This window comes from Phyllobates terribilis, unplaced genomic scaffold (genome assembly GCF_046119375.1).
Source record: "Phyllobates terribilis strain yellow unplaced genomic scaffold, ASM4611937v1 Scaffold_7__3_contigs__length_470593459, whole genome shotgun sequence".
Classification (NCBI taxonomy): domain Eukaryota; kingdom Metazoa; phylum Chordata; class Amphibia; order Anura; family Dendrobatidae; genus Phyllobates; species Phyllobates terribilis.
The window spans coordinates 274258147-274546504 of NW_027362767.1; the positions used below are offsets into that span (position 1 = coordinate 274258147).

Below are 288358 nucleotides of genomic sequence, written 5' to 3' on the forward strand. Positions count from 1 at the left end.
CTGTCCCGGTCACTTGCCGTGACCTCCTGCCCGTTCAACCCAGAGACTGTCCCGGTCACTTGCCGTGACCCCCTGCCCGTCCACCCAGAGACTGCCCGGGTCACTTGCTGTGACCTCCTGCCCGCTTACCCAGAGTCTGTCCCGGTCACCTCCTGTGACTACCTGCCTGTTTTCTCTGGTCGCCACCCGCTTCCTTACAAGGACCGCCCCCTTGTATAAGTTGCTCAGAGGTTCCGCCTCCCAGACCCGTTACAATACTATTCATTTAATTATGTATTTAAGCTTTTAAATCAACTATTACAAATAAAGTGGTTTCCTTCTTTAAAGCCGTATCCGAACCATAGAGTCAAAAACTTGGCAAAACAGAGGGCTCCTGAGAAGGTGGTCTCACCCACCTATCCTGAAGGAGTCTATCAACACGTATAGCCAAAGACATGGCAGCCTACAAGGACTCTGGGGTTTCATACATTGCCAAAGCATCTTTCAACCTTTCAGTAAGGCCCTGACAAAATTGGCTTTTAAGAGCTGGGTCATTCCATTTTGCATCAGTTGCCCATCTGCGGAATGCGGAGCTATATGTCTCTACTGATCGATTCCCCTGCTGAAGGCGACGCAGCCTGTACTCAGCCAAGGAGACTTGGCCAGGGTCATCATAGATGAGGGCTAAAACCCCGAAAAACCCCTCCACAGACTGGACACAAACCGAACCCTGCAGTAAAGACAAAGCCCATGATTGAGGATCTCCTTGCAACAGTGATATCACAATCCCCACTTGCTGCTCCTCATTTCCAGAGGAGTAAGGACGAAGTTTAAAATACAGTTTGCAAGCTTCCTTGAACACAAAAAAATTGTCCCTACCTCCTGAAAACCTGTAAGGTAGGCCAACCTTGGGTTCAAGCTGGAATGGCCTATCTGCAGAGACCCGAACATTAGGGACTTGCAGCTGCTGTTGCTGAACCTCATAGCGGAGGTCAGTCACCTCCAGAGACAGCCTGCGCAGCTGCTCTGCAATGGAATCTATGAATCAAGGGAGAAAGAAAAAAAAATAAACCACCCTCGAAAAAACAACAACACACAAATAAAACCAAGTGTCAGTTTTTTTTTTCTTTATAAATATGTGCACGGCCAGTGATAATATTACGCAAGGTGTGGAAAAGACTAAGTGCAACATGAAGGGATGAGAAGAAGGTATCCCAAACACTAGGGAAAGGGGAAGTGGAGACCCCTAGGCAGATCTAATATCACCCTGCCTATCCTACCATCCCTACATAGGTTCCACATCTATCGCCAAACAGGAAACCTAATCCCTGTATATCCCTAGAGCTTGGCCCTAGATAGGGGTGGTGAGCACTGGTCAGGCCCCACTACAAACTAAAAACAACAAGGTAGACAAGCAAAGGGGAAAAACTTAGCTTGAGCAGACACCACAGAGATAACACTAAACGTCCTCCAAGGGCACCAGAGAAGAAGCTAGGCGACTGCTATAGCTCAAAGCCTGCATAAGGGTAAATGGGAATATCACCGTCAACTCCCTGAAGCAAACTGAGATTTTTTAAATACCCCGACCAGGGTGTGTCAATCAGAGCAAGAGGAAGGTTGCCGCTGGGTCCAAAAGGAAGACGGATTAAGAAGGCGTCTGCAATGCCAAATGCAGAGACCTTCTACAGCCAGATCCAGAACTGTCTGTTACACCTGACACACCCGTGACACACTGCCCCCTAAATGAATTCATTGAGAGGTGTAGTGTGTAAAATGGGATCACTTTTGGGGAGTTTCTGTTGTTCTCGCACCTCATGAGGCTCTGCCAATGGGAGATGGCACCCTCAAACCATTCCATCAAAACCTGAACTCCAATATGGCGATTCTTTCCCACTGAGTTTTGCACTGTGCCTCAAAAGTAGTTTTCCTCCACATATGGGGTATTGGTGTACTCAGGAGAAATTGCACAACAAACTGCACAGTGTATTTTCTCCTCTTACCCTTGTGAAAATAAAAAAATTGAGGCTAAAAGATTTTTGTGGGAACATTTTTATTTTTTATTTTCACAGCCCTACTTTATAAACTTCTTTGAAGCACCTGAGGGTTCAATATGCTCTCCACACATCTAGATACATTCATTGGGGGTCTAGTTTCCAAAATGGGATCACTTGTGGGGGGTTTTCCACTGTTTAGGCACATCAGGGACTCTCCAAACGCGACATGGCGTCCGCTCTCCATCCCAGCCATTTTTGTGTTCAAAAAGTCAAACAGTGCTCCTTCCTTTCCGAGCCCTGCCATGCGCCCGAACAGTAGATTTCCCCCACATATATGGTATCGGCATACTCAAAAGAAATTGCACAACAAATTTTGGGTTCCATTTTCTCCTGTTACCCTTGGGAAAATAACAAATCTGGGGCTAAAAACATTTTTGTGAAAAAAAGTAAAATTTTCCTTCCACATTGCATTAATTTCTGTGAAGCACTCCAAGGATTAATAAACTTCTTGAAAGTGGTTTTGAGGACTTTGAGGGGTGCAGTTTTTAGAATGGTGTCACTTTTGGATATTTTCTGTCATATAGGCCCCCAAAATCACTTCAAATGTGTTGTGGTCCCTAAAAAAAATGGTTTTGTAAATTTTGTTGGAAAGATGAGAAATCGCTGAACAACTTTTAACCCTAATAACTTCCTAACAAAAAAAATTATGTTTTAAAAATTGTGCAGATGTAAAATAGACATGTGGTAAATTTATTTAAATGATGGATATAAGTTTTTTGGAATTACCTTCTGTTATGAGTATTGCCTGTGAGCTGCGCTATCGCTGACCTTTCACAGACATCATGTGATCCCGGCTGCAGCCGGCTCTGAAATCCGCTCATGTCACGTCAAGTTCCGGCTGCAGCCGTGGGATGACCCAGTGACGTGTTCCTCCTGATTGACGAGCTGTGGGCGGAGTTTCATTCACTGTCCAGCATCCACCGCGTGCTTTCCCTCTTCTCTGCATTCATTAGGAAAGCGCGCGGTGTATGCTGGGCTGTGATGCGCTGGGAAACCCCGCCCACAGCCCATCAATCATGGGGAGCGCGTCACTGGGTCACCCCCAGCTGCAGCCGGAACTCGACGTGACATCAGCGGATGTCAGAGCCAGCTGCAGCCGGAGTCACGTGATGCCTGTGAATGGGTCAGCAATAGCGCCGCTCACAGGCAATACTCATAGCAGAAGGTAATTCCAAAAAATTTATATCCATCGTTTAAATAAATTGGGGCATTCAAAATAGTAGTGGACAACCTCTTTAAGGGGATAAACATTTTCTTTATTTTTCTTCCTTTTTGTCTAATTGTTTATAGTTCAGTGCTTCAATCCTTCTGTACTGAATTATATAAAGATGTTGTGGTTCTGCTCTGGAGTTCAACCTGTGACTGTGACAGGAGGACCAAGATGGCAAATACGGGGCCATTTGTTGTATCACAAAGGTGGGGGAGCAATGGGAGTCTGTATGCACTTCTAATTTAAATGCCACTGTCACTGATTGAATATACTATCTAAAGGCAACCTGTCACCAGTTTTTTCAAGTATGAACAAGTACCACCTCATCAGTGCCTGTGCTGCATTCCACAAAGTTGTATTTATCCCCTGACTCCCCCTGTATATCACCCAAAAATCCTTTAGAAATGCTCCAGCGCAGTATGCAAATTTGAACGGTCCGGTACAATGGACGTCATTGCTGCGGCATCTGTCCCTCCTCTCCACTGCTAACCACCATTATCCGGCTTTGATTGATGTGTGAATGATGTGCACAGGATAGTGGTTAGAAGCAGAGAGATCCGCGGAGGATGGTGGTTAGCAACGGAGAGACAAGTGGAGGACAGTGGTTAGCAGTGGAGAGGAGGGACAGACATCACAGCAATGACGCCCATTGTACCGGACCGTTCGGAGTTTGTATACAGCGTTGGAGCAATTCTAAAGGTTTTTGGGAAGGTATACAGAGGGAGTCAGGGGATAATATACAATTTTGTGGCATGCCACACAGGTTCTGATGAAGGTGGTGGTATTTGTTCATAAATGAAACAACTGATACTAGTTTCCCCTTAAGTGGTTAAACTGCGACGATTGGAGCTCATTCCTGCAGTTACAGGCAGATACCAGCATGGTAGCAGCTGCGATCTGCCGGGTATGAAGCCGAATCAGCTCCTGAGCGGCTTCATACATTTCTCATTGACTTTTGATGAAACTGTACGCCATAAGTTGTTAGGATGTTAAATAGTAAATTATGGACAGCGCACATCTGTGTGTTATTTATTTATTTATTTTTTTCCTCTGACTCTCACTGCTAAATTTGAGCAGCAACATGGATCACAGTAGGATATGTCTCTTTTTTTCTGCAAAAAAAAATGCATGTTCACTGTAATAGGTCCATGATCTATCTGCAAAAATGATGGATAGCAAACGTACCAAAAAATTTTATGTGTGAAAGATCCCGGCCGGTGCAGGCAGGCACGGCAGGTACAGCTGGTATACAGGCGGGCACAGTAGGTATAGATAGGTATGGCTGGTATACAGGCAAACACGGCAGGTACAGCTGGTACAAGGCCAGGCACGCCAGGTATACAGGCTGGTACTGGAAGATATACTAGAACAGGGGACCTGAGAACTACCAAGCATGCAAACAAAGTGAACACGTTGCTCAGGCACCTCTCAACAGGTGGAGGTGCCTTAAATAATAAGTGTCTCCCATGCATTGGCTGGGGACACTTTAGGACGACGCACGCTGTCTCTTTAAAAGACCGGGAGGGTGTACACAAAGTGCAAGGCCCTGAGATCTGCCAGGCGTTCGCAGACCCCTGGAGGCAGCAGCAGAGAGAGGAAGCGTGGGTTGAGGGCCGGTGCGGTAAGTCGGCATCCCTGCCAGAGGAGGGGAGGATGGGAAGCATGCAGGGACACCAACGCTACAGTACCTCTCCCTCTTTTTCAAGCTCACAAGAAATCTCCCCAGGAGAGGGGCATGGATGTTTTCCTTGGGCTCAAACAAACTCCCCTGGGGACCGAATCCCCCCCAATTCACCAGAATAAAGTTTTCTCCTCTTACCATTTTAGTAGCCAGAATATTCTCTACCTCGAAGAAGTCTTCAGAGCCAACTGGAGCAGGAGTGGTACCCGGGTCCTTGAACAATGAGATTAAGACAACAAGCTTGAGAAGAGACACGTGGTATGAGTTGGGGATACGTAAAGAGGCTGGGAGATTGAACTTGTATGATACAGCATTTATCTGTTTGAGAACCTTGAAAGGACAGCTAAAACGAGGACCCAACTTGTTTGAAGGTAGCTTGAGCCAGACAAACTTCGAAGAAAGCCAAACCTTGTCCCCAGGATGAAACACAAGCAGGTCCAGAAGCTTCTTGTCCACGTGTCTCTTCATGCGTTCTGAAGACTTCACCAATGTGGCCTTGGTATTCTCCTAAATTCTAGAGAAGCCTTAAGTGGGAGTTTTGGCAGCAGGGATGTTGGAGATAGTAACTACAGGGAATGGATTATTGGGGTGTTGACCATACACAATAAAAAACTGAGATTTAGCAGAGGACTCACTCACATGGTTATTTTAGGAGAATTTGGGCCAAGGCAGAAGTTTGGCCCAATCACTGTGAAGAGCATTGACAAAATCATGCAGGAAGTTGGTTAGGATCTGGTTGACCTGCTCTACCTGGCCATTGGATTGGGAATGGTAGGCTGAAGAGAAGTCCAGGGTTACATTTAGTAGCTTACAAGTAGTTCTACAAAACCGAGATGTGAACTGGACAAAGACTATACGGAGAGGTAACCCGTGAAGACGAAAGATATGCTGGATGAACTTCTCAGCAAGCACAGGAATCCAGACAATGGAGTAAAGTGGGCCATCTTTGAGAAGCGATCCACAACTACCCAAATGACAGTATTTACGGTTGAGACGGGAAGGTCGTTGATGAAGTCCATCACGATGTGCTGCCAGAGAACTGACGGTACGGGAAGAAAGAAGTAACCGATCAGACGGAAGCTGTTTCAGAGTCTTATTCTGACCACAGGACGGACAGGCCGAGGCGAAATCTTCAATATCTTTGAGCAGGGATTGCCACCAATAATGAAAAGAAATGAGAAGAGCCGTTTTCTTCTGTCCGGCATGACCAGCCAATTTAGGTGAGTGACCCCAGTGAAGAACCCACTTCCTGTCTTGTTCAGCGAGGTCTTTCCGGACAGGACCCGAGCCAAGTCCAACAGAGCGACAGTAAGCGTCTTGGAGAACTCAATGATGCGCTGAGGCTCCTCCTCCTACTCAGAAGATAGAAAGGACATGGAAAGGGCATCTGCCTTGATGTTCTTGTCTGCCGGCCAGAAATGGAGAACAAAATCAAAATGGGCGAAGAACAAAACAAAGAGCACCTGGATTAAAGCAGATTTAGACGCTGTGCAGACTGCAGATAGGCTAAGTTCTTGTGCTACATATAGAAAATTACAGGATGAACCGCTCCTTCAAGTAGAAAGTGTAGCACCCTGCTACACACAGGCACCACAGGACCCAAAAGGGTGCATGGACGGACTTCTCTACAAGAGGCCCTTAGTACACACAGACACCTCCACCCTTCCACCTCATACCACCAGAGGGAGCCCTGTTAGGGATATATATACTGGAGGGTGGAGTTAGGTAGGGAGAGTGTGCTGGCACTTGAGATCAGTGAAGAGGCAGCACCTGTTGAGCTGCTGCGCTGAGGGCAAGCCAAGGCCTAAGCACGTGCTGAAGCCTGAGGGCCTAAAGCGTGGCCGGAGGCAAGGAGAGGAGAGAGGAGTTAACGGGGCAGAGGAGCATCTTAAGCTCACCCCAGAACACAAGCTGGACACCGGGTCCGCGCCTATAGGGTCCTCTATGCCCAGTAGGAATAACCGGTATACCAGGAGGATTCCAGATCCCTGGTCAACCTGAAGCTACAATCATTTACAGAACTAGGAACCACGAAGGCCCCAGTGTCCAGGGATAATGGTAGCCAGAGAAAAGTTCTTACCACCAAGCAGACAGGTGAGAGAGTTAAACAGTACAGAAGCTAGGCCTAGTTCCAGGCTGGTCAGGAGCTTCAGAGAGAGAGAGGAAGAAACGGATCAGGAGGCCTACTACCCGCTCACTGGGGAGAGTCCAGAAGTGCACCCTTCCTACTAAGTACCCTGGACCATACCTGCCATTTACACCAGTAAAGGTACTGAAGCGAATCCCCTGTGTGCGTGCCTGTTATTCTCCCCTGACCCGGCTGGGCCACCTCTCACCTGCATCCCTTCCATCAACCCGGCCCCGGGGCCTGCTCCGCCTGTGGGGAGCAGAAACATCTCAGCTGCCATCCCATCACCCTCGGAGGTCTGCAGTAGCGCTGGTACCCATTACCAGGAACCACAGGTGGCGTCACGAGACAAAACCGTTTATCATCCCTTCAAGCAACAACCCCTTTTTAAGAGTGACCCCAGGGTACGGGCCCGGGAGCCGAATGCCGTGACATCCCAAGAAGGTAAAGGCCCGGGTACCGAGTCCCCCATATCCCCCTGGGCGAGTCAAAAGCGCCACTCCTCCAAAGCCAATTTAATTGCTAACAGTTCTCGATCGCCAATAGAATAATTGCGCTCTGGAGCCGAGAAGGCTTTGTAAAAGAAACCGCTGGTCCAGTAGGATACTTCTGAGTTAGAATGGCACCCACCCAAGAGGAAGAAACATCCACCTCCAAAAAAAATTGCTTATTACTGTCTGGTCTATGAAGCACTGGAGCTGGAGAGAAGACCTGGTTTAAGGAGGAAAATGTGCTTTCAGCCTCCGGAGTTCGTACCCTATGGTTAGCACCCTTACGGGTCAGGGCAGAAATTAGGGCAGTCCAAGAGAATAAATGCGGAATAAATTTGTGGTAGTTAATTTGCCAATCCCAGAAACTGCTGGATAGCTTTCAGGCCATCAGGACACGGCCACGTCAAAACAGCAGAAACTTACTAGGGATCCATCCTCAGACCAATCTCAGAGATGATGTATCCTAGAAAGGGAAGAGAGGTTTGCTCGAAGACGCACTTCTCAAACTTGGCATACAAACGTTTCTTCCTCAACCTCAGCAGGACCTGTCGGACTTCCCTCCTGTGGGTGGGAACATAATGGGAGAACACCAGTATGTCGCCCAGGTAAACCACCACATATGAGAAGAGCAGGTCCTGGAAGATATCGTTCACCAATTCTTGTAAGACTGTTGTGGCATTGCAGAGGCCAAACAGCATTATGCAATACTCATAATGGCCATCCTGGGTGTTAAAGGCCGTTTTTCATTGGTCCCCCTGGCGTACTGGGATCAGGTTATATGCCCTCCGCAGATCAAGATGTGAAGACTCTGGAACCTCTGAAACGATCAAACAACTCTGAGATGAAGGGCAGAGGATACTTATTCTTGATCATTATCTGGTTGAGACTCCTATAGTCATTACAGGGACGGAGTGAGCCGTCCTTCTTCTTAAAGAAGAATCCTGATCCAGCCGAGGAGGATGACTTCCGGATAAATCCTCTGGCAAGGTTCTCCCTGATATATTCGGACATGGCTCAGGTCTCTGCCTGGGATAGAGGGTAGATACAGCCTTGAGGAGGAGAAGAACCAGGAAGAAGATCTATAGGATAGTTGTATGGCCTGTGTGGTGGTAGTATCTCCGCCTCCTTATCGAAAACGTCCACAAAAGGCCCAATAAGCGGGAGGCAAGCCAGGTAAATTTGATGGACTAGCCGGAAGTCGAGCAGGACGAATGGCGACCAGACATTTCTCGTGACAAAACTGATTCCAACGAAGTATTTGTAACGGGTACGGGAGGCGGAACCTCTGAGCTACTATACAAGGGGGCGGCCCTTGTAAGGGAGCGGGTGGCAGTCTCTGGATGAACGGACAGGGAGATACGGCAAGTGATCAGGGCAGTCTCTGGGTAAGGGGTAGGTACGACCTGTGATGGCAGAGCCTCCGGGTAGGCTAGCAGGCAGATGGTAGATTGGTGCTCCCAGGTGAGCAAGCGAGAGTCTCTGGAATAGCAGGTGGTCACGGCACGTGACGGCGGAGCCTCCGGGCTGGCAGGCAGGCAGGTAACGGAGAAGCGCTCCCAGGTGAGCGGGCAAGAGTCTCTGGAATAGCTGGTGGTCACCGCACGTGACAACGGGACCTCCGGGCTGGCAAGCAGGCAGGTAACGGAGATGCGCTCCCAGGTGAGCGGGCAAGAGTCTCTGAGATAGCTGGTGGTCACAGCACGTGACAACGGAGCCTCCGGGCTGGCAAGCAGGCAGGTAACGGAGAAGCGCTCCCAGGTGAGCGGGCAAGCTGGTCCATAGACAGACTGACCGGAGTAGTAAGGCAGACCGTCGGACCTCAGGCAAGCAGGCAGGTAGCTGATATGCGCTCCCAGGTGAGCGGGCAGGCTGGTCCTTAGACAGACTGACAGGAGTAGTAAGGCAGACCGTCGGACCTCAGACTGGCAGACAGGTAACAAGTATTCAGGCAGGAATCAGGCAGGTAACTGGCAGGAATCAGGCAGGTAACTGGCAGGTAACTGGCAGGTAACTGGCAACGGGACCTGAGGGCTGAAGCACAGGTGAGACACAGGTGCAAACAACATTGCTCGGGCACCTCCATTTTGGAGGAGGTGCCTTATATATGATGAAGTCCTCCAGCCATTGGCCGGGGACTCCTTAGGGCGGCGCGCGCGGCCCCTTTAAGAGGAGGGGAGCGCGCGCGCGCGCGCCCTAAGCACAGGGGCCGGGAAGGGGCGCGCGCTGAGAGCAGAGCGGGAGGAGGACGCCGGGAAGGAGCGCGCGCTGACAGCAGAGCGGGGAGAGGACGCCGGGCACGGAGCAGAGCGGTGAGGGGAGCAGCGTCCCTGCCTAGCAGAGGGCAGGGACGCCAGCGCTACAGTACCCCCCCCTTTAGGCCCCCCTTTTTTTAGGCCAGACAGAAATTTAGCTAGGATGAGAGGGGCATGGATGTTCTCCCGGGGCTCCCACGTTCTCTCCTCAGGACCAAACCCCTTCCAATCTACCAGAAAAAAGGTCTTTCCTCTTACCCTTTTGGTGGCAAGAATGTTCTCTACCTCAAACTCGTCCTCAGCAGAAACCGGAGCAGGAGGCGTACCTGTAGACTTGGAAAAAGAGTTAAGTACCACAGGTTTGAGGAGAGATACATGGAAGGAGTTAGGGATCCGTAAGTTGGCCGGGAGTTTCAATTTATAGGCCACCGGGTTGATCTGACTGATGACCTCCAGTGGGCCGATGAACCGAGGCCCTAACTTATAGGAAGGGATCTTGAGCCGGACATATTTGGACGAGAGCCAGACTTTATCCCCAGGGCGGAATTGAGGAGGGTCCAGACGTTTTTTGTCAGCGTGTCTTTTCATACGCTCGGATGACAGAAGGAGTGCGGACCGGGTACTCTCCCATATGGAGGAAAATTTGTTAACAAGAGATTCCGCAGCCGGATTGTCCGCCGAGGTGGAGACGGGAAACGGGATCCGAGGATGCTGACCGTAGACTACAAAAAACGGGGATTTGGAGGAAGACTCGCTCTCGTGATTGTTGTACGAGAATTCGGCCCATGGCAGGAGATCCACCCAGTCAGAATGGTGGGCATTAACGAAGTGCCGAAGGTAACTGGTCAGGTTCTGATTGATCCGCTCCACTTGACCATTAGACTGTGGGTGGTAAGCGGAGGAGAAGTCCAGGGTGACGTCCAGCAATTTACAAGTGGCTCTCCAGAAACGGGAAGTGAACTGTACCCCACGATCCGACACGATGTGACGGGGCAGGCCATGAAGACGGAAGATGTGGCGGATAAAGTCTTTAGCCAGCTCGGGTGCAGACGGAAGACCTGGCAGTGGAATGAAGTGAGCCATCTTGGAGAAGCGGTCAGCGACCACCCAAATGACCGTACAACCGGCAGAGACGGGCAGATCAGTAATGAAGTCCATCGCTATATGCTGCCAGGGGGCAGCAGGTACTGGCAGAGGTAGGAGGCGGCCGGCCGGCAGGCGTCTCGGAACTTTGTTGCGGGCGCAGGACACACAGGCAGAAACAAAGTCTATTACATCCTTGTGCAGGTTAGGCCACCAGTAGTGCCGGGTAATAAGCTGGAGGGTCTTTTTCTGACCGGCGTGGCCAGCTAGTTTAGACGAATGACCCCAGTGTAGGATCTTCTCCCGATCAGGTACTGGTACGAACGTCTTACCAGGAGGAAGACGATTTAGACTCACGGGAGCCACCTGCATTACTCTGGCGGGATCGATGATATGTTTCGGATCCTCCTCGAGATCAGACACCAGAAAGGATCGAGACAAGGCGTCCGCCTTGACGTTTTTGTCAGCCGGGCGAAAATGAAGGACAAAATCAAAACGAGCAAAAAACAAGGACCACCGGGCTTGGCGCGGGTTAAGTCTCTGGGCATGCTGGAGGTAAGCCAAGTTCTTGTGGTCAGTGTAAATTATTACCGGGTGAAGAGCCCCCTCGAGCAGGTAACGCCACTCCTCCAATGCCAGTTTGATGGCCAATAACTCTCGGTCTCCTATGGAATAGTTGCGCTCAGAGGAGGAGAAGAGTTTAGAGAAGAAGCCACAAGTTACCATCCTCCCGGAAGATGATTTTTGAGTAAGTACCGCTCCGGCTCCAGAGGAGGAGGCGTCAACTTCCAGGAAGAACTGCTTGTTGCCATCTGGGCGATGCAGCACCGGGGCGGAAGAGAAGGCCTGTTTAAGGGAAAGAAAGGCCTCCTCTGCTTCGGGTGGCCACTCTTTGGGATTAGTACCTTTACGGGTGAGCGCAGAAATTGGGGCCGTCCGGGAAGAGAAGTGTGGTATGAAGAGGCGGTAGTAGTTGGCGAAGCCCAGGAATCGCTGAATGGCCTTCAACCCCTCCGGTCGGGGCCATTTCTCGATGGCAGACAGTTTCTCAGGATCCATTTGTAGGCCGGTCTGAGAGATAATGTAGCCCAGAAACGGAAGCGAGGTCTGCTCAAAGAGGCACTTCTCAAATTTAGCGTAGAGATGGTTCTGCCTTAGCCTGAGCAGGACCTGACGAACGTCCCTCCGGTGAGTCTGGAGATCCGGAGAGAAGACCAAGATGTCGTCCAGGTACACCACTACGCAGGAGTAGAGAAGGTCCCGGAAGATGTCATTGACCAACTCTTGAAAGACGGCAGGAGCGTTACAGAGACCAAAGGGCATTACCAGGTATTCATAGTGGCCGTCCCGGGTGTTGAATGCCGTCTTCCATTCATCCCCCTGACGAATACGAACCAGGTTGTACGCCCCACGAAGGTCCAGTTTGGTGAAGATCCTAGCCCCCCTCAGACGATCAAATAATTCTGGAATGAGCGGAAGGGGGTACTTATTCTTCACCGTGATCAGGTTTAGGCCTCTATAGTCTATACAGGGACGGAGAGAGCCGTCCTTCTTTTTGACGAAAAAGAAGCCTGCTCCCGCCGGGGAGGTAGATTTCCGGATGAATCCTCTGGCCAGATTCTCCTCAATATATTCGGACATTGACCGGGTCTCAGCAGCGGATAAAGGATAGATACGCCCACGGGGAGGAGTAGTACCGGGTAGCAGATCGATGGGACAGTCGTATGGTCTATGTGGTGGTAATGTCTCTGCCTCCTTTTTATTAAAGACATCTGCATAAGACCAATAAGGAATCGGAAGTCCAGGTAGATTAGCTGGGGTAGGAGAGGGACGGACGGGATGGACGGGAACCAGGCAGGTTTTATGACAGTCTTGTCCCCAGCGAAGGACCTCTCCGGTTTGCCAGTCTAGCACGGGTGCATGTCTCTGGAGCCAGGGCAGACCTAGCAAGAGGGCGTGAGAGAGTCCAGGTAGAACATGAAAGGAGATACTTTCAGAATGCAGCATTCCCACCTGCAGGGTAATGGATTCGGTGATGAGTTGAATGGGGCGAGGTAAGAGGCCCCCATCCACGGCAGCGACAGACAAGGGTACAGCCAGAGGTTTGGTGGGGATGCGGTATTTCTCAACCAGGGACTGTGAAATAAGGTTCCCGGCTGCTCCAGAGTCAAGTTGGGCTAGTTCGAAATAACGGTTCTCCCCGTAGATGATCGAAACTGACAACAGCAGGGATGGAGAGGATTTATTCTTGTCTAGGTGGACCTCTCTGAGCGAACCTAGACACAGGCGTTTCCCGACCTCTCCGGACAGGCACGGATCCGGTGCTCCTTACTGCCACAGTAGAAGCAGCTCCCCTCGGCACGGCGTGAGTCCTGACGGGTTTTGACCATCTTGGTCTGGTCGACCTGCATAGGCTCAGGAGAGTGTACCTGGGGAGAAATGGAGGGAATGACGGGTTTCTGGAAAGTAGGAGCTAAACGTGGAATCCTTCTCTCACGGGTGACCTCTTTGGCACGCTCCTGGAACCGTAGGTCAATCCGGGTGGCAAGAGTTATTAAGTCATCGAGAGTGGTAGGAATGTCCCGACCGGCAAGTTCATCTTTAATACGGCCGGACAGACCCTCCCAGAAGACGGAAACCAGAGCGTCGTTATCCCAGGCCAGCTCCGAGGCAAGGGTACGGAACCGTATGGCATATTGGCCCACGGTGAGACTCCCCTGACGGAGGCGTAGCAACGATGATGCAGATGAGGTCTTCCGTCCGGGTTCGTCGAAGACTTTCCGGAAAGCCGTGAGAAAAGCAGGCAAGTTGGACACCAGGGGGTCTCCTCTCTCCCATAGAGGATTCAGCCAGGCCAGGGCCTCCCCGGTGAGATGGGACATGATGAAGGCAATTTTGGCCCGGTCGGAGTTAAACTGGTAGGACAAAAGTTCAAAATGCAGGGTGCACTGATTTAAGAAGCCCCGAGCCTGGACGGGGTCGCCTCCGAAGCGAGGAGGTGCAGAAAGCCGGGGTCCGGGGTAGGATACCATAGTATTAGTGGGCAGCGGAGCTGCCGGATTGCAAGATATGGCACTGGCGGAGGTTGTTGGTGGATCAGACAGAGTGTTCAGGCGAGTATTAACATTCCGCAGGTGACCCAGGATGGCCTCCTGTTGGGACCTCTGACGGGACAGTTCTAGACAGAGGTCCGAGAGCGAGGGAGCTTGGGTGCCACCGGGTTCCATGGCCCGAGCAAACTGTAACGGGTACGGGAGGCGGAACCTCTGAGCTACTATACAAGGGGGCGGCCCTTGTAAGGGAGCGGGTGGCAGTCTCTGGATGAACGGACAGGGAGATACGGCAAGTGATCAGGGCAGTCTCTGGGTAAGGGGTAGGTACGACCTGTGATGGCAGAGCCTCCGGGTAGGCTAGCAGGCAGATGGTAGATTGGTGCTCCCAGGTGAGCAAGCGAGAGTCTCTGGAATAGCAGGTGGTCACGGCACGTGACGGCGGAGCCTCCGGGCTGGCAGGCAGGCAGGTAACGGAGAAGCGCTCCCAGGTGAGCGGGCAAGAGTCTCTGGAATAGCTGGTGGTCACCGCACGTGACAACGGGACCTCCGGGCTGGCAAGCAGGCAGGTAACGGAGATGCGCTCCCAGGTGAGCGGGCAAGAGTCTCTGAGATAGCTGGTGGTCACAGCACGTGACAACGGAGCCTCCGGGCTGGCAAGCAGGCAGGTAACGGAGAAGCGCTCCCAGGTGAGCGGGCAAGCTGGTCCATAGACAGACTGACCGGAGTAGTAAGGCAGACCGTCGGACCTCAGGCAAGCAGGCAGGTAGCTGATATGCGCTCCCAGGTGAGCGGGCAGGCTGGTCCTTAGACAGACTGACAGGAGTAGTAAGGCAGACCGTCGGACCTCAGACTGGCAGACAGGTAACAAGTATTCAGGCAGGAATCAGGCAGGTAACTGGCAGGAATCAGGCAGGTAACTGGCAGGTAACTGGCAGGTAACTGGCAACGGGACCTGAGGGCTGAAGCACAGGTGAGACACAGGTGCAAACAACATTGCTCGGGCACCTCCATTTTGGAGGAGGTGCCTTATATATGATGAAGTCCTCCGGCCATTGGCCGGGGACTCCTTAGGGCGGCGCGCGCGGCCCCTTTAAGAGGAGGGGAGCGCGCGCGCCCTAAGCACAGGGGCCGGGAAGGGGCACGCGCTGAGAGCAGAGCGGGAGGAGGACGCCGGGAAGGAGCGCGCGCTGACAGCAGAGCGGGGAGAGGACGCCGGGCACGGAGCAGAGCGGTGAGGGGAGCAGCGTCCCTGCCTAGCAGAGGGCAGGGACGCCAGCGCTACAGTATTACTCCGGAACGCCAATCCAAGACAGGCTTGTGCGCGCATAGCCAAGGCAGGCCCAAAAGCAGTGGATGGGACAGATCTGGTAGCACATAAAAAGAGATCTTCTCCACGTGCAACATTCCTACCCAAAGACCCACAGGCTTGGAGACGAAGAGAACTGCTTCAGACAGGGGTCTCCCATCCACAGATAATACCACCAAAGGACTCTATAGGTGTTGGATGTGATACCGATTCACCACGGCCTGTTGTATGAAAGCTACAGAACCAGAGTCCAGATAGGTGGATTCAATGAAACGGATGTTACCACAGGAAGCGGACAATGACAGAGTCAGCGAAGGAGAGGAGTAGTTCTCACCCAGGATAGCCTCTCCTACTGACCCTAGGCTCTGGAGTTTCCTGGCTTCTCCGGACAGGAGTCAGATGTTTAGGACTACCACAGTAGCAACATCTCCCCTTGGAGCAACGGACCTACTGACGATGCTTAGGCAACTTCACACGGACAACTTGCATAGATTCGGAGGAGAGTGTTGAAGCAGAGGTCTGCGGCATGATCGGCCTTAGCAAAGTAAAGGCCAAGCGCCTGGGTCTTCTCTCTCGGGTCACTTCTTTGGAGCCCTACTGAAACCTGAGGTCGGTCTGGATAGCCAGGTATGCTAGGTCACCTAGAGAGGTGGGAACATCACGACCAGCAAACTCATCCTTAATTCTCCCCGACAGGCCCTCTCAGAAGGTGACCACCAGAGCTTCGTTATTCCAGGCGAGCTCGAAGGACGGTACGAAATCGAACAGCGTATTGGCCCACTGTGAGATTTCCCTGGTGCAATCTGAGGAGGGAGGATGCTGCAAAGGAAACACTGCCAGGCTCATCAAGTATCTTGCGGAAAGCCTCAGAAAAGTCAAAAGGTTGGAGACTAGAGGATCCTCTTTCTCCCATGGGGGATTGAGCCACTTCAGAGCTTTGCTAGTAAGATGGGACAACATGAATGCAACTTTGGCCCAGTCTGGATTTGTCAACAGTTCAAAGTGCAGCGTACACTGGTTGATGAAACCGCGGTATTGTGTAGGATCACCGTCAAGCTGAGGTGGGGAAGACAGACGGGTTCCGGAACCAGGAACATAGTTGGTAGACTGGAGTCACAGCAGAGGTAGCTGAAGTTTGAACAGGAGCTGATGCGGCCACAGGTGTCAGCGTGTCTAAGCGGGTGCTCACAATCCAAGGATAGGACATGATTTTGTCCTGCTGGTCCTTCTGACGGGAGACCTCCTGATACATGTCAGAGAGTGGAGGGGATGGAGAGCCAGCGAGTTCCATGGCCTGAGCAATCTATAACAGGAATGGTAGTGGAATCACTGTGCCGTGGACGGAGAGCCTGGAGGGACGTGACTAGGCGAACAACTGACTCTTTGCTGGAGCCCTTGATGGTGGGGTTAGACTTGGCTCCAGATGGACAACAGGTGCTACTCGAGGATGGACCTCAGACACACGGCACCTGAGCCAGAAAGGGCCAGGGAGCTGGAATGGCCTGGAAAGGAAAGGTCATCTGGTACAGACAGGCACGGCTGGAATTAAGGAACGGCAGGTGCTGGCAGGAACAACTGCTATTCAGGTATGCACGGCAGGTGCAAGCAGGTACGACTGGTATACAGGCGGGCACAGCAGATGCACGCAGGTACGGCTGATATACAGGCAGGCGCGGCAGTTGAAGGCAGGTACTGCTGGTATACAGGTAGCACTGCAGGTGCAGGCAGGTACGGCTGGTATACAGGTCGGAACGGCAGGGGCAGGCAGGTATGGCTGGTATACAGGCGGGCACGGCAGGTGCAGGCAGGTACGGCTGATATACAGGCAGGCGCGGCAGTTGCAGGCAGGTACGGCTGGTATACAGGTGGGCATGGCCGGTGCAGGCAGGTGTGGCTGATAGATAGGCATGCATAACAGTTGAAGGCAGGTACAGCTGGTATATAGGCAGGCACAACAGGTGCAGCTGGTATACAGGTGGGCACGGCAGGTGAAGGCAGGTGCGGTTGATATACAGGCATGCACAGCAGTTGCAGGCAGGTACGGCTGGTATACAGGCAGGCATGGCAGGTGCAGCTGGTATACAGGCGGGCACAGCAGGTATACGGGCAGGTACTGGAAGATATACTAAAACAGGGGACCTGAGAACTAGCAAGCATGCAAACAGAGTGAACATGTTGCTCAGGGCATGGTGGAAGTGCCTTAAACAATAAGTGTCCCCCAGCCGTAGGCTGGGAACAATTTAGGATGGCACGTGCTATCTCTTTAAGAGACTGGGAGGGCGAGAGTCCTAAGCACATGGCCCAGAGATCTTCCAAGCATGCGCAGACCCCTGGAGGCAGCAGTACAGGGAGGAAGAGCGGGCCGAGGCCTGGGGAAGTGACTACGTTGGCGTCCCTGCCAGGGGAGAGGAAAATGGGAAGCATGCAGGGACGCCGACGCTACACCCATAACCTATATCACCCCTCACTCACACTGACACGTAACACACATTATATAGCAAAGAGGAGGGCCCATCGGAGGATCCTCTGGTGCTCTGCTGAGCCAGTTCAACATGGACTGCACGTGCCCAGTTTGTCCTCCGCATAGTCCGGTCCTGCATCCTTGGATATTCCAGATTAGCGGAATACAGATGGGACGATTGTACACAATGTGCTTTATTGTTTCCTCACTTACACATTCATAGCTCTTAAAAAAATAAACATCAAAAATCAGAAAATATCAGACATATTTGTGTCCCTCTAATTGTAATAACCCGCACAACACAGTGATCAGATTATTTATGGTGATTGGTAAATGGTGTAAAAAAAAATACATATTGTGATTGATTTTTCTCTCTCCATTAAATCCTTTAAAAAAAAAAAAGTAATAAAAATGTAACAGTGAGGCCGTGATCACATGTAAAGTCTTTTCTTCTGCACATTTTCTGCAGGAGTCTGTACCACCCAATATTCTCTTCTCTGATTATTACGGTTTTTCTTTTAAGTGTTTTCCCCCTTATTTTATGCGTTTTTGCTGCAGATGTAAAGCCGCTTTTTTTTAATAGTACAGAAAAGCTTGCATTTTACATTTAAAAATGAAAGTGTAATTTAATTTCAAGCTCCACCTAAAAGCCTATAGAGAAAAAAAGCACCAAGACCACACAGTACAACAGCATCTTTGGATGCACCGAGGGCAGGAGTTCTCATGAAATCACATCCACTTTGCTTGAATATTTATGCTTTAAATGCTAAGGTTTATTTGCACAGAAATTCTGCTGTATTTAACTGTCCAAGCAAGCTGGATGTGATTTCATGAAAATTTCACCCACTGTGTGTGGGTATGGGTGTGACTTTGGCGTGGTTAAAATATGCCATGGCGCACTGCATCATTTGTCCCTCTTCCTATTCTTCAAATGTTGGGAGGTATGCACATTATATAGACACACAAGGCGGTGCCCAGTCACTGACCACCATCTGCAGGGGGCAGAGGCCTGAAGGACACATCCACTTTAGTGTGGAACATTGTGCTGCTCAGCTGTACATAGATGTCCTGGGTGGGGTCGACTTGCACAGTAAAAGTCTTGGTGACCGCGCTCCCAGCGCTGCTCTGCGTCAAAGTGATGGTGATCGGCTCCTCTGAGTGTCTGATGACAAATGGCTCCAAGAAGATTTGCTGGGTTTCTTCCAAACTATACAATGGTACAGACTTGAGCATGTGATGCTCGGTGTAGTTGCAGCACTCTATGAACGCCCGGTAACAGCGCGGTTTTCTCCGTTTTAACTCTTCACTGTGTTGACTCTTACAATTCTCGATCTGCGAGTACTGCTTGGAGCCGTCACGACAACAGTCCTGGAGTTGGTGGTTCGGGTATCTGTTGACTGATAAAAAAAAGCTGTTATAAACGACATGTGCCCTATATAGAGGACACAGTCTATAGGGGGTTCACATACTTTGTCTATGACCTTTCAGCCCACTGTGCAGCATTGCACTTGACTGCTCCAGACTGGCAGCCCTAAACAAGTCGGACATGGACAGGAGAAGCAAACAACCTCAGGACACAATGAGAGGAGGCACCCGGTTTTGTTACCTACTATGTCTGCGGGGACATAAAAGAGGCCCATGACCTGGGGAGACCCTGCAGCTGAGGCCGCAACCTGGAGAGATACTACAGCTGAGGCCGCAAACTGGGGAGACCCTACAGCTGAGGCAGCAACCTGGGGAGACCCTACAGCTGAGGCCGCGACCAGGGGAGACCCTACAGCTGAGGCCGCAACCTGGGGAGACTCTACAGCTGAGGCCGCGACCAGGGAAGACCCTACAGCTGAGCCCGCGACCAGGGGAGACCAAGCAGCTGAGCCCGCGACCAGGGGAGACCAAGCAGCTGAGCCCGTGACCAGGGGAGACCCTACAGCTGAGGTCAGGTATACCAACCCCTCCATGTCTATACACACATGATGCCGTATATCCGTGCAGAGCCTCTGCTGCAGCGGGGACACTGATCTCCATCCACAGGAGTCACACTGACCACTATGAGCAGCTTGTGACGTTTTGCATCAGAGGATAGAGACACAGGATCCTCTCCAGCCGCCTTATCTCACCAACAGCTTCACCCTGATCCAGAGGTTGTGTCTGCTATCACAGCTCTGCCACATGAAAGTGAATGCGGATGAGCTGCAGTACCACACACACCCAGTCACAGGGGGCGCTGTACTGAGAAGAAAGCCGCCATATTTTCTCATCCTGGGCATTCCTGTAGAAGGGAACAACAGAGCATGACACCTATCAGGAGTCCCTGCCCGTCACTCCAGACCCCAAAATTAGGAGATGTAACGTACTCATGCCTTGCTGCTGCTGCACGGTCAGCAGAGATGGATGACGTCTTCTCCGAAGAGCGGAAATATCTGGAATAAGAAAGAAGTGTCTCAGCACACAATTTTCACTCTACAATGGATTCCCTCGGTAACATAGAGTATTGTATTTCAGGAAAGAGGTGTACAGAATGGGGGGGATATGCGGAGGAAGGAGCATGGTCCCCTGCAGCACAAAGTATTTCAGGAATTGAGTGATGCTATTTGGGGGAGGGAATAGAGGAAGGAGCCGAGTCCTGAGCAGCACAGAGCATTTCAGGAGGGGAGTGCCGACAATGGGAGACATAGAGAAAGGAGCAGGGTCCCCAGCAGCACAGTGTGTTAAGGTCCCCATACACATTAGTCTAATGTTGGCTTTATGCACCAATAATGAAGAGATTGGCTGACAGATTCCTGTGTATTGGGGCTCCGGAGCCATGAAGTCGAGGACCCGGTATGTCTGATTTTGGGCTGTCAATCCTTTTGTTCTGTAGAAATAATTTGGAGGAGTTGGGAGGGATCAATGCTGGCGGATAGCTACCTACAGTGTATGGAGGCTTAAACGTATTTATAGACCAGGACCGAGTGCCAACGGACTACACACAAGAAAGACTGTGCCCAATTACTACCCTGGTTACATGGCCGGCAATTAATGGCCGATACGAGGATCTGTTCCTACTGTATATTTAGTGCACGTTATCCGCAGCCCATCCTGCGCACACAGGCCGAGGGGCTTCAGGAGAAGAGAGCGGTGATCTTACAGTAAGTCAGAAAATGAGCTCTACATAGAGGAAAGTACAGTCCAGAGAAGCACAGAGTATTTCAGAAGGGGAGTGCAGAGAATGGGGTGGGGGGAGGATACACAAAGGAAGGAGCAAGGTCCTCAGCAGCACAGAGTATTTCAGGAGCGAAGTGTGTGGATCGCTGTTTTGTACATGAACATCATACATCTCACATCGGAGGGTCTGTTAGGCTATACTGTTAAGTATAGATTTATTTTTTTATTTTTTACCATTCTTTCGGTCACACTATATAAATCCATACTGTTTGCATGGATTTATATAGTGTGACCAAGTTGACAAGCACTTTCCAAGTGATGCTAAAAGCGCTTGATAACCCGCATGCAGAAATGCATGTGAAGAACGCTTCACTTCCGCATGTCCCTGGCAGGAAAACGCATGTACAATCCGTATGTACAATCCGCATGTACAATCTGCATGTACAATCCGCATGTACAATCCGCATGTACAATCCGCATGTACAATCCGCATGTACAATCCGCATGCGTTTTTTCTGCCAGGGAGATGCAGAAACGCTCAGGAAAAATCCTGAGCATTTCTGCATCGTGGGCACATAGCCTAAGAGTATATCAGTGCGGACAATCCTCTGTGAGGTGAATACAGCAGCACACTTCTCTCCAGGCCTGATACAACCATAATCTACAGACAGATGGAAGTCAAGAAGCCATCAGGAAGCCTGGGGATCAACCTTCCATCGCTCAGGTCGCACCTATTACTCCTAGTCTTAATCTTTCTGATTTTGGTGATTAACTTGCGATACTTGCTATATGCTCTTACTATTCCATTAATCTGTTGCTCCATCCACTTGATCTTGCACCATACCCAGCATTGCCTATTGATATATGATCGCCTTTATTCAGAGATGTCCTTGTACATTTGTGGCGCCCCTGAGGGTTCAGTCACCACAGAGGTACTGCACCTCTCCCAGAGGTGTGGTATCTCCTTCTCTCAGGTAAGGAGGGAGTGCTGCCCGGGACCCCAACACCTGCACTCAACACTACACTACTTCAGGCTGGCTGGAAGGGCATTATGCACTTCTTCTGCTTGCCCCCATCTCTGACTGGAGTGGGGGGATCCAAAGTGAGGGGGAACCATGTAGTGGGTGTGGGTGGAGGACGCAGACCAGGGGAGCACTTAAATAAGATACATATATATAGGGAAGCCATTTTAGGAGGAGTGGAACGGAGGGAGTGAGAGTGAGAGGACATAGGGAGTGGAGGCTCTTCAGGAGCTCCGCTCGAGAGGCAGGCTTGGCCTGTCATGTCCAAGACTGAGAGAGGAGTGGGAGCAATGGAGGAAGGCTCAAGGAACTGAAGGGATCCCAGGGGGTACGGTGAGTGCAGGACGGCACCCGTACGCCCGAATCTGTCAGGCGGTGGAGGGATCAGGCCGCAAGAAGGGAACCGGTCCCTGTACCAGCTGAGTTACTTTAAGTCTCAGCTGGAAAACCGGAGGCTTCTGCACTTTCAAGGTGCAGTTGCCACATCCGCACCTAAGCCGCCGAAAAGGGGACCAAGTAAGGTCCGGGAACTCCAAGTTGTCCAGAGGGATCTCAAGGTACCTGATCGGGACTTTGTGTGGCGGGGCGCAGGGCAGGAGGGAGAGACCCAGCGCGGGAAGTCGGCTAAGAAATAACATACAGAGAGGGGTCCAGTTAAGCGCTCTTGAGATACTTGAGGGAGTGCTGAACCCCTACCTGGTACACGCAGCGCGACGTGGGAGGCTGTCACCTGTACAGGTAACCTGAGGAATAACTGTGAGTAAACTCGGACGACTGCACCCCACTGTCTCTGTCGGTTATTGCCGCTACGTTACCGCTACTGCACTACAACACCCAGCATCACCATCTGCACCTACACAGCCCTGGAGCTGAGCTCTGCCTGTGGAGAGCCGCACCAACCCAGCTGCCCTAACATCTGCTCCAGAGGTCTGTAGCTGCGCTGGTACCCATTACCAGGAACCACAGGTGGCGTCACGAGACAAAACTATTATTTATCCCTTCAAGCAACAACCCCCCCTTTTTAAGAGTGACCCCAGGGTACGGGCTCGAGAGCCGACCGCGGTGACATCCCAAGAAGGTAAAGGCCCGGGTACCGAGTCCCCCATATCCCCCTGGGCGAGTCACATTGTTACGCTATTTAGCCATTATACCATTTAAAAACTTCTTTCTGAATACAGGGAGTGGTGCAATTGGCTGTAGTGGAGAGTTACAAACTTCATGATTGATCTGAGGAGACTTAAGACGTGTTTGAATTAACCTATTAATCCACTAGTGGATTCCAGGTGAACGTAAGCATAAACTGCTTCTGTTATTTATTAAGCACAGCTGCACTTTATATATTCAGTAAGGCCATAAGTGTTTGTGTAATATATTTATCCATCTACTAATACACTCACGGTATATATTTTCCTTGTTATCTACTAAGCACACTAGCACTTCTTATTCTATCAGGTCACCATTGACTATTTAATATATGTATATATTTACCTGACTGAGGAAATTATAATTCCCCGTTTTACTGTAGGATATAGCTACAGCTCCCTCCAGTGGAGTACTTTGATATAACCGGCATTTGGATTGCTTTGTCTGCTAGAATTTCCCCTTTTTAAGTAATTTTATTCTTATGGTAGTTAATAAAGATTAAAGATTTTTTTATATATTATGATGGCTTCCTGACTTCCGTCTGTCTGTAGGTTATGGTTATGTATATGGAAGTGCCTTATGCTTTATCTTTGCTGCATTTAGGTTGAATCTGAAACAACCATAGAAGTGCGGTCATTACCGGGCTCATCCATGGTGGTGCGGGCGGCGCTGGTCACCGGGATTCTCCTATCTTCTCTGAACATCTCGGATTCCACCAGCAGATACACAAACTCTCCGGGGGAATCCTCCGCCGTCATCTATGACACAGGAACCCGTGAGATGAAGCGCAAGCTCCAGATACCCCACACATCCCCTCCCCCACTCACCGACAGCTTAACTGCCCCCCGGAAGCGGTTGTCAGGAGTCAGTGCCAACAGCGCAGAGGAGAACGTTGTCTTCTTATCCGGGTAACTCACTAAGGAAACCGTCACCGGGAAACTCTCCAACTGCTGGGACGTCCGAACCAAAACCTTCTCCGGGACGCCAAGTCGCCATGTTTCTGGGGCCGTCACATGGGGGCTGGGGAAGAAGGAAGAAATTACTGTATGACATGGGGGTCTGCAACATCAAGACTGGACCCCAATATCAGGAAAGTGCATTCCATACCTGAAATACTCTGTGTTGCTGTCAGACCCTGATACCTTCCACTATGTGACATCCATTTCTTGACTACCCATGATACCACCAATCCCTCTCCTGAAATACTCTGTGCAGCTGCGCAATCCTGTAGATTAGGTGCTCATCCCTGGTGCATTACTTACATCAGTCTGTGTCCTCGTCCTTCCCCGCAGAGTAGGAACAGCAGCGCGATCGGCAGCAGGATCATCTCCGCAGCGGTAATCCGTGAGATCTCCGGGAGGGGTCACTTATTTATACACTAGGCTGAGAACCAATTATCACACAAGTCCTGTTAAGTTAGATTCTGGGAGCGTAATAGCAGCAATGCTGACTCTCTCCGGCACAGAGATCACTGAGGGGAAGGATGGGGACTGAAGGGAAAGAGCTGGAGGCAGGAGCTGCTATTAACCCCTCACTTACATGTACCAAGATAATCCAGAACAAAGACAGCAAAGTGCTGTATCTAATCCTATCCTGTGTGATACTGTCTGCTGAGCTGTGTATATAATCCTATCCTGTGTGATACTGTCTGCTGAGCCGTGTATCTAATCCTATCCTGTGTGATACTGTCTGCTGAGCTGTGTATATAATCCTATCCTGTGTGATACTGTCTGCTGAGCTGTGTATCTAATCCCATCCTGTGTGACACTGTCTGCTGAGCTGTGTATCTACTCCCATCCACTGTGATACTCTCTGCTGAGCTGTGTATCTAATCCCATCACGTGTGATACATACAGGATGTACTCACTGTTGGCGGTCGGTCTCCCGGGCCTGATATTGGGGCATCTGAGCTTGACATTCAGGAGCTTTAAGAGAAGAAAATGGTAAAGTAGGAGGATCCAGAGCCCCCTCCCCTATACCGCGGCAGCCAAAGTGCACTCATATAATACCCAGTGGCGTAACTAGAGTCTGATGGGCCCCAGTGCAAAATGGGGACTGGGGCCACCTCTTCCTGAATGAATTATATTATATACAGGGTGGTCCAAAACTAGGTGGACAGAAAGTGTAATAAGGTTATGAAGGGGGAGATTTATCAAACGCTAAACTGCAGCCGCCTGTCTGGATCATCCTCCAATAAACCATGAATTAGACGTGGAGGATAAACTTCCACCCAATAGATTTCAGGATTCGCATGATAAAAGCTCATGAAATTCCCAATTCCAGAGAGGCTCTTCTGGACTTTTTTGGACTCTGAACAAATGTTTCAGCAACAAGTTGTTTCTTATCTTCTGTACAGACTGTTTTGGGTCGACCAGTTTTTGGAGCATTAAGGATTGAGCGGCATTGAATTTGTCATGAATGCGGTAAATGGTTTGTCTCTTTGGGGCTTGAGTACCAAATGTTTCAACCCAATTTGCTCTAACGGTTTCAGCATTTTGAGATTTCCAATACTCTGTTAAAATCCATTTTCTTTGATCTGTATTTAAATTATTTGCCATTATGTGTTTTCTGAATTATCTGAAAAGAAAACAGATTTGGGGGAGATCTATCTGTGAAAACTAGATCTGTGAAACTGGCTCAGTTGCCCTTAGCAACCAATCAGATTCCACCTTTCATTTTCCAAAGAGTCTGTGAGGAATGAAAAGTGGAATCTGATTGGTTGCTAAAGGCAACTGAGCCAGTTTCACTTTACAACATGTTTGATAAATCTCCCCCTTCATAACCTTATTACACTTTCTGTCCACCTACTTTTGGACCACCCTGTATATATCTATCTATCGTCCATCTTGGTATATATATGTCCCTCATCCTGGCCCTACCCTGATATATATACTGCTCAAAAAAATAAAGGGAACACTTAAACAACAGAATATAATTCCAAGTACATCAAACTTCTGTGAAATCAAACTGTCCACTTAGGAAGCAACACTGATTGACAATCAATTTCACATGCTGTTGTGCAAATGGAATAGACAATAGATGGAAATTATTGGCAATTATCAAGACACCCTCAATAAAGGAGTGGTTCTGCAGGTGGGGACCACAGACCACATCTCAGTACCAATGCTTTCTGGCTGATGTTTTGGTCACTTTTGAATGTTGGTTGTGCTTTCACACTCGTGGTAGCATGAGACGGACTCTACAACCCACAGAAGTTGCTCAGGTAGTGCAGCTCATCCAGGGTGGCACATCAATGCGAGCAGTGGCAAGAAGGTTTGCTGTGTCTGTCAGCGTAGTGTCCAGAGGCTGGAGGCGCTACCAGGAGACACGCCAGTACACCAGGAGACGTGGAGGGGGCCATAGGAGGGCAACAACCCAGCAGCAGGACCATTACCTCCGCCTTAGTGCAAGGAGGAACGGGAGGAGCACTGCTAGAGCCCTGCAAAATGACCTCCAGCAGGCCACAAATGTGCATGTGTCTGCACAAACGGTTAGAAACCGACTCCATGAGGGTGGTATGAGGGCCCGACATCCACAGATGGGGGTTGTGCTCACAGCCCAACACCATGCAGGACGCTTAGCATTTGTCACAGAACACCAGGATTGGCAAAGTCGCCACTGGCGCCCTGTGCTCTTCACAGATGAAAGCAGGTTCACACTGAGCACATGTGACAGACGTGACAGAGTCTGGAGACGCCGTGGAGAGCGATCTGCTGCCTGCAACATCCTTCAGCATGACCGGTTTGGTAGTGGGTCAGTAATGGTGTGGGGTGGCATTTCTTTGGAGGGCCGCACAGCCCTCCATGTGCTCGCCAGAGGTAGCCTGACTGCCATTAGTTAGTCCTCAGACCCCTTGTGAGACCATATGCTGGTGCGGTTGGCCCTGGGTTCCTCCTAATGCAGGACAATGCCAGACCTCATGTGACATTGAAGCTATGGACTGGCCTGCTCGTTCCCCAGACCTGAATCCGACTGAGCACATCTGGGATATCATGTCTCGCTCCATCCACCAGCGTCACGTTGCACCACAGACTGTCCAGGAGTTGGCGGATGCTTTAGTCCAGGCCTGGGAGGAGATCCCACAGGACACCATCCGCAACCTCATCAGGAGCATGCCCAGACATTTTAGGGAGGTCATACAGGCACGTGGAGGCCACACACAATACTGAGCCTCATTTTGACTTGTTTTAAGGACATTACATCAAAGTTGGATCAGCCTGTAGTGTGTTTTTCCACTTTAATTTTGGGGGTGACTCCAAATCCAGGCCTCCATTGCTAATAAATTTGATTTCCATTGATGATTTTTGTGTGATTTTGTTGTCAGCACATTCAACTTTGTACAGAACAAAGTATTCAATGAGAATATTTCATTCATTCAGATCTAGGATGTGTTATTTGAGTGTTTCCTTTATTTTTTTGAGCAGTGTATATCACCCATTCTGCTATGTGTCCCTTATCGTGGGCCCCATCCTGGTAAATGTCCCCCAGTTTTGTCGCTGTTCTTTAATGTATAGAAGAAAATAAAGTTTATACTCACCAGGGGCGTACATAGAAGTCATGGGGCACCATAGAAGAAGTATAATGCCCAGCCCATAGTCATCCATAAAGTATAATGTACCCCCATAGTCCTCCATATAATATTCTGCACAGCCCATAGTCATCCATGTAGTATAATGTGCAGTCCATAATCATCCATAAAGTATAATGCACCCCCATAGTCCTCCATATAATATCCTGCACAGCTCATAGTCATCCATGTAGTATAATGAACAACCCATAGTCATACATAAAGTATAATGCACAGTCCATAGTCATCAATGTATTAATATGGCCATTGATTTTTTTTTTTTAAATAAATTTAAATACTCACCTACCCATCGCTCCCCCACCACGCGCATGATCTTGTGAAGCCGCCAGCTGACTTCGGCATGCGACGGAAGTGTATGACATCACTGTCATCACCTATAGACTTCTATGCAAGTGTTGCGGGCATGCTCTGTGACCTATGCTGAGGACATTATGCAAAGAGAGGAGGAGGCAAGCTGAGACCATCACCTATAGACTTCTATGGGATTGATGCGGGTATGCCCTGTGACCTGTGCCAAGGTCATTGTGCAGGGCTGGAAGAGGTGAGCTGACGCCATCATAGACTTCTATGGGAGTGTTTTGGGCATGCTCTGTGAGATGTGCAGAGGTCATTGTGCAGGGAAAAGGAGGAGGTAACTACTATATGAAGGTGCGTTATTTTGGCTTTCGTCTGGCCAATTTGTGTTTGCGGACTGCACGCTTGGTACAGATGGCCACCAGGAATACAACGTGTACCATGTACATGTGGCGCCCCTGAGGGTTCAGTTGCCACAGAGGTACTGCACCTCACCCAGAGGTGTGGTGTCTCCTTCTCTCAGGTAAGGAGACCCCAACACCCACATTCAACACTACACTACTCCAGGCCGGCAGGAAGGGCAAGATGCACTGTGTCTCCTGCTGAGCCCTGTCCCTGGCTGGAGTGAGGGGAACCAAAGAAGGGGGAACCAGTAGTGGGTGTGGGTGGAGGATGCAGTTTAGGGGAGCACCATTGTAGGAGGTATATAAAGGGAAGCCATCTTAGGGTGGCAGGTCAGTCGGTTAGTGAGTGAGCAGTAAGGAAGGGAGCAGATTCTCGTTAGGAGCTCTGCTCCACAAGTGGGGCCTAGTGATAGAGGCCCAGGAGGGGAGCAGAGGAGGAAGGCTCCGTTCTACAGAAGGGATCCCAGGGGGTGAGTGCAGGACGGCACCCATACGCCCCGAATCTGCCAGGTGTCAGAGGGATCAGGCCGCAAGAAGGGGACCGGCCCCTGGACCAGCCGTGTTACTCCAGGTCTCGGCTGGAAAAACCAGAGGCTTCTGCACTTCCATGGTGCAGTCGCCTCAGTCTCATCCTAGTCACCGTGAGGGTCAAGCAAGTCCGGGAACTCCAGGTTGCCCAGAGGGACTTCAGAGCACCCGATCAGGACAGTGTGTGGGGAAGCGCAGGGCAGGAGGGAGAAAACCCAGCGTGAGAAGTCGGTCTAGTAAGGAACATAAAGAACGCGGGGTTCCGTCAAGCACTCCTGATATATCTCAGAAAGTGCTGAACCCCTGGTCTGGTAGACGCAGGGGGCGGACACCCATACAGTGTACCTGAGAACCTTGAACAAGAACTGTGAGTAAAACTCGGATGACTGCACTCCACTGCCTCCGTCAGTTATTTCAGCTGCGCCATCCCGACTGCACTACAAGCCCCAGCATCACCACCCACCATCAAACTCTACACTGCCCTGAGGCCCGCTCCACCTGTGGGGAGCTGTTCCATCCTAGCTGCCTATCAACTGCCTCAGAGGTCTGCAGCAGCACTGGTACAAATTACCAGAAACCACAGGTGGTGTCACAATCAAAATACAAATCCCATATAAACTGTCCCCTTTTTGTTGACCGCCCTGGGCCACGGACCGGGCCAGCCACTGTGACATATCCCCCCAGCATCCATAGGCCCGGACACCGAGTATCCCACTGCCCTGCGGGCGCGTCATACAAACTTCCAGACTATGGCTGCTGTTGAGTGTATACAGCCTGTACCGAGCCTTAGCCCTTCACCACGTGACAACCGAGCAGTACTATCCGATGTGAAGAACAGGAGCTGGAGGCGAAGCGTCGGCTGTGGAAAGGAAATGACAGATGTGTGCACATAACCAGGAGAGGTGGGGTCCTCCTCTACAAATAGTCACCATACTGGGGGCTTCTGCGCCCCAACCCGTGAGACGTTCTGAGGGACCCCAACATGGGCCACCAGGGGGGGAATGAGAATGGAAAGCAAATCCGTCCCACAACATATGGCGGCAGAATGCGAGTCCAGTGAAGGGTTAATCCCGCCTGTGCTCATCGCCCCATTATTATATGACGTTGTATAACGAAAACCACATGTGCAGAGCGAACAGCACACAAGAACCACATGGTGGGAGCCGATGGCCTGGGTCACACATGGCGGACGGGCGTCGCTTTTCTGGTTTCAATTTGATTTCAACAGTAACAAACTTGGAGTTGGATATACCTGATGGAATATACTATCACTCCCATCTCCCCATACATTACACTGGGGCAGAAACTCTCAGCACTTCCACATGGGACAGACACAGTGAGGATTTTCTGTACTATAACTGCCATCATCTCTCCATACATTACAACACAGCAGGGAGTACGGGCCGCACCAGTCACATTACTCTCTCCCAAAGAGAGTATAAACCATAACATTACCATTCCAGCCCCCACCTCTGGGCAGTGAAGGGTTAATAACTATCAGTGCCCCACTCAATCTGTCCCCATACAGTATCAGGTTATCAGTAGCTTATCTGCATCTTACACCTGGCGATGTGCTGCTGAGAACAATGATTTTTTGTTCCACTATAAAAAATCCAATCACCTGATGATTAAGCAGCATTTAGCACTTAGTACACACACATACAAAGAGCACATACACACTGTGACAAAGTCACTGGCAAAGTACTGGAGGGGAGATATGTAGCACTGAGATTGTTAGCTCCAGTAATATAAACATAGAAAAATGTTCCAGCACACAAAGTAATGAGAGGGGTTAATCAGCCATGTTTAGTGCTAGGGTGATTAAACACCTGTAGAGAGGAAGGAGGTCAGAGGATAAATTTCCCGCCTTTTAGAGCATTTGGTGTGGGGTGGGCATGGAGGTGAAAGCTCTGAGCTGTTTTGGATCATATGAAGGAAAGACAAACCTGGGATTGTTTGTTCCTGAAGCGGGCGGTTACCTGTAGCAACAAGGACTGTGCCATACGTTATATCTTGTTTTTCCTGTTAGGCCAGGAAGGCAGTGTTTGTTTTTGCGAACGTTGCCCTGGTTTATGCAGTACTCTTAATAAACCACAGAAGATTTAAAGAGACACAGGAACACTGTATACCTCTATGTGCCGAGTGAGCCGATCTACAACAACACACATAGTACACACACATGTATACACTGAGCACACACAGACATGTATACACAGAGCACATATGTGGCACCCCAGGGGTCTGGTTTTCCACAGTAACAGCAATGTTATGTCTGAGAGCAGGTGGGAGGTCTCTTGGTCAGGGATCCTATGCATGCCACACCTCCTGCCCAGTCCTGGGAGGGGAAGGACTTCCCCTATATAAACCTAGGGCTGAGGCAGGGTGAGTGAGTAGAGAAGAAGCAGAGTAAAGAAGCAAATATAGGAAGAAACAACAGGAGCTCTGTGGGAGCAGTGTTACAAGGAGTCAGGGGCTGGCAGCTGCAGAGCTCGCCCTGACTGAGAAGTTATCACCGGACCCGGAGTCCGAGGCTGTGGGGACTAACTCCTATCCAGCAGCAGAAACCGACCGGCAGGAGATTGCAGGTCCTCTGGCCCAGAAACCCGAAGGCCCCGAGTCACCGGCCATACGGGTGAGCACCACACGGTACACTCAGGGACGTGGGCTACTTATACCCGCCTCTAGCAAGGTAGCCAGAAGAGTATCGTTAGTTTGGGAGGCCTACAACTCCTCCTGGCCAGGGGAGATCCCATCTGCTCAAGGACTGACCAGGCCCCAATCGCTAGCCAGTACTCCGGGAGGGTCTATCTTTGTCACCAGTAAAGATCCTGAACTACACAGTACCGTCTCCGAGTGGTTCCTGCTACCCCCATCATCCACGTCGGCTGCCCTGAGGCCATACCCCTCCCGTTGGGGGTTATACTATCACGCTGCACAATCCTACCACCGGCCTCAGCGGTCTGCCCTGCAGCAGCAGCTCCCTGGCTGCACTCAACGGGTGGCGTAGTCGTCCAACATCTACCGCTAAAACAGCGTCGCTCAGTTTGACTCCCTGGGCACGGACCGGATCACCGCCACGAGACTACAACCCTCAAGAGATCCGGCTCCGGGTAAGCTCCCGCGTGCGCAACGCAGCGCGACACAGGCCCAGGGGCGCGTCAACTTTTGGCGTAGTCGGCAGGATTTCGTGCCCGCAACCACCGGGTACTGCGTGCCTGAAAAAGACTGTGAAAACTTACCCGTGGTGAAGATTCCCGCCATCCGGCGCCATCTTCCGCTTTCTTCCCGCCATCGGTGGAGTTTTCCCGCCATCCGGCGCCATCTTCGGCCTTCTTCCCGCCATCCGTGGAGTTTTCCCGCCATTGGACGCCATCTTGAGGACGCCGCGCGGGAAGAAGAGGGGCGTGGACTCCGAAAACGCGCGAGAACTGAAGCCCCGCCTCACGTCCGGACGTTGCGTAAGGTCCTGGAAGGAGCCCAGCAGACGCCGACGTCACAGGAGCGCGACGGAAGGTCCTCAACCCTGACGATCCACTGCGGAGCCGCGCCCTACGGAAGAGGATCATCGCAAGGTAGGCCACGGTCCACTAGGGGGGAGAAGGATGTCGGATACGGAGGAGAGCTTCACCGCTCCAACCCCCGCCAGCGCCACCGCTGTTGCGGTCATGCCTTTCACCATGCCCTATATCCCGGGGGCAGCCTGGCTACCCCAGTACTCAGGGGAGTCACATACCCTGCAGGACTTTAGAGAAAAACTGGATAGCCTCTTCCAGGTGTACCCCCTCACAGAAGAGCAAAAAGTAAGCATCCTGGTGGCCCAATTAACCGGGGCAGCCAAAAGGGAGGTAAAGTCCTGGCCACCTGGGGGGAGGACTGTCGCAGGTATACTAACCCGGCTGAGGGACACCTTTGATACCCGCACCTCAGCCGAGATCAAGCTTAGATTCTACGGGTGCAAACAGCGGGCACATGAGAGTATAAGGGACTATGCCCTGAACCTACAAGAGGCCCTGAGAGCCATTAAGCAGACCGACCCTGACGGCGTGGGAGACGAGGACAGGCTGTTAACTGAACAATTTATAGAGGGTTTATATTGCAATGCCCACCGAACCCAGTTGCGGGCAATGGCCTTGCAGGACCCTCATCTGGGATTTGCACAGTTCAAGGACAGAGCCATCCGGGTGCTCCGAGAACCGGCACCAGGTGGCGTTGTGACCCACAGACGCCCCACTACCACCTACCACCAGGAGGCGGCGCCCTTGTCGGCAGGGCCTGTGGGAGCTGATGCGCAGGCTTTGAACAATGACTCGGCTCCAGACCTGCACCATCAGGTCCAAGAGCTAGCTAAAAGCGTTGCTGCGCTAACCCGAACTGTGCAGTCTTTACAGGTTTCCACTCCAGGGAAGATCCAGCTGGCATCCGGACCGGAGGACATCCCGTGGCGTCGACCAAGGAGGACCCCACCGGCCAGAGGAAGACCCAGCGACCGATACAACGAGGACGGACGACCCATCTGCCGCCGCTGTAATCAACCCGGACATATGGCAAGGTACTGTCCTTTAAACTGGCACAACCTAGGGTAGAGGGCCAACCCCTAGGAAAAAGATCATCAGGCCCATCGAACTGGCGCGACAAATATGTGGGAGGACGTCCAGTCTTGCCTGTGGTACTGGATGGCATTCCTATGAGTGCCCTACTGGACACCGGGTCACAGGTCACCACCATCCCGTACGTGCTCTTCAAGCAGTACTGGAATGACTCGGATATTACCCGCTACCCTGACGACGACTTGAGTATCATCGCCAGCAATGGTCAGCCCGTGCCACAGATCGGATTTAAAGAGGTGACCATTAAAATTGGTAGAGTTGAACTGGCAGCACAGGGACTGATCATTGTAGACATTGACAAACACGAGAGTCACCCAAAGATAACTCTAGGAACTAATGTAATTGAAAATTGTCTTGCAGAGGTGATTTTCCTTTTACAGCAGGTTGCCAAGAACGCCAGCTCCGGCGAGCAGCGAGTGCTCCAAAAAGAGATCCGGGCACTGATGCGACGGCAACAGGTGGAACTCTCCGGCGGTGAGATTGGTAGCGTGAGAATGTGTGACCCTTTCCCTATTGCCATGCCCCCAAAAAGTGAAATGATGATTTGGTGCCGGGCAGCTATTGGTCTGAGAGGTAGAGATTACCAGGCAATGGTAGAACCAGTTTACTCAGACAGTAGGCCCACCATCTTGACAGCACGGGGGGTGGTTAATGTACGCCATGGGAGGGTGCCCGTTCGCATAATCAATATCGGGAAGAGGGAAGTGTACCTGCCCCGGTATGCCACGCTAGCCAAATTATATACCATTAACCAAAATGCTATACAATCTGTGGAACCCTTGCCTCCATCTCACCCGGAGGAAGGTAACGGCTCTAAGAAAACAATGGAGGACTGGTGTCAGCAACTACATTTGGGTACTGACCCCACTCCCTCACATCAGAAACAGGGAGTCTATCGGGTGGTTCAAGAGTACGAGAGAGTGTTTAGTAAACACCCGTTAGACTTCGGGCGAGTCAAGGGGGTAGAACACCACATCCCCACGGGAGACCATCCTCCCATAAAAGAGAGGTATCGACCCGTACCCCCTGCACACTACCAACACGCCAAGGGGATGCTTAGAGACATGAAGGAGGCTGGGGTGATCAGGGATAGCTGTAGCCCCTGGGCAGCTCCACTAGTCTTAGTCAAAAAGAAAGACAACACCATGAGGATGTGTGTAGATTACCGGAAAATCAACCGTATCACACACAAGGATGCGTACCCCTTACCAAGGATAGAGGAGTCTTTGGCTGCTTTAAGATCTGCTAACTTCTTCTCTACCTTGGATCTCACTAGTGGGTACTGGCAGAGGCGGACCGGGAGAAGACCGCATTCACCACCCCGATGGGACTTAGCGAGTTTACCTGCATGCCGTTCGGACTCTGCAACGCACCAGGAACCTTCCAACGATTAATGGAGTGCTGTCTGGGCCATAGAAACTTCGAGACGGTCCTGTTGTACCTGGACGATGTCATCGTATATTCTAAGACTTATGAGGACCACCTGAAACACCTGGCGGAAGTGTTCGAAGCTCTGGCAAGCTATGGCCTAAAGGTGAAACCCTCCAAGTGTCACCTCCTGAAACCAAAGGTGCAGTACCTGGGACACGTGGTGAGCGCTGACGGAGTGGCTCCCGACCCTGATAAGATCACCGCAATTAAGGAATGGCCAAGTCCCTCCAGTGTAAAGGAAGTGCGGCAGTTCCTCGGGTTGGTAGGCTACTACCGCAGGTTCATCCCCGGTTTCACCAAAAAGGCAGCTCCTATGCAGGACCTCCTGATAGGCCAGTCCCGGAAGGCCAAGAACCAGAAGCCGCCCTTCAGATGGGAGAAGTTGGAAGAGGAGTCCTTCCGCCAGCTGAAGATGGCCCTCACAGGGGATGAAATCCTGGCGTACCCGGATTACAGCCAGCCCTTTATCCTCTACACCGACGCAAGTAACATCGGACTAGGAGCCGTACTGTCCCAGATCCAGCAGGGGAAAGAACGAGTAATCGCTTACGCCAGCCGAAAACTGCGACCCACCGAGAGAAACCCTGAGAACTACAGCTCATTTAAGCTAGAGTTCCTGGCAGTGGTGTGGGCAGTCACCGAACGCTTTAAGCACTACCTCGCTTCTTCCCGGTTCGTCGTGTACACGGATAACAACCCGTTGACACACCTGGACACGGCAAGACTCGGTGCCCTAGAGCAGAGATGGATGGCCCGCCTGTCCAACTACGAGTTCACCATCAAATACCGGGCAGGACGCTCCAATATCAACGCGGACGCCCTGTCCAGGATGCCAAACCTACCGGACGTAGGAGAAGATCCAGAGGGACTGGAAGAAGTCGAACTCCCCGCGTTCCACCGGCATGGGACTATCCAGTATTCCCACCGGGTAAGGAGTAAGCAAGCCGCTACGTTTAACCCCTTGCCTCACTACAACTGGGAGGAAACGCAAGACAGTGACCCTGCCGTCCGACTGGTGAAGGAGATGCTGACTCGGCCAGAGGCTCGCCTTGACCCAGACGCTCCGGAGGAAGCCAAGCAACTGTGGGCTGAGAAGAGTCGACTGTTCCTTTACAAGGGGAAGTTGTGCCGCAGAATGGTTAACTCCCGGACGCATGAACTAATCTGGCAAGTAGTGGTGCCACGAAGAGACGCAGCCATGGTGATGGAGGCATACCACGACGGGGCTGGACACTTCGGATGGAAGAAGCTGGAGTTCCTGCTGCGCGAGCGGTTCCACTGGGTAGGCATGAGGGGAACCATCGAGAGGTGGTGCAGAGACTGTGGCCCGTGCAACCTAAGAAGGAAGGACCGTGCCAGCCAGAAGACTCCCCTGCAGTCCATCGTCACCCGGCAGCCGTTGGAACTGGTAGCCTTGGATCATGTAAAACTGACCCCAAGCAGAAGTGGCTACGTCTACGCACTAACCATCGTGGATCACTACTCCCGGTTCTTGGTTGTCGTCCCCGTCAAGGACTTAACAGCTCGAACAGCAGCTAGAGCCTTCCAGCAGCATTTCTGCCGTCCACACGGGTACCCGGACCAAGTGTTGACAGACCAGGGACCTGCCTTTGAAGCAGAGGTCTTCCAAGAATTCTGCACTCTGTATGGCTGCCGGAAGATAAGGACGACACCCTATCATCCGCAAACTAATGGACTTTGTGAGAAAATGAACCAGGTGGTAATGGATCTTCTGAAAACGTTGCCCCTGGAAGAACGCAGTCTGTGGCCTGAGAAGCTGCCCGATCTGGTGGACCTATACAACCACATCCCGGTAGGTTCCACCAACTGTACCCCGGCTTACCTAATGAGGGCGAGACCTGGTAAGTTACCTGTTGACCTGGAAATGGGAGTCCTGACACCCGAGGACACTTCACCAGAAGCAGACTGGGACACAGAGAGGCAGCAGCAGTACCGGAGAGTACAGGAGAGCGTGGAGCGAAGTCTCTGTCAGGCTAGGGAAAGACAAGAGAAAACTTACAACCAGTATGCTCCCGCTGTTCCCCTGGTACCCGGAGAGCAGGTCTTGAAGAGAAAAAGACGGCTCCACAAGTTGGACGACCAGTGGGAGAAGGACCCGTACACCGTACTGCCCTCAAGCCACGACAACCCGAAGGTCTGTACCATCAGTAAAGACGGAGGGGAGACCACAGCCATTGTATCCCGGGATCACCTGAAGAAGTGTCCTGAACAGCTACGGAACCCTGAAGAGGAACAAGAAGACCATCGACCCGTAGAGGAAAGGGAAGATATGGTTAGTACTGTGCTCGGAGACTTCCCTCAGTCTTGGACTCAAGTCAATGGTGCAGTTGTGGTACCCGTACTCACCTTCCTCCAACCAGCATCCCAAGCACCTACGGAGCAACAGGTAGAGCTGGAAGAACAGCCTGTCCAGGAGGCAGAAGACCCCACACCAGCAGACCAGGAGGATCAACCCTCTGCTTGCAGTGAGCCTGCCATATCCCTAGTGAGCCAAAGGGCCCGTAGACCGCTGCCCAGTTTACCCTTAACAGCTCCTACACCCTGTAGTTCAGGGCCAGACAGTCAGCTCCGTAGGTCCACTAGGGCCACTAGGGGCCAGTTACCCGCACGTTGGAGGATTTGAAGTGTATAAATTGTTTTATTTGTGGTTACCTGTTTATTGTTGCTTGTGTATAATTATGTGTTTCTAGTTATTTTTAGGAGTCCTTGGTGGATTTACCGGGAATCCTTTGTACATAGTTGGAGCGTAACCCAGGACGGACTAAAGACTGTTAAGGACTCGGGGCAGGACAGACCCCTACCTGGTTACGTCTCCCTGTTTTGGTGAAATGGACACCTTGCTTTCTTCAAAGACTGCACCCGGTTACGGACATGCCGTGACCACCTTTATGTGTTTCTTTATTGTTATTGTTATATCTTGTTATGTTTTTCTAAAATATGTTTAGTCCCGGAGTACTAAATTTCACTAGGGGGGAATGTGGCACCCCAGGGGTCTGGTTTTCCACAGTAACAGCAATGTTATGTCTGAGAGCAGGTGGGAGGTCTCTTGGTCAGGGATCCTATGCATGCCACACCTCCTGCCCAGTCCTGGGAGGGGAAGGACTTCCCCTATATAAACCTAGGGCTGAGGCAGGGTGAGTGAGTAGAGAAGAAGCAGAGTAAAGAAGCAAATATAGGAAGAAACAACAGGAGCTCTGTGGGAGCAGTGTTACAAGGAGTCAGGGGCTGGCAGCTGCAGAGCTCGCCCTGACTGAGAAGTTATCACCGGACCCGGAGTCCGAGGCTGTGGGGACTAACTCCTATCCAGCAGCAGAAACCGACCGGCAGGAGATTGCAGGTCCTCTGGCCCAGAAACCCGAAGGCCCCGAGTCACCGGCCATACGGGTGAGCACCACACGGTACACTCAGGGACGTGGGCTACTTATACCCGCCTCTAGCAAGGTAGCCAGAAGAGTATCGTTAGTTTGGGAGGCCTACAACTCCGCCTGGCCAGGGGAGATCCCATCTGCTCAAGGACTGACCAGGCCCCAATCGCTAGCCAGTACTCCGGGAGGGTCTATCTTTGTCACCAGTAAAGACCCTGAACTACACAGTACCGTCTCCGAGTGGTTCCTGCTACCCCCATCATCCACGTCGGCTGCCCTGAGGCCATACCCCTCCCGTTGGGGGTTATACTATCACGCTGCACAATCCTACCACCGGCCTCAGCGGTCTGCCCTGCAGCAGCAGCTCCCTGGCTGCACTCAACGGGTGGCGTAGTCGTCCAACATCTACCGCTAAAACAGCGTCGCTCAGTTTGACTCCCTGGGCACGGACCGGATCACCGCCACGAGACTACAACCCTCAAGAGATCCGGCTCCGGGTAAGCTCCCGCGTGCGCAACGCAGCGCGACACAGGCCCAGGGGCGCGTCACATACATACACGTATAAAGTGACTTGCAAAAGTATTCACTCCCCTTAGCTTATTACCTATTTTGTTACATTACAACCTGTGTTTAAATATTTTTGTAATCCGATTTGTGTGTGATGCATTTGTCACTAAATAATCTAAGTTGGTGAAGTGACAAAAATCTAGGCATAAATTACATTTATGGGATAAAATAACTAAAAATTGGCATGTGCATATTTATTCACCCCTTTTGCTATGAAGCCCCCAAAAAATTATGGTGCAAGCAATTACTTTCATTAGTCACATGCTCAGTGAAAAGAAGCCCATCTGTTTGCAATCTAAGTGTCATATGTCTATCAGTATATATACTTTTACCTTTTCTGAAGGCCACAGAGGCTGCAACACCATTAACCAAGAGGCACCACTTACCAAACACCATGAAGACCAAGGAGATCTCCAAACAAGTCAAGGACAAAGTTGTTGAGAAGTAAAAGTCAGGACTGGGTTATAAAAAATGTCTTAATCTCTGACGATTCCACGGAGCTCCATCAAATCCATTATCATCAAATGGAAAGAACATGGCACCACAACAAACCTGCCAAGAGAGAGCCACCAACCAAAACTTTCAGCCTAAAGTTAACCCTGACGGAGCTGCAGAGTTCTCAAGCAGAGACTGGAGTATCTGTACATACAACCACAATAAGCCGTACACTCCATAGAGGAGGCCTTTATGGCCAGAAAAAAAGACTTTATTTACACACAAAAATAGTGAGGCTCGTTTTGAGTTTGCCAAAAGATATGTCGGAGACTCCCCAAATGTATGGAGGAAGGTGCTGTCAGATGAGACCAAAATTGAACTTTTTCGCCACCAAGGTAAACGCTATGTCTGGCGCCAAACCAACACAGCTCATCACCCCAAAAACAATATCCCCAACCTGTGGCAACACAGGTAGTGAAAATGTTCAGAGTCGAGGGGAAGATGGATGGTGCAAAATACAGGGATATTCTTGAGCAAAACCTGTTTCAGTCTGCGAGTGATTTGAGACGGGGACTGAGGTTCACCTTCCAACAAGACAATGACCCACAGCATATTGCTAAAGCAACACTCGAGTGATTTAAGAGGAAAGGTGTAAATGTTTTGGAGTGGCCTAGTCAAAGCACAGAACTTAATCCAATTAAGAATTTGAAGTCAGACTTTAAGATTGCTGTTCACCAGAGGAAACTATGTAACTTGAAGGAGCTAGAGCAGTTTCGCCTTGAGGAATGGGCAAAAATCCCAGTGACAAGATGTGGAAAGCTCATAGAGACTTATGCAGAGTGACTTGCAGCTGCAGTTTCCACAAAAGGAGGCTCTACAAAGTGCTGACTTTAGGGGGGGGTGAATAGTTATGCAGACTGAAATTTTCAGTTATTTTGTTCTATATGTTGTTTGCTTCACAATACATTTACATGAACTGATGCAAACCCTCAAGAAAAAAACAGTGAAACTCCAGGTTGTGAGGTAGCAAAACATGAAAAATGCCACGAGGGGTCAATACTTTCGCAAGCCACTGTATGTCTTCACATATACATACTACCAAGAGTCCATACATTCTAGCCTGAACCACACACACAGACAGACACTCAAACCATCTGGCTGTCCATGTCATACAGGACGGGTCCTCCAGAAAGAGACGCTCTTTGTAACCACTTATACTCCGACCAAGAGATGAGGATTCTGAACACAGGGCTCCTTATATTAAGAATGACCTAAAAATATGTAATAAAATACGTTTTACAAACTGGAGCGTCAGTAAGAAGAACGTTTTCATCGGAACATCTACTTAACTGTAATTTTTAACAAAGAGCTCCTATATACTTCGTATTAAAGTCTATTTTACACAAAAAAAGATAAATTTGAATTATTAAGCATTATCCTGGTGTTCCAAAATCCCTATGAGAACACTTCCTGTCTTGTGTTGTTATGGGGTCACTAGGGTGGTCACTAATGGAAGTGTTGAACTTAATGTCTTGTAAGTTCTGCCTGATAACTGTCTACACATTTAGGAATTAAGGAAGTCCCCTAACCCTGAGTACATTTTATAGATATGATTATTTTTTAGTTTGTTAGTAAACCCATCATGGACATACGAAAAATGAAGTCTGCAGGGGGAGCTCGTCCTACTATCACAAGGATTTTAACCCCTTCATCCCAGGGCAATTTTCAGTTTTTTAATTTTTATTTTTTCCTCCCCTTCTTCCAAGAGCCATAACTTTTTTTTAATTTTTCATCTACACAGCCGTATAAGGGCTTGATTTTTGCAGGACAGTTGTACTTTTGAATGACATCATTAATTTTACCACATACAGTGTGGAAAATAAGTCTTTGATACATAGCCGATTTTTCAAGTTTTCCCACCTACAAAGAATGAATAGGTCTGTCATTTTTATTGTAGGAACACTTCACCTGTGAGAGACAGAATCTAAATAAAAAAATCCAGAAAATCACATTGTATGATTTTTACATAATTAATTTGCATTTTATTGCATGAAAAAAAATATTTGATACAATAGAAAAACAGAACTTATCCCCTTCGCGACCTTGGGATTTTCCGTTTTTGCATTTTCGTTTTTTGCTCCCCTTGTTCCCAGACCCATAGCGTTTTTATTTTTTGGTCAATATGGCCATGTGAGGGCTTATTTTTTTGCGGGACGAGTTGTACTTTTAAACGCCATTACAAGTTTTACCATATCGTGTACTGGAAAACGGGAAAAAAATTCCAAGTGTGGTGAAATTGCAAAAAAAATGCAATTCCATAGTTGTTTGTTTTTTTTTTTCTTTCCACATTCACTAGATGCTAAAACTGACCTATCATTATTATTCTCCAGGTCATTACGAGTTCGTAGACACCAAACATGTATAGGTTTTTTATTTAGGAGAAAAAAAATTCCAAAATTTGCTAAAAAAAAAAGAAAGAAAAAATGGTGCCATTTGCTGAGACCCGTAGCGTCTCCATTTTTCGGGATCTGGGGCCAGGTGAGGCCTTATTTTTTGTGCGCCGGGCTTACGTTTTTATCTATACCATTTTGGGGTAGATACGATGTTTTGATCGCCCGTTATTGCATTTTATTGAAATGTTGTGGCGACCAAAAAAACGTAATTCTGGCGTTTGGAATTTTTTTCTCGTTATCGGATTAATTATTTTTTTATATTGACAGATCGGGCAATTCTGAACACGGCGGTACCAAATATGTGTATGTGGGGTTTATTTTTTATTATTTTATTTTGAATGGGGCAAAAGGGGGGTGATTTAAACTTTTATATTTTTTTAAATATTTTTAAAAACATTTTTTTACACTTTTTGCTTGCTTCTATAGTCTCCATAGGAGACTAGAAGCAACAACTGTCTGATCGCCTCTGCTACATAGAGGTGATGAACAGATCACCTCTGTGTAGCAGAAATGCTCCTGTGCTATGAGTGCCGACCACTAGGTGGCGCTCATAGGGAGCAGTATATGACAACCACTGGGGTCTGCGGAAGACCCAGGGTTGTCATGCCCACCCATCGGTGACCCTCGATCACGTGACGGGGTCACCGATGGGCGGGGTAAGTGACACGCTTCCTGCGCGGCGCTGTTATATGCCGCTGTCAGAGATTGATAGCGGCATTTAACATGTTAACAGCCGCGGGTGGATCGCGATTCCACCCGCGGCTGTTGCGGACACATGTCAGCTGTAATAATCAGCTGACATGTGCCCGGTTCAGTGCGGGCTCAGCGCCGGAGCCCTCACTGAACCGGGGGTGATGGCCTGGGGCGTACTAATACACCCTGGGCCATTAACATTTGGTACAGAAACCTTTGTTTGCAATTACAGGGGTCAGATGTTTCCTTTAGTTCTTGACCAAGTTTGTGACTCGCTCAGGGGGATACGGGGGATACTCGGTACCCGGGCCTTTACCTTCTTGGGATGTCACGGCAGTCGGCTCCCGGGCCCGTACTCTGGGGTCACTCTTTAAAAGGGATTTGTTACTTGATGGGATGAATAACAGTTTTGTCTCGTGACGCCACCTGTGGTTCCTGGTAATGAGTACCGGCGCTGCTGCAGACCTCCGGGGGTGATGGGATGGCAGCTGAGATGTTTCTGCTCCCCACAGGCGGAGCGGGCCCCCGGGGCCGGGTTGATGGAAGGGATGCAGGTGAGAGGTGGCCCGGTCGGGTCAGGGGGAATGACGGACACGCACACAGGGGATTTGCTTCAGTACCTTTACTGGTGTAAACGGCAGGTATGGTCCAGGGTACTTTGTAGGAAGGGTGCACTTCTGGACTCTCCCAAGTGAGCGGGTAGTAGGCCTCCTGATCCCTTTCTTCCTCTCTCTAAAGCTCCTGGCTAGCCTGGAACTAGGCCTAGCTTCTGTGCGGTTTCACTCTCTCACCTGTCTGCTTGGTAGTAGAACTTTTCTCTGGCAACCACTATCCCTGGACGCTGGGGCCATCGTGGTTCCTAGTTCTGTAAATGATTCTAGCTTCAGGTTGACCAGGGATCTGTAATCCTCCTGGTATGCCGGTTATCCCTACTGGGTGTAGAGGACCCTGTAGGCGCGGACCCGGTGTCCGGCTCGTGTTCTGGGGTGAGTTTAAGATGCTCCTCTGCCCCCTTAACTCCTCTCTCCTCTCCTTGCCTCGGCCACACTCTAGGCCCTCAGGCTTCAGCACGTGCTTTGGCCCTGGGTGGCCCTCAGCACTGCAGCTCACATGCTGCTTCTTCACTGATCTCTAGTGCCAGCACACTCTGCCTACCTAACTCCACCCTCCAGTATCTATATCCCTAACAGGCTCCCTCTGGTGGTATAAGGTGGAAGGGTGGAGGTGTCTGTGTGTAGTGAGGGCCTCTTGTGGAGAAGTCCGTCCATGCACCCTTTTGGGTCCTGTGGTACCTGTAATAGCAGGGTGCCACATTCGCACACACTGCAGCAGGGATTTTGGCCCCATCCTCCATACAGATTTTCTCCAGATCTTTCAGGTTTCGGGGATGTCACTGATAAAAATTGAGTTTCAGCTCCCTCCAAAGATTTTCTATTGGGTTCAGGTCCGGAGACTGGCTAGGCCACTCCAGGACCTTGAAATGCTTTTTACAGAGTAACTCCTTAGTTGCCCTGGCTGTGTGTTTCGGGTCATTGTCATGCTGAAAGATCCAGCCACGACCTATCTTGAATGCTGTTACTGAGGAAAGGAGGTTGTTGGCCAAAATCTCACGATAAATGACCCCATCCATCCTACCTTCAATACGGTGCAGTCGACCTGTCCCCTTTACAGAAAAGCACCCCCAAAGTATGATGTTTCCCCCACCAATCTTCATGGTACGGATGACATTCTTGGGGTTGGTCCTTCTTCCTCCAAACACGACGAGTGGAGTTAATATCAAAAAGTTCTATTTTGGTCTCATCTGACCACATGACCTTCTCCCATGCCTCCTCTGGATCATCCAGATGGTCATTGGCGAACTTCAAAAGGGCCTGGACATGTGCTGGCGTGAGCAGGGGGGCAGCGTGTCCTGCAGGATTTTAATCCATGACGGCGTAGTATGTTACTAATGGTAATGTTTGAGACTGTGGTCCCAACTCTTTTCAGGTCATTGACCAGGTCCACCCATGTAGTTCTGGGCTGATTCTTGACCTTTCTCAGAATCATCCTTAACCTACGAGGCGATATCCTGTATGGAGCACAAGACCAAGGAAGATTGACAGTCACCTTGTGTTTCTTCTATTTTCTAATAATTGGGTCAACAGTTGTTGCCTTCTCATCAAGCTGCTTGCCTATTGACCTGTAGCCAATCCCAGCCTTGTGCTTTTGTCCCTGGAGTCCTTAGACAGCTCTTTGGTCTTGTCCATGGTGGAGAGGTTGGAGTGTGATTGAGTGTGTCATGTGTCTTTTATAAAGCTAACGCGTTCAAACAGGTGCAATTAATACAGGTAATGAGTGCAGAGTAGGAGGGTTTCTTAGGCTATGTGCCCACGATGCAGAAATGCTCCGGATTTTTTCCTGAGCGTTTCTGCATCTCCCTGGCAGAAAAAAACGCATGCGGATTTTGCATATCTTTTTCCTGCCAGGGACATGCGGAAGTGAAGCGTTCTTCACATGCATTTCCGCATGTGGGTTGACAAGCGCTTTCCAAGCGATTTTAGCATCATTTGGAAAGTGCTTGACAACTTGGTCACACTATATAAATCCATGTAAACGGCATGGATTTATATAGTGTGACCGTAAAGAATGGTAAAAAATTAAAAAATATATATATATAATCGTCTTATCCCATCTGTCTCTCTGTCTGTCTGTCTGTCTGTCTGTCTGTCTGTCCAGGAAATCCCACGTCGCTCATTGGTCCGGCAGCGGCCAATCAGCGACCCAGCATTTCTGAAAAAAGATGGCGGCCGTTAGCGGCTCATCTGCGGGACGGAGCTCCATGCGGCTAGGGTGTCAAGGGAGGACCGGGGAGCGGCACTGCGGGTCGGGATACTTCTGCTGCGAGCGCCCGCTCATGTCCGGGCTTCTCGCAGCGGAAGTAGCCGTACAGGCAGCGGCGCTCCCCAGTCCTCACCAATACGATTCCGCTCCCCGGTCCTCACCAATACGATTCGCTGATTGGTCGCGGTCTCCGCACCCGACCAATCAGTGATCTTGGCGCAAAAGTTAAACACTGCTGTGCTGATTGGTCGCAGACGCTGCCCACGACCAATCACCGATTTGGGCGCCACATTTAAACAACCCTCTGCTGATTGGTCGCGGACTCCAGCCGTGACCAATCAGCGAGATTGGCACCAAATGTAAACAGCGCTCTGCTGATTGGTCGCGGTTGTCAGCCGTGACCAATCAGCGAGATTGGCGCCAAATTTAAACAACGCTCTGCTGATTGGTCACGGACGCCAGACGCGACCAATCAGCGAGATTGGCGCCAAATTTAAACAACGCTCTGCTGATTGGTCACGGCCGCCAGCCGACCGCGACCAATCAGCGAGATTGGCGCCTAATTTAAACAGCGCTATGATCTCCCGACGGCAAGTGTGAACGAAGGACCGAGGAGCGGCGCCGCCGGTCGGGATGCTTCTGCTGCGAGCAGCCGCTCATCTCCCAGCTGCTCGCAGCGGAAGTACCCACACAGGCAGCGCCGCTCCCCGGTCCTCACTAATACGACGCTGATTGGTTGCGGCCGCCGGCCGCGACCAATCAGCGATATGGGCGGCAAATTTAAACCCCGCTCTGCTGATTGGTCGCGGCCGTGACCAATCACCATTATTGGCGCCAAATTTAAATACCACTCTGCTGATTGGTCGCGAAGCGACTAGAGGCTGTTATTTTTGCAAAAGGAGAATCTACTAAATATTAATGTCACTTTTCTGGTGAGGTGCCCATACTTATGCACCTGTCAAATTTTGTTTGAATGCAGATTGCACATTTTCTGTTAGTACAATAAACCTCATTTCAAGGCAGAAACATTACTGTGTCCAACAGTTATTACATATATCAAACTGAAATAACTGTTGCAAAAACACCAATTTTTATAAAACATTAAGCTTAAGATTAATAGGGGTGCCCAAACTTTTTCATATAACTGTATATACTTACCTTCTGATGGAACCCGGAGTCTTTATTCGCTCTGTCCTGGCTTGCCGGCAGCTCGTGGTACACTACACTAAAGGACCTGCCGTCACATGACTAAATGACGTCAGCGCAGGTCCTTCAGTCCACCGCGAGCTGCCGGCAAGCGAAGACAAGCACACCGTGAGCCATCAGAAGGTAAATATAATATTTATTTTTTATTTTATTCTTTTTTTTACAGGTTCTATGGTACCCGGGTCCGGAGGAGAGTCTCCTCTTCTCCAAACCCGGGTACCATCCGCACATTGAAACGCATGGAATCCACATGTACAGATGCAGTGATGCGTAATCCATGTGTTCCAATGCAAGTCAATGACGGCGAAAACGCAGAGCTTCCGCAAAATAATTGGTAGTGGTGCGTTTTTTTTCGCATGTTGGGGAACATAGTAGGCCTTCTACCAAGCGTTTTTAAGCGTTTCTGCAGCGCTGCGGAAACGCTTCAAAAACGCATCGTGGGCACACAGCCTTATAGAAAAACTATTATTCATTGCTTTAATTATATTATCAGTGTAGCTCTTGCTGTAGAAGCTGGGGCTCCCAATAGAGTTGGGGCCCTTGGCAATAGCCCGGTTTGCATCCCCCTAACGCCGGCCCTGCTGGATGCAAATATACAGGACTGACTGCATCTATTTAGCTGGACATCTTCTCCAAAGCTGCGCAGGAAGCATCGGATGAGTGGTAGAAGGTGGCGCAAAGGAGAGCGCAGCAGATGACGAGCCATGGCTAGTACACAGTCACCTCCCCGACCCTGCAGCAGCGGCCTCTTGGAGTCCAATCTGATCTGCAGGGACAGCGGGTTCAACTGAGGAGCGGAGGTAGTGGCATGGAGACACCACGAGTTTGACTCCCGATACCGAGAAGCTGGCTGATGACCATGAATATTCTTGTTTCTGTAGGGGTACAAGTGACCCCCTTACAAATACTTTGATAGAGGGTCTCCTGAGACTCATGACTGGCTGAGATGTCCCGGCATGTGCCTTGTTTGTTTGTCTCATAGTCCAGCCCTGTGTCCTCGGACATTCCAGATTACAGCATTACAGATGGGACGATTGCACAAGATGTTTTTTATTGGTTTCTTACATTATACAGACACACGAGGCGATGCCAAGTCACTGATCACCATCCGCAGAGGGCAGAGTCCTGATTGACACATCCACTTTAGTGTGGAACATTGTGCTGCTCAGCTGTACAGAGACGTCCTGTGTGGGGTCGACTTTCATGGTAAAAATTCTGGTGAGTGGGCTCCCAGCGCTGCTCTGCATCACAATTATGGTGACTGGCTCCTCTGGGCATCCGCCAACAAATGACTTCATGATGATTGGCGTGATTACTATGTAGTTAGACAGTACATGAAGATTGACCATGTGCCCCTCAGTTTAGGTGACGCGCCCCCTGGGCCGTGTGTGGGGGAATACCCGGAGACGGGTCTCTGTGTAATGTCAGGGGTTGTAGTCTCCGTGGCGGCGACCCGGTCCCGTAGCTCAGGGTGGTCAAACCAGTGGCGGATCTGTTTACTTGGTTTTTAATGTTGAAATGTCCGACTACGCCACCCGTGGATTGCGGTCACTGAGAACCGCCGCTGCGGGGCAGACCGCTGAGGCTGATGTTGTGTGCGCAGCAGAGGGTAGTATAACTCCCCACGGGAGGAGTATAGCCTCAGGGCAGTGAGTGCAGATGGTGGGGGTGATGGTGCGCGGGAGCAACAGTAATGACTCAGAGTCCAGTGATGCAGTCCAGGGTCTTTACTCACAGTTTTACACTCCAAGCCACTTCTGCAGGTAATGGCTGCCCACGTCGTACTGTGCTCACCAGGTGAGGGGCTCGGCCAACTCCCAGGTACCTTTGGAATGCTTTTCAGGATCCCCTTCGTGTGTCCTTTCTCTGGCCTGTCGTACCCCACAATTGACCACGTTTCTGTCCAGCTGCCTCGGGCCTTGGCGAGCAAACGTATGTTCCGTTTCCCTGGGCCCTATATGGTGCCTTCCTAACGGGTGTAGTGAGGGGCCGTAACACATGCAATGCCACGGCCTCCGGTTACTAGCTGAGGGTAGTTGCTCTCCTCCACTAGATGAGGGATCCGGTTCCCTTTCTTGGCCTGACCCCCCTACTCTGGTAGCGGCGGGCGTACGGTGGCGACTGGCCGGTCCGCACCCCTGGGGTCCCTTCACTCCACTCCTTAAGCCTCCTCCGTTCCTCTCCTTTCTCTCTCCTCTAGGCTCAGGCCTTGAGACTTGGCCTGCCTGCGGAGCAGAGCCCGTACAGAGCCCCTGCTCCCAGGCTTCTTCTCCCTCTTCTCCCTCACTTCTCTTTCTCTCTGACTCCAAGATGGTGCCCACCTTATATACTCCTCCTTTCCAGTGCACCCTGGATCTACTCTCCCCACCCACACACTACCGGGTTCCCCCTTTCTAGCTGTTCCCTCCCCCCACTCCAGCCAGGGACAGGGGCAGTTGTGCTCACTCTTGGGAGCATTGTCGCCCTGTCCCCCGGAAATGTGGTGTAGTGCATGTGGGTGTTAGGGTCCTGAGCCACACTCCATCCTTACCTGGAAGTGAGATATCACACCTCTGGGTGAGATGCAATACCTCTGTAGCGACCGAACCCTCGGGGCGCTGCATAGGTGTAGCACTCTTCGCAACCTGGGGATACTCTACAGCTGAGGCAACAACCTGAGGAGACCCTACAGCTGAGGTCAGATATACCAACCCCTCCATGTCTATACACACATGATGCCGTATATCCGTGCAGAGCCTCTGCTGCAGCGGGGACACTGATCTCCATCCACAGGAGTCACACTGACCACTATGAGCAGCTTGTGACGTTTTGCATGGTTCATTTCCTTGAATCACACAGAAAACTCTCCAGGTGCTTTATCTCACAAACAGTGCCACCCCAGTCCACAAGTTGTGTCTGCTATCACAGCTCTGCCACATGAAAGTGAATACGGATGAGCTGCAGTACCACACATAGCCAGTACACAGGAGGCGCTGTATTGGGAACAAAGCCGCCATGTTTTCTTATCCTGGGCATTCCTGTAAAAAAGAACAACAGAGCAGGACACCTCTCAGGAGCCCCCGCCCATCACTCCGGACCCCGATATTAGGAGGTGTAATGTACTCATGCCTTGCAGCAGCGGCACGGTCAGCAGAGATTGTTGACGTCTTCTCCGGAGAGCGGAAATATCTGGCATAGGAAAGAAATGTCTCAGCACACAATCTGCCCACTACAATGGATTCCATCAGCAGCACAGAGTATTTCCGTAAAGGAGTGCAGATATTAGGGGAACACAGAGAAAGGCGCAAGGTCCCCAGCAGGATAGAGTAATTCAGGAGCAGAGTGTGTGGATCGTTTTTTGTATATGAACCTCTCCTGAAATACTCTGTACAGCGGCGCTCCTCCTGTAGATTAGGTGCTCGTCCTTGGTGCATTACTTACATCAGTCTGCGACCTCGTCCTTCCCCGCAGAGCAGGAAGAGCAAAGCGACCGGCAGCAGGATCATCTGCGAAGCGTGAATCAGTGAGATCTCCAGGAGGGGTCACTTATTTAAACAGCAGGCTGAGAACCAATTATCATTTTGGCAGGAAATTGTTGTTATACAAGATTCCTGGAAAAGGAAGGTCTAACCTGGCAGTTTGGAGCTAGGGGAAAAATCTGGGGTGCCCCACCCAGTAGCTCCCAACCGTCCCGGCTTCAGCAGGACTGTCCCGATTTGAGGGTTGTGTCCCGTCGTCCCGGAACGTCAGGGCTTTTGTCCAGGCTTCTAATACTCACCTCTCTCTGATGTCTTCATCGCTCCGTAGCTATTTATCCTCGGGGGTGCGGGGCCCCATATCTTTGTTCAGTGCATAAATTAAATTATAATGCCTGTGATCGGGTCTCCCAGGCTCGCGTCTCCATGTTCTTAGGCAGCAGCTTTAGCCATGAGCCACAGCCCATAATAATAAACATAGGAGAATTTGATAATCTTGAGATGTATTGCAGGCAGTGAACTCAGAAGCAGATTATACATGTGCATTGTATGCAAAAGTGTATTTGTGGCACCCCAGGGGTCTGGTTTCCACAGTAATGTAATGTTATGTCTGAGAGCAGGTGGGAGGTCCTTTGGTCAGGGATCCTGTGCATGCCACACCTCCTGCCCAGTCTTGGGAGGGGAAGAACTTCCCCTATATAAACCCGGGGCTGAAGCAGGGTTAGTGGTCAAGGAGAGTAGAGACAAGAAACAGCAGAAGCAATACTACTACGAGTCAGGGGCTGGCAGCTGCAGAGCTCGCCCTGACTGAGAAGCTTTCTTACCGGACCCGGCGTCCGAGGCTGTGGGGACTAACTCTTAACCAGCAGCAGAAGCCGACCGGCAGGGGATTTCAGGTCCTCAGGCCCAGAAACCCGAAGGCACGGTCACACGCGTGGGACCAGCACCGCCATCGTGGAGCGGAAGCCATTAGAAGGCCCCGAGTCACCGGCCATACGGGTGAGCACCACACGGTACACTCAGGGACGTGGGCTACTTATATCCGCTTCTAGCAAGGTAGCCAGAAGAGTACAGTCAGTTTGCGAGGCCTACAACTCCGCCTGGCCAGGGGAGATCCCATCTGCTCAAGGACTGACCAGGCCCCGTTCACTAGCAAGTACTCCGGGAGGGTCTATCGTTGTTACCAGTAAAGACCCTGAATTACACCGCACCGTCTCTGAGTGGTTCCTGCTACCCCCATCATCCACATCTGCTGCCCTGAGGCCATACCCCTCCCGTTGGGGGTTATACCATCTACGCTGCACCATCCATCCACCGGCCTCAGCGGACTGTCCTGCAGCGGCAGCTCCATAGCTGCATTCAACGGGTGGCGTAGTCATCCTGCATCTACCGCTGTTACATCGCCGCTCAGTTTGACTCCCTGGGCACGGACCGGGTCACCGCCACGAGACTACAACCCTCAAGAGATCCGGCTCCGGGTAAGCTCCCGCGTGCGCAACGCAGCGCGACACAGGCCCAGGGGCGCGTCATATTTCTTTGTACTTTTATACTGAGTGTCATAGAAAATATTAAAATCTCTGAAGCCACTAGTGAACGGGGATTCACCCCCCTCCTCCCCTCTCTTGTCTGCAGTAGGACAAGAGCTTACAATCTACCAACCTCTTGATAATATCCTTTTAATTGATGTAACTGTATATGCTGTGTTGTTTTGTCCCCTTTGTAAAATCTTTTGTGTATTTTTCATAAACACTGCCTCGTTTTGGATTAAATATGAAATGTAATAGTTCTGTTCCTTTTGTTCTATAAAACCGCACCCCGAAACCATACGCTACCAGAAACCAGGAGTCCAGCCATCCTGTATAAAACACAATTGGTGGCAGCAAGTAGTACTTGGGTTATCATGGAGCTAACCGTAACTGTATTGGGGGTATCTACACATATTCCAGGTGTGAGGATCGGAGGTGTATATACCATACGCTCACTGATAGTTTCCCGATAACCAGCCTATAAGTGGAAGCAGCCTGCGGCCTCCTCCGTTAATAATCAGCCAATCGTGTAATTGTCTGAACGATAGGGGGCAGCAGAGAGCTTTTCGCTCTGAAGATAACAGTGTGGATGGTTTAGTGAACCGCCCTGGCTGCGATCTTTGACAAATTGGTGGCAGCAGTGGGATTCTGCGTGATCTCTCCGGTGTCGTCCTTTCCAATCGGTTGCAAGCGGTGGGATTTTACAGAACATCAGTGATCTGGTTTGAGAAATCATTCCTGTCACTGAAAACGTGCACGGTTCTTGTGAGAATTCTGTGCAGAGTTTTAAGGAATCAGATTCAGTGTTTTAATTTTTTTTATCTGGGACATTACTATACATGTAGCAGTTACACCCCCCCCCCTTCTCTTGTTTTTCTGTCTTCTCTTTTGTTTGGCAATGATGGCTACGTTTGGAGAGCCCTGGTATAACCAGCAGTCCAAGGATACACTTAATGCCCTCTGTGCCCTGAGGCTGATTGACTCCACGGGCAAAACCAAACCCCAAATGATTGCTGAACTGTTGCAAGGTGACGCAGAGCCAGTCTGACACGCCCCCTGGGCCGTGGGGTACCCGGTGCCGGGCCGGTGGATGCTGGGGGAATGTCACAGTGTCGGTGACCCGGTCCGTGACCCAGGGCGGTCAATAAAGGTGGTTATATATAGGGGATTTATAGAGTTTTTATAGAGTTCGTGACGCCACCTGTGGAATGCGGCTAAAGGGAGCCGCCGCTGCGGAGCATGTCCTCTGGAGCTGATGTTACTGCAGCAGGGATGGTGTGGCCCTCCACAGGTAGAGCTAGCTCCAGGGCAGTGTAGATGATGTTGCAGGTTGTGCTGGGCGTTGTAGTGCAGGGGTTGATGGCGCAGCAAGAAACACAGAGACAAGATAGTGCAGTCCCAGGGTCTTTACTCACAGTTGTTGCAGTCCAGATTACAGGGATCCATGTAACCGCCCTCGTCGTCCTGTGTTTACTCAGGTAGGGGTTCTGTCTACCCCCAGGTAACTCTGGAGTACTTAGCAGGACCCTCTTCTGTGTGTCCTAGCTCTCTGGACTTCTTCCTGCACCTCACACCTAGTGTCTCCAATCCGGTACCCGCGGGCCTTGGCGGGCGACGTCTGTTCCGTCCCCTGGGTCCTATATGGCTACCTTCTCAGTGAGACTGGCGTGGACTTGTGGCTACAGGACATAAAGTACTGCAGCCTCCGATTTCTAGCTGAGACTTGCAATCTTCTAGTTGAGGGACCGGTTCCCTTTGTGTGGCCTGACCCCTCCACCTCCTGGTAGATGCAGGCGTACGGGTGGCCTTCTGCATGGCCCGTACCCCTGGGGTCCTTTCTTCTATTCCTGGAGCCTCTCTGCTCCCTCTCCTCTCTTCTCTCCTTCCTCTCAGACTTGGGCCTCACTTGCTAGGCCCGCCTCTGGAGCAGAGCTCCTGCAGAGCCTCTGCTCCTTTCACTTCTCTGACTGAACCATCTTTCTAAGATGGCTCCCCAATTTATACCTCCCTCTCATGTGCTCCCCTGAACTACTTCCTCCACCCACACCCACTACATGGTTCCCCCTCTCTAGGTTCCCCCCACTCCAGCCAGGAAAGCGGCTCAGCAAGTACGTGGGAGGCATCTGGCCCCTCCTGCTGGCTTGGAGTGGTGCATGTTGGATGCAGGTGTTAGGGTCCTGAGCTGAACTCTTTCCTTACCTGAGAGTGAGATACCACACCTCTGGGTCAGATGCAGTACCTCTGTGGCGACCGAACCCTGAGGGGCGCCACAAGTCCGTCACCCGAGCCCTGATGATTGGGAGGCCAGCCAAGGCGTAGGTGGCGCTGCTGCACAGGTCCCACGTGTGAATGCCAGTCATACCCATAACCAGGGTAGTGTGGACCCCCACCTGCAGATGGCCTTGGAGCAACTCGACGCAGATGATCGTGAAGTATGTCTGAAGCTCATTCTGCAATTCTAGTATTCTGGACTGGACATTCGGTGGTTCTCCTATCTCCTGTGTTTTCAACCGAATGGTCTGCCATTCATTATTGTCCACATAATATATACAATCTTTTCACTGTTGTTGGGCCGTTCATATTGACAGACGTGTCTCTATGACATATCCTCATTCTCTCGATGTGGATTTTTCTAAGTGTATTTGTGCTAATTCTAGGAGCAAGCAGAGCAACAGGCCCAAGCCGACCGAGAGGCTGCAGCGCGCGAGCAACAGGCCAAATCTGACCGAGAGGCTGTTGAGCGAGAGATAAGACAAACATCTGTACCAGCTGGAGTTAGCCCGAATCCAAAAGGAGCCATCCACCTCATTGAACAGTGAGTCCAGCCATGCCCACAGCTTTAAACCTCGTCCTGAGCATTTTCCTACTATGGACAAGGACGGGCACTTGGACATATTTCTACGGGTGTTTGAAAAGGCCAGCAGGCAGTACAAGCTGCCTGATAACCAGAGGACCCAATATTTCACCCCAGGGCTCCGAGGAAAAGCTCTGAGGGTGATTACTTCTCTCCCTTGAGACCAAGATGGGGACTATGAGGCCATCAAGCAGGCCCTGATAAAAAAGTACCAGCTGACACCAGAGGTGTACTGGAAAAAAATGTTCCGAGCCCTTCAGCATGTACCAAATGACAGCTATATTGACATGGTGGACAGGCTCAGAAGCAACTTTGAGCACTGGTTCCAAGGACTGCAAGTCACCACCTGAATGATCTGATGGTGAAGGACCAGTTTCTTCAGCTTTGCCCTGTGGAGTTGCGACAGTTCGTGCTGGACTGGGAGCCAAAGGAAGCCACCAAGGGCACACAGAGCGCAGACTCCTATGAGGCCACTCAGACAATGGAGGTGCAGAAGTCAGCCGTTGCCAGCTGAAAAGGGGGTAAACCGACAACCACCCCCAGTGCCCCTGCCAGCTGATCCTCAGCGGGTCCTGCCCCATCTTCCAGCACCCGGCCTGCATATGACTCCCGGCAGTGCTATACCTGTGACTGAATTGGTCACATCAGCCTCATCTGCCCGAAGAAGCAGAAGGTGAACCCCACACCTGAGGCACAAGGGCCTAGCGCAGCTATTCTTTATGTGGGTGAGGCGGTTGGGAGGGCCCGTGAGAACTTGCAACCGGTCACTTTGGGCAACACCATGACTGTTGGGCTCAAGGACAGCGGCGCAGAACATACCCTCATCCATCCTGAGTTTGTGTTACCGGAAGAACTTATCCATGGGAAGACCCTGACTATCACCGGGTTTGGGGATGTTCGCCGTCCCTTACTGATGGCCCGGGTTTTCCTGGATTGCAGTGTGGGGAGGGGAATAAAGGAAGTGGGGGTGTCCAAGAATCTCACCACAAATGTGTTACTGGGAAATGATTTGGGATGGTTGGTTGCCCACTACATCCCTGAGAACGATCCCAAATCTAGAATGTCATGTGATGCAACTCTCAATGTTATGCATAATGAAAATGTGTGTTGTGGTAAAGAGAACTCAGCCACATTACATTACAGGGTGATGTTGCTGGGAATCCCCTAAAAGGAGCCAGCATAAGTGCTAAGGGCGATGGGAGCAGGCACGGAAACTGAACATAATGTAAATAAACCTGATAACAAAATGCTAACAATATTGAACCTTTATGTATATTGTTATGTTCTGCTACCAAAGCTAAGGAAAGAGAGGAGATCTGTCCCTACTATAAGACTCAGCTGAATCCCTACGATGTAACAGGGAACCTGATCCTGCGATCAGACCTGCTAAAGTCCTAATCTAGTCTGTACGGAGACCTATAGATGTGAGGAGGGAATCCCTACAAGTACTAAGGACTGGGAGGAATATGGGACACCTCCTAACAGAAATAGTAGCAGACAGACGAACAAACAAAATAGATAGAACATAGAGGTCCGTAGACCAAGCAAACTAACAGAGTTAGATACAGAGCACAGGCTAGCTAGAAAGTAGATATACAATGAAGTCCAGCAAAGCCAGAAGGGCGGAGCAGGATTAAATAGGCCAACAAGGTCATGTGACCAGCAAAGGAAAAAAAACCTAACAGCAAGGTTCTAACAGTACCCCCCCTTCTAAGAGGATCCTCCGGATCCCCTAGGACCAGGCTTATCAGGAAATCTCCTGTGAAACGCTCTGATAAGTCTGGACGCGGAAACATCATCTGACCTCACCCAAGAGTTATCCTCGGGTCCGAAACCTTTCCAGGCCACAAGATACTGCAAACTACCTCTATACCGTCTAGAGTCAAGGATGCGAGAAATTTCATATTCCCCGTCCTCCACCACCGGAGGAACAGAGGCAGAGGCGTCACCATCCGACACAACAGCTTTTTTTAACAGAGAGACATGAAAGACCGGATTAATTCTCCAGGAGGTAGGAACCTCCAACCTAACAGCAGATTGGTTGACAACCTGAAGCACCTTAAAGGGCCCTACAAACTTGGGACCCAATTTCTTAGAAGGAATCCTCAACCGCAGATTCCTAGAGGACAACCAAATCATGTCACCAACAGCGAACAAAACCTCCTGTCGTTTCCTATCAAAGTAGTCTTTAGATTTTCTGTTGGCCTCCTGAAGATTACCACGCACATCCGTCCAAACTCTTTCCAAATCACCGGAAAAATTCTCCTCCTCAGGCACGGCAGATCCCAACTTGGAGAACGACCCAAACGACGGATGTCTCCCAGAACAACAAAAAAAAGGCGAACAACCAGCAGAAGAAGATGTATGATTGTTCAGAGCAAATTCGGCAAGTGGCAGAAACTCAGACCACCCCTCTTGATTGTCTGCCACAAAACAACGCAAGAACTGCTCAACATCCTGGTTTTTCCTTTCTGTCTGGCCATTAGATTCAGGATGATATCCGGACGAAAACGACAAATGAATTCCCAACCTGTCACAAAAGGCACGCCAAAAACGAGCCACGAACTGAGGACCCCTATCAGAAACAATGTCAGTAGGAACGCCATGAAGTCTGACAATTTCCTTGACAAAGGCCTTAGCGAGAGTTTTAGCGCAGGGCAGTTTGACGAAGGGAACCAAGTGACACATCTTGCTAAAACGGTCCACGACCACCCAGATGACAGTAAAACCCTCAGAGGAGGGAAGGTCAGTTATAAAGTCCATAGCCAAATGTGTCCAAGGAGCACTGGGGACCTCCAAAGGACAAAGCAACCCCGCAGCAGGAGTATGTGAGGACTTAGATCTAGCACATATAGTACATTGGCGCACCCACTTAATGACTTCCTTCTGCCATCCAGGCCACCAAAAACTGCGACCCACCAGTCTCTTGGTCTCAGAGATTCCGGGATGACCTGCCAACCGAGATTCGTGACACTCAACAAACAAATCTCTCCTAAAGGTCCCAGGCACAAACAACCTCCCATGAGGAGTGTTAGATGGGGCATTCTCCTGTGCTTTAAGAATCTCATCTTCCAAAACGGAGTCTAAAGCAGCTATCACAACACCTTCTTGTAAAATGTTTTCCTCTTTCTCAGCACCGACTATGGGAGAAAAACTGCGAGACAAGGCATCCGCCTTAACATTCTTAGTACCAGGGATGTAAGTAACGGAGAAATTAAACCGCGAGAAAAACAGTGCCCACCTAGCCTGACGGGCATTCAGGCGCTTGGCAGCATCAAGATATATCAGATTTTTATGATCCGTAAGAACCTGAACGGGAAATTCCGCACCTTCCAAGAAGTGGCGCCAGTGTTCAAATGCGAGTTTAATAGCCAATAATTCCCGATTACCACTATCGTAATTCAGTTCAGTCTCCGAAAATTTTTTTGAAAAAAAGGCACAGGGATGTAATCCATCCCCGTTATCCTGAGACAATACTGCGCCAACCCCCACAGAGGAAGCATCAACCTCAACCAAAAACGGCCTAGTAACATCAGGCTGCATAAGGATGGGAGCAGAGGTGAACCTCTCCTTGAGATACACAAAAGCTTCAATGGCCTCAGAAGACCACTGAACCGCATCAGCACCTTTCCTGGTGAGATCAGTCAGAGGTTTGACAATACTAGAAAAATTTTTATGAATTTTCTGTAGTAATTGGTGAAACCCAAAAACCTCTGTATCGATTTCAAACCAATAGGCCTAGGCCATTCCTGCACAGCCTGAACCTTAACCGGATCCATCTCAAAACCTTTGCTGGAGATAATGTAGCCCAAAAAACTAATTCTCTGTACAGCGAACTCACATTTCTCCAGCTTAGCAAAAAGCGAATTGTCCATTAATAACTGTAATACCTCACGCACGCTCCGCCAATGAGACTCCAGATCTGGCGAATAAATCAAAATGTCATCCAAATACACAACCACATTTTTACCGATCAAAGGTCTAAGGATGTCATTAATCAGATTCTGAAAAAATGCAGGAGCATTAGTAAGACCAAAAGGCATAACCAGATTCTCAAAATGACCCACAGGAGTGTTAAAAGCAGTCTTCCATTCATCACCCTCCTTCATGCGCAACAGATTGTATGCCCCCTTAAGGTCAATTTTAGAGAACCACTTGGCCCCCAATAACTGGTTAAACAGATCAGGAATCAATGGCAGTGGGTAAGGATTGCGTACCGTAATTTTGTTAATCTCACGAAAATCCAGACAAGGACGTAAACCGCCGTCCTTTTTTTTTACAAAAAAAAATCCAACCGCCACAGGAGACTTAGAGGGCCTAATGTGACCGGCGGCCAAACTTGTCTGTATGTATTCCTCCAAAGCCTTCCTCTCAGGAATGGTAAGGTTAAATAAACGACTTTTAGGAAGAGTCGCTCCAGGGACAAATTCAATAGAACAATCATAGTCTCTATGGGGAGGCAAAACCTGCGATTCCTTCTCAGAAAAAACTCTCCAAAAATCCTGAATAGGAACAGGCAATTCTCCCCTATCCAAAGCTGCAATACGCCCGTTACAACACTTGTCATAACATTTATGGCTCCAGGATTTAATTTCACTGGTAGACCAATCCAGTACAGGATTGTGAAATTTTAACCAGGGCAATCCCAATATTACTGGAGAAGGCAAGTTATTCAACACTACCAAATCCAATTTCTCATGGTGAACACCATTAATAGTGAGAGGAAATTCACTGACCTTGAGAGTAATATTCTTCAAAGGGGAGCCATCCACAGAAACCACAGCAATGGGGGATGATAAAGGTTCAGGTTTTAAATTGAGTTTTTCCACGAATCCCCCATCAATTACATTCAGTGTAGACCCGCAATCAACAAACACCCGAAATTCCATTAATTTTTCCTGAGCAATCGTGGAAGCAGCTAAAAATATACCCTTGGAATTTAAACAGGCAATACGGGCGTGACTGACCATTTTTTTTTCTTTCTTCATACGAAGCTCACAGCCTTTAATCAAATGACCAGATTTTCCGCAATAGAAACACAAGCCTTCTGAAAAACGACGGTCTTTTTCTTGAGAGCGAGGTGCCACCGATCCAATCTCCATCGGTTCACCACTGTTAGTACACACATTATCATAACCAGAAACTGACATAGCAGAGGATTTGCTCTCATTAACCCTCGCACGCAGTCTTCTATCCACCCGTATAGCTAATTGCATAGCCTGTTGCAAATCCTCAGGTGTAGGATAAGCAATTAGCAGGTCTTTAACCCTTTCACTGAGCCCAGCAAGAAATAGACTTTTCAGAGCAGAATCGTTCCACCCTGTTTGAGTGGACCAACGACGAAAATGAGTACAATATTTTTCGACATTACCTGATCCTTGTTTTAAACGTCTCAACTCAGTCTCAGCTGATGCCACACGGTCAGGATCATCATATAATAGTCCTAAAGCAGAAAAAAAACTATCCACTGATCTGAAGCATGTATCACTAGGTTGCAAAGAAAAGGCCCACTCCTGAGGCTCTTTGCGCAAAAGTGACATTATGAACCCTACGCGCTGGGATTCATCCCCAGAGGACTTGGGTCTCAAACGAAAATACAATAAGCAAGCATTTTTAAATGAAAAAAATTCTCGATGTTCACCAAAAAATAAATCCGGCAAACATACCTTAGGCTCCAAGAAATATGCTCCAGGACAGTTACTCACGTGCTGACGGAGCTCGGCCACTTCCAGAGAGAGTCCCTGCAGGTGTTTAGCCAAATCCTGAACCGACACCATGATGGAACAAAAAAAAAAAAAAAAAAATCTTTCCTTAGAGAATTTGCAGGCTGGACTTACTGTTATGTTCTGCTACCAAAGCTAAGGAAAGAGAGGAGATCTGTCCCTACTATAAGACTCAGCTGAATCCCTACGATGTAACAGGGAACCTGATCCTGCGATCAGACCTGCTAAAGTCCTAATCTAGTCTGTACGGAGACCTATAGATGTGAGGAGGGAATCCCTACAAGTACTAAGGACTGGGAGGAATATGGGACACCTCCTAACAGAAATAGTAGCAGACAGACGAACAAACAAAATAGATAGAACATAGAGGTCCGTAGACCAAGCAAACTAACAGAGTTAGATACAGAGCACAGGCTAGCTAGAAAGTAGATATACAATGAAGTCCAGCAAAGCCAGAAGGGCGGAGCAGGATTAAATAGGCCAACAAGGTCAAGTGACCAGCAAAGGAAAAAAAAACTAACAGCAAGGTTCTAACATATATTAGTATACAAACCCCTAGTGTGGAAATGGCAATAATTATATGCTATAAGACACCTGAATCTTGATGGAGAAAAAACGCGTTCCAAGATCGTAATGATAATGCACTTACATATAAAAATATAGAAGATTCAAATTGCAAGTGGTCCTGGCGCCCCAACGCGTGTTTCACCCTTGCTTCATCAGGGGGTGTCACAGACGACCTACAGGTGCTTCTCACAAAATTAGAATATCATCAAAAAGTTAATTTATTTAAGTTCTTCAATTCAAAAAGTGGAATGATATATTTATTATGGGGCATTGCAAACAGAGTGATCTATTTCAAGTATTTATTTCTGTTAATGTTGATGATTATGGCTTACAGCCAATGAAAACACAAAAGTCATTATCTCAGTAAATTAGAATAATTAACAAAAAACACCTGCAAAGGCTTCCTACGCGTTTAAAAAGGTCCCTTAGTCTGTTTCAGTAGGCTCCACAATCATGCGGAAGAATGCTGACTTGACAGATGTCCACAAGGCAGTCATTGACACACTCCACAAGGAGGATAAGCCACGAAAGGTCATTGCTAAAGATGCTGGCTATTCACAGACTGCTGTATGAGTGGAAGGAAAAAGTGTGGTAGAAAAATGTGCACAAGCAACCGGGATAACTGCAGCCTTGAAAGGATTGTTAAGAAAAAGCCATTCAAACATTTGGGGGAGATTGACAAGGAGTGGACTGCTGCTGGAGTCATTGCTTCAAGAGCCACCACACACAGACGTATCCAGGACATGGGCTACAAGTGTCGCATTCCTTGTGTCAGGCCACTCATGACCAATAGACAACGCCAGAAGCGTCTTACCTGGGCCAAGGAGAAAAAGACCTGGACTGTTGCTCAGTGGTCCAAGGTGTTGTTTTCAGATGAAAGTAAATTTTGCATTTCATTTGGAAATCAAGGTCCCAGAGTCTGTAGGAAGAGTGGAGAGGCCACAATCCAAGCTGCTTGAGGTCTAGTATGAAGTTTCCACAATCAGTGATGGTTTGGGGAGCCATGTCATCTGCTGGTGTAGGTCCACTGTGTTTTATCAAGACCAAAGTCAGCGCAGCCGTCTACAAAGAAATTTTAGAGCACTTCATGCTTCCCTCTGCTGACAAGCTTTTTGGAGATGTAAATTTCATTCTCCAGCAGGACTTGGCACCTGTCCACACCGTCAAAAGTACCAATACCTGGTTTAAAAACAACAGTATCACTGTGCTTGATTGGCCAGCAAACTCGCCTGACCTTAACCCCATAGAGAATCTATTATAGAGAATCTATGGGGTATTGTCAAGAGGAAGATGAGAGACACCAGACCCAACAATGCAGACGAGCTGAAGGCTGCTATCAAAGCAACCTGGGCTTCCATAACACCTCAGCAGTGCCACAGGCTGATCGCCTCCATGCCACATTGCCGCATTGATGCAGTAATTGATGCAAAAGGAGCCCCGACCAAGTATTGAGTGCATTTACTGAACATACATTTCAGTAGGCCAACATTTCGAATTTTAAAAACATCTTTAAAGCTGTTGTTATAAAGTATTCTAATTTACTGAGATAATGACTTTTGTGTTTTCATTGGCTTTAATCCATAATCATCAACATTAACAGAAATAAACACTTGAAATATATCACTCTGTTTGTAATGACTCTATATAATATATGAGTTTCACTTTTTGTATTGAAGAACTGAAATAAATTAACTTTTTGATGATATTCTAATCTTGTGAGAAACACCTGTATATGCAACATTTTTTTCTGTGTTTGTTGGATTCATCTATTAGGCGTGTCTCTAGTGACATTGTAATATATATGCTCTTTTTTTGCTAGTTCCGTGCAGCTGACCAGTGTCACGATGGACGGTGGTAGCTGCCCCATGATTTAGCACAGCTGCTGAGGTAACAGGGAAATAAGGGGAGAAGCATGGGGATTATAAGGAAGGTGGTCACGTGCAGCTGACCAGTGTCACAACGGACCATGACCAGTGGTAGCTGCCCCATAATTAGCACAGCTCCTAAGGTAACCAAGGGGCAGGGAAGGTCTTATACCCAGCCTGTGAACAGGGTCCGTCATCTGTCAATGGAAATATAGGGGTTTCCACGTTACTGGTAGTACAAAGGCTCTGGAAAAGTGAAATGGCTCCTCGCCTCCCAAAAGAAACCCAGCGAATTCTGCACTCCCAAATCCAAATGCCGCCTCCTTTCTGAGCCCCACAGTGCCTAAATCACATTTAGCGTCCACATGTTTGGCAGGGTATAATTTGCAAAATGGGGTCACTTGAAAATGGATTCTGCTCTTCTAGTACTTAATGGCAGGGCAAACACCAGGAATTTCAGGGCCCCATACTGGCAAAATTTTTGGGCCCCCTTGAAACTCCACCCAGGCTCCACCCAAGCTCTGCCTCCACCCTTCGAACCTTCAACAGACCCACCGCCCACTCTTGGAAAAAATCCGACCATTGGAAACCGCACTGATCGGAAAAATGGGGAACAGGTAGGATGCCTGTCTGCAGGTCCACTCATACTCTTTGAAGCTTCCAGAAAAAGCCAAGTGCAGCGTGAATGGATCAGTGGTCGAGTCGCACATGAGCTCCATTCTAAGGCCACGGCCCCACTATCAGTATATGGTCAGTATTTTTTCTCAGGAGTGGAAGCCATAACCAGGAGTGGATGACAAATGCAGAATTGGTGACTTCACTCTGCAGTCCAGCTCACCCCAAACCATCTCGATTGGGTTCAGGTCTGGTGACTGTGGAGGCCAGGTCATCTGGCGTAGCACCCCATCATTCTCCTTCTAGGTCAAATAGCCCCTACACAGCCTTGAGGTGTGTTTGGGGTCATTGTCCTGTTGAAAAATAAATGATGGTCCAACTAAACGCGAACCGGATGGAATAGCATGCCGCTGCAAGATGCTGTGGTAGCCATGCTGGTTCAGTATGCCTTCAATTTTGAATAAATCCCCAACAGTGTCACCAGCAAAGCATCCCCACACCATCACACCTTCTCCTCCATGCTTCACGGTGAGAAGGTGTGATGGTGTGAGGGTGCTTTACAGGCATGTAAAGTCCATCCGTTCACCTTTTCTGCGTCGCACAAAGACACGGTGGTTGGAACCAAAGATCTCAAATTTGGACTTATCAGACCAAAGCACAGATTTCAACTGGTCTGATGTCCATTCCTTGTGTTCTTTAGCCCAAACAAGTCTCTTCTGCTTGTTGCCTGTCCTTAGCAGTGGTTTCCTAGCAGCTATTTTACCATGAAGGTCTGCTGCACAAAGTCTCCTCTTAACAGTTGTTGTAGAGATGTGTCTGCTGCTAGAACTCTGTGTGGCATTGACCTGGTCTCTAATCTGAGCTGCTGTTAACCAGCGATTTCTGAGGCTGGTGACTCGGATAAACTTATCCTCAGAAGCAGAGGTGACTCTTGGTCTTCCTTTCCTGGGGCGGTCCTCATGTGAGCCAGTTTCTTTGTAGCTCTTGATGGTTTTTGCAACTGCACTTGGGGACACTTTCAAAGTTTGCCCAATTTTTCGGACTGACTGACCTTCATTTCTTAAAGTAATGATGACCACTCGTTTTTCTTTACTTAGCTGCTTTTTTCTTGCATTAATACAAATTCTAACAGTCTATTCAGTAGGACTATCAGCTGTGTATCCACCTGACTTCTGCACAACACAACTGATGGTCCCAACCCCATTTATAAGGCAAGAAATTCCACTTATTAAACCTGACAGGGCACACCTGTGAAGTGAAAACCATTTCCGGTGACTACCTCTTGAAGCTCATCAAGAGAATGCCAAGAGTGTGCAAAGCAGTCATCAAAGCAAAAGGTGGCTACTTTGAAGAACCTAGAATATAAGACATATTTTCAGTTGTTTCACACTTTTTTGTTAAGTATATAATTCATAGTTTTGATGCCTTCAGTGTGAATGTACAATTTTCATAGTCATGAAAATACAGACAAATCTTTAAATGAGGTGTGTCCAAACTTTTGGTCTGTACTGTAACTGGCTAGCAACGCCCCTGCCCTGGGGCCCAGTGAGCAGAAGCAAAGAAGGGCGGCCCAGCTGGGTAAGACACGCTGCCAGCATATCTCACCCAGTCCGGAGCCCGCCCTCTTTGCTTCTACTCACCGGGCCCTATATACCAGTAAGGGTAGTAATACCCTGATGGTGGCCCTGCTTAGGGGCTCTGTTTATGGAGTCCACAAACTACTCATGGAAAATCTGCGCACCTGGAGGCAAATAGCGCTGCGCACCAGGAGGCAAATAGCGCTCCACCCCTCTTGAGTGTCACTGTGTGGCTAAGCAGTACTGTACAGCAACATATGGGGTATTTCTACATTGAGCAGAAATTGAGTGACAAATTTTGGTGCCATTTTTACCCATTTCCCTGTGTGAAAATGTAAAAGCTGGGGCTAAAACAATTTTTTTGTGTTAAAAATGTAATTATTTTTTCTTCACTGCCCAATGGCATACATTTCTGTGACACAGCCGTGGTGTCAGTATGCTCAATGCACCCCTAGATGAATTAATTGAGAGGTGTAGTTTGTAAAATGGGGTCACTTATGGGGGGTTCTGCTGTTCTGGCACCTCAGACATGACACCATAACAGTAAAATCTGCACTATAATATGGTGCTCCTTCCCTTCTGAGGTTTGCACTGTGGCGCAAAAGTATTTCCCGATTACATATAGGGTATTGGCGCAATCAGGAGAAATTGCACAACAAACTGAAAAGTCCATTGTTTCCTATTAGCCCTTATAAAAATTAAAAATTTGGGGCTAAAACAACATTTTAGTGGTAAAAATTTAACTATTCTTTCTTCATCGCCCAATGGTATAAATTTCTGTGAGGCACATGTGGTGTCAATATGATCACTGTACCCCTAGATGAATTAATTGAGAGGTGTAGTTTGTAAAATGGGGTCACTTATGGGGGGTTCTGCTGTTCTGGCACCTCAGACATGACACCATAACAGTAAAATCTGCGCTATAATATGGCGCTTCTTCCCTTCTGAGCTTTACACTGTGCCTCAAAAGTAGTTTTCAACCACATATGGGATATCTGTGTATTATGGTGGAATTTCTCCTGTTACCCTTGTGAAAATAAAAAAATGAGGCTAAAAGAACATTTTTGTGGGAAAAATATGATTTTTCATTTTCATGGCTCTACATTATAAACTTCTGTGAAGCACCTGGGGGTTCAAGGTGCTCACCGCACATCTACATACATTGATTGAGGGGTCTAGTTTCCAAAATGGGGTCAGTTATGAGGAGTTTCCACTGGTTTGGCACATCAGGGGCTCTCCAAATGCGACATTGCATCCACTATCAATTGCAGCCATTTTTGAGTTCAAAAAGTCAAACGGTGCTCCTTCACTTCCAAGCCCTGCTATGCGCCCAAACAGTAGTTTTCCCCCACATATGGGGTATTGGTGTACTCAGGAGAAATTTCACAACAAATTTTAAGGTTGGTTTTCTCTTGTTACCCTTGTGAAAAGGAAAAAAATTGGGGCTAAAGTAAAATTTTTGTGAAAAAAAGTAAAATGTTAATTTTTTTCCTTCCACATTGCATTAATTCCTGTGAAGCACCTGAAGGGTTAATAAACTTCTTGAATGTGGTTTTGAGCACCTTGAGAGGTGCAGTTTTTTAGAATGGTATCACTTTGGATATTTTCTCTCATATAGGCCCCCAAAGTCACTTCAAATGTGATGTTGTCTCTAAAAAAATGGTTTTGTAAATTTTGTTGCAAAAATTAGAAAATGTTGATCAACTTTTAACTTCCTAACAAAAAAAAATATGTTTCAAAAATTGAGCTGATGTAAAGTACACATGTGGGAAATGTTATTTACTAACTATTTTGTGTGACATAACTCTCTGGCTTAAGGGCATAAGAATTAAAAGTTTAAAAATTGCAAAATTTTCTCCAAATTTCTGATATTTTCATAAATAAACGTAAGTCATATCGAACAAATGTTACCACCATCATGAAGCACAATATATCACAAAAAAACAGTCTCCGAATGAGTGGGATCCATTGAAGCGTTCCAGAGTTATTACCACATAATAAATGAGGTACGGTAATAACAGATTTAAAAAATGAGGCTCGGTCATTAATGTACAAAGTGGCTCGGTCTCTAAGGGGTTAATTTGATTTTTTGTAAAAATAATAAACATCACAAATCAGCAAATAATATGCACATATTTAGTGTCCTTGTACTCTTAATGACCGCATAACACAACGATCAGAATATTTATGGGAATCGGTAAATGGCATAAAATAAATTGCATGATTAATATATTTTCTCTAATAAAGGCATGTAAAAAAATGCAGTTACTTTTCTAAGTGCAGAATCAAAACGTTTCTGTACTATAAAAAGCACATTAAAAACACTGCTTTACATCTGCACTAAAAACGCAAAAAATAAGGGGGGAAAGCAGGCCCCGGGCAAGTGTCGGGGCCTTGAGCAAGTGGGGGGGAATCCTACTTGCCGTCAGGGACACACATGGGGCCCGTGACTCGAAGAGGCCCGGTGCCAGCACCCACGAGTGGGCCCCCCTGCTTGCTCAGGGCTCCGTACTTGCAATACTTTCCTCTCCCGTTCTTCTGCAGGTCCTGTCTCTTTCGCATCTCCTGACTGTGACGTCTCAGGGCAGAGGACGCAATGACGTCACTACAGCATGCCCCCCGGCTCAGCAGTCACAGTGCAGAGAGCGGGAAAACGGAGATGAGGAGTCCGGAGCAGAGCAGCGGCCAGCGAGGAGAGGTGAATATTGTTTTTTTTTTTCTGTATGGAGCACTATATATGGGGCCCATTATATATAGAGCATTATATGGGCCCATTATACATGGAGCATTATATGGGGCCCATTATACATGGAGCATTATATGGGGCCCATTATACATGGAGCATTATATTGAGTCCATTATACATTGAGCATTATATGGGGCCCATTATATATGGAGCATTATATGGGGCCCATTATATATGGAGCATTATATGGGCCCATTATATATGGAGCATTATATGGGCCCATTATATATGGAGCATTATATGGGGCCTATTATATATGGATCATTATATGGGGCCGATTATATATGGAGCATTATATGGGGCCCATTATATATGGAACATTATATGGGGCCCATTATGTATGGAGCTTTATATGGAGCCTATTATGTATGGAGCATTATATGGGGCCCATTATGTATGGAGCATTATATGGGGCCCATTATGTATGGAGCATTATATGGGGCCCATTATGCATGGAGCATTATATAGGGCCCATTATGTATGGAGCATTATATAGGGCCCATAATGTATGCAGCATTATATGAGGCCCATTATTCTGTACAGAGGACTATATGGGGTCCATTATTCTGTATGGAACATTTTATGGGGTCCATTATTCTGTATGGAGCAATATATGGGGCTCATTATTCTGTATGAAGCAATATATGGGGCTCATTATACTGTGTGAAGGACTCTACTGTCCAGTCTAAAATGAAAACTTTTGAATCCCCCCAGTGCACTCACTGTGCGCTGTGAGGATTCCCCGGTTTCTGAGCTATTGCATAATTTACAATATATATCACTTATGTAATGTAAGAAGTAAGTGAAATCTTTGGCATTGTACTATATCTATATTTCTCTGCCGTATCTGTGCATCATGAAGTATGTGTTAACCCCTTTACCCCCCAGGGTGGTTTGCACGTTAATGACCAGGCCAATTTTTACAATTCTGGCCACTGTCACTTTGAGGTAATAACTCTGGAACGCTTCAACGGATCCCCCTGATTCTGAGACTGTTTTTCATGATATATTGTACTTCATGATAATGGTAACATTTATTCGATATGACTTGCGTATATTTGTGAAAAAATGGAAATTTGGCGAAAATTTCACAATTTTCAAAATTTTAATTTGCATGCCCTTAAATCAGAGAGATATGTCACACAAAATAGTTAATAAATAACATTTCCCACATTTTGGAACCAAATTTTTTTTCGTTAGGACATTATAAGGGTTAAAAGTTGACCAGCGATTTCTCATTTTTCCAACAAAATTTACAAAACCATTTTTTTAGGGACCACATCACATTTGAAGTGACTTTGAGGAGCCTTTATGACAGAAAATACCCAAAAGTGACACCATTTTAAAAATTGCACCCCTCAAGGTGCTCAAAACCACATTCAAGAAGTTTATTAACCCTTCAGGTGCTTCACAAGAATTTTTGGAATGTGGAAGAAAAAAATGAACATTTAACTTTTTTCACAAAAATGTTACTTTAGACCCAATTTTTTTTATTTTTGCAACGGTAACAAGAAAAAATGGACCCCAAAATTTGTTGTGCAATTTCTTCTGAGCACGCCAATACCCCATATGTCAGGGAAAAGCACTGTTTTGGCGCACGGCAGGGTTTGGAAGGGAAGTAGCGCAATTTGACTTTTTGAATGTAAAATCTGCTTGAATAATTAGCGGACGCCATGTTGCCTTTGGGAAGCCCCTGATGTGCCTAAACAGTGGAAACCCCCCACAAGTGATACCATTTTGGAAAATAGACCCCTCAAGGAACTTGTCTAGATGTGTTGTGAGCATCCTGAACCCCAAGGAGCTTCACAGAAGTTTATAATGTAGAGCCATGAAAATAAAAAAAATCAACCTTTTTCCACAAAAATGATCTTTTAGCCCCACATTTTTTATTTTCACAAGGGTAAAAGGAGAAAATGGACCCAAAAAAACTGTTGTGCAATTTCTCCTGAGTATGTTGATACCCTATACACTGTTTGGGCGCACGGCAGGGTACAGAAGGGAAGGAGCACTGTGTGACTGTAATGCATACGCCCGGGCTGAGTGGCGTGTGCGTGTATATGTAGTGATTCCACTGGACCGTGCCGGAGAGTGAATGCCTGGAGGGGCGTAACTAAGTATCCACCCGATCCAACCAGGGTCGCATGACGGCATACGACGCCAGTGCACCAAGGAGGAACCGAGGAGAGGGACCAGGTGCTACTCCAGGACAGACCCCGGACACGGCTGTTGACCCACACAGGGGAATACAGGAACAGGCAGGTTATGCTGGCACACAGACTGCTGGGTATAGGCAGACACAGCTGGTATGCAGACTGGCGGATGCTGGTAAGCACGACTGGTATGCAGGCAGGGAGGTACTGGCAGGTACGACAGGTTGGAGCACCGAGTGGATAGGACCCAGTACAGACTGGGACTCAGGAACAGAACCGCAGATGCGGTGGACAAACAGCAGAGTGAGGCCGCCCAGAGCGTAGAGCAAGAGCAGAACAAGACGAGACCGCCTAGAGCGGTGAGCGAGAGAAGAGCAGGACAAGGCCGCCTGGAGCGGTGAGTGAGAAAGGAGCAGGACGAGACTGCCGAAGCAGCGAGCAAAGGGTCAGAGCAGAGCGAGAGACTGCCGGAGCAGCGAGCAAAGGGTCAGAGCAGAGCGAGACTGCCGGAGCAGCGAGCAAAGGGTCAGAGCAGAGCGAGACTGCCGGAGCAGCGAGCAAAGGGTCAGAGCAGAGCGAGACTGCCGGAGCAGCGAGCAAAGGGTCAGAGCAGAGCGAGACTACCGGAGCAGCGAGCAAAGGGTCAGAGCAGAGCGAGACTGCCGGAGCAGCGAGCAAAGGGTCAGAGCAGAGCGAGACTGCCGGAGCAGCGAGCAAAGGGTCAGAGCAGAGCGAGACTGCCGGAGCAGCGAGCAAAGGGTCAGAGCAGAGCGAGACTGCCGGAGCAGCAAGCAAAGGGTCAGAGCAGAGCGAGACTGCCGGAGCAGCGAGCAAAGGGTCAGAGCAGAGCGAGACTGCCGGAGCAGCGAGCAAAGGGTCAGAGCAGAGAGAGACTGCTGGAGCAGCGAGCAAAGGGTCAGAGCAGAGCGATACTGCCGGAGCAGCGAGCAAAGGGTCAGAGCAGAGCGATACTGCCGGAGCAGCGAGCAAAGGGTCAGAGCAGAGGGAGACTGCTGGAGCAGCGAGCAAAGGGTCAGAGCAGAGCGAGACTGCCGGAGCAGCGAGCAAAGGGTCAGAACAGAGCGGAAACCGCAGGAGCGGTGAGCAAGGCAGAGCAGAGGGGACAGGGCTCTGTTCACATGGAACAGACTGGAAGGGATAGGCAGAACCAGGTACACACAGGATACTTGCAATGAAGTAGCGAGTGGAATTTAAACTCACAAACGGGAGTACAGGGACAACAAGTAGGAGTTAGGTACGGGATCAGATTCTGCAGGAAATGGGAAGGTACAGACATAGAGAAAAACAGGTAACAGGCTAGGAGAGTATACAGACAAGAACAGACACAGCAGCAAGATACAGGAGCAGGTCTAGGTATGCGGCCCCTAGAAGGCGGAATGAAAAGGCTAGGAGCGTGTTCAGACAAGAACAGGCAAGATACAGGAACGGGTCTAGGTATGGGGCCCCTAGAAGGCGGAAAGAACAGGCTAGGAGCGAGTTCACACTGGCCTGGAAATACAGCCTCCAGGATAGGCAGAAGACAACCGGCTAGAAGATAGTTCAGACAGGACAGAGTTCAGACAGGGGAACTGATACCGCAAGGCGGGAAGCATAGACAGGACCTGGCACATCAGTGACAGGAAGCCAACTGACAGAACACAATGCTCAGGCATGGATTCCAGGGAGGAGCTGGGTTAAATACCAGGTGACAGACAGCAATAGGGTGAGGACGCACAAGGGGTGTGCCTGCAGCAGCTACAAGAAGCAGGAAGTGATCGGGCGCCACCCTTAAGCAGCAGAAACAGAGGCAAGCAGACAGCATGGAGGGAAGCCAGGCTAGCAGACTGGACTGGAGATCAAGTGCGCGCTCTTGCATAGTGGGAGATGGACCACTAATCAGGGACGCCGCCAGGTATGTTACAGTGACTTTTTGAATGCAAAATTGACTGGAATCGAGATCAGACGCCATGCCGCGTTTGGAGAGCCCCTGATGCGCCTAAACAGTGGAAACCCCCCACAAGTGACCCCATTTTGGAAACTAGACCCCTCAAAGATTTTATCAAGGGGTATAGTGAACATTTTGAACCCAGAGGTATGGAGCAGAATTTGATAACATTAGGTCATCATATTGAATAAGTTGTCATTAGTCTTGAGCGTAAGTGCTCGCTATTTGAGTTTGCATCGGGTACTTGGGTATGCACCATGTATTGCAGGTCCTCGAGTGACATGCTCGAGTCCCCGCCCCGCATGCTTCACAGTTGTTAGACACCCAAAAAAAAACATGCTGGAATCGCTCGTGCATGGCAGGCAATCCCCGCAAGTTTTTTTTGGTGTATAACAGCCGCAAAATATGCGGGGCGGGGACTCAAGCATGTCACTCGAGCACCCGCGATACTCGATGCATACCTGAGCACCTGATGCAAACTCAAGTAGAGAGCACATGCGCTCAACACTAGTTGCCATATCGTCATAATTTTTTTTCTTTACTTTTGAAAAAATCCCAACCCTAATACAACCCCAACCCTAATACAACCCCAACACTAGCACAACCCCAACCCTAGCACAACCCTAGCACAACCTCAACCCTAGCACAACCCCAACCCTAGCACAACCCTAACCCTAGTACAACCCCAACCCTAGTACAACCCTAACCCTAGTACAACCCCAACCCTAGTACAACCCCAAACCTAGCACAACCCCAACCCTAGCACAACTCCAACCCTAGCACAATCCTAACCCTAGAACAAGCCTAACCTAGCACAAGTCCAACCATAGCACAGGTCTAACCCTAGCACAAGCCTAACCCTAGCACAACCCTAACATAACCCTAACCCTAGAATTTATTTTTTATGCTGTTCCTCGTGCGGTATAAGAGATTAGACGACTTTATTCTTTGGGTCGGTGCGATTACAGCGATACCAGATCCATATTGGGTTTTTATGTTTGGCAGCTGTCACACAATAAAAGGCGCTTTTTTTGCAAAGATTAGTTTTTGCAATCATTTTTCCATATTTCGGCCGACAGAGTCATGTAACGGCTTGTTTTTTTGCGGGACGAGTTGTCGTTTTTATTGGTACCATTTTCGGGCAAGTTTTTTGATCGCTTTCTATTTCGATTTTTGGGAGGCAGAATAAACAAAAACCAACAATTCAGGATTTTTTTTTTTTTTTATGCCGTTGTGCGTGTGGTAAAATTGATAAGGCCGCTTTATTCTTCAGGTAAGTACGTTTACAGCGATACTACATTTATATTTTTTTTTATGCTTTGGCGCTTTTACACAATAAAAACTATTTTATAGAAAAAAGTTTTTTTTATATCACTTTATTCTGAGAGCTATAACTTTTTTATTGTTCGGCTGATGGAGCTGAATGGCAGCTTGTTTTTTTGCGGGACAAGATGACGTTTTCTGCAGTACCATTTTTATTTACATTCGTCTTTTTGATGGGTTTCATTTCATTTTTTGTTTAGCCCAAAAAACAAGAAAGGTCAGCTTCACTCACCATAAGAAGTAGAAAACGCACGGATCCAGTTGAGCACCAGCAAAATATCCAAAAAAAAGAGAGAAAAAATCCAGCGTAATCAAACTTCTAAAATCAAACTTTAATGAAAATAGTTAAAATGAGCATATGTCAAGAGACAAAATTGTTATATCACAAGGGGAACACTTAGAAACAGACGCGTTTCGGAAAACCTTCCTTAGTCATTGTCAGTGAGTGTCTCGCGCCCGCCAACATTTACATCATGTCCTGGGGAGGCATGTGGTCACAACTACCAATCAAAAAAGAACTCACAAATCATGAAATGATTGTTAGAAGAATAAAGATAATTTATTAAAATCACAAATATAAACAAGCATTGAAATTAGATACTATAACAAACAAACACAATGCAAGAGTCTGAAAGAACTTATTCATAGTGGTACATGATATCGTACCTCAAATTTAACCCTTCAGGGGATTTGGTCCTCAGTTCATAGATCCACCATGACTCGCGGTTAAGGAGCTTATTATGTAAGTCACCTCCCCTATGTGCTTTCACAACACGTTCTATACCGGTAATGTGACAAGAAGAGACATCTCCATCATGAATCAGAGAGAAATGTCTCAAAGCAGCCGAACATTTGGTCATCATTCTATTCGTGGCATCAGATAGATGTCTCCTAATCCTGGTTTTGGACGTACAGCCCACGTTCTAAAAATTGCATGATTTACAAGTTATTAAATAAATAACAAACAATGTATTACAATTAATATAGTTTTTAATTTGATAAGTTTTATTAGTTGTAGTTGATGTGCTGCTTCTGTTGATATGCCTACAACAAATGCAGACATTGTGTCCACATTTAAAGCACTCTGAAACATCCAACTAACTTTTATTCACGGAGGAAAGACTGGGAGATAATAGACCTCCCAGAGTGGGAGCTTTTCTTGCTGTACATCTGATGGGATTCACAAGAATGTTATTTAACTTATGGTATGTAATAAAATAGGGAGATATTTATTAATAATCTGTTTGCTGTAAATTTAGAGCTATAAGTAGTCATAAAATTAATGCAGTTTGTTTCAGAGTCAACAGCTGTATCCCTTTCTTTCAAGATATCAAAAACGCTTGACAAACGCTTCTACCTGGCAGGAAAAACGCATGTACAATCTGCATGTACAATCCGCATACGTTTTTCCTGCCAGGGAGAAGCGGAAAAAATCTGCAGCATTTCTGCATCGTGGGCACATAGCCTAAGGGCTGAGCTGCTGAGGTAAACTGAAAGCACAGCTATGATTGGGCGCAAACGGAAGGCAACGCGTGTCGGTTGCTATGGGAGACAGGAAAGCGCTTGACAACCCGCATGCGGAAATGCATGTGAAGAACGCTTCACATCCGCTTGTCCCTGGCAGGAAAAACACATGTACAATCCGCATGTACAATCCGTATGTACAATCCGCATGCGTTTTTTCTGCCAGGGAGATGCAGAAACGCTCAGGAAAAAATCCGGAGCATTTCTGCATCGTGGGCACATAGCCTTAGACAGTGAAGACAATTGGGGCTCACTGATAATGTAACTGGATAGATTGCAGTAAAAGCTCTTCTGCCGTGGGTTGTATTTTCTTGGTACTTTTGTGCTTTCTACCACCTCTTCTCCTTTTTTTTCCATTTTTTGAATGGTCAATAAATTCAAAGCTGACATTAGTGTGACCTTTATTATAAACCGTATTTCTTGTAGTCATGCTGGCTGTCTGATTATCTAAAGAAGTATCGGAAAGATCTTCTGACGTCATCCCATCTGAGGTATCTATTGAGGATTCAGTGTCTTTTTTTGAAAAAATCTTTTTGAGTGCGTCTTTTATCATTTTGACTCCTTAGAATTGGTTTACAGCAAGAAAAGCTCCTACTCTGGGAGGTCTATTATAAAAAAGCAGCAGCATCCCTATGCTATGTAGGCTGTCAGCCCTGCAGACACAAGTTAGATAGATCGTGCACTGAGCACGATCTACCTAACTTTCTGATGCCTGATGACCCGGATGTTGTCATGACAACATTGGGTCACCATGGCAACGATCGTGACCCCATGATCACAGCACGGGGTCGCCGAACCAAGGTAAGAGGGGCGCTCTTACCTCTGCTTTCCCCGGAAATTCTGTGATTGACTCCGATCGCAGCATTTCCGGGGTTATTGTGCCGGGATCGGTGGGGCACCGCTCCTGGCACATTGTACCGGTTGTCAGCTGTTAGAATCAGCTGACTCCCAGCGATCGCCAGGGCGCAATAATACGTATCTAGTCCAATAGGCCCAGGGCGTAGATACGTATTATTACGCCCGACATCAGACAGTGGTTAAAGGGGCCCACTGAGACTCTTTCACCTGGGGCCCATGAAAACCTGGAGCCGGCCCTGAGAAAAAGGCATAAAAAATGCAGCACAAATGCAATTATCAGAGAAGATTGCTATTGTGTAGTTTTGTGCAGCTCCTGCAGAAAACAAAAACCACAGTACTCATGCTACGTGTGAACACAACCTTACAGAGATCAAAAAGCCAGATATCGTATAGTGAAGCTACATAAAGATGAGAAAGTTCTGGCAGCTACGACTGTGAATGAATGAACAAAATATAAATCCACAGGCCCCAACTAGAGATGAGCAGAATGCACAGATGATGTCGTACCAGCCCTGGGTGATCAAGAGCCGCCGGGGACGCTGGAAGGTTAGAGATTCACAGCCTCTCGTCCAGCCACCAGGTAGCACTGACCTGAACGCTGGACCAGAGACCCAGGAACCGATTCACTCATCTCTAGTCTCAACTGTCCCGGATTCAGCGGACAGTCACGGATTTGGGTTTACGCCCTGCAGTCTCAGGCATCTAAATGTCCCTCACTTCCACCGCCCCTCTGACACCTCCTCCTGCCAGGATAGAAAGAAATGGTAAATGGGCATGGATTAGGGTGTGGCTAGGGTAATGGCCAAAATTTTCTGTGGCGTGCCAAACGATCTGTCCCTCTTTTTGATCTTCAAAAGTTGGGAGGTATGAGAGTACAGTCATGGCCAAAAGTATTGAGAATGAGACAAATAGTAATTTTTCCAAAGTTTACTACTTCATTTTTTTGTAATGGCAATTTGCATATACTCCTGAATGTCAAAGAGTGATCAGCTTAACAGCAATTACTGTACTTGCAAAGTCAACATTTGCCCAGAAAATGAACTTTAACCCCCAAAACACATTTCAACATCATTGCAGTCCTGCCTTAAAAGGAGCAGCTAACATCGTTTTAGTGATTGATCCATTAACACAGGTGTGGGTGTTGATGAGGACAGGGCTGGCGATCAATCAGTCATGATTAAGTAAGTATGACATCACTGGACACTTTAAAAGGAGGCTGGTTCTTGGTATCATTGTTTCTCTTCAGTTAACCATGGTTATCTCTAAAGAAACACGTGCAGCCATCATTGCACTGCACAAAAATGGCCTAACAGGGAAGAGTATCGCAGCTACAAAGATTGCACCTCAGTCAACAATCTATCGCATCATCAAGAACTTCAAGGAGAGAGCTTCCATTGTTGTCAAAAAGGCTCCAGGGCGCCCAAGAAAGACCAGCAAGCGCCAGGACCATATCTTAAAACTGTTTCAGCTGCGGGATCGGACTACCAGCAGTACCGAGCTTGCTCAGGAATGGCAGCAGGCTGGTGTGAGTGCTTCTGCACGCACTGTGAGGCGGAGACTCTTTGAGCAAGGGCTGGTTTCAAGGAGGGCAGCAAAGAAGCCACTTCTCTCCAGAAAAAACATCAGGGACCGACTGATATTCTGCAAAAGGTACAGGGAGTGGACTGCTGAGGACTGGGGCAAAGTCATTTTCTCTGATGAATCCCCTTTTCGATTGTTTGGGACATCTGGAAAACAGCTTATTCGGAGAAGAAGAGGTGAGCGCTACCACCAGTCTTGTCTCATGCCAACTGTAAAGCATCCTGAAACCATTCATGTGTGGGGTTGCTTCTCAGCCAAGGGAATCGGCTCACTCACAGTCTTGCCTAAAAACACAGCCATGAATAAAGAATGGTACCAGAATGTCCTCCAAGAGCAACTTCTCCCAACCGTCCAAGAGCAGTTTGGCGCCCAACAGTGCCTTTTCCAGCATGATGGAGCATCTTGCCATAAAGCAAAGGTGATAACTAAATGGCTCATGGAACAAAACATAGAGATTTTGGGTCCATGGCCTGGAAACTCCCCAGATCTTAATCCCATTGAGAACTTGTGGTCAATCATCAAGAGACGGGTGGACAAACAAAAACCAACAAATTCTGGCAAAATGCAAGCATTGATTATGCAAGAATGGACTGCTATCAGTCAGGATTTGGTCCAAAAGTTGATTGAGAGCATGCCAGGGAGAATTACAGAGGTCTTGAAGAAGAAGGGGCAACACTGCAAATATTGACTTGCTGCATTAACTCATTCTAACTGTCAATATAACCTATTGGTACTCATAATATGATTGCAATTATATTTCTGTATGTGATATAAACATCAGACAAACACTAATAAAAACCAGAGGCCAGCAGATCATGTGAAAATATAATTTTGGTGTCATTCTCAAAACTTTTGGCCATGACTGTACTGAGGAGGAGCTAGAGGGTCTAAGGGACCTGACATGAAGGATCCAGGGGTCCGGCCCAGTATTACACAGGAGCTGGTACAGGGCGGAGTGCGGTGATGAAGAGTCCTCTGTACATCACACATATTCTTGTAACTGGAACATGCAGTTATCAGCATCATATGGTCCTAAGCTTGGGGACAGGGGGTCCTGCACACATGAACAGCAGGGGGGGACAGGCAATATACTATGTGGAGGTGCAGCATCAGGATGTAACTAGGATGTAACACACAGGATCTGTTGGGTAGTAGGGGTTGTGGAGGATCCTTGTGGATAGTTTGGGTCCTGGATCTCTGGTGTTAATTGGGGGGATTCCTGGTATTAGTCTTGGGGGATCCCAAGTGTTAGTTGTGGTAGGGGATTCTTGCTGTTAATCAGTGGGTGGGGGATCCCTGCTCTTAGTCAGAGGTAGGGAATCCCAGGTGTTAGTCAGGGTGGGGTGTCAGGAGGTGGGGGATCCCTGGTGTTAGTTGGCAGATGTAGGATCCCTAGTAGGGGGTGAGTGATCTCTGTTGTTAGTCAGAGGGTCCCTAGTGTTAGTCGGTGTGAGGGATCCCTGGTGTTAGGTAGAGGATCCCTGGTGTTAGTCAGGGGTGTGGAATCCCTGGTGTTAGTCGGGAAGGGATCCCAGTTAGTTGGCAGGTGGGGGATCCCTGTGGTTAGTTGGGGGTGGGGGATCCCTGCTGTTAGTTGGAAGGTGGAGAATCCCTGTTGCTAAAGGGAACCTGTTACGTTCTAGCTGCCCTCTAGACTGCCCCCATTGCATGGTTAGTGATGCTATGTGCATCACTAACAAGCTGTTTTCATGAAAATTGTTGCAGCTATAATGATTTTATAACGTTTAATATACTAAGATCCTACCTGCGTTTTCAGTCAAAGGGGCATGCTTGTCATATTCACTCATGGGCGGTTGCAGCATTCACTCACAGCTGGAGCCGCCCATGTATTTGAGTACTGCTCCTGCGCTGATATTGTGGGGTGCAGGCGCACTTGTATATGTACAGCCTGACTGCGCATGCGCGGGGAATAGAGCGTCATAGCGCAGTGCAGCTGCGAACCACACAGCTTCACTGCGCATGCGCTATGATGTGCTATGTTCCCCGCGCATGCGCAGTGAAGCTGGTAATCACTCAGCCTCACTGCGCAGGCGGCCGGACGTATACAAGTGCGCCTGCGCCCCACAATATCAGCGCTTGCCGGGAGCAGGATTCAAATACATGGGCGGCTCCAGCAGTGAGTGAATGCTGCGCCCGCCCATGACTGAATATGACAAACACGCCCCTATGACTGAAAACGCAGGTAGGATCTAAGTATATTAAATGTTATAAAATCATTATAGCTGCACCAATTTTCATGAAAACAGCTTGTTAGTGATGCACATTGCATCACTAACAACCCTATGGGGGCAGTCTAGAGGGCAGTTAGGACGTGACAGGTTCCCTTTAATCAGGGGGTAGGGGATCCCTGGTGTTAGTCGAGTGGTGGGGGATCCCTGGTGTTAGCCAAGTGGTGGGAGATCCCTGGTGTTAGTCGGGGGGGATCCCTGATGTTAGTCAGGGGATTGGGGGATCTTTAGTGTTAGTTTGAGGATCCCTGGTGCTAGTCAACGGGTGAGGGATCCCTGGTTTAAGTCAGGGGGGATTCCTAATGTTAGTCACTGGGTGGGGGATCCTTGGTGTTAGTTGGTGGATGGGGGGTTAGTCTGGTGTTTGTTGGGGGGTGGGGGATCCCTGGTGTCTTACATTGACTGTGCCATTATTACCTGACCCTCCCCCTGCTCCTATATCATAGTACACTGGGCAGTTTGTTCTACGAGTGAGGAGATGCCACCCTCGTCTGTACATAAAGAATTAAATGTAATGTGCCAGGTTGTATAGGTGGTAAGGTCCCCCAAGGAATTCACCAGCTCCCAGAGCATCACTATCTTTGTAACAGTAGTATGAGATAAGTGACCCAAGGTCATTTAACCCTTTAAAAACACCAGTTACTTATTCAAGTCATTAAAATTCACTCTCTGTCTACTTTGATACTAGTTCCGATGCCCAGAACGCATTTGGGCCAGGCTAGAGTGACTTGAATTTGATGTGGGGTATCACTATCTAATGGCTGTGTGAGATCAGTGGCCCAAAGTCATTTAACTCTTTAAAACCACCACTTCCTTATTCAAGTCTGTGAAAATTGGCTATTTGCCCATTTTGATGCCAGCTCTGATGCCCAGAATCTGTTTGGACCAGGCTGGACTGACCTGAGTTTGATGCAGGGCACCATCATCTATGTGTTTACAGTGTGAGATTAGTGTCCCAGAGTCATTTAATCTGTTCAATATTGCCCTTTGGTGACCGCTTTGAGGCTGGCTGAAGTGGTTACTGATCAAAAATGAGGACATCAAAGAGAAGAATTTGCAACTTTGCACTGATTTTAATAAGTTGCTGGTTTGTTAAAAGAGTTAAAGGGGTTGTCAGGTCTTAGACTACAAGTCTGCTGTCTCTCTATGTGACTGCAGAATTGTGAACCCTAACATCGCACGCACTGAGTGTTGTGAGGATTCTCTGGCGACGGGAAGAGCAGTCATGTGATCGCATGTATGTGATTTGCATACTTCCGGACACATTTCGACTAAACTGTATCTGCCTTTCGCTCAATACACTTGCATTGAGCAAAGCTGCGCCCATCTAGTCGGAATGTGACCGGAAGTATACAAATCACATACATGCGATCACGTGCCTACCCCTCCCGGCGCCGGAGAGTCCTCACAACGCGCAGTGCGTACGATGTTACGATTCACAATTCTGTAGTCACATAGAGAGACTGCAGACTTGTAGTGTAAGACCAGACAACCCCTTTAACTCTGATAACCAGCAACTTATTCAAATCAGTACAAAGTTGCAAATTCCTCACTTTCATCCCTTTTGATCAAAGTAATTTTTGATCAGTAACCACTTCGGCAAGCCTGAAGAAAACTGATTTTGCTTCGGTGTTCCTGTTTCGTGCTGATGCTGTAAGACAAGTGGCCCAAGGTATTTAACCCCTTAAAACAATCAGTTACTTATTCAAATCTGTGAAAATTTACTATTTGTGAAAATTGGGTATTTGCTGTCATGGTTTCATATCTGACTGTGGCCTAGGGACGCCTTCAGTGACAGCTCAGCCGCCCTATGGGATGTGTAGTGTGCTGGACTGTCAGTTTTGCGAGTGACGGTCCAGTCATCCAATCTGATCCTGGGGCGTGCTGGGCTGTCAGCATTTTGATTGACAGCCATGCTGCTCAATCTGGTCTAGCTTGCGGGCATTTCCCCAGGTGCCTCCCGTCTTTCATTATTTGCAAGCCATTTAGCTGGATGGCTGTCTGCAGTACAGTGTCAAGTTGTAGCTTTGCTTAGTTTACTGTCTGTCTTCTTGATCTTGTTGCTGACCTCGGACTTGTTGTGAATATCCCTTCTATTTTTGAAGGTCTGAGACTTCAGGTATCTGACCCTGACTTGGCCTCTGACTATCCGTTTGTTGCACTTCCTGATCTTGACGTACCCTCTTGGCATTTGACCCCGGACTGTTACCCAACCACGCCCTTGTTTTACCCCTCTGTACGAGCCATCCTGGTATCTGACCTCGGACCTCCTGACTACTCGGTCTCATGGCTTGTCTGTGAGTAGTGACTCAGCGTCACATTTGCCCACTTTGATACCAGTTCTGATGCCCATTTGGGCCAGGCTGGAGTGACCAGAATTCGATGTAGGGCATCACTATCAGTGTAATGGTGGTGTGAGATCAGTGGCCCAACGTCATTTAACCCTTTCAGTAATGCCCTTCGGTGCCTGCTTTGATGCCCATTATTTGTGCTAGTTTTATATTTTTTTGTAGCTGCTTTTAGGTGTATTCACATCAGGACACCTCGCTGCATTGTATTTTAATATTGTGGTTTTTTTTTATTTTTCTTATTAACTCATTACTTGCCAAATTAGCAATTTTCTTTTTTTTGGACCTAATTGGAAAATCTTAGTTGCTAGAAGCAAAAAATTATGCGTCCCAAAAAAAGGACATTGGTAGATAATGGGTTAAACCTGTAAAAAAACGGGGGAAAAATTGCCAAATAAGAAACCCAACGCATTGTACTTGAGCTCCTCTTTGATCTGAGGGTTAGCTACACTGTATCCAACCTGGACCATGTGTGTCAGCTGAAAAGCCCTGATATATTGTAACAAACCAGTAGCCAGATGTGTGCAGCTGATGTCCAGACTGGAAACAACTGTGACAAACCTCCGCTCAGAGCAGGATTACTGCCTCTGGATGTAGAATGTCCATATTCACTGACAGCAATCAGAAACTAAAGGAAAACCAGCAACAGATGTGTGAGGGGGGTGCACACCGGTATGGACCCCGGGCGGCACACACAGTGACATGAAGCTTTTATTAACCCCATGAGCTTTTCTCACACATGACGATCAGGCTGCAGTGGCCGAGGGTATACAGGTGAGACCAGGCGGTGTGTACAGGCGGTATACAGGTGAGACCAGGCGATGTGTACAGGCGGTATACAGGTGAGACCAGGCGGTGTGTACAGGCGGTATACAGGTGAGACCAGGCGATGTGTACAGGCGGTATACAGGTGAGACCAGGCGGTGTGTACAGGCGGTATACAGGTGAGACCAGGCGGTGTGTACAGGCGGTATACAGGTGAGACCAGGTGGTGTGTACAGGCGGTATACAGGTGAGACCAGGCGGTGTGTACAGGAGGTATACAGGTGAGACCAGGCGATGTGTACAGGCGGTATACAGGTGAGACCAGGCGGTGTGTACAGGCAGTATACAGGTGAGACCACGCGATGTGTACAGACGGTATATAGGTGAGACCAGGCGGTGTGTACAGACGGTATATAGGTGAGACCAGGCGGTGTGTACAGGCAGTATACAGGCAGCAGCCACAGCAGCATGGAGTCAGAACTCAGAAGGGAGAGAGGAAGCTTCATGTACACCACAATGACCATCCCACCACACAGTAATCTTCATCATGGTGCAGACCACCCTCCCCTCCCCCAGAGTCCTGCACAGAAGACACAGGCGGGAAGGAACAGCAAGGAGAAGTCACATGACCAGAGACCACCTGATCACTGCGTCATTACACAGACCAGGAGGAGAAGACCCTCGACATAAAGGAAGCAAGTAAGTAGAGAGGCTCACAAAGATCGGGGGATACTGGGAAGGAGGATATACTGTGATCAGAGAAGGAGAGGGGCAGCATACTGGGATCAGAGAAGAAAAGGGAGGGGGCATACTGGGATAAGAGAAGAGAAGGGGAGCATACTGGGATCAGAGAAGGATATAGGGGGTATACTGGGATCAGAAAAGGAGATGGGGGCATACTGAGATCAGAGAAGAAAGGGGAGGGGACATACTGGGATAAGAGAAGAGAAGGGGAGCATACTGGGATCAGAGAAGGATATAGGGGGTATACTGGGATCAGAGAAGGAGATGGGAGGCATACTGGGATCAGAGAAGGAGATGGGGGGCATACTGGGATCAGAGAAGGAGATGGGGGCATACTGGGATCAGAGAAGGAGATGGGGGGTATACTGGGATCAGAGAAGGAGATGGGGGCATACTGGGATCAGAGAAGGATATGGGAGGCATACTGGGATCAGAGAAGGAGATGGGAGGCATACTGGGATCAGAGAAGGAGATGGGAGGCATACTGGGATCAGAGAAGAAAGGGGAGGGGACATACTGGGATAAGAGAAGAGAAGGGGAGCATACTGGGATCAGAGAAGGATATAGGGGGTATACTGGGATCAGAGAAGGAGATGCGAGGCATACTGGGATCAGAGAAGGAGATGGGGGGCATACTGGGATCAGAGAAGAAAGGGGAGGGGACATACTGGGATCAGAGAAGAAAGGGGAGGGGACATACTGGGATAAGAGAAGAGAAGGGGAGCATACTGGGATCAGAGAAGGATATAGGGGGTATACTGGGATCAGAGAAGGAGATGCGAGGCATACTGGGATCAGAGAAGGAGATGGGAGGCATACTGGGATCAGAGAAGGAGATGGGGGCATACTGGGATCAGAGAAGGAGATGGGGGTATACTGTGATCAGAGAAGGAGATGGGGGCATACTGGGATCAGCGAAGGATATAGGGGGTATACTGGGATCAGAGAAGGAGATGGGGGGCATACTGGAATCAGAGAAGGAGATGGGAGGCATACTGTGATCAGAGAAGGAGATGGGGCATACTGGGATCAGAGAAGGAGATGGGGGGTATACTGGGATCAGAGAAGGAGATGGGGGCATACTGGGATCAGAGAAGGATATGGGAGGCATACTGGGATCAGAGAAGGAGATGGGAGGCATACTGGGATCAGAGAAGGAGATAGGGGGCATACTGGGATCAGAGAAGGAGATAGGAGGCATACTGGGATCAGAGAAGGAGATGGGGGGCATACTGGGATCAGAGAAGGAGATGGGGGTATACTGTGATCAGAGAAGGAGATGGGGGGCATACTGGGATCAGAGAAGGAGATGGGAGGCATACTGGGATCAGAGGAGATGGGGTATACTGTGATCAGAGAAGGAGATGGGGGGCATACTGGGATCAGAGAAGAAAAGGGAGGGGGCATACTGGGATCAGAGAAGGAGATGGGAGGCATACTGGGATCAGAGAAGGAGATGGGAGGCATACTGGGATCAGAGAAGGAGATGGGGCATACTGGGATCAGAGAAGGAGATGGGGGTATACTGGGATCAGAGAAGGATATGGGAGGCATACTGGGATCAGAGAAGGAGATGGGGGGCATACTGGGATCAGAGAAGGAGATGGGAGGCATACTGGGATCAGAGAAGGAGATGGGAGGCATAGTGGGATCAGAGTTCTCTATAATCCAACAATTAACCCCCCTGCCATCCCAAAAAATGACACTGTTTACAAAGAAAAGTCAAGAAGTGTAATAGAGGGGTAAGATCAATGGGGACCCCAATATATGTAAATATCAGATACAGCAGCGAGATATCACACTGCCGCCTCTAAACAGAGACAGAGTGATCGCCCCAAAAGGGAGGAAAGGACAAGCACACCTACCTTCCCCAGGATGTTTGATTTACCAAATAGAAAAGTCTCAAAATTTATAGTGATGTCAGGAAAAATATATCTTTATACCATGTTAGCCAGTAGATATAAAAATATAAAAATTTGAGAGTCCTCAGTGGTTGATACATTTTAAAGGCTAACTGAAAAGATGGTAATAAATGGCAGCTTTCGACACTACTTAGGTCTCTTCATCAGGCAAACACTCTGAAAAGTCACATATTTATACACAACAGGACATAGAATAGTGCAGTAAATAAGACAAGTGAGGTGAGGCAGAACTATCAGTATGGTAAGGGGAGAGATAATCATGGCAATAAATATTACAGCAGTTCATTGATAAGGAGTGTGAAAGTTTTATTGTCCTGTGGTTGTGATCTGATCCAGGGTTGTGATGTCCAACCGCTCCCCGGTCCTCGCTAACACGGTTTGCGAAATTTAAAACACCACTTCTGCGACCAATCAGCGACTGGCGCAGCCCGGCCGCGAATTGGCGCCGGATTTGAAACACGCAGGCCACCATCGGGAGATCAGCGGCGACACAGCCGGGAGATGACCGGTGCTAACTGGTCATCTCCCGGCAGCTCGTAGCAGAAGTACCCCGACCGGCGGCCTCGCTCCCCGGTCTTCCCTTCATCCCTTCACACTTGACGTCGGGAGATCAGCGGCCCTAGCCACTGATCTCCCGACAGTAGCCGCATGGAGGTCAGCGGCGATGCAGCCGGGAGATGACCGGCGCTAGGATGAGGAGGCCATACAAACCAGGATTAGGGGAATGACGGAGCCTTACAAACCACAATTAGGGGATGAGGGAGCCATACATACCAGGATATGGAAATTTGACAGTAGCTGCTGCATTTCCCACCCTACGCTTATACTCAAGTCAATAAATTTTCCCAGTTTTTTGTTGTAAAATTAGGGGTCTCGGCTTATACTCGGGTCACCGCGCACAGGCAGCATGTGACCCCCGGCTGCAGCTGGCTCTTGCTTCCGCTTATGTCACAACTATTTGTGGCTGCAGCTAAGGGGTCTCCTGTTTCGCGTTCCACGGTGAGTGATGGGCTGTGGGCAGGGTTATCCCCCATCCCGTCATCCACCGCACGCGCATTCATTGACAGAGCGCGCGGTGGATGCTGGGTGTGACACGATGGGGGGATAACCCCGCCCACAGCCCGTCATTCACCGTGGTACGTGGAACAGGAGACCCCTGGGTGCAGCCGCAAATAGTCGTGATGTAAGTGGAAGCAAGAGCCGGCTGCAGCCAGGGGAATTACGTGCTGGCTGTGCGTGGTCAGCGATGTTGTCACAAGCAGTATTGACAACATGACGTAATTACAGAATTCATTAGGGGCCCCAGGGGGATACATTGGGGGGTTAATTTAAAGTAGTGCACAACCCATTTAAACACTGCTTCGCTGATTAGTCGTGCCCGGTCGGCCGCATACATATTCTAGAATACCGGATGCGTTAGAATTGGGCCACCATCTAGTTTATTATATATTTTAGGAGTTGGAATTTTCCATTTTATACCGACTCCACCAAAATGAACTCCGACTCCACAGCCCTGCCTTTCCCATACTGATAGTTCTGCGTCACGTCACTTGTCTTATTTGCTGCACTATTCTATGTCCTGTTGTGTATAAATATGTGACTTTTCAGATTTTGTGTTATTTTATATATGCATAATACCTACGCAGCGAGTAATTAACTCACATATTATCCCATTCATGGGAAGAGAGGGGATTTACCATATTATAATATATATAAACCTATAGGAGAAATGGTGCACCCCAAAAAGTACAATTCAGTGCAAAAGAATGAATTAAAAGATATATATTTTATTTAGATGTATTTAAAACAGAAAACACTACAAAAGTATAAAAGAGGGATCAATGGGTATGAAGTGAGAAATACATGAAAAAGAGGATCACAGAGGGGCATAGGGGCTCTATAGGCACTGCATAAGGAGTCCTGTATATTAATCAATACAAAAAATGACAGTATTCACAATTTAAAAGCACAAAAATGCATGGACTCATAGGGCAGTACCACTGCCATGCGCACAATTCCAATATCAATCTAGCAAACAGTGTATACATATATCTATGCGCTCGCTGTTGAGTATGAGTTGGGCTTACCCATATGTGTCCAGCTGTGATCGCGCCCCGATGCGCGTTTCGCGTGGTGGGCTTCCTCGGGGGGCGGTGTGGTATGTATGAGGTCTCATGTCTATTTATATGCCCATCCTCAATCAAAATGCCCGCAGTAGCCATTGGTAACGGCGCACGCGAGCGAAGTCCCAGCGTCCATGGATCACTTCCGGCTATCATGATGACGGCGCGGGTCAGGAAGGTTTTTCCTGTGACGTCATTTCCCGCGTCCCATCATATGGATGCCTTTGGTGATGATGGTGCTGCAGGGACTCACCACGCGTGCGCACATCCAGGTGGCCATTTTCCTTATGGGCAAAAGTGAAGGGCAGGACTAACCACTCTCTCATTTTAAGTCATTGTTAAATTCGTGTATTGTGGAGAGTATTAGGACCGGGAGACCAGGAGAGGAGCGTAGAGAAACAACAAACAGGACAGTCACAATCCATATGGGAAAGAAGTAACTCTTATTATGTGGGACATCACTCAAATATAATATGCATCAGCGTCTGTAGTCCCAAGGAAAACAGTCCTATATTTCCTCTGCGTTCCCAAATATATGACTGTGTTTTTCTCCATACGCGCTCCATTTCTCACAAGATCCCAAAATGGTTTATAAAGTTGAAGGTCACGTCCATCAATAGGTAGGGTATACAAATAGAGACATCAGAGATAATACGTATCCAACTATAGAATGTGGAAAACATATATAAAAATCAGTTAAAAGAACAACATACAAATTAAAAACAGGTTGGAGAGAGAGTTAGAGAAGCACGGATAGGTTTTTATAGAAAAGATGAAAATGTTTGTTTTTCATTTAGCCCAGAGGGGGACATGGTATCCAGAATGAAAATCCAACGACATTCTCGTTGGGCCAAGATTTTCTTTCTGTCACCTCCCCTGATGCCACACAATACTCTGTCTATTCCAATTAATTTAATTTCATCAATATTCCACTTATGATGTGACCTGAAATGTTTTGGGATGGTTTTTAATACAGAAACATCCTCAGCTGTACTCGCAGCTTTAATGTCTCTGATATGCTCCCTCACTCGTATGCGGAAATCACGGGACGTGAGTCCTACATAGTGGAGGTTGCAGGTACAAGTGGCACGGTAAATAACATAACTCGTACTACACGAGATGTAGTGAGTAATCCGATAGTCCCTACCCCCATCAGAAGATGCAAAGTTGGTGGCTCTAGTGATGTTTCTGCATGCCATGCAGGATCCACATGGGAAACAGCCCCATCTCTGTACACCAGCACCGAACAGATTCGGAGGATTTGCCACATAGTGGCTCCTTACTAGGATGTCTCTCAAGTTCCGACTTTTCCTTGCGGTAAGTAATGGGTGGTCAGAAAGGATTCTCCTCCAAGTAGGTTCTGTGGTGAGTATTGGCCAATGTTTTTGTAATATTTGTCTCATTCTCGGCCATTGGTTGTTAAAAGTTGAGATAAATCTCAAAGGGGATCTTTCTTAAAGTTTTTACTTTTATTCACCAATAACAAGTCTCGAGGTGTTTTTTTGGTACGATGGTATCCCAGTTTAACGGCTCTCCTACTATATCCACGTTCAAAGAATCGGTTTGACAGGTCCCGAGCCTGAGCCTCAAAGACCTCCTCTGAAGAGCAAATGCGCTTCATTCTAAGAAATTGACCTGTTGGTACAGCACGGATTGTATGTACAGTATGTGCTGATGTAGCATGGAGGAGGGAATTTACTGATGTTTCCTTCCGATACACATCCGTCTGGAGCGCACCATTATTTTGCACTCTTATTTTCACATCCAAGAAGTCAATTTCTTTCCTCGAGTGTTTATAAGTGAGTTTGATGTTTCTTTTGTTCTTGTTAAGTTCACAGATGAAGTCATGAAGCCCAGGCTCGGACCCCTGCCAAATGATAAATAGATCGTCTATATACCTATACCAGCACTGCGCATGGGAGGAGGCGCCCGTGCCGTCCATGACAACCTCCCTCTCCCAATATCCCAGAAAGAGGTTGGCATACGACGGCGCACACGCCGCCCCCATCGCAGTGCCTCGTCTCTGTAGAAAGAAGCGGTCTTTGAACGTGAAAAAATTATGCGTTAAAATAAATTGTAGGAGTTCCAAAACAAGGTGCCATAGTGCCGAATCTAGATTACTCATACTAAGGAAGAATTCCACTGCCTCCAATCCATCCGAATGATCGATGCTGGTGTACAGAGATTCGACATCCGCAGTAACCTGGGTCATATCTGAATCCAAGTATAAACCATCGATTTTTCTAAGGACGTCGGTAGTGTCCCTGACGAAGGAGGGCAAAGTTTCGACCAAAGGGTGCAAATAGTGTTCAATAAACTTGCACACAGGGTCACAAAGCCCTCCAATGCCAGAGACAGTCGGACGTCCCGGGGGTTCAAGAGCATTCTTGTGCACTTTGGGTAGTAAATAGAATGTAGGGACTACCGGACACTGTACCACCAACCCATCAAGTATTTTTTTGGGGATGATCCCCAGTGCAAATGCTCGTTCCAAAATATCAATTAGACTTTGAGAGAAGTCACTCAAGGGATTATGAGTAAGAGGGGTGTATGCCTCTTGGTCCCTCAGCTGCCTAAAGGCCTCCTTCTCGTACCTCCGAACCGGCCAGACCATCACATTCCCCCCCTTATCGGCTGGTTTTATAACCACATCCTTCGTGCCCCTTAATTCCTTGAGGGCTTTACGTTGGACCCCCGTCAAATTATCATTTTTCCTCCAATTGGGAACCCTTTTGAAATCCTCAGTAACAAGTTTGTTAAATATTTCTATCTGGGGGCACAGGGAGAATGGGGGGAAAGTGGTCGATCTAGGTAGCACCGAGGACGGGAAGGTACCTGTAGCAGCAGGGATACTCTCTTGTGCCAATTCCTCCAATACCGCTAACGCTTCCTCCTCTTGTGGGGTATTCAGGTCCTGTCCACTGCGTCACGTCACTTGTCTTATTTGCTGCACTATTCTATGTCCTGTTGTGTATAAATATGTGACTTTACAGATTTTGTGTTATTTTATGCCTGATGAAGAGGCCTCAGTAGTCTCGAAAGCTGCCATTTATTACCAATGTTTTCAGTCAGCCATTAAAAGGTATCAACCACTGAGGACTCTCAAATTTTAACGTTTTTCTAGAAACGTTAGAAAATCATCTAGAAATCAGCTTCTTGTATTACATGTATTTTAAAAAAAATTGTGCATTTTTTTGTCATATGGTGATCTGCATAAAAAAATAAAATCCTTCAATTTTCACATTGGCCACTGAGGCTTTAGATATAATTCCTGTTCTTTCAGGAGGAGTGTTCAGAAGTCTAATTATCATCACGGACAGGATGACAATGACATGTAACACCTCTAAATACAGCTGATAGCACAGGATCCAGCATTCATAATAGATGTCACAGCTCACCTCCTCCTCCTCCTGTACAGTGACTGATAACACCTCCTTATATAGCTGATAAAGGATCCAGCATTAACAATGGATGTCACAGCTCACCTCCTCCTCTTGTACAATGACTGATAATTCCTCTATATACAGTAAACCTATTATGAATGGTGGATCCTGTGTTATCTACTGTATATAGAGGTGTTATCAGTCATTGTACAGGAGGAGGATGAGGTGAGCTGTGACATAACCTATTATGAATGGTGGATCCTGTGTTATGTCACAGCTCACCTCATCCTCCTCCTGTACAATGACTGATAACACCTCTATATGCAGCTGGTAACAAAAGATCTGCCATTCACAATAGGTGATGGAACAACTCGCCTCTTCCCCCCTTCCTGTACAATTGCTGATAACACCTTTATACACAGCTGACAACACAGGATACACCATTCACAGCTAACTTCCTCCCCTACCTCCACACGCTCATTAGATGCTTCATTACAACAGGCTCCGTTCATGGTGCTAATGTACATGTGAATTTCCTGACACATCGGTCAGTGCGATTATAGGACACCTCAGTGTGAAGATTTTGCGCTTATATTTTTGATCCAGATTGTCATATGCGAAATATTACTAAAATGAAAAAATAACCCCAAACCAGTAAAGCCTGATTTATACAAGCAGCCATTTTCCGATGACATATTCCCTTTAATAGTGACCTCTTGTACTCCACACACGAGTAGCTGTATTAGATTTTATATATTCATTATAGTAGTTTTCCAAGTCATCCCCAAAACTCTTTTATGCTTGTAAAATATCAAACAAAGATGGTAGTTGCCATTCCCGGGTCCAGAGCCAACTCTCATCCCTTGCAGCGGTGGTGTGAGCTGCCCACGGGACCAGAGCAGTGGTGGAGAGGCAGTGCTGGACCTGGGGAGGGCAAGCACCTGCCCTGTTGTTTTACATGTATAAAGTGTTTGAGGATCACTTCTTACAAGTGGAAAACCCAATTAATTGCTTAGTTCTGTGGTAAAGTGTCCTTGTATACTTGCATATTTGACCAATCTGGATGATAACATGATAGCAGGCTGCGCTGCTGTAATGAAGAATCCTTAGCACCAAGATGAGTTAAATGTTTTATTTCCACAACGCGTTTCGACACTGGATTAGCGCTTTTTTCAAGTGAAATAAACAATTGAACCAGGTTTTTTCACTTGAAAGAGACACTAGTTCAGCATTGAAACATGTTGTGGAAATAAAAAAACATTTAACTCATCTTGGTGCTAAGGATTCTTCATTACAGCAGCGCAGCCTGATGTCGCGTTATCGTCCAAATTGGCCAACTATCCTGGAGGAGCTCGTCCCCCGCCGCGAGGCAGCAGATGATATCTTCAGGTGTTCGTAGGCGTTGTGCCTGCACACAACCTGCTCAGCTGAGCACCTTCCTTTTACTTTCCTTGTACCCAAAAGGGTATCACCCGTTGGTCTTGTGCACTTTTGTTCCACTATAGTTTTTCTACCTAAACTTGTATATTTTTGCCCCACAGTCACACCACACTACATGCGAGAGCTGGTAACCGCTGGAGAATGGAGGCAGGCACGGTGGATAAGTGACCGTGTAATGTCATTGTGTTACTTGTGTTTCAGGGGTGAGCAGCCAACATGGCGACTTCCGGGACCAAGAGGAAACTGTGCATCTTAACCCTACGCGACCGGATCTCCGTCATCAAGGAGAATGAAGCGGGGCGATCCCAGCGGGACCTGGCCAGAGAGTTTCATTGCAGTAAGACCCAGATCCAGGCCACGCTGGCCAACAAGGCACATTACCTGTGGCAGTGGCAGGAGAATGTGAACGAGAACTCAAAAAGACGCCGCTGGCAGCCGTATGAGGAGGTGAACAAGGCGGTGCTAGCCTGGCTCTACCACGCCCGCGCCGCACACTTCCCCATAAGTGGCCCCATGCTGCAGGAGAAGGCCCTACAGATTGCCTCCCAGCTGGGCCTCCACCACTTCCATGCCAGTAATGGCTGGCTGAACAAGTTCCGGACGCGACACAACATCATTTTACATCCCATTTCTGGCGCCAGAATAGAGATGAGAAACGAGGACAGAGCGGCCTGGAAGGAGTGGCTGCAGGTCACAACAGCAGGCTACACCGACAGGGACATCTACAACATGGAGGAAACCGGCCTCCTCTTCAAAGACATCCCCGACAAGACATTGCAGGGGAAAAGTGCCCAGTGCAAGGGCGGGAGCGGAGCAGGACACAGGCTGACCGTGGCATTGTGTGCCAACCTGTGTGGAGATAAGGAGCCGGCCCTTGTGGTGCACACTGAGGATCCTCCAGGGTGTGCTCGCAGGGTGGATGTGTCCTCGCTGGGGATATGGCAGTACACTAACCGCAGAGCATGGATGACCTCCGAGATCTTTCGCTCATTTCTAGAAACGCTGAATGAGAAAATGCAGCTGCAGGACCGGAAAATTGTACTCTTTGTAGACAGCGCTCCCTGCCACGACGCTGAAAATCTGCCACATGTGGAGGTGAGGCTCCTCCCGGCACACGGTACATCATGGCTACCACCGATGCACCAGGGTGTGGTCCGCGCCTTCAAAATCCATTACCGGAAGAAGCTGCTGCGTTCCCTGCTGGCCCGGATGGATGACGCCCGGCCGGTGCAGGTGCTGGCGGAGGGCATCACTGTGACCGATGCACTGAGCTGGGTGAAGACTGCATGGGACGATGTAAAGCCGGAGACCATCACTCAGGGCTTCCTGATGAGCGGTTTTGTGCCCACACTGGGTGTCAGCCATGATGACGACGAGGATGCCGCCCGTGCTCTTGCTATTCTCAGCCAACTTGGTGAAGCAGCTAATGCGACTCTGGACTTGGAAAATATCGATGAAAACCTTGAATGCTTCAACAGCGCCGACGTCTGCGAGGATGATGACCCCCATAGTGATCCTGAGTCCAATGGTCCGGAAGCTTCTCTGCCTGCTGAGGAATCAATAAACTTGGCGGATGCACTCTCCAGCATCAGGCGCCATAAGATGCTTGCTGCAGAGCTGGACAGTCCTCTCCTGATGGACTCATTGCTGCAGGTGGAGGCCGAGTACGAGAACATCATCGTGGCCAAAAAGCTAAATCAGAATGATCAAGTGTTAGCAGAAACTACAACTCCCAGCACGACCTGGCTAGTGGAGAAGAGAGGGAGCCGCTGGTAGATGAGACGACTACAGACCATACTAGAGAACACGACAGAACTACAACTCCCAGCATGCGCCCACTGGTAAGGAATCGTGAGAGCTGCTGCAGTAGACTGTATAGGAGGGCATAGCAGAACTACAACTACCAGCATGTTCTGACTGGTGGATAACAGTGGTAGCCATTGGTAGAAGAGACTGGTAGTAGACTGTGATTCAGAACACTGAAGAACTATAAATCCCTGCAGGCCTGACCGGTAGATGAGACTTGCTGTAGACATACAGAACTACAACTCACAGCATGCCCTGTCCGGCACAAGAAGCCCAGTTCTGTGGGAAGGGCAGGGGCAAGCTCTCTGTTATCAGCTTTTTTTAACTGTAATAAAGTATTTTTGTGACTTTGTACATAACTTTCTCCATCTCCGGCTGAGCAGGGTTACATTGCCTGAACTCCTCGCATGGCAGGGAACAGGTTAATATCATGCTCCCTCCATGAGCTCAGATATACAGGATAAGTGTCTGTCAGCAGCAGTGGAAGGGTTACAGGTGGTCTGCTGATCCCTCCCCCATATCCCACACTAGATGATCCTTAACCCCTGAGCTCCTTGCATCCTGGAGTCAAGACCTGCAGAGCATCGCAGCAACAACTGGAAGTTATCATGAGACACAGAGTATAGGCCCCGTCACACTAAGCGATGCAGCAGCGATCCCGACAATGATACGACCTGTCAGGGATCGTTGCTGCATCGCTAATACATCGCTGGTGAGCTGTCAAACAGGCAGGCTCACCAGCGATCAGGGGAGCAACGATATCGTGGAAAGAATCGTTCCACGATGTCCTGCTCCCGTTACCAGCCTGCTGCAAGCAGGAGCAGGCTGGTAACTATGGTAAACATCGGGTTACTAAGTGCGCGTGTGCCCCTAGTAACCCGATGTTTACCATGGTTACCAGCCAGATCGTTGGTCCCGCTGGTCACACACAGCGATGTGTGCTGGCCAGCGGGAGGCCAACGACCAAAAAATGGTCCAGGACACTTTGCAACGATCAGCGACCTCACAGCAGGGGCCTGATCGTTGCAAAGTGTCACACATAGCGACATCGCTGGTGAGGTCGCTGGTGAGTCACCAAAACCGTGACACAGCAGCGATCTCGCTAGCGATATCGCTTAGTGTGACGGGGCCTTATCACAACTATGATCGGGAAGTAGTGATGATGTTGACACACGGCAGGGGCTCATTAGGGTCCAACCTGTCACCAATGTAATAAGAACCTGGCGCTCCTTAGTAATGCGGAAACCGCTGTATTTGTGGCAGTCTGTGATATGCTTTATAATGCAGCCCTTCATTAGACCTAAGGGCCATTCTGCATCCCTAGGGGCCATTCAGCAGACCCAGGGGCCATTCAGCAGCCCCGGGGCCATTTAGCAGACCTAGGGGCCATTCAGCAGACCCAAGGGCCATTCAGCAGACCCAGGGGTCATTCAGCAGCCCCGGGGACATTTAGCAGACCTAGGGGCCATTCAGCAGACCCAAGGGCCATTCAGCAGACCTAGGGGCCATTCAGACTCAGTGCAGTCACGGCTCCCTCAGCAGTAGCTCTGCTTGGTTTATCTCTTGTCTGATGAAGGGCTGCGTTATAAGACCGCAGCGTCGCACAGACTGCCACGAATACAGCAATCTCTGCATTATTGCGTAGTGCCAAGATGCGCAAAGCATCGCCACCACGGCTGAAAGGAGTCAGGACACGCTGAGCATCGCCGCCACGGCTGAAAGGAGTCAGGACACGCTGAGCATCGCCGCCACGACCAGAAGGAGTCAGGACACGCTGAGCATCGCCGCCACGGCCAGAAGGAGTCAGGACGTGCAGAACATTGCCGCCACTGCCAGAAGGAGTCAGGACACGCTGAGCATTGCCGCCACTGCCAGAAGGAGTCAGGACACAATGAGCATTGCCGCCGCTGCCAGAAGGAGTCAGGACACGCTGAGCATTGCCGCCACTGCCAGAAGGAGTCAGGACACACTGAGCATTGCCGCCACTGCCAGAAGGAGTCAGGACACGCTGAGCATTGCCGCCACTGCCAGAAGGAGTCAGGACACAATGAGCATTGCCGCCGCTGCCAGAAGGAGTCAGGACACGCTGAGCATTGCCGCCACTGCCAGAAGGAGTCAGGACACACTGAGCATTGCCGCCACTGCCAGAAGGAGTCAGGACACGCTGAGCATTGCCGCCACTGCCAGAAGGAGTCAGGACACACTGAGCATTGCCGCCACTGCCAGAAGGAGTCAGGACACACTGAGCATTGCCGCCACTGCCAGAAGGAGTCAGGACACACTGAGCATTGCCGCCACTGCCAGAAGGAGTCAGGACACACTGAGCATTGCCGCCACTGCCAGAAGGAGTCAGGACACACTGAGCATTGCCGCCACTGCCAGAAGGAGTCAGGACACACTGAGCATTGCCGCCACTGCCAGAAGGAGTCAGGACACGCTGAGCATTGCCGCCACTGCCAGAAGGAGTCAGGACACGCTGAGCATTGCCGCCACTGCCAGAAGGAGTCAGGACACAATGAGCATCGCCGCCACAGCCAGAAGGAGTCAGGACACAATGAGCATTGCCACCACTGCCAGAAGGAGTCAGGACACAATGAGCATCGCCGCCACTGCCAGAAGGAGTCAGGACATGCTGAGCATCGCCACTTGGAGAGTATATGGCTATATAATATTCAAAGAGCAATCAGTGTGACAGGCAGTGATCTGACAGCATCAGGCGCATGTGACACCTAATCATGTAGCTAACCCATGTAATGGTAGCAGATAATGGTCGGTAAGGAGCGACATGATGATCCATCTTGATAGAGGCCACAGCAAGAAAAGCAGATCCGCTGCACAATCCGGCAGGACCAACAGAAGTAGGAGAGGCCGCCATTCTGGATGTGATGGGAAGTTTTCTCTGGTGGTCGGGACCTGAAAACAAAAGGGGACAGAGCAATGGTACTCCCCGAGATTGGGATACAACATGGGGAGATAAACCTATAGTAATGAGAGAACATATACAGGGTCTGAACAATGCATATACCACTAATCACTGCATATGGCGGTCTACACTATACACCACTAATCACAGTATACGGGGGTCTGTACACTGCATAAACCACTAATCACTGCATACGGGGGTCTGTACACTATACACCACTAATCACTGTATATGGGGGGGGCCCCCGACAACTGCATATACCACTAATTATGGTATATGGGGTCTGTACACAGCATATACCACTAATCACTGTACACTGCATATACCACTAATCACTGCACACAGGATCTGTACACTATATTCCACTAATCACTGTATACAGGGTCTGTACACTAAGTATACCACTTAGCATTGTATACAGAGGGGCGTCTATACACTGTATATACCACTAATCACTGTATACGGGGTCTGCACCCTATATATCACTTATCACTGTATACAGAGGGCGTATATACATTGTATATACCACTTATTACTGTATACAAGGTTTGTACACTATATATACCACTTATCACTTTATACGGGGTCTGTACACTGTATATACAGGTGCATCTCACTAAATTAGAATATCATCAAAAAGTTAATTTACTTCAGTTTTTCAATACAAAAAGTGAAACTCATATATTATATAGAGTCATTACAGAGTGATCTATTCCAAGTGTTTATTTCTGTTAATGTTGATGATTATGGCTTACAGCCAATGACAACACAAAAGTCATTATCTCAGTAAATTAGAATACTTTATAACAAGTGTTTTAAAAATATTTTTAAAACCCAAAATGTTGTCCTACTGATATGTACAGTGCATTGTGAAAGTATTTGGCCCCTTGAACTTTTCTACCTTTTGCCACATTTCTGGCTTCAAACATAAAGATATTAAATTCTAATTTTTTGGGGAAGAATCAACAACAAATGGGACACAATCGTAAAGTGGAACGAAATTTATTGGATATTTTAAACTTTTTTAACAAATTAAAAACTGAAAAGTGGGGCGTGCAATATTATTCGGCCCCCTTGAATTAATACTTTGTGGCGCCACCTTTTGCTGCGATTACAGCTGCAAGTCGCTTGGGGTATGTCTCTATCAGTTTTGCACATCGAGAGGCTGAAATTCTTGCCCATTCTTCCTTGCAAAACAGCTCGAGCTCATTGAGGATGGATGGAGGCCGTTTGTGAACAGCAGTTTTCAGCTCTTTCCACAGATTCTCGATTGGATTCAGGTCTGGACTTTGACTTGGCCATTCTAACACCTGGATACGTTTATTTTTGAACCATTCCAATGTAGATTTTGCTTTATGTTTGGGATCATTGTCTTGTTGGAAGATAAATCTCCGTCCCAGACTCAGGTTTTTTGCAGACTCCAACAGGTTTTCTTCCAGAATGGTCCTGTATTTGGCTCCGTCCATCTTCCCATCAATTTTAACCATCTTCCCTGTCCCTGCTGAAGAAAAGCAGGCCCAAACCATGATGCTGCCACCACGTTTGACAGTGGGGATGGTGTTTTGAGGGTGATGAGCTGTGTTGCTTTTATGCCAAACATATCGTTTTGCATTGTGGCCAAAAAGTTTGATTTTGGTTTCATCTGACCAGAGCACCTTATTCCACATGTTTGGTGTGTCTCCCAGGTGGCTTGTGGCAAACTTCAAACGAGACTTTTTATGGATATCTTTGAGAAATGGCTTTCTTCTTGCCACTATTCCATAAAGGCCAGATTTGTGCAGTGTACAACTGATTGTTGTCCTATGGACAGACTCTCCCACCTCAGCTGTAGATCTCTGCAGTTCATCCAGAGTGATCATGGGCCTTTCGGCTGCATCTCTGATCAGTCTTCTCCTTGTTCGAGATGAAAGTTTTGAGGGACGGCTGGGTCTTGGTAGATTTGCAGTGGTCTGATACTCCTATTTCAATATGATCGCTTGCACAGTGCTCCTTGAGATGTTTAAAACTTTGGAAAGATTTTTGTATCCAAATCCGGCTTTAAACTTCGCCACAACAGTATCTCGGACCTGCCTGGTGTATTCCTTGGTCTTCATGATGCTCTCTGCACTTGAAACAGAACCCTGAGACTATCACAGAGCAGGTGCATTTATACAGAGACTTGATTACACACAGGTGGATTCTATTTAGCATTACCAGTCATTTAGGACAACATTGGATCATTCAGAGATCCCCAATGAACTTCTGGAGTGAGTTTGCTGCACTGAAAGTAAAGGGGCCGAATAATATTGTACGCCCCACTTTTCAGTTTTTAATTTGTTAAAAAAGTTTAAAATATCCAATAAATTTTATTCCATTTCACGATTGTGTCCCACTTGTTGTTGATTCTTCCCCCAAAAATTAGAATTTTATACCTTTATGTTTGAAGCCAGAAATGTGGCAAAAGGTAGAAAAGTTCAAGGGGGCCAAATACTTTCACAATGCACTGTATGTTCAGTAAATGCACTCAGTACTTGGTCGGGGCTCCTTTTGCATCAATTACTGCATCAATGCAGCGTGGCATGGAGGCGATCAGCCTGTGGCACTGCTGAGGTGTTATGGAAGCCCAGGTTGCTTTGATAGCAGCCTTCAGCTCGTCTGCATTGTTGGGTCTGGTGTCTCTTATCTTCCTCTTGACAATACCCCATAGATTCTCTATAATAGATTCTCTATGGGGTTAAGGTCAGGTGAGTTTGCTGCCAATCAAGCACAGTGACACTGTTGTTTTTAAACCAGGTATTGGTACTTTTGGCAGTGTGGACAGGTGCCAAGTCCTGCTGGAGAATGACATTTCCATCTCCAAAAAGCTTGTCGGCAGAGGGAAGCATGAAGTGCTCTAAAATTTCCTGGTGGACGGCTGCGCTGACTTTGGTCTTGATAAAACACAGTGGACCTACACCAGCAGATGACATGGCTCCCCAAACCATCACTGATTGTGGAAACTTCACACTACACCTCAAGCAGCTGGGATTGTGTCCTCTCCACTCTTCCTCCAGACTCTAGGACCTTGTGGAGTGTGTCAGTGACTGCCTGCTGGACATCTGTCAAGTCAGCAGTCTTCCCCATGATTGTGGAGTCTACTGAAACAGACTAAGGGACCTTTTTAAACACTTAGGAAGCCTTTGCAGGTGTTTTTTGATAATTATTGTAATTTACTGAGATAATGAAAGGTGTTTTCATTGGCTGTAAGCCATAATCATCAACATTAACAGAAATAAACACTTGAAATAGATCACTCTGTTTGTAATGACTCTATATAATATAGGAGTTTCACTTATTTTTTTGAAGAACTGAAATAAATTAACTTTTTGATGATATTCTAACTTAGTGAAATGCACCTGTACCACTAATCAGTTTATACGGGGTCTGTACACTGTATATAGCACTAATCAGTTTATACGGGGTCTGTGCACTGTATATACCACTAGTCACTGTATAAGGGGTCTGTACACGATATATATGCCACTAATCACTGTATACAGGGGGCTATATACAGGGTCTGTACACTGTATATATGACTTATTACTGAATACGGGGTCTGTACCCTGTATATACCACTTATAACTTTATACGGGGTCTGTATACTATATATACCACATATCAAGGTATACGGGGGTCTGTACACTGTATATACCACATATCAAGGTATACAGGGTCTGTACACTGTATATACCACTTATGATTGTATACAGGGTCTGTACACTGTATATACCACTTATGACTGTATACGGGGTCTGTACACTGTATACAGGTCTGTAAAATGTATATGGAGTTGTCTATACAATGTATATACCACTAATCACTGTATACGGGGTCTGGTACTGTATACAGAAGGGGGTCTATACACTATATATATCACTTATCACTGTATATGGAGGTCTGTACACTGTATACACAACATCACTGTATACGGGGTCTGTAAGCTATATACACCACTTATTGTATACATGGGTCTGTACATTGTATTAAGTAGTCTGTACACTGTATACACCACTTACCACTTTATACGGGGTCTGTACACTGTATACAGAGGTCTGTACACTGTATATAACAATTATCACTGTATACGGGGTCTGTACACTGTATATACATCGCTGTTTCACAGGTTAACGATTTTTGTGGAGGAACAAATTAAGTAAAACTAAAGAAATAACGTACAGAAAGAAGCGTTTTCGCTGCGTCTGTACACTATATACAGGGCTGTGTCTGTAAACGTCTGATCCATCCAAATCTAACATTAATGAAATTGATTAGTTAAAACCGTAAATGGCAGAAATGTGATTTATTAGTGGTTGTAGCTCTGCAGAAATGCTTCGGGATTTACCGGAAGTGTCAATAACAGCGGTCATCTCCCGTGCAGAGAACGGGACCAGCCGTCCAACATGGCAGCTTCAGAAAAACGCAGCATCGGCCGCTACCACCGTACAATATGGATGAGCCGCCTTTATTTCTCTGCACTTTTAAGTTTCCCTGGTTATTTTAGCTTGTATGATAAAATGGTGTCATTGAAAACCACAGCTCATCCCGGGGCTACAGCCCTGAGGAGATGAAGGAACACAAGTCCCAGGAGTGGTTGCATGTGATTTCACAGCAAAGCGCGGAGATGGAGACTGCCAGGCCTTAAGGCTGTGTGCCCACTATGCATTTTTCAAGCGTTTTTGTTGCTGAATTTCTGCAGCGAAAACGCTTAAAAAATGCTTGGTAATACGTGCCCCATGGTCCCCAATGATAATCTGCATGTGCTGTGCACATGCTGTGGAAATTTCCGCTGCGAATTATCATTGCGGAAAAATACGCAGCATGTCCATTAATTTTGCGGACACGCAGCGTAATTATCGCCATTGACTTGCATTGAAATGCATAATATCCGTGTCAGCACATTTGCACACGCGGATATTAAGCGATTCAATGTGCGGATGGTAGCCGGGTCTGGATGAAGAGGAGACTCTCCTCCGGACCTGGGTACCATAGAAACTGTTAGGTTGTGTGCCCACGTAGCATTTTTCAAGCGTATATGCTGCGGAATTTCCGCAGCGTAAACGCTTGAAAAACGCATGTATATCCGCACCCCATGGTCCCCAATGGGATTCCGCAAGTTCTATGCACATGCTGCGGATTTTTCCGCAGCGTTTATGCCGCGTTCAAAAATCTGCAGCATGTCATTTAATTTTGCGTTTCCGCAAGCGGAATTGCCTTTGTCCAATGCATAAAAAACGCAAGGCAATTCCACATGTGGAAAACGCGTGATAAACACGCGATAAACGCGTGCGGAATTCCGCATGCGTTTTTCCGGGAGAGGACTTGCATTTATGCAGCAGAAATTTTCTGCTTCATAAATGCAACGTGGGCACATAGCCTGAGGCTGAGTGCCCACGTAGCATTTTTCAAGCGTTTATGCTGCGGAATTTCCGCAGCGGAAACGCTTGTGAAACGCTAGGTAATCCGCACCCCATGGTCCTCAATGGGATTCCGCATGTTCTATGCACATGCTGCGGATTTTTCCGCAGCGTTTAGGCTATGTGCCCACGTTGCATTTATGAAGCAGAAAATTTCTGCTGCATAAATGCAAGTCCTCTCCCGGAAAAACGCATGCGGAATTCCGCACGCGTTTATCGCGTGTTTATCACGCGTTTTCCACATGCGGAATTGCCTTGCGTTTTTTATGCATTGGACAAAGGCAATTCCGCTTGCGGAAACGCAAAATTAAATGACATGCTGCGGATTTTTGAACGCAGCATAAACGCTGCGGAAAAATCCGCAGCATGTGCATAGAACTTGCGGAATCCCATTGGGGACCATGGGGTGCGGATTACCAAGCGTTTTACAAGCGTTTCCACTGCGGAAATTCCACATCAAAAACGCTTGTAATCCGCAACGTGGGCACGCAGCCTTAGGCTATGTGCCCACGTTGCGGAAATGAAGCAGAAAATTTCTGCTTCATTTCCGCATGTCCTCTCCCGGAAAAACGCATGCGGAATTCCGCAAGCGTTTATTGCGCGTTTTCGACATGCGGAGTTGCCTTGCGTTTTTTCATGCATTAAATAAGGCAATTCCGCATGCGGAAACGCAAAATTAATGAACATGCTGCGGATTTTTGAACGCAGCATAAACGCTGCGGAAAAATCCGCAGCATGGGCATAGAACTTGCGGATTCTCATTGGGGACCATGGGATGCGGATTACCAAGCGTTTTACAAGCGTTTCCGCTGCGGAAAATCCGCAGCAAAAACGCTTGTAATCCGCAACGTGGGCACGCAGCCTTATGCTGCGCACAAAAATCCGCAGCATGTCATTTAATTTTGCGGAAACGAAGCGGAACTCCCGCCATTGACTTGCATTGAGACGCATAGAAACCGCGACTGTACATTTTTACAAGCGGCTTCTATGCGTCTCTATGTGCGGATGGTACCCAGTTCTGGAGGAGAGGAGACTCTCATCCAGACCTGGGTACCATTGTACCTGTGAAAAAAAGAATAAAATAACAAATAAAGTTTATACTCACCTTTCCGAAGGCTTCTCTCTGAATGCCGGCATCGCTGAAGGACCTGCGGTGACGTCACAGTCATGTGACCGCAGGCCCTTCACCGCTCAGTCTCGCGATATGCCGGCAGCCGGGAACCAGACAGGAAGCAGCGCTGCAGCCACGCCGGGACATCGGGGGTAAGTATAGCTTTATTTGTTTTAATTTTTACGGTTCACACTGTATAAATCCATGCTGTTTGCATGGATTTATACAGTGTGACCTAGTTGTCAAGCACTTTCCAAGTGATGCTATCGCCTGGAAAGCGCTTGTCAATCTGCATGTGGATCCGCATGTATTCTGCAGGAAAAACGCATGCACAATCTGCATGCGTTTTTTCTGCCAGGGAGATGCAGAAATGCTGCAGAAATTTTCTGCTTCATTTCTGCATCGTGGGCACATAGCCTTAGGCTATGTGCCCACGTTGCATTTATGAAGCAGAAAATTTCTGCTGCATAAATGCAAGTCCTCTCCCGGAAAAACGCATGCGGAATTCCGCACGCATTTATCGCGCATTTTTCGCGCGTTTATCACGCGTTTTCCACATGCGGAATTGCCTTGCGTTTTTTATGCATTGGACAAAGGCAATTCCGCTTGCGGAAACGCAAAATTAAATGACATGCTGCGGATTTTTGAACGCGGCATAAACGCTGCGGAAAAATCCGCAGCATGTGCATAGAACTTGCGGAATCCCATTGGGGACCATGGGGTGCGGATATACATGCGTTTTTCAAGCGTTTACGCTGCGGAAATTCCGCAGCATATACGCTTGAAAAATGCTACGTGGGCACACAGCCTTAGCATCACTTGGAAAGTGCTTGACCACTTGGTCACACTATATAAATCCATGCAACCGGCATATATAGTGTGACCACGTAATAGTTAAAAAAAAGAATAAGAATGGTAAAAAATAAAGATTATACTTACTTTCTGATGGTTCCCGGCCTCCTCAGCGATGCGTCCGGTCTTTTGTATGGGTCGCGGTGGTGTGAAAGGACCTGCCATGACGTCATTTAGTCATGTGACAGGTCACAGGACCGCTGACGCCAGCGGTCGCGTGACCTCTCACATGACTAAATGACATCATGGCAGGTCCTATCACACCACCGCGTCCCATACAAAAGACCGGACGCATCGCTGAGGAGGCCGGGGACCATCAGAAGGTAAGTATAATCTTTATTTTTGAAGGCTGTGTGCCCACGTAGCGTTTTTCAAGCGTATATGCTGCGGAATTTCCGCAGCGTAAACACTTGAAAAACGCATGTATATCCGCACCCCATGGTCCCCAATGGCATTCCACAATGTCAATGCCCATGCTGCGGATTTTTCCGCAGTGTATATGCTGCGGTCAAAAATCTGCAGAATGTTCATTAATTTTGCGGAAGCGCAGCGGAATCAATGTGCGGATGGTACCCAAGTCTGGATGAGAGGAGACTCTCATCCAGACCTGGGTACCAAAGAACCTGTAAAAAAAAGAATAAAATAAAGTTTATACTTATCTTCTGATGTTTTCCCTCCGTCGCGCTGTTGTCTGAAGGACCTGCCACGTCATCGAGTCATGTGACCCACCACATGACTCAATGACGTCACCGCAGGTCCTGCACACAACAGCGTGAGCCGCTCAAGCCTCCGGACGGGGCAGAGGATGCATCAGAAGGTGAGTATAAAGTTTATTTTTTTAATTTTTACCATTCTGAACAAGTTGTCAAGCACTTTTCCAAGTGATGCTTGGAGAAGTGCTTGATAACCCGCATGCGGAAATGCATGCAAAGACGCCTCACAAACGCTTCTACCTGCCGGGAAAACCGCATGTAATATCCGCATGCGATTTTCCCGCCAGGGAGAAGCGTAAAAAATATGCTTCAGGTCCGCAACGTGGGCACATAGCCGAAGGGTTTGTCAAGCGTTTTTGCATGCATTTCTGCATGCGGGTTATATATCAAGCACTTTCCAAGCGCTTCTACCTGGCAGGAAAAACGCATGTACAATGCGCATACATTTTTCCTGCCAGGGAGAAGCGGAAAAAATCTGCAGCATTTCTGCATCGTGGGCACATAGCCTAGGGCTGAGCTGCTGAGGTAAACTGAAAGCACAGCTATGATTGGCCGCAAACGGAAGGCAACGCGTGTCGGTTGCTATGGGAGACAGTCCACGTGATCTTGTGGCACAGAACATCCAATCAGTGCTCAGCTCTCACTTTGCCCACAGATCAGTGTACATGAATGAAATGAAAGCGAAGTTGTGATTGGCTGCGCTGTGTATAACACACGGGTGAGACTATAGCACGCGCTGCTCTACCATATACCAACCGGCACACGGTGCGCACACCCCCGGCTCCGCCTCCGCTGACAGGCGGGCCCTCCCCGGATCAGGCGCGGCTTTGGCTGCCCATGTCAGTTGACGCCTCCGGTAAGATGGCGGCGCACAGTTGCAGGTGACGGCCGGTCTTCTAGATGACGGCACCATTATAGCTGTACACCTCACTGCTCACCTCCGCCTCCATCTCCCGGGGCCGCCGGCCCGACCGCAGTGCGGAGTATCACTGGAGGACGAGCCTGCGGCGGGAAAAGACGAAGACGGCGCAGTGTTACCATGACAACGGCGACCCCAACAACAACAGCGGCAGCAGCCAGGAGGTGAGGAGACTCCGAGAGCAGCAGAGAAGACTAAGAGAGGCAGAAGGCAGCGGAGGGGAGGAGAGGATATAGCACAGAGGGTGGCGGGGGAGAGGAAACAGGAGAGTAGGTGAGGCTATAGCACAGGAGAGTAGGTGAGGCTATAGCACAGGAGAGGAGCGGGGAGAGGAAACAGGAGAGTAGGTGAGGCTATAGCACAGGAGAGGAGCGGGGAAAGGAAACAGGAGAGTAGGTGAGGCTATAGCACAGGAGAGGAGCGGGGAGAGGAAACAGGAGAGTAGGTGAGGCTATAGCACAGGAGAGGAGCGGGGAGAGGAAACAGGAGAGTAGGTGAGGCTATAGCACAGGAGAGGAGCGGGGAAAGGAAACAGGAGAGTAGGTGAGGCTATAGCACAGGAGAGGAGCGGGGAGAGGAAACAGGAGAGTAGGTGAGGCTATAGCACAGGAGAGGAGCGGGGAGAGGAAACAGGAGAGTAGGTGAGGCTATAGCACAGGAGAGGAGCGGGGAGAGGAAACAGGAGAGTAGGTGAGGCTATAGCACAGGAGAGGAGCGGGGAGAGGAAACAGGAGAGTAGGTGAGGCTATAGCACAGGAGAGGAGCGGGGAGAGGAAACAGGAGAGTAGGTGAGGCTATAGCACAGGAGAGGAGCGGGGAGAGGAAACAGGAGAGTAGGTGAGGCTATAGCACAGGAGAGGAGCGGGGAGAGGAAACAGGAGAGTAGGTGAGGCTATAGCACAGGAGAGGAGCGGGGAGAGGAAACAGGAGAGTAGGTGAGGCTATAGCACAGGAGAGGAGCGGGGAGAGGAAACAGGAGAGTAGGTGAGGCTATAGCACAGGAGAGGAGCGGGGAGAGGAAACAGGAGAGTAGGTGAGGCTATAGCACAGGAGAGGAGCGGGGAGAGGAAACAGGAGAGTAGGTGAGGCTATAGCACAGGAGAGGAGCGGGGAGAGGAAACAGGAGAGTAGGTGAGGCTATAGCACAGGAGAGGAGCGGGGAGAGGAAACAGGAGAGTAGGTGAGGCTATAGCACAGGAGAGGAGCGGGGAGAGGAAACAGGAGAGTAGGTGAGGCTATAGCACAGGAGAGGAGCGGGGAGAGGAAACAGGAGAGTAGGTGAGGCTATAGCACAGGAGAGGAGCGGGGAGAGGAAACAGGAGAGTAGGTGAGGCTATAGCACAGGAGAGGAGCGGGGAGAGGAAACAGGAGAGTAGGTGAGGCTATAGCACAGGAGAGGAGCGGGGAGAGGAAACAGGAGAGTAGGTGAGGCTATAGCACAGGAGAGGAGCGGGGAGAGGAAACAGGAGAGTAGGTGAGGCTATAGCACAGGAGAGGAGCGGGGAGAGGAAACAGGAGAGTAGGTGAGGCTATAGCACAGGAGAGGAGCGGGGAGAGGAAACGAGAGGCGAGGAGGTGAGGCTATAGCACAGGAGAGGAGCGGGGAGAGGAAACGAGAGGCGAGGAGGTGAGGCTATAGCACAGGAGAGGAGCGGGGAGAGGAAACGAGAGGCGAGGAGGTGAGGCTATAGCACAGGAGAGGAGCGGGGAGAGGAAACGAGAGGCGAGGAGGTGAGGCTATAGCACAGGAGAGGAGCGGGGAGAGGAAACGAGAGGCGAGGAGGTGAGGCTATAGCACAGGAGAGGAGCGGGGAGAGGAAACAGGAGAGCAGGTGAGGCTATAGCACAGGAGAGGAGCGCGGGGAGAGGAAACAGGAGAGCAGGTGAGGCTATAGCACAGGAGAGGAGCGCGGGGAGAGGAAACGAGAGGCGACTAGGTGAGGCTATAGCACAGGAGAGGAGCGGGGAGAGGGCCAAGGAGACTCCTGGTGCAGGAGAAGGCGGCATAGGGGAGTAGTGAGCATGTCATACCAGGGATATGTGTGATATATATGACGCGCCCCCTGGGCCTGTGCTGTGCAGGGGAACCCGGAACCGGGCCTGTTGTAGAATGCTGGGGGTTGTAGTCTCCGTGTGGCGGTGGCCCGGTCCGTGCCCAGGGTGGTCAAACCAGTGGCAGTCTATTTGTATTGTAATAAGTGTCCGACTACGCCACCCGTGGATTGCGGTCAGTGGGGACCGCCGCTGCGCTGCAGACCGCTGAGGCTGATGTTGTTTGCGCAGCTGAGTATGGGATGACTCCCCACGGGGGAAGTATTGCCTCAGGGCAGCTAATGTGGATGATGGTGTGAGCGTCCCAGTACTTATGGTGCTGGTGCGGCGAGGAATCACAGAGACGTGCAGTTGCAGTTTTCAAAGCTTTACTCACGGTTGTTATTCTGGTCACTTGTGCACATGAGGGACCGCCTGAGCCGTGCTGCGTTCACCAGGCAAGGGACTCGGTCAACTCCCAGGCAATTCCAGAGTGTGGTTCAGAGCTCCCCTCTCTTCCTTTCTACTGGCCGTCCCCACCAGGGACCCACCTTTGTCCAGCTTCCTCGGGCCTTCTGTTGGCGAAACCTCTCCGGTTTCCCTGACCCTATACGGTATGCCTTTCTGGTGGATGTAGTGAGGGGTCGCACCAAGATGTGGTCACAACCTCCGGTTTTGGCTGAGGATTAGTCGCCTCCACCAATTCGGGTTCCGGTACCCTGCTCTGCCAACCCTTCACCCTGCAACTCCTGGGCATATGGGGTTCCTTCTGCCTTCGTGTCTCTGGGCCTTTCTCTGTGTTCCTTGCTTCCTTTCTCCTCTGTTCCAGTTCCTTTCCTACTTTCCTTTCTGTTCCTCCTTCTCTCTCTCTCTCTCAGGCTCCAGCCTCCTGACAAGGCCTGCCTGCAGAGCAGGGCCCATGCAGGGGCTCTGCTTCCCGTCTTCTCCTCTCACTCTTCACACACTGACTCTAAGATGGTGCCCACCTTATATACCTCCTTCTGACACCCGAGCCCAGGTGACTAGCAACCAATGGGCTCCTACCTATGCCCAGAAACCCACCCCTATCTGCTCCTACACCACTGGGTTTTCCACCCCCTCCCCACTCCAGCCAGGAACAGATGCTGTCGTGCCTGCATTTCTGTCTAGTGGGAGCACCGTTGAGCTGTTCCTCGGAAATGGGGTGTGTGTGGTGCATGCAGCTTACTGAGCCCTAGTCCACACTCCATCCTTACCCGGGAGTGGAATATCACACCTCTGGTTTGAGGTGCAATACCCCTGTAGCAGCCGAGCCCTCGGGGTGCTACACACATATGTATGTATGTATGTATGTATGTATGTATGTATGTCTGTCATCTCTTTGGAGAGATGACATATCACCCTCACATAGAACATATGAGATTAATTATAGCTGGGGAAGAGAAACTAATTATAACAGGGGAAATGAGAGAGCTGGCTCTTCAACCTCTATTGAAGTAGGGACCGCCTGCAGTGACCAGATTGGGGTTTGCATCAATCCATTATTTATGGGAGATATAGTTTCGGCATTGTAGCGAAGGGATGGACATATTGCAACTCTCGTCACTGTAAGGCCATTTTAACCCCTCCAACTTAATATTAGCTGGATGATGTTATCCATGCCATGTTTCATCTCTATAATCGCAATAGGAAGCATGACGACCTGTGACCTCCAGGGGCAAAGATTTCCTGAAAGTTGGGGATCTCATAAACTGCTCAAAAACCTAGCACATCCCACAACAAGCCCCCATGTGAGTTCACCAAGGGGAGGTATGAGGGCGTGACCGTGATCTAATAAGGAACAGAATTTGGGTTTTTGTATTTTTGCCAGTCCTGGAAGTTACAGCTTGCTGTTCTGTCCGTTTTCCTAAGGAGTACCTCCTTCCGCTAAGCTCTGAGCCATTTCCGTGAAATCAGGTTTAGTAATTTTCTTTTGTAAACTTTTTTATTTTATGTAATTGTATATACCATATTGTTTTGTTCCCATTTTGTATTTTTTTTTTACATTTTTTTATTAATAAACACGGCCTACTTTTCTGGTTTGAAGGGAAGGTGCCATAAAAAAAATTCAATAATTGAAAAAATATAAAGTATTAATGTTTTTGAATTATTTTTTTCTTTAAATATTTGTTTTTATTGAAGTAAAATATGAAAAATAATTTTCAAAGGTTTGATATTTTCCAACTTCAACACTAAGGGAGCAGCTGCTGAAATTTGCCATGAAAACCTAGTGTAGTCATAACTCACATTACAACTGCAGTAAATGTGGGCGGGGTCTGCTCACATGTGACATCACTCTTCCCCTCCCCCTTCTGGGTGTTTGCAAAAGGATGAAGTTTATGATCACAGTGCAGAGCCATTTTGTTGGTGACTGTAAAGTGATACTGACAAGTAGACAGCGTCACCGAGTACGGCTGGCAGCACCGATACGGTTAGTTGGTGCTGTTGGCTGTATCATAAGCTGGGGTTAGATGCGTGAAGTGTATCACTGGCTGTGATTAGATATGCTTAGAGTAACATGCTGGGTTTAGATACTGGGCTCAATATAGTGTATCACATGATGGGATTAGATATTGGGCTCAGTGGAGTGTATCACACACGATGGGGTCAGATACACAGTATGTAATGGGTGACCCCACTCACACATCCAGAGAACAAGCAGGGGCCGACAGATCGCCCTGCAGGCGCAGGCCGACAGATCAAGAAAGAGAAGAGATAGTAGAGAGTGTCAAGAGGAAATAGAGAGCAGAGATAAGGAAGAGCAGAGGGCTAACGGTCATAAGAGGGGCCGTAGTGTGATCCCCAGTGCAGAGCAGGTCAGGTTGCTGCCAGGCAGTGGTCTCCGTGCGTGCTGCAGAATATCTTCCCGGGCACCTGCTGCTCTTGCTTGGGGCAAAGGGCAGAAGTCTGGAGAATAAGGGGCAGCGCTGGAAATACTGTGACTTTACAGAAACTTCTATCAATAAAAGTGTAACAACGTATAGAATGTTTATAACTGTACATCAGTTACCATAGAAACAGCTGACTAATAGAGTGCAAACACTGAAGAGGGAAAATGTGAAAACCAAAACTTGTCAGATTAAACATTTGGCCATGGCTGGACACATCGATACCGCACACATTGTACATGTGACACATCAGATGGAGGCGTCAATGGATGATCCTGCCCTGACTGACCCCAGACTGCAGCTGCTTATGCTGTGGTTATATCTGGTTGCCTCTTGCCGGTCTGCAATCATTCCGATATATTCTAGTGTGCTGTCCTATTATAGCCTGACACTTCCTGGCTATTATAAAGCCTTGGTCTGCATTATGTGTATATGATGGAGGGGGAGGAATCAGCTCATCTGCCAGCAACATCTAGAGAAGAGGAAGGAAGTGGCTCTAAAAAAGTTTTCTCGCCTCTGCGCACTCCTCCCTCTACTGCTGCTGTGTAGAATGTAAGCTCCTACGATCAGGATTCTTGGATCTGACCCGCACCTCTATATTCTAGTCTGTGTTATGTGCAGTACAGCACTGAGATAATGCCGGTGGCATATAGACCTTTGATATTGATGGTCATGTATCTGTCATTCTCCGTTGCAGGTGGAAAAGCCTCATATAATGAAGAAAAGCTCCAGAAGTCTGCAATCTGCACTTTCAAATCCAAAAATGAGATCTTTGACCTCCACAAAGCCTCAGAGGGGAATCTCCAGCCGTAACCTTGATACAACAGAATACAGTGACATCTCAGAGTATGAAATACAAGAAGGTGGGGAGCAAGCATGTATTCACAGTGTGGGGCTGCTGACTGTGGCCTCTGCGGCGGGGTGGGGGGGCTTTTGGCTGTGGCCTCTGCGGTGGGGGTGAGGCTGGGGTGGCGCCATCCAGTAGATCGAACGGTAATCGCCATAGATTCACCATTCGAAACAAATTATCCTTGATAAAACTCCATACAGTAGACATGTTGGAGCACAGCATGTCGTGCGCTGCTAATTTCCCACCAGAGTAAATAACGATTGAAGCATCTCCTCCACCTCCTGATTATTAGGTAATGATCCCGGAGTGCGTTATATCACTCAGACGCTCATCCAGAGATTATCCAAGCAAGAGAACCTGGCGTTTGTGAGCTCACTGAACCTTTCTCTTTCTAAGGATGGAGGCAAAAAGTTTAAGGTGAGTTGTAATGTAACTGTAGAGGATGAGGAGTTAATGTACTCCGCCCCAGTGCAGGCTTATGGGGACTGACTGTACGTCTGCTGCACAGTTTATAGAGAATCTAGAGAAATGTGAGCAGCTGGAAGTGCTGAACCTCAGCCATAATCTCATCGAGAAGATCGAGAAGCTGGAGCGGCAGACACGACTGCGGGAACTGAACCTGGCTCACAACCGAATCAGGTAAAGAGCAGACACGGTCGTGTCCCCCCCCCCCCCCTCCCCGTTTAAAGGTACAGCCACCATCAACTGGTGCCCTGCTGAAAGTCCTGTCTTCCTGATGTTGCCATTAACTACTTTCTTGCGGGTGTTTTAGGTAGCAAAATATGACGCCTACAAGCCTAATGGTTCCTCTCACTGCAGTCCTTGTGTGTGTATATATATGTATATATATATATATATATATATATATATATATATATATATATATATATATATATATATATATATATATATATATATATATATATATGCACTGTGTGCAGAATTATTAAGCAAATGCGTATTTTGCTCACATGATATTTTTTATACATGTTGTCCTACTCCAAGCTGCATAGGCTTGAGAGCCAACTACCAATTAAGTAAATCTGGTGATGTGCATCTCTGTAATGAGGAGGGGTGTTGTCTAATGATATCAACACCCTATATAAGGTGTGCTTAATTATTAGGCAACTTCCTTTCCTTTGGCAAAATGGGTCAGAAGAGACATTTGACGGGCTCTGAAAAGTACAAAATTGTGAGATGTCTTGCAGAGGGATGCAGCAGTCTTGAAATTTCCAAACTTTTGAAGCTTGATCACCGAACAATCAAGCGTTTCATGGCAAATAGCCAACAGGGTCGCAAGAAGCGTGTTGGCCAAAAAAGGCGCAAAATAACTGCCCATGAATTGAGGAAAATCAAGCGTGAAGCTGCCAAGATGCCATTCGCCTCCAGTTTTGCCATATTTCAGAGCTCCAACGTTACTGGAGCATCAAAAAGCACAAGATGTGCGATACTCAGGGACATGGCCAAGGTAAGGAAGGCTGAAAAACAACCACCTTTGAACAAGAAACATAAGATAAAACGTCGAGAATGGGCCAAGAAATATCTAAGACTGATTTTTCAAAGGTTTTATGGACTGACGAAATGAGAGTGACTCTTGATGGGCCAGATGGATGGGCCAGAGGCTGGATCAGTAAAGGGCAGAGAGCTCCACTGCGACTCAGACGCCAGCAAGGTGGAGGTGGGGTACTGGTATGGGCTGGTATCATCAAAGATGAACTTGTGGGACCTTTTCGGGTTGAGGATGGAGGGAAGCTCAACTCCCAGACCTACTGCCAGTTTCTGGAAGACAACTTCTTCAAGCAGTCGGTATTGTTCAAGAAAAACATGATTTTATCGGTCGACCATGACAGCACCACGAGAGAGGGAATCCGCCCACCAAGGACAGGAAACCTACAGGCTTAAAAGGGGGCGGCCCTCCCTCTCGCCTCAGTTTGGTTTCCTGTCCTTGATGGAGGAAGCCGGTCGCAGGCGTAAAACATGGATGGCGACGGCTGTGATCCTGCGCCCCTGTCTGGAGACGGCGGCAGCTCCAGCGTTGGCTGATGCTCGTGCGCCCCTATATGGGAGAGGCACAGCATCCGGAGGCACTGGGGGTTCTCTCTTTTTTTTTTGGTTGCAGTGGGGCTGCGCCCCTGTCTGGGGTGGCATCCCCTTTTTTCTGCCTCAGCCAGGTGTGCCTCCCATGGGAGTGTAGGCCCTGGCTGAGCCCCAAAAGTGCGGTGGGGTCTGCATTCCAAGTGGGGGTGACAGCCCACCATCACCCTCCGTAAGTATGGGGAGGGGGGACGAGGGCCAAGGTGATTGTGTCCCCTCGCCCTGCCCTGGGTGAACGCAGCGCGGTGCATCGCGAAAGCGCGGCTTACCTGTGGAAGCGCTGACAGCATGCGTCCTCGCGCGGCGCGTACTTCCGGGTTTCGGTAAGTCGCGGCCCGATGACGTCACCGCGACTCGGCGATCATGTGCAAAAGAGTGCGAAATTCAAAAAAAATAAATAAATAAATAGTGTGCTGAGGTCCCTGCTAGAACTAAAAGGTTTTTCCCAGAGTCTAGTATCTACTTTATTACGTAGTAGAAAGCCTGTCACTACCAAAATTTATGCAAAAGTTTGGAACAAGTTTCTATCTTTTTCTAAATCTTCAGTGGATAAGGGAGCGCCAATTGGGAAGATTTTAGAGTTCCTACAAAGGGGCTTCGAGCTGGGGTTAGCAACGAGCACCTTGAAGGTCCAAGTGTCGGCACTAGGTGCCCTCTATAACTGTGTCCTCGCAGAAAACTATTGGATTTCCCGCTTTATAAAAGCAGTAGGTAGGTCCAGGCTGGTTACCAAAACTAATGTCGTTCCATGGGACCTAAACCTGGTTCTGAAAGCGTTAGCTGGGGCACCCTTTGAACCAATAGATTCTGTATCCCTGAGATCTATTACCCTCAAAACAGCGCTTCTTGTAGCCCTAACATCTGCTAGGAGGATTGGTGATATTCAGGCTCTGTCCTCTGGCCCTCCCTTCACCCAGGTTCTGGACGACAGAATAATTCTTAGAGCAGATCCAGCATACTTGCCTAAGGTAGCTTCCCGGTTTCATAGACTTCAGGAAGTAATATTACCCTCTTTTTGTCCGAACCCTAGTAATCAGATAGAAGCAGATTTCCATGCTTTAGATATGAGAAGGTGTGTGGTTAGGTACCTTGCTGTCACTCAGCCCTTTAGGAGAGAGAGTTCCCTGTTTGTCTCCTATCAGGGGGTTAGGAAGGGGCTTAAGGTCTCTAGATCCACCATAGCTAGATGGATTAGGGAGGCCATTACGCTATCCTATGTATCCAGCGGAGAAGAAGCACCGCGTGGCCTGAAAGCTCACTCTACCTGGGCGGTGGCAACCTCATGGGCAGAGAGGTCTGGTGTCTCGATGGAGGATATATGTAAGGCAGCTACCTGGTCTTCTCCATCTACCTTCTATAAGCACTATAGACTAGATCTGGGTGCTTCGTCTGACCACATTTGGGAGAAGGGTGCTCCAAGCAGTGGTCCCTCCCTAGAATCTTCATCTCTGCAATTCTCTCGTGGTGCTGTCATGGTCGACCGATAAAGAGATTAGTTACTTACCGGTAACAGGATTTCTCGGAGACCATGACAGCACCCTTATATTCCCTCCCTTCACCCCTTTTTGGGAGCACTTCTTACCTGTTTTCATTCTTTATTCTCACACATTGGTGTTGTAAGAAAATGTATATACTGTTTGTTTCATGATTATGTTGCTATGTCTACTAACCGGGCGGTCCTCTCAATGCTCTGTAATCCAAACTGAGGCGAGAGGGAGGGCCGTCCCCTTTTAAGCCTGTAGGTTTCCTGTCCTTGGTGGGCGGATTCCCTCTCTCATGGTGCTGTCATGGTCTCCGAGAAATCCCGTTATCGGTAAGTAACTAATCTCTTTCATGCAGGACAATGCTTCATCACATGCATCCAACTACTCCACAGCGTGGCTGGCCAGTAAAGGTCTAAAAGAAGAAAAAATAATGACATGGCCCCCTTGTGCACCTGATCTGAACCCCATAGAGAACCTGTGGTCCATCATAAAATGTGAGATCTACAGGGAGGGAAAACCATACACCTCTGGGAGCAGTGTCTGGGAGGCTGTGGTGACTGCTGCACGCAATGTTGATCGAAAACAGATCAAGCAACTGTCAGAATCTATGGATGGAAGGCTGTTGAGTGTCATCATAAAGAAAGGTGGCTATATTGATCACTAATTTTGGGGGGTTTTTGTTTTTGCATGTCAGAAATGTTTATTTCTAAATTTTGTGCACTGATATTGGTTTACCTGGTGAAAATAAACAAGTGAGATGGAATAATATTTGGTTTTTATTAAGTTGCCTAATAATTCTGCACAGTAATAGTTAACTGCACAAACAGATATCCTCCTAAGATAGTCAAATCTAAAAAAAAAACCACTCCAACTTCCAAAAATATTAAGCTTGGATATTTATGAGTCTTTTGGGTTGATTGAGAACATAGTTGTTGATCAATAATAAAAATAATCCTCTAAAATACAACTTGCCTAATAATTCTGCACACAGTGTGTGTGTGTGTGTGTGTGTGTGTGTGTGTGTGTGTGTGTGTAATATATATAATGTGCATGTGATATAACTGCTGCTTCTCACGTGTCACCGCTCCTCTGCGTTGTTGTCGTCTTCATCTTCCCCGGGGGAGTGTTGTTCTACTCTGGGCTCTCTTTCTGTACATCTCCCCATAATGTCATCTGAAAGCGGGGGTCACACTGCCCAACCCGGTTCAGAGAACATGTGACTTGTCACAAGTCCCTCATGCCACACCATGTCCAGTTCAACATCTGACCTTTTTTATTTTGCAGAAAGATTGAAGGTGTGGAGCACATGCAGAATCTCCAGAAGCTGAACCTGTCCATTAATGAGATCGAGCACATCCCTGCCTGGATGGGGAAGAAGATGAAAGCTCTGCGGACCCTGAACATGAAGCAGAATATCATTTCCTCAGTAAGTAGACATGTCGGTGCTACCAGGATGTCCGCTGACTGCGTACCTACGGGTGATCATCTCCATCTGTAGCTGCAGGATGTTTCCCGACTGAAGCCATTGAAGGACTTGACTTCCCTGGTCTTGGCTGATAACCCGGTGGCCAATCTCCCCCATTACCGGCCCTACGTCATCTTCCATCTGCGCTCTTTGAATTCATTGGATGGACAGATGATAACAATCCAAGAGAGACAGGAGGCACATGACCGGTTCAACCTAGGTAAGAGTCTGACACGTGTTCATTCCATATCTTTTGTGCATCCTGTGTCTATGATCACTGCAGCACTGCGGGATCCAACAAAAACATGGCTGCTTATTGCTAAAAGCAGCGCCACTCCTCTACATGGGTTGTATGTGGGATTGCAGCTAACGCCATGTTGCCTTTGATGGAGAAAAGCTGCATTATCCTACACAGACCATGGACAGAGCTGACACTGGTTTTGGATGAAGGCAGCCATGCTTTTCTAATTCTGAACAGTCCAAAATGTCTCCAGCAAAAGGTTTATGTTCCCGGGGTCCGCAGACACTTATAGGTTTGGTGTTGTCGCCCCTTTCTCAGGGGGAGAAGTCATCTGATGCCTGTGAAAGGACAGAGGAATAGTCTATTTGATGATACTGAACTCTTCTTTTAGAGGAGGTGGAGAAGCTTGAGAGGGATTTGGAAAAGAGGATGAAGGAGATTGAGGAGCTGCAGAGCCAAAAGATGAAGGTCGTCAGCGAGCTCCACAACCAGGACCAGCTGAACACTTCTCTGCGGCAGGAGGCGCAGCAGCAGAAGAAGAGCTACCAGGAGATGGAGCGCGAGATGACCACCAAGAACGAGATTGTAAGTAGTCACTGTACCCTGCAAGATTACGTCGTAATAGATAGAAAAGCTTTGTATGTGACGTCTCTGCAGCTGTAACAAGATCATTTGTCCTCATGTAATCTGGACACGTGGGCATAATATCAGGATGCTCATTGTTTCTTACAGCCTGAGGAGCAGGAGGATGTAAAAATGAGCATTCCTCTTTTAGGGTAGTACTTAAACTCCTCTGTCCACCTCGCCCCCTGGACTACACTCTGGTCTCCATCTCCCCACCCTCTGGACTTCTCCCCCTCTGGTCTCTGACCTCTCTCTGGACTTCTCCCCCTCTGGTCTCTGACCTCTCTCTGGACTTCTCCCCCTCTGGTCTCTGACCTCTCTCTGGACTTCTCCCCCTCTGGTCTCTGACCTCTCTCTGGACTTCTCCCCCTCTGGTCTCTGACCTCTCTCTGGACTTCTCCCCCTCTGGTCTCTGACCTCTCTCTGGACTTCTCCCCCTCTGGTCTCTGACCTCTCTCTGGACTTCTCCCCCTCTGGTCTCTGACCTCTCTCTGGACTTCTCCCCCTCTGGTCTCTGACCTCTCTCTGGACTTCTCCCCCTCTGGTCTCTGACCTCTCTCTGGACTTCTCCCCCTCTGGTCTCTGACCTCTCTCTGGACTTCTCCCCCTCTGGTCTCTGACCTCTCTCTGGACTTCTCCCCCTCTGGTCTCTGACCTCTCTCTGGACTTCTCCCCCTCTGGTCTCTGACCTCTCTCTGGACTTCTCCCCCTCTGGTCTCTGACCTCTCTCTGGACTTCTCCCCCTCTGGTCTCTGACCTCTCTCTGGACCCCTTCTTGAATGTTCGGCATATTTGCTGATACTCTAGGTGTGGAGTGTATTTGCCGCCTCTCCTGGTGAGACCTATGGGCACACTAATGAGTGATACCAGCTAGGATTGTGGGTCCACAGATGTCTTACAGCACTCATCCCGAATCTGTAACCCTGCTCCCAATACAAGAGATGGCGAAATATAGAGTCCAGTTCTGGAGTGGGCCTGTGGCTCCATGACCCTCACAATGGAGAATGAGGCTTGGTGCGGCGGTTACACCAGAGTCTTTTCCTCTCAGCTTACCCCGGTACAGGCCGCTGCTGTGTGTAGGATGGGGGATGTGATCCGCAGGACACTTGACATTTCCTCTCTGCGGTCACTGAAAGCAGAAGATGCTCGGTGTCAGCTGCCCCTTATGATGAGTGTTGCCCCGGCAGCTGCTGCTCTAAGTAATTGCTGACCCCAGTCAGATGCAGAATGTGTACAGGATCTCAGACTGCACTATAATGAATGGCTTACACCCCTGTATTTTTCCACGCTCTGTTCCTCCCGGCTCCTCAGCAGTAGGGGAGGCAGAGCCTAGTGATTATTACCAGAGTGTACCCTTGACACATAACACGGCTTGCAGGAAAACATGACTACAGGAGCAGACTGTACAGAAATGACCATAGAGACACATGGGCCTAATGAGACATTACTGTGACTGCCGTGATGGGGAGCAGTATAAGAGCTAAGAGCATGGCCTCTTCCCTTCTTGACCTCTTCTTTCTTCCTTGCAGCGTCTGGTCGGCCCCCCCTGTGCAGGTATCTGAGCACGTCGTCCCCCATCGGGCGGCATGATGCGACTTTTGTGATTTGCTCTCAATCTGCATGATTCCTTCATGTTTGACCTTTTCCTGTCCTATCTCTCCTCCCTTAGACATGGCATCCTGTGGGAGGAGGGCTGCATGCCGTGTGTAAGGTACAATACCACTACAGGTCACATGATGGCTGGTTTGCAGGAAATTCGAGGAGAACTACAACTCCCAGCAGTGCTCCCTGCATGCTAGCCATTGTTACCTGTGAAGTCAGTGAATGTACTATTACGGTCCGTGCAGTGTGGTAATGTGATGTACGTGGCGTCTGTGGTGTGACCCTCCTGCTGCTGTCGTAGTATCACTCTGATGATTCCCTGTACTCTACTTGTAGCTGACGCAGAAGACGCTGGCGCTGAGCCGAGCCTGCCAGAAACAGTACCAGCTGGAGCAGGAGCTCGCCTTCTACAAGATCGATGCCAAGTTTGAGCCGCTGGGATACCTGACCTCTGAGGTGACCTCTCACTCGTTCCTCTTCTCTTATAGGATGTGGCTGATAAGAGTAGTAGTCCTGCAGCTAGATAGCCTTCTGGGGGTCCTAAGTGGGTGTCTGAGTTGTTTACTGATGCTTTCTCCGCTCCTCTACCCCGAGCTTCAGACCACATCCCCTGGAAAGTGGATTAACTGCTTCTATAGTGAAAAGAAAAGAAAGGGCGCATGTGTAGACTCACAGGGCTATTTGCTGAATTTAAAAAGTGCCAGTACACTCACCTGTGAAGGTTGTGTACGTCTACACAACCAAGATTAAGCGTGTAATTAATGAGGCTCCGGGTCACCTCTATTTGTAGTACCGTCCTGTCGGTGTTTGCCTCGCAACTCCGTGCTCCTCAAGTGGTCACACGATCCTGCTGGACCAGATACCACGTCACCGCAGGTCCTCAGTAGTTTAACCCGGTGGTTGGATACCGCAGGTCCTCAAACATCCAAATAGACCAGGCCGCTCCTGCCGCTTTAGCTCCGCATGGAGATATCTCACAAGTAAACAATGGTGCAGCGGTCTCAGGGAGCGCCAAAGGAATACTGGACAATTTAGTAGATGTCAACCGACTTTTATTCTTCCTCCAATACCACTGCCACAACGCGTTTCAACGGTCTAAGCCGTCTTCATCAGGTGGGGTCTGATGAAGACGGCTTAGACCGTTGAAACGCTCCCTGAGACCGCTGCACCATTGTTTACTTAACTGCTTCTATAGGACAGTGACTGCACCTACAAATGTCCTCTAAGCTGGGACCGCATTGCAGCAAAATGCCAGTCGCGGGGGTCATATTGTGGCTGGCAAAGTGCTGCCAACAGGACCAGCAAGTCAGTTGTGTTTTGATTGTGGTGGTTTAAAAGCGACCCCTGTACTATGCTGCCATGTAGTGGTGACATGTCCCAATCTCTGGCCTCGTGGCTTCTGCCACAGCCAGGTCATCGTGTGGTTGGTATGAGGGGCCGGCAGCAGCAAGGATGAATAGTCTGACTGTAGCTGTGAGGGACTACACCCAGTAATACAAGATATCGTGTCTGCACATGCCGCTCTCATTAATAGGAGGTAGATGCTGAGGATGCTCCTGAAGAAAGCCCATACATTGGGAAAGCCCGATACAAGAGGAATCTGTATGCCCAGGAGGAATATATCCCCCATCGTGCACAGCAAATACAAGTCGGCAAGGTCGAGATTGATGCAGATGACCAGATCAAAAATCAGCAAATCCGAGCTCGAATTCACACCACCCTCGATGTAGACCTGAACGAAAAGGAGAAAACCATACGGGCAGGTGAGGCCACTAGAGGGCAGCACAATGTTGAGTGCTATAGTATCGCGTCAGTGCTGGTTACATGTATGGCGAAATATGTTCCTGGCCCGGGTCCTGTGCGATCACCACACTGCTCCTAAAAAGTCCAGAACTGACTCACTTTTTCTTCTCATAGCTGAAGCAAAATTGTTTAATGTGCGTCAGGAGATCGTCCATGCCGAGGAACAGATATTACGGGCTTCCGAGGAGCTAAAGGAGCTGGAGGAAGCGGTCGCACAGAAGAAGGTGAGTGGAGAGACAACCACCCCCATTATATGTGTGATGAGCATATGTTCAGCCAGCTGCTCAGAAGTCAGGGCAGTGGCCCCTGTGCAGGGAGGCAGAATCAGGTGCAGCTTCCTCGTATACACGCTGTCCTGGCATCCATTGTGCTCCTCTACATTGCGGCACCATAGGAAATCGTATGATGTGACAGGCATCACTGTGAAACTCTAGCCTTATTCTCGTGTCCTGCAGATCTCAGAGGCAGAAAAGGAAGAGCTGCGGCAGCAGCTGCGGAGCCGGATCCAGATCCTGAACCAGCTGAGGGATGAGGCTCAGGAGCTGGAGAGACAGATGGAGCGGCAGCGGGGAGAAATGGACAAGAAGCTGCGGGAGATCGAGGGGCTGCAGCGGCACCTCGACTCTCTCAGTCCTCAGGACCCCAGACATGTGCGTGAGGATGGGGTTGGTGGGATGGCTTCTGGACATGGGGCGGGGGTGGGCTTGGATGATTCCACAGGAATGTGTGTGGAGACTGCAAGCTGCAGCATGTCTGCACAGGAGACGTATAGATCTCTAGTCTGTGTGATGCATGTACAAGGCACAGGTATAGCGCACATATCCTTATAGCAGGGTACGTGTATACAGCCCTATACACTGCTATGTACTATAAACACGTTTCCTTATAGCAGGGTATATGTGTATAGCCCTATGTACTGTACACGTGTCCTTATAGCAGAGTATGTACAGTTGGGTCCAGAAATATTTAGACTGTGACATAGGTTTTGTCATTTTAGCTGTTTACTAAAACATATTCAAGATACAGTTATATGGGCTTAACATGCAGACTCTCAGCTTTAATTTGAGGATATTCACATCCTAATTGGAGTAAGGGTGTAGGAATTACAGCTCTTTAATATGTAGCTGCCTCTTTTTAAAAGGATAAAGAGTAATTGGACAATTATCTCAAAAGCTCTTTAATGGGCTGCATGGGCCATTCCATCATTTATTCCATCATCAATTAAGCAGATAAAAGGTCTGAAGCTCATATGCACATAAGAAAATAGAAGGCAGTCACCCAGTCGAGTGGGATAGGTGTTCATCCTGCAAGTGGAGTGAGTATAAGTGCAAAGGTGCCGGTGTGTTTTTTTTCATCTTTTGAGCACCGAAAAGGTCTGGAGCTGATTCCAGGTGTGACCTTTTGCATTTGGAAGCTGTTGCTGTGAACCTATAGCATGCGGTCAAAGGAGCTCTTAATGGAAGAGAAACAGATCATTATTAGGCTGAAGAAATCCATCAGAGAGATAACAGAAATGTTAGGAGTGGCCAAATCAACAGTTTGGTACATTCTGCAAAAAAAACAAAACACTGGTGAGCGTGGGACCTCAAAGAGGCCTGGACAGCCAAGACAACAGTGGTGGATGATCGCAGAATCCTTTCCATGGTGAAGAAAATCCCCCTCACAACATCCACCCAAGTGAAGAACACTCTCCAGGAGGTAGGTGCTTCAGTATCGAAGTCTACCATAAAGAGAAGACTTTGTAAGAGCAAATACAGAGGGTTCAGCACAAGGTGCAAACCATTAATCAGCCTTAAAAATAGACCAGATTAGACCTTGCCAAAAAAACATCTAAACAAGCCGCCCAGTTCTGGAAAAGGAAAACTAAAATCAACCTGTACCAGAATGATGGGAAGAAGAAAGTATGGAGAAGGCGTGGAACGGCTCATGAGCCAAAGCACAGCACATCCTCTGTAACACATGGCGGAGGCAGTGTGATGGCGCGGGCACGCATGGCTACCAATGGCCCCGGGTCACTAGTGTTTATTAATGATGTAAGTGAAGACAGAAGCAGTCGGATGAATTCTGGGGTGTACAGGACGATACTTTCTGCTCAGATTCAACCAAATGCTGCAAGGTTGATTGGACGGCGCTTCACAGGACAGATGGACAATGACCCAAAACATCCTGCGAAAGTAAACCAGGAGTTTAAGGCAAAAAAGTGGAATATTCTGCAATGGCCGAGTCATCACCAGATCTCAGCCCCATCGAGCAGCATGTCACAAGCTTAACCCCTTAGTGACCAGGCCAAAGTTTTCAAATCTAACTTGTCACTTTGACACATTCCAGAGTTATTACCAATGTATCCCAGTGATTTTTCAGTATTTTTTTTGTACATATTATATTTTATGACAACGGTAAATTTAGGTCGATTATGTTTTGCATTTATTTATAAAAAAAAAGAAATTTGTCAATTTTCTAATAATTAGCAGTTTTTAAACTTTGGTTATCCCTTTAATCCAGATAGTCAGACCATACACAATGGTTAATTAATAACATTTCCCTCATGTCTGCTTTACATCAGCACCATCTGTAAAAATGTTTCTTTATTTTGTTAGGATGTTAGAAGCTTTAAAATTGTATCAGTAAGGTTTTTTTTTTTTTTTTTTTTTCAATGAAATTAACAAAGCTTTTTTATTTTAGGGGCCTATTCAGATTTGAAGTTCCTAATGGGACCTGTATATTAGAAAAACCCCAAAAGTTGATACCATTTTAAAAACTGCACCCCTCAACATATTCTAATCTGCTGTAAGGTGCTTTTATTAACCCTTCTGGTACTTTTCAGGAATTAATGCAAAGCGGCATGACAGGAAGGAAAAGTGTTATTTTTACCACCTAAAATGTTACTAACTTCTAAACAGGTCGCGTATCCGGCAGACTCTATGGCCGTTAACTGTCATGTCAACCATCAGGACCACAAAATCATGATCTCTGTACCTATGGGGTTAAAGAGGGAGCCCCCACACTTTCATCTCAATGCCATAGTCACTATTGACAGCAGCATCTCTAAGGGGTTAAATGGCCATGGTTCTTGCCAACACCAATCGTGACTGATGCAGCAGGGTGTAGGCTATAGTGTGCTATTCTCTGATATCTCAGGTAACCTTTTAAGTCAGAGGCTGGTGGTCACCAGGGGGTTAAGACAAAACTTAAGCCAGAAAGACCCACTAACAAGCAACAACTGAAGTCAGCTGCAGTAAAGGCGGCAAAACCTCACAGAGGAGGAAACCCAGTGTTCGGTGACGTCCATGGCTTCCAGACTTCAGGCCATCATTGCCTTCAAAAGATTCTCTACATAGTATTAAAAATGAACATTTTATTTATGGTGAATTTGTCCAATTACTTTTGAGCCTCTGAAATAAGGAGACTTTGTAGAAAAATGATTGCAATACCTAAGGGTGTGTGCAGACTATCCGGAGCCGCTGCAGGTTGACGCTGCAGACTTATGCAGCATCAAGCCCGCAGAGGCCAGATGTTACAGCATAGAGGATGGGATTTGTAGAAATCCATGTCCACTATGCGTCTGCAGCTCACCCGCGGAAACTGAAATGCAGTGCATCTTTCCAGACCGCAGCATGTCAATTTCTCCAGCGGGTCTGCATGCGGGCTTTCCCCATAGACCTAACTTCTATGGGAAAAGTCCGCATGTGAAGAAGGGGGAAAAAAAAAAAAAGCCGCTGCATTTGCATATCCGGCGGCTCTTATGCAGCTTCTAGGCCGCAGGCCCGGACGCATGGTGGGCACATACCCTGAACGTCAGCAGGGCCCCCTCACCAGCCACAGTGGATGTGAGCAGCAGCAGACAACCCAAAGTAGCATTGCTGTACAATGATGGGGATTGTAACCCACTGAATCAAACACTTGGTTTCCTGCAGCCTCTGGAGAGGCCTGTGCTGATGACGTCTTGTGATTGTGTGACGTCAGTGCAGGGTCTGTGCAGAGGCCGCGGTGTACCAGCGCTGTACCCGGATGTGTCCCCTCCTGTGTCTGTACCCCTCATGCAGCGGAGCACTGCAGATTGTGCCAATGTTTGATTACCGGTGACTGAAGTAAAGGGGAGCAGTGTGTGTCCTGCCTCGTGCGCCCGTCTCCTCTCCTGGTATCGTCCTGCCTCTTGGTTGATGCGGCTCCTGCTCTGTTATTATATACCAGATAGTTGCAGCTCTTACTAATCATTGATCCTTCCAAGTAACGTCACAGACGGACGCACGAAGGGTAGAGGAGCGGCAGAAACATGGAGGCTGCACTCCACACTGTCTTCCACATCCATTCCAATATTTTACATAGACATCTGGCGTATGCTGGGGCCCGGCCATAGTAACCGGTGTATATGGCGCCTCCATGATGTATACTCCTGTGACACATTACATCATGTTGTGTACAAACAGTGCGTGTGATAGATCCGCAGCCGCACAAGTGATGAGCCCCGCAGGGATCTATTAGCCGGGATCGTAGGATGCGCAGTGCCTGTATACTCTGGGCCAGGGTCTCTTTCAGGGTGTGGGGGTAGTGGGTGGGACTGCGAACGCGCTCTGGCGGTGTAGGGGTAGCAGCTGGGATTCCAGGGATGCTCTAGTGATGGGGGAGGGGGGGATACTCTGAGGGTGATTGCTGGGACTACGAAAACTGTCTAGGAGTGACAGCAGGGGCACACCGCAGGGATGCTCCGGGGGGTGCAGTGTAAGTGACTGGGACTGTGGGAACACTCAGAGTGTGGGGGTAGTGACGGGGACTCTTTGGGGTGCGGGGGTAGTGGCGGGGGACGCTCTTGGGGTGAGGGGTTAGTGTGTGGGACGCTCTTGAGGTGCGGGGGTAGGGGCGGGGACGCTCTTTGGGTGCGGGGATTGTGGCAAAGACTCCGGAGACTCTTATGAATGCTCACATTGGAGGAAGGAGGAGAAAAATTCAATTCTGGGGTGGGGGTGGGGTTGAGGAGGTGCTGGCCTCTGATTGGCTGGTGCTTTGGCTTCCTGTGTTGTGATTTCAAATCCCCAGAACTGTGGCTCTGGCAGCTTCCTCTAAGCCCCCGCAGCTTCCTTCGAGCAGGACTGCAACTTCAGAAAGTTCTTCTCACCATGACATGAGGAAGTCAGAAGGGGCGATGCTCTGCAGCGCAGGAGTCTGCAGCCCCAGGAGTCCTCCGCTTCTTCCTTGCTGCAGTGTGTATTCTCCATGTAACCAGCGCTAGAACTGTGCAGCGAGCTGTGATCGCCTGCCTGTGATACTGCACACCAGCTGCTCCTCCTAGTGAATCATTAACTCTGTCCCTGCTGTCATTCTCTGCAGGCTGGTGTCACTTATCTGATTTTTGCTCCAGGGTGCAGGTCATTGTACATTGCTGAGCACAGGAGGTGCCATCTGCGGGGGAGAAGTGGCCTTTATTTTACCAATAGGGGCGATGCAAATGTAACTTTACAGTGTGCCTTCTACTCTTCATCCACAGTCCCATGTAAAAGCACAGAAAGTCAATAAAGAGCAGCAGCTGGAGATGATGGACAGACAGTATAAGCAGCTGGAGGGCCGACTGGACGACATGTTATCCCGCATCGCCAGAGAGACCGAGGAGATCAAAGACCTGGAGCAGCAGCTCACTGAAGGTAAACTAAGGCTTCTGCGGGCACCACTGATCTCTAGTAATGGATAGGCGGCATTCTCAGTGATGTCACCGCTGATCTCTAGTAATGGATAGGCGGCATTCTCACTGATGTCACCGCTGATCTCTAGTGATGGATAGGCGGCATTCTCAGTGATGTCACCGCTGATCTCTAGTGATGGATAGGAGGCATTCTCAGTGACGTCACCGCTGATCTCTAGTGATGGATAGGCGGCATTCTCAGTGATGTCACCGCTGATCTCTAGTGATGGATAGGCGGCATTCTCAGTGATGTCACCGCTGATCTCTAGTGATGGATAGGCGGCATTGTCAGTGATGTCACCGCTGATCTCTAGTGATGGATAGGCGGCATTGTCAGTGATGTCACCGCTGATCTCTAGTGATGGATAGGCGGCATTCTCAGTGATGTCACTGCTGATCTCTAGTGATGGATAGGAGGCATTCTCAGTGATGTCACCGCTGATCTCTAGTGATGGATAGGCGGCATTCTCAGTGATGTCACCGCTGATCTCCAGTGATGGATAGTAGGCATTCTCAGTGATGTCACCGCTGATCTCTAGTGATGGATAGGCGGCATTCTCAGTGATGTCACCGCTGATCTCTAGTGATGGATAGGTGGCATTCTCAGTGATGTCACTGCTTATCTCCAGTGATGGATAGGCGGCATTCTCAGTGATGTCACCGCTGATCTCCAGTGATGGATAGGAGGCATTCTCAGTGATGTCACCGCTGATCTCTAGTGATGGATAGGCGGCATTCTCACTGATGTCACCGCTGATCTCTAGTGATGGATAGGCGGCATTCTCAGTGATGTCACCGCTGATCTCTAGTGATGGATAGGAGGCATTCTCAGTGATGTCACCGCTGATCTCTAGTGATGGATAGGCGGCATTCTCAGTGATGTCACCGCTGATCTCTAGTGATGGATAGGCGGCATTCTCAGTGATGTCACCGCTGATCTCTAGTGATGGATAGGCGGCATTGTCAGTGATGTCACCGCTGATCTCTAGTGATGGATAGGCGGCATTGTCAGTGATGTCACCGCTGATCTCTAGTGATGGATAGGAGGCATTCTCAGTGATGTCACTGCTGATTTCTAGTGATGGATAGGCGGCATTCTCAGTGATGTCACCGCTGATCTCTAGTGATGGATAGGCGGCATTCTCAGTGATGTCACCGCTGATCTCTAGTGATGGATAGGAGGCATTCTCAGTGATGTCACCGCTGATCTCTAGTGATGGATAGGCGGCATTCTCAGTGATGTCACCGCTGATCTCTAGTGATGGATAGGAGGCATTCTCAGTGATGTCACTGCTGATTTCTAGTGATGGATAGGCGGCATTCTCAGTGATGTCACCGCTGATCTCCAGTGATGGATAGGAGGCATTCTCAGTGATGTCACCGCTGATCTCTAGTGATGGATAGGCGGCATTCTCAGTGATGTCACCGCTGATCTCTAGTGATGGATAGGAGGCATTCTCAGTGATGTCACCGCTGATCTCTAGTGATGGATAGGCGGCATTCTCAGTGATGTCACCGCTGATCTCTAGTGATGGATAGGAGGCATTCTCAGTGATGTCACTGCTGATTTCTAGTGATGGATAGGCGGCATTCTCAGTGATGTCACCGCTGATCTCCAGTGATGGATAGGAGGCATTCTCAGTGATGTCACCGCTGATCTCTAGTGCTGCGTCGACCATTATAGTGGCCGCAGTGCACTCTCGGGCTTTGTATCCTAAGGGTATGTGCACATGGTGCGGATTTGCTGCGGCTTTGACGCTGCAGAATTTCTGCACCATTTACGCACCTAATATGCAAATTAGGTTAAATGCGGTTTTTGATGCGTTTTTCACGTCTTCATGTTGAAATTTGCAGAGTTTCAGAGAATAGGGTTTTTTTTAAACAAACTTTATTGATCATCATGTAGCTTTTTTGTGTGCTCTTCCTCTGCGGAAACGCTATTGAAACACACAAGCGGTTTTTACGCTTGCGGATTTTCTTTATCTAATGCAAGTCTATGGGGAAAATCTGCATGCGTTTTCACAAGAGAAATTGACATGGTGCGGTCTGGACAGATGCGCCTCATGTGAGTTTCCGCAGTGTGCACAAAAATCCCATTCACTATGCTGTAACATCTGGACGCTGCAGTTTTGATGCTGCATAAAAACGCAGCGTCAAAACCTTAGCAAATCCGCACCGTGTGCACATACCCTAATGGGTGTGGTCTGTGAGTCGGGAATCTTGCTCACTCTGCTGTGGACCTGGTGTAGATCCTGAGCGATCGCCCTTCCCTCCAGAGAGGAATGTGCACAGAGCACCGTGTACAGTCTTATCTATGACACTGATCACTGGTGCAGCACCCAGCATGTTGCTACCATGCTGCACTGATCTCTACCAGCCAACAGAAACAGCAGCTTTAGAGGTGACTGGAGGAAAAGGCACGATAATGGCAGAATAGTGACTGCAGCTCTGGAGGTAATTGGACGATAAGAGATGATGTAACAGCAGAATAGTGACTGCAGCTCTGGATGTGACCTTGAGTATAAGATTAAATGTAACAGAATAGTGATCACAGCTCTGAAGGTGACCATTTCAGGCTGCTACACTTACAATGCTCCGGCCCTTATTATCATGTGGACTTGGTGGCTACCGGCCCTCTATCCACTCACACTTGTTTTTGTGCCTCACTTTTAGGCCAGATAGCGGCTAATGAGGCTTTGAAGCGAGACCTGGAGGGCATTATTTCCGGCCTGCAGGAATACCTGGAGAGTGTGAAGGGACAGGCCAAGCAAGCCCATGATGAGTGCCGGGCCCTGCAGTCCGAGCGGGAGGTTCTGCTGCAGCGATTGGAGGAGCTGGAGGCTGCTGCGCAGGAGGCCGACCACATGAGGAAGGTAGGGGCCGCTTGTCACCTCACCCGCCGGAGAGCCCACCCTAGTCAGTGATGGCCACCAGGGCTCATTATACATCACATGATTCTCGTGGAGCAGACAGAATTTCTTTATCCCTTCATTGGAGGACACAGAACCATGGGTGTATGCTGTTGTCGCTAGGAGGTTGACACTAGGCAAAGAAAGAAATAGCTCCTCCTCAGTATACACCCGTCTACAGGCACCAAGCTCACCAGTTTAAGCATAGTGTCTGTAGGAGGTAGACCTGGATCCTAACAGATCCAACCCTGTTGTGTTTTATTAATCCTTGTTCTTTATTTTTCAGATACAGCTCTTCAGGGTTAACAGGGAACACTGCGTCCCCTGTTATCCCCATTCTCAAGCGACCGAGAGAGCAGTGTGGCACCCCCCACATTGCCCACTCTCGGACCCGCTGGGCAGGACCTATCCCATGTCACCTCCAGGTGTCTCAGGGAGATTCCCGGTGGCCAGTCCTTGCCTATTCCCCACCCCAGCCCCCTCCTCGGAGCGGCCTGGGAGGGAGACGGTGGTCCCTATGGGTGACCTTCCCCCAGATTCTGGGGTCGACACCGTCTCCTGCACTGTCCAGTACCGGTCAGTGCGGGAAGGAGGAAGAGCCAGGATACCCCCTATCCTCGGAGGACCTCCTGTGACCATCCTCAGAAGGGGAGAGGAAGAAGCATCGGGACCTCTAACAAAGGTACAATCCCTCCCACTCCTGCTGCCTTACAACCGCAGGCCCCAGGGCCCTCAGAACACTGGATATGGACGCCTAGCTCTGCCTGCCAGTGGGTCCTGTAAATCCCGTGGATGATAAATGGGGGCGTCACATCTGAGTTACTGATGATGACTGGTGTCTCTTCTCAGCACTTGCCCTCCACCAACGCTTACTTACAGCAGCGCTTCCTGGGCCACTCCCCCTCTATTCGCATCTTCATGGCATCTCCCGCAGCATGACGTTCTCCACAGCCCCCCCCCCCTTCTCCTTTTTGCGCGGCAAATCTGCCCGCGCTTTCTCCGTCGGGTGGGGCGTTCTTCTTACTGGCGGGTATATATACATCCCCTCCGGCAATCGGCCAGTCAGAGCCGAGGAGCATTGTGACGCTTCCGCCACGCCCACAGTTCTCCCGGGGACCTATTAGCGGCTGGGTTCTTTAAGCCCGCCCCCATTCCTTCCGCCTATCCGAGCCTCGGCTCCCCTAAATCACTAGGGGCAGCATGCTCTGCTCCTGCCCCGCCCCTCTACGCTGTTTCTGTTCCTGGCTCCGGCGGCACCTCTCCTACAGCGGTTCGCTTCAGCCTCGGCTCCGGAGTTTCCGACGGGGAATACGGCACCGTGGATATTCCAGACTGGGTAGGTCCTGCCCTGGCACCGACACACACCCTTTCCTGCCCACGGGCTCCCTCTTCTGCAGTATTCCTGGTTAGGCACATATGCCCAAACCCAGGGAGCTTTGTGTCCGTCCCACTCACACAGTCACATACTACGCCTGTGCTCTTTGCAGTACTAAGTGGCCCGCGGGTCTGACAATGGCTTTCTGCTCGACCTGCAAGCCTCCCACCATGCTGGCACCCCAAGATCCCCCTGCCGCCCAGAACGAAGTAACTCTCCCTCCTCCAGAGTAGGCTGTTGCTGTGGTCTGTCTCTGACCTCACCAAGGTATCTCAATCTCTTGTGCAGGTCCTAGAGCGCTTGCCTATGTTATCCATGGCCACCAGTGCAACGAACGTTGCCACGGACGATTCGCAGGCACCTCTGCCCCCTCCTCTCAAGGACAGACTGAGAGAACGTTCTCAGAAACGGACTCACACAAGTTCATCTTCCAGCTCTCCAGACTCCATAATGCTCCCTGCATCTCACACCTCTTCCCCAGAGGTCGCTCCGGGATCTGACACAGCATCAGATTCTGACTCTGGATCTGACACGGACCAATATTCTAAGATCCAGGACATGGTTGACAGCCTTATATCGGCCGTCAATCAAACTCTGCATGTTAAAGAGGACGAGAGCCCTTCTCAGGACTGCTCCGTTTCCTTCAAGAGAATTAAGCGCCCGGCACGCACCTTTTCTAACCATACAGAAGTTGACGGTATCTTTCAGAAACAGTGGGAGCATCCAGAAAAGCGCTTCACTGGAAAGAAACAGACATGCTATACCCTTTTAACCACGACCTTGTCAGCAAATGGACGGAGTCCCCATCTGTGGATCCTCCTGTCTCTCGGCCAAGACGGTGCTGTCTCTTCCAGACTGTTCCTCCCTCAAGGACAGGTTGAGGCCTTGGCTAAGTCAGCCTTCGAGGCTGCTGGCACCGCCCTGTGTCCTTCCTTCGCCTCAACTTGGGTATCAATAGCAGTCTCCGCCTGGGCCAAACTTCTTGGGCAGGGCATCCTAACGGGGGCTTCTCCGGACGATCTGACTGACCTAGCAGTTCAGATCGCCCACGCAGGGAAATATCTGCTCACGGCGTCCCTTGACGCCGCTGCCTGTTCAGCCCGCGTCTCTAGCAATATCATTGCTATACGTAGAATTCTTTGGCTGAAGGCTTGGAACGCCGACCCGGCCTCCAAAAAAATCACTAACAAATCTCCCATTTCAAGGCTCCAGGCTGTTTGGGTCTAAGTTAGACCAGATCATTTCTGATGCCACTGGGGGCAAGAGCACCTCCCTTCCCCAGCCGAGACCTAAACGCCCCTTTCCTAGGAGATGTTCCGGTCCTTTCGTCAGTTCGCTCAACCGGGCCCCTCTTCTCAACAGGACCGTACACCAGCACAGCGAGAGAGACGTAAGCCTACCTTTTTAGGCCCACTCCCAACTGGCGCGCAAAGGGTCGCTCTTCCAAGCCCTCTGGATCCCGATCACGATCCAACAGATTTTCCTCAGCATGACGGGTCACTCCCACCTGGGACTTCTCCCAGGGTGGGCGGCCGTCTACTTCTGTTCCGAGTCTCTTGGGTCTCGGCAATAGAAGACGCCTGGGTCAAGGAGATTGTGACCTCCGGCTACAAGATTGAATTCAACACCATGCCAGGAACACGATTTCTCAGGTCCCGACCCCGCATCCATCTCTGCTTCGCGGTTTCCTTCAGGCCATTGCCTCCCTTTTGCGCTCAGGAGTTATAGTTCCAGTCCCCCTTCAGGAAAGGTTTTCCGTTTTTTACTCCAATCTTTTAGTTGTTCCAGAAAAGGACGGCTCACTACGTCCGATCCTGGACCTCAAACAACTAAACCGACAGGTACGCATCCGGCACTTCAGAATGGAGTCCCTCAGCTCGGTAATCGCCTTGATGGAAGCCGAGGAATATCTACGTTCAGTGGACATTCAGGATGCGTATCTTCACATCCCAATCTGCGCACCACATCAGAAGTTCCTTCGATTTGCCTACCAGAACGCACCTTACCAGTTCACTTCTCTCCCCTTCGGGCTTGTCTCCTCCCCGAGGGTTTTCACGAAGGTAATGGCGACGGTCATGGCCATTCTACGAGCCAGGGGGATTGTAATTATCCCCTACCTCGACGACCTATTGATCAAGGGTCCCACATTCAGGGACTGTCTCCAGATCACCTTGAACACGCTCTCTGTTAGGCTGGCTGATCAACACAGACAAATCTTCCCTGGTCCCATCTCAACGTGTAACCTTTCTAGGGATGCAATTCGACACGACCCATGCCGGGTCCTTCTCCAGAGGGAAAAGAAACTCTCTCCGTCGGGGGATCCACCTTCTCTCCGACCCAAGTCCACACTTTCTTCGCCTATGCATGAGTGTCTTGGGAAAAATGGTGGCAGCTATGGAAGCAGTGCCGTTTGCCCAGTTCTATACTCTGCCTCTTCAACTGGCCCTTCTGTCGGCATGGGACAATAACCCATTGTCTCTAGATCGATGCATTAGGTTACCTCTAGCAGGGTTCCCAGTCCGCGTACAATCGGACAACAGCACGGCTGTGGCGTACATAAACCGTCAGGGAGGAACGCGCAGCAAGTCCGTCTTGAAAGAGGTGGCAAGAGTGCTAGTTTGGGCCGAGAACACAGTTTCGGCAATCTCAGCAGTCCACATTCCGGGGGTCGACAGTTGGGCGGCCGACTTCCTCAGTCGGCAGGGCCTTGCCTCAGGAGAATGGTCTCTCCATCCCGAGGTGTTCCATCAGATTTGCTTACGATGGGGCACGACGGACGTCGACCTCATGGCGTCTCGGTTAAACCACAAGGTTCCATCCTTTGTAGCCCGGTCCCGTGATCCCCTTGCGATCGCTCAAGACGCACTAGTCATATCATGGTCTCAGTTCCAGCTGCCCTATCTTTTTCCCCCCTCCACCATTGATCCCTCGAGTCGTCAAAAAGATCAAGACAGAAGGAGTACCGGTAATTCTAGTAGCCCCGGATTGGCCCAGACACGTCTGGTACGCAGATCTAGTAAACCTGCTCGTCGACTAGCCCTGGAGACTACCGGACTGTCCAGATCTCCTCTCTCAGGTGCCTATTCTTCATCAGAGTTCTCATTCTCTGAATTTAATGGCATGGCCGTTGAGGCCGCAGTGTTGAGGAAGGCGGGTTTTGCTGACAACGTCATCCAGACCCTAATTAGTGCCAGAAAACCCGCAACCTCGCGCGTATTCCACAGAACCTGGAGAGCCTTTTTTTGTCACTGCGAGAGCGATCAGCTTGCTCCCATGTCCTTTTTGTTACCGTCATTATGGCTTTTCTTCAGTCTGGCCTGGAAGCGGGACTCTCTCAAAGGCCAAGTTTTGGCCTTGTCCATTCTATTCCAACGTAACTTGGCTTTCCGTCCTCCGGTCAAAACGTTTCTACAAGGGGTGGCTCACCTGGCGCCGCCTTATCGCCCCCCAGTGGATCCATGGGACCTTAATATGGTCCTAAGCGTCCTCCAACAGCCCCCGTTTGAACCTATTCAGGACATCTCAGCCTCTCTTCTCTCCTGGAAGGTGGCTTTTCTGGTGGCTGTTACCTCTATTAGGAGGGTTGCTGAGCTCGCAGCCCTCTCATGTCGGTCGCCCTTTCTGGTCTTCCATCAAAACAAGGTAGTGCCCAGGCCGGTGCCTTCTTTTTTGCCGAACGTAGTCTGCTCTTTCCACATGAATGAGGACATTGTTTTGCCTTCCTTCTGCCCGGCCCCAGTGCACCCACGGTAGAAATCCCTGCACAAACTGGATCTGGTCAGAGCCTTACGTGTGTACCTTTCTAGATCGGCCTCCCTTCGGCGTTCGGACGCCCTGTTTGTCATCCCTGAAGGGCGTCGCAAGGGCCTTCCTGCTTCCAAGTCAACCATCGCCCGTTGGATACGTTTGACCATTTTGGAGGCATATCGCGTCTCGGACAAACCTCCCCCTCCGGGGGTAAGGGCTCACTCCACCCAGGCAGTGGGGGCCTCTTGGGCTGTTCGCCATCAGGCTTCAGCTTCAGATCTGTAAGGCCGCAACCTGGTCTTCACTCCACACCTTTTCAGGGCTTTACAAGGTCCACACTTATTCCTCGGCTGATGCCAGTCTTGGACGGAAGGTTCTGCAGGCGGTGGTTGCCCGCAGTCAGACCTACAATCTGGCAATCTTTTGTTCTCCCACCCTAGGGACTGCTTTAGGACGTCCCATGGTCCTGTGTCACCCAATGAAGCGATAAAGAAAGAGGGATTTTTGGTACTCACCATAAAATCTTTCTTGGAGCCTTCATTGGGGGACACAGCACCCTCCCTGATTTTGGGCATATGTCCAGTTGGCCCTGTTGGGCATCTAATTTAGTTTTCACGGTTGTGCCCCGTTGGGCATTGCATAGTTAATTATTTTATGTTCCTCCTACTGCTTTAGCCACTAACTGGTGAGCTTGGTGCCTGTAGACGGGTGTATACTGCGGAGGAGGAGCTATTTCTTTTTTTGCCTAGTGTCAACCTCCTAGCGACAGCAGCATACACCCATGGTCCTGTGTCCCCCAATGAAGGCTCCAAGAAAGAGACTTTACAGTGAGTACCAAAAATACCTCTTTACCTCTGTCCTGATGTGATACATCTCACAGCTGAGATACAGTCATCTGTTAGATAGGTACTCCAGACTGATACATTTTAACAAACTATCTGGGGAGGAGAGTGACTGCAGCAGATGTGTGTAGTTCACAGAGGAGACTGCAAGCGGAGATGTTGAAAATGAAAGTTTCCTCCATTTCTGACTACAGCAAGCTTAGATGTTCTGTGAGGCGGCGCTGATACCCGGGATCTCTCCTTTTTTGGTTGCAGGAGGTTGAAGATTTGGAACAGGCTCTGCAGGAACAGCAGGAAGTGAACGAGGCACTGCAGCAGGCACAGGGAGACCTCCACTCCTATGAAGGTCAGCTGGAGACCCAGATCAGAGCGCGAGATGCCGAGATCACCCAGCTGAAGCAGGAGCTGGAGCAGCGGAAGAGGCAGCAGCATGTAAGGCAGGGCAAGACAGGCGCCGGCAGCAAGCACTCAGCAGGGAGGAAGTGTCACAGCTATGTCTGATACTATTACAGGCCGACAACTCTGCATGGAAAGCCGAGCTGGAGAGCGCCCGCACCGAAGCCCACCAGTTACAGGAGCAGGAAAAGGACCACAAGAAGCTTATGTCCCAAGTCCAGCAGCTGCAGGTAAATCTCTGAGAGTCCGTACAAGCAGTTCAGGAGTCCAAGACTGGGGTGGGGTCCACATAACTGGGGTGGGGGTACACATCACTGATCCCAGGATCGAATGGATAATCACTTCTGGTGCCATATTACAGGTCCCATATAGTCTCCAATTGCACCAGCAGAATAGTGAGTGCAGCTCTGGAGTATAATACAGGATGTAACTCAGGATCAGTACAGGATATGTAATGTATGTACACAGTGACTCCACCCGCAGAATAGTGAGTGCAGCTCTGGAGTATAATATAGAATGTAACTCAGGATCAGTACAGGATAAGTAATGTAATATATGTACACATTGACAGCACAAGCAGAATAGTGAGTGCAGCTCTGGAGTATAATACAGGATGTAACTCAGTATCAGAACAGGATATGTAATGTATGTACACAGTGACTCCACCCGCAGAATAGTGAGTGCAGCTCTGGAGTATAATATAGGATGTAACTCAGGATCAGTACAGGATAAGTAATGTAATATATGTACACAGTGACAGCACCAGCAGAAAGTGAGTGCAGCTCTGGAGTATAATACAGGAAGTTCTATGACTAATACCAGAGTTGATGGTGTAGTTTCTGGCGGTCTCGGACACTTTCTTACATTGATATTACTTGCTGGCCGCTCTCCTATATTGTACATTTCCTTTTTCCTCAGGATGAGAACGGTTTGTTGGTGTCGCAGGTGGAGGGTCTCCAGGCTCAGCTCCGTGCTGCTGAACACAACCTGGTGCATCCAGAGCAGATCAGCGCCCGGGTGTCAGAGCTGAAGAGAAAACTGCAGACCGGAGTGGGGGAGCTGAGGTAAGTCGGTGTCAATAGCAGTTATTGTATTTGCACAAAGGGTTAAGTCCTGCAAATATTTGTCACCAGACAGGACCAGTGTCTAAGCTCTGTACAGACTGTAATGTCCACAGTGGCTCATCTGTCACAAGCAGGAAGGAAACCTCTTAACCCCAGAGCTGCCAGTCAGCCCCATACACGGCCCCTCGCCTCTGCCTCTCCTGGGCTGGGCAGTGGGCGGCCCCTCGCCTCTGCCTCTCCTGGGCTGGGCAGTGGGCGGCCCCTCGCCTCTGCCTCTCCTGGGCTGGGCAGTGGGCGGCCCCTCGCCTCTGCCTCTCTTGGGCTGGGCAGTGGGCGGCCCCTCGTCTCTGCCTCTCGTGGGCTGGGCAGTGGGCGGCCCCTCGTCTCTGCCTCTCGTGGGCTGGGCAGTGGGCGGCCCCTCGCCTCTGCCTCTCGTGGGCTGGGCAGTGGGCGGCCCCTCGCCTCTGCCTCTCGTGGGCTGGGCAGTGGGCGGCCCCTCGCCTCTGCCTCTCGTGGGCTGGGCAGTGGGCGGCCCCTCGCCTCTGCCTCTCGTGGGCTGGGCAGTGGGCGGCCCCTCGCCTCTGCCTCTCGTGGGCTGGGCAGTGGGCGGCCCCTCGCCTCTGCCTCTCGTGGGCTGGGCAGTGGGCGGCCCCTCGCCTCTGCCTCTCGTGGGCTGGGCAGTGGGCGGCCCCTCGCCTCTGCCTCTCGTGGGCTGGGCAGTGGGCGGCCCCTCGCCTCTGCCTCTCGTGGGCTGGGCAGTGGGCGGCCCCTCGCCTCTGCCTCTCGTGGGCTGGGCAGTGGGCGGCCCCTCGCCTCTCGTGGGCTGGGCAGTGGGCGGCCTCTTTTGGGCCCCTCGCCTCTGCCGGTCACACACCGTTCACAGTGAGGGTGTGTATACATATCTCTGATATCTATATAGTGAGTGTGCATGCACAGGAGTTGGCTGTGTGCGCTGGTGATACCGGACTGGTGGAGGTTCTTGATTATTAGATGTTTTATTACAATGTTACCTACAGCCGTGGCCTAGCCATACGTTTGCAGACTCGACAACGCCCCCATGTTACCCCTGTGGGGCCGTTGCTGCGGAGTTGTCGTCTTGTGTATGCTATGGATGTATACGGGTGACGCCCAGTAGGATCCATAACTTCTACATCTTCTTCCTGTCAGGTGTTCAGGGCCATCTGATGTTTTGGGGCAGAACCTCGTGGAACTGCAGAGACAGATTGGTCAGATCCTGCAGAAATCAGAAAAGGAGAAGAGGGAGGTGCAGGAGCGGCACAGGAAGCTGCAGGAGGAGGTGGCTGCCCTGCAGGAGCGTGCCCGCCAGGCTCCTGAGGACTATAAGAGGGCATGTAACAAGGCGGTAGACGCCAAGGTGAGCGCAAGAACGTGGTGGTGAAACGCTCTAGATCCCCCTCCCCACAATATCCAGCAGCTTCTCATAAGCCGTCTGTGCACAGGTCCTCACCATCTGTAACAGCTCTACTTGCTGTCAGTGAAACAATGTTGATGTTACAGCGAGTCATTTGGGGATGTCCAGAGCATCTATACAAAGTGCTGTCTGACGGCTCATGCAGACATCCAAGCACGGAGCAGCTGCGTGACCTCTGACCGAGCGAGACCGCTGTAGAGAATTCTGAAGCTGTCACGCTCAGGTCAGGAGACCCGCTGCAAGTCCATACTGGGACCGCGTGGCACGGGCATCTGCATGAGCCCTCATACTGTTACAATGTGTCAGTGCAGTTCGTGATCAGAAATCTTTGACACAGAGGAGACTGGGTACAACTGCAACAAAACCTCAGCTGTGAGTATTTGTAATAAGTATAAATATGGAAATGGTGATTTGCTGCTCTAAGATCCACAATGCTCAGGCGACGGGATGTTGGACCTTTAATGAATGGAAGGATAAATGATGTTTTTCTTTCTTGCAGCTTGAGCTGGAGAAGCGACAGCATGAGGCAGCGCTACGGCAGCTGGAGAACCAGGTCCGGCAGCTGAACGAGAAGCTCAGCACCATGGAGGAGATACAAGGCCTGGCTGACCAGCAGCTGCTGGAGGCTGAGGAGGAGCGGGAGAGGCTGCTGGCGGAGCTGCGCGACCTGGAGGCAGAGGTGAAGCATTCACCCCACCCCCCACACCGAATGCTATGCATCCCCTCCTATATTGTACACAGGGAGCGCCCCCTATATTGTACTAACATGTTCTGTAATGTAGAGGAGAATGGAGGGTTCCCGGGCACAGCAGGAGCTCTCCGGACTGGACCATGAGATGAAGGAGCTGAAGAGGGCCGTAGCCACGTCCGACAAGATGACCGCCTCCGAGCTGACCAACACCAAAGAGCAGCTGAGGACCCTGCATGGCACCGTTTTCCAGATAAACAGGGAGCGGGCTGAGGTAAGGAAGTGACAGGAGGAGACACTGAGGAACAAGGCAAATCCGGGGACAATTACTCCTCCATAATGAGGGACAGCTTCACGAAGTTCAGATCACATTTAACATTACATTTCTTTTATCACTGATGGTAATCTAATGAGACTCTCCAGCTGGTGGCAAACTACAACTCTCAGCATGCCTTCTCTGGAACAGAACGACCTAAATAACAGAATATGGGCAGCACGGTGGCTCAGTGGTTAGCACTGCAGCCTTGCAGCACTGGGGTCCTGGGTTCAATCCCACCAAAGACAACAACTGCAAGGAGTTTGTATGTTCTCCCCGTGTTTTCGTGGGTTTCCTCCAAGTTCTCCGGTTTCCTCCCACACTCCAAAGACATACTAATAGGGAATTTAGATTGTGAGCCCCAATGGGGACAGTGCCGATATTGTCTGTAAAGCGCTGTGGAATTAATGGCGCTATATAAGTGAGTAAAATAAATAAATAAAAAAAAATAAATATGTTCTGAACCTTTTTCTAGGAGATGCAGGAAGCAGAGAACTACAACTTCCAGGCTGCCCGGGCAGCTCGAGATCTAGCTAAAGCAGAAACAGAGATAGAACTACTTCAAGAACTACTCCACAACAAGGAGAAACAGGTGCCATACTTTGATTCGGTACTGCGGAGGCGGGGACGGCTGCACAGGGCCCCCGCTACAGGGCCCGGTACTGCAGCGGAGGAGAAGGCTGCACAGGGCCCCCGCTACAGGGCCCGGTACTGCAGGGGAGGGGACGGCTGCACAGGGGCCCCACTACAGGGCCCGGTACTGCAGGGGAGATGACGGCTGCACAGGTGCCCCGGTACTGCAGGGGAGGGGATGGCTGCACAGGGGCCCCGCTACAGGGCCCGGTACTGCAGGGGAGGGTGACGGCTGCACAGGGGCCCCCCGCTACAGGGCCCGGTACTGCAGGGGAGGGTGACGGCTGCACAGGGGCCCCCCGCTACAGGGCCCGGTACTGCAGGGGAGGGTGACGGCTACACAGGGGCCCCCCGCTACAGGGCCCGGTACTGCAGGGGAGGGTGACGGCTACACAGGGGCCCCCCGCTACAGGGCCCGGTACTGCAGGGGAGGGGACGGCTGCACAGGGGCCCCCGGTACTGCAGGGGAGGGGACGGCTGCACAGGGGCCCCGCTACAGGGCCCGATACTGCAGGGGATGGCTGCAGGGGATGGCTGCAGAGGAGCCCAGTCCTGGTGTGTGATCACATATATATATAGAGCACACACTGCCTTGTCTATAGAGCCTGTTCACCATGTGGGGGTGGAGGGATCTCCGTGTGCCACAACCTCCTCTTTCGTCACAGTTGCAGGATGCAGACCCCGGACTCGCTGATTCTCAGCGGCTGCACATACACCGCCTGAACGACGCTGTGCAGAAACAACAGGCAGAGCTGGATCGCCTCAGACACCTGCTGGAGCATGCGCGAGAGGGTAGGACCCCAATATCTGCTCATTGCTGCGTGTGGTGCTGGTGACTGTGCTTCCTGTATATAATGTCTCTGCGTCCTATAGATAACATCTGGGAGATGGAGAATCTGCTGGATGAGATCCAGTCTCTGAGATGTGCTCTCCTCTGTCAGAGCAATGACCTCACCAGTATGGGTGACCCGATCCACAGAAAGGGTTACTGGTATTACCTGCCGGCCTCCTGCAACGTAAGTCGAGTATATAGAAAGTGCCCATTATACTGTGAGGTTACTGAGACCCCTGATTCACCTGGCGGGGGGTCTCTCCCTGTCTGCTCACTGCATGATATTCATGACTTTCACATTTTTCTCCTTTCAGAACTCCGGTCGTGATTCTTTGAGCACAAAAGACTCCGGGGTCAGTTTACATCATCCGATGACGTCATCGGCGACCAAAAGGCGGAGCTATAACCAGCGGCACGGGCAGGAGGCGGCACTGGCTGCGGGGCACTGGGTGTACTCGCCGCTGCGTCCTGCTGGCAACCATTGTCACAGTGATAAAGGTGAGCGCTGCAGTCATCACGGGGTAAATGATCAGTCTTTTCTCTCCTTGTAATTCTGATAATGCTTTTCTGTGCAGATGCTGAGGCTGACAGTGACGATGTGCCGCCCTCCTGTCACTTTATTGCTCCTCTTGGCTCTGTTATTTATACAATATTCCCAGACGGTACTCCGGTCCCACCCGGTACTGTCATCTATGGCCCACCACCACCCTCTGAGGGCAGGCCACTGGCTCCAGGGACTGTTATTTATGGACCCCCTCCCATTGGCTCTCAGCTTGTGTACGGACCCCCTCCACCACAGTTCACCATTCCAGTCGACCCAGCTGGCGTCCTCCACTGCAATGTGTCTGTGCACCACGATTTGGTATGTGGTGGTCATTCCCCCGCCGCTCTGCTCTCCTGCCGGCCCTGCCCCGGCGCTCTATTCGCCCATCCTGTTGCCTACAGCTCTGTTTCTGATGTTTGTCTCTCGCTCTGCTGCCTTTTTACAGGAGAATGAACTTTCCCGCCTTGAGGACATCATTGATCACTTGAAGTTTCGGCTGCAGAAAGAGAAGTGTCTGAAGTCAACACTGAAGGATGACTTAAAGGTCCTGGAGAGTCAGCGAGAGGCGCTGAGGAGGGAGGTTGAGGAGCTACAAAACTCTGCCAAAAAACGCAAGCGCAAGTATGTGACCCTGAAAGGCTACGTGCACATGATCAGGAATAGCAGCGTCCAAAACTCTGCGTTGTACAGTAGAAGCACAGTGGATGGATTTATAGAAATCCCATGCCCACTGTGCTTCTATTTGACGCTGCATAAACTCACCAGCGGCACGGCTTTACGAGCTGCAGAAATTTTCACAATAGAATGTATTGGATGTGGTAATCCGCATTATTCAATGAACACATGCGGATTTAATTTCGTGATTAGAACGCAGCGTTTTGGAAGCAGCGAAAATACACTGCATCCAAAGCACTGCTATATCCTGATCGTGGGCATATAGCCTAACGCCACCTGAGCCCCGACAGAAACCATCTGAACACCAAACTGTGATGTCTTCATGCAGGAACTTTGTGGACGGTCATGTGGAGAGTCTGATGCTGGAGCTGGAGCTGGAGTGCTCCCTGGAGCATCACAACGACATAGAGGACGAAATCGACTGTGTTGAAAAAACCCTCCGGAAACGAAGAGTGGAGCTGCGAGAAGCCGTCCGACTGCTGGCGGAGGCAGAGAGTGACCTGAAGGACACGCGGGAGAAGGTGTGGACCCCCACTTTCATCTGTTATTGGGCTGCTGCAGTCCTATGTAAATAATCCCCCCCCCCCCCCCCATTGTCAGATGTGATCGGATTAGGGAGCCTCTGAAACCACATGTTTTTCATGTTTTTGTTTTTTTTTCTTTTTTCTTCCAGACAATGGATGTACTTGAAAAACATAATGTAACGAAGAAGCATCTGGGGGAGGCGGAGAGTGATGCGGAGGAGCTGGAGCGGAGGGCGCAGGAGACGGCGGTGAGCCTGGTGAAGGCAGACCAGCAGCTGCGGTAAGCAGAGAAGGGTCAGGTGTCTCTGCTCGGGATGGTAGCAATGACATGTGATGTTCATAGGATGCTGCAGACCAATGCCCGGGATCTAGAGCAGCACAGAACCACTCAGGAGGCCGTCCTGCAGGGGATAAACAGCATCGTGGCCGCCAAAGACGCAGAGTTCCAGTCCCTAAACAGCAAAATGGAAGTCATGACAGAAAGGTGAGAGGTGCCCGCTCCCCCACCCTCTAGGTCCATACCTCTGCGAGGTCCCAGCTCCATCCGGGGCATTTCTCATCCTTCTTAATTTTGTTGGATGTTTCAGTCTTCAAAAACTGCAGAAAGAAATCCGAGCTGCCGAGGGTAAGGAAGAGGAAAATGACCAGATGCTGAGAGAAGCCGAGAACCTTGTGGTGGAGAAGCGAAGCATCCTGGAACAGCTTCACTGCCAGGTAAGTCGCCCGTTCTGCACAAAGCCCCTGGTCTGTGGTGGCATCAGGGATGACCCGCACATCATGTCTGCCTGTGACCCACAGATATCCGCACAGCAGGAGGAGGCAGCGCAGTTGGACAGGATCCTGGGCCACAAGAAGCAGGAGCTTCATCTACTGCAAAGTCACATCCACCAGAAGAAGGTGGACCTGAAGGTCGTCCTGCGGGATGGAGAGCTGGAAGTGGCAGAGAGGAGACGGGAGATAGCGGTACGCAGTGTCACCTCCGACATTGGGGGGTAAATTAAGTAATCGTAATGATCCCCGCTCACTGACTATCCTCTGACCACACTGACCACCTGAGAGGAGACGGGAGATATCCGTCCCTGACCCCAGCCACGTCAGAGGTGACGCCCCATACCGCTAAGTGGTGATACCTGACTTTTCTGACCACGCCGATGATCTGAGAGGAGACTGTAGGTAGAGGTATGGGGTATCACCTCCAACATGGGGGGGTGGGTAAATAAGCAATAGAGATGAGCCCTGGCTCTATGACTATCCTCTGACCACCTGAATGATAAATGGTGACTTTAACACTTATGACTGTGACGTCGCTGTGGATGAGGTGACCAGTGATTACTTGTCTCTGTAAGGAATAGTGGTTGAAGGCCCTGTAAGGTTGGACCTGGAGACCTCAGATGTTTGTGTCCTGCTGCCAGTGATCTACTAAGTCCAAGATCAGACGCTGTGTACTGACACCGTCCTACAGATTCATCCTGATTATCAGACTTTTCCCAATTCTTTCTTATTTTAATTTTTACAGGAGGTGAAATCCTTCTTAGAAGAGTTAAGTGTCCAGAAAGGAGACCTGAGTGCTCAGCTGAATGAGAAGAAGTCACAGCTCTCGGCCCTGAGACAGGAGATCCTGGAGGAAGGAGACCACCTGCAGGAGACCATCTCAGAGATCCACAGACAGAAGTCTGGTGAGCTGCCAGCCGGAGCCGTGTGTTGTCTGCATGCCCTATGTGTGACGTCTCCGGCTCCACTATCAGCCCAGTGACAGCATAGACCTGTCCTATGCCTTCTCTGATATTCTCAGAGCTGAAGCTTGTCCTGGAGATGCAGCAGCTGGAGAATAACGAACTTCAGGGGCTGAGGCTACAGCATGAGCAGAAGATCAGTGACCTGGAGAAGACGCAGGTCCTGCTGCTGCAGGTGAGATATCCAGCTTGTGACCACAGCTCTGGGGGCGGCTTGGTCGTCAGGATCAGCATGTATTCCGTGTATTTGGGGAGCTCATAGTGTGGATACACAAGGAGTGAAGTGAGAGCTCTGCCCTCAGGGAAAGCTGGAGCTGGAGAACCTGCAGCGGACATTGCAGCGAGTCCACGGGGAGGTGGAGCGGCAGCGGCAACTTCTGGAGAAGGATCACCAGGAGATTGAGCTCCTCATGGCACAGATGCACACGCTGCAGGAGAAGATGGATGTCCTGAACACCCAGAAGGAAAACCTAGAAAAAAGCAACCAGGAGCTGGAGCGCAGACTTGGCCAGAGCAAAAAGTAAGTGTCATAATATCTCATCACCACTGGGGGCATCCGGGCTCCTCCAGCAGAACAGTCACCATAACGTCATAAAGCATCTGCCCAGAAGGGAAGGCTGCACAGAGTTCTCCCTACTAGAGATCTGTGAGGCTGCGGCCTGCAGCGAGAGGTGTGGGGTAAGCAACCAGGTGCAGAGAAGGAGGGGCCAGGTAGTGGGTGCAGGCTGGGGTGGAGTTAAGGGAGGGGCCTGCTAGCAGGTATAAGATGTATTGCATGCAGGGGTGGGGCTAGTGGGTGCAGGATGTACTGCAGGGGAGGGGCCAACTAGTGGGTGCAGGAAGTATTACAGGCAGGGGAGGGGCCAGCTAGCGGGTACAGGATGTACTGCAGGCAGGGGTGGAGGATGGAGTCAGGGGAGGGGCCAGCTCGTGGGTGCAGGATGTATTGCAGGCAGAGGAGGGGCTAGCTAGCGGGTACAAGATGTACTGCAGGCAGGGGTGGAGTCAGGGGAGTGGCCAGCTCGTGGGTGCAGGATGTATTGCAGGCAGGGGAGTGGCCAGCTAGCGGGTACAAGATGTACTGCAGGCAGGGGTGGAGTCAGGGGAGGGGCCAGCTCGTGGGTGCAGGATGTATTGCAGGCAGAGGAGGGGCTAGCTAGCGGGTACAAGATGTACTGCAGGCAGGGGTGGAGTCAGGGGAGTGGCCAGCTCGTGGGTGCAGGATGTATTGCAGGCAGGGGAGTGGCCAGCTAGCGGGTACAAGATGTACTGCAGGCAGGGGTGGAGTCAGGGGAGGGGCCAGCTCGTGGGTGCAGGATGTATTGCAGGCAGGGGAGTGGCCAGCTAGCGGGTACAAGATGTACTGCAGGCAGGGGTGGTGTCAGGGGAGGGGCCAGCTCATGGGTGCAGGATGTATTGCCGGCAGGGGAGGGGCCAGACATTATGTACTTCCCCCTACAGGGGGGGCAAACATTGGGTTCTCCAGTCTTGGTAACCATGGCCAGTTGATGCCTGCTGCCCTCCTCTTTACCCCTTGCCGTTTCTTTCCCGTTCGTGTCATTAGACTGATTCTCACTTTTATGATTTCGGTGATTTTCTACATCAGAGCATTGTCAGACATGGAGGAGAGTGACAGGACAGCGAGCGCAGCTCTGGAGAGACTGGAGGCCGAGATCAGGAGCCAGCAGGACGAGCTGAGTCATCTGAGCAAGCGGAAGCAAATATCAAAGCAGGAAACTGCGAACGCTGAACAAGTGCTGGAAGGTGGGACAGGATGGATATCTGATGTGTGAGACACTAAATGCTGCTCCTCTGTAACATGTTCGCCATCTTCTCACAGATACCACCGCGGAGCTGAACTGTCTGACAGCTGAACTTGCGGATGTGAAGGAGCAGTTGAGGCTGCTGGAGCAGGTACAACGATGGATCCGGACTGGATGCCTCCTGCTGTGGAGGGCGAGGTGACAAACACCAGAGGGGACCATCGCTCAGGACCGTGCAGGCTCCATTTTCTTTTGCTTTGTCATAGGATGTAATCAGCACCACCAAGCATCGAGACAACATGTTACAGGAAAAGTCTGCTCTGCAGGAGGATGTTACAGCCGCTGCAGGGAGGCACAGACTGCTGCAGGAGAAGGAGAGGACGACGGACGAGCGCCTGCGGCAGCTGCACCGATCTGTGGAGGAGAAGGACATGGTGAGGACACAAGACTGATATATGGTCTGATGGGTGTAGTACTCCTGTACAGGGGATAGGATGTGGGACTGATAATATGGTATGATGGGGATAGTACTCCTGTGTGGGGGATAGGATGTGGGACTGACGTGTGGTCTGATGGGGTTACTACTCCTGAGGGTTTCTGGTGCTCCTGGTGGGCAGGGGAGGGGGGGATCTGTTGTCTCATTCCTTATAATTTGTGAATTTTCTGTTTGTTTGATTTATTTATTTATTTTTCACAGCATTTGAAGCAAATTTTGACCGAGATTGAGGGTCGGGACGGTGAGCTCAGAGAGGCAGCTGCAAGACTAGAGAATGACAGGCAGAACTACAAGAGGGAAGTGTCCGACCAGCAAAACGCCCTGGACATGATGGCCCAAAGAATCAGTGCCCAAGAGGAGCGTGCCCTGAAGCTGCAGCAGGAGGAGCGGTGGGGCGCTGCGCTGGAGGAGTCTCTGCACGCTGCCAGTAATTACATTTATGAAGATGCCTGCAAAATCAAGAGCTGTGTAATTCTAACCCCTTCACGACATACAACATATAACATAAATGTATGTCATATCTTTGCCTTTGATGCGGGCATGCACGCCAAGCCCACATCTTTCCTGGCACATGATGGATGATTTAATCAGCCATCATGTGCCTTTAACATATATAATATAAAGTAAATTAATCCAATCAGTAAACGGCGTAACGAGAAAAAAAATAAAATGCCACAATTAAGTTGTTTTTTTTTTTTTTTTTTTTTTTGTTTCACTGCAACATTGCAGTAAGAGGCAATCAAAAGATTGTATGTACCCCAAAATGGTATCCGTTAAAACGTCTGCTGGGAGCACAAAAAATAATCCCTCACCCGGCCCCAGATCCCGAAAAATGGATATGCTACGGGTCTCAGAAAATGGTGATAAAAGCCAAGTGTACACATTTGGTATCTGCGTACTTGTACTGACCTGGAGAATCATATTGCCAGGTCTGTTTTACTGTATAGTGAACATGGTAAATAGCTAAAAAATAAATTGTGAAACTGCACTTTTTTTGCAATTTCAACGCACTTGGAATTTTTTTCCCCAATATCCAGTGCATCACATGACAAAATGAATTGTCACTGAAAAGTACAACTCATCCCACAAAAAAACAAGCTTTGGGGAGAAGGGGAGGAAAAAAAACAGAAAATTGCCCGGGGATGAAGGGGTTAAGAAATCCTCTCTGCACCCTGCGGAGTCCAGCGTTGTCCTCTCTGCACACTGCTCATAGGCGTCTGTTCCTGGTGATTCCTGAGGGTCTGCAGCTTCATCGGAGGCTTCCACATTGTGGTGAGGACAGACGGCGCCATATTCTCCTGCTGCCACTTACCCCCCTGGATGCAGCCTGGATTTTCCCATCATGTTCTGTGCGGCAGCCAGGTGGGTACAATCACCTGTCAGGAGATGGGGTGTACATGGCCCGCAACAGGCACAGTGCCCCTCGCTGTAAGTACTGCAGGGAAATAATACACTAAATCTTGTGACTGTACACAGATGATGGGAGTTGGAGTTGTCCTTTTCCTGTATTTGCCCTTTATTTCTGTCACTTCTTTTTCCAGGACGTCTCCTGTCAGAGCAGGAAGAAAAGCTGCAGGACAAATGCAACGAGGCGGCAGCTCTGCAGAAAGAGCTGGAGACGTACAGAAGTGACCTGAGCCGGATACAGGACGAGGCGACGTCAGCAAGAAGGAGAGACGAGAAGAGAATCCTCACATTGAAGGAAACCATCACAAAGCAGCAGGAGGAGCGGGCTGAGGTGCGGCATTGTATGTATAAGTCACATCTGCGAGAGCGAGTGCTTCCACAGACCCTGCAGGCTGATGACTGGATGCTGGGAGTTGTAATAGCGATGAAGCTGCTGCTCCTCTCCTGCCCCAGGAGGAGGTGGTCGCAGGTCCAGCAGTCATCATTCACTGCGATGTCTGTTGCTTTCAGGAACTGAGAAGAGAGAACAGCGGATTAAAGAAGCAGCTGACGTTGGTGGAACAAGCCGCGTACGACAACCACGAGCGAGCCAAGCGTCTGCTGAAGGAGATGGCGCTGCTGCAGGCGGAGCACAGCGTGCTGCAGAGACAGGTGAGCGCCATTGACCACTGCACGTGTGAAGTCTGCAGCCGCTGAGCAAAGACAACATCGCCTGACCGTTTGCTTGTATAGCGCTATCATATTCCACAGTAATGTCCAGACATCATCTCTGCCATAATGACCTGTGCCACATTCAGGGTGGTTGGAAGGTTCATCAGTCGGCCATATTAAATCCCAACTGTATGGTACAAGAGTCGCCATCAGGGGCATCACACCAACACCTGCAGGGACTGTCCATGAGGTGGGATGCTGGCTCCCCCAGGATTTCCTGCACTAATACACTGTGACAAACCCTCTCTTTTTTTCAGCATGGCTTTATTAAAGAGGAACCATCATTTTAATTATTATTTCATAAATCCAAAGAACACCTGAACATAAGAAAATGTGTAAAAAATCTCATTGGAGAAATCCTCTGCTTTCACGCTTGATTCAGGAGTAATCTCTGTATCCAGTGAGGACAGTTTCCCGTTACTGTGCTAGAGGGCGGTTGGTGCTTTTACAGTTCTATGGAGAAGTTTCTGCAGAACGTCTGGCTGCTGCCTGCTCCTCTCTCCGACAATCATTTGTCTCCATCAGAGAAACCTTTCTTTACTCTGGGTAAAACCTGTGCAGTCTGCAGTCAGTGAAGCCCAGAGGAGAAAGAAGTGGATGCTGAGAGTTATTACAGAGTTTCTGATTTTCACATGAACTGCATTCACACAGGTGAAGTTCACAGGCCGGCTGCCGTTCTCCATACCCAAACTCATCAGCTGCATAAGCCTATACCAGGCCGTCAGGGGTCCTGTGCCATCCGCTCTCGCACCGCCACACAAGGATGTAAGAAAGCAGCAAGCCGAGATCTTGAAATGAGGGAGCTATGGTGTTGCGTGCTCGCGGCCACTGCTTGGATGGCACAGGAGGGCGGAGGGAGGCTCTGTACTGATCTCCGATGTGTTAATACCACACACTTTTTTTTTGTACACCTGGCACCATGGTCTTCCTCAGAACACCTGAGGAGAAGGGGGAGCAGATGATGGGGATTGTAGGCTTTGTTTTTATTGCAGCTGAAAAGTCAGGAAGAACTGGACAAGCGGCAGCAGGAGGTCAATGAGGCCGTGAAAGAGTTAAAAGCCCAAGTGAAGCTGGAGATCCAGAGCAGCTTACAGGAGATCCAGTGCACTGCGGCCGATGAGCTCCTGGAGGATGTAGAGCCGGAGCCGGAGCTGGAGCACAGCCTGCGGGCTCAGCTGGACCGCCTGAAGGAGGAATACCCCTTCTCTACCAGCAAGTCCTCCCAGGAGAACCGGGGCACCATACTGGTGAGTGCAACTGAAGGGGGCATGAGTACCCCACCCCTCATGTCCTACATTGTTATGCATCAGTGTGTGCAGGGATCGGGAGGGTGATGTACGAGCTCCTGTGCCTTTTTGACCGTGCTGCCTCCTGCTCACAGGATGAACAATGGCGCGGAGAGGCCTCACGGGAAAAACTGCTGCAGCAGGAAGATCGGCTGAAGGTGACTATATACACCCCCCAAACCTCTGCGGTTATTAGTCTGTTTGGGATCTCACTTTACAACCAGTGCTGAGATGTTTACCCAGCAGACATCTGTTCTGAGGGATGCCCCAGCCATCATCAATGTTCAGTCAGTCTTAGTAAATCCCCCCCCCACGTTCTGTAGGAGACCCTGATTTTGGGATCCTGAACGCCCCGTGATGAGGTCATGTGCTCATTTTAGGCGCAGCTCCACCAGCGACTGTCCAAGCAAGCGGATGTGCTGAGCAGAGGACGGCAGCAGACAGAGGGCTCGCTGCACAGTCTGCGGAGACAGCTCACTGCACTGGACAACTTGGTCTGTTACGGAGCAGCGGATTCTCTGTTTCACTCTCACAATTCCTCAGGATTAAGGCAATCGCTGACCCAGGTGCGTGCTCTGACCCCATATGTCCTCATTAATGCACAGCGCAATGGAGGCCGCTACCAGGTGTTGTCAGCAATGCTAGTGGCCGGTCCATGGCTGCATGGGACTGGAATGTTCTTGTTGTAGGAGTTCCAAGCAAGATCCGATTATTAGCCCAGTGCATGGGTGCAGCATCAGCTGCTCCTGAGAATAGTAAATGGGTCTTGTTTTATAATGATCTTTTTTGGGGCTCAGTTAATGTTACTTCCGTTACAGGGGCCATCGCTGCAGGATTATACTCCGGATACGTTGGGGTCACCGTGATGTTCCAGCTGTTGCGGTGCCTTGAATTTCTACAAATAAATGATTTATAAGCTGTCTAGTCCCATCACCTCAGGAACTGCCGGCACTTATACATTGGTGTTCACGGTCAGCGGAGCTGTGGTGTCCAGGTGGGGGCCTGACAGCGTACAGATTTCTACAGATTTATTTTGTGACTTGTAAATTAATCATTTTTGTATCTTGAATTTCTACAAATAAATGATTTATAAGCTGCCTTGTCCCATCACCTCAAGAACTGCCAGCACTTATAAACCGTCCCGGCTGCAGCACGCTGCATGCGCACACTAAGCTCTGCCTCATCCTCCCGCCGGTCACATTACACCTCTATGGAGAGTTAGTGGCGCAGGCTCTGGATGAGGATTATTACAGATGAGGCTCGGCTGATGTTCCCAAATACTTTCCTGATTTGATGGGAGTTGTTTTTGTACAACAGTTGAGCACCACGTGGCGGTCACTGGTTCTTCTCGTTAATCCCATATAGGAACAACCACTCTTTCTCCACCTCCAGGTTGGGTCTGGGATTATATGAGGTGATGCAATAATGGTCAGTGCTTTGCCATGAAGAAAGGCCCCAGCCAAGACTGGGGGGAGTGGAGAAATGCAGATCCAGTACAGCACCCCCTCATGCAAGCACCGCAGGAACGACAGCGCCACCCACCCCAATGTGAGTGCAGCAGGAAGGACAGACGCAATGTAGATTATCTAGATCCAGGAACTTTATTTACAAATATTTAGATTAATAGCATTTTGTTACATCGAGGGAAAGTAGAGAATCTGTCAGCCCCATCCGCAGGCAGCCGGCGGTCACTGAAGAGCGTGGGGGAGACGAACTGTGGTCATTATCACTGGGTGGATTGTGGTCCCTGCACAAGACACGTTCTGCTTAGTGGATGGATGCAAAATGCATTAACCCCCCCACCCAAAAAAAAGAGCCCGTATTAATCATTAAAAAAGAGGGGCAATATATATATATTCTTGTGGAGGGGGCCGCACCACACAGCCCACCTGTCCTGTTCCAGTTTTGGCCTTGTGTAGAGTCTACAGCGTGTGGATCACTGTGTAATGCTCAGATGTAGCAGTGTCGATTCAGCGCCTCAGACCCAAGCACTGGAATAAATTAACCAGCTAATACCCAACCTGCATAAACCATCGACTGTAGTGTTAAACGCACAAAAAGTCCTTTTACAAAGCGGAATAATGAGATTCTGTAGACACCAATCAGCAAGGGGTAAAAAAAAAAATAAAATAGAAAACACCAAGTGCAACAAGGAAAGGCAGAGCAGTACTGGAGGATGGACCATCGTCATCACCTCACTGATCGGCCCACTAGGGGATAGCTCATAAAAAGCAGCTCAAAAGAAGCCACAGTGCAAAAAAAACTGAAACTGCGGATGCAGAGCTTGCAACATCCTGACCAGGAGGGGCAGGTGGTGGCGGATCTGGCCATTCTGCAGGATTATTATACATCGGAGGTGAAGAGAAAATCAGCACAAAACAGTTTTAGTCGGAAAAGAAATTAAGACAAAAGTATACCCCCCCCCCCCCCTGTACAAGAGGAGGCGACAGGACCTCATCAACCGCGGTATTCACAGCAAATGAAGCGCTCGGCTACAGGGGGACAGAACGGGACAAGTCACAGGAAGAGGAAAGCAAAGTCCAGCCTCGGCTTCTCTACAAACGGCACAGACGGGGGGCTAAGCGGGAGACCATGCAGGAAATGGTGGAGTTTCTGGGTGTTTATTACGCGGCTTCGACTTTGAGAACCTGATTACATCTAGTTACTTAGCAGTTTAGTATCGTGTTACTGTCAGCGCAGTAGAGTCCCCCCCACCTTTAATTTTAACCAGTAGGATGTACAGAAGAGAATGGGGCAGCAAAAAGTACTGCTCGAGCCAGACAGGAGGAAAGGTCAGACACATGGCCCCGCCGACAGGTCACTAGCAGCCGCAGCCTTCTCTCTGAGGTTGGGGTTCGCTGGTTAGCCGGCCTCCTTGGGGTGCTGATGGCTTGTGCTGTACCCCAGACTCGGCAGCATTCAGATCTAGGCTTCCGTCCTGGATATTTTGGTAGATTTTCTTGGCTGCCTCCAGGAATGCATCTTCCACGTTCTCTCCTCTGTGGTGGAAAACAGACAAGTCAGCCATAGGGTGCCAAAGACCCCAAAGTAAGATCACGTGACCTGATATAAGCCAGACAGCCAGGAAAAAAAATAAATAAATAACTCCCACCATCCTCATACACATTCCTCCCCATCACACATACAGTCACTTACGTTTTTGCACTCGCCTCCAGAAACAGGAGACCTAAGTAATAAGAGGTAATATTAGCTGGGGATGATGGCAGGAGGGGGGAGACTACAGGGAATTCAGCCTGGAATGCTCTACGTACCATTCTCCTCAGCAAACTGCTTGGCTTCCTCGTACGTGACGTCACGCTGCGCTTCCAGGTCGGCTTTATTGCCTATAAGAATGATGACCTGTGAGGGAAGAGAAGCCACGTTACTGAGCTGCGGCTGTACTCACATCAATGGCAGGATGTCCACGACCGGTGGTAGCACTTACAGTGTTGGGGTTAGTGAGGTTCCGGGCGTCTGTCAGCCAGCTGCTCAGATGATTATATGTGCTTCTCCTGAAAAGAGGTGACAGACATGAGGCACAGGCAGCTCCCAAGTCACTGACAGCTAGCAGCGATCCTGACAGTGAGGAGGAACAGCAAAGAGCCAAGCACTTTTCACTCTATGCTGAAAAAGCTTCATGGTCTGCCCCCACCGCAAGCAGAGGACCTCGGCTGAGCCCCCAAAGCTTATGAGAACTGAGGGGTCCTGGCTCCAGGCCCCCACATCATTGCCACTTACCTAGTAATGTCATACACCATCAATGCGCCAGCTGCTCCCCGGTAATAGCTGCGGGTGACGGCCCGGAACCGCTCCTGACCCGCCGTGTCCCAGATCTGCAACTTTATCTTCTGTCCACTGACTTCAATTATCCGGGTACCAAACTCAACCCCAATAGTGTGAGGACAGTCCGCCATGACTGGGGGGAGAGTTATGTGATCACAGGAGAGTATATGCACCCAGACATACGCAGTATACAGGATCAGCGCCACATGTCCTCCCTCTCACATACCATAGGACACACCCCAAAGTTTAGAGGAGGAAAATAATTTTTAACCTATTTCCATCATTAGGATCAGTCATGTCAGTGGTCACAGGTGTGTCTTACAGTCCGAATGTAGCTTAATGGGAGCAGCGGTCACATTTACATCACAGGAGTGAGGCAACGCTGCGGGCCCTGGGCTAGGAGAACGGGGTTTCCTGGCGGTGCGAAGCAGGAGCGGAGTCCCCGCTGCACACATTGATCTCCCAGTGGTCTTCAGTAAAATGGCAGCGGAGGTGGCGCATGTACAGATTGAGATCTCAGCTCATCGAACCGAGATCTAAGTCTGCGCATGCGTAGACAACTGATGCCATTTTCCTGAATCCCACCGCGAGATAAGTGTGCACCACCGGGACACCCCCTCCTCCTAGCCCAGGGCCCGCAGCATCGCCCCACTCCTGGCACCGCCGGCTACAGTGGTTACTCTGCTCCTACGTCCTTTAAACCCAGCTCCACCACCACCCCCGGTACCCAACATTTGGACTATAAGATGCACCCCCATTTTCCCCATTCAGGAGGAAAAATGTGAGTCTTATAGTCCAAAAAATATGGCATATTACCCCGCTCTCCTCCCCCTACCGCTATACATTACATTTCTTCTCTGTGAATTGGTGCAGCAGGCAGGATTTCCCCACTCCCATGTCACCTGCAAGAGAAGACGCAAAAACGTTATGTGTGACAGGCACCACTGCCATGTTTCTTCAGTCATGACTGCCAGGTGCAGCCTCCGGGAATGAAAGTATAATGCATTTCCCCTTTCAGTTGGCAGCACCCAGGTCCAGGACCGGCGCCCTCACTGCGCACAGGAGCCACTTACCGATGATGATATACTTGAAGATATAGGAGTAGTTGTACGGTGCAGTAGCCATGATGGCGCTAGAAGGAAACAAAGGAGAAGTGAGAATCAGCATAAAAAAAAAAATAAAAAAAAAGGACCCCTCCACCGCGGAGCAGAAATCATCGAGGTGTCACTCGGGGAGAGGAGAGGCTCAGTGCTGTTGTCCCCCATCCACCATGAAGATAACACAACCTCTCTCCTGCACAAGGTCACATGACCGGGAGTCCATGCGCTTATAGCCAGCTGCTGTTACTATGGTAACTGCAGAGCAAGCACAATACCTCTGTGACACAAGAGGCAGCAATCAGGGGTGTGATGTCTTTCTGTCTATCCTGCGCAGTACCAGCACCATTACTGAGTGCATGGACCCTACAGATGAACAGCGGCAATAACGAGTGCTGGACTCCACTGATCAGATATGGATAACCTGCAGATCCTCTATAATGAAAATCTTCTACAATCTCCAGGGACTGGGGGGGGGGGGTTAATAACACTGCTTTTAATGGAAATGTACCCAAAGATTTACCTGATCAGCGGCGGGAGGAAACAGAACCACCAAATGTCAGCTGAAATCAGAGCCCTGCCGGAGAGAAGAGAGGCATCAGTACACGGGGGGCTCAGGACTCAACACCCTGAACAGACCCTATCCCCACCTGGAGAGGTCATACTCTCCTACCGAAAATTTCCCTGCCACAATTACTCAGGGGTCTCCATCCTCCTGTGATGGATTCAGGGGCAGATTTTCTTCCAGCAGCAAGTCCATGTCTGCGCTGCAGGGGGCGCAAACCAGGATTCAGAACAATTTATAAAAACCTGGAGCCAAGGTCAGGGGTCACTACATACCCCTCAATCACCAATTGATATATACTCACAGACCTAGATCCAGGCATCGGCGGCTCCAGGACAGTCTGACACTACATGGCAGTGTCTGATACTCCGATAATTTCCCAGACCTAGATCTGGGCATTGGCGCCCCACAAACAGATTATGTGTTGCTGCATCTGTCATGCAGTACCACCAATGTCCCAGAAGTTCTCGATTGCATTCAGGTTTGGGGAACGTGGGGGCGGGGGGCTAACATCCAGGAACTGACCGCACACAATGGAGAAGGGGCCCTGGTCCACTGTACCATTGTAAGGTCTGAGGATAGTATTAGCAGTAGTCTGGGGTCCGCTGATGTTACGTGGCAGCTTGTGTGACCCTCCATGCTCTGGACACAATGGAAACCTTGTGATGGCATGTATGGATGTGGCACATGGAGGAGCCATGCCCGTAGATGACAGTAGGCAGTGCAGTGTTCTGTCAGTGTCGACACTGACACTGGAGAACAATCATGTAAGGAAATGGCCTGCAGACAACTCCCCTTTTTTGGTGGTGTCCTGCGGGTCCCCCAAGAGCTCCAGCTGGATGAACCATTGCTTCCAGTCTACACAAACTGACATCTGGAAATGTCAGAAACATGGGTTATACTGAGGTATGTAATGCGTCCAGGGTATTTTTGAGCATATAGTCATACACAAGGAGAAACTAAAACCTGAGAAAAAAAAAGCCCAGTCCACAAGTAAACGGCGCCAACCCATTCCCCTTGAGCTTTTCCACATTACACCCACAAACTTAATCCCTTTACCCCCGAAGGTGGTTTGCACGTTAATGACCAGGCCAATTTTTACAATTCTGACCACTGTCACTTTATGAGGCAATTACTCTGGAACGCTTCAACGGATCCCGCTGATTCTGAAATGGTCTTTTCGTGACGTATTGTACTTCATGATAGTGGTAAAATTTCTTTGATATGATGCATTTATTTGTGAGGAGGAAAAAAAAAAAAAAAATCGGAAATTTGGCAAGAATGTTGAAAATTTCTCAATTTTCATGCCCTTACATCAGAGAGAGATGTCACACAAAATAGTTAATAAATAACATTTCCCACATGTCTACTTTACATCAGCACAATTTTGGAATCAAAATTTTTTTTGTTAGGGAGCTATAAGGCTATGTGCCCACGTTGCAGAAATGAAGCAGAAAATTTCTGCATGTCCTCTCCCGGAAAAACGCATGCGGAATTCCGCATGCGTTTATTGCGCGTTTTCCACATGCGGAATTGCCTTGCGTTTTTAATGCATTGTACAAGGCAATTCCGCTTGAGGAAACGCAAAATTAATGGACATGCTGCGGATTTTTGAACGCAGCATAGACGCTGCGGAAAAATCCGCAGCATGTGCATAGAACTTGCGGAATCCCCTTGGGGACCATGGGGGGCGGATTACCTAGCGTTTCACATGCGATTACGCTGCGGAAATTCCACAGCATATACGCATAAAAAACGCTACATGGGCACCCAGCCTAAGGGTTAGAAGTTGACCAGCAATTTCTCATTTTTCCAACAAAATTTACAAAACCATTTTTTAGGGACCACATCACATTTGAAGTGACTTTGAGGGGTCTATATGACAGAAAATACCCAAAAGTGACACCATACTAAAAACTGCACCCCTTAAGGTGCTCAAAACCACATTCAAGAACTTTATTAACCCTTCAGGTGCTTCACAGGAATTTTGGGAATGTGGAAGAAAAAAAAAATGTTACTTTAGACCCAAATTTTTTATTTTCGTAAAGGTAACAGGACCAAATGGACCTCAAAATTTGTTGTGCAATTTCTCCTGAGCACGCAGACATGTGAGGAAAAAAAAACTGTTTGGGCGCACGGCAGAGAAGGAGCGCCATTTGACTTTTTGAATGTAAAATTTGTTTGAATAATTAGCGGACACCATGTCGCGTTTGGAGAGCTCCTGATGTGCCTAAATAGTGGAAACCCCCCACAAGTGACACCATTTTGGAAACTAGACCCCTCAGGGAACTTATCTAGATGTGTGGTGAACACCTTGAACCCCCAGGTGCTTCACAGAAGTTTATAACATGGAGCTGTGAAAATAAAAAATTCAAACTTTCCACAAAAATGATTTTAGCTCCAATTTTTTTATTTTCACAAGGGTAAGAGGAGAAAATGGACCCCAAAAACTTTTGTGCAATTTCTCCTGAGTACACCAATACCCCATATGTGGGGAAAACGCACTGGTTGGGCACTCGGCAGAGTTCAGAAGGGAAGGAGCACTGTGCGACTTTTTGAATGCAAAATTGTCTGGAATCGAGAGCGGACGCCATGTCGCATTTGTAGAGCCCCTGATGTGCCTAAATAGTGGACCCACAAGTGACCCCATTTGGGAAAGTAGACCCCTCAAGGATTTTTTCAAGGGGTATAGTGAACATTTTGAACCCAGAGGTACAACACAGAATTTGATAACATTAGGTCATCATATTGAATAAGTTGTCATTAGTCTTGAGTGGAAGTGCTCGCAGCTTGAGTTTGCATCGGGTACTCGGGTATGCACCATGTATCACGGGTGCTCAAGTGACATGCTCGAGTCCCCGCCCGCATGTTTCACGGTTATTAGACACCCAAAAAAAAACATGCGGGAATCATTCGTGCATGCCAGGCAATCCCCGCGAGGTTATTTTGGCCGCGAAGCATATGGGGCGGAGACTCAAGCATGTGACTCCAGCACCCACGATACTCAGTGCATACCAGAGCACACGATGCAAACTCAAGTAGCGAGCACTTGCGCTCAACACTAGTCGCCATAGCGTCATTTTTTTTTTTTCTTTACTTTTGAAAAAATCCCAACACCCAACCCAACCCTAACCCTAGAGTTTATTTTTTACGCCGTTCCTCGTGTGGTATTTGTGATTAGATGACTTTATTCTTCGGGTCGGTGCGATTACAGAGATACCAGATTCATATGGGGTTTTTATGATTGACAGCTGTCACACACTAAAAAAAAAACACAACACTTTTAGCAAAGACTAGTTTTTGCATCGCCATATTTTGATAGCTATAATTTTTCCATATTTCGGCCGACAGTCATGTGATGGCTTGATTTTTGCAGGACAAGTTGACGTTTTTATTGGTGACATTTTCAGGCACGTGACATTTTTTGATCGCTTTCTATTCAGATTTTTGGGAGTCAGAATAAACAAAAACCAACAATTCAAGATTTTTTTTTTTATTTATGCCTTTCCGCGTGTGGTGAAATTGATAAGGCAGCTTTATTCTTCGGGTCAGTACGTTTACAGCGGTATCACATTTATATTGTTTGTTTTGCCGCTTTTACACAATAAAAACCATTTTATAGAAAAAATATTTTTTTTGTATCGCTTTATTCTGTATCGCTGTATGGTGGCTGGCTTTTTTGTGGGACAAGATGACGTTTTCAGCGGTACCATTTTTTATTTAATTCGTATTTTTGATCGCGTTTTATTCCATTTTTTGTTTGGCAGTATGATGAAGCATCGTTTTTGGCTTTGTTTTTTATTTTTTTTACAGTGTTCACTATAGGGGTTAACTAGTGGGACAGTTTTATAGGTCAGGTCATTCCGGAAGCGGCGATACCAAATGTGTACTTTCATTGTTTTGGGTTTTTTTTTTCCATAATATTTATGGGTACAGTATACTTTTATTTTTTGGGGAATTTTTTTTTTTTCCCCTTCCACTTTGACACTTTACTTTTACACTTTGTCCCACTATGGGACTTTCACTTTTTGCAGGCTGATCACTTGTACAGCATAGAGATGCAGCAGGAGCCAGGCAGAGGGTTCGGAGCTCCCTCTGCCTTCAGGTCGGCGCCCCCGTGAAGTCATCGCGGGGAGGCCGACCGTTGCCATGGTGACCAGGGGGTCGTCAAGACGTCCCCCAGGTCACCAAGCTATGGAAAGCTCCTGAGACCAATGCACAGCATAGTCTCAGGAGCTTTCAATATAGGTATAATGTATTGCAATCCTAGTGCATTGCAATACATTATACCTGTGAAAAAAGTGAAAGTCCCATAGCGGGACTAAGTAAACACACACACACACACTAATAAATACAGATTTATAGGTAAAAAAAATAAAAATAAACAAAAGCGTACACATATTTGGTATCAACGCGTCTGGAACGACCCGATCTATGAACGTGTCACACTAGTTAACCCTTTCAGTGAACAGCGTAAAAAAAAAAAAAACACATGCGCAACTATGACTTTTCATCATACCACTGAAAAAAAAGTGGAATAAAACGCGATCAAAAAGACGGTTGAAAATATAAATGGTACCGCTGAAAACGTCAACTTGTCCTGCAAAAATCAATTAATTAAAAAGTTACAGCGCTCAGAATAAAGGGTTGCAAAGATAAATTTTTTATAGAAAAAATAATTATGTAAAAGTGCAAAACCATAAAAAAAAATCCATAAATGTGGTACCGCTGTACACGTACTGACCCGAAGAATAAAGCTGCCTTATCAATTTTACCACACAAGTAACAAAAAAAAATAAAAACATGAATTGTTGTTTTTTGTTCATTCTGCCTCCCAAAAATCAGAATAGAAAGCGATCAAAAAATGTAATTTGCTCAAAAATGGTACCAATAAAAACGTCAACTCGTCCCTCAAAAAACAAGCCGTCACATGACTGTTGGCCGAAATATGGAAAAATTGTAGCTCTCTAAATATGGCAATGCAAACAGTTTTTGCAAAAAAAAAAAAGCATCTTTTAGTGAGTGACAGCAGCCAATCATAAAAACCCGATATGAATCTGGCATCGCTGTAATCGCACCGACCCGAAGAATAAAGTCGCTTAATCACTTATACCGCACGAGGAATGATGTAAAAGATAAATAAAACCAATTCTTCACCTGATGTAGATTTGTTTATTCTGCCTCCCAAAGATCGCAGTATGGCTTGGCGCACATTTATCCTGCGCTGAGCGCTTACACCGGGGTTTCCGTGTAAATCTCTGAAATACTTGATTCAGACGGAACCCCCGGCGGAAGATTCCCTGTAATGAGGCAGATGGAGGTACTATGGTCGCAGTCTGACCTATGATCTGGCGGTGTCCATCTTTTTAGGCGTAAATAAAAGCGCAGTCAGCCACAGTTTTGTGCACCTCTGAAAAGAAGGATAATGCTGAACAGAGGCCAGACAGAGTCCAGAGTAACTCTGCTGCCTCATCTCGATATAGTGAATGGATCCCTCAGGGGTTTCATCTGAATCACGTCATTTGGAGATTTAGATGGAAACCCCAAAGTAAGTTCTCAGCGTAGAGCGCCGGATAAATGTTATGTAAAATGTTCCCAATAAAAGCTTCACATAAAAGCCCCCACTCAGGTCTGTCATGTGTTAATGGAAATATAGGGGGCTTCCACGTTACGGGTAGTACAAAGGCTCTGGAAAATCTAAATGGCTCCTCGCCCCCCCAATAGAAATTCAGCAAATTCTGCGCTCCCAAATCCAAATCCCCCCTCCCTTCTGAGCACTGCAGTGTGCCTAAACCACATTTAGTGTCCACATGTTTGGCAGGGGTATAATTTCCAAAATGAGGTCACTTGAGGGGGGATTCTGCTCTTCTAGCATTTAGGGGCTCTGTATATGGGGTATGCAAACTATCCTAGGAAAATCTGCGCTCCAGGAGGCAAATAGCGCTCTGTCCCTCCTGAGTGTTACCGTGTGGCCAAGCAGTACTGTACAACCACATATAAGGTGTTGCCACATTCAGCAGAAGTTATGGGACAAATTTTGGTGCCATTTTTATCCATTATCCAGTGTAAAAAATGTCAAATCTGGGGCTAAAACAATATTTTTGCCGTAAAAATGTAATTATTTTTTCCTCACTGCCCAATGGAATAAATTCTGTGACACACCCTTGGTGTCAGTATGATCACTGCACCCCTAGATGAGTTCATTGAGAGGTGTAGTTTGTAAAATGGGGTCATTTATGGGGGAATCTGCTGTTACAGCACCTCAAGGGATCTCTTAGTGGGTCATGGCACCCACAAACCATAACAGTAAAATCTGTACTATAATATGGTGCTCCTTCCTTTCTGACCTTTGCACTGTGCCTCAAAAGTAGTTGCCAATTACATTGTAGGGTATTGGTGTACTCAGGAGAAACCGCACAACAAAATGAGAGGTCCATTTTCTCCTGTTACCCTTGTGCAAATAAAAAATTTGGGGCTAAAGGAAAATTTTGGTAATTTTTTTATTTTCACGGCTCTAAGTTATAAACTTCTGTGAAGCACCTGGGGGTTCAAAGTGCTCATAACACATCTAGATAAGTTCATTGAGGGGTCTAGTTTCCAAAATGGGGTCACTTGTGGGGGGTTTCCGCTGTTTAGGCACCTCAGGGGCTCTCTAAATGCGACATGGCGTTCGCTGATTCCAGCAAATTTTGAATGCAAAAAGTCAAATGGCGCTCTTTCCCTTCCGAACCCTGCCGTGCGCCCAAACAGTGGTTTTCTGCCACATATAGGGTATCTGAGTGCTGAGGAGAAATTGCACAACAACTTTTGGGGTCTATTTTCTCCTGTTACCCTTGTGAAAATAAAAAATGGGGGCTAAAAGAAAATTTGTGTTTTTTTTTTAAATGGGGTTGCTTGTTCGGGGTTTCCACTGTTTAGGCACATCAGGGGCTCTCCAATTGCAACATGGCGTTCACTGATTATTCCAGCAAATTTAGAATAAAAAAAAAATGGTCTAAATTTAATATTTTGTTAAAAAAAGTTAATGTTATGTGAAAATGATACTTTTTTCCTTCCACGTTGCTTCAGTTCCTGTGAAGCACCTGAAGGGTTAATAAACTTCTTGAATGTGGTTTTGAGCACCTTGAGGGGTGCAGTTTTTAGAATGGTGACACTTTTGGGTATTTTCTGTCATAAAGACCTCTCAAAGTGACTTCAAATGTGATGTGGCCCCTAAAAATAATAAAAAAATGGTTTTGTAAATTTTGTTGGAAAAATGAGAAATCGCTGGTCAACTTTTAACCCTTATAGCTCCCTAACAAAAAAAAAAAATTTGGCTCCAAAATTGTGCTGATGTAAAGTAGACATGTGGGAAATGTTATTTATTAACTATTTTGTGTGACATATCTCTCTGATTTAAGGGTATAACAATTTAAAGTTTGAAAATCTCAAAATTTTAAACATTTTCACCAAATTTCTGTTTATTTTACAAATAATTGCAAGTCATATCAAATAAATTTTACCACTATCATGAAGTACAATATGTCACGAAAAAACAATCTCAGAATCAGGGGGATAAGTTGAAGCGTTCCAGGGGTATGAATTACCTCAAAGTGACAGTGGTCAGAATTGAAACAAATTAGCCCGGTCATTAACCTACAAAGTGGCTCGGTTCTTAACCCTAGAACGCATGGGGGCCTCGCAGGCCCGCCCTGTTAATTGTTTTCTATTTTCTGCAAGATTACTTTAGTTAGAATTTTGAAACTCTAGGTATTCCTCAGGAATATAGCTGTTTGTCATTTCCAGTTGTTCATTTATTTTTATGTTACAGGCATTTTCAGTATAACAACTCTTTTTTGAAAATACCCATTTTTATGGTCATGCGTTCTAGGGTTAAGGAGTCAAGTTTGCAGGTGTAATGTGGAAAAATTCACAGGGTTACTTTTTCAAGGTATGGTATGTATAATACAGCAATCATTCCAGTCCTCACGCTGCCCTGTGTAACCCGGTGGCTGTGAACTGCGATAACCTGACGTCACCGCTCGTCACAGCAGCCATGTTCTCGTGGAGCACAGCGCAAGAAACGGCAGCACTGGCTGCTGCTCCAGTCTATGGAGCGCCTACAGGGCTTCATAGGCTGGACGAAGAGGACTGGGATCTTCATGGGACCTCCATTTGGACTACGGTGGACAGATGTGGATTTTTTTTTTTTCATAAATGGGCGAAAGAGGGAAATTGCCAGGGAGTGATTTTTTACAAATAAATGACTTTTGAGTGTGTTTCTTTATTTTTACTTTGGGGTTTGTGACACCTTTCCATTACTAACCCAAGGGCTTGAAGTCACCGCAAGCGGCTAACATCAACCCCACAATCCCATTACCCAGATTGCCAACGCACCAGGGTAATCGGGAAGAGCCGAGGCTAAGCGCCAGAATTGGCACATCTAATGGATGATCCATTTCTGGGGCGGCTGCGTGCTGGTCTTAGTAGGCTGGGAAAGGGCCAATATCCATGGACCTTCCCAGCCCGCAGCTGTCTGCGTAGACTTTGCTGGTAGCTAACAAACAGGTCATTTTTTTAGGGCACCCTCCCCACCACCACCCCCACACACACACACATTTTTAATAACCAGTTAAGGCTAAGCAGACAGCTGTGAGCAGATATTAATAGGCTGGGAAGCTCCAAGGTTATTGGGCCCTTCCCAGCATAATAAGACCAGCTCATAGCTGTCATCTTCCCCTTAGCTGGTTATTAAAAATAAGGGGGACCCCATGCCATTTTTCTTATTTTATTTTTTTAACTAAATACATGTACAATAAAATACACACACACGGCACTAATTATATACAGGTGCATCTCACTAAATTAGAATATCAAAAAGTTAACTTATTTCAGTTCTTCAATACAAAAAGTAAAACTCAAGTCATTACAAACAGTGATCTATTTCAAGTGTTTATTTCTGTTAATGTTGATGATTATGGCTTACAACCAATGACAACACAAAAGTCATTATCTCAGTAAATTAGAATAATTAACAAAAAACACCTGCAAAGGCTTCCCTTAGTCTGTTTCAGTAGGCTCCACAATCATGGGGAAGACTGCTAACTTGACAGATGTCCAGATGGCAGTCATTGACACTGAGTAAATGCAAGTAAATTTTGCATTTTATTTGGAAATCAAGGTCACAGAGTCTGGAGGAAGAGTGGAGAGGCCACAATCCAAGCAGCTTGAGGTCTAGTGTGAAGTCTCCACAATCAGTGATGGTTTGGGGAGCCATGTCATCTGCTGGTGTAGGTCCACTGTGTTTTATCAAGACCAAAGTCAGTGCAGGAAGATTTACAGCACTTCATGCTTCCCTCTGCCGACAAGCTTTTTGGAGATGGACATTTCATTCTCCAGCAGGACTTGGCACCTGTCCACACTGCCAAAAGTACCAATACCTGGTTTAAAAACAACAGTATCACTGTGCTTGATTGGCAGCAAACTCGCCTGACCTTAACCCCATAGAGAATCTATGGGGTATTGTCAAGAGGAAGATGAGAGACACCAGACCCAACAATGCAGACGAGCTGAAGGCTGCTATCAAAGCAACCTGGGCTTCCATAACACCTCAGCAGTGCCACAGGCTGATCGCCTCCATGCCACGCCGCATTGATGCAGTAATTGATGCAAAAGGAGCCCCGACCAAGTATTGAGGGCATTTACTGAACATACATTTCAGATTTTAAAAACCTTTTTCAAGCTGTTGTTATAAAGTATTCTAATTTACTGAGATAATGACTTTTGAGCTTTCATTGGCTGTAAGCCATAATCATCAACATTATCAGAAATAAACACTTGAAAAAGATCACTGTTTGTAATGACTCTATATAAAATAGCCAGTCTTCAGACCTGAACCCAATAGAACAGTGGTCCCCAACCTTTTTTGCACCAGGGACCGGCTTGAAGCAAGATCATTTTTCCATGGCCAGGCAAGGAGGGGGTGGGGTGGGCGGGGCTTTGGTCATATGGGGGCGGGGTAATGGAGGGATTTGGAGTTTAGTGCATACTTATCATATAGTGTAGACCAGGTCCCCGCCAGGAGCCCCACATAATGTGCTGTGCCAGGAGCCGCATCACTGAGGCCCCATCACGCCCTGCAGCAGGACAGGGCAGCTGTCCTGACAGCTGCTGTTCAGCTGCATTTACTTCATCCCAGGGGCGGACACAGACTGTAGTGGGCCCCTGTGCAAGAAATTTTTGGGGGCCCCCCCCGCCCTTCATAAGGCAACAAAGTTATGTAAATATAACTCCCCCATGTGCATCTCTCACCCCCCCATGTGCAGCTCACCCCCGTGCATCTCTCATCCACCCCCCGTGCATCTCTCATCCACCCCCCGTGCATCTCTCCCCTCCCCCCATGTGCATCTCTCATCTCTCCCCTCCCCCCATGTGCATCTCTCATCTCTCCCCTCCCCCCATGTGCATCTCTCATCTCTCCCCTCCCCCCATGTGCATCTCTCATCTCTCCCCTCCCCCCATGTGCATCTCTCATCTCTCCCCTCCCTCCCATGTGCATCTCTCATCTCTCCCCTCCCTCCCATGTGCATCTCTCATCTCTCCCCTCCCCCCCATGTGGATCTCTCCCCTCCCCCCATGTGGATCTCTCATCTCTCCCCTCCCCCCATGTGCATCTCTCCCCTCCCCCCATGTGCATCTCTCCCCTCCCCCCATGTGCATCTCTCCCCTCCCCCCATGTGCATCTCTCCCCTCCCCCCATGTGCATCTCTCCCCTCCCCCCATGTGCATCTCTCCCCTCCCCCCATGTGCATCTCTCATCTCTCCCCTCCCCCCATGTGCATCTCCCATTCCTGCCCACTCCTAGTTAATTGTATTTAAAAAAAAATAAAACTTGTTATACTTACCCCCATGCGATCCCTGCAGAATCCTGGCGCTCGTCCAAATCGCTGACACCAGGTTCTCCTGACTTCCGGCCATGTGACGGCGCCGTCACATGACCGGAAGTCAGGGGAATCATGAAGGTGCTGCCGCAGCAGCGCAGCGCTAAGATGTCCCGGACCCGGCGCTTAGCATGCAGCCGGGGGCCCCATGAGGAGAGAGACGCACAAGAGGGGGGCTCCTACCGGCCGGGCCCCATACTGGAGTCAGGGCAGTCATGCCCTGATGGCGGCCCTGCTGGAGGCTGGAGGGGCCCCCTCTCCCCGCGGACCGGCTGAAAAACCCGAATGGCCCGGTCCTGGTCCGCGGACCGGCGGTTGGGGACCTCTGCAATAGAAAGTCTTTGGAGGGAGCTGAAACTCAATGACAGCCCCGAAACCTGAAAGATCTGGAGACGATCTGTATGGAGTAGAGGGCCAAAATCCCTGCTACAGTGTGTGCAAAATTGCAAACAAAGGTTTCTGTACCAAATATTAAGTTCTGTTTTTCTATTGTATCAAATACTTATTTCATGCAATAAAATGCAAATTAAATAAAAGTCATAAAATGTGATTTCCTGGATTTTGTTTTTTTTAGATTCTGTCTCTCACAGATGAAGTGTACCTACGATAAAAACTACAGATCTCTCCATTCTTTGTAGGTGGAAAAACTTGCAAAATCGGCAGTGTATCAAATACTCATTTTCCTCACTGTATAGGACTCCAATTCACTCTGTAATGCAAAAAAAAAAACCACCTTTTATCATACTCCTCTATGGGGCGGTCTTTTCTGATGGGCGTCGTTGATTTTCATCCTGCGCCTCTTCTTCTTGCGATGCCGTCCTCCTTCTCCGCTTCGCGTGGATGATGTGTCCTACGTGTTCCCTCTCGTGTTTCGTGCGCCTGCGCAGGTGCACTTCTCTCGGCCCATGCCGAGGGCAGAGCAAAGTACTGTTCCGCGCATGTGTGGGGAAAGGCGCCGGCGCATGCTCATTGCAATACTTTGCTCTGCTCTCGGCAAGGCAGAGAGAAGTGCACCTGCGCAGAAGCGGGATGGGGAACACTGGATGATGCAGGACACGTCATCCACGCGAAACAGATAACGACGGCATCTCAAGAAGAGAGGAGGTGCCAAACCAAGACCTGCGACCCCCATCAGACTGGACCGCCATGTATGCAAGTATAATAAAAGGTGGGGTTTTTTGCCTTACAGGGCAAATTGGAGTCATATATACAGCATTTTAGAATGCTGTCACATGGGGCTGAAAGGTGGTGGCCGTAGGTTATATGGGAAAAACCTGGTGACAGGTTCCCTTTAACATAAAACTTAAAGGCAGAAAAACCCACAAACAACAACTGAAGTGAGCAGCAGTAAACACCTGGCAAAGCAACATATAGGAGGAAACCCAGTGTTTGCCTGAAATCTGGAAGCCATAGACGTCACCCATTATTGCCTGCAAAGGATTCTCTAAAGTATTAAAGGGGTTGTCCGGTGAAAATAGACAAGTCTGCAGTCACTGTGTGTGACTGCAGACTTATGAATCCCCCCAGCACGCACACTTTGCACTGCCGGGATTCCCCGGTTTCTGAGCCGGGATCGGCGGGTATGTATGCGTTATTCATACTCCCGGCAAGAGCCCGTCCAGTGGGCGAGACCTCGCTCCATACACTTGTATAGAGAGGCCGCGCCCTGTTTAGTGACACAGCCATCCAGTGGGCGTAGCCAACTAGAAAGCACGGCCTTGCCCCATACAAAGTGTATGGAGCGAGGCCACGCTCACTGGATGGGAGTATGTAGAACACATGCATACCCACTGGTCCCTGCAGTCACACAGTGACTGTAGACATTAGAATTGGACCGGACAACCCATTTAACCCCCCCTTAAAGACCGCCGTAACGCATTTTTACAGCAGTCATTAAGGGTACTTCTTCCATAGCGCTGTGAAAATAAGTCACTGTGGAACAAGTGTATAGCATCGCTATGTGAAGGACCTGCCATGACGTCACTGAGTCATGTCACCTGTCACATGACTCAATGACGTCACTGCAGGTCCTTCACACCACCGTGAGCCGCCCAAGACACCAGCCGCATCAGAGAAAACACCGGGAGGACATCGGAAGGTAAGTATAATCTTTTTTTTTTTTTTTTTTTTTTAACCATTCTTCTTCCCCTTTTTTTTTCTTTAACTAACTTGGTCACACTACTATAAATCCATGCCGGTTGCATGGATTTATATAGTGTGGACAAGTTGTCAAACACTTTTCCAAGTGATGCTAAAATCGCTTGGAAAAGCGCTTGATAACCTGCATGAAAAAAATGCATGCAAAAACGCTTGACAAACTTTTACCTGGCAGGAAAAACGCATATAAAAACCGCATGCATTTTTTCTTGCCAGGGAGAAACGGAAAAAAATATGCAGCATTTCTGCATCGTGGGCACATAGCCTTACTGGAGCAAAAACGATATAAACATGTAACTGCAGCATCTCAGATGTCGAGCGAGGAGACCACAGAAGTTACCACCTTATACATTCCCTGTAGTTATCTAAAGAAGCAGAAAGCTGAACCAATGTGTGTGACACAATCCGGCGCACACTGCAGAGGAACTGCATGCATGGGGGTTGTTCACGGAGGAAGCTGCTCCTAATGCCCAGGCACAAAAAAGCCACCACAACCTGCGAGATCCAGGCTGAAAAATATGATGATACTGGGGACTCTATACTCTGGATGGATGTGATCGCAAAGGGGACAACAGAGAAAACTGCATGGTGCCTCCAGTGAGACCTGGTGCTGGCAGTGTCCTTATGTAGGGGCACATGAGCGCTGCTGGTGTCGGGAAGGTTACAGGTCATTGATGGGATCATGAAGCCACAGATATCCTGCTCTAGAGTGACAAGATGCTGCCAGCACTCTGGGTCTTTGGTAGACGTGCACTTTTCCAAAATGACAATGTTACAAAACTCCCATCTGCTGCATTTCTGAAGAACAGTGTGACAGTGACTCAGTGGCCAAGTGTCTCCTGATCTGACCCAACCGGACACTTATGGGGAATTATGAAGAGACAAGTTGTGTGCACCATCCGGGCTCTAGAAGAGCTCCTTATGAAGAATGGAAAGAGACTGATGTAACATATCGCCAACTTCTTCATTCCAGGCCTAGAAGACTTGGTGCCATCCTTACAAATCATGGAGGTCATAAAATACTAGAAATAGGAGTTTTTGATGTGGTGTGTACTCATTTTTGCATCAATTACAGTAAAATTTTACATTTTGCAGAGAAATCTCTCTCTCTCTCTCTCTCTCTCTCTCTCTATATATATAACTTTTTTTTTTTTTTTTTTTTTAACTTACCGTCATGTTATGGGTTAAAAAAAAATGTTCTATGAAAGTCAGAATGTTGGAAATAATTGTGTTCAGTGAGGTATTGATTACAATCTTACTTTTCACAAGGGGTGTACTAATATATGCTGAGCATAAAAAAAAAAAAAAAATAGTGCCAGACATGACGTTATAACAGAATACACTGTGCAGATATCACCAGATCATCATTTCCTGCAGATTTTCCACCTCCACCTGAATGATCCTGAATGCTCATTGGATAAAGCCAATCAGGTGACGTGTAATTGTATAATGAGGGGGTGTGGCTTCCAGATGCCATGTCATTTGTTAGGGGGCAGCTTGTTCTCGAGCAAAATGAGAAGTCAGATTGTTCCTAGTCTACAGAGGATGCAGCTCCTGAGATTGTCAAAAATTGGGGTGATCACAGAACCAGCACCACAGAGACATGGCCAAGGTGAGGGGGCTCAGCCCGACCACCACTGAGCAAGACACAGGAGAGAGGTGTCAGGTCTGGGCCCAGAAATATCTGATACAGATTGTTCACGGGATTATGGACTGATGAGTTGAGAGCGACACTGGATGGAATGGATGATTGGGACCGTGGCTGGATCAGTACCAGGTACAGACAAAACCACACTGACTCATTGGGGATTCTTCACTTTCTGGACTGATGATACTGGCGACAATCAGTAATAACTTGTCCACCAGCAGCATAGGAGGCCGGATCACTCTGCGCAGTGTTAGGGCTCTTTCAGACGTCAGTGTTTTGAGTACGTGTGGTGACAGTTTCCACGCATAGACCCATTCAAATGAATGTGTCTGCACATGTCAGTGTTTTCACAGACCGTGTGTCCGTGGGCAAAACATGCTGACATGTCTTTTTATTATTTTATTTTTTTTTTTTACTGCTGCACGGTCCACAAAACGTCCCACGCTGATGACATCAGTGTGTCATCCGTGTAACACACACCGGCGTCTGGGAATCAGTGTACAGTTAGCGCTGTTCCCAAGCACCAGGTGCTGATCGCTGCCCTCATCATTGTGCCCAGCAATCAGCACCAGAAGGGGACTATGATGAGAGTAGTAGTCTGCTCCTGCTGTAAAAATAAGAATAAAAAAAATAAAAATCCATGGGCCCCAGAGCTGCCCTCAGTGAGTGACAGGACACTGATCTCAGCAGAGGTCCAGGGCGCGCTCGCTGCAGGAGTCATTCTACCCGGCTCCTTGGCATGAGCGGTCGCATGGATTACAGCGGGGGACAGGTGAGTATATGGATTTTTTTATTTTATTCTTATTTTTACAGTTGGATCGGAGACAGCGGGAGAAGACTACTACTCATCATGGTCCCCTTCTGGTGCTGATCGCAGCACCGGCAGGGGACAATGATGAGGGCAGCGTTCAGCACCCGGGGCTTGGGAACAGCACTAACTGTACACAGATTCCCAGGTTTCCGGTATGTGTGATCCTGATTTTTCCAGTACCGGAAATATCCGGACATGCAAAACGCGCCTAAGTGTGTACATACAATTAGGCCCAGAAATATTTGGACAGTGACTGAATCTTCATTTCAGCTCTGCACGCCACTATTTTGGAATTAAAATGAAACAACGGAGATGCAATTGAAGTGCAGACTTTCAGGTTTAATTAAAAGGGTTGAACAAAAATATCCTGAGGAACATTTAGGAATTGCAACCATTTTTTCTACAAAGCCTCCTCATTTCAGAGGCTCAAAAGTAATTGGACAAATTAACTTCACAATAAATAAAATGTTCATTTTTAATACTTTGTAGAGAATCCATTGCAGGAAATGACAGCCTGAAGTCTGGAAGCCATGGACGTCACCAAACACTGGGTTTCCTCCTCTGTGAGGCTTTGCCACCTTTACTGCAGCTGACTTCAGTTGTTGCTTGTTTGTACGTCTTTCTGACTACGTTCTGTCTTAAAGGGTACCTGGCACCAGAAAAACGCTATTAACCTGCCCAGTGCCCGCACTTACCTGAACGCTGTGGGGAGAAAATGAACTTTACCCTACCCCCCCCCCCCACCCCCAGTAGCAGCACCGATTCAGTCATTGATCTGTGTATAGTCAGAGGTGGCTGTAATCGCGCCCCCTGCGCCTGCTGCTGACACCAGCTCAACACTATGGCCGGCTGTCAGTTAGGACCGGGGGTCGCAATTGCAGCCACGGCTCTGTGTACTCAGAGTGGTGACTGAAGCAGTGCCATCCTGTGACTGAAACCCGAACGCTGCCACGGTGAATAAAGTTAATTTTCTCCCTGCAGTGTTAAGATAATTGCAGGTACCGGGCAGGTTAGTAAAGCTATTACGCTGCAGGTTAACCCCACATCGGCAGGTTAATAGCGTTTTTTTCTGGTGACAGGTTCCCTTTCAGCATGTGAAATGCTGCTCGATCGGGCTGAGATCTGGTGATGACTCGGCCATTGCAGAATATTCCACTTCTTTGCCTTAAACTCCTGGGTTACTTTTGCAGGATGTTTTGGGTCATTGTCCATCTGTCCTGTGAAGCGGAATCCAATCAACCTTGCTGCATTTGGTTGAATCTGAGCAGAAAGTATCGTCCTGTACACTTCAGAATTCATCCGGCTGCTTCTGCCTTCAGTCACATCATCAATAAACACTAGTGACCTAGTACCATTAGAAGCCATGAATGCCCGCACCATCACAGTGCCTCCACCATGTGTTACCGAGGATGTGCTGTGCTTTGGATCATGAGCCGCTCCACGCCTTCTCCATACTTTCTTCTTCTTCCCATCACTCTGGTACAGGTTGATCTTAGTTACATCTGTCCAAAGAATGCTTTTCCAGAACTGGGCAGCTTCTTTACATGTTTTTTTGGCAAAGTCTAATCTGGCATTTCTATTTTTAAGGCTGATTAATGATTTGCACCTTGTAGTGAACCCTCTGTATTGGCGCTCATGAAGTCTTGGAGAGTGTTCATCATCTGGATGGATGTGATGGGGCTTTTCTTCACCATGGAAAGGATTCTGCGATCATCCACCACTGTTGTCTTCTGTGGTCGTCCTTTTTGAGGTCCCACGCTCACCAGTGCATGTTTTTTTTTTTTTGTTGCAGAATTGACCAAACTTTTGATTTGGCCACTCCTAACATTTCTGCTATCTACCTGGATTTCTTCTTTTTTCAACTTAGCGATATTTTTCTTCTATTGAGAGCTCCTTTAACCGCATGTTGTAGAAACAGCTTCCAAATGCAAATGTCACACCTGGAATCAACTCCAGACCTTTTACCTGCTTACTAGATGATTAACAAGTGAATTGCCCATTAAAGAGCTTTCATTATAATTGTCCTATTACTTTTCGTCCCTTTAAAAAGAGGCAGCTACATATTAAAGAGCTGTAATTCCTACACCCTTACTCCAATTAGGATGTGAATATCCTCAAATTAAAGCTGACAGTCTGCATGTTAAGCCCATATTGATTATATAACTGTATCTTGAATCTGTTTTGGTAAACCGCGAAAAAGACAAAACTTGTGTCAAAGTCCAAATATTTCTGGACATACGTGTGTCCGGTCTATGACAGACGAGGCTCCATCCTGTCATCACTGAGTCACATCGCTCAGTGTGGAGCCTCCATCACTTTTCCTCTGTAACAAATGGGACAATCTCCTCCCTTATCCAGCAATAGCGGGGGCCATGCACCGGGAGGAGAGAGTGTGTGAGGGAGAGGGGGGAGCTCGGAGGCCATACCCCGGGAGGAGTGGGGTGGAGCTCGGGGGCCGTACCCCGGGAGGAGAGAGTGTGTGAGGGAGAGGGGGGAGCTCGGGGGCCGTACACCGGGAGGAGGGGAGCTCGGGGGCCGTACCCCGGGAGGAGAGAGTGTGTGAGGGAGAGGGGGGAGCTCGGGGGCCGTACACCGGGAGGAGGGGAGCTCGGGGGCCGTACACCGGGAGGAGGGGAGCTCGGGGGAGAGCTCGGGGGCCGTACACCGGGAGGAGGGGAGCTCGGGGGAGAGCTCGGGGCCGTACACCGGGAGGAGGGGAGCTCGGGGGAGAGCTCGGGGCCGTACACCGGGAGGAGGGGAGCTCGGGGGAGAGCTCGGGGCCGTACACCGGGAGGAGTGGGGTGGGGGGAGAGCTCGGGGCCGTACACCGGGAGGAGTGGGGTGGGGGGAGAGCTCGGGGCCGTACACCGGGAGGAGTGGGGTGGGGGGAGAGCTCGGGGCCGTACACCGGGAGGAGTGGGGTGGGGGGAGAGCTCGGGGCCGTACACCGGGAGGAGTGGGGTGGGGGGAGAGCTCGGGGCCGTACACCGGGAGGAGTGGGGTGGGGGGGGGGAGCTCGGGGCCGTACACCGGGAGGAGTGGGGTGGGGTCGGGTCGGGAGGAGTGGGGGGGAGCTCGGGGCCGTACACCGGGAGGAGTGGGGTGGGGGGAGAGCTCGGGGCCGTACACCGGGAGGAGTGGGGTGGGGGGAGAGCTCGGGGCCGTACACCGGGAGGAGTGGGGTGGGGGGGGGAGCTCGGGGCCGTACACCGGGAGGAGTGGGGTGGGGTCGGGAGGAGTGGGGAGGAGTGGGGGGGAGCTCGGGGCCGTACACCGGGAGGAGTGGGGTGGGGGGAGCTCGGGGCCGTACACGGGAGGAGTGTGGGTGGGCTGAGCTCGAGGCCCTAAACGGGAGGAGTGTGGGGTAGGGGGAGCTCGGGGCCGTACACCGGGAGGAGCTGGTCGGGGTCGCCGGGTGTCATATCTGCAGGGAGATGTCAGCGGGGTCTGGGGAGGTTTACACCGGTGCAGCCGTCATATTACCGAATGTCTCTGCTCCGGCGTCCGCAGCTGTCGGTGCCTCCGTGTCCGGTGACTGGCAGGCGGGGTGAGGAGGAAGAGGCCTCGGTGTCGCGCTGTCCTCCCGGTGTTTCTCTCTTCCTCTCTCTCCAAGATGGCTGCGGCGCTTGCACGGGGTTTCCCTGCGCGCTCCCAACGGGTCAGGGATGGGCGGGGCCATCATACACGCGCAGAACCACCGCAGCAATAGGCGAGGACGAGCGCGATCATGAGACCCGACCGGAAGATCACGTGTCCGGGGAGGTTAACTCCCTCCTCTCCGCTCCCGAGCGCTTTGTTTCCGTAGTTTCAGGATGTGGGCGTGGCCTCGCGCAGCTACAACCCAAAACTGAGACAGTTTTCCATAGCAACCAATCAGGTGTCTGCTTTTATTTTTCCTTCAGCTGTGTAGAAATGGTAGCTGCAATCTGATTGGTTATTGTTAGAGAATCCCAGCATCCCTTGTACTATCATATATAGTGTTATAATTATCCCACAACCTCTGCCACTGACTTGTCAGGAACACCGCTGCTTAGGACATGTCTCTGCTGCTACTGTACAGGGGGCTCCTCTCCACTCACCTATTGTAATAGACTGACAATGAGCTGAGCGCCCCCCACAGACGGTCTGTCCCCACGTCCACGTCATACTTTACACTGGCACCACTCACCATTTCACCAGGCAGTGAGATGCCTGCACAAGGGAACACACTGGTACACTTGCACACCCAGATTAGATTCTAATCCAGTTTTAGCCCTCATTTCTGCTGTTGGCCATATTTTCCCCCAGGAATCTCCAAGAGAAACAATATGGCCGTCATTTTACCGAACATCCTTCCAGAATTCTATACATACCACACATGAATATGATATATCCATAATTCAGGGAGATATTACATTCCTGGGGGTTGCAAGCAGTGGCATAATTAGAGTCTGATAGGCCCCGGTGCAAGATTTGGACTGGGCCCCCCCATCCTGAGTGTATATATATATATATATATATATATATATATAATCCTGTTATATAGGCCCCGCATCCTGTCCATATTCTGGTATATGTCCCCCGTTCTGCTGCTGTTCTTTCATGTATAGAAAAAACAGAAAAAAATAAACCATTATACTCACCAGGGATGTACATAGAAGTCACGAGACCCCATAGCAGAAGTATAATGCACCCCCCATAGTCATCCATATAGTATAATGCACAGCCCATAGTCCTCTCTAGAGTATAATGCACCCCCGTAGTCCTCCATATAGTATAATGCACCCCCATAGTCCTAAATATAGTATAATGCACCCCCATAGTTCTTAATTTAATATAATGCACTCTCCATATGGTATAATGCGCCTTCCATAGTCCTCCATATAATAATAATGTACCCCATAATATAATAATAATTTTTATTTATATACCACCAACATATTCCGCAGCACTTTAGAAGTATGTAGAGACATGTCCAGACAATAAAAACAATACAATGTAACACATTTCAACAGTTTCAGGGGGAGTGAGGGCCCCCCATAGTCCTCCATAAGTATAATACACAGACTATATCACAGACCATAGTCATCCATATAGTATAATACACAGCCCATGTAGTAGTATGGCCACCGTGAACTCACTGATTTAAAAAAATAAATACCTTCCATCCTTTCCCCTGCCACGCGGCGTCCTCTTCTTAAGCCGGCAGCTGACTTCAGCGTGCAGGAGCACATGACATCACTGCCATGTGCCACCAGTCACGTGTACGCTGACATCAGCTTCTGGCCTCTGATTGGCCGGCAGACTATAGACTAGGACAAGCATAGACAAAGGAATTACCTTGGGACATGGTATCAGGAGTGTCAGGAGCACATGGGGCTATTGCAGTATCTATAGGACCAGTTCTAGATCATCATGTTGACTAGCTATATTCTGACTATTAAACAGATCTAAGGCTATGTGTGCATGTTCAGGATTTGAAGCAGAAATTTCTGCAGCGTTTCTGCATCTCCTTGGCAGGAAAAAATATTAATAGCTAGGGAAGGGGCAATGGATACTACCCCCTCCGCGGCTAATAATATCACCCCTCAGCAGTCCCAGAAAGTGTAAAATCACTTCTGTCAGTGTACATGCTGCTGCAGGAGTTAGGTCACTGAGGTTCATCAGCTGAAGATCTTCAGAATGTTCCCACGCAGCAATGGTGCTGTAAAGTGAGGTCACGTGAGCGCTCAGCTGATCTTCACACCACAGGTCCTGGCAGCGCAGTACACTGCTGGGAGCGAGCGCACTCCCAGCAGTGTACCGCCGGCCACCGGGAGGATGAAATCGCTGGGGGACACCTGGGGGCACCGGACAGATGAGTATACTGTTTTTTTTTTACCACCTCGTTCAGTCCTGGCTTGGCTGAGTAGACTTCTGCTCCCCTCAGCCACGCCGCTGTCGCTGTTATCAGCGGGAGCTGCGGTCGGATGAGGGGAGCCGTAGTCCTCCCCAGCCGACCCTGGTACCACTCGCAGTGTTCCCGCAGCGTTTCCACAGCCCATTGACTTTAATTGAATCGCAGCAAATCCGCAGGTATAATTTTTATACCTGCGGATTTGCTGCGGTTCAATTAAAGTCAGTGGGCAGAAAACGCTGCGGGAACACTGCATACAATGGACATGCTGCGTTTTAAAACGCAATGGCAATCCTGAGCAGAAATTTCTGCATCATGTGCACAGCACATCAGGATTGCCATTGCAATAGCTGGCAGACCGATTACCAAGCGTTTTTGATGCGTTTCCGTGCCGAAAAAGCGACGCTAAAACACATCAAAAACGCTACGTGTGCACTTAACCTTAGGCTGGATGCGTTTTGGCTCCCATTTGCTGCCGTATTCCACTTTTATTCATGCAGCGCCTACTCTGTTTCATTATGTGACAGGTCTTCTATATACTTATATGGAATTGCGCTGTTACAGGACCTGTTTTGTATGATACCTCTGCTGGGGTATCTATTATATTTTGTTTCAGGAGGTATCTACCTTGTGGGTTTGCTGTCTCTCTTTCTGATATCCTGTATCCTGCTTCCATACCTGACCCATCTGCTATCCTGAAGCCGCACAGTCTGCACCCATATCAGTGGCCGTCCTGTCTGCTATCCAGAAGCTGCACAGTCTCAACCTGTACCAGTGGCCGTCCTATTTGCTATCCAGAAGCCACACAGTCTGAACCCATACCAGTGGCCATCCTGTCTGCTATCCAGAAGCCTCACAGTCTGAACCTGTACCAGTGGCCATCCTGTTTGCTGTCCAGAAGCCGCACAGTCTGAACCTGTACCAGTGGCCGCCCTGACTGCTATCCAGAAGCCGCACAGTCTGAACCCGTACCAGTGGCCGTCCTGTCTGCTATCCAGAAGCCGGGCAGTCTGAACCCGTACCAGTGGCCGTCCTGTCTTTTATCCAAAAGCCGCACAGTGTGAACCCGTACCAGTGGCCATCCCGTCTGCTATCCTGAAGCCGCACAGTCTGAACCCGTACCAGTGGCTGTCCTGTCTTCTATCCAAAAGCCGCACAGTCTGAACCTGTTCCAATGGCCGTTCTGTCTGCTATCCAAAAGCCGCACAGTCTGAACCCGTACCAGTGGCCGTCCTGTCTGCTCTCCAGAAGCCGCACAGTCTGAACCCGTACCAGTGGCCGTCCTGTCTGCTATCTGGAAGCCGCACAGTCTGAACCTTTACCAGTGGCCATCCTGTCTGCTATCCAGAAGCTGCACAGTCTGAACCTTTACCAGTGGCCATCCTGTCTGCTATCCAGAAGCCGCACAGTCTGAACCTGTACCAGTGGCCTTCCTGTTTGCTATCCAGAAGCCGCACAGTCTGTACCCGTACCAGTGGCCGTTCTGTCTGCTATCGGGAAGCCGCACAGTCTGAACCCGTACCAGTGGCCGTCCTGTCTACTATCCAGAAGCCGCACAGTCTGAACCCGTACCAGTGGCCGTCGTGTCTGCTATCCGGAAGCCGCACAGTCCGTACCAGTACCAGTGGCCGTCCTGGCTGCTTTCCGGAAGCCGCACAGTCTGAACCCGTACCAGTGGCTGTCCTGTCTGCTATCCAGGAGCCGCACAGCCTGTACCAGTACCAGTGGCCGTCCTGTCTGCAATCCGGAAGCCGCACAGTCTGTACCATTACCAGTGGCCGTCCTGTCTGCTATCCTGAAGCCGCACAGTCTGAATCCGTACCAGTAGCCGTTATGTCCTGTCTGTGACACTCTGTCTGACCCGCATCTCGGGAGTCAGCTGCTACTGTTCTGGACACTGCCCTGGAGTGGTACCTGGAAGTTACTGACCGCTCAGGCCTGACCTCACCATTAGAGGCTCCAGTGAAAACCGGGTAGCTGCTTGGGCACACCCCTCAAGGGTAAGCCTGGCCCGTGGTGCAGTGGGTCCACGATCCACAAGCGTTACACTTTACTCCCCTCCCTGCACACCAGTCAAGGTACAACCATGCCATCGGCAATAGAAGGTTGACTCCACTGTGAGGTTTTACCTGCGATAATATCCTTGGAGGAAATAAGTTCCAGGCGGACCAAAGTTGTCTCCAACCTTGTGTCGCTCAGACCTAAAGTGACAGTATCATCAACAGTAACAGACTGGAAAATGTCGTTGCCTTTCCCCTTTAGCCCACACACAAACACAAGGACCGGAGAGCAGACAGGGGGCTTGGTAGAGGGGGCAATTGTCTTCCTTTTGTCAGGGCAGGTTGTGCTGACGTGTCCCACTTTTTTGCACACAAAACACTGGCGGGAATCAAATGCAGGCCAGGTGTTGGCGAATTGGGCAAGACTCCCGGAGGTTCGACTGGCAGGGGCAAAGGTGTTGGTTATTGGCTTACCCCCTTTCCAGCTGGTGACAGCAGACTTTCGCATCTCAGGTGTACAATTGGCCACATAGGCATTGGAGATCTGTGCTGCCTGATCTATATCCTTTGGCTCCCTGTCTATCACAAACTGTCCCACTTCCACAGGGCAAAGGTGCAAAAATTGACACTTCATCATCAGGTCCTTTGAGTCCTCAAAGGTAGTAATAGATTAACCCATTGCTTGAGGTTGGTTTTCAGCCCATCCACCACATCACCGTAGCTGTCATTAGGTCCATGTGGGAGAGTTCAAAATCTCTTGCGGTATACTTTTGGGGTCAGTTGATAGTTTATTATCAAGGTCTGTTAGATGGCCTCATAGTCTCCATCTCTGTCTTGAGTGAGAGCTGCAATATCTCCAGGGCTTTGCCTCATAGCCTTGGGGTTAAGTATCTAGCCCACTGTTAATTTATTAACTGGTACTGTCTGCAGATCTTTTCAATTCCCCTTACGGATGTGTATAGGTCCCCATCCTTTTGCCTAACAGAAAAGTGCTCAAAATGGGGTTTAAAAGTGTTGGTATTACTGGACTCACTTCTCAGTGGAATAGACCGCTGCATTTGGGGTCAAGCTAACACCAGCTGGTACTCTCTCAGCTTGTCGCTCTGCAGTCTCTCGCTCAATCTGGGCCTGTCGCTCTGCAGCTTCTTGCTCCGCCTGTGGATCTGCAGCCTCTCGCTCAGACTGGGCCTGTCCCTCTGCAGCTTTTTGCTCAGCTTGCCACTCTGCAGTCTCTCTCTCAGCCTGGACCTATTGCGCTGTAGCTTCTTGATCAGCCTTTCACTCTGCCGTTGCTCCCTCAGCCTGGATCTGTTTCTCTACAGCTTCTTGCTTAGTTTGTCACTCTGCAGCCTCTCACTTAGCTTGGGCCTGTCGTTTGGGAGCCTCACACTCAGCCTGTCACACTGCAGCCTCCCGCTCGGCATGACGCTCTTTAGCCTCTTGCTTGTCCTGGGCCTGTTGTTCTGCAGCCCCCAGCTCAGCCTGACGCTTTTAGCCTCTTGCTTGTCCTGGGCCTGTTGTTCTGCAGCCCCCCGCTCAGCCTATCGCTCTTTAGCCTCTTGCTCGGCCTAGGCTTGTCGCTCTGCAGCCTCACTCTCTGCTTGACATTCTCAATGTACAAGTTGCATTTTACGGGTCACATTCTCCCAGTGGCTGCAGAATGAATGGCAAGCAAGATTCCATTCCACTCTGAGAGCTGTGGGTGCTGCTGGCACCTCTGGGTTGGGCAGTTCTGGAACTAGCTCCATAACTGGGTATCCTGGTGCTCCACTGGTCCTAGGCTCTAGTACCACATTGTGTTGGTGCTTGGCATTATCCTCAACCAAGGAAGAGATTAACATCCCTTTAGTTTTATCTGTGCCATTGAGACCTCACTAAGGTCATTGAGACGGATCAGCACAGCTTTCTTGTGCTTCTTATAAGCAGTCCCCATCTTAGTAGTCACTCGCCAAATAAATAATAGAAAAGAAGAACAAGAAGGGGGGGACTGTTTGCAAAATTAAGCACTGAGCTTGTCCTTGTAGACGGGGCGCTCCTCGCAAGGATTCCACCAGTCTGTAAATGCAAGGGTTAAACCAGTAATCCAGGCACTTACTGCTCTAATAAAAAATCATCCCACCGCTGCCACCAAGTTGTCACGAATACCACTCACTCACGACTCACGTGTCTTGGATGCTACTGTAAAGGGGAAATTTGCTTCCCAATCACTCATCAACCTATCACATTAGGCTTACAGTGAACTGAGTGCACCCCACATATAGTCCCAGAAACCAACCCACATTTTACGTTGCCATCACTCGCCATTTTACCAGGCCACGAGATGCCTACACATGGGAACACGCTGGCACACATGCACACTCAGCTTTACAGAGCTCATGAACGTTCACTACTTGCACTCTTGCTAAATGGTAACTAAACTAAGCCGTCGCTCTCCTCTAGATCATGGGGACGTTACAGCGATGAGGGTCAAACTTATTACAATTTAGATTTAATATAGAAAAAGAAAGACAGAGCTTAAAAAGGTGAAATAATACAAAAGACATACATAAAAGGGATGAAATACACATAAGTCTTGCGAACTGGATCCATGAGAGCTTCTGGCGGAGGAGAACGCCACATGAAATATGGACAGATCTGCAATACTTGATGCTTCCCCTGGGGTCTGACACTTATATTCAGTAGATGAGATGTTATAAAGGGTCTCACCAGACCCCTCACTTCTTCCTCCACTGAGGTTGGAGGAGTACGGCTGATAAGATTAGATTTTAATCCAGTTTTAGCCCTCATTTCTACTATGGGCCATATTTTCCCCCAGGAATCTCCTATAGAAGCAATATGACCGTCATCTTACCAAACACTGTTCCAGCATTCTATACAGACCACATATGAATATGATATATCCATAATTCAGGGAGATATTACGCTCCAGGGTGTTGCCAGATAATAAAACCTTTGAAACTGTACCCACAGATGTGAATATGTTCCCTGATCATGGATATATCCATGGATTGTGTCAGACTCGGATTTTATAGATGTGGCATGAGAAATATTCTACTTCCATTGCCATGTGAAGCCTCTGATATGGAGCTGTACCGTCTGCCTTAAGGGCACGTATCTTCAACTTGCATGGATTACCACCTCTTAAGCAATTAGGATGCACATAGTCACAGTTTGCCCTTCCAACAACTGTCAGATACTTATTATTTTCTCTATATACATACTCTGTCTGATCTCCATTAGATAACCTGTCACAATTACCTTTTCACAGAGGGTTGCAAGCAGTGACTGATCCAATGCCCCCAATCCTGGCTCTGTATAACTCAATTTATGATATATAGGCCTTATATCACATGCCATTACTGAAGAAGACACAGCCATGGACACAAACACTGTGCCTGCAACTACATGCAATTTGGATTTCTGCTGTGGGTCTCCACTTGTATTGCCAAGTTTTTAGCAATAAGGTTCGGATACGGCTTTAAAGAAGGCAACCACTTGTAATATAACGCAATTTTATTTATAATAGTTAATTTGAAAGATAAACTACAGAATCAAAGGAATAGTATGATATTATGCTATTGCGTACAATTTTGTAGATTAAAGGTTACTAAGGTTAAATACTTATAAAGGTTACATACTTACTATTAGATAGAGGAAGAAAGAGATTTCCCTAGTAGCATGTACATCATCTGTCCGGAAACTTCAGCTGGAGAAGCGTTCAGCGATGGGCAGAGAATGCGTCCTAGGTCCTACACTGTGAAGAGCTTCCTCTTCACAGGTCCACAATGCTTCTGCCATAACGGAATTCCTCAACAGCTTTCATATTTTAGAAAAAGGCTTACCCAACCTAATATTACGTAAGCATGAAAGTTCATAGGTTATTGTCCAACATTCCAATCCCGTGACAGTGGCCAGCTATCACATATAAGCAATGCCGGACAAGACCTGTTTACGGACCATTCTACTTCTGTCATTATGTTTACATATGATAAGAGTAAATCCTACACCGGGTTATAAATCAGAACAAGGTTTTCTTCCCAGACAGTATATTGTGTTAAGAAGCTATGTATCAGTGAGATACATTCACAGATAAAGTATACCTTAACACAGAATATATAATCAGAATATTAATTAAAGATTGGATACATAATAATGGGTTTCAGATAGCCACTTATATTTTTGGTACTACAATAAGCTTCTCCATCTTAAGCCATATGCCTGTAGTCTTATTTACAATATTGTGCAATCGTCTGTGTTTGGTTCTACCTCGGATCTCTCATGGTGTATATGACTCGCCCCCTGGGCCGTGGGACACTCGGATCCGGGCAACAGGGCAATAATGGGGGTAGTAGTGGCAACCCGGTCCGTGGCTCAGGGTGGTCAGACCAGTGGCAGTCTTCTATATGTTTTGCAATGTCCGACTACGCCACCCGTGGATTGCGGTCAGGGCTAACCACCGCTGCAGTGCAGACCGCTGGGGCAGATGTAAATGTGCAGCACTGAATAGTACAACTCCCCACGGGAGGAGTCTGGCCCCAGGGCAGTATATAGATGGATGATGGAGGGGATGATTCCGACCGCAATAGCCAGGAAACGGAGGCCTCTTAAACAGTTCAGGGTCTTTATTAGAACAGGTGAAACGACCCAAAAACAGTTCCGGCTAGGAGGGGGCCTGGAGGTCTGAGAACAAGTGGGAAGCTGGCCCTGATCAGGTTGATGGTGTAGGCTTACCGTGCTCTCTGCGCTCTTTCTGGCTATTACCCTCCTCGTGGTGTAATAGCCCACGTTCCTGAGCTCGCCGTGTCTTCTCGCCCGTATGGCTTGCAACTTGGGTCCCTTTCTACTCCCGGCCTGGTACGGCTTTGCTGGTCCCTTCTGCTGTGGCGGAACCTCCGGGCTTCTTAGGCCAGGGAACATACAATCCCCTGCTTACTGGTTATTTGCTGTAGGACTTGGAATCCTCACAGCCTCAGACACCAAAGTCTGGTAGATTAGTTTCTCTATCTGCCAGGACAGGCTCGCTTCACCTCTTGTCCCTGGCTCGTGGCTATCCTACTGCCACACGGCCTCTTAGGCTGCAACACAACTGTCTGTCCCTGCTCTGGGACGCCTCTTTCTTCAGAGACAGGTTGTCCAGTTCTCCCTAACCCTGCCCCCAGTTCCAGCTTTTATAGGGGCAGCCTGCTCCCCCTACTGGCCTGGGACAGGAGGTATTGCATGCTAATGGTCTTTGACCAGAGAACCTCACCCTTGCTCTCAGACACAGCTTTATTATACATTTGTGGCATCCAGGCCAGGGTGACACATATACAAAAGGCTAATTCCCTTCAGTAATAAAGATTAAACCTCAGACTGTTAGCAAACTCAATCTAAAGCTATGTTTTAGTATGTCTGGACTAGTGACCCCTAGTCTACTGAGGTAAGATACCCACAAATGCTGACATGTCTGGTTCCTATTTTATTTCAATATGGATTTGAAATATAAAATAGCCATTTTTCATGTTCATACTATACCACTAGCGGGGGTGATGGGCTGCAGTCAGTGTGGATTTCTGCTGTGGGTCCCCACTAGGCAGGGTCAGCTCCAGGTTTTTGTGGGCCCCGGGCGAAAGTGTCTCAGTGGGCCCCTTTAGCATATACCACGATTCATGATGCACAGATACGGCGGAGAAATATAGGTATACAACACAATGCCCAGCCTGCCCCCTCATCTTTCACATATGCAAACATGCACGCACACAGTACGCAGACATGCACGCACACACAGTACGCACACACGCACACACACAGTACGCACACACACAGTACACACGCACACACACAATACGCAGACACGCACACACACAATACGCAGACACACACACAATATGCAGACACGCACACACACAATACGCAGACACACACACACAATACGCAGACACGCACACACAATACGCAGACACACACACACAATACGCAGACACGCACACACAATACGCAGACACACACACAATACGCAGACACACACACAATACACAGAAACACACACAATATACGCAGACAAGCACACACAATATACGCAGACACGCACACACACACAATACGCAGACACGCACACACACAATACTCAGACACGCACACACACGCACACAATACGCAGACACGCACACAATACGCAGACACGCACACACAGTGCACAGACATGCGCATGCACACACATACACACATGAACATGGTACACAGATATACATACACAATACGCAGACACGCACAGACACATACACATTTGAACACTTTCTTAAAAACACATATAAAACAGAAATAAATATATATACACAGTCATACACACTGACATACACAGACATTCACATCATACAGTACAGACCAAAAGTTTGGACACACCTTCTCTTTTAAAGATTTTTCTGTATTTTCATGACTTTGAAAATTGTACATTCACACTGAAGGCATCAAAGCTATGAATTAACATGTGGAATTATATATTTAACAAAAAAGTGTTTAACAACTGAAAATATGTCTTATATTCTAGGTTCTTCAAAGTAGCCACCTTTTGCTTTGATGACTGCTTTGCACACTCTTGGCATTCTCTTGATGAGCTTCAAGAGGTAGTCACCGGAAATGGTCTTCCAACAATCTTGAAGGAGTTCCCAGAGATGCTTAGCACTTGTTGGCCCTTTTGCCTTCACTCTGCGATCCAGCTCACCCCAAACCATCTCGATTGGGTTCAGGTCTGGTGACTGTGGAGGCCAGGTCATCTGGCGTAGCACCCCATCACTCTCCTGCTTGGTCAAATAGCCCTTACACAGCCTGGAGGTGTGTTTGGGGTCATTGTCCTGTTGAAAAATAAATGATGGTCCAACTAAACGCAAACCGGATGAAATAGCATGCCGCTGCAAGATGCTGTGGTAGCCATGCTGGTTCAGTATGCCTTCAATTTTGAATAAATCCCCAACAGTGTCACCAGCAAAGCACCCCCACACCATCACACCTCCTCCTCAATGCTTCATGGTGGGAATCAGGCATGTAGAGTCCATCCGTTCACTTTTTCTGCGTCGCACAAAGACACGGTGGTTGGAACCAAAGATCTCAAATTTGGACTCATCAGACCAAAGCAAAGATTTCAACTGGTCTAATGTCCATTCCTTGTGTTCTTTAGCCCAAACAAGTCTCTTCTGCTTGTTGCCTGTCCTTAGCAGTGGTTTCCTAGCAGCTATTTTACCATGAAGGCCTGCTGCACAAAGTCTCCTCTTAACAGTTGTTGTAGAGATGTGTCTGCTACTCTGTGTATCATTGACCTGGTATCTAATCTGAGCTGCTGTTAACCTGCGATTTCTGAGGCTGGTGACTCGGATAAACTTATCCTCAGAAGCAGAGGTGACTCTTGGTCTTCCTTTCCTGGGGCGGTCCTCATGTGAGCCAGTTTCTTTGTAGCGCTTGATGGTTTTTGCAACTGCACTTGGGGACACATTCAAAGTTTTCCCAATTTTTCGGACTGACTGACCTTCATTTCTTAAAGTAATGATGGTGTAGCGTCGGCGTCCCTGCCTCCTGCTAGGCAGGGACGCTGTTCCCCTCACCTCTCTACTCCGTGCCCGGCGGCTTCCTCCCGCTCTGCCTGCAGCGCCCGCTCTCCCCCGGTCACTGTGCTTAGGGCGCGCGCGCGCTCCCCCTCTCTTAAAGGGGCCGCGCGCGTCGCCCTAAGGAGTCCCCGGCCAATGGCCGGAGGATCCCTCCATATATAAGGCACCTCCTCCAAAATGGAGGTGCCCGAGCAATGTTGTTGCACTGTTCACTACTCTGCTTCAGCCCTCAGGTCCCGTTGCCAGTTACCTGCCAGTTACCTGCCAGTCTCCTGCCAGTTTGCTGCCTGATTCCTGCCTGTCATCCGCTTTCCTGCTTGCTAGCCTGAGGTCCGACGGTCTGCCTTCCGACACCTGTCAGTCTGTCTATGGACCAGCTTGCCCGCTCACCTGGGAGCGCTCACCTGCTACCTGTCTGATAGCCTACCTGGAGGCTCCACCGTCACGTGCTGTGACCACCTGCCAGTCCAGAGACTCTTGCCCGCTCACCTGGGAGCGCTCACCTGCTACCTGCCTGTTAGCCTACGTAGAGGCTCCGCCGTCACGTGCTGTGACCACCTGCCAGTCCAGAGACTCTTGCCCGCTCACCTGGGAGCGCTCATCTGCTACCTGCCTGTTAGCCTACCTAGAGGCTCCGCCGTCACGTGCTGTGACCACCTGCCAGTCCAGAGACTCTTGCCCGCTCACCTGGGAGCGCTCATCTGCTACCTGCCTGTTAGCCTACCTAGAGGCTCCGCCGTCACGTGCTGTGACCACCTGCCAGTCCAGAGACTCTTGCCCGCTCACCTGGGAGCGCTCATCTGCTACCTGCCTGTTAGCCTACCTAGAGGCTCCGCCGTCACGTGCTGTGACCACCTGCCAGTCCAGAGACTCTTGCCCGCTCACCTGGGAGCGCTCATCTGCCATCTGCCTGCTAGCCTACCTGGAGGCTCAGCCGTCACAGGTCGTACCTGCCCGTTTACCCAGAGACTGCCCCGGTCACTTGCCGTGACCTCCTGCCCGTTTACCCAGAGACTGCCCCGGTCACTTGCCGTGACCTCCTGCCCGTTTACCCAGAGACTGCCCCGGTCACTTGCCGTGACCTCCTGCCCGTTTACCCAGAGACTGTCCCGGTCACTTGCTGTGATCTCCTGCCCGTTTACCCAGAGACTGTCCCGGTCACCTGCTGTGACCGCCTGCCTGTCTTCCCTGGTCGCCACCCGCTTCCTTACAAGGACTGCCCCTTGTATAAGTTGCTCAGAGGTTCCGCCTCCCAGACCCGTTACAGTTTGCTCGGGCCATGGAACCCGGTGGCACCCAAGCTCCCTCGCTCTCGGACCTTTGTCATGAACTGTCCCAACAGAGGTCCCAACAGGAGTCCATCCTGGGTCACCTGCGGAATGTCAATACTCGTCTGGACACTTTGACTGCCCCACCAGCAACCACCGCTAGTGTCATGACTCGCAGCCCGGCTGCTCCGCTGCCCACCAATACCATAGTATCCTGCTCTGGAATCCGGCTTTCTGCACCTCCTCGCTTCGGAGGCGACTCCGCTCAAGCTCGGGGCTTCATTAACCAGTGCACCCTGCACTTTGAACACCAGTCCCACCAGTTTAATTCTGACCGGGCCAAAGTAGCCTTCATCATGTCCCATCTCACGGGAGAGGCACTGGCTTGGCTAAATCCTCTATGGGAGAGAGGAGACCCTCTGGTGTCCGACCTGCCAGCCTTTCTCACGGCTTTCCGGAAGGTCTTCGACGAACCCGGACGGAAGACCTCATCCGCCTCATCTCTGCTACGCCTCCGTCAAGGGAGTCTCACCGTGGGCCAATATGCCATACGGTTCCGTACCCTTGCTTCGGAGCTGGCCTGGGATAACGACGCCCTGGTGTCCGTCTTCTGGGAGGGTCTGTCCGGCTGTATTAAAGATGAACTCGCCGGTCGGGACATTCCTACCACTCTCGACGACTTGATTACACTTGCCACCCGGATTGACATCCGGTTCCAGGAGCGCGCTAGGGAGGTCACTCGTGAGAGGAGGATTCCACGTCTAGTCCCTACCGTCCAGAGACCCGTCACTCCCTCCATTTCTCCCCAGGCACACTCACCTGAGCCTATGCAGGTCGACCAGACCAAGATGGTCAAGACCCGTCAAGACTTATGTCGTGCCGAGGGGAGCTGTTTCTACTGTGGCAGTAAGGAGCACCGGATCCGTTCCTGCCCTGAGAGGTCGGGAAACGCCTGTGTCTAGGATCGCTCAGAGAGGTCGCCCTAGACAAAAGTAAACCCTCTCCATCCCTGATGCTGTCTGTTTCTATCCTCTGCGGAGAGAACCGCTATTTTGAACTGGCTCAACTTGACTCTGGAGCTGCTGGAAATCTCATCTCTCAATCCCTGGTAGAAAAATACCACATTCCCACCAAACCTCTGGCCGTACCTATATCTGTCGCCGCCGTGGATGGGGGCCTCTTACCACATCCCATCCAACTCATCACCGAATCTCTGACTCTACAGGTGGGAATGCTGCATTCCGAGAGCATCTCCTTTCATGTTCTGCCTGGACTCTCTCACGCACTATTGCTTGGCCTGCCTTGGCTCCAGAGACATGCACCCGTGCTTGACTGGCAGACCGGAGAGGTCCTTCGCTGGGGACAGGACTGCCATAAGACTTGTCTAGTTCCCGTTCATCCTGCCCGTCCTTCTCCTACCCCAGCCAATCTGCCCGGTCTTCCGGTTCCCTATTAATCTTATGCGGATGTCTTCAATAAAAAAGAGGCAGAGACTTTACCTCCTCATAGACCATACGACTGCCCAATCGACCTGATGCCCGGCTCTACTCCTCCCCGTGGGCGAATCTACCCTTTGTCCGCTGCTGAAACCCGGTCCATGTCTGAATATATTGAGGAGAACCTGGCCCGGGGATTTATCCGGAAATCTACCTCCCCGGCGGGAGCAGGCTTCTTCTTTGTCAAAAAGAAGGACGGCTCACTCCGTCCATGTATAGACTATAGAGGCCTAAACCAGATTACTGTGAAGAATAAATACCCCCTTCCGCTTATTCCTGAATTATTTGACCGTCTGAGGGGGGCTAGAATCTTCACCAAACTGGATCTCCGTGGGGCATATAACCTGGTCCGTATCCGTCAGGGGGATGAGTGGAAGACGGCATTCAATACCCGGGACGGCCACTATGAGTACCTTGTGATGCCCTTCGGTCTCTGTAACGCTCCTGCCGTCTTTCAAGAGTTGGTCAATGACATCTTCCGTGATCTTCTCTACTCCTGCGTGGTGGTGTACCTGGACGATATCTTGGTCTTCTCTCCGGATCTTCCTACTCACCGGAGGGACGTTCGTCAGGTCCTGCTCAGGCTCAGGCACAACCACCTCTACGCTAAATATGAGAAGTGCATCTTTGAGCAGACCTCTCTTCCATTTCTGGGCTACATAATCTCTCAGACTGGTCTACAAATGGATCCTGAGAAACTGTCTGCCATCCAGAAGTGGCCCCGACCAGAGGGGTTGAAGGCTATTCAGCGGTTCCTGGGCTTCGCCAACTATTACCGCCTGTTCATACCGCACTTCTCTTCCCGGACCGCCCCTATCTCTGCTCTCACCCGTAAAGGTACGAACCCCAGAGAATGGCCGCCCGAAGCAGAGGAGGCATTTCTTTCCTTAAAACAGGCCTTCCTCTCCGCCTCGGTGCTGCATCGTCCGGGCGGCAACAAGCAATTCTTCCTAGAAGTTGACGCATCCTCCTCCGGAGCTGGGGCGGTACTTACCCAAAAATCTTCTTCCGGAAGAAAGGTAACCTCCGGCTTTTTCTCCAAACTTTTCTCCTCTTCTGAGCGCAATTATTTTATAGGAGACCGAGAATTGTTGGCCATTAAGATGGCACTGGAGGAGTGGCGTTACCTGCTCGAGGGGGCTCTCCACCCGGTAATAATTTACACTGACCACAAGAACTTGGCATATCTCCAGAGTGCCCAGAGACTTAACCCGCGCCAAGCCCGGTGGTCTTTGTTTTTTGCCCGCTTTGATTTCATTCTTCATTTTCGTCCGGCTGACAAAAACATCAAAGCTGACGCCCTGTCCCGAACCTTTCCGGTGTCTGATCTTGAGGAGGAGCCTAAACACATCATCGATCCCGCCAGAGTAATGCAGGTAGCCCTCGTGGGCCTAAATCGTCTCCCTCCCGGTAAGACGTTCGTAACGGAGTCCGATCGGGAGAAGATTCTACACTGGGGTCACTCGTCTAAGCTAGCTGGGCACGCCGGTCAGAAAAAGACCCTCCAGCTTATTACCCGGCACTACTGGTGACCTACCCTGCACAAGGATGTAATTGACTTTGTTTCTGCCTGTGTGTCCTGCGCCCGCAACAAAGTTCCGAGACACCTGCCTGCCGGCCGCCTTCTCCCTCTGCCTGTGCCTGCTGCCCTGTGGCAACATATAGCTATGGACTTCATAACAGATCTCACCGTCTCTGCCGGTTGTACGGTCATTTGGGTGGTCGCTGACCGCTTTTCCAAAATGGCTCATTTTATTCCCCTGCCAGGCCTCCCGTCTGCTCCCGAGCTAGCTAAAGACTTTATCCGCCACATCTTCCGTCTCCATGGTCTGCCTCTCCACATCGTGTCGGATCGTGGGGTTCAGTTCACCTCACGCTTCTGGAGAGCCACATGTAAACTGCTCGACGTCACCCTGGACTTCTCCTCCGCTTACCACCCACAGTCCAATGGTCAAGTGGAGCGGATCAATCAGAATTTGACCAGTTACCTCCGGCACTTCGTTAATGCCCACCATTCAGACTGGGTGGATCTCCTACCATGGGCCGAGTTCTCTTACAACAATCACGAGAGCGAATCTTCTTCTAAATCCCCGTTTTTTGTAGTCTTCGGTCAGCATCCTCGGATCCCTTTTCCTGTCTCCACCTCTGTGGACAACCCGGCCGCGGAATCTCTCGTTAGCAAATTTTCTTCCATTTGGGAGAGCACCCGATCCGCACTCCTTCAGTCATCCGAGCGGATGAAGAGACACGCCGACAAAAAACGCCTGGATTCCCCACAATTTCGTCCCGGAGATAAAGTCTGGCTCTCATCCAAATATGTCTGGCTCAAGATTCCTTCCTATAAGTTAGGGCCTCGGTTCATCGGCCCACTGGAGGTTATCAAACAGATCAACCCGGTGGCCTATAAATTGAAACTCCCGGCCAACTTACGGATCCCTAACTCCTTCCATGTATCTCTTCTCAAACCCGTGGTACTTAACTCCTTTTCCAAGTCTACAGGTACTCCTCCTGCGCCGGTTTCTGCTGAAGACGAGTTTGAGGTAGAGAACATTCTGGCCACCAAAAGGGTAAGAGGAAAGACCTTTTTTCTAGTGGATTGGAAGGAGTTTGGTCCTGAGAGAACATGGGAGCCCCGGGAGAACATCCATGCCCCTCTCATCCTTGCTAAATTTCTGTCTGGCCTAAAAAAGGGGGGGCCTAAAGGGGGGGGTACTGTAGCGTCGGCGTCCCTGCCTCCTGCTAGGCAGGGACGCTGTTCCCCTCACCTCTCTGCTCCGTGCCCGGCGGCTTCCTCCCGCTCTGCCTGCAGCGCCCGCTCTCCCCCGGTCACTGTGCTTAGGGCGCGCGCGCGCTCCCCCTCTCTTAAAGGGGCCGCGCGCGTCGCCCTAAGGAGTCCCCGGCCAATGGCCGGAGGATCCCTCCATATATAAGGCACCTCCTCCAAAATGGAGGTGCCCGAGCAATGTTGTTGCACTGTTCACTACTCTGCTTCAGCCCTCAGGTCCCGTTGCCAGTTACCTGCCAGTTACCTGCCAGTTTGCTGCCTGATTCCTGCCTGTCATCCGCTTTCCTGCTTGCTAGCCTGAGGTCCGACGGTCTGCCTTCCGACACCTGTCAGTCTGTCTATGGACCAGCTTGCCCGCTCACCTGGGAGCGCTCACCTGCTACCTGTCTGATAGCCTACCTGGAGGCTCCGCCGTCACGTGCTGTGACCACCTGCCAGTCCAGAGACTCTTACCCGCTCACCTGGGAGCGCTCACCTGCTACCTGCCTGTTAGCCTACCTAGAGGCTCCGCCGTCACGTGCTGTGACCACCTGCCAGTCCAGAGACTCTTGCCCGCTCACCTGGGAGCGCTCATCTGCTACCTGCCTGTTAGCCTACCTAGAGGCTCCGCCGTCACGTGCTGTGACCACCTGCCAGTCCAGAGACTCTTGCCCGCTGACCTGGGAGCGCTCATCTGCCATCTGCCTGCTAGCCTACCTGGAGGCTCAGCCGTCACAGGTCGTACCTGCCCGTTTACCCAGAGACTGCCCCGGTCACTTGCCGTGACCTCCTGCCCGTTTACCCAGAGACTGCCCCGGTCACTTGCCGTGACCTCCTGCCCGTTTACCCAGAGACTGCCCCGGTCACTTGCCGTGACCTCCTGTCCGTTTACCCAGAGACTGTCCCGGTCACTTGCTGTGATCTCCTGCCCGTTTACCCAGAGACTGTCCCGGTCACCTGCTGTGACCGCCTGCCTGTCTTCCCTGGTCGCCACCCGCTTCCTTACAAGGACTGCCCCTTGTATAAGTTGCTCAGAGGTTCCGCCTCCCAGACCCGTTACAGATGGCCACTCGTTTTTCTTTACTTAGCTGCTTTTTTCTTGCCATAATACAAATTCTAACAGTCTATTCAGTAGGACTATCAGCTGTGTATCCACCAGACTTCTGCACAACACAACTGATGGTCCCAACCCCATTTATAAGGCAAGACATCCCACTTATTAAACCTGACAGGGCACACCTGTGAAGTGAAAACCATTTCCGGTGACTACCTCTTGAAGCTCATCAAGAGAATGCCAAGAGTGTGCAAAGCAGTCATCAAAGCAAAAGGTGGCTACTTTGAAGAACCTAGAATATAAGACATATTTTCAGTTGTTTCACACTTTTTTGTTAAGTATATAATTCCACATGTGTTAATTCATAGTTGTGATGCCTTCAGTGTGAATGTATTTAAATGAGAAGGTATGTCCAAACTTTTGGTCTGTACTGTACATGCACACACACTTAAGAAAATTTTTTTATATGGGGATTGGGGAAGCTCGCTCACCTGCCCCCTGGCCTGTGTCCCGTCCAGCTTCTCAGTCATGTGGCAGTGCAGGGCCTCAGGCGTGTCACATGGACCTGGACCATCAGGGGGGCTCACTCGCTGTCAGGACCCGGGCCGCTTCCCCGGCATCTGTGCAGGATCGCCGGTTCTGTTCAAGCCCTGCTCTGCTACATGCTGCTCCACCAATCAGGCCCAGTGCTGTCACTTTCCAGACATGGCCGCGCGCTGTGCGGCTGTGTCTGGTAGTAATGACGCGGCAGGTGCAACACACAAGCACAATTAAAGGCGCAGTGTCGCCCCTGCGTGGAGCAGCAGCACACTGACCACACACTGCTGCTGCTGCATGAAGCAGAGCAGGGCTTGAACAGCATCGGCGCCCCTGCACAGATGCCGGGGAAGCGGCCCGGGCCCCGATAACAAGTGGGCCCACCTGATGGTCCAGGGCCCCGGCACTTTGCCCGGGTACGCCGGGTGCTGACGCCGGCCCTGCCACTAGGGAGCGGTGACAGGCTGCAATCACTGTTGATTTTTTCTGTGTGTTTCCACTAGAGGCAGGGCCAGCATTAAGGGAGTTAAGAAAACTGGGCAATTGCCTAGGGCCTCTACTCTCCCCGGGGCTCTCAGCCAGTGGCGTATAGCTAATAATGTGGCCACTATAGGACCTGTAAGTTGGGGGGCCCGGTGCCAGCACCGGCTCCAGTCACCCCTCCGCCCGGCATCACACATTCGACTGTATTGACATCCAGGATGCCGATACAGATGAAAGCAATGATGGAGGAGGGAAGCCGTCCCCTCCATCCCTCCCCCACCTTTCTCCCTCGGCATCTGACGTCTCAGTCAGTGGACTCGATTACATCACTTCATTGCGGCACGCTGTGCCAGGCAGTCGAGCTGCTGAGGAGATGTGCCGCGGAGACCGGAGCAGCGGGGGAACAGGAAGAGGTGAGTATGAATTAATTTTTTTAAATCAGTGAGTACATTGTGGTGGCCATAATACTGTATGGAGGACTATGGGGTATGCATTATACTATATGTACTATATGGAAGACTGTGGGTGCATTATACTCTATAGAGGACTATGGGGTATGCATTATACTGTATAAAGGAATATGGGGTATGCATTATACTGTATGGAGGACTTTGAGGTGTGTATTATGTTACGAACTGGGTGGTGGAACCACTGTGCTGTGATCCAAGGAGAGCCCGGAGGGGCATAACTAGGAACCTCACCAAGTCCGACCTCGGATGCGTGGCGACTGACGATACCAAGATCCGAGGAGAGACGAAAGAGGCGGAACCAGATGTTACTCCGGGACTGACCTCGGGTGGCTGGCAGCTGACCCCCAAGGGACAAAAGGCAGGAGCGGCCAGGAATGGTAGACTAGCACATCACAGGCAGGCTGATGCTGGTGGGCACAGCAGATAGGCTGGCTGGCATGGCAGGTATACAGGCAGGCGGGCACAACGGATAGGCACAGTGCCTGGGGATCTGCGCGCTGTGCGCGCACCCTGGATGGCAGCAGAGGAAGAAGGAGCAGGACAAACAAGACGGGCGCTGCGGCGGTGAGTGAGTCTCTGCCGGGGGAAGGAGGCAGAAGGCAGAGACGCCGGTGCTACAGTACCATCCCCTTTACGCCCCCTCTTTTTCAAGCCCACAAGGAATCTCTCCAGGAGGAGAGGGGCATGAATGTTCTCCCGGGGTTCCCAAGACCTCTTCACAGGACCAAACCACTTCCAATCTACAAAAAGGTTTTTCTTCTTACCCTCTTGGTAGCCAGAATGTTCTGTATCTCCAAAATGTCTTAGGAGTTGACAGGAGCAGGTGTGGAACCAAAATCACTGGAAAAAAGACTGAAGACAACAGGCTTGAGGAAAGACACATGAAAAGAATTGGGAATCCATAAAAAGGCCGGGAGTCTGAGCTTGTAGGCCACTGGATTAATCTGCTTCAGACCCTCAAACGGACCGATGAAACGAGGGCCCAGTTTATAGGATGGTAGATGAAAGCCAGACCTTGTCCCCAGGTTGAAACAGAGGTGGATCCAGACGTCTCTTGTCTGCATGTCTTTTCATCCGTTCTGAGGACTTCAATAATGTGGACTTGGTGTTCTGTCAGATGTTTGCAAACCCTTTGACAAGGGATTCAGCAGCAGGAATATCAGAGGTAGTAGAAACAGGGAGCGGAATATTGGGATGTTGAATCTAGACTACAAAAAATGGAGATTTGGCAGAGGATTCAATCACATGGTTATTTTATGAGAATTCGGCCCAAGGTAGGAGTTCGGCCCAGTCACTGTGGTGGTGATTGACAAAGTGCCGCAAGAAGTTGGTCAGGATCTGATTTACCCTCTCTATCTGGCCATTGGATCGAGGATGGTAGGCCGAAGAGAAATCGAGAGTAACATTTAGTAATTTGCAGGTGGCCCTCCAGAAGCGAGAAGTAAACTGGACGCCTCTATTGATTGACAATATGGAGCAGTAGACCATTGTGAGAGAAAAGAATCCATCTTGTTTGTCTGTGGTATCCATTTTGTCTTCACTCTTATGTAATGGTCATCAGGTAACACTGAGGGGCAGTGAGGTTTCACATTACTGTTCACTCCCCTATGGTTACTATTGGTTCATAGGTCAGAGGGAACTATTCCTTTGTCTCTGACCCTATTTAAAGTGTCACATGTGTTAATAAAGCAGAAGTCTTTTTCTAGTACACCATTCCTGGCTGTGCTGTACTGATTTCCCGAGCACTCGTAAAACAAATCTTATTAATTTGGAGTTCGGAAGGCATAGAAGAGAGCGTATTTCGCTCACACCATGGAGACTGAAAATGTGTAGAATGAACTTCTCTGCAAGCACTGGAGCAGATGGGAGACCGGACAGTGGAGTGAAATGGGCCATCTTGGAGAAGCGAACCACAACCACCCAAATGACGGTACACCCGGCCGATACTGGAAGATCGGTGATGAAATCCATAGCAATATGCTGCCAAGGAGCGGATGGTATGGGCAAAGGAAGTAGGCGACCGGACACAAGCTGTCTTGGGGTTTTGTTCTAGGCACAAGAGGTACAGGCTGAGACTAAGTCCGCAATATTTTTGCGCACGGTCAGCCACCAATAATGTTGGGAGATTAGGCGAGCTGTTTTCTTCTCTCCGGCATGGCCAGCCAGCTTATACGAGTGTCCCCACAGCAAGACCCGCTTCCTATCTGGTTCAGCCATGTACGTCTTTCCAGAAAGGAGCTGAGACAAATCCAATGGGGTGACTGTAAGGATTTTGGAGGGCTCAATGATGTGTTGAGGCTCCTCCTACTGGTTGGAAGACTGAAAGTATCCAGAGAGAGTGTCCTCCTTGAGGGTTCTTATCTGCTGGTCGAAAATGGAGGGTGAAGTTGAAGCGAGCAAAGAACAGAGACCACCTGTTAGGAACTGACCTGGGTTGGTGTAGTGATATTGCAACCACTAGGGGCAGCACCGGCAGGTAGCATAGTCAGGAAAGCCAGAAGTCGGTACAAAGGAACAGCAGTATAGTCTTGAAGGATTTAGCAGGTTGCGTACTCAGGAAAAGCAAGAAGTCGGTACACAGCAACAGCAGTATAATCTTGAAGGATTTAGAAGGTTGCGTAGTCAGGAAAAGCCAGAAGTTGGTACACAGGAATAGCAGTATAATCTTGTATGAGGCAGTAGGTGAAGGGAGAGCTTGACTAAAGGCTGGGAGCTCAATAATCTCGCAAGGAAGGAGGTGCCAGGCCAGATTTATATAGGGTGTTCAATCAGAAAATCACAGGATGAAGCCAATCAGGAACAACACGAGGTGCAGCCACTTAGGAACAACACAGGTACTAGAATCTGGGTTAGCCATTAACTGTCTAGAGGGCTAAATAGCTCAGAGGGAAGAGCTGCCACCTGGTGCACAAGAGCTGCTGGGTTTGAGTCCTGACAATAGTCCCCTCCTTCCAAGATGGCCTCTGGACATCTTATGTGCTGGCTTCTCTGGATGTCTCTGATGAACGTCTCTTGTAAGCCTGGGTGCATGGACATTGCACTCCGGCAGCCATGAATTATGTTGTGGTTCGTAACCCTTCCATTGCACCAAATATTGTAATCTTCCTCTAAATCTTCTAGAGTCCAGAATTTTATCCATGATGTACTCTTCTTCACCATGGACTATTTCTGGTGGAGGTAGCTGAGTTCTTCCTGGAAACGGGTTCTCACGGAATGGTTTGAGCAAGGATACATGGAACACAGGGTGAATTTTCAGGCTGTTAGGAAGTTTTAAACAGAAAGCAATTTGGTTAATTTGTGCAGAAAATTGAAAAGGTCCTATGGATTTTTGACCCAATTTCGACAACGGTATGTTTGTTTTCAAAATATTTTGTAGATAACCAAACCTTGTCACCGACCTGAAGGGTAGGAGCAGCTTTGCGATGTTTATCTGCTGTTTTTTTATAATTTTCTTGGGCCTTCTGTAACAGCTCAATTAGTTCTTTTTGAGCTTCATGCAACTTTGTCAGTCTGTCAGTAACAGCAGGAACCGAAGTATTAAATAGAAGATTAGGAATAAATACTAGATGCAAGCCATAATTAGCAAAAATGGACTTTGGGATGTACACTCTCTGACAGAAGTTTTGTCGCTTATCCATGTTATGTAGATAAAAGCTTATAACCTGACGTTAAATTCATCCATTGGTTTTATAAATTACTCTTTTGAAAGCTGAAACCCTCCCAAATTTGCTTTAGGTTAAGAAAATAAATTGGCATCAATGCTGAAATATTGATCATTTAATGAACACAGAATGGTTAGATTTTGGCAAGACAAAAGCTTTGTCGCCCACAGAAAGTAATGTGATATTCAAACAAATAATTATCTTAAAATTCAAATATATGTTGCATAACATTGGTGAATGAAGTTGTGTTGCTATTACAGTCATATTTAATATTTTGTGTGACTTCAATGAGCTTGAAGGACTGCATCCATGCGGTTCAACAATGATTCATACAATTTATTAATGAAGTCATCAGGAATAGCAGAGAATGCAGTCTTACATGCCTCCCAGAGTTCATCTAGATTCTTTGGTTTTGTCTTCCAAGCTTCCTCTTTCATCCTACCCCAAACATGCTCAGTGATGTTCATGTCTGGTGACTGGGCTGGCCAGTCCTTGAGCACCTTGATCTTTTTTGCCTGGAGGAACTTTGTTGTAGAGATGGATGTATGAGATGGAGCACCATCCTGCTGCAGAATTTGACCCCTTTTATGATTTGAAATGTAAAAGGTAGCTAATACTTCTTGATATTTTAGGTTATTGATATTGCCTTCCACCTTGCAAATGTTTCGCACACCCCTATACTGAATGTAACCCCAGACCATGATCTTTCCACTACCAAATTTAACTGTTTTCTGGGTGTATTTTGGATCCATACGGGCTCCAGTAGGTCTCCTGCAATATTTGCGGCGGCTGTGGTGTAATTCTACTGAAGATTCATCAGAGAAATCCACCTTCTGCCACTTTTCCAGCGTCCATCTGTTTAGCAGGCTGTGGGACTTTGCAAATGCCACACAGTTTTTTATTTGCCTTTTGTTTAGTGCTGGCTTCTGGGCACTGATTTGACCATGGAGGCCATTTCGAGACAGAATCCTACAAACTGTTCTGCTTGACACAGGGACTTGAGGTGACCAGACCTGTTGGAGCTCTGCTGCAGTGGAAGAGGGGCTTGCTTTGGATTTTCTAACCAACAAACGTTCCTCCTGAGCAGTTGTCTTGCGGGGTCTGCCGGACCTGGGCTTGTCAAACACATCTCCAGTCTCTTCGAATCTTTTTTTAATTCTTTGTACTTGACGCTGAGACACATTAAAGGTGCCAGCCACCTCTGCAGTGGATCTGGTCTTCAGCCTCTTGATAATCAAGGCTTTGGTCGCAGGGTGGATTTTTGGCATGTTGTCAGATCTCAAGTTGCAGTTCAAGTGAAGGTCTGGGGTGCTGGGTTTCTTTTTATACACACCCACTAATTAACCGATCATTTACTGAGCACTGGTGAGGATGTAAACTAGGATTGGGTGCATTATATGACCAGGTGACAAAACTTTTGTCTTGCCAAAATCTGACCATTCTGTGTTCATTAAATGATCAATATTTCAGCATTGATGCCAATTTATTTTCTTAACCTAAACCAAATTTGGGAGGGTTTCAGCTTTCAAAAGAGTAATTTATAAAACCAATGGATGAATTTAACGTCAAGTTATAAGCTTTTATTTACATAACATGGATAAGCGACATAACTTCTGTCAGGGAGTGTAGAACTGCGTTTGGAGTTATTATACGCAAATTCTGCTGTTGGTAAATAGTCCACTCAGTCATCCTGAAGGTAAGAAATAAAACAGTGCAGGTATTGTTCGAGAGTTTGGTTAGTTCTTTCAGTCTGGCCATTAGATTGTGGATGGAAGGCAATAGACAAATTGACAGTAACTCCTAAAGCTGTACAGAAGTTTTTCCAAAAATTTGATGTAAACTGAACACCTCTAGCAGAAATTACATTGTCAGAAATTACATGCAGTCTAAACATCTCTCTGACCATTAGTTCTTCGGTTTGTTCAGCGGTAGGAATCCCTTTAGTTGGAAGAAAATGGGCCATCTTTGTGAGCCGATCCACCACAACAAGGATAACAGTCATTTCTTTAGATGGAGGTAGGTCCACGATAAAATCCAGTGAGATTGATTCGCAAGGCCTGGATTGAACTGAAAGAGGTTGAAGGAATCCCAATGCAGAAGATCGTTAAACAGGAGGAAACATATTTTCTCACATCCCTCCTACAATTTGGCCACCAAAAAGAACGAAGCAGTAGGTCTTGAGTTTTCATGAATCCAGGGTGTCCTACAAGTTTGGAATCATGGACAAGTTTGAGGACTTAAAGTCGAGCAGATTCGGGGACATATATTTGGTGCTTCTGCATCCAAAACCCATCCTTAAGAGAAATATCAACATCTTTAGAAGGATGGTTAAGAAAAAAGTCAGTTTGGTATCCATCATTAATCTTTGCAAAAAATTCTTTAGTGTTCAGTATTCCCAAGAAATTTTTTGGACGACGAATGGTATAGTCAGTGTTAGTCCTCTCCTGAGGTTCAGTAGATATCCTGGACAGAGCGTCAGCCTTGCCTTTTCTTGAACCAAGCTGATAAGAAATTTGAAAATTAAACCTGGAGAAAAATAAGGCCCAGCGTGCTTGTCTTGCAGACAGCCTCTTAGCTTTGCGTATAAATTCTAAACTTTTGTGGTCAGTAAGGACAGTCACCGGATGATTGGCCCCTTCCAAAAGATGTCTCCACTAGGAGAAGAAGACTTTAATAGCTAAAAGTTCTTTATTTACAATGTCATAGATCTTTTCTGCAGTTGACATGGTATGAGAAAGGAATGCACATGGATGAAGCTGCATCTTGTCTCCAACACACTGTGACAAAATGGCTCCCACCGCAGAGTCTGAGGCGTCTATTTTGACAACAAATGGCAGTTCAGGATTGGGGTGGACTAGTAATGGTGCAGAAGTAAAAAGAGTCCTCCGGAGACCAAAAAAACACTTTGGTTTACTTTGTGAGTGAAGTAATTGGCAAAATGATTTTTGAAAAGTTTTTAATTAATCTTTTATAGAAATTTGCAAATCTTATAAAGCGCTGGACGTCTTTTAAATTTCTTGTGGAAGGCCAGTCAACTGCTCTGATTTTACTGAGATCCATGTTCAGACCTTCTGGGGAGATGATATATCCCAGAAATTGAATTGTGGTTTGTTCAAATTTACATTTTTAGAGTTTGATATAGAGATGATTCTCCTGTAGACGTTCCAGGACTAACTGGACATGCCTGTGATGCTCCTCCAAGGTATCTGAAAATATAAGAATGTAATCGAGATAAACAACAACAAATCGATCCAAGAAATCTCATTAATGAAGTGCTGAAAGTTGACAGGGGCATTGCTAAGGCCGAAAGGCATAACCAGGTATTCAAAATGTCCATATCTAGTTCTAAAAATGGTTTTCCACTCATCTCCCAGGCGATTTTGTATGAAATTATAGGCCCCTCTTAGATCGAGTTTGGTAAAAATCTTGGCAGAACATAGTCTCTCCAGCAACTCAGGAATTAAGGGGAGTGGGTAGCGATTTTTAATGGATATCTTTATTTCTCTGTAATCAATACATGGCAGCACGGTTGAGTCATTTTTTTCTACAAAAAACAAGGGTGCTCCAGCTGGCAAAGAAGAAGGTTGAATGAAGCCATTCTCTAAGTTTTCATCTAGGTACTCTTTTAGTATTTTCAATTCTAGTTCAGAAAGATTGTAAATTCCCCCAAACAGAATGGATGCTCCAGGAAGCAATTCAATGGGGCAGTCGTAAGATTGATGAGGAGACAGTTGATCAGCTTTCTTCTTACTACAGACCTCACTGAACTGCTGGTACAGAGGTGGTAGTTTATCATAATTCTGATGAGAAATCTCAGATACTTGAATTTGTTTGAGAACAGATACATTAGCATGGCAATTGTTCTTACAGTACTCAGAGTGAAAGGTAATGGTCCTCGAAGCCCAGTTGATAAAAGGGTTATGGATTGAAAACAAGGGAATTCCATTAAAAGGTATCAACCACTGAGGACTCTCAAATCTTAATATTTTTCTATCTACTGCCTAACATGGTACAAAGATTTATCTTTTTTCTGTAGAATAACTGGAAATTTTGGAGAGGAAATAAGATAAAAACTAACAGCTTCATGATGATCTGGTTCAATACAGATTTCAAGTTCAATTGTCTCGTAACAAGTCCAGAAGATAAAGGTGATCCATCCACAGTTTCCATATCGATTGGCATGGATTTAGTCCTACTTGCAATGTTATTATCAAGTGTAAATTGTAAGTCCATGAAATTCCCTCCTGCTCCAGAATGTAACATGGCAGAACATTGTATTTTTTGGCTCCCGATTATGACCTGTATGGGAACAACAAAGTGAGAAGATGGTGATTGCTCTTTGCCTTTATCATGCATTACAGATGATATGGTCTGCATAACTGAATCTAGCCATTCAGAAAGGTCCAAATTACATGCAGTTTTGGCATTTGTGAAGACTATAGTCCTTCTCTTCTTCCCTCTCCCATGTACAGCTCCCATGCTGTTTTTACCTTCCAGAATAATCTCAGTCCATCTTCTCCCAAGATATTGCACAATAAACCATATCACAAATCCAAAAACTATTGGCTCTTTTTCTTTTTACTGTTTCTACTTATTTCAGGGGATATTTAGATTGTGAGCCCTCGCGAGCAGAGTCCTCTCTCCTCCTGTACCAGTCGGTGACTTGTTTTTGTTCAAACTGTTGGACTTGTTGTCTGCTATGTATACCCCTTTTTCACATTTTAAGTGCCATGGAATTAATGGCACTATAATAATAAATAATAACATCTCTCCTAGCCCCTGTCCACCCTCCGCCAACCGCAACCCCTCCCACACCTTACATCAAAATCCTGCTGACCTTATTAACATCAGTTGTACTCCTTCATCTCCCTCTTTCAATTGTGCACTGTGGAATCCCCGATCGGTATGTAAAAAGCTTCCTTACCTGCACAATTACTTTCTAAATGTCTCTCTTAATCTGCTGTCCCTCACTGAAACCTGAATTCAGGACTCTGACAATGTCTCCCCTGCTGCTATTTCTCATGGTGGCTTGCATTTTTCCCATTCCCAGAGACCTGCAAACAGACATGGTGGTGGAGTCTGCCAACTCCTCTCCCCACAATGCACTTCCTAGGTCATCCAACCAGTCCCATCACTCTCATTCCCTTCTTTTTAGGTCCACACCATCAGGCTCTTCCATCCCCTCTCCCTCAGAGCAGGGGTCATATACCGTCCCCCAGGTTCACTCTGTTACGCTCGCGCCCGGACTGAATGACGTGAGCGTGATTAGTGATCCCACTGGACCATGAACCGAGGAGTGCCTGGAGGGGCGTAACTAAGTATCAACCCGGTCCGACCAAGGTCGCACGGCGGCTCAGTCGACTCCAGGGAGGAACCGAGCAGAGGGACCAGGTGCTACTCCAGGCCAGACCCCGGTCACAGCTGTTGACCCACACTGGGGAATGCAGGAACAGGCAGGTTAGACTAGCATATTGACAGGTGGGTACTGGCAGACACGGCTGGTATGCAGACAGGTGGGTATTGGCAGGCACGGCTGGTATGCAGACAGGCGGGTACTGGCAGGTAGGAACGTAGACAGGATAGGGACCAGTACAGACTGAGATACAGGAACGGAGCCGCAGGTGTGGTAGACAAGCAGAGTGGAGCAAAACCCGCAGGTGCGGTAGACAAGCAGAGAAAAGCAAAACCCACAAGTGCGGTAGACAAGCGGAGCAGAGCAAAACCCGCAAGTGCGGTGAACAAGCAGAGCAGAGCAAAGCCGCAGGTGCGGTAAACAAGCAGAGCAAAGCAAAACTCGCAGATGTGGTGAACAAGCAAAGCAGAGTAAAACCGCTGGTGCGGTGAACAAGCAGATCAGAGCAAAACCCACAGGTGCGGTGAACAAGCAGAGCAGAGCAAAACCGCAGATGCGATGAACAAGCAGAGCAGAGCAAAACCGCAGGTGCGGTAAGCAAGCAGAGCAAAGCAAAACCCGCAGATGCGGTGAACAAGCAGAGCAGAGCAAAACGCAGGTGCGGTAAACAAGCAGAGCAAAGCAAAACCCGCAGATGCGGTGAACAAGCAAAGCAGAGCAAAACCCGCAGATGCGGTGAACGAGCAGAGCAGAGCAAAACCGCAGATGCGGTGAACTAGCAAAGCAGAGCAAAACCCGCAGATGCGGTGAACAAGCGGAGCAGGGCAAAACCGCAGGTGAAGTGAACAAGCAGAGCAAAGCAAAACCCGCAGATGCGGTAGACAGAACAGGGCTCTGTTCACATGGAACAGACTGGAAAACACAAGAAGATAGCTGGAACACAGAAGTTAGATACAGAGGCAGGGAAACAGAACGAGCAGAACCTGATACACACAAGGTACTTACAATGAAGTAGTGAGTGGACACAAAACTCACAAACAGAAGTACAGAGACGAGTTGGAGTTACATGCAGGTTCAGATACTGCAGGAAAAGGGGAAGGTACAGACATAGAGACAAACAGGTAATGGACTAGGACACTGTTCAGACAGGATCTGAACCAGGAACAAGATACAGGAACGAGCCTGGGAACTCAGCCCCCAGGGTGGCGGAAACTGACTAGAAGTCACAGGTACAGGTAACAGGCCTGGGTATACAGCCCCCAGGGTGGCAGAAACATACTAGATACAGGACAGGACCTGGCAACTCAGTTGCAAGAAACACACAGATGGAAAGTGTTGCTCAGGCACCTCCTACTGGGTGGAGGGGGTTTAAGTATCCAGTGACTCACAGCAATAGGCTGGGGAAGCATTAGGACTGCGCACACTGTAGCTTTAAGAATCAAGAAGTAACAGCTCCGCCGCCCTAAGCCAGCAGACAAGAGACATACAAACAGCAGGTACTGAAGCAAAGTGTGCAGCCTGGCCTGATAGGTAAGATTGCGGACTTGCATGGTGAGAGGTGGTAAGCCATGCAAGCACGCCGCCAGGGATGTTACAGTACCCCCCCCCTTTACGCCCCCTCTTCTTCAAGCCAGCATGGATTTTCTGCAGAGAATTTGGAGGCCGATCCTTCTCTTCAAGAAGATTACCTCTTCTGTCTACTAGAGGGAACAAAACTAGTCTCACCATCTTGGAGACTAGAATGCTTCCTCCCATCAAGCCATACTCAGCAACAGATGAAGTAAGTAAAGTACCAGGAACAGGACACTGGAAAGTCTCTCTCCATTTGTTAATATCGGGTAGCACCCCAAAGAATTCACGGGACAACTGGAGATCCTCCACTGGGTAGGAGGGGTGCAGAGACTCGGGAGTAACCACCACCTTGATGTACACTTTGCCAAGCTTACTGGATGAAGTGGGCGAAGTACCAGGTACAGGGTGCAGAAAAGTCTCTCTCCATTTGTTATCAGGTAGCACCCCGAAGAATTCAGGAGGCAACTGGAGGTCCTCCACCGGGTTGGAGGGGTACAGAGACTCGGGGGTAACCACTGCCTTGAAGTACACTTTGCCAAGCTTACTGGATGAAGTGGGCGAAGTACCAGGTACAGGGTGCAGAAAAGTCTCTTTCCATTTGTTATCAGATAGCACCCCGGAGGATTCAGGAGGCAACTGGAGGTCCTCCGCCTGGTTGGAGGGGTGCAGAGACTTGAAGGTAACCACCGCCTTGATGGACTTCTTGCCAGATTTGTTAAAGATGGAGGATCCTTGCTTAGGGACCAACTTCAGTCTGGTTTCTGAGATGACTTGTCTGCGAGGCGGCGCGGTGCCTAAAGCTAGATCATTGGTACAATCGTCGAGACCGTGTGGGGACAATGCCTCCACTTCCCTTCCTTCGAAGACTTCAGCACACAGCAAGTCAGTGACTAGCAGATCTGGTGAAGAAGAAGAAGAAACTGCTGTCTGTCCTGAAGATATGGGAACTGGACACCACTTGCACCTCAGCAGTCCCCCAGGAAACACCATGCAGGATCTCCAGACCTGAGCGGGCACTAGATCTCTCGGCTCTGGACGACCTGTGGGTAAACCAGACAGCACCTGGAATGTGCAATTCTTCATGTGTAATGCTCCAATCTGGAGCTTAATTTGTACAGACATATTTTGACTGTTTCTGAGTAGGGCTCGTCCTTCCGCTGACAATGCCCAAAGCGGCTTCTGGAGTTGTCGGACGGGAATCAGACACTGACTCTTCAAGGCTTTAAGCCCGAAACTTCCGGTTAATCCGAGGCCTTCACTTGCCACGGAGACAGTCATGGTCATCTGTGGAGAGGAAACACTAACGCCAAGGGCAGCCTCTCCTACAGGCCTAATGTCTTGGGATTCTCCAACCTTCGCTGGACAAAGACCGTCAGGGGGTCCCAAACAACTGCAGCGGGACCGCAATCCGATTTTGTGACTAAGTTTTGCCTCTGCTTTGCCTGAAGAACATAGTCATCCTTCATGGATTCTGTGCGGAAAGCTGCCTCTACAGGCTGGGAAACAGGAGGTCTTTGGGAGGACAGAACCTGGCGTGACGGTTTACCTCTACGCCTTGCACGTCTGGACTGCCTCTTGAGGTTGGGAAGAGAAGTATTCTGTGGAGCATTGTCATCCTGTGTGAATTCTGTGTGGGCAGCAGTCTCTTCAGGCTGGAGAACTGGTAGGCTACCTACACACATTACCCATCGGGGCTGCTCCAGGATACTGGGAAGGGAAGCTTTAGCAGAAGCCTCAGGGTTAGGGTCATCGAAGACCATTAGAAAGGCCACCAGGAAGGCCTGCAGGTCAGAGACAATAGGATCCCATGCTTCCCATAGGGGGGTGAACCAATTCAAGGCATCAACCGCTAAGTAGGACATCATGAATGCTACTTTCACATGATCAGTGGGAAAATAGTGTGCATAGAATTTGAAATGCAGCATACATTGCTCCACAAACGCACTGCTTTGTTTTGGATCCTCATAGTACCGTGGTGGATCTGCAAGAACGAGTGCTGATAGCTCCATTTGGGCAGGTGCGTAAATCACCTGGACCTCAGCTTGAGAAAAATTTTTTCCTTGGTGCACGTGTTCGCCAGAAAAGAATTCAAATGTCTCCGAGAGCGAAGGGCCGTGGGCCTCAACGGGGACCATGGCCTGAGCAAATTGTTACGCTCGCGCCCGGACTGACTGACGTGAGCGTGATTAGTGATCCCACTGGACCATGAACCGAGGAGTGCCTGGAGGGGCGTAACAAAGTATCAACCCGGTCCGACCAAGGTTGCACGGCGGCTCAGTTGACTCCGTGAACCAGGCAGGAACCGAGCAGAGGGACCAGGTGCTACTCCAGGTCAGACCCCGGTCACAGCTGTTGACCCTCACAGGGGAATGCAGGAACAGGCAGGTTAGACTAGCATATTGACAGGTGGGTACTGGCAGACTCGGCAGGTATGCAGACAGGTGGGTATTGGCAAGCACGGCTGGTATGCAGACAGGTGGGCACTGGCAGGCACGGCTGGCATGCAGACAGGCAGGTACTGGCAGGTAGGAACGTAGGCAGGATAGGGACCAGTACAGACTGGGATACAGGAATGAAGCCGCTGGTGCGGTAGACAAGCAGAGCGAAACAAAACCCGTAGGTGCGGTAGACAAGCAGAGCAAAGCAAAACCCGCAAGTGCGGTAAACAAGCGGAGCAGAGCAAAACCCGCAAGTGCGGTGAACAAGCAGAGCAGAGCAAAGCCGCAGGTGCGGTAAACAAGCCAAGCAAAGCAAAACCCGCAGATGTGGTGAACAAGCAGAGCAGAGCGAAACCACAGGTGCGGTCAACAAGCAGAGCAGAGCAAAACCCGCAGATGCGGTGAACAAGCAGAGTGAAACCGCAGATGCGGTGAACAAGCAGAGCAAAGCAAAACCGTAGATGCGGTGAACAAGCAGTGCAGAGCAAAACCACAGGTGCGGTAAACAAGCAGAGCAAAGCAAAACCCACAGATGCGGTGAACAAGCAAAGCAGGGCAAAACCCGCAGGTGCGGTGAACAAGCAGAGCAAAGCAAAACCCGCAGATGCGGTGAACAAGCAGAGCAGAGCAAAACCGCAGGTGCGGTAAACAAGCAGAGCAGAGCAAAACCCACAGATACGGTGAACAAGCAGAGTAGAGCAAAACCACAGATGCGGTGAACAAGCAAAGCAGAGCAAAACCCGCAGATGCGGTGAACAAGCAGAGCAGAGCAAAACCGCAGATGCGGTGAACTAGCAAAGCAAAGCAAAACCCGCAGATGCGGTGAACAAGCAGAGCAGAGCAAAACCGCTGGTGCGATGAACAAGCAGAGCAGAGCAAAACCACAGGTGCTATGAACAAGCAGAGCAGAGCAAAACCCGCAGATGTTGTGAACAAGCAGAGTAAAACCGCAGATCCGGTGAACAAGCAGAGCAAAGCAAAACCGCAGATGCGGTGAACAAGCAGAGCAGAGCAAAACCGCAGGTGCGATGAACAAGCAGAGCAAAGCAAAACCCGCAGATGCGGTAGACAGAACAGGGCTCTGTTCACATGGAACAGACTGGAAAACACAAGAAGATAGCTGGAACACAGGAGTTAGATACAGAGGCAGGGAATGAAGTAGCGAGTGGACACAAAACTCACAAACAGAAGTACAGAGACAACGAGTTGGAGTTACATGCAGGTTCAGATACTGCAGGAAAAGGGGAAGGTACAGACATAGAGACAAACAGGTAACAGACTAGGACACTGTTCAGACAGGATGTGAACCAGGAACAAGATACAGGAACGAGCCTGGGAACTCAGCCCCCAGGGTGGTGGAAACTGACTAGAAGTCACAGGTATAGGTAACAGCCCTGGGTATACAGCCCCCAGGGTGGCAGAAACAGACTAGATACAGGACAGGACCTGGCAACTCAGTTGCAAGAAACACACAGATGGAAAGTGTTGCTCAGGCACCTCCTACTGGGTGGAGGGGGTTTAAGTATTCTGTGACTCACAGCAATAGGCTGGGGACGCATTAGGACTGCCCACAATGTAGCTTTAAGAATCAAAAAGTAACAGAGCCGCCGCTCCACAGGCCAGCAGACAAGAGACATACAAACAGCAGGTACTGGAGCAAAGTGTGCAGCCTGGCCTGATAGGTAAGATTGCGGTCTTGCATGGTGAGAGGTGGTAATCCATGCAAGCACGCCGCCAGGGATGTTACACACTCACCCAGTTCCTTGACCATTTTCTGCCTGGCTGCTGCACTTCATGTCCTCAGAATTGCCAACCCTTATCCTGGGAGACTTCAACATACCCATAGACAGTCCTACATTACCATCTGCATCTCAGCTTTTATCTCTAACCACTTCTCTTCACATCTCACAGCTTTCAACCTCTGAGACACACAAAGACGGGAACACCCTTGATCTGGTCTTTGTCCGGCTCTGTTCAAACTCCTACCTAGATAACTCCCCTCTTCCCCTCTTGGACCTTAACATTCTCTCCTTCACGCTCACAAATCCTTGCCCACCCTAGCACACACCTACCTATCACACATTCAAAAATCAACAAGCCATTAACTCTCATACACTTACAGACTCCCTTCACTCATCAATGTCCCCAATCTCCTCTTTCTCCTATCCTGATCTGGCTGTATATCACTACAATGACACTCTCAGAAGCAACCTGGACCAAGTAGCGCCCCTCACCCTCAGAACCTCCAAACGCGGAGTAAAACAGCCCTGGCTCACACCGAAAACCCGATTTTTCCAGCGATGCTCTAGGAGTGCCTAATGCCTGGGGAGGAAAACTCGCACACCAAAAAACTTTATCCGCTATAAATTTATGTTAAGAAAGTTTTGCACGACTCGTTAAAGGGTTGATTGTGACTTGGAGGATTTCTGCTTCCAATAGGTGGCGCTATAGAGTTCAAGTCCTCTTTTACTCTGAAGAGGCAATTTGCATACTAGATTTCCCAGAGGAGCATTGCACGGCGAATAAGCCTCCTTACCTTGACATGCCATAGCCGGTATGTCACTCTCCACAAGGAGAAACGTTACCCCTTACACCTCAATCCAGAGCCTCTCATGCAGCCAAATCAGTACTCATATTTTGCACTGACGAGGGCCAACAGCCCGAAACACTGTGTCTGCAAATTGAGATTCTAATTTGGCTTTTAGCCTAAGTCATATTGCTTGACTCGTTAAAGGGTTGATTGTGACTTGTAGGATTGCTGCTTCCAATAGGTGGCACTATAGAATTCAGGGTCCTCTTTTTCTCTGAAGAGGCAATTTGCATGTTAAGAACCTATAACTCTGCCCTTCATCTCGCCAAACAGACCTATTTCACCACCCTGATCTCCTCCCTATCCAACAACCCAAAAAAACTCTTCGACACTTTTCACTCCCTCCTCAGTCCTAAAGCGCAGGCCCCTATCACAAACGTTTGTGCTGAGGATCTGGCCTCCTACTTCACAGAAAAAATAGAGAATATCCATCAGGAAATCAGCTCCCAGCCACCAAGTGCCATGACTCCCATCCCTCCCCACATCTCCTCTGGCTCACTCTCCACATTTGACCCAGTCACAGAAGAAGAAGTCTCCAGGCTCCTCTCTTCTTCTCGTTCTACTACATGCACTACTGACCCCATTCCATCACACCTACTCCAGTCTCTCTCTCCAGTCGTCACTACTAACCTAACTAAAATCTTCAATCTCTCCCTCTCTTCTGGTATCTTCCCATCCTCATCCAAACACTCCATTACTCCATTATTAAAAAAAAACCCCTCTCTTGACCCTTCCTGCACAAATAACTACAGACCAGTCTCCAATCTCCCCTTCATCTCTAAACTCTTGGAGCGCCTGTTCTACTCTCTCCTTACCCGTTACCTCTCCACTCACTCTTTTCTAGATCCATCACAGTCGGGATTCCGCCCCCTACATTCAACAGAAACTCCACTCATCAAAGTGACCAATGATCTTCTGACAGCAAAACGTAATGGTGACTATTCTCTGCTCATTCTTCTTGACCTCTCTGCAGTTTTCGACACTGTTGACCTCCATCTCCTACTCTCTATGCTCTACTCAATCGGCATAAAGGTAAAGGACACTGCTCTCTCCTGGTTCTCCTCCTATCTTTCTGACTGCTCCTTCAGTGTATTGTTCGCTGGCTCCACTTCTTCTCCTCTTCCTCCTGCTATTGGGGTCTCTCAGGGTTTAGTCCTTGGCCTTCTTCTCTCTCTACACTGCCCCAATTGGACAGACCATCAGCAAATTTGGCTTTAAGTACCATCTTTTTGCTGATGACACTCAACTTTACACTTTATCCCCTGACCTTACCCCCGCTGTACTACAAAACACTAGTGACTATCCGCAGTTTCTAACATTATGTCCGCTCTCTATCTGAAACTCAACCTTTCCAAAACGGAACTTCTGCTTCCGCCGTCTACTTACCTCCCTAAATCTGACATCTCCCTGTCCATGTGTGGCACCACAATAACACCTAACCAGCAGGCTCGCTGTCTGGGTGTTGTGTTTGACACCAATCTTTCCTTCACCTCTCAAGTACAATCTCTTACCTGCTCTTGTCACTTGCACTTATAGAACATCTCTAGAATCCGCCCCTTTCTCACAATGGAAACAACAAAAACCCTCAATGTCGCCCTCACCCACTCCCGCCTTGACTACTGTAATCCTTTATTAATTGGCCTCCTCCTCACTCGACTTTCCCCTCTCCAGTCCATCCTTAATGCATCAACCAGGGTCATCTATCTGGCTAATCGTTACTCAGACGCTTCCTCTCTGTGCCAGTCATTGCACTGGCTGCCCATACATTGTAGAATCCAATTTAAACTGCTTGTTCTCACCCACAAAGCTCTCCACAGTGCAGCACCCCCTTACATCTCATCCCTCATTTCTGTTTATCAGCCTATCCGTTCTCTAGCCTCATCAAGGGATTTTTGATTAACATCCGCACTATCCTGTACCTCCCACTCCCGGATTCAAGACTTCTCCCGAGCTGCACCTATTATTTGGAATGCTCTTCCCCAAGAAATTAGGACTAATCACAACTTACATAGTTTTAGGCGCTCCCTAAAAACATATTTGTTTAGGGCGGCCTATCAGGTTCCCTGATCGACGTCCTTTTATGTATTTATAGCCCATTCACTATTTTTCACGTAATTCTCCACCAAACTCCACTGCACCCAAAAGCACTACAAATACTGGCTGGTGACTATCTCATGCAACCTTTATCTATCCCCCATTCCCTCAAGATGGCTGGACCATCATTGTAAATAAGCCCCTGTACTTTGTGTCACCCCCACCTCATTGTAGCTTATAAACTCTTACGAGCAGGGTCGTCATTATTTTTTCTTTAATTATTGTATTATCTTTAACTGTTACTTGTAACTGTTGTATATGAACCTCTGAATTGTAAAGTGCTACGGAATATGTTGGCGCTATATAAATAAAGATTACAGTATTATTATTATTATTAATGGCAAAATGTCCTGAGCCCCCACAATAGAAGCATACATATTTTGTAGGTCGCCTCTCCTTCTCTACTCCAGAGAGAGGTTTTCAGATGACATCAATTTGCATAAGTTAAGGCACACTTTCCATTTCCTGTTTTTCTTTTTAATGCTGATCAAGTAAAGGAGTAGTTAGGGTTTCCAAATACTCACAGTCTTTCCTTTTAGTTCAATGAGTCTCTGATCAATTTGGATGCACAATTGAATAAAGTCCTCTAAATTATCAGGGGTCTCAACCCTTACAAGTTCATCCTTTATTAGCTCTGATAATCCTCTGTGAAATTGACTCCTCTGGGCAGCTAAATTCCATGTGGTGTCTGCCACCCAGCGGCGGAATTCTCCGTTATATTCAGCTACGGAGCACCACCTTTGATGTAAACTATGCAACTTGGTTTCAGCTGTAGCACAATTCGGGTCATCAAACACTTGATCCATAGCTGTGATGAAGGAAACTAAGTCATTTATGAGGTCACAATTCTTTTCCACATAAGGTGAGGCCCATGCAAGAGCCTCATCAGTCAGGAGATTAATGATGAACGGAACCTTTTTCCTGTCGCTGGTAAATGGAGAAGGTTGCATCTGGAAGTAGATACGACATTAATAAAGAGATCCACGGTAATGACGATCCCCACTGACCTTAGCGGGCAGTGGCATGCATGTGTTTGATTCTGGACCAGATTTGTGCAAATCCAGAAGTTGCCTCTGCAACTCAATAATTTATTCTGCTGATCCAGCACCTGTGTTTGTAACTTAGAAAATTTCGCTTGGTATGTGGCACCAAAATTCTGAAGTTCAGTAACTTGTTGTCTCAGGGTGGCTGCAACAGACTCCACATTGTGTGCGAGATTATTCTGTTAGGAACTGACCTGAGTTGGAGTAGTGTTATTGCAACCACTAAGGGCAGCACCAGCAGGTAGCGTAGTCAGGAAAGCCAGAAGTCGGTACACAGGAACAGCAGTATAGTCATGAAGGATTTAGCAGGTTACATAGTCAGGAAAAGCCAGTTTATTTCCTAACAGTTCTCGAGCTGAGAAGATCTTGGAAAAGGAGCCGCAGGTCACCATTCGACCAGAAGAGGACTTCTGAGTAAGAAGAGCTCCGGCCCCTGAAGACGAGGCATCCACCTCCAGAAATAACTGCTTGCTATTGTCCGGACGATGCAGCACAGGGGCTGAGGAAAAGGCCTGTTTTAAAGAGACAACTTAGGGTTGGCTCCCTTGCGGGTCAGGGCAGATATAGGAGCAGTTCGAGAGAAGAAATGTGGGATAAATTGGCGGTAATAGTTCGCGAATCCAAGGAACCGCTGGATAGCTTTCAGACCGTCAAGACGGGGCCACTTCAAGACGACGGGCACCTTCTGGGGATCCATTTTCAGGCTGGTCTCAGAGATGATGTACCCAAGAACTGTAAGAGAGGTCTGCTTAAAAACGCACTTCTCATATTTGGCATACAGACAGTTCTTTCTTAACCTCTGCGGAACCTGGCAAATGTCCCTCCTGTATGTAGGCAGATTGGGAGAAAACACCAAGAGGTCATCCAGGTAAACTACCATACACGTGTAGAGGAGGGCCCCGAAGATGTCGTTTACCAGTTCTTGGAAGACTGCAGGGGCATTACAGAGTCCAAAGGGCATAACACGATACTTGTAATGGCCGTCGTGGGTGTTCAAGGCAGTCTTCCATTCATCTCCCTGGCGAATTTGAATCAGTTATACGCCCTCCGCAGGTCGAGTTTTGCGAATACTCTGGAACCTTTAAGACAAACAAATAGCTCAGAGATGAGAGGCAGAGGAAGGGGAGGATTAAGAGTAGCAAGGGCCCCGGGCAGTTTAGAAGGCGCGGCCCCCCCCCACACACACACCTGATGTATCACGTGACATGTCACATGATCCCCTTTGATAGATCATGTGATAGTTCACGTGAAATTAATTTGGCACAATATTAATATATTAATTATAATATTTTTTTTACATTAATTGTATGACTTAATATTGAGCACAATTAAGTATGCTGACATCCCTTATATACAGTATGAGACCCTACACACAATATGAGCTGCCACAATCCTCCTATACACAGCAGGAGGCCGCACGTAGCCATCTATACACAGCGGGAGGCCGCACGTAGCCATCTATACACAGCGGGAGGCCACACGTAGCCACCTATACACAGCGGGAGGCCGCACGTAGCCATCTATACACAGCGGGAAGCAGCACGGTGCCATCTATACACAGCGGGAGGCAGCACGGCGCCATCTATACACAGCGGGAGGCCGCACGGCGCCATCTATACACAGCAGGAGGCCGCATGTAGCCATCTATACACAGCAGGAGGCCGCACGTAGCCATCTATACACAGCGGGAGGCCGCACGTAGCCATCTATACACAGCGGGAGGCTGCACGGCGCCATCTATACCCAGTGGGAGGCTGCACGGCGCCATCTATACACAGTGGGAGGTCGCACGGTGCCATCTATACACAGCGGGAGGCCGCACGGTGCCCCCTAGATACAGCGGGAGGCCGCACATAGCCATCTATACACAGCGGGAGGCCGCACAGCGCCCCCCAGATACAGCGGGAGGCCACACGGCGCCTCCCCAGAGACAGCAGGAGGCTGCACGCAGTCACGCACACACACAAACATATACAGACATATACATACACGCATAAACACATTTGAAACACAAAAATACATATAAACAGACATCACACAATGATATCTGCCTGCACACACACACACACACTCACTCACTCAATCACACACACACACAATCACACACTCACTCACACACTCACCATCCCCCGGGCGCACACTGCGTGACGTCACATTAGCAGACACTGCCACGCACAGGGCCGTGTCTCCTAGCTGCGACGCGGCCGGGCCAGCACTGCACCTGTTAACTTCCCTATGTGCCGAAGAACAAGCAGTGGCCCTGCGCAGCTGCTGGGGGAGCGGTCCGGGGCCCCCCCACCTCTGCCTGCCGGTATGTGCCGCATTGGCGCCCACATATTATAATGAGGGCAATCTGGCCATGGGCCCTCCAGAGCCCCGGCGGTAGCCCAGATTGCCCTCATTATAATCTGCCTATCGGCAGAGGATATTTATTCTTGATGGTGATTTGGTTGAGACCCATATAATCGATGCAGGGTCGCATAAAACAGTCCTTTTTCTTCACAAAGAAGAAACCCGCTCCTGCGGGGGAGGAAGACTTCCAGATAAATCCCCTGGCAAGATTTTTTTTAATGTTCTCGGACATGGCATGGGTATCAACCTGCAAGAGGGGATAGATTTGGCCTTGTGGAGGAGATGCGCTAGGCAGAAGGTCTATCGGGCAGTCATACGGCCTATGTGGTGATAAAGCCTCAGCCTCCTTTTTATCAAAGATGCAAGACAAATCCGTCAGCACATGGAGAGATCTTCTCCGAATGTAACATTCCCACTCAAAGTTCCATTGGTTCGGTAACAAATAGGATGATCTCGGAAAGAGGCTTACCATCCACAGAAGAAACTGCTAAACGGATCCGGGAGACGTTGAATCGGGATCTGGTACCACTCCACAACGACCTGTTGGATGAGATCACCTGCGGTGGCGGAGTCCAGATAGGCAGACTCGACAAAATGGGTGCTGTCGCAGGATACGGACACTGATAGTATCAACAATGGAGAGGAATGGTTCTCGCCCAGGGTGACCTCTGCAACATGCCCTAGGCTCTGGTGTTTCCCAGTCTCTCAGGGCAGTAGCGGATTGCAAGCTCAGGACTGCCACAACAGAATCAGATTCCCTCAGCCCGACGGCCTCCAGACGGTGCTTGGACACCTTCACCTTGTCTACCTGCATGGACTCTGGAGAGGGTGCCGGAGCTGAGGCTTGCTGTATAACTGGTCTTTGGAAGGTGGGAGCCAGGCGCACAGGTCTTCTCTTGTAATTCGCTTCCCTGGAACGCTCCTAAAACTTGATTACTATCCGTGTTGCCAAAGACACCAGGTCATCCAGAGAGGTGGGTATTTCCTGACCGACCAGCTCCTCTTTGATTAGCTCAGAATGGCCCTCCCAGAAGGTTGCCACCTGAGCCTCATTATTCCAGGAGAGTTCAGACAAAAGGGTGCGGAAGCCTACAGCGTACTGGCCCACTGTAAGGTTTCCCTGGCGCAGTCAGAGGAGAGAAAATGCTGCTGAGGACGCACAGCCAGGCTCATTGAAAACCTTCCGGAAGGCTTCTAGGAAGGACTGGAGGTTCGACACAAGGGGATCCCCTCTCTCCGATAGGGGATTGAGCCACGTCAAAGCTTCACTTGAGAGGTGGGACATAATGAAGGCCACTTTGGCCCAGTCTGAAACAAACTGATGGGCCAAGAGCTCGAAGTGTAGCGTGCACTGATTTACGAACCCCCAACATAGAGCGGGGTCCCCGTCATGGCGTGGAGGAGCTGACAATTGGGATCCAAATCCGGGTACAACACTGGCCCACTGTTGAGACGCTTCCGAAGTGGTTGCCACTCGGGTAGATACAGGTGCGGACGGAGTAGTCAGCGTGTCCAGGTGGGTATTTACTGTGCATAGATAGGACAGGGTCTTGTTCCGTTGGCCCTTCTGATGAGAGACTTTCTGGTACAGGTCAGAGATGGAGGGAGCCTGGGAGCCAGCGGATTTCATGGCCTGTGCAAACTGTTACTAACTTGGTGGTGAAACCACTGTGCCATGATCCAAGGAGAGGCTGGAGGGGCGTAACTAGGAACCTCACCAAGTCCGACCTCAGATGCACGGTGGCTGATGATACCGTGATCCAAGGAGAGACGAAGGTGGCGGAACCAGGTTCTACTCCGGGACTGACCTCGGGTGACTGGAAGCTGACCCCCAGGTGACAGGAGGCAGTAGCGGCCAAGAATGGTAGACTGGCACGACACAGGCAGGCTGGTGCTAGTGGGCATGGTAGGCAGGCTGGCATGACTGGTATACAGGCAGGCAGTCTGGCACGGCTGAAACACAGGCAGTCTGGCACGGCTGGTATACAGGCAGGCTGGCACGGCTGGTACACAGGCAGGCGGGCACGGCTGGTATACAGGCATGCAGGCGGGCATGGCTGATAGACAGGCAGGCTGGCATGGCGGGTATACAGGCAGGCAGATATACTGTATACAAACATGGGACCTGAGAACTAGAAAGTGTGTTAGGGAAAACAGACAAACAACTTTGCACAGGCACCTCCCATCAGGTGGAGGTGCCTTAAATAAGTGTCTCCCAGCCATTGGCTGTCCCCTAAGCACAGTGCCCAGGGATCTGCACGCTGTGCATGCACCCCGGGCGACAGCAGAGGAAGGAGGAGCAGGACAAACAGGATGGGGGCCTTGGCGGTGAGTTTATTGGCGTCTCTACCGGGGGAGGGAGGCAGAAGGCAGAGATGCTACCGCTACCCATTACACTGTATGGAGAACTATGGGGTGCGCATTATACTGCATGGAGGACTATGGGGTGCATTATACTATATGGAGGACAATTGGGTGCATTATACTGTATGGAGGACTAGGGGAGTGCATTATACTATGTGGAGGACTATGAGAAGTGCATTATACTATATGGAGGATTATGGGGAGTGTATTATACTATATGGATGACTATGGGGCCCATTATGCTATATGAAGGACTGTGGGGTGCATTATACTATATGGAAGGCAATGTTGGGACCATTATAATATTTGGAGCGCTATGTGGTTCCCATTATACTATATAGAGGGCTGTGTGGGGACTATTATAATATTTGGAGGTCTATGTGGAAACCATTACAATATTTGGAAGGCCATTATAATATTTGGAAGGCTATGTGGGGGCCATTATAACATTTGAAGGGTTATTTGGGGGCCTTTATACTTTATGGAGGGCTATGTGGAGGGCAGTTATACTGTTTGAAGGGCTGTGTTGGGTCCATTATAATATGTCTCTGAATGTATGTGCTCCGTTCATGCATGTGTCTGTATGTATGTGCACCATCCATGCATGTGTCTCTATATATGTGCTCCGTGTATACATGTGTCTCTATGTATGTGCTCTGTATACATGTATCTGTATGTACGTACGTGCCTGTATGTATGTGCTCAGTGTATTCATGTATCTGTATGTATATACTCTATTTATATGTGTGTGTGCTATGTTTATATACATGTGTGGGTAATATGCAGTTTGTGTATATGTGTGTCACATACTGTGTGTGTTTAGCATCCACATTTATAAATACTGGTAGCACAGACAGGAATCCATAGGTGTAATCATCAGCAATCGCCAAACAAACAAGCAAAATGCCCCTTATTCTTTAGGTGATTGGATTGTTTGTGCTGGAACAAAAATCATTGTTGTAAGCAGCACATTGCCCGGTGTAAGCTGCAGATGTGCTGATAACATGATACTGTATGGGGACAGATTGATCTACTAGTGATCATTCTGTTCCCCTAATTCTTCCTCAGCGGTGTAAAGAGGCCGGGAAACAAACACCAAATGACTTCAATATTGTCGATCACACTCGTTTAATGGCCTGAACTCAGCTCATGTAAATACAACGTAAATGTTTCTGTGGGATGGTGTAATATGTTAGCATTTGGGACCCAACTTTAAACTTTTACCCAGGCTCCCACTTTATCTAAAACTGACCATGACTAGTGGGCGGGGACAGGCTGCCATCAGTGAGGAATTCTGCTGTGGGTCTCCACTAGGGGGTGGTGAAAGGCTGAAGTCAGTGTGGATTTCTGCTGTGGGACCCTACTAGGAGGCGGTGACACTCTGCAGTCACAGTGGATTTTTTTCTATGTGTGTCCACTAGAGGGCAGTGACAGGCTGTAGTCAGTGAAGATCCTGCTATAAGTCCCCACTAGGGGGCGGTGACAGGCTGCAGTCAGTGTGGATTTCTGCTTTGGGTCTACAAGCGGGGCGTTAACAGGCTGCAATCAGTGTGGATTTTTACTGTGGGTGGTCGCCACTAAAGGGTGGTGACAGGCTGCTGTCAGTGTGGATTTCTGCTGTGTATCCCTACTAGGAGGCGGTGATAGGCTGCAGTCAGTGTGGATTTTTGCTGTGTCCCCTTTAGGGGGCGGTGACAGGCTGCAGTCAGTGTGGATTTCTGATGTGGTTCCCCACTAGGGGGCGGTGATAGGCTGCAGTCAGTGTGGATTTTTGCTGTGTGTCCCCTTTAGGGGGCGGTGATAGGCTGCAGTCAGTGTGGATTTTTGCTGTGTCCCCTTTAGGAGGCGGTGATAGGCTGCAGTCAGTGTGGATTTCTGATGTGGTTCCCCACTAGGGGGCGGTGATAGGCTGCAGTCAGTGTGGATTTCTACTGTGGGTCCCCATTAGGGGGTGGTGACTGGCTGCAGTCAGTGTGGATTTCTGCTGTGAGTCCCCACTAGAATGCGGTGATAGGCTGCAGTCAGTGTGGATTTCTGCTGTGGGTTCCCACTAGTATGCGGTGACAGGTTGCAGTCAGTGTGGATTTCTACTGTGAGTCTCCACTAGGGGGCGGTGATAGGCTGCAGTCAGTATGGATTTTTGCTGTGGGACCCTACTAGGAGGCGGTGACAGGCTGCAGTCAGTGTGGATTTCTGCTGTGGATCCCCTTTAGGGGGTGGTGACAGGCTGCAGTCAGTGTGGATTTTTGCTGTGTGTCCCCACTAGGGGACAGTGACAGGCTGCAGTCAGTGTGAATTTTTGCTGTGTATCCCCTTTAGGGGGGCGGTGGCAGGCTGCAGTCATTGTGGATTTCTGATGTGGTTCCCCACTAGGGGGCGGTGATAGGCTGCAGTTAGTGTGGATTTCTACTGTAGGTCCCCATTAGGGGACGGTGACAGGCTGCAGTCAGTGTGGATTTCTGCTGTGAGTCCCCACTAGAATGCGGTGAAAGGCTGCAGTCAGTGTGGATTTCTGCTGTGGGTCCCCACTAGAATGCGGTGACAGGTTGCAGTCAGTGTCGATTTCTACTGTGGGTCCTCACTAGGGGGCAGTCTCTGGCAGTTCCCTACCAGGTGAGCTTGTGGTATGATGCAGCACAAGGGTACAAGGCAAGTGCTAGTGCACACACGCTCACTCACCTCCAACTAATGAGTCCAGTGCTTGAGGACACACACGCTCAGCAGCGAAGTGCTAGTTCACACACGCTCAGTCACCTCGGCCTAATGAGCCGAATGCTGCTGGCACACGATCAGTTACCTCCACCTAATGAGCTGAGTGTTAGAGAAAACACACACTCAGTCACCTCCACATAATGAAATGAGTGCTGAAGGACACACGCTCAGTCACCTCCGCCTACTGAGTTGAGTGTTGGTGGACACACACGCTCAGTCACCTCCATGTGATTTGTTGAATGCTGCTGGACACAAACGCCCAGTCAACTCCACAAAATGAGCCGAATGCTGGACCACACACAAGCTCAATCACTGCCACCTAATGAACCGAGTCCTGGTGGACACACACAAGCAATCACTGCCACCTAATGAACCGAGTCCTGGTGGACACACACAAGCAATCACTTCCACCTAATGAACTCAGAGCTGGAGGATACACATGCTCAGTCACCGCCACATAAAAAGCTGAGTGCTGGTGGACACATATGTTTAGTCACGTCCACATAATGACCAAGGGATGGAGAACACACGCTCAGTCACCTCCATCTAATGAGCAGAGTGCTGGAGGACACACAAACTCAGTCACATCAACCTAATGAGCTGAGTGCTGGAGGACACATGCTCAGTCACTCCATCTAATGAGTCGAGTGCTAGACAATGCACACACTCAGACACCGCCGCCTAATGAGCCAAATGCTGGTGGACACACACGCTCAGTCATCTCCACTTAATGAGCTGAGTGTTGGTGCGTACAAACGCTCAGTCACCGCTAGCTAATGAGTTGAGTGCTGGAGGACACACATGCTCAGACACCTCCACCTATAGTGGCAAGTGATGGAGGACACAAACGCACAGTAACCTCCATCAAATGTGCCGAGTGCTGGTGGACAAAGACACTCCATCATCTCCACCTAATAAGCCGAGTGCTGTAGGATAAACACGCTCTGTCACCTTCACTTAATGAGCTGAGTGCTGGAGGACACACATGCTCAGTCACTGCTACCTAATGAGAAGAGTGCTGGTGGACACACGCTCAGTCATCTACACCTAATGAGCTGAGTGCTGCTGGACACAAGTTCAGTCACCGCCACCTAATGAGCCGAGTACTGTAGAGCACACATGCTCAGACACCTCCACATAATGAGCCGAGTGCGGGTATACACACATATGGACCGTCACTGCCACCTAATGAGCTGAGTGCTGGTGGACACAGACATTCCATCACCTCCACCTAATAAGCTAAGTACTGTAGGATAAAAACGCTCTGTCACCTTCACCTAATGAGCCGAGTACTGAAGGACAGAGATGATCAGTCACCTCCACCTAATGAGCCGAGTGCTGGAGGACATACACATTTTGTCACTGCCACCTAAGGAGCCGAGTGCTGGAGGACACACATGCTCAATCACCGCCACCTAATGAGCTAAGTGGCTGGTGGACACATGCTCAGACGCCTTAACATAATGAGTCGAGTGCTGGTGGAAACACATGCTGAGTGCTGGTGGGCCCACATCCACCTACAGAACTTGTGGACACAACCTCTTATGTAAAATGTTGAATGCTGGAGGACACAAACGCTCAGTCACCTCCACCTAGTGAGCCGAGTGCTGGTGGTCACATACATATATGCTTAGTGACCTCCACCTAATGAGCCGAGTGCTGGAAGACATACTCGCTCAGTCATCTACACGTAAAGAGCAGAGTGCTGGAGGATATGATGCGCCCCCTGGGCCGCGTGGGGAACCCGGAACCGGACCTCTGATGGGATGCTGGGGGTGGTAGTCTCAGTGTGGCGGCGACCCGGTCCGTGGCTCAGGGTGGTCAAACCAGTGGCAGTCTTAGTGTAATAACAAATGTCCGACTCGCCACCCGTGGATTGCGGTCAGTGGGGACCGCCGCTGCGCTGCAGGCCGCTGAGGCTGATGTTGTAAGCGCAGCCAAGTATGGGATAACTCCCCACGGGAGGAGTATTGCCTTAGGGCAGCTAGTGTGGATGATGGGAGTGATGGTGTGAGCGTCCCAGTACTAATGGTGCCGGTGGGGTTGCAGTGGGGTTGCAGTTTCCAATGCTTTACTCACAGTTGTTATTTGTGTCAATCCTGCAGGCGATGACTGCCCAAGCCATGCTGCGTCCACCAGGCAGGGGACTCGACCAACTCCCAGGCAATTCCAGAGCGTGGCACAGGGCTCCCTTCTTTTCCTTTCTCTGGCCGTCCCCATCAGTGACCCACCTTTGTCCAGCTTCCTCGTGCCTTCTATTGGCGAAACCTATCTCCGGTTTCCCTGACCCTACGTGGTATGCTTTCCTGGTGGATGTGGTGAGGGGTCGCACCAAGATGTGGTCACAACCTCCGGTCTTTGGCTGAGGAATTTGTTGCCTCCACCAATTTGGGTTCCGGTACCCTGCTCTGCCAACCCGTCACCCGCAATCTCCTGGGTCCTTAGGGTTCCCTCTGTCCTCGTGTCTCTGGGCCTTTCTTGATGTTCTTGTTCCTTTCTTACTTTCATTTCTGTTCCTTCTTCTCTCTCTCTCTCTGGCCCCGGCCTCCTGACAAGGCCTGCCTGGGGAGCAGAGCCCATGCAGCAGCTCTGCTCCTTGTCACTCCTCCTCAGACTGAACACTGTTCTAAGATGGTGCCCACCTTATATACCTCCCTCTATGTGTGAGCCCAGGTGACTAGCAACCAATGGGCTCCTACCTATGCCCAGAGACCCACCCCTATCTGCTCCTACACCACTGGGTTTTCCTCCCCCTCCCCACTCCAGCCAGGGACAGAAGCTGTCGTGCCTGCACTTCTGTGGGAGCACCGTTGAGCTGTCCCTCGGAAATGGGGTGTGTGTGGTGCATGCAGCTAAACGAGTCCTGGTCCACACTCCATCCTTACCCGGGAGTGGAATATCACACCTCTGGTTTGAGGTGCAATACCCCTGTAGCAGCCGAGCCCTCGGGGTGCTACAGATACACATGCTCAGCCAACACCACCTAATGTACCAAGTGCTGGTGGACAGACAAGGTCAGTGATCTCCACCTAATGAGCCGAGTTCTGGAGAACACACATGCTCAATCACTGCCATCTAATGAGGCAACTGCTTGTGGAAATACACACTCAGTCATCTCCACGTAATGAGCAGAGTGCTGGAGGACACACAAGCTCAGCCAACACCACCTAATGAGCCAGGTGCTGACTGACATACGCACAGTAACCTCCACCTAAAAAGCCTAGTGCTGGAGGACATACAGGCTCTGCTACCTCCACATAATGAGTCGAGTGCTGGTGGACATATAAGCTCAGTCAATACCAGCTAATAAGCCAAGTGCTAGTACACACACTCACCTCCAACTAATGGGCTGAGTGCTTGAGGGCATACATGCTCAGTCACCTACACCTAATAACTCGAATGCTGGAAGATACATATGCTCAGTCACCTCCGCCTAATGAACTGAGTGCTGGTGGACACACGATCAGTTACTTCCACATAATAAGCTCAGTGCTAGATGAGACACACACTCACCTCCACCTAATGAGACGAGTGCTGAAGGACACACACTCAATAAACTAAAGAGCTGAGTGCTGGTGGACACAGATGCTTAGTCACGTCCACATAATGTGCCATGTGCTGGAGAAAACACGCTCAGTCACCTCCACCTAATGAGCTAAATGCTAGGTGACATGTGGCGCCCTGCTGCGCATTGGTGCCACAGATCCCAGAGGGGTGCATGGATGGACTTCTCCACAAGAGGCCCTCATAGCATTTACACACCTCCACCCTACCACCTCAGACCACCAGAGGGAGCCCGGATAGGGATATATATATACTGGAGGGTGGAGTTAGGCTGGCAGTCTAGAGAACAGTTTCCTCAGGGGACAGAGTTAGTTCCAGTTCCTGGAGAAGATAAGCCTGAGAGAGGTCAGTCTGCAGTGGAGCTCAGTCAGTTCCTCTAGAGAGAGTTCAGACTCAGTGAGCTCAGATTAGTGAGCCAGGAGCGTGCCGACGCTCAGAGAGCGGCGAAGCGTAGCGAGGCCTACTGCCCGTGTGAAGCCTAGTGAGGGCCCCGAGCGTGACCGAAGGCGAGTGAGTAAGCTAGCAACATAGGGGGCAGAGGAGCTTAACCAGCTCACCCCAAAACCATTTACCGGACACCGGGTCCGCGCCTACGGGGGAGCCTATATCCCCAGCAGGAATAACTGGAACCCCTGGAGAACTATACGTCCCAGGTTCACCAGAAGCTGACTGTTATACCAGGGTCAGGAGTCACGGAGGCCCCAGAGACCAGGGAGTGTGAACTCCAACAGAAGGCCCTACCACCAGGTCAGCAGGTGCAATACAGAGACCAACTTAGGCCTAGCTCCAAGCAGGTCAGAAACTCATCCAAGAAAGGCAAGGAACAGGAGGCCCTATACCCGCTCACTGGGGAGAGTCCTGATATGCACCCTTCACCCTAAAGTGCCCTGGATCGTGCCTGAAACACCACCAGGAAAGGTACTGTGGTGAACTGTTGTGTGTGTGCCTATTCTTCCTCTGACCCGGCTGGGTCCCCTCTGTCCTGCATCCTTCACCTACACTGCCTTGAGGCCCCGCTCCACCTGTGGGGAGTCGTACCAACTAAGCTGCCTAAACACCGACCTCAGAGGACTGTCGCAGCGCTGGTGATCCTCACCAGACACCACAGGAGGTCACGAACATCCCTATCCCATACAACTTCCTTCCTTCTTTTAAGAGTGACCCCAGGGTACGGGCCCGGGAGCCGACCACCGTGGCATCCCCCAAGATCAGGCAACAACAAGGCCCGGGCGCCGAGTCGTCCCCATCCCCTGGGCGCCTCATCTCTTCCTGGCGTCACAAACAGGATTCCGTGCCTGCTGCAACGACGGAGTGTTGTGCCCGTTGCCACCGGGTACTGTGCGCCTTTAATCAGAACTGTGTATTTAACTGTGGCGAAGATCGCCGCCATTGTTGTGCCGCCGAGCGGGAAGAAGGGCATAACCGCGGGAAACTGAGAGGTGTACCTGCTGAAGCGCGCGAAGCCCCGGACACGCCCCACGCCTCGATGTCAAACCATGAAGCGCCAGGTCCTGGAAGGAGCCCCGGTGAACGCTCTGACGTAGAACGCAAGCGACGCAAGGTCCTGAAGGAAGACCGTCACCTGCGGAGCTGCGGCCTACCGGAAGAAAAGAAGGTAGGCCACGGTTCGCTAGGGGGGCGCCAGAATGTCCGAAGAACAGCACAACGCCGGAGTACCGGTTAACGGCCCTGATGATCAACCGGTGCCGAGCAGGCCGGAGCAGCCGCACCACCAGCAGGGCTTGTAACCCCTGTCATACCCATGGCCCTACCGTACATCCCTGGAGCAAAGTGGCTCCCTCAGTACAGCGGCAAACCAGATACCCTGTCTGGATTCAAAAGGAAAATATGCGGTATACTGGACATGTACTCTATGACAGGCAAGCAAAGAGCCGCTGTTGTATTGGGACAATTGACTGGTGCTGTGGAGCGAGAAGTAGAAACCTGGTCGGCCGCAGACCAGGAGTCAGTGTCCACAATCTTTAAAAAGTTACAGACTGTCTTTGAGAATCGTACTGAGACAGACCTCCGGATGAGGTTCTACAACTGCTCTCAGCAACCGGGGGACAGTGTTCAAGACTATGCCTGGCATTTACAAGGGGCCCTGCGAGCTCTGAAACAGGTTAGTCCAACCAGCATCAATAATGAAAATAGAATGCTGAAGGAACAGTTTATCCGGGGACTGAGGTCTCAAGAGGAGAGCAGGACTGTGCGTTGGTGGTCCCTGGATCATCCAGATGCCACCTTTGACACCCTTAAGGACATGGCTATAAAAGGACTGCAGCCCCTGGAAACAACTGCTACCCAATGTTACCAGGGTGGGGCCACCCCAGTGCCCGCAGCGTCCACCTTTTCCCCGGTGGCTGCTGAAGCCAAGGTGCAAGCAACGTCCCCTAGTGAGCTGGACAGCCTGCGCTCTGAAGTGCGTCAGTTGAGCAAAACCCTGACCACTGTACTGAGTGCCCTGCAGCTGCGGATGGAGCCCGAGGCAGAAGGAAGGATCCTGCTAGCCGACAGCCCTGAGGATATCCCCTGGATGAGAAGGAGGAGGACAACGCCACCCCCTGGGAGGACCAGCGACCAACGCCGCCCGCCGAAGGACCCTGTCTGCCACCGCTGCCACAAGACAGGTCACGCCGTCCGGAGCTGTCCTTTAAACGAGCAAACCCTGGGGCCGAGGGCCGACACCCAGGAGTAGACCTCTCAGGCCCATCAAACTGGTACCGCAGGTTCGTGGGAGGAAGACCTTTCCTGTCCATCGTGCTGGACGGCATCGCGACACCTGCTCTGCTGGACACAGGATCTCAGGTAACCATTATGCCTGATGTCCTCTACAAAAGGTTCTGGTCCATAGACAAACTTCACCCACCAGATCCAAATCTTTCCGTGTATGCCTCAAACGGCCTCCCCCTTAACCTAGTCGGGGTTAAGGATGTGGCAGTAAAGGTAGGAAGAGTGGAACTGAAGGACCAGGGACTAATTGTAGTAGAGACTAATCCTGATGATACAGACTTGTATATGGTACTTGGCACAAATATTGTTAGTAACTGTTTGAGAGAAGTGTTTTTCTTGCTCCAACAGATAGCTGACACTGCCAGAACATGGCAGAGAAGGGCGCTCCAGAAAGAGATCCGAGCCCTTATGTACCAGCAACAGGTAAAGCTAACAGGCAGTGAAATTGGTAATGTACGGGTGACAAACCGGTACCCATTGTGGTTCCCCCGATGAGTGAAATGCTGATTTGGTGTAGAGCAGCAATAGGTCTCAAAGGACGGCGCTATCAGGCGGTAGTAGAGCCCCTTAGCTCGGAGCATAGACCTACACTCTTGACTGCCAGAGGGGTAGTGGATGTACGCAATGGGAGGGTGCCCGTACGCCTCCTAAACTATGGGGAGGACGAGGTTAGATTACCACGCTATGCCACTGTTGCCAAACTGTACACAGTAGATAACAACTCCATACACCCACTTGACTTTGGGAGGATTTAAGGGGTACAACACCATATACCCGCAGGTGACCATCCACCCATCAAAGAACGTTACAGGCCCATACCACCAGCACACTACCAGAAGGCGAAGGAGATGTTGCACGACATGAAGAAGGCAGGGGTAGTAAGGGATAGCTGTAGTCCCTGGGCAGCTCCCCTGGTCCTAGTCAGGAAAAAGGATGGAAGCATGAGAATGTGTGTAGATTACAGACAGGTAAATCGCATAACACACAAAGATGCATACCCTTTGCCCCGTATAGAGGAATCCCTGGCTGCATTAAAGTCTGTGACGCGCCCCCTGGGCCTGTGTTGTGCAGGGGAACCCGGAACCGGACCTGTTGTAGAATGCTGGGGGTTGTAGTCTCCGTGTGGCGGTGACCCGGTCCGTGCCCAGGGTGGTCAAACCAGTGGCAGTCTTAATGTATAGCAAATGTCCGACTACGCCACCCGTGGATTGCGGTCAGTGGGGACCGCCGCTGCGCTGCCGACCGCTGAGGCTGATGTTGTTTGCGCAGCTGAGTATGGGATAACTCCCCACGGGAGAAGTATTGCCTCAGGGCAGCTAATGTGAGAGATGTTAGGAGTGATGGTGTGAGGGTCCCAGTGCTAATGGTGCTGGTGCGGCAAGGAATCACAGAGACGTGAGGTGCAGTTCAGGGTCTTTACTGATGGTACAAGGCAGACCCTCCCGGGAGTACTGGCTAGTATAAGGGGCCTGGTCAGTCTGCGAGCAAGCAGGAGTTCCCCTGGCCAGGTGGAGTTGTAGGCCTCCCCGTTTATCTGCACTCTTCCTGGCTACCTTGCTGTCAGCGGTTACAAGTAGCCCACGTCCCTGAGTATACCGTGTGGTGCTCACCCGTATGGCTGGTGACTTGGGGCCTTCTGTTAGCCTCCGCTCCTGGATGGCGGCGCTGGTCCCTTCTTTGTGACTGAGCCTCCGGGCTTCTATGGCCAGAGGACCTGGAATCCCCTGCCGGCTGGTTTCTGCTGCTGGGTATATATCAGTCCCCACAGCCTCGGACTCCTGTGTCCGGTTTTAGTAACTTCAGCCAGGGCGAGCTATATCTCTGCTCACAGCCCCTGGCCTTCAGCTGCTGCTCCTACAGAGCTCCTGTTCTCACTTTCCCTCTCCAGGCTCTGACTGCTCTGCTTGTTCTGCAGGCTCTGTCTCTGTCTAACCTAATCCCGCCCCAGACCCAGTTTATAAGGGCAGATTCCTCCCCTCCCAGGTCTCGGTGGGCCGTGTTGCATGCTTGGGGCTCCTGACCAGAGAAACCTCCCACTTGCTCTCAGACATAATATCTCTATTACTGTGGCAACCAGACCCCTGGGGTGTCACATCTGCAAATTACTTCTCCACCCTTGACCTCACTAGTGGGTACTGGCAAGTAGCTGTTGCTGAGGAGGATGGGGAGAAGACGGCCTTCACCACCCCGATGGGACTCTGCAAGTTCAACAGTATGCCGTTTGGACTCTGCAACGCCCCCGGAACATTTCAGAGATTGATGGAGTGCTGCCTGGAGTTAGAACTCTCCTGTTAGGTTTTCTCTAGTTTGCTGGTCACATGACCTTTTTTGCCTATTTAATCCTGCTCCGCCCTCCTGGCCTTGCTGGACTTCATTGTAATTTCTACTCTTGAGCTAGCTTGGTGCTCTGTTTCCTTTCTCTGTCAGTTTTGCTAGGTCTTCGGACCTCTATGTTCTATGTTGTTTGTTTGTCTTATTTCTGCTACAGTTTCTGCTAGGAGGTGTCCATCTTTCTCCCAGTCCCTAGTTCTTGTAGGGATCCCTTCCTCAAATCTATAGGTCTTCGTTCAGACTAGCCGAGGACTTTAGCGAGTCTGATCGCAGGACCAGGTTCCCCGTTACATCGCAGGGATCCAGCTTAGTTCTATTGTAGGGACAGATCTCCTGTCTTTCCTTAGTGCTTGTAGCAGATCATAACAATAAGTCCAGCCCAAAAATTTCTCTAAGGAAAGACCTCCAGTTACCATCATGGTCTCGGTTCAGGATTTGGCTCAACGCTTGCAGGGACTCTCTCTGGAGGTGGCCAAGCTCCAACAACACGTGAGTAGCTGTTCTGGAGCACATTTTGTGGAGCCAAAGGTACGTCTGCCTGATCTATTTTTTGGTGAACAACAAGATTTTTTTTCCTATAAAAATGCTTGTTTATTGTATTTTCGTTTAAGACCCGGATCCTCTGGTGATGAATCACAGCGCATAGGGTTCATAATGTCACTTTTGCGCAAAGAACCTCAGGGATGGGCCTTTTCTCTCCAACCTAGTGATCCGTGCTTTAGATCAGTGGATAGTTTTTTTTCTGCTTTGGGGTTGTTGTATGATGAGCCTGATCGTGTCTCATCTGCTGAGTCTGAATTAAGACGTTTGAGGCAGGGATCAGATAATGTGGAAAATTATTGTACTCGCTTCCGTCGGTGGTCTGCTCAGGTGGGGTGGAACGATTCGGCTTTGAAAAGTTTGTTTCTTGCTTGGCTAGGTGAAAGGGTTAAGGATCTGCTGATTGCTTATCCTTCACCTGGATACTTGCAGGAGGCAATGCAATTAGCTATACGGGTGGACAGGAGACTGCGTGCAAGGGTTAATGAGAGTAAATCCTCTGCCATGTCAGCTCCGAGTCTTGAGAGGGTCTGTACTGACATTGGAGAGCCAATGGAGATTGGGGCGATGTCACCCCGCTCTCAGGAAAAAGACCGCAGATTTTCTGAAGGTTTGTGCTTTTATTGCGGTGGATCTGACCATTTCATTAAGAACTGTGTGCTTCGTATGAACAAAGAAAAAAAAAAGGTCAGTTATGCCCGTATAGCCTGTTTAAATACTAAGGGTGTACTTCTTTCTGCTACTACCACTGCTCAGGAAGAATTAATTGGATTTCGGGTATTTGTGGATTGTGGTTCTACTCTGAATGTGATTGATGGGGGATTCTTGGAAAAACTTAAATTAAAACCCAAACTTTTGTTATCCCCTATTGCCGTGGTTTCTGTCGATGGCTCTCCCTTAAAGAGTGTTACTCACAAGGTCTGTGAATTTCCCCTCACTATTAATGGTATTCACCAAGAGAATTTGGATTTGGTAGTATTAAATAATCTGCCTTCTCCAGTAGTGTTGGGGTTACCCTGGTTAAAATTGCACAATCCTGTACTGGATTGGTCTACCAATGAAATTAAGTCCTGGAGCCCTAAGTGTTATGACAAGTGTTGTAACGGGCGCATTGCTGCTGTGGATAAAGGGGAATTACCTGTACCTATTCAGGACTTTTGGAAAGTTTTTTCTGAGAAGGAATCGCAAATTTTGCCTCCCCATAGAGACTATGATTGTACCATTGAATTTGTCCCTGGAGCGACTCTTCCTAAAAGTCGTTTATTTAATCTTACTATTCCTGAGAGAAAGGCTTTGGAGGAATACATAAAGACAAGCTTGGCCGCCGGTCACATTAGGCCTTCCAAGTCTCCAGTGGCTGTTGGATTTTTTTGTTAAAAAAAAGGACGGCGGTTTACGTCCTTGTCTGGACTTTCGTGAGATTAATAAAATTACTGTACGCAATCCTTACCCACTGCCATTGATTCCTGATTTGTTTAACCAGTTAGTGGGGGCCAAGTGGTTCTCTAAAATTGATCTCCGGGGGGCATACAATTTGTTGCGCATGAAGGAGGGTGATGAATGCTTTTAACACTCCTGTGGGTCATTTTGAGAATCTGGTTATGCCTTTTGGTCTTACCAATGCACCAGCATTTTTTCAGAATCTTATTAATGACATCCTCAGACCTTTGATCGGCAAAAATGTGGTTGTCTATTTGGATGACATTTTGATTTATTCGCCGGATCTGGAGTCTCATTGGCGGAGCGTACGTGAGGTATTACAGTTATTGATTGACAATTCGCTTTTTGCTAAGCTAGAGAAATGTGAGTTCGCTGTACAGAGGATTAGTTTTTTGGGCTACATTATCTCCAGTGAGGGTTTTGAGATGGACCCTGTGAAGGTTCAGGCGGTTCAGGAATGGCCTAGGCCTATTGGTTTGAAATCGATACAGAGGTTTTTGGGTTTCGCCAATTATTACAGAAAATTCATAAAAATGTTTCTATTATTGTCAAACCACTGACCGATCTCACTAGGAAAGGTTCTAATACGGTTCAGTGGACTTCTGAGGCCATTGAAGCTTTTGTGTTTCTAAAGGAGAGGTTCACCTCTGCTCCCATCCTTATGCAGCCTGATGTGACTAAGCCGTTTTTGGTTGAGGTTGATGCTTCTTCTGTGGGGGTCGGTGCGGTGTTGTCTCAGGAAAACAAGGATGGAGTACATCCCTGTGCTTTTTTTTCAAAAAAATTTTCTGAGACTGAACTTAATTACGATATTGGTAATCGGGAATTGCTGGCTATTAAACTCGCATTTGAACACTGGCGTCATCTCTTGGAAGGTGCTGAATTTCCCATTCAGGTTTTCACTGATCATAAAAATCTGATCTATCTTGATGCTGCCAAGCGCTTGAATGCCCGTCAGGCTAGGTGGGCACTTTTTTTCTCGCGGTTTAATTTTTCCGTTACTTACATCCCGGGTACCAAGAATGTTAAAGCTGATGCTTTGTCTCGCAGCTTTTCTCCCATGGTCGGTGCTGAGGAGGAGGAGAGCATTTTACAAGAAGGTGTTGTGATTGCTGCTTTGGACTCCGTTTTGGAGGATGAGATTCTTAAAGCTCAGGAGAATGCCCCATCTAACACTCCCCATGGGAGGTTGTTTGTGCCTAGGACCTTTAGGAGAGATTTGTTTATTGAGTGTCATGAGTTTCGGTTGGCAGGTCATCCAGGAATTTCTGAGACCAAGAGACTTGTGGGTCGCAGTTTTTGGTGGCCTGGATGGCAGAAGGAAGTCATTAAGTGGGTGCGTCAATGTACTGTGTGTGCTAGATCTAAGTCTTCGCATGCTCCTGCTGCGGGGTTGCTTTGCCCCCTGGAGGTTCCTAGTGCACCTTGGACACATCTGGCTATGGACTTTATTACTGACCTTCCCCCCTCTGAGGGTTTCACGGTCATCTGGGTGGTCGTGGACCGTTTTAGCAAGATGTGTCACTTGGTTCCCTTCATCAAACTGCCTTGCGCTAAGACACTCGCTAAGGCCTTTGTCAAGGAAATTGCCAGACTACATGGCGTTCCTACTGACATTGTTTCGGATAGGGGACCTCAGTTCGTGGCTCGTTTTTGGCGTGCTTTTTGTGACAGGTTGGGAGTTCATTTGTCGTTTTCATCCGGATATCATCCTGAGTCTAATGGCCAGACAGAAAGAAAGAACCAGGATGTTGAGCAGTTCTTGCGTTGTTTCGTGGGGTGGTCTGAGTTTCTGCCGCTTGCTGAATTTGCTCTTAACAACCATACATCCTCTTCTGCTGGGTGTTCGCCTTTTTTTTGTTGTTCTGGGAGACATCCGTCTTTTGGGTCATTCTTCAAATTGGTATCAGCTGTGCCTGAGGAGGAGAGTTTTTCCGGTGATTTGGAGAGAGTTTGGACGGATGTGCGTGGTAATCTTCAGGAGGCTAACAAAAAATCTAAGAGGTACTTTGATAGGAAACGGCAAGAGGTTTTGTTTGCTATTGGTGACATGGTTTGGTTGTCCTCTAAGAATCTGCGATTGAGGATTCCTTCTAAAAAATTGGGTCCCAAGTTTGTAGGGCCCTTTAAGGTGCTTCAGATTGTTAACCAATCTGCTGTTAGGTTAGAGGTTCCTACCTCCTGGAAGATTAATCCGGTGTTTCATGTTTCTCTGTTGAAAAGAGCTGATGTGTCGGATGGTGACGCCTCTGCCACTGTTCCTCCGGTGGTGGAGGACGGGGAATATGAAATTTCCTGCATCCTAAATTCTAGACGGTATAGAGGGAGTTTGCAGTATCTCGTTGCTTGGAAGGGTTTTGGACCCGAGGATAACTCATGGGTGAGGGCGGATGATGTTTCTGCTTCCAGACTTGTCAGAGCGTTTCACAGGAGGTTTCCTGATAAGCCCGGGCCTAGGGGATCCGGAGGATCCTCTTAGAAGAGGGGGTACTGTTAGAACTCTCCTGTTAGGTTTTTTCTAGTTTGCTGGTCACATGACCTTTTTTGCCTATTTAATCCTGCTCCGCCCTCCTGGCCTTGCTGGACTTCATTGTAATTTCTACTCTTGAGCTAGCTTGGTGCTCTGTTACCTTTCTCTGTCAGTTTTGCTAGGTCTTCGGACCTCTATGTTCTATGTTGTTTGTTTGTCTTATTTCTGCTACAATTTCTGCTAGGAGGTGTCCATCTTTCTCCCAGTCCCTAGTTCTTGTAGGGATCCCTTCCTCACATCTATAGGTCTTCGTTCAGACTAGCCGAGGACTTTAGCGGGTCTGATCGCAGGACCAGGTTCCCCGTTACATCGTAGGGATCCAGCTTAGATCTATTGTAGGGACAGATCTCCTGTCTTTCCTTAGTGCTTGTAGCAGATCATAACAGCTGGAACACCGCAACTTCGAGACCGTACTGCTATACCTGGATGACGTGATAGTGTACTCCAAAATGTACGAGGACCATTTGAAGCACCTGGCAGAGGCATTTGAGTCGCTGTCCCGGTATGGGATGAAGCTGAAGCCTTCCAAGTGCCACCTGCTCAAGCGAAAGGTACAGTACCTGGGGCACATCGTCAGTCCAGAAGGAGTAGCACCGGACCCGGAGAAGGTTACTGCCATCCAGAAATGGCCAGAGCCGAAGAGCCTCAAGGAGGTACGTCAGTTCCTGGGACTAGTCGGGTATTACCGGAGGTTTGTGAAGGACTATACCAAGAAAGCAGCGCCTTTGCAAGATCTCCTGGTAGGACAGTCCGGGAGAGGCAGAAAACCCCCGTTCCAGTGGGGTAAGGAGCAAGCTGAATCCTTTGAGGTGATGAAGGGGATCCTGACCGGCGAAGAGATCCTAGCCTACCCTGACTACAGCCAACCGTTCCTGTTGTACACTGATGCCAGCAACGAGGGATTAGGAGCTGTGTTAAGTCAGAAGCAGAATGGCCGAGAAAAGGTGATCGCCTATGCAAGCAGGAAGCTCCGCCCGACCGAGAGGAACCCAGAGAACTATAGCAGCTTCAAGTTAGAGTTCCTGGCCCTGGTCTGGGCCATCACCGAGCGGTTCAAGCACTACCCAGCCTCCAGTAAGTTCACTGCCTTCACTGATAATAACCCCTTGACTCATCTGGAAACAGCCAAGTTAGGAGCCATGGAACAACGATGGATGGCTCGGCTGTCAAACTACCAGTTCACCATTAAGTACCGGGCAGGCCGCAAGAATGCCAAAGCCGATGCCTTGTCCAGGATGCCTCACCAGTCGGACACTGAAGAAGTGGATGACTTGGAGGAGATTGAGCTACCTGCCTTCCACCGTAATGGAGTGGTCCACGAGCAACGAGCCTCCAGGAGGCATTGCGGTAAAACGTTAAACCCTTTGCCTCACCACAGCTGGAAGGAGACCCAGGACAGCGACCCGGTTGTCAGCCATATCAAAGAACTGATAACCCAGGAAGGTTCCTCCCTGGAGAAGGACGCGTCTCCACAAGCCAAGCAACTGTGGAATGAGAGAAGCCAGCTGTTCATCTATAGAGAGAAGCTGTGCCGAAGCTACGTCAACCCGAGGACCCATGAGATGGTATGGCAGATCGTAGTGCCCAGGACAGACATCCAGATGGTGTTGGAGGCCTACCATGATCAAGCAGGGCACTTTGGCTGGAAGAAGCTAGAAACCCTGCTGAAAGGTCGGTTTTATTGGGTTGGAATGTGCAGTTCCATAGAGAGATGGTGCCAGGATTGTGGACCCTGTAGCCTCAGAAGAAGGGACTACAGCAGCCAGAAGGCACCCCTGCAACCCATCAAGACATCTCGACCCTTGGAGATCGTGGCCCTGGATCATGTCAAGCTGTCACCCAGCAGGTCAGGATATTCCTATGCCCTGACCATGGTGGATCATACTCCCGGTTCCTGGGGGTCGCCCCCGTCAAGGATCTGACGGCAGAAACTGCGGCGAAGACGTTTCAGGCATACTTCTGCAGGCCCCATGGATACCCGGAGCAGGTGCTGACAGATCAAGGCTCAGCCTTTGAAGCCGAATTGTTCAAGGAGTTCTGCCATCTGTACGGGTGTAAAAAGATCCGGACTACACCGTACCACCCCCAAACCAACGGTCTCTGTGAAAAGCTGAATAACATCGTCATCGACCTGCTGAAGACCTTACCACTAGAGGAGAGAAATCAGTGGCCAGACCTACTACCTGACCTGGTAGATCTGTACAACCACATACCTGTGAGTTCCACCAATTTTACTCCAGCATATCTCATGTGAGCAAGACCCGGGAAGTTGCCCATGGACCTGGAGCTTGGTGTAGTAGAACCAGAAGCAGATATGTCCACTGAGGACTGGGACAGGAGGCGTACAGAAGAGTACAGGCCTGTGTCGAAGACAGTCTCACTCGTGTAAGGGACAAGCAGGAAGCCTACTACAATAAAAGTGCGCCCGCAGAACCCTTCACACCAGGAGAAGTGGTGTTAAACAGGAAAAGGAGAAACCACAAACTTGATGACCAGTGGGAGAGAGAACCCTACACTGTGTTAAATTCAAGATTTGATAACAAGAAGACCTGTTTGATTAGCAAAGACGGAGGAATAACGACTGCAATGGTATCTAGAGACCATCTGAAGTTGTGTCCAGACCTGCTAAAGCCCCAAGAAGAAGTGCCTCTCACCGTACCGGAGGAGCCTAAAGAAGCAGTACTCCATACTGACTTAGGAGATTTCCCGGCAGATTGGCCTCAACTAGGAGGAGCAGTAATACTTGTGATCCACTTCTTTCAACAGCCAGAAGACCCTCCACAGCAAGTAGAACCTGTAAGTGCTTCAGAAGAGCCTGCTCAAGAATCCCCGTAAGAAGGATCCCCGGTTGGAGCAGAGCAAGAAGGCCCAGCCAATGGTATACTTGCCATTCCCGTAGAGAGGTTAAGGCAACCCTGCAGTCCCCCAACACTTAGAACTGACAGAATGGGAGGTGGTACAAACACCAGTACCACACGTATCCCAGTACCACGTAGGTCGACACATAGCACACGAGGTCAGACCCCTGTCAGATACAGAGAATAGTGAAGGAAACTCTGACAGTGTAGATAGTAGCCCCTGGGGTATTGTCTTATGTATTTTCGTGTATGTGTATCTTGATATGTGCTTTGCCTTACTAATGGACAATTTAAGTGTTATGAACACTTCCCTTGTTATCTCTAGTTACCCGTAAGGGTACAAAAAGAACTTTGTGGCTGAGGACTGTGTGCAGCCCAAAAACTGATTGCTGTAAATAATTGCACTCCCTGGAGTGCCCCTTTAGGTGACCTCAGAACAAAAACCTGTCTGGCGTGGCAGAAGTGGAGGTCCAACTCAGGATCACCATGCCCTGCAGCCACCCCAGGGACTACGTTGAGGGTTTGCTTTGGACAGGTCCCTCAAGCTACCTTGTACTTTACCCGTGAGATGGACACCCTGTCAGGGGACCTCACCGGAACAGACTTAAATTCTGAGGTAGCTTATTGTATGCGTGTACAGTACAGACCAAAAGTTTGGACACACCTTCTCATTTAAAGATTTTTCTGTATTTTCATGACTATGAAAATTGTACATTCACACTGAAGGCATCAAAACTATGAATTAACACATGTGGAATTATATACTTAACAAAAAAGTGTGAAACAACTGAAAATATGTCTTATATTCTAGGTTCTTCAAAGTAGCCACCTTTTGCTTTGTGTGTGCCTATTCTTTCTCTGACCCGGCTGGGTCCCCTCTGTCCTGCATCCTTCACCTACACTGCCCTGAGGCCCCACTCCACCTGTGGGGAGTCGTACCAACTAAGCTGCCTAAACACCGGCCTCAGAGGACTGTCGCAGCGCTGGTGATCCTCACCAGACACCACAGGTGACGTCACGAACATCCCTATCCCATACAACTTCCCCCTTCTTTTAGGAGTGACCCCAGGGTATGGGCCCGGGAGCCGACCACCGTGACATCCCCCAAGATCAGGCAACAACAAGGCCCGGGCACCGAGTCGTCCCCATCCGCTGGGTGCGTCAGACACATACGCTCAGTAACCTCCACCTAAAGAGCTGAATGCTGATGAACACATATGCTCAGTTACCACCACCTATTGAGCTGTGTGCTGGAGGATAGACATGGTCAGTCACCTCTACCTAATGAGCTGAATGCTGATGGTCACATACACGTATGCTTAGTGATCTCCACCTAATGAGCCGAGTGCTGGAGGACATACACGCTCAGTCACCTCCACCTAATGAGCCAAGTACTGGAGGACATAAATGCTCAGTCACCTCTACCTAATGAGACGAGTGCTGGTGGAAACACACGCACAGTCACCTCCACCTAATGAGCCAAGTGCTTGTGGACACACACACTCAGTCACCTTCACCTAATGAGTTGAGTGCTTGTGAACATACACGCTGAGTGCCGGTGGACACACCTTCATCTACAGTCGAGTGCGGGTGGACACATCTCTACTTAAAGTGTTGAATACTAGAGGACAGTGCTGGTGGTCATATGCTCAGTAACCTCCACCTAATGAGCTGAGTGCTGAAGAACAAACACGCTCAGTCACCTTCACCTAATGAGCCAAGTGCTGGATCACATACACGCTTGGTCAACAAAACCTAATGAAACAAATGTGGGTAGACACACAAGGTAAGTCACCTCCACCTAATGACCCGAGTGTTTGAGGACACACATACTCAGCCATCTCCACCTGATGAGCCGAGTGCTGGAGGACACATATAATCCGTCACCTCCACCTACTGAGCCGAGTGCTGGAGGACGCATACTCAGTCACCACCTAATGAGCTGAGTACTAGAGGACACATTTGCTCTGTCACCTCCACATAATGAGCCGAGTGCTAGAAGACACACATGCTCAGTCATGTCCACCCAATGAGCTTATTGCTAGTGAAAACACATGCTCAGTCACCTTCACCTATTGAGCTGAGTGCTGGAGGACACGCACGCCCAGTCACCTCCACCTGATGAGCTGAGTCTGGAGGACAGACACGCTCAGTCAACTCCAACTAACGAGCCAAATGCTGGAGGGCGCACATTCAGTCCTCACCACCTAATGAGCTGAGTACTGGTGCACACAGATGCTCTGTCACAGCCAACTAATGGGCAGGGTGCTGAAGGACACAACTCAGTCATCTTTGGCGGACACAAGCGCTCAGTGACCTCCACCTAATGAGCCTAGGGCTGGAAGACACAAACATTCAGTCTCCTCCACCTAAAGAGCCAAATGTTCAAGTAAACACATGGTCAGTCACTGCCACCTAATGAGTCAATTACTAGAGGACACACACTCAGTCACCTCCACCTAATGAGCCAAGTGCTGGAGGACACACATGCTCAGTCACCACCAGCTAAATAGGAGAGTGCTGGTGGACACACGCATTAAGTTACTTACACCTAATGAGCCGAGTGCTGGTGGAAACACATGCTTAGTCACCTCCACCTAATGAGCGAGTTGTGAGGGACACAGATGCTCAATCACATCCATTTAATGAGATGATTGCTTGTGGACACATACACTCAGTCACCTCTACCCAATGAGCCGAGTGCTGGAGGATATACATATTCAGTCGCTGCCAGCTAATGAGCCGAGTCCTGTTTGATACACAAGCTCAGTCACCTCCACCTACAGTGTCGATTGCTAAAGGATACAAACACTCAGTCACCACCACCTAATGAGCTGAGTGCTGGTTGTCACATACGCTCACTTATAGCAACCTAATGACTCAGAGGATAAGGAGGAAGACACAGAATCACACACACAATCCAAATCCATGCAGAAATCTCCTGAAAACTACTCCAACCGCCTGCTCCTAACTCTGAACTCTTCTTCAACTCCTCCAACCGAGGAAGTGGTAAGCTATCACAGGCAAAGAAAGAGGCAGAGAAGGGGGTTCTTAAACCTGCCGGGAGTAACCAACTCAGAACACCTGATTCAATAAGACAGAGTACTTGTGGATACACAAGGTCAATCACCTCCACCTAATGAGCCGATTGCTGGAGGACACACGAGATCAATCACCTCAACCTACTGAGCCAAGAGCTGGTGGACACAAGCTCAGTCACTGCCACCTAATCAGCCGCGTGCTAGAGGACACGAGTTCTCAATCACCGCCACATGATAAGTTGAGTGCTGGTGGACACATGCTTAGTAACCTCCATGTAATGTGCAGAGTGCAGGTGGACACACGCTCCGTCACCTCCACCTAATGAGTCGAGTGCTGGTGGACACACACGCTGAGTGTTGGTGTACACACCTTCACCTATGGCTGAGTGCTGGTGGACACAACTCCACCTAAAGTGTTGAATACTGGAGAACACACACACACTCAGTAACCTCCACCTAATGAGCCGAGTGCTGAAAGACATACACGCTCAGTCATCTTCACCTAATGAGACAAATGGTGGTGGACACACAAGGTCAGTCTCTTCCACCCAATGAGGCAAGTGCTGGTTTGTCACATACGCTCAGTGACCTCCACCTACTTAGCTGAGTGCTTGTGGAAACACAAGGTCAGTCATCTCCACCTAATGACCCAAGTGCTGGAGGACACACATGTGCAATTACTGCCACCTAATGAGCTGAGTGCTGGTGGCCACACGCTCAGTCTCCTCCACCTAATGAACCAAGTGTTGAAGGATACACATGCTCAGTCATCTCCACCTAGTGAGCCCAGTACTGGAGGACACAAATGCTCATTCACCTCCACCTAATGATCTGAGTGCTAGTGAAGACACACACTCAACTCCAACTAATGAGCCGAGAGCTGGAAGAGATACGCACTCTCATGGCTCGGTTGTCACGCAAAGTGTGGGAAAGACTTAGTGCAACACAAAGGGAAGAGGGAAAGAGAGCCCAGACTCTAGGGAAAGGGGGGAATGGAGCCCTCCTAGGCTGATCTAATATCATCCTGTCTCCACTAACGTCCCTATATTGGTTCTTCACCAATCGCCGCACGCGAAACTCTCCCTGTCTTTCCCTGGCGTTTGGCCCTGGCTAGGGAAGGGAGGGGGATGAGCGCTAGTCGATCCCCACTGACAACTAAAGACAACAAGGGGGAACAAACAAGGTTAGCTTTTAGTCGACTTCAGAGAGATGAACACCCATCCTCATAGCTCCAGAGAGGATGAAGTAATGCACTTGCTCCGAGCCTTCACAAGGGGTAATGTGAGTATCGCTGGCACCTCCCTCTAGCAGACAACAGGTATTTATACACCCAGGCCAGCGTGTTAATTAGCAAGAGGAAGGTAGCCGCTGGGTCCTAGAGAGACAGCCTCTAAGAAGGTGTCTGTAATGCCAAACGAAAAGATCTCCTGCAACCAACTGTAGGGCGACTGTCACTTCTGTGACATCGGTTTTGGCATTTTATCTGGTGACCTCTTGCTCTGTGGTTAGTTTTCCTGTCTGCTGAGCTACTGCCCTTTTCTTCCCTGTCCTTATTCTGTTGGTTCCTATTTCCTTTATGTTTCCTTTTTTTGTTTGCTCCTCTTCAGGTGTTCCCATTGTCCTACTTTTGTTGCCCTATCACATACTGGGTTGGGCTATATATATTCTCCCTTCACTACACTTCCTTGATGGCTATACTTCTAAGTGGATTAGTGCTAAGGAGTTCCAACCCTTCAGCGAAGGGACTTTCCTTGCTAGGCAAACACCATTTGTATTTCTGCTATGTGTTTGTCTGCCTTCCAAGCACCTTTCCTTTCTCCACAGTTAGGTTGGTATTATTACCATTATTCTCCTTAGTTCTTCTTATTCCCCTTTGTGCACATGCTTTAAGTTTCCTCACCCTGAATCCTCGTATCCCTCTGTACACTTTCCCGCTCCTGGTTAGCTGTGCTTAGCGGCCTCTCCTCTGGTTCCTCAGAAGGTACAAGAAACCCCTCGACAACCTATTTGGGAGCCAGATTTGAGGTAGCATTTTTAGTTGTGCCGCTAGGGATTGCCCAGTCTGTACAGGGACCAGTAGGGTGTGGGTGCTGCTTCTCTGTCTTGTAGGCTTTATTATTCATGTTACCCATGTATGAGTGAGTTACGTGCATAACACATGCTCAGTCATCGCCACCTAATAAGCCAAATGCTGGTGGACACGCACTCTGTTATCTCCACCAAATGAGCCTAGTTTTGGTAAACTTACACGCTCAGTCACCGCCACCTAATGAGACGAGTGCTGGAGGACAGACACGCTCATTGACATCCAGCCAATGAGCTGAGTTCTGGAGGACAGACACGCTCATTGACATCCACCTAATGAGCAGAGTGCTGGAGGACACACACACTCAGTCACGTTCACCTAATGAGCCGAGTTCTGGAGGACACAAATGCTCATTCACATCAACCTAGGAGCTGAGTGCTGGAGGACACAAATACTCAGTCACCGACACCTAATGAGCAGAGTGCTGGAGGACACACACGCTCAATCACCTCCACCTTATGAGCCAAGTGTTTGTCTACCCACGCTGTGTCAACTCCACCTGATGAGCCGAATGGATATTGAACTTTGGGGCGTTTCTGATTTAAGTATTATTCGTACATCTACATTTCGCAAACGGTCAGTGGGAATACACTGTTACGTGTTTACAGTTGTCACCCCAGACACACAATCAGGGCCATACAGTATGGCGAATTTTTAAAAGCAAAACGGATTTGCTCAGAGAACAGTAATTTTAAAGAAAAAAGTTTAACCATCAAGAAAAGATTAAATAACAGAGGGTACAAAAATAATGATGTTAATAATTATAATTAAAAATTATAATTCATTGAAAAAAAAGTAATGGGTAAGCAACGAGAAGATCTACTAAAAAGCTGCAATATAGCTAAAAGAAGCAACATACAGAATAATTTATTACCTACCTTTAGTACCCCATACAGTTTTCAATATAGAGATATTAAAAAATCATTAATGAATATATCCTTATTTTATATCAAGATTAGTGATGGGCGAGCAGTAAAATGCTCGGGTGCTCGTTGCTCGGGTCGAGCAAATTGGAATACTCGGGTGCTCTACCCGAGCAACGAGCCCAATGTAAGTCTATGGGAAACTCGAGCATTTTTCAGGCGGCTCCCCCCGGCTGTCTGCAGAGGGCCTAAAAATTGCCCAAATAGTTGGGAATAGTGCTCAAGTGACATTGGAAGAGCATGGGGAAGACCCCTGGAAGCATCTCTGATTCCCAGATCACTGCTGTCAGCAACGTGGTCAGAGTATTACGCCACTTTTACGGACTCACAATGAAACATACAAAAATGAAACCAAAATGGATTTTCCTGGGAAATATTTTAAGGAACATCCTTGCTAGGGTAATGACTTGTATATAAAGCAAAATAAATAGCCAAAAACAAAAATACTCCTCCACATATTGGGCTATGTTCACACTTAGCGTTTTTGATGCGTTTTTGCACTTTTGCATTGCTTTCAACTGTGACAAATGCATTCACCAGGAAATGTCATTTTAACATTTTACAACCTTATCTGGCCATGTTGTGTGTGAGATATCATCAGAAACATCGTGTTTCATTTATGAAGGAGGGACTCTGAAAGTCACAAAGCCTATTTTTATAGGGCCATCAGGCGGCCTTTACTATTCTTAAAGGGCCAGCAGTCGGCCCTCACTATTCTTAGAGAGCCATCAGCCGGCTATGTTTTATTGTTTCCATTACTAAAGAGTGTGTCTCCTATACTGTTATTGGGTATGCAGTGAGTGGCAGGGCTGCCCAAAATTTGGATGCACCCCAATACCACTTTGAAAATTTGGACGCACACCAATACCCCTTTGAAGAGACTTAGAGGAGGGCCTCCTGAAAACAATGTTCCCATTATTAGGAAGTAGGTCTCCCATTGTATTTGCCTATGTAGTGAATGCAAGGGTTACCAAAAATTTGGAGGCACACCAATGCCCCTTGGAAGAGTCGTGGAGGTCAGAGGGCCTCCTGAAAACAATGTTCCCATTATTAGGAAGTGGGTCTCCCATTGTGTTTGCCTATGCAGTAAATGCAAGGGCTACCAAAAATTGGGAGGCACTCCAATGGCCCTTGGAAGAGACGTGGAGGAGGGCCTCTTAAAAAATGTTCCCATTAGAAAGGAGCGGGTCACCTATACATGCACTAAGTGTATGGGCTGACAAACATTTACCCCTGGGGGGTATACATAACGTCCCAGATGAGGGCCAGATCTGTGTGACCCCAAAGGACGACCGCATCTTCCCGAGCTCCTCCGTCGGACCCAACTTGGCCGCGGGGGCGGAAACAAGGGAGCGCTCCTGGTGCTTGAAGATCCAGGGGACCCCTCTGTTGGAGTTGTCAACAATATGGTCATCTTGCCAGAGACTGCGATGCCGGGACCGTCTCAAACTCCCAACCGCTGCAGTAACTGGGCGTCCTGCAGCAGCCCCCAATCAACCAAGTCCTTCACGTGGAGAATGTGACTTGTATTCCTGCAGTCCTGTGTTAGAGGCTGATTTTGAAGGACAGAAAGTAAGTGTCTGGTGGACACCGGGTCTGAATGCACCATCATGCCCCTTGAGGTCTTTGAGAATCGTTTCGGTCATATGATGGAGCCTGAAGACGGCAGTGTTAATCGACTTGCAGCAGCCAACAATGGACAATAGCTTGTGAAGGGAATTGTGTGGATGAGAGTGATGCTATGCGGCCAGGACATCAGTACAAAAGGAGTGGTCTTGGTTGATCATTCCCATAGGCGAGGAATGGACGTAACATAGTAACATAGTTTTTAAGGTTGAAGGAAGACTAAGTCCATCTAGTCCAACTCATAGCCTAACTTGTTGATCCAGAGGAAGGCAAAAAAAAACCATGTGGCAAACACTATGCTCCACATTGGGGAAAAAAATTCCTTCCCGACTCCATACGACAATCAGACTAGTTCCCCGGACAATCAGACTAGTTCCCCGGACGTAACCTTGGGGATGAACGTACTACGAGATCTGGATCACCGTCTGTTCTCTAAGGAAGGACCGCGATACTGGCAACGCACTACAGCTCACCGGCCAACCCAGAGGGTCCTTCAGCGGATGGTGAGAAGTTGTGGCTTTCAGAGAAGTGCCCCGTCTGGCCGACCGGTAGGTCTCATCAGGGTTCCCTTCCGTGCACCGGTGGTGATCGCACCGAACAGAGAACAACTTCTGATGTTGCCTGTAGGAACCTCATGTAGGCTGAATGGTCTGGAAGTACTGATTGAGCCAATGTTTGACGAGTCGTCGCAGCCGAAGCCTTTGGTAGCCGGTGCACTAGCGATGGTGAGAGATGGCTGCGTGCCTGTCCCTTTCATTAACGTGCTGGACAGCGAAGTTACCATACCCCGGGGTACATTACTGGCAGAAGTCTATGTGCCTGACGGAGAGATACTCCGAAGAACAGGGTTTGAACTCCGGCTTAATAGGAGGTTCGCCTGGATTTATGCTGTTGAGTTGACCAGGAAGGAAGACCCGACTGCTGAGTGGAATGGCCGAATCATGATGGATCAGATGGGAGTCGATAGGAGGACCCTGACTCTTGCTCAACATACAGTTAGGTCCATATATATTTGGACAGAGACAACATTTTTCTAATTTTGGTTCTAGACATTACCACAATTAATTTTAAGCAAAACAATTCAGATGCAGTTGAAGTTCAGACTTTCAGCTTTCATTTGAGGGTATCCACATTAAAATTGGATGAAGGGTTTAGGAGTTTCAGCTCCTTAACATGTGCCACCCTGTTTTTAAAGGGACCAAAAGTAATTGGACAATTGACTCCAAGGCTATTTCATGGACAGGTGTGGGCAATCCCTTCGTTATGTCATTCTCAATTAAGCAGATAAAAGGCCTGGAGTTGATTTGAGGTGTGGTGCTTGCATTTGGAAGGTTTTGCTGTGAAGTAAACATGCGGTCAAAGGAGCTCTCCATGCAGGTGAAACAAGCCATCCTTAAGCTGCAGAAACAGAAAAAACCCATCCGAGAAATTGCTATAATATTAGGAGTGGCAAAATCTACAGTTTGGTACATCCTGAGAAAGAAAGAAAGCACTGGTGAACTCACGCTGAGCGCCCACGGAAGACAACAGTGGTGGATGAACGCAGAATAATCTCCATGGTGAAGAAAAACCCCTTCACAACAGCCAACCAAGTGAACAACACTCTCCAGGAGGTAGGCGTATCAATATCCAAATCTACCATAAAGAGAAGACTGCATGAAAGTAAATACAGAGGGTTCACTGCACGGTGCAAGCCACTCATAAGCATCAAGAATAAAAAGGCTAGACTGGACTTTGCTAAAAAAAATCTAAAAAAGCCAGCACAGTTCTGGAAGAACATTCTTTGGACAGATGACACCAAGATCAACCTCTACCAGAATGATGGAAAGAGAAAAGTATGGCAAAGGCGTGATACAGTTCATGATCGAAAGCATACCACATTATCTGTAAAACACGGCGGAGGCAGTGTGATGGCTTGGGCATGCATGGCTGCCAGTGGCACTGGGTCACTAGTGTTTAATGATGATGTGACACAGGACAGAAGCAGCCAAATGAATTCTGATGTATTCAGAGCCATACTGTGTGCTCAGATCCAGCCAAATGCGGCCAAACTGATTGGTCGTTGTTTCATACTACAGATGGACAATGACCCAAAACATAAAGCCAAAGCAACCCAGGAGTTTATTAAAGCAAAGAAGTGGAATATTCTTGAATGGCCAAGTCAGTCACCTGATCTCAACTCAATTGAGCATGCATTTCACTTGTTAAAGACTAAACTTCAGACAGAAAGGCCCACAAACAAACAGCAACTGAAAACCACCGCAGTGAAGGCCTGGCAGAGCATCAAAAAGGGGGAAACACAGCGTCTGGTGATGTCCATGAGGTCAAGACTTCAGGCAGTCATTGCCAACAAAGGGTTTTCAACCAAGTACTAGAAATTAACATTTTATTTACAATTATTTAATCTGTCCAATTACTTTTGGTCCCTTTAAAAACAGGGTGGCACATGTTAAGGAGCTGAAACTCCTAAACCCTTCATCCAATTTTCTAATGTGGATACCCTCAAATGAAAGCTGAAAGTCTGAACTTCAACTGCATCTGAATTGTTTTGTTTAAAATTCATTGTGGTAATGTCTAGAACCAAAATTAGAAAAATGTTGTCTCTGTCCAAATATATATGGTCCTAACTGTAGACTCCTGGATGAGACCCTATGGGAATTCTGGGAGGCCTTCTCCCACCATGGCGAAGATTTTGGGTGTTCCTCTACCATCGAGCATGAGATTCCAACCGGGGACACTCCCCCAATTCGGGAATGTTATCGGCAGATCCCTCCGAAGATGTATCAAGAAGTAAAGAACATGGTAGCTAATATGCTGGACAATGAGGTCATACGAGAGAGCCAAAGTCCATGGGCAGCGCCCGTGGTCTTAGTATGTAAAAAGGATGGGTCTCTTAGACTCTGTGTCGACTATAGAAAATTTAATGCTCACACTGTACGGGATGCCTACCCTCTTCCCCGGATTGAAGAATCGCTATCAGCGCTGGGTCGAGCTAAGTACTTCTCGACGCTCAACTTGGCCAGCGGATACCGGCAAGTCCCAGTGTCTGAGAAAGACAAGGCGAAGACAGCATTCATCCTACCCATGGGACTCTATGAATTTAACAGGATGCCGTTTGGTCTCTCCAATGCGCCGGGAACCTTTCAGCGACTATGGAACATTGCTTGGGCGACCTCAACTTTGAGTCAGTGTTGGTCTACCTGGACGACGTGGTGGTGTTTGGGACATCGTTTGAGGATCATCTTCAGAAGCTTCGGCAGATCCTTCAGTGACTTCGTGACCATATCGAATACCTGGGTCATGTGGTGCCTCCCGAAGGAATACGACCAGCTGTCAGTAAGGTTGAGGTGTCCAGAAGTGGCCTCAGCCGAGGAAGTTGCGAGAGGTGAGAGCCTTTTTGGGACTAGCGGAATACTACCGACGGTTCGTCCCCAAGTTCGCTCATATGGTTGGGCCCTTGAATGAACTCCTAAGAGGCACAACGTGAGAACCCAAGAATCGCCCCATTCAGTGGAGGTCTCGACAACAAAAGGCCTTTGAGGAGGTGAAAGCCGCTGTAACCAGCACAACGATCTTGGCCTATGCCTGATTTGATGCTCCATTTCTGCTCTACATCGATGGGAGCCTGCATGGTTTGGGAGCAGTGTTGTCGCAGATACAAGATGGCCGGGAGAGAGTGATCGCATATGGAAGCCGTTCAATAGAGAGACAAAGCGTAACCCCGCGAATTATAGTTCTTTCAGGCTAGAACTGCTGGCTTTGGTTTGGACGATGGCCGAACGATTTGCGGAGTACTTGACGGGGGCTGAAGTGATGGTCATGACGGATAATAATCCACTGGCCCACCTGGAGAATGCTAAACTGGGGGCACTAGAGCAGAGGTGGATGGCACGGCTGACTAAGTTCAACTACCACATCAAGTTTCGGTCAGGAAGGGCAAATGGAAACCCTGACGCAATATCTCGAGTTCCGATGAAGCCACCTGCGGGGAATATCGATGATGAACTGGAAGACACCGAGACGCCTGACCTGGGCCGATTGCCCCCCTTCCGGAACGTGGTACATTCAAGTGGGGTGGCCTCCGGAACGCCTACAGTGCTCAGGAAAACTACTGCAGATTGGGAGCATGCCCAAGATGAGAACAGAGATATAAGATGAGTGAAACGCTGGGTCAAAGCGAATATATGGCCCAGGCCAGAGGAGCAGTAGAGATTGTCAATGGAAGGTGAAAAACTGCTGCGTCAATGAGATAAGCTGAAGATGGTGCAAGGTCTCTTATGTCATCAGATTTACTTACCCTTAGAGTTGCAGCACCGTCAACAAGTGGTGATTCCCATGGCGTTGGGTTCAGTTGCCGCTCGAGAGGCCCATGAGAGAGGGGCTCATTTCGAGAGCGAGAAGACGTACAAGTGGCTACAGAGAATGGTATATTGCCCAGACCTAGAGAAGATGGTAGTTGATGCGTGTCGAAAATGCCGAGCGTTTGGGCTGAGCAAAAGTCTGGAAGAGCGAGCTCCCATCCAGACCATCTGTACGTCCGCTTCATTGGAGTTACTCATGATAGACTATGCACAAATAGGGTACTCCAGTTCCTAACACTCATATTGTTTAATGATGACGGATCATTTCACTAAATACGCAGTGATGGTACCTACCAGAGACCAGACTGCAGAATCAGCCGCCGAGGCAGTATGTCGTCACTTCATCCAGGTGTTCGGGTGTCCCCGGCGGATTTATTCCGATCAGGGAGTGTGCTTCCAGGGCGCCTCAATTAAAGAACTTTATCGCTTTTCTGGTATTGAGCAATCAAGGACGACTCCCTATCATCCGCAAGGCAACGGAGCATGTGAACGTTTTAACCGCACCCTCCTGCAAATGCTGGGAACCCTGGAGGATGATCAAAATGATCAAAAAGCACGCTGGCCTGAGTACTTATCAGAACTGATGTGGGTCTATAACAATCGGGTCCACAACACGACAGGGTACTTGCCCCACATGCTGATGTTCGGGAGGGCAGGCAGGTAGATTGAAGATCTACACATGCCTGATCCCATGGCGGACCCGCCTTGGTCTACTACTGCCTGGGCCCAGGAGCATCGGCGGCGCCTGAGAATGGTACACGGGGTGGTGGGTGAGCGGTTGAGACAGGTGACCCATCATGACCCGAGACCGGTACAGCAGGAAGTGTTTGCACCAGGGAAAGAGTGCTGGTTCGAATAAAACAACGGTCAGGAAAGTTAGATGATCGCTGGGAGGTGGTGCCACATGTGGTAAAAAGGAGAGTAGGCATCGATATCCCTGTGAATGAGGTGGAACCAGTGGGAACTGGGGGGCCTACGAGAAATCTCCATCGCAACATGTTGTGACGGTGTCAGTTTGGGGAACTGACTACTGCGGCTGTGACTCCTGAACCTGAGCTGAGGGAGGTGGGCCCGCTCATGGATGCTGATGAGTGGGTCGCATCAGCTCCCTTGCAAATGGGGGGCTCTGCTGCTGTAATAATGCCCCCCAGAGAGACTGTTTCTCAACCTGTGGTTCCCCCCAGAGACAACATGCAAGAAGAGATGACTGCCCCTGCTCAACCTGTGACTGCCCCCAGCATTAGTGCACCAGGGGAGTCGGCAGCCCCAGTCCAGCAAAGGACCACTCGGACTACCGCGGGTATTCCCCCACAACACTATGCGCAAGACGACTTCATGTGGGAAGGTGTGTCGAGGACGCCAACCTCTAGTGGGGTGGCATGTAAAAGTGAGCTGTATGGACATTGTTGCTTTATCAGCCTCCGGCCACCAGAGGTCCCTGTTGCCTCTAAAAGAAAGGAACTTTTTGGTGAACTTATTGGTGTGAGTCAGCAAAAAGAGGAGCTAGAGAAGAGAGGATAGAGATGGTGGAGCTGCACTCCAAGAGCTTGGTGTGTGCAGCATGCAGAGATCGTGATAGAGCTTTGCCTGAAGGAGAAGCTTTTCCTGTGACTCTGGCCAGAGAGAAGGAGGTACCTTGAAGGGACAACCGTTATTGGATGCAGAGCTGGATTTCTCCCCCGGGCATTTGAGAGATGTGAAAGACCCTCTGCTAGCTTTACAGGCTGAAACCGCGCTCCTGTGACAAGTGCAGGACCCTCTCCTCAGACTCCAGCTTCATCAGAGAGCAGTTACAGGCTCAGATATCATCACAGGATCCTGTTGGTACATGCAAATAGCAGGAAACACCAGTTCTCAAAGACATTGGTTGTAGACAGGTCTTGGGCAAACCTTAGTTAGAGACTACCCCCTGTGGTGAGATGGTGTATAGTTAGTATAACTGTATTGTAAACATAGAGATTGGTTAAGTTTGTTAACTCTTGCGCTACACCACTGTACGGGTGCCTTGTGCACCCATCCATTTACATCATTCCTCTGGGTAATGCTTGGTTACGGCATTAGGCGGAACCACTGGGTAGGCAAACTATAGTTCTGTTATTAGTACATCCTGGGCCTGCCGGTTGTGTAGCGCAAGAGTCTTAGCTATATTCAACTAGGTGTGTGTGAGATTTATTGTTGTTCCTTATTTGCATTGCCGGGTCAACCCAGTTCCAGTCTTTAGTGAAAAGGAGTTACCCCCACAAATTGACTCTAGTATCCTTTGTCCTCGGTCCACTGTACTCTGTGAGAGACCCCCTCGGTACGCGGCTTACAGGGGCAACCCTGATTGACCTGGGGCCCGCAATCCTTGGGGTCGGGAGGACGTGTTCCGTCCCAAGGTCCGACTGGGTCCCGGCTCCCACTATGTTAACCCAGTGTGCCATCAGCGAGATGTACCGTCCCTGCCCACAAGCACTTGTCCACGTATCTGTGGTTAGGTGGATTTTCCCGGTAACTGTGTTGTTGAGGGCACGGCTAATGTTTTGGGACACGTGCTTTTGTAATACGGGCACTGCACACCGGGAGAAATAATGGCGGCTGGGGACCGAGTACCGAGGGACGGCCGCCGCCATCAGGTTGTGGAATGCTTCCGTCTCCATGAGCCTAAAAGGCAATATTTGAAGCGCAAGCAGTCGTGAAATGTGGGAATTTAATAGTGTGGCAGTAACATCCCTGGCGGCGTACTTGCATAGTGCACCACCTCCCACTATGCAAGACCGCAATCTTACCTGTCTGTCCAGTCTGCTATTCCTGCTCCAGTGCATGCTGTGTGCATGTCCCCTGACTGTCTGCTTAGGGCGGCGGCCCGGTTACTTCCTGATTCTTATAGCTGCTGTGGGCGCACCCCTAATGTGTCTCCAGCCTGTCTGAACTATCTCTTAGCCTGTTTGTCCGCCTCTCTGGGGGCCGTATACCCAGACACGCTCCTGTATCTTGTTGCAGTGTCAGTTCCTGTCTGAACACTCTCCTAGCCTGTTTGTCCGCCTCTCTGGGGTTGTATACCCAGACTCGCTCCTGTATCTTGTTTCAGTGTCAGTTCCTGTCTGAACACTCTCCTAGCCTGTTTGTCTCTGTGTCCGTACCTTCCCTTTTCCTGCAGTCTCTGAACCTGCACCTAACTCCTACTGGATGTCTCTGTACTTCTGTTGTGAGTTTAGAGTCCACTCGCTACTTCATTGCAAGTACCTTGTGTGTATCCGGCTCTGCTTTTCCCTTCCAGTCTGTTCAGTGTGAACAGAGCCCTGTGCTCTCTGCCTTGCTCATCGCTCCGGCGGTTCCTGTCCACTCTGCCTTGCTCACCGCTCTGGCGGTTCCTGCCTGCTCTGCCTTGCGCACCGCTCCGGTGGTTCCTGCCTGCTCCGCCTTGCTCTCTGCTCCGGCGGGTCCTGCCTGCTCTGCCTTGCTCACCGCTCCGGCGGTTCCTGCCTGCTCTGCCTTGCTCACCGCTCCGGCGGTTCCTCTCTGCTCTGCCTTGCTCACCGCTCCGGCGGTTCCTCTCTGCTCTGCCTTGCTCACCGCTCTGGCGGTTCCTGCCTTCTCTGCCCTTGCTCACCGCTCCGGCGGTTCCTGTCTGCTCTGCCTTGCTCACCGCTCCGGCGGTTCCTGCCTGCTCTGCCTTGCTCACCGCTCCGGCAGTTCCTGCCTGCCCTGCCTTGCTCACCGCTCCGGCGGTTCCTGCCTGCTCTGCCTTGCTCACCGCTCCCGCGGTTCCTGCCTGCTCTGCCTTGCTCACCGCTCCGGCGGTTTCTCCCTGCTCTGCTTGCTCATCGCTCCGGTGGTAGCTCTCTGCTCCGCCTTGCCCACCGTTGCAGCGGTTCCTCTCTGCTCTGCTTGTCTACCGCATCAGCGGTTCTGTTCCTGAATCCCAGTCTGTACTGGACCCTATCCAGCCTGTGCTCCAACCTGCTAGTACCTCCCCGTCTGCACACCAGTCGTACTTGTCAGTACCCTCCTGTCTGCACTCCAGCCTTGCCTGCCAGTGCCCACCTGTCTGCATGCCAGCCGTGCCTGCCAATACCCACCTGTCTGTGTGCCAGCCTAACCTGCCTGTTCCTGTATTCCCCGGTGTGGGTCAACAGCCGTGTCCGGGGTCTGGCCTGGAGTAGCACCTGGTCCCTCTACTCGGTTCCTCCCTGGTGCACGGCATCGTTAGCCGTCGTGCTCTGCCTCCCTTCCCCTGTGTGCTGCTGTCCTCGCCCAGCATGTCCTCCTGCCAGGTTGGGTCAGTTACTATATCATCCACCACCTTGTCTTCCACTTCCGCACCCTGGTCCTCCTCCTAACTTTCTGGCAATTGTGTCTCATCATCATCCACCTCTTGTGACACTTTCCCACCGTCGCCTTCGTGTGACCGTGGCTGCTCAAATATTTGGGCATCGCTACATGCGATCTCTTCTTACCCTGCTTCAAATGGACTGGGCGAGAGGTCCGAATCTATAAATGGAAAAGTGAACAGCTCTTCAGAGTGTCCAAGTGTGGGATCAGTTGTCTCCGGGCACTCGGCATGGTGGGAGGAAGGAGGATCAAGGTGAGGAATATTCAGTCCAGCCTCACGGCTACTGAGACTTGACCGTGTGGAAGACGGTGGTGGTGGTGGTGGTGACTAAGTGACTGGAAGCATTATCCGCTATCCAACTAACTACCTTTTGTCACTGCTCTGGGTTCAATAGTGGTGTGCTGCAGTCCCCTAGGAATTGGGACAGGAAGGTCGGGCGAGAAGATGTGGGTGTTTGTTGTGACACAATTTCAGCTTACCCACGGCCTCGGCCTTGGCCTCTGCATGCACCATCACCATCACGTCCAGTTCCCCATCCCTTGCCACGCGCCTTGCCCAATTTAAAAGGAGGACAATATCTTCCACGCTCACTACAAATGGCTGAATTTGGAGCGAAGTTATATGTAATCCGTGTGATGGAGAAACCACAGTTTTAAATACCTGGCCTGTTACCTGGCCTGTAGATAACTATTGTCAATAGCAAACCGGTGTCAAAACTTTGCTGACACACTGAAAAAAATTAGAATGGAGGCCAGAAATGGCAGAATTTTCAGAAAACGTATATGTGATCCGTGTGACGGACAAACCACAGTTTTAAATACCTGGCCTGTTACCTGGCCTGTAGATAACTATTTTGAACAGCAAACCGGTGTCAAAAACTTTGCTGACACACTGAAAAAAAATTAGAATGGAGGCCAGAAATGGCAAAATTTTCAGAAAACGTATTGTAAGGTAGCGATATTCATCAGGCTAGGGTACTCGCTTCACTGGGTCAATTAAAGCACACATGCAACGTTTTTCCGGTAATTCATAGTCCAGCAGTTTATTACATATCATAAACTGCCTATAACATAGTCCATCTCAGTGGCTCGCAGGAATGGTACACATATAATATCCAAGAGCCTTTCCAGTGATAGATATGCCCACTTGCCTCTAGATACAGCCTTCAGCAAGGTAACAATATCAATGTCCACATCAAGCAGGGTTTTTTTTTACCTTTGCCGGGTCTCAGCTGCTTCTCTCAGCTTGGTTCTGTTGTGGCTTTAAGGCTCCCAGAGGTAGTCTCCGGGCCACGTGCCTTAAAGGCTACTGGTATCTCAACCACAGGGATCCAGCCTCTGCCTTCCTGGCTAGTGGAGTCCCACACAGGGACCAGGCCTTCCAGGCTTCACCAGGCCTCTCTCTCTCTGTCTGTTTCAAACCACCAGGATTTATATATCCTTCTGTGCACACAGGACCTGTGATGATGTCACAGTCATGTGATCAGTCACCTGAGGGGGAGGTAAATGGTCTGCCAGAACACACCCACTGGACATTTTAGCAATGCAGCAAGCCGCAGCATTACATATCCTCCCCCTCTGTTCAAACTTGTGGGGTTGAACACATAGTATACACAATCACATTATAACCCACGGTTCACACAGAGACCATGTACTTGACAATTGCGCTGCTCAGCCTCTGGAACATTAGTCATCGACATTATCCCATTCCTTAGGGACCTACCATCTGTCATTGTCACTAACTTCGTCAAGTCACATTTCCGAGTCGTAACCATGTCAGACCTCCCCCGCTCCCAGCGGTCAGTCGTAACCTTGTCAGACCTCCCCCGCTCCCAGCGGTCAATACAGCAGTGTGACTTACTTGCCCTTGAAAGGTCTCTAACTTCTACTGTAGTCGTCCTATTATTTGAAGGGCCCTTTCTCTGTCTGGTCTCACAATTTATAGATGGCTGCCATCTTCTGCTGCTCAGACGATGCTGTCTTTCCATTCGCAGTTTGGTGAGATTCAACTGTTCTACCTCTCAGCATGCGTATATATACAAGATTTTCTTACGTTCCTACAGCGGAGAATGACACCATGCCGTCTTCATCTGGTATCCAGTCCTGATGATAACGTGGACTGCTTACTTTCATCACACCAGACTTCTTTAACATCATTTGCATGGCTTGGCCATTTCTCCCAATGAGCTTTCTTACCAGAGCATGAGGCACCTGGATGACTTCTTCCCGCAGACTTTGAGCTTTTCTCATAAGCTCCAGTTGTCTAATGGCTTGTTCCGTCTTCAACCGGACAAACCGCTTCATGTGAATACATCGCCAGTGCATGTCACTTAGGATAGCCACCCTCTTCACTGTGACTTCGGTTGTGGACAGGACCACCAGCTGTTTAGCTTCTGAGGTCGAATACACCTTACAGGCTCCCACGGCCTTCTTGAACTTTTCATGCACTGACTCTTTGGTGCATTCTTCTCTCAAATCTTCGGGTACATCTATGAGACACTTGTACCGAGACGTTTCTGTCTCACCAGTGGTCTCCAAATGATCATCTGGCTCAGGTTTCAGGGACAAATGACTTTCAGCTTCTTCACCCTGTATGCTTCCCCTGAGCTGACTCACAGCTATGAATTCAAAAATTCTCGTCTTGACCACTTCCATTTCATACTTATCTTCTTTTAACACTCTCTCAGCTCTCCTCAGGTCCACCTTCTCATGGTAGAAAGGATTAAGCGCAACTTGTTTGCCCTTTTCCTTCTCCAAGGAGGCCTCATTCACTGACTGGTACTTTGCCAGGCGACCTTTGAGCTCGACAACTTCTTCCTCTAGCTCAGCTACTCGCCTCTCAGCAACCCCTCTCTGAAGCTCTTCCTGCTTCAACTGCTCCTTTATCAGCAGAATTCTCTCAGACCTCTCTGTCTCCAATGCGCCCACTCGGCTCTCGACAGCCAGTCTCTCAAGCTCTTCTTGCTTCAAATGGGCTTGTAACGTCTCCTTGAGCTCCTTGATCTTGGCTCTTACAACCACCGAATCATCCAAGCTCGCATTATTCGAAGAGGCATTTGCTTCATACCTCCCTTCTCCGATAGACTCCTCCATCCTGCAGATTCTACCCTTAAGGCACGTCTCTGCCCTCTGAAGATCACCACAGAACATCTGCAGCTCCTTCACCTGAGCTTCCAGACCTGGGATCTTTCTGCAGAGATCATCATTCTCATCACGGGTGTCCAGTAGAGTAGTCTCAATCACTTGGCGCATGAGCTCTGCATCAGTTTTATCATCCTCTAGTTTTTCCTTAACCTTGAGTAGATCCTTATAGTCTCTCTTGATTTGTTGCAGTTCCCTATTGAACTTTTCATGCCTCTTTTCTGCCTCACGGTCGTGACCAGACACTTCATCTTGCATTGCCTCTTTCAGGGCGGATAGCTCCTGGTCTCGCTGGTACAGAGAGTCCACCAGCCGCTCCTTCTCCTGCATTAGAGGCTTTACTTGGTCCTGGAATTGCTGCAGCTCCCTCATGAGTTCACCATACTCCTTCTTGGAGTCACACAGCTCCCGGTTGAACTGTTCTCGCAGTCGTTCTAGGTTTTGGTCACGTCCAGAAACTTCATCCTGCAGCGCCTCTTTTAAGGGAGACAGCTCCCTATCCCTCTGATGTAGACCCTCATCCAGCTTTTGCTTCACCTGCATCAGCTCTAAGTGTACCAGGAAGAAACGATCTTTCATCTCGCACAGCTCATCTTCAAACTCCGCTTTGTCAAGCTCCAACTGAAAAACCTCCTCTTTATTTTTCTGGAACTTTTCCTTCCAATTATTGACTTCCTTGCTGCTTTCCTCCAGTTCTCGCTGTAAGTTCCTCACAACCTGATTTATTTTCTGCCGTTCAGACTCCAGGCTCAGCTGGTCTGAGGACACGTTCTCCAGGTTTTTCCTTAGTTGCTGAACGTCACTCTGACACTGCTGCCTGATAGGCTCCAGCTCTTGGTCAGGATTGGCCACCTCCTCTTTCAGAGCTGCCGGTTCCTGATCCTTCTGTCTCAGTAGATCATCCTGCTTGTAACTAATCTGCAGAACTGCATCCAACTCTTCCTCCTTATCTTCATTGTTGTCTGATACTGTACCGGAGTTTGCTACTGGCAACGTCACCTCCTCTTCCCTCCTGATCTCAGGAGGATCCACATTTGGAATAAAGGCACACAACATTGCATTTTCTTTATATGCCCTTTCAGCAAAGTCTACAGAAGCAACTTTTTTGTGGCCCTTGCGCCATCGGCGACGAGAGTGGGACTTTCTCACCTCGTCTAGCTCCTCCTGACTGAACTCTCTTTCTACTTTAGTAGTGTCACCGTCAGCTATGGGGTCTGTGTCACTCCCCATGGTGTTGTGGACCAACGAGTCACCTCCCACTTTGACGTCAACCCCTTCTACTGGAGCTACCCCGTTATCAACGGTCAAATTATAATTTTTAGGCGGTACTAACCCACAACCAGTAACCAATTTTGATTTTCTATACTCTACGCCCTTTTGAAACTCCGCCCCCGTCTGAGACTCCGCCCCCTTTTGGACACCCACACTTGTAGGGGGATTTTTACAACAAAAACCAGCAATAGTCTTAGGACCCAGTTCACAACATATCTTACTACCTCCCTGGGCACTCTGGGATAGTACCGGCGCCACAGGAGAACTCAAGGAATGGTCTGCTACCGTCATTCTGTAAAGGGCCAACAGCTCCTGCCCTTCTTGTATCAAGACCTGTTGTCGTTTCTCAAATGCCTGCTGCGAGTCCTGTTGTCGTTTCTCAAATGCCTGCTGCGAGTCCTGTTGTCGTTTCTCAAATGCCTGCTGCGAGTCCTGTTGTCGTTTCTCAAATACCAGCTGTTGCTTCTCAAATGCCTGTTGCTGCGATTTTAACAGGCACTTTAATCATTCAACAGCTTCAGTCTCATCTGCTGCTCCATTCACAGCCATCTTTATTAGCTCCTGCATTTCTTCAGGACACTCCATTTTGCTGCAGAAAGTTTGCAGCTGGACATCTAACCACTTCTCCATTCCGTCTGGGAATACTGCTCCATTCATAGCCATTGCGGTACACTGTTCACACTAGACACTTCACACGGCTCTCCCCGGAAAATTTTCGTGGCCCCACCCCGCCGAGTTACAGCCAGATGCTTTAATCTTTGTGACCCCGCTGAGCCACAGCAAACCAGGTTTGAGTGTGACGACAATTTTCGTAACCCCGCCGTTACCCCTAGCAACCAGGCTGCAGTTGCCCACATTCTCCAACCACATGTAAGGTAGCGCTATTCATCACGCTGGGGGTACTCGCTTCACCGGGTCAATTAAAGAACACATGCAACGTTTTTCCGGTAATTCACAGTCCAGCAGTTTATTACATATCATACTCTGCCTATAACATAGTCCATCTCAGTGGCTCGTAGGAATGGTACACATATAATATCCAAGAGCCTTTCCAGTGATATATATGCCCACTTGGCTCTAGATACAGCCTTCAGCAAAGTAACAGTACCAATATCCACATCAAGCAGGGTTTTTTTTACCTTTGCTGGGTCTCAGCTGCTTCTATCAGCTCAGTTCTGCCACTGCTGTGGCTTTAAGGCTCCCAGACGTAGTCTCCGGGCCACGTGCCTTAAAGGCTACTGGTATCTCAACTACAGGGATCCAGCCTCTGCCTTCCCGGCTAGTGGAGTCCCACACAGGGACCAGGCCTTTTGCCTTCCAAGGCTACTGGTATCTCAAACACAAGGATCCAACCTCTGCCTTCCAGGTTTCACCAGACCTCTCTTTCTCTGTCTGTTTCAAACCACCAGGATTTATATATCCTTCTGTGCACACAGGACCTGTGATGATGTCGCAGTCATGTGATCAGTCACCTGAGGGGGAGGTAAATGGTCAGCCAGAACACACCCACTGGACATTTTAGCAATGCAGCAAGCCGCTGCAATACCGTATATGTGATCTGTGTGAAGGAGTAACCACAGTTTTAAATACCTGGCCTGTAGGTAACTATTTTGAACCGCAAACCGGTGTCAAAAACTTTGCTGACACACTGAAAAAAAATTTGAATGGAGGCCAAAAATAGCAGTATTTTCAGCGCAATTATATGTGATCCGTGTGACGGACAAACCACAGTTTTAAATAGCTGGACCTTTAGCGCTGTAATATGGAAAGGACCTGGCTGTATTCTGCAGCGCCAACAAGCATATGGCGCAGAAAAACGGGGTTCTCTGGATTGCTTTTTAAGCAAATAATGAGGATTCAGATCCCCAAAAAATTATTCCGGGCCCCTGAAACCTGGGCCTTTGTCTAGAAATATCTAACAGCAGCAGAAGGAAGAACTGGAATGGAGCCTCTTGTGCTATATGCACTGCAGTCTGCTATATACACTGCCTGTCTGCCTATATACACTACCTGCCTGATATCTCTGCAGATGGATTAGTCCTCAGAAGGACTATTTGTTGAGATGGATATGTGTAATGTACTTGTTTTGTCCCTATGTGGCACCCCAGGGGTCTGGTTTCCACAGTAACAAGCAATGTTATGTCTGAGAGCAGGTGGGAGGTCTCTTGGCCAGGGATCCTGTGCATGCCACACCTCCTGCCCAGTCTTGGGAGGGGAAGACCTTCCCCTATATAAACCCGGGGCTGAAGCAGGGTTAGTCAGTCAAGGAGAGTAGAGACAAGAAACAGTCACAGGATGAAACAGCAGAAGCTCAGTGGGAGCAATACTACTACAAGTCAGGGGCTGGCAGCTGCAGAGCTCGCCCTGACTGAGAAGCTTTCTTACCGGACCCGGCGTCCGAGGCTGTGGGGACTAACTCTTACCCAGCAGCAGAAGCCGACCGGCAGGGGATTTCAGGTCCTCAGGCCCAGAAACCCGAAGGCACGGTCACACGCGTGGGACCAGCGCCGCCATCGTGGAGCGGAAGCCATTAGAAGGCCCCGAGTCACCGGCCATACGGGTGAGCACCACACGGTACACTCAGGGACATGGGCTACTTATATCCGCTTCTAGCAAGGTAGCCAGAAGAGTACAGTCAGTTTGGGAGGCCTACAACTCCGCCTGGCCAGGGGAGATCCCATCTGCTCAAGGACTGACCAGGCCCCGTTCGCTAGCAAGTACTCCGGGAGGGTCTATCGTTGTTACCAGTAAAGACCCTGAATTACACCGCACCGTCTCTGAGTGGTTCCTGCTACCCTCATCTTCCACGTCGGCTGCCCTGAGGCCATACCCCTCCCGTTGGGGGTTATACTATCACGCTGCACAATTCTACACCGGCCTCAGCGGTCTGCCCTGCAGCGGCAGCTCCATAGCTGCAAATCAACGGGTGGCGTAGTCGACACTCAAATAACATCTATCAAGACTGCCACACACTGAGTTGACTCCCTGGGCACGGACCGGGTCCCCGCCACTCGGAGACTACAACCCTCATCTGATCCGGTTCCGGGTAAGCCCCCGTGCGCGAGACGCTGCGCGACACAGCAGGCCCAGGGGCGCGTCACCTACACTACCTAATACACAACCAAATCTCTCCTTAGCTCAGCAGCACCTCTCCCTACAGTGCCTGATTGCGGAGTAGACTGACGAGCACAGCGGCGCCAGGTCTGATATAGATCTGATGACGCTGTACAGCCAGCCAATCACTGAAATGCCCACAACCAACATGGCTACGGCATTACAGTGCATGGCAGGCCATCCATGCATGTTCATTGGCTCTCTAAAGAGCGCCAAACATGCAGGGCGGGGACCCGAGGATCCGCCTGAGCATCTCGCAAGTACTCGGCAAGCTCCGAGTACTCGAGTACTATGATGCTCGGGCGAGTACCGAGTACTTGCGAGTATGCTCGCTCATCACCAATCAAGATGCTTAATTAGATAAAATTTCAAGTGATGGTTATAGAGTAGTTGCTAAAAATGGAAATACTTTGGGAAATATACTTTGGGAAATATACTTTCACCTCTGAGTTAGTAAACATTTCACGGAAATCCATAAAAGCAATTTGAATAGTTTAAATTGTTATGAGATCGAAAAAGTCATTAGTCCGGAAAGGGGTGGACACGGGCAAAAGAAAGTGTTTTTGAGAGAAATGTATTGGATCCTTAGAATGAATACAAAACAGCTGAACGGAATGAATTTTCAGAACGATATAATGTTATTGTATTAATGATTTATATATAGGTTAAAATATAGTATACAGTATATTACAGAAATATAGTGTACTATCTATTACGTGTTCTAATTGGTTGATTGTGATTTGAAATAGTTTCTGACAAAGCACTGACCATACCTCTGTGATTAAGGGAGTAATACAACGCCATAAAACGAGCCAGAAGATGTCTTTGTGAATCAACATAACTGGTTTTAATGGATCTACAATAAAGGATATCTGTTTTTTATATAAGTGGATGCTCCTTTAGCGTGGCTCGGTAGCCACCTGCGAGATAATCGTCTCCTCCTTTTATGCCCCGGCGCGCTACATGAAAGTGTGTGTTCTGACTGGCTGTTTGCACTCGCATTGTGAGGGCTTTACGCTAGTGCAGGCTGCCTGTAGCCCATGGTGTTGGCTGGCCAGAACAATGGGTTCTACACATAGGCTGATTATAATGAGAGCAATCTGGGCTACCGCTTGGGGCCCAGTTTGCCCTGATTATAATGTTTTGTGCGCCGGCCCTGACGGCATACATATCCCGGCAGGCAGGAGCGGGTTGGGCAGGGGGACATATTCCCACCGGGCCAGTCCCTAAGCAGCTGATCAGGAACACTGGAGGACCGCACTCAGGGGCGGACATACCGCCGGTGCAGCGATCTTAACTTTTTATAGCCTATAAGGAGTGGCACTGTGCGCTAACCACCTAACAGTAACAGTGCACCCGCAGGGCAGGCGGCTTGGTGCCTCACAGCACCCATGCTGCAAGACAGAGTCATACACTTGTATTGAGACAAGGCTGTGCCCTCTAATCAGTCACCCCCACTTGCGGTCCGCGTCACTACACGGGGAGTGGCCCCGCTCAATACAAGTGTATGGCGAGAGGCCACGCTCGCTGGTCGGGGGTATATATAACTCATACATACCCTCCGAACCTGGGTCGGAAACCAGCGAATCCCCACAGCGCACAGTGCCTGCGCCAAGGGGATTCATAAGTCTGCAGTCACACAGAGTGACTGCAGACTTATTGGTTTTGACCGGAAAACCCCAAGTTTGTTTATGACGCGCCCCTGGGCCTGTGCTGAGTAGCGTTGCGCACGCGGGGGCCTACCCGGAGCCGGATCTGATAGGGGTAGTAGTTTCGTGGCGGTGACCCGGTCCGTGCCCAGGGAGTCAAACTAAGTGGCGGTGCTTGTCAGAAGATGTTATATTGCTCGACTACGCCACCCGTTGAATGCGGTTATGAGACCGCCGCTGCAGGGCAGACCGCTGAGGCCGGTGGTACGGTTGTGCAGCGTGGATGGTATAACCCCCAACGGGAGGGGTATGGCCTCAGGGCAGCGGACGCGGATGATGAAACACTCAGAGACAGTGCGGTGTAGTTCAGGGTCTTTACTGGTGGCAAAGGTAGACCCTCCCGGAGTACTGGCTAGCGATCGGGGCCTGGTCAGTCCGTGAGCAGATGGAATCTCCCCTGGCCAGGCGGAGTTGTAGGCCTCCCCAACTAATCGTACTCTTCTGGCTACCTTGCTAGAGGCGGGTAAAAGTAGCCCACGTCTCTGAGTGTACCGTGTGGCGCTCACCCGTATGGCCGGTGACTCGGGGCCTTCTGGTAGCTTCCGCTCCACGACGGCGGTGCTGGTCCCTTGCGTGTGACCGTGCCTTCGGGTTTCTTGGCCAGAGGACCTGAAATCCCCTGCCGGGCGGTTTCTGCTGCTGGGTAAGGATTAGTCCCCACAGCCTCGGACTCCGGGTCCGGTAAGAACTCTTCAATCAGGGCGAGCTCTACAGCTTCCAGCCCCTGATTCCTTTTAGCACTGCTCCCACTGAGCTCCTGATCTTTCTTTCCTATAGCCGCTCCTCTCCAGACCAGACTATGTCTACATCTGGGACTCCTCTTCTTCTCTTCTCCTCTAACCCTGCCTCAGCCCTAGTTTTATATAGGGGAAGTTCTTCCCCTCCCAGGACTGGGCAGGAGGTGTGGCATGCATAGGATTCCTGACCAGGAGACCTCCCACCTGCTCTCAGACGTAATATTGCTATTACTGTGGAAACCAGACCCCTGGGGTGCCACATTTACATATGAAAAAGTTCATCCTTATATAAGATGATAAGGAAAAACTTCCTCAATTGTAGACATTTTTTAAATAAATATCAAGGTTGGCCTGTAACTTGGTCCAACTTTTAATTTTGGTCCTCTGTGTATTTCAGTTTGACATCCCTGCTTTACCAGTATGCTTTGGGTCATTGTCTTGTTGGAAGGTGAACATCCATCCCAATCTCAAATCACTCACAGACTGAAACAGGTTTTACTCAAGAATATCAATGTATTTTGCAACATCCATCTTCCCCTCGATTCTGACTATTTTCCCTATCCTTGCTGCCGAAAAACATCCCCACAGCACAGGACCGGCTCCAAGTTTTTGCGGGCCACGGGCGAAAGAGTCTCAGTGGGCCCCTTTAACACATACCATATGTGGGCCCGTGAGGCGAGGGGGCCCCATAGCAGTCCAGGGGAGGACATACCGCCGCCGGTGCAGCTGCTCCATTCACGCAGCGGGCATGGAGCGATCCCTGCAGCTCTGCTGCTGACAGGAGGAAAATTGCAGAGGAGCTGGAGGGATCCGATCTCTGCTTCCTCCTTGACACAGACGCGCACAGCTTGATGACATCATCATGCAGCGCTCGCCTGGGTCAGGAAGAAAGTTGCCAGCAACTAGGAGGATGCTGCAGGAGAGCGTGCTGAGAGGTAAGTTTTTTTTTTTTTACTTAAAACGCTGGGGAGAGGAACAGGAGAATGAGGGGAGGTAGGGGAGAGCAATGGTGGGGCTGGGGAGAGCAATGAGGGGGATGGGGAGAGCAATGCTGGGGATGGTGGGACTGGGGAGAGCTATGATGGGGATGTGGTGCTGGGGAGAGCAATGATGGGTCTGGGGGAGCAATGATGGGGATGGTGGGGCTGTGGAGAGCAATGTTGGGGCTGATGGAGCTGGGGAGAACAATGATAGGGATGGTGGGGCTGGGGAAAGCAATGATGGGGCTGATGGGGCTGGGGAGAGCAATGATGGGGATGGTGGGGCTGGGGAGAGCAATGATGGGGCTGGAGAAAGCAATGATGGGGATGGTGGGACTGGGGAGAGCAATGATGGGGATGGTGGCAATGGGAGAGCAATGATGGGGCTGGAGGGAGCAATGATGGGGCTGATGGAGCTGGGGAGAGCAATGATGGGGATGATGGGGCTGGGGAGAGCAATGATGGGGATGTGGTGCTGGGGAGAGCAATGATGGGGCTGGGGGAGCAATGATGGAGATGGTGGGGCTGGGGAGAGCAATGATGGGGATGTGGGTTTGGGGAGAGCAATGTTGGGGCTGATGGAGCTGGTGAGAGCAATGATAGGGATGGTGGGGCTGGGGAAAGCAATGATGGGGCTGATGGGGCTGGGGAGACCAATGATGGGGATGGTGGGGCTGGGGAGATCAATGATGGGGCTGGGGAAAGCAATGATGGGGATGGTGGGACTGGGGAGAGCAATGATGGGGATGGTGGCAATGGGAGAGCAATGATGGGGCTGGAGAGAGCAATGATGGGGGTGCTAGGAGAGAGCAATAATGGGGGTGTTGGGAGAGAGCAATGATGGGGGTTTCACTTTGCTTGTACTGCAAAGCCTTGTATATTTTCCGTGTGCACATAGCCTTATAGTTAATTAGGGAGAGTCACAGAGGCTGAATAATTTATATTATTGGACGGCAGAGATTATAGTTAATGGGGGGCACAGTGCTGCTGATCACTTTGTATTTTGATTACTAAGTGGCTAATAGTATATTAATGGTGGGGTACATATCTGTATTCAGGGGCGCAGTGTGGGGGAGACACAAGTATATATACAATATATGTGACCTTGTTATTTTTAGGGCTGTACTGATCATCGTGATAAGAGTCGTGTCTGGGAGATGTCGACATGAAGGTCTGACCAGATGGAGAAGAAGCGGCAGAAACTGACTCCGATCAGATGAGACGTTAAAGGTAAGTTCCTGGATGTAAATATTATTCTGTATCTGCACTGTGTGGCTTGGAGTGATAATGTTATCTGTAAAATCCCTTAGGCTGCATTCTCACATTTGTGTGAAATCTCCGTGTGCTGCCAGAATTTTTTATCGCATGGTCCACGGACTCGTAGAGTTTTATAGATACATAACACATCCATGAAAATCACGGATCTGAGAATGAGATCTGTGAGGGTCAGAGACTGTCCTGTCAGTATATAGTGTATTCACTTATTATGTATAGCACCGTCGTTAGTTATACAGTTTCACCTTTTTTTATGTATAACACCCTCCCTTATTACGTATCATCCTCTCTAGCTCTAAGGGGTCACAGTTGGGGGATCATACTGTGTTGGGGTCACCATACTTTGCCCTGGGAGTTGAGGTTGGGTACAGTAGGAACATTATACTGCGCATGTGGAGGAATTCACCATGGGGGTATCATACTGTGTTTGGGGGACACTTTTGTTGGCATGACACTTTATGGGGCAATGAAAGAGGGATCTAGGACTACAGCAGGGGGGAAAATTACTATGTAACGAATGGAAAGTTGTGAGATCTGCTCTTGTGTGACCACGACAATTATTTTCATTTTTTTGGGGGGGGGCGGGGGAGCCCAATTAGAACTTCTGCTATGGGGCCCCATGATTCCTATGTACGCCCCTGCATACCATGATTCATGATGCACAGATACGGCAGAGAAATATAGATATAGTACAAGGCCAAAGATTTCACTTACCTCTTACATTATGTTACGGATCCGGGTGTTGGAACCTCTGTGCTGAGATGCAAGGAGGGACCAGAGGGGCGTAACTAAGTGCCTACTCGGACCGACCCTGACCACACGGCGGCTTAGTCGACTCCGTGAACCAAGGAGGGACCGGGCAGGTGAACCAGGTGCCACTCTGTGTGAGAGCAGGCGACTCCCATGGGTCAGATGGCTGAAGCTGACAGGTACAGCGGATGAGCACGGCAGGTAGCCTGACGGGTGATCCGGGTAGGCAAGCAGGCGGGCACAGCAGGTAGCCAGACAGGTGATCCGCGTAGGCAAGCCGGCGGGCACGGCAGGTAGACAGGCTGGCGGGCACAGCTGATAGACAGGCAGGCGGGCACGGCTAATAGACAAGCAGGCGGGCACGGCTGATAGACAAACTGGTGGGTACTGGAACCTGAGGGCTGAGGAGAGTGTTAGCACTCAAACAACAACCTTGCACAGGCACCTTCATTTTGGAGGAGGTGCTTTAAATAGGAGTAGTCCTCCAGAGATTGGCCGAGGACTCTTTAGGACGGCGCGCGGCCCCTTTAAGAGGGAGGGAGCGCGCGCGGCGCGCCCTAAGCACAGTGCCCGGGAAGCTGCGTGCGGTGCGCGCAACAGCACCAGGGGTGCTGGAGGACACCGGACCGGGACCGCAGCGGTGAGGGGACGCTACATATTACATGAGTGATATCTATTGTAAATTCTACAATATCATACAGCAGAGGGGATTCAGGTGATCTAGGGTCCACAGGTTTCAGGGTTTCAGAAACTGTAGTATTAAGGGTAAACAGGATATTGATAAATGTATTCTACCAGTAGAAAATGTCCTCAGCAGTGTACCCTTTACAAAAGTAATTTTCCTCCTATATAGTCTTCCATACAGTATAATGGGTCCCATATATTGCTCCATTCAGTATAACAGGCCCCATATATTGCTCCATTCAGTATAACAGGCCCCATATATTGCCCCATTTAGTATAATGGGCCCCATATATTGCTCCATTCAGTATAATGGGCCCCATATATTGCCCAATTCAGTATAATAGGCCCCATATATTGCTCCATTCAGTATAATGGGCCCCATAGATTGCTCTATTCAGTATAATGGGCCCCATATATTGCTCCATTCAGTATAGCGGGCCCCATATATTATTTCATTCAGTATAATAGGCCCCATATAGTGATCCATACATTAAAAATAAATAAATACTCACCTCTCCCCTTTCCCCCACAGCTCCTGTCTCTGCAGTCTCCGGTCTTCTGACTCTGCACTGCTCGGCACAGAGGGTGCTCTGTAGTGACGTCATCATGCCCTCTGCGCTGAAACCTCACAGAGCTCATATGCAGAGGGGGAATAATGGGAGAGGGAGGGTCAGCAGACGTCTCCCTCTCCCATCATTGTTTTAAACCAATTGTGCAATCAACAGTTGTAAGTACGATTCGGGGGAGGGCGGCCTAGTGTCAGTGCTGGCAAAGGGCCCCCCCAACTCAAGAGCCCCATAGCGGCCGCGTGGTCTGCCAATATTGGCAGTACGCCACTGAGTTGGCCCCCCCATTTGTCCAGGCGGCACTGCTACAGCATGATACGGCCACCACCATGTTTCACTGTGAGGATAGTGTTGGGGTGATGAGCTATATTGGTTTTGCACCAGACATAGCGTTTACCTGGTGGCCGAAAAGTTCAATTTTGGTCTCATCTGACCACAGCACCTTCCTCCATATGTGGCGCCCTGCTGTGCATTGTTTCCACAGAACCCAGAAGGGTGCATGGATGGACTTCTCCACAAGAGGCCCTCACACATTCACACACCTTCACCCTACCACCTCAGACCAGCAGAGGGGGCCCATCAGGGATATTGATATGGAGGGTGGAGTCAGGCAGCTGAGTCCAGTTTTGAGAGAGTTCCTACTCAGACACAGGGAGGGACAGAGCTGAGTTGTTGAGCAGAGAGCGTGCTGACGCTCAGAGAACGGCGAAGAGGCAGCAAGCTGGCTGCTGTACTTAGGCAAGCCAAGGCCTACAGCACGAGTGAAGGCCTAGTGAGGGCCCTGAGTGTGGCCGAAGGCGAGAGGAGAAGGAAGAGGTAACGAGGGGGCAGAGGAGCATACCAGGCTCACCCCGAGATATATACCGGACACCGGGTCCGCGCCTACGGGGTCCCTTTATACCCAGTAGGGACCACCGGAACCCCTGGAGGACTACAGGTCCCAGGTTTACCAAACGCTGACTACAGTACCAGGGCTAGGAGTCACGGAGGCCCCAGCATCCAGGGAGAGTGATCTCCAGGAGAAAGCCCTACCACCAGGTCAGCAGGTGCAAGGGAGAGAGAGACAGTAACCAAGCTAGGCCTAGTTCCAGGCAGGCCAGAAGCTTAGCGAGTAAAGCCACGGATCAGGAGGCCCTATACCCGCTCACTGGGGAGAGTCCAAAAGTGCGCCCTTCGTCTGGAGTACCCTGGACCGTGCCTGCATCATCAGCAGTAAAGGTACTGAAGTTTACCCCCGTGTGAGTGTCCGGGACCGTCCTGCCGTCTCTCACCCGCATCCACCATTCACCAGGGGACTGCTCCGCAGCGGCTGCACCCATTAGCCACAATCCACAGGTGGCGTCACGAACACTTTCCAAATCCCCTATAAATTATTCCCCCTTTTTGATTGACCGCCCTAGGTCACGGACCGGGCCAGCCACCGTGATATCCCCCTTACCGGCATCCCTAGGCCCGGCTGCCGAGTACCCCCACGGCCCTGGGGGCGCGTCACATACCTTTGGAAAGTATCCCACATGTCTTTTGGCAAACTCAAAACGAGCCATACAATTTTTGTGCATAAGTAAAGGCTTTTTCTGCCCACTTTTCCATAAAGGCCACCATGGCTTATTGTGGTTGTATGGACTGATACTTCATTCTCTGCTTGGGAACTCTACAGCTCTTCTAGGATTACAGTCCTGTCCATCGTTATTGGCACCCATGAAGTTTAAGTACATAATGTGGAATATCTCCTGAAAAAAAAATGAATCAAGTGAAATAGTTTTTTAATTCTATAGCGCACTCATGTTAACCCCTTTACCCCCAAAGGTGGTTTGCAAGTTAATGAACAGGCCAATTTTTACAATTCTGACCACTGTCACTTTATGAGGTATTAAATCTGGAACGCGTTAACGGATCCCACTGATTCTGAGAATGTATTTTTGTGACATATGCATGATAGTGGTAAAATTTCTTCGATATGACTTGCGTTTATTTGTGAAAAATCTGAAATTTGGCAAAAAAATGTAGAAAATTTTGCAATTTTCAAACTTTGAATTTTCATGCCCTTAACTCAGAGAGATTTGTCACACAAAAAAACCCAAACAGTTAATAAATAACATTTCCCACATGTCTACTTTACATCAGCACAATTTTGGAACAAAAATTGTTTTTGTTAGGAAGCTATAAGGGTTAAAAGTTGACCAGCAATTTCTCATTTTTCCAATAAAATTTACAAAACCATTTTTTTGGGACCACATCACATTTGAAATGACTTTGAGGGGCCTTTTGCCAGAAAATACCCAAAAGTGACACCATTCTAAAAACTGCACCCCTCAAGGTGCTCAAAACCACATTTAAGAAGTTTATTAACCCTTCAGGTGCTTCACAGGAATTTTTGGAATGTGGAAGAAAAAAATGAACATTTATTTTTTATTAGGTCATCATATTGAATAAGTTGTCATTAGTCTTGAGCGCAGGTGCTCGCTACTTGAGTTTGCATCGGGTACTCGGGTATGCACCATGTATCGCATGTGCTCGAGTCCTCGCCGCGCATGTTTCACGGTTATTTGGCACCCAAAAAAAAACATGCGGGGATCGCTCGAGCATGGCAGGCAATCTCCGCAAGGTTTTTTTGGCTGTATAACAGCCGCAAAACATATGGGGAGGAGACTCGAGCATGTCACTCGAGCACCCGCGATACTTGATGCATACCCAAGCACCCGATGCAAACTCAAATATCGTCATCATTTTTTTTCTTTACTTTTGGAAAAATCCCAACCCCAACACAACCCTAAGCCCAACTCTAATACAACCCTAGCACAACCCTAACCCTAGCACAACCTGAACCCTAATCCTAGCATAACCCTAACCCTAGCACAACCCTAACCCTAATTCTAGCACAACCCTAACCCTAGCACAGCCCTAATCCTAGCACAACCCTAACCCTAGCAGAATCCTAACCCTAAACCTAGCACAACCCTAACCCTAGAGTTTATTTTTTACGCCCTTCCATGTGCGGTATAGGTGATTAGACAACTTTATTCTTCGGGTCGGTGCGATTACAGCGATACCAGATTCATATTTTTTATGATTGACAGCTGTCAGACACTAAAAAACCCTTTTTTTTTGCAAAGACTAGTTTTTGCATCACCATATTTTGAGAGCTATAGTTTTTCCATATTTCGGCCGATATGTAATGGCTTGTTTTTTGCGGGACAAGTTGACATTATTATTGGTACCATTTTCGGGCACGCAACATTTTTTGATCGCTTTCTATTCCGATTTTTGGGAGACAGAATAAACAAAAACCAACAATTCAGGAATTGTTTTTTTTAGTTTTTTTTATGCCGTTCTGCGTGTGGTAAAATTGATAAGGCAGCGTTATTCTTCTGGTCAGTACATTTACAGAGATACTACATTTATATAGTTTTTTTTATGTTTTGGCGCTTTTACACAAAAACTATTTTATAGAAGAAAATTTTTTTTTGTATTGCTTTATTCTGTTAGCTATAACTTTTTTATTTTTTGGCTTATGGAGCAGTATGTCACCTTGTTTTCTGCTGGACAAGATGACGTTTTCAGCGGTACCATTTTTATTTACATTTGTATTTTTGATCGCATTTTATTCCATTTTTTGTTTGGCAGTATGATGATAAAGCATTGTTTTTTGCTTCATTTTTTATTTTTTACCGTGTTCAATAAAGGGGTTAACTAGTGAGAAAGTTTTATAGGTCAGGTCGTTTCAGACGCGGCGATACCAAATATGTGTACTTTTATTGTTTGTTTTTTTTCATAATAATATTTATTTATGGGTACAGTATATTTAATTTTTTTGATTATTTTTAAAAATATATTTTTACAAATTTTTTTTTTTCACTTAGTGATTTTTTTTCTTACTTTTACATTTTTTTTCCTAGTATGGTACTTTCACTTTTTGCAGTCTGATCATCTGTATAGCATATAGATGCAGCAGCATTTCTATGCTATCCAGGCTGTCAGCGCTGCACAGTGAGAAGCTACTTTGATCGCGCACTGCGCATGATCAAAGTAACTTCCTGCTGTCTGGTGACCCGGATGTTGTCATAACAACATCGGGTCACCATGACAACCACCGGGACCCGGCAGAGACTGCGCGAGACGTCGGAGAGGAGGTAAGTAACGGCGCTTACCTCCCCTTGCTCCCGGAATGCTGCGATTGATTTAAATCGCAGCATTTCGGGGGTTAATGTGCAGGGAGCGGTGCAGCACATAGTACAGGGTGTCACCTTGTGTGAGGGTGCAATCGTTAGGGCGTAATATTACGTATCTGGCCCAAAAGGCCCAGGGCACAGATACATGCTAATACGCCCCATGTCAGAAAGGGGTTAAATACAAAATAGCAAATGATAAACAATAAAATAAAATTAAAAAAAATCGGAGGAAAAAATAGAAAACCTAAATCTTGCTGTGGCACTGGTATTGGCACCCTTTACATTAATTTAGTATGGAAACACATTTTGACTCGACTGTGGTAAATCACAGAAGAGATTCACCTGTGATTAATTGTCAGTGCCCATGTGACATGAATTAGCCAATGAATGATGACTTCAGTGTTTTAAAAAGCCACATAGTAGGCCCTGTTCCTTTGTCAGGATGGTGAAGATAAAGGAGCTGTCTGAGGACATTAGAACTGCTATTCTTAGAAAACACAAGATTTCCAAAGGGTATAAGGCCATCTCCAAAGACCTTGGTATCCCAGTTTCAACAGTGCGCAATGTTATTAAGAAGTTTGCCAGGCATGGAACCGTCAAGAACCTCCCTGGACGATGGGAAAAGAGGAAAATTGACAAGAGATATCTTCGAAGGTTGGTGTGAATGGTGGAAAAAACACCACGTCAAACATTCAAAGACCTGAAGGCCAACCTGGAACAGTCTGGGGTCATGGTTTAAACAAGTACCATATGCCGCACACTAAACCAAGCAGAGCTTTATGGGCGAAGGCCAAGGAAGAAACCATTGCTGAAGAAAAGACATAGAAAAGAACAACTGATCTTTGCCAATGAGTACCTTGACAAACCACAATCCTTCTGGAAAAATGTTCTGTGGACAGATTAAAAAAAATAGAGCTTTTTGGCAATGCAAAGCAACAGTTTGTTTACAGACGGAACAATGAAGCTTATAAGAAAAAGAACACCTTACTAGTGTTTGTAACATCCCTGGCGGTGTGCTTGCATAGTGCACCACCTCCCACTATGCAAGACTGCAATCTTAGCCATCAGTCCAGCCAGCAAACCTTGCTCCGGTTCATGCTGTGTGCATGGCTCTTGTCTGATTGCTTAGGGCGGCGGCCCGGTTACTTCCTGATTCTTATAGCTGCTGTGGGCGCGCTCCTAATGCATCCCCAGCCTATTGCTGTGAGTCACTGGATATTTAAACCCCCTCAACCCAGAAGGAGGGGCCTGAGCAACACCTTCACTCAGTTTGTCTTTGCAACTGAATTGCCAGGTCCTGTCCTGTATCTTGTCTGTTTCTGCCACCCTGGGGGCTGCATACCCAGGTCTGTTATCTCTGACTTCTAGTCTGTTTCCGCCACTCTAGGGGCTGCATACCCAGACCTGTTATCTCTGACTTCTAGTCTGTTTCTGCCACTCTGAGGGCTGTATACCCAGGCCTGTTATCTCTGACTTCTAGTCTGTTTCCGCCACACTGGGGGCTGCATACCCAGACCTGTTATCTCTGACTTCAAGTCTGTTTCCGCCACCCTGGTGGCTGTATACCCAGGCTCATTCTTGTATCTCGTTGCAGTATCAGTTCCTGTCTGAACTGTCTCCTAGCCTGTTACCTGTTTGTCTCTATCTCCGTACCTTCCCTTTTCTTGCAGTGTCTGAACCTGCACCTAACTCCAACTCGTTGTCTCTGTACTACTGTTTGTGAGTTTTGTGTCCACTCGCTACTTCATAGTAAGTACCTTGTGTGTATCTGGTTCTGCTTGTCCCTTTTCCCTTCCTCCGTATCTACCTCCTGTGTTCTAGCCATCTTCCTGTATTTTCCAGTCTGTTCCATGTGAACAGAGTCCTGTCCTCTCTGCCTGCACCTTCAGCCCTGTTCGGCTCTGCTTGCTTACCGCATCAGCGGTTTCTCTCTGCTCTGCCTTGCCCACCGCTCCGGCAGTTCCGCTCTGCTCTGCCTAGTCCACCGCACCTGCGGTTTCGCTCTGCTCAGCCTTGTCCACCGCACCTGCGTTTTCGCTCTGCTCTGCCTTGTCCACCGCACCTGCGGTTTCGCTCTGCTCTGCCTTGTCCACTACACCTGCGGTTTCGCTCTGCTCTGCCTTGTCCACCGCACCTGCGGTTTCGCTCTGCTCTGCCTTGTCCACCGCTCCGGCGGTTCCTCTCTGCTCTGCCTTGACCACTGCTCCAGCGGTTCCTCTCTGCTCTGCCTTGTTCACTGCTCCGGCGGTTTCGCTCTGCTCTGCCTTGCCCACCGCACCGGCGGTTCCTCTCTGCTCTGCCTTGTCCTCTGCTCCAGCGGTTTCGCTTTACTCTGCTTGTCTACCTTGCTCTGTTCCTGTCTCCCAGTCTGTACTGGACCCTATCCAGCCTGCGCTCCAACCTGCTAGTACCTCCCTGTCTGCACTCCAGCCGTGCTTGCCAGTATCTCCCTGTCTGCATACCAGCCGTGCTTGCCAGTGCCCACCTGTCTGCATACCAGCCATGGTTGCCAGTGCCCGCCTGTATGCATACCAGCCGTGCTTGCCGGAACCCACCTGTCTGCATACCAGCCGTGCTTGCCAGTACCCACCTGTCTGCATACCAGCCGTGCCTGCCAATACCCACCTGCCTGTATGCCAGTCTAACCTGCCTGTTCCTGCATTCCCCGGTGTGGGTCAACAGCTGTGACCGGAGTCTGACCTGGAGTAGCACTTGGTCCCTCTGCTCGGTTGCTCCTTGGTTCACGGAGTCGACTGAGCCGCCGTGCGACCTTGGTTGGATCGGGTTGATACTTAGTTACGCCCCTCCAGGCACTCCTCGGTTCATGGTACAGTGGGATCACTAATCACGCTCACGCCAGTCAGTCCGGGCACGAGCATAACAGTTTGCTCAGGCCATGGTTCCCGTTGAGCCCCACAGCCTTTCGCTCTCAGAGACATTTTGAATCCTTGTCTGGCGAATACGTGCACCAAGAAAAAAAAATTTCTCAAGCTATGGCCCAGGCGATTTACGCACCAGCCCAAATGGATCTATCAGCACTCGTTCCTGCGGATCCTCCACGGCACTATGGGGATCCAAAACGAAGCCATGCATTTGTGGAGCAATGCATGCTGCATTTCAAGTTCTACGCTCACTATTTTCCTACTGATCGGGTTAAAGTAGCATTCATGATGTCCTACTTAGTGGGTGATGCCTTGAAATGGATCACCCCCCTATGGGAAGCATGGGATCCTATCATCTTTGACCTGCAGGCCTTCCTGGTGGCCTTTCTAATGGTCTTCGATGACCCTAATCCTGAAGCCTCCTCTAAAGCTTCCCTTCCCAATATCCCAGAGCAGCCCCGATGGGTAATGTGTGTGGGTAGCCTACCAGTTCTCCAGCCCGAAGAGACTGTTGCCCACCCAGAATCCACACAGGATGACTATGCTCCACAGAATACTTCTCTTTCCAACCTCAAGAGGCAGACCGGACAAGCTAGGCATAGAGGTAAACCGTCTCGCCAGGTTCTATCCTCCCAAAGACCTCCTGTTTCCCAGCCTGTAGAGGCAGCTTTCCACACAGAATCCATGAAGGATGACTATGTTCGTCAGGCAAAGCAGAGGCCATAACTCAGTCACAAAATCGGATTGCGGTCCCGCTGCGGTGGTTTGGGACCCCCTGATGGTCTTTGTCAAGCAAAGGTTGGAGAATCCCAAGACATTAGGCCTGTAGGAGAGGCTGCCCTTGGCGTTAGTGTTTTCTCTCCACAGATGACCATGACTGTCTCCGTGGCAAGTGAAGGCCTCAGATTAACCGGAAGTTTCGGGCTTAAAGCCTTGAAGAGTCGGTGTCTGATTCCCGTCCGACAACTCCAGAAGCCGGTTTGGGCATTGTCAGCAGAAGGACGAGCCCTACTCAGAAACAGTCAAAATATGTCTGTACAAATTAAGCTCCAGATTGGAGCATTACACATGAAGAAGTTCACATTCCAGGTGCTGACTGGCTTACCCACAGGTCGTCCAGAGCCGAGAGATATAGTGCCCGCTCAGGTCTGGAGATCCTGCATGGTGTATCCTGGGGGACTGCTAAGGTACAAGGGGTGTCCAGTCCCCATATCTTCAGGACAGTCAGCAGTTTCTTCTTCTTCATCACCAGATCTGCTAGTCGCTGACTCGCTGTGCGCTGAAGTCTCCGAAGGAAGAGAAACAGAGGCGATGTCCCCACACAGTCTCGACGATTGTACCAATGATCTGGCTTCAGGTACCATCTCGCCTCACAGACATGTCATCTCTGAAACCAGATTGAAGATGGTCCCAAAGCAAGGACCCTCCGTCTCTAATAAATCTGGCCTTACGTCCATCAAGGCGGTGTTTACCCTCGAGTCTCTGCACCCCTCCAACCAGGCGGAGGACCTCCAGTTGTCTCCTGAATTCCCCTGGGTGCTACCTGATAAATGGAGAGAGACTTCCCTACACCCGATACCTGGTACGCCGCCCACTTCATCCAGTAAGCTTGGCAAAGTGTACGTCAAGGCGGTGGTTACCCCTGAGTCTCTACACCCCTCCAACCAGGCGGAGGCCCTCCAGTTGTCTCCTGAACCCACCAGGGTGCTAACTGATGACAAATGGAGAGAGACTTTTCTGTGTGCTGTTCCTGGTACTTCACCCACTTCATCTGTTGCTGGGGATGACTTGATAGGAGGAAGCATCCTAGTCACCAAGATGATGAGACCAGTTTCGTTTCCTCTAGTGGACAGAAGAGGTAATCCTCTTGAAGAGAAGGATTGGCCTCCAAATTCTCTGCAGACGACCCTTGCAGACATGAAGAAGAGGGGGCGTAAGGGGGGGGTACTGTAACATCCCTGGCGGCGTGCTTGCATAGTGCACCACCTCTCACTATACAAGACCGCAATCTTACCCATCAGTCCAGCCTGCAAACCTTGCTCCAGTTCATGCTGTGTGCATGTCTCTTGTCTGATTGCTTAGGGCGGCGGCCCGGTTACTTCCTGATTCTTATAGCTGCTGTGGGCGCACTCCTAATGCGTCCCCAGCCTATTGCTGTGAGTCACTGGATATTTAAACCCCCTCAACCCAGAAGGAGGGGCCTGAGCAACACCTTCACTCAGTTTGTCTTTGCAACTGAATTGCCAGGTCCTGTCCTGTATCTTGTCTGTTTCTGCCACCCTGGGGGCTGCATACCCAGGCCTGTTATCTCTGACTTCTAGTCTGTTTCCGCCACTCTGGGGGCTGCATACCCAGACCTGTTATCTCTGACTTCTAGTCTGTTTCCCCCACTCTGGGGGCTGTATACCCAGGCCTGTTATCTCTGACTTCTAGTCTGTTTCCACCACTCTGGGGGCTGCATACCCAGACCTGTTATCTCTGACTTCTAGTCTGTTTCCGCCGCCATGGGGGCTGTATACCCAGGCTCGTTCTTGTATCTCGTTGCAGTATCAGTTCCTGTCTGAACTGTCTCCTAGCCTGTTACCTGTTTGTCTCTATCTCCGTACCTTCCCTTTTCTTGCAGTGTCTGAACCTGCACCTAACTTCAACTCTTTGTCTCTGTACTTCTGTTTGTGAGTTTTGTGTCCACTCGCTACTTCATAGTAAGTACCTTGTGTGTATCTGGTTCTGCTTGTCCCTTTTCCCTTCCTCCGTATCTACCTCCTGTGTTCTAGTCATCTTCCTGTATTTTCCAGTCTGTTCCATGTGAACAGAGTCCTGTCCTCTCTGCCTGCACCTTCAGCCCTGTTCGGATATGCTTGCTCACCGCGTCAGCGGTTTCCCTCTGCTCTTGCCTTGCCCACCGCTCCGGCGGTTCCGCTCTGCTCTGCCTTAATCACCGCACCTGCGGTTTCGCTCTGCTCTGCCTTGCCCACTGCACCTGTGGTTTCGCTCTGCTCTGCCTTGTCCACCGCACCTGCGGTTTCGCTCTGCTCTGCCTTGTCCACCGCACCTGCGGTTTCGCTATGCTCTGCCTTGTCCACCGCTCCGGCGGTTCCTCTCTGCTCTGCCTTGACCACCACTCCGGCGGTTCCTCTCTGCTCTGCCTTGTCCACCGCTCCGGCGGTTTCGCTCTGCTCTGCCTTGCACACCGCACCGGCGGTTCCTCTCTGCTCTGCCTTGTCCTCCGCTCCGACGGTTTCGCTTTACTCTGATTGTCTACCACATCTGCGGCTCTGCTCCTGTCTCCCAGTCTGTACTGGACATTATCCAGCCTGCGCTCCAACCTGCTAGTACCTCCCTGTCTGCACTCCAGCCGTGCTTGCCAGTATCTCCCTGTCTGCATACCAGTCGTGCTTGCAAGTGCCCACCTGTCTGCATACCAGCCGTGCTTGCCAGTGCCCACCTGTCTGCATACCAGCCGTGCTTGCCAGTGCCCACCTGTCTGCATACCAGCCGTGCTTGCCAGTACCCACTTGTCTGCATACCAGCCGTGCCTGCCAATACCCTCCTGCCTGTATGCCAGTCTAACCTGCCTGTTCCTGCATTCCCCGGTGTGGGTCAACAGCTGTGACCGGGGTCTGACCTGGAGTAGCACCTGATCCCTCTGCTCGGTTCCTCCTTGGTTCACGGAGTCGACTGAGCCTTGGTCGGATCGGGTTGATAGTTAGTTACGCCCTTCCAGGCACTCCTCGGTTCATGGTACAGTGGGATCACTAATCACGCTCACGACTGTCAGTCCGGGCGCGAGCGTAACAGTGTTGAGCGAGCACTAAAATGCTCGGGTGCTCGAAGCTCGGGCCGAGCTCACCGTGATACTCAGGTGCTCGACCCGAGCAACGAGCCCAATGTTAGTCTATGGGAGACCCGAGCATTTTTGCGGCGGCACCCCCGGCAGTCTGTAGAAAGCCTAAAAAGTGCCCAAAACGATAGTGACAGTGCTCAAATGACATGGGGACAGCATAGGGATCGCCCCAGGAAGCATTTCTGACCCCCAGGTCACTGCTGTCAACAACGTGGTCAGAGATATTAAGCCACTTTTACGGGCTCACAATAAAACGTTCAAAAACTAAACTGAAACTGTTTTCCTGTGTGTCTCCTATACAGCCTGCCTGCCTGATATCTGGGATGGATATTAGTCCTCAGAAGGACTGTTTGTTTGATTTTGCAGTCTTTAGAGACCCTACACTACCTATTTCGCAGTATAAATCTCTCCCTAGCTCAGCAGCACTCTCCCTACACTGTCTGATCCAGAGCGACTGTGTCCAAGATGGCGGCGCCAGGTTTTAAATACTCGAGGTGACGCTGTGCGGCCAGCCAATCACTGTAATGCGCACAAACAACATGGCTGCGGCATTACAGTGACGGGCTGGCAATCCCTGCATGTTCATTGGCTCTGTAAAGAGCGCCAAATATGCAGGGCGGAGACCCGAGCTCCCGTCCGAGTAACCCGAAAATGCTCGGTGCTCGCCGAACATCCCAAGTAGTGAGATGCTCGGGCGAGTACCGAGCAGTGTTGAGCATGCTCGCTCAACACTACACCTTACCAAAAGTTAAGCATGGTGGAGGATCCATAATGCTGTGGGGTTGCTTTGCTGCGTCTGATACAGGAGGCCTTGACTGTATCACAGGAATCATGAAATCAGAGAATTATCAAGAGATTTTAGAGCGAAATGTCTTACCCAGTGTAAGAAAACTTGGTTTGAGTCGAAGATCATGGGTTCTCCAGCAAGACAATGATCCAAAGCACACATCGAAAACGTACACAGAAATGGTTGAAAAAGAAAAAAAGGACTGTTTTAAAATGGCCAGAAATGAGCCCTGACCTCAAACCCATTGAAAATCTTTGGGGTGAAATCTGCCATTGGGAAAAATAACCCTGCAAACATTCAAGAGCTTGAACAAACTGCAAAGGAAGAGTGGGAGAAAATTCCAGCTGAGAAGTGCAAGAAGCTTATAGATGGTGTTACGGATCCGGGTGGTGGAACCTCTGTGCTGCGGTGCAAGGAGGGACCAGAGGGGCGTAACTAGGTATCAACTCGGACCGACCAAGGTCATACGGCGGCTCAATCGACTCCATAACCAGGGAAGGACCGAGCAGAGGGACCAGGTGCTACTCTGGGACCGACCTTGTATGAGAGCAGGTGACTCCCATGGGTTAGAAGGCAGGGACTGACCGGTACAGCAGATCAGCACGGGAGGCAGGCTGACGGGTGATCCAGGGAGACGGACTGGCAGACACGGCAGGTAACAAGCTGGAGTCTCCAGGTAGGCTGGCTGGTAGGCACGGCAGGTAACAGGCAGGTGCTTCCAGGTAAGCGGGCTGGCAGGCACGGCAGGTAACAGGCAGGTGCTTCCAGGTAAGCAGGCGAGCAAGGCCCATAGACAGACTGGCGGACTGGACTGTAGACAGACTGTCGGGCTGGAGAGTAGACAAGCTGGCGGGCTGGACTGGTAGTCGGGCTGGCGGGCTGGACTGGTAATCAGGCTGGTGGGCTGGACTGGTAGTCAGGCTGGCAGCGGGACCTGAGGGCTGAAGCAGAGTTTAACACACAAAGCTACAACCTTGCAGGGGCACCTCCATTTTGGAGGAGGTGCCTTTTATATGAGAGGTCCTCCGGCCATTGGCCGGGGACTCCTTAGGACAGCGCACGCGACCCCTTTAAGAGGGAGGGAGCGCGCGCCCTAAGCACAGTGCCCAGGAAGCTGCGCGCGCCGGCAGCAGCAGAAGCAAGAGCGCCGGAGGATGCTGGGCCAGGAGCGCGGCGGTAAGAGGGACGGCGTCTCTGCCTGTCAGGAGGCAGAGACGCCGATATTACAGTACCCCCCCCTTTACGCACCCTCTTTTTTAGGCCTAAAAGAAATTTTTTAAGGAGAAGCGGGGCATGGATGTTCTCCCTGGGTTCCCAAGTTCTCTCCTCTGGGCCAAACCCCTTCCAATCCACCAGAAAAAAAGGTTTTTCCTCTTACCCTCTTGGTGGCCAGAGTGTTCTCTACCTCATAGACGTCCTCAGCGGAGACCGGAGCTGGGGAGGTACCTGGATTGTCGGAAAAAGAGTTAAGCACAACAGGTTTGAGGAGAGATACGTGGAAGGAGTTGGGAATCCGTAAGGTGGCCGGGAGTTTTAACTTGTAGGCTACTGGGTTGATTTGCTTGAGGACTTTAAATGGACCGATGAACCGTGGACCAAACTTATAGGAGGGTATTTTGAGATGAACATGTTTGGAGGAGAGCCAAACCTTGTCTCCCGGACGGAAATGAGGCGGATCCAGAAGTCTCTTATCAGCATGTTTCTTCATCCGCTCGGAGGACTGAAGAAGTGTGGATCTAGTGTCCTCCCAAATAGTGGAAAATTCGCTGACCAGAGACTCCGCGGCAGGGCTGTCCACTGAAGCGGAAACGGGAAACGGAATCCGGGGATGTTGACCGTAAACCACAAAAAACGGGGACTTGGAAGAAGATTTGCTCCCAAGGTTGTTATAGGAGAACTCGACCCATGGTAGGAGCTCCACCCAATCGGTATGGTGAGCGTTGACGAAGTGCCGGAGGAAGCTGGTAAGGATCTGGTTGATACGTTCCACTTGGCCATTGGACTGCGGATGGTAAGCAGAGGAGAAATCCAGGGTGACATCCAGCAGCTTACACGTAGCTCTCCAGAAGCGCGAAGTGAGCTGGACCCCTCGATCAGACACAATGTGGAGGGGTAGGCCGTGGAGACGAAAGATGTGATAGATGAAGTCCTTAGCCAGGACAGATGCAGATGGGAGACCAGGCAGAGGGATGAAGTGAGCCATTTTAGAAAAGCGGTCAGCGACCACCCAAATGACCGTACATCTGGCAGAAACAGGGAGACCAGTAATAAAGTCCATAGCAATGTGTTGCCACGGGGAAGCAGGTACGGGAAGAGGCAGGAGACGGCCGGCTGGAAGATGTCTGGGAACCTTGTTGCGGGCACAGGACGAACATGCCGTGACAAAGTCTACCACATCCTGGCGCAGGGTAGGCCACAAGTAATGCCGGGTAATGAGCAGGATGGTCTTCTTCTGGCCAGGATGGCCGGCTAGTTTGGATGAATGACCCCAGTGAAGGACCTTCTTACGATCCGGAACTGCTACAAACATCTTACCGGGTGGGAGACAAGACAGGTCCAAGGGGGCCACATTCAATACTTTGGAGGGATCGATGATATGCATAGGCTCCTCCTCTTGATCGGAAGACAGGAAGGATCGGGACAAAGCGTCGGCTTTAACGTTCTTGTCCGCCAGGCGGTAATGTAGGGTAAAGTTGAAGCGGGAGAAGAACAAAGACCACCAGGCCTGACGCGGATTGAGTCTTTGGGCATTCTGTAGATATGCCAGGTTTTTGTGGTCAGTATAGATGACCACCGGGTGCAGAGTCCCCTCGAGCAGGTAACGCCACTCCTCCAGCGCCAATTTGATGTCTAGCAGTTCTCGGTCTCCTATGGAGTAGTTGCACTCAGACGAGGATAAGAGCTTGGAGAAGAAGCCGCAGGTTACCATTCTCCCGGATGGAGATTTCTGGGAGAGCACCGCTCCAGCTTCGGAAGAGGAAGCATCAACCTCCAGAAAGAACTGTTTGTTGCTATCCGGACGGTGCAGCACAGGGGCAGAAGAGAAGGCTTGTTTTAAGGAGAGGAAGGCCTCCTCCGCTTCGGACGGCCATTCCTTAGGATTTGCTCCATTTCGGGTGAGCGTAGAGATGGGAGCAGTCCGGTAAGAAAAATGTGGGATGAAGAGACGGTAATAGTTGGCGAAGCCCAGGAATCGCTGAATCGCCTTCAACCCCTCCGGACGGGGCCACTTTAAGACGGCAGAGACCTTCTCTGGGTCCATCCGTAGACCTGTCTTAGAGATAATATAGCCCAGGAACGGAAGAGAGGTCTGCTCGAAGAGGCATATCTCAAATTTTGCATATATGTGATTCTGCCTGAGCCTAAGCAGGACCTGACGTACATCCCTCTTGTGTGTAGGAAAATCCGGAGAGAAGACCAAGATGTCGCCCAGGTACACCACCACGCAAGAATACAAGAGGTCACGGAAGATGTCATTAACTAATTCTTGGAAGACGGCGGAAGCATTACAGAGACCAAAGGGCATCACACGGTATTCATAGTGACCGTCCCGGGTATTGAATGTCGTCGTCCACTCATCTCCTTGGCGGATCCGGACCAAGTTACACGCCCCACGAAGATTGAGCTTGGTGAAGATCTTTGCGCCTTTAAGGCGGTCGAACAGCTCAGAGATGAGCGGCAGGGGGTATTTGTTTTCGATAGTAATTTGGTTGAGTCCTCTATGTTCGATACAGGGGCGAAGTGAGCCGTCTTTCTTTTTTACGAAGAAGAATCCGGCTCCAGTCGGGGAGGCAGATTTCCGGATGAATCCCCTAGCCAGATTTTCTTCGATGTACTCCAACATGGCCCGGGTTTCGGCCAACGACAACGGGTAAATACGCCCACGGGGTGGAGTGGCACCGGGTATCAGGTCGATAGGGCAATCATATGGCCTATGAGGTGGCAGTGTCTCTGCCTCCTTCTTGTCGAAGACATCAGCATAGGACCAGTAAGGTGCCGGTAGACCAAGTAAATTAGCCGGATTAGATGGAGGTCGAGCCGGGCGAACCGGAACCAGGCAGGTCTCATGGCAATCCTGCCCCCAAAGGAGCACCTCACCGGATTGCCAATTCAGAACGGGTTAATTTCTCTGTAGCCAGGGTAGACCTAGCAAAAGGGGGTGACAGAGTCCAGAAAGCACATGGAAGGAGATCCTCTCTGAGTGCAGCATTCCCACTTGCAGGGTTACAGGCTCTGTGACGAGCAAGATGGTCACCGGAAGGAGTCTTCCATCCACGGAAGTGACTGCCAATGGTTCAGCCAGAGGTTTGGTAGGAATCTGATACTTCTCTACAAGGGACTGGAAAATGAGATTCCCAGCGGCTCCGGAATCCAGATGTGCGGTTTCAAAGAAGCAGTTCTCTCCACAGGAGATAGAGACGGACAGAGTCAAGAATGAGGAGGATTTACTTCTGCCTAGGATGACCTCTCCGAGCGGTCCTAGACACTGGAGTATCCCGGCTTCTCGACAGGAACGGATCAGGTGCTCCTTACTACCACAGTAGAAACAGCTCCCCTCGGCTCGGCGTGCTTCTTGGCGAGACTTGACCATCTTGGTCTGGTCGATCTGCATAGGTTCGGGCGAGCGTGCCCGTGGAGTTGCTGGTTGGGAAGCCGGTTTCTGGAAAACAGGAGCAAGACGGGGAAATCTTCTCTCTCGGGTAGTCTCCTTAGCATGGTCTAGGAAACGGATGTCAATCCGGGTAGCTAGTGACACCAGGTCATCCAGGGTGGTAGGAATGTCCCAGCCGGCTAACTCGTCCTTAATGCGACCGGAAAGATCCTCCCAGAAGGTGGACACCAGGGCCTCGTTATCCCAGGCAAGCTCAGAAACGAGGGTACGGAACCGTATGGCATACTGGCCCACGGTGAGACTCCCTTGGCGGAGACGGAGCAATGAGGAGGCAGTAGAAATCCTTTGTCCAGGTTCATCGAAGACCCTCCGGAAGGCAGTGAGGAAAGCCGGAAGATCGGACACCAGGGAATCCCCTCTCTCCCATAGAGGGTTTAGCCATGCCAATGCTGCCCCGGTGAGATGGGACATGATGAATGCCACCTTGGCCCGGTCGGAGGGAAAATGATGTGGCAGAAGTTCAAAGTGCAGCGTGCACTGGTTTAGAAAGCCCCGACATAAGACGGGGTCACCTCCAAAACGAGGAGGCACAGAAAGCCAGGGTCCGAGGCTGGATGCCGTGGTATTGGTAGGCAGCGGCGCTGCCGGAGCGAGTGTCGCTCGACTCGAAGCGGGCACAGGTGGGACAGACAGCATGTCCAGGCGAGAGTTGACAGACCGCAGGTAGGTCAGGATGGTCTCCTGCTGGGATCTCTGACGAGAAACCTCCTGGTACAGGTCAGCAAGCGAAGGGTCCTGGGGGGCCACCGGGTTCCATGGCCCTTGCAAACTGTTACGGATCTGGGTGGTGGAACCTCTGTGCTGCGGTGCAAGGAGGGGCCAGAGGGGCGTAACTAGGTATCAACTCGGACAGACCAAGGTCGTACGGCGGCTCAATCGACTCCGTGACCAGGGAAGGACCGAGCAGAGAGACCAGGTGCTACTCTGGGACCGACCTTGTATGAGAGCAGGTGACTCCCATGGGTCAGAAGGCAGGGATTGACCGGTACAGCAGATCAGCACGGGAGGCAGGCTGACGGGTGACCCGGGGAGACGGACTGGCAGACACGGCAGGTAACAAGCTGGAGGCTCCAGGTAGGCTGGCTGGTAGGCACGGCAGGAAACAGGCAGGTGCTTCCATGTAAGCGGGCTGGCAGGCACGGTAGGTAACAGACAGGTGCTTCCAGGTAAGCAGGCGGGCAAGGCCCATAGACAGACTGGCGGACTGGACTGTAGACAGACTGTCGGGCTGGAGAGTAGACAAGCTGGCGGACAGGACTGGTAGTCAGGCTGGCGGACTGGACTGGTAGTCAGGCTGGCGGGCTGGACTGGTAGTCAGGCTGGCGGGCTGGACTGGTAGTCAGGCTGGCAGTGGGACCTGAGGGCTGAAGCAGAGTTTAACACACAAAGCTACAACCTTGCACGGGCACCTCCATTTTGGAGGAGGTGCCTTTTATATGAGAGGTCCTCCAGCCATTGGCCGGGGACTCCTTAGGATTGGGAGCGCGGCCCCATTAAGAGGGAGGGAGCGTGCGCCCTAAGCACAGTGCCCGGGAAGCTGTGCACGCCGGCAGCAGCAGAAGCAGGATCGCCAGAGGACGCCGGCGGGGAGCGCGGCGGTAAGAGGGACGGCGTCTCTGCCTATCAGGAGGCAGAGACGCCGATACTATAGATGGCTATAAGAAACGTTTGGAGACTGTCAGCAATGCCAAAGGGTGTGCAACAAAGTATTAATTAGTGTGTCTTTATTGCTGCACATGCTGTTTTTTTCTGTTTCTTCTCTGAAATTGCAACATGGAAGTTGAAAAACAATGTTTTATTATTGTATTACTTTGGACCACTAATTAAAAAATCCTGAGGATATAACTTTGATACATTTTCATTTATTTCTGAATATATTTTACAGTCTAAGAAAAAATGAAGGTGTGCCAATAATGGTGAGCAGCACTGTACCTTTGGTCCCTGTCCTTCATTTCTGATTAATGCCCTCCTTGCCCGAGGTAAGAGATTTGGTGGACGGCCCTCTCTTGGCAGGTTTGTTGTGGTACTATTTTCTTTCCATTTGATGATAATGGATATGATGGTGCTCTGGGGGATCATCAGAGATTGGGATATTTTTTTATAACCAACCGTGACTTGTACTTCTTAACAACTTTGTCCCTGACTTGTTTGGAGATCTCCTTGGTCTTCATGGTAGTGTTTGGCTAGTGGAGCCTCTTGGTTAATGGTGTTGCAGCCTCTGTTGCTTTTCAGAAAAGGTAAAGTGTATATACTGACAGACATGTGACACTTAGATTACACACAGGTGGACTTACTTTCACTAAGCATGTAACTTATGAAGGGAATTGCTTGCACCAGAAAATTTTTAGGGGCTTCATAGCAAAAAGGGTGAATACATATGCACATGCCAATTTTTAGTTATTTGATCCCATAAATTTAATTTATGCCTATATTTTTCTCACATCACTTCAACAACTTAGACTATTTAGTGCTGATGTATCACACACAAATCGGATTACAAAACTATTTAAACACAGGTGTAATGTAACAAAATAGGTAAAAAAGCCAAGGGGGTGAATACTTTTGCAAGCCACTGTACAGTAGTTGTCAGGTTATACATGGCTCTGAGCGAACATGGGGCTGAATTTCATAGAACAGTTTTTAACCTATGACAGTAAAGTATAATAATATAACTTTCATTGCAAAATCTTCAGTTTTACCCAAATTAGTTGATGCAAAAATGACTACACCCCACATCAAAAACTCATATATCTAGTATTTTGTATGACCTCCATGATTTGTAAGGCTGGCACCAAGTCTTCTAAGCCTGGAATGAACAAGTTGGCGACATATTATAACATCAATCTTTTTTTATTCTTCAGAATGACCTCTTCCAGAGCCTGGATGCTGGATGGAGAGTGATGACTACTAGTGTTGAGCGAGCACTAAAATGCTCGGGTGCTCGAAGCTCGGGCCGAGCTCACCGTGATACTCGGGTGCTCGACCCGAGCAACGAGCCCAATGCTAGTCTATGGGAGACCCGAGCATTTTTGCGGCGGCACCCCCGGCAGTCTGTTGAAAGCCTAAAAAGTGCCCAAAACGATAGTGACAGTGTTCAAAAGACATGGGGACAGCATGGGCATCGCCCCAGGAAGCATTTCTGACCCCCAGATCACTGCTATCAACAACATGGTCAGAGGTATTAAGCCACTTTTACGGGCTCACAATAAAACGTTCAAAAACGAAACTGAAACGGTTTTCCTGTGAAATATGTTAAGGAACATCCTTTGCAGGGTAAAGACTCGTGTATAAGGTAAAATAAATAACAAAAATACTCCTCCACACCTTGGGCTATGTTCACAAGTAGCATCTTTTATGCGTTTTTGCACTTTTGTATTGCTTTCAACCGTGACAAATGCATTCACAGGGAAATGTAATTTTAACATTTTACAACCTTATCTGGCCATGTGCTGTGTGACACATGCATACAGTGCTGAAAAGACATGGGAACAGCATGGGGAAGACCCCTGGAAGCATCTCTGACACCCAGGTCACTGCCTAAAAGTTTGCCCATCAGAAGTGATCCTTGCCGCATCAGAAGATGCAGACTTGCAACTATCTCCGTGCAAGTCCTTGTCCCAGGGCAGTGTTCAATTGTACCTCCCCCATTCCTTGCAATGCAAGCGCAAGTATGCAGCCTGCCACCCACCCACCCCCAGGCTGCAATACCATACTGCTAGCTTGCACTTGAAATGGGGCCTTTTAGTTTGGAGGATGCCGAAGCTGGCCACTACCTCATGGCTGCTTTGGCAGCGAGGTATCCATACTCAGTCCCCAGCCGCCCGGCGGCCGGGTGTCCACGCTCGGTCCCCAGCCACCAGGGAGTGGCCGGGTGTCCATACTCGGTCCCCAGCCGCCCCGAAGGCCGGGTGTCCAGACACGGTCCCCAGCCGTCTGGGGGCGGCCGCGTGTCCATAAACGGTCCCCAGCTGCCCCTATTTCTCCTTGGAAGTTCCCTCCACACTTTTCTTAGCCCGGCCTGCTTTAGGGCAGCATTGGACGAGCCCACCAGAGAACCAAACTCCTCCGGTGGGCGCTCGCTTCTCCATCAGGGGAGTTGAGAGTGCCAAGGTGAGGAGCATGATGATGATGATAGAAGTTAGTGTAACGGGTCCGGGAGGTGGAACCTCTGAGCTGCAATACAAAGGGGAAGTCCTTGTAAGGAAGCGGGTGACTCCCAGGGAAGGCAAGCAGGTAGTCACAGCAAGTGACAGGGACAGTCTCTGGGTAAGCAGGCAGGTGGTCACGGCAAGTGACGGGGACAGTCTCTGGGTAGACAGGCAGGTGGTCACGGCAAGTGACGGGGACAGTCTGCGTAGACAGGCAGGTGGTCACGGCAAGTGACGGGGACAGTCTCTGGGTAGACAGGCAGGTGGTCACGGCAAGTGACGGGGACAGTCTCTGGGTAGACAGGCAGGTGGTCACGGCAAGTGACGGGGACAGTCTCTGGGTAGACAGGCAGGTGGTCACGGCAAGTGACGGGGACAGTCTCTGGGTAGACGGCAGGTACCTTCAACCCAGCGGGCAGATCGACACGGCAGGTACTGGCAGGTGCTTCCGGTAAGCAGGTGGATAGCCGCGGCAGGTGCTGGCGGGCGCTTCCGGATAAGCAGGTAGATAAACTCAGCGGGTGCTGGCAGGTGCTTCCAGGTAAGCAGGAAGATAGACTCAGCGGGTGCTGGCAGGTGCTTCCAGGTAGCAGACAGGTGACAGGCAGGAATCAGGCTGGACTAGTCAGGCTAGCGGAGGGACCTGAGGGCTGAAGCAGAGGTGAAGACACAGTGCGACAACTTTTGCTCGGGCACCTCCATTTTGGAGGAGGTGCCTTAAATGTGGGAAGTCCTCTGGCCATTGGCCGGGGACTTTTTAGGAAGACGCGCGCAGTCCCTTTAAGAGGGGGGGAGTGCGCGCGCGCCCTAAGCACTCTGCTGGAGGAGGAACGCGCGCCGGCCACAGCAGGGAACGGAGCGCAGGGAGAAGCCGTGCCAAGAGCCGGGGGGCGAGAGAGGGAAGCGCTGGAGGGACCCACGTGAGGAGCGCGGAGGTGAGAGGGACGGCGTCCCTGCCTAGCAGAGGGCAGGGACGCCGATGCTACAGTTAG

At 49.4% G+C, this 288358-nt stretch overlaps 3 protein-coding genes across 10 annotated transcripts; 1 reads left to right on the forward strand and 2 right to left on the reverse strand.

Annotated features, from left to right (window-relative positions):
- Positions 1–17872: 17872 nt before the first annotated feature.
- LOC141154620 (uncharacterized) lies at positions 17873–49943 on the reverse strand. Of its 4 annotated transcripts, none has more exons than XM_073640822.1 (6): positions 49840–49928; positions 24875–24932; positions 23835–24027; positions 23648–23765; positions 20053–20118; positions 17873–19095 (listed from the first exon to the last, which is right to left on the reverse strand). In XM_073640822.1, the coding sequence occupies exons 2-6, from the start codon at positions 24910–24912 to the stop codon at positions 18677–18679; spliced, it is 834 nt and encodes a 277-aa protein (XP_073496923.1). In that variant the 5' UTR covers positions 24913–24932; positions 49840–49928; the 3' UTR covers positions 17873–18676. The 4 variants fall into 4 exon arrangements, with proteins under 4 accessions (XP_073496923.1, XP_073496921.1, XP_073496922.1 ...); XM_073640820.1 differs by lacking the exon at positions 49840–49928 and adding an exon at positions 24270–24390 and having other exon boundaries at positions 24875–24974; XM_073640821.1 differs by lacking the exon at positions 24875–24932 and having other exon boundaries at positions 49840–49943.
- CNTRL (centriolin) lies at positions 47608–150616 on the forward strand. 4 transcript variants are annotated; one of them, XM_073640815.1, is made up of 43 exons: positions 47608–47637; positions 111093–111258; positions 111538–111662; positions 111754–111884; positions 116108–116249; positions 116322–116508; positions 116921–117114; positions 119092–119211; positions 120290–120518; positions 120673–120782; positions 120993–121208; positions 126041–126194; positions 128906–129105; positions 135361–135537; positions 135618–135731; positions 136420–136565; positions 137733–137940; positions 138497–138676; positions 138780–138959; positions 139477–139593; positions 140300–140426; positions 140508–140650; positions 140781–140964; positions 141042–141328; positions 141456–141631; positions 142014–142206; positions 142359–142489; positions 142553–142693; positions 142797–142923; positions 143008–143172; positions 143726–143885; positions 144002–144117; positions 144245–144462; positions 145549–145706; positions 145783–145856; positions 145972–146139; positions 146403–146628; positions 147743–147939; positions 148119–148259; positions 149312–149566; positions 149701–149763; positions 149986–150171; positions 150424–150616. In XM_073640815.1, exons 1-43 carry the CDS (start codon positions 47623–47625, stop codon positions 150469–150471), a joined length of 6795 nt encoding a protein of 2264 aa, XP_073496916.1. In that variant the 5' UTR covers positions 47608–47622; the 3' UTR covers positions 150472–150616. The 4 variants fall into 4 exon arrangements, with proteins under 4 accessions (XP_073496916.1, XP_073496917.1, XP_073496918.1 ...); XM_073640816.1 differs by having other exon boundaries at positions 121014–121208; XM_073640817.1 differs by lacking the exon at positions 47608–47637 and adding an exon at positions 105361–105622.
- A 567-nt stretch (positions 150617–151183) lies between these two features.
- On the reverse strand, positions 151184–175812 carry RAB14 (RAB14, member RAS oncogene family). 2 transcript variants are annotated; one of them, XM_073640824.1, is made up of 9 exons: positions 175726–175812; positions 155009–155062; positions 154462–154520; positions 154237–154290; positions 153344–153521; positions 153051–153117; positions 152878–152965; positions 152762–152792; positions 151184–152604 (listed from the first exon to the last, which is right to left on the reverse strand). In XM_073640824.1, exons 3-9 carry the CDS (start codon positions 154511–154513, stop codon positions 152427–152429), a joined length of 648 nt encoding a protein of 215 aa, XP_073496925.1. In that variant the 5' UTR covers positions 154514–154520; positions 155009–155062; positions 175726–175812; the 3' UTR covers positions 151184–152426. The 2 variants fall into 2 exon arrangements, with proteins under 2 accessions (XP_073496925.1, XP_073496924.1); XM_073640823.1 differs by lacking the exon at positions 175726–175812 and adding an exon at positions 174069–174346.
- Positions 175813–288358: the final 112546 nt, after the last annotated feature.

Coding starts and splice junctions, on each gene's coding strand:
- CNTRL (XM_073640815.1), top strand. Junction 116,250..116,321: donor AGCAGAATATCATTTCCTCA/GTAAGTAGACAT, acceptor CTCCATCTGTAG/CTGCAGGATGTTTCCCGACT. Junction 142,694..142,796: donor ATGGAAGTCATGACAGAAAG/GTGAGAGGTGCC, acceptor TGGATGTTTCAG/TCTTCAAAAACTGCAGAAAG.
- LOC141154620 (XM_073640821.1), bottom strand. CDS start 49,904: ATGATCCTGCTGCCGGTCGCTTTGCTCTTCCTGCTCTGCGGGGAAGGA. Junction 23,766..23,834: donor GGGGGGCAGTTAAGCTGTCG/GTGAGTGGGGGA, acceptor CCTGTGTCATAG/ATGACGGCGGAGGATTCCCC. Junction 19,096..20,052: donor GCAGCAGCAGCAAGGCATGA/GTACGTTACATC, acceptor TTTTTTTATCAG/TCAACAGATACCCGAACCAC.
- RAB14 (XM_073640824.1), bottom strand. CDS start 154,513: ATGGCTACTGCACCGTACAACTACTCCTATATCTTCAAGTATATCATC. Junction 154,291..154,461: donor CTTCAAGTATATCATCATCG/GTAAGTGGCTCC, acceptor CTTCTCTTGCAG/GTGACATGGGAGTGGGGAAA. Junction 153,522..154,236: donor CCAATTCACAGAGAAGAAAT/GTAATGTATAGC, acceptor CTCTCCCCCCAG/TCATGGCGGACTGTCCTCAC.